Below are 288,358 nucleotides of genomic sequence, written 5' to 3'. Positions count from 1 at the left end.
TTTACCCCAGGGGGCACATAGATTGTAGAATAGCTCAACAATTAAATTATGATTTTATTCAAAAGTGAGTAATCATATTGAGTCACCTGTAACACCTGAACGCTACACATTGCAATTGAGTGTGTGTGACAACTAGTTAGCAACAGTTAGCTAAAAGTAATGGATACATGGTTTTAAAAGATACCTAATGCAACAGTTCGGATAACTGGGTAAATGGCTGAAATGGATGAAATTGTGAAAAAGTTTAAGGCAGTTGAAATAGTTAGCTAAAAGCAACAGGCCTGAACAAATGGTGAAAAGCCTAATGGCTAAATGGTTAGTTAGCTAAAAGTAATAAATACAGTTAGTTTGCTGAAAGTAATGGATAAATGGTAATGCAGAAATGGTTAGTTAGCCAAAAGTAATACAGTCAGTTTGCTAAAAGTAATGGGTAAATGGTGAGTTAGCTGCATGTATGGTATTTAGCTTGAAGCGATGAATAAATGTTAGTTAGCTAAAAGTAATACATAAATAACTTAATAATAAAGCAATGGACACAGCCAGTTAGCTAAAAGTAATGGACAAATGGCTAGCTAGCTAAAAGGAATGGATTTATGGTTAGTTAGCTAAAATGAATGGACAAACAATTGAAATAATTAGCTAAAAGTAATAATTGATAGATGGTGAATTAAAATAGCTGAAAGTAATGAATAATCTCTTGAAATAATTTAATAAAAGTAAGGGATAACCAGATGAAACAGATCGCTAACGTAATGGATATACTAATTTGATGTGGATATAGGCTCAAGCTCCCTGACTGATTTGACAAAGTTTGCTACTTAGTTGGCTCAAATAAATATTGACAGTTCAATTAAATGAAAAGTTATTGTAGCAAATCCACTTTTATGATCAGTTTTGAATAACATCTAAATTTGTCATTTCAAATGAAGACATTTGGAACATGAAGGTTGAGGAATCTGACAGGGCTGTGTGGTAGACAAAAAAAAAAAAAAAAGGTTTTGAACCATGTTAGCTTTCACACCTGCAGTGAAAGATCAGTTACCTCCAAGCAAATTTAATATCCAAGCTATGCATACTTGTCATAGGACTCTTTCCTGACTGGAGGCCAACACCTTTAGTTCCTTCTGTCTCACCAACCCTTGCAGCTTGATCACCACATTTCTAGGCTCCAGACTATCCTCGACCCTCCAAAGCTGTCCCACATTGTCCCCTGGTGTAGATTGCTTGTGCTACACAAGCTGTCATTGTCCCATTTGGACTGGAAAGCCATTAGAAAAAGTGAAGTGTCAACATTAAGGAGGTAAAACTTTCCAGCATTCGCTGTCCGTTGTTCCTGGCAGCTGGGGTGACGGAGCTAAATTCGGGGCACCCGCTTGGGTCTGAGCCCGAGTCTGAGTGCTTTGGAGAGGGAGCTCTCCACCAGGCGCTAAGAGCCAGGAGCTAGTCATTTCAGTGGGTCTGAAGCAGGAGGGTTTTGTGGGAAGCTTTGATACCTCAGCCTGACAGGGTGATTGATTCATCTTGGTTGCCGAACAGACCAGGCAGAGAGAAAAGCATCCTCAAGAGCTTGAATAAAGTATAGGTGTATACAGTACATTTCATCAGCTCTCCAGGACTTGGTCTCTTCTGCCTCTGTTAACGTTTCATGTGAGCATTAACATTTCTTCACCTGGAAATCTCTCTCTGAGAAAGTCTTTAAAGAAAATAGAGGAAAAGATTGTTTAAGCAAGAGGGTGTGACTGTGTCTGGTTAATTCTTCTCAGTTATGTAACAGTCACTTGCACCAGTGAGTCTCAAGGCTTGTGGACATCGTTCAGGCAGCAGAGTGCGATAAATCACTGCAGGCCTGGGGTCATTTAGGTTTATGTGGGATTGATCCAAGCTTGACAAATCCACACGGATATCGCTGGCTTTTCTTTTTAAAAATGAAATGCTCTGCTCACTGCCAAACGTAGCTCATACAAGGACAAAAACTGTAGACCTAAGGTCCTTTTATCCATAAAATGAACTATAATTGCCCACATTTATACTCATAAAGCCACCTCTGCATTGTTTCATGGATCATTTTACAGGCCTACAAATCTGAGATAGGGGAGCAGGCTTTGAAAGTTAAAAGTGAAAAGCTTTATAACCTCAACACCTTGTTTAAAAGTTGCATGGAAATTATTATTGTTTTGGCTGTATTTTCTGTTTCCACATCACCGATGTACTCAAGTGGGGGACGGGGGGGGGGGGCAGTCACCAACCTCGTGCCCCTCCAGAGTGCCCTTCCACTGGAGAAAATGTAAAGTGCCCTCTAAAGTGCCCTTCCTGAAGACAAAGTGTGATAAAGTGCCATCCAGAGTGCCCTTACAGTGGACTAACGTGATCACGACTTTATGCTTTCTGGTGCCCCACTACATACAGCTGGTGCCCTTTTTATTTTTTTTCGCCCCTGTCCCTCAGACAACCTGCGTCCACCACTGTTCCACATCCATCATTTTGGAAGCTACCATCTCCACTTCTGTATTATTCATTTTGGCAATTAAGCCCATTGGATTTTGATTCAATAATCCCGCTGGATTTAATCAAGAGTGTGGCTAAGTTTTTCTGTCAAAAATTGGCCGTCTTCTCTTTATCCTTTGCTGAGAGTCAGCACTCAGCAGGTCCTTTTTGGCAGGGCACTCAGGATGTCAGAGGGGAAGAGACTCAAACGTAATAAAAAGTATCTGGAGGGTACCCAAAGACTGAGTATTATAATGCAATAAGGTGCCTTCATGTGCAGCAGACTTGACTTCCTTTTTCCACGGTGCTTCGAACAGTAAAAACAAGTGGACGTGGTCATATTTAAAGTCGTATCAGTCTCTCCGGGTGGCCTCATTCAACACAGAACTTGCACAAACACATAAAAACATCTTTCTTCCTCCATTTCCAGGTATCCACAAAAGTGGCTGATGGTGACAGACAGTAGTAAAAGAGGCAGCTTCTCTGGTTTCTCTCTTTGGGAAAACCAGGAATGAGCTTAAATTGCCATTAATCACCATGTGCCTGAAGGATTTACTGCTGATTTACTGAAATGTGATTAAATTAAATGGGAGGTAGCTATCAAACAGAGTGTATTTAAGAACAGAATAAGTTTATTTTTTCATATACCTCCTCTTTGGCACTGTGCTGTGTGTGTTTACAGTACATCTGCTCCAGCATGGCTTTGTATAGAGAAAACCTGACGTGGTTTTGGCTCCAGATATCATTTAGATCACACATGTTGACCTCTAGAGAAATTATCTGATGTCTGAGTCTTTGGTACAGGTCCAGCAAAGAGTGAAGCCCGAGGGAAAGAAAGCTGTAAGCCAAGAAAGATTAAAGAACAAAAGACCTTATCTCATCTGTAACACTGTCTTTACAAGGTGACAACAATGTCTGGACACAACAGCGTTCTTGAAATCTTGACTGAACGTAAGCCAAGAGGTGAAAAGTCATTTTTAACTGTGAAATATTGGCTTAGATTCATGCACTGGAAAAAATACTCATTGTGCATCAATGCTAAAGTGGGCGGATCAGAGAAAAAAACGTTAAATGGACCAAAACCTGCAAACTATAGCAGGACTTGCACTGCTACACTCATACAACACACCGTAACAGCTGCAATATATACTCAACAAAAATATAAACACAAAACTCTTTTCATGAGGTAAAGTAAAATATTTAAAACTTCTGTGCACACGAAGGGTTTATATCTGTCAAGTTTTGTTTTCCAGATTTGTTGAAATCCATGTTAGTGTGCATTTCTCCTTTGCAAAGATAATTCATCCACCTGACCTGTGTGACATAGAGATGTTGGTTAAAAAGCATTATTATGACAGGTGTATCTTGGACTGGTCACAATAAAAGGCCACTGTAAAACGTGCAGTTTTATCTTTAATAGAGAAATGTATTAGGTACTGAACTGTGGATATTTCACACAGGGCTACAGATACATTTTTCCCCATGGAGATTGGCTAGTACTTGTTGCCTTCGTTGGCTGGGTCGGTTAGGTTTGAGGAGTGATTGGTCAGGGTTAGGGCAAGAATATCAGGGTAAGGAAACGGAGGCAGAGCGAGTCATGACTTTGCCCAGCAGGATGAAGTCAAGTGGGTTTATTGTTGTAAATTGCAGAGACGTAACGCCGGCCAAGGCAGAGGAGCAAGGATAGATGGCGTAAGCAGGCTGGAGTTGGACAGCGACAGCAGGCAGTCAGACGGGTGAGGAACTCCTCAGGCATAGAAAAAGGTGGTTAGCGACAGGCTAAATCTTCACAAGTAACAAATCACAGAAACTGTGGAACTTTAAAAAATAAAGTAGAAACTGAGACTGTCACTGAATCTAGTGAAATGATCCAGCAAAGAGTGAGCGCAGATCCCGGCTTGATAAACTGGTGAGGTGATGAGCAGCAGGTGAGCAGACGATGATGAGGAGACGGGCGAAACCACACCCACAACACAAACACGCAAAGACAGACAGGAGATGCAGGAGGAGAGGGAAAAAAGAGGAAAGCACTTGAGGTGTGGTTGTTGCCATGACACACAAAAACTTTCTTATCATCATCATCATAGTCATCGAAAAGCTGCATGCACATTTCTGTAACGGAAGTACTGGTCTCCCTCAGTCATCCAGACAAGTTATCAAGCTGCAAACATCGAATTAGATGTTTTTTACAAGCACCAAAATCACTGAAACGTCTGGTTGTTGCATATACAGTTGTCAGAATCAATAATCTGCTGGTCAACTCAAGTTGTACAGGATTATGACAAGATCACGACACGGCGGCATCTACGGCTGCATGCTATTTTAACGTGTTGAATGGACTGAGGACGCGATCAAAACTGCTCGTATTTACAGCGCCCATTGACAAGCTGTTGTGGTCTGCCATACTTCTGTTGCCAAACTGCGTGCACATCTTGCTCATTGTTTACTGTAAAGGGTCTATACCCATAGTTAAGTGTCTGATATTTGTTTTTACTTCAAGTGTTGCATTTACATTATTGAGTATGTATTCAATCATATTTGCAATAAGATGGTAAATTTACCAAATATTTGCTTTGGAGGAGGATTGTTTATTATCATCCCACAAGTATCACAGCAGATCACCAGATAATCTTGACATGTTATCCATAGATTTCTGTATATGGACATGAAATATCGGTATAACTTTCAAAGTAAGAAGGAGGAACACAGTATAAAGAGCAAGAAAGTCTCCATAGGAAGGAAGAGACCAGGATCAATGTTGATTGTTTTAATAAAGCACTTATTTAAACCAAGACCATGAACTTTTCTTAAACATAACCTAGTAGTTTTAGTGCCCAACCCTTCCCAACACCTTCATTTTAGAAGTGTATCAACATTGCATATTAATAACCTGACCACAGGAGAATAACAATGTTAGATACTGTTTAAAAGTCAGTGCCACTCACCAGTCTCTGCTATGCTGCCATGTTTATTCTGTGGCAGCAGTGAGTAACGTGATCGGAGTCTGTACACCAAATATAACTTCTGTACATCTTCTGTTTTCAGATAGAAGTTGACCTGATACCAGTTTTTTGATCCCAGTGATGATATCTATATTTGGGAGTTCAAAAGTTACTTAATATATCAGTTTATACACATTCTTCTTTTATACTGTTTAGCCTAATGCATACCTAAACATGTTTTGATAAGGATTTAAGAGAACTGTAGTTGATATGTGCACGGAGCTGGAAAAAGTGGAAAAAATAAGATCTAAAGCTCTCTGGTGGATGTAATGAAGACACCGTTTCTATTTTCTTGTTATTTATCACCTGACATAAACTTGTTCTCTGATATCAGCCAACATATCGCCACAGTCAATTTATCAGGCTAGCTTGGTTGTGTGTGAAAATATGAGCTATAAGAGCTGAGAACCCGACCAGTGGTAGCAGATCAAAGTTGCATGTTCATGAGACAAGACATAAATTCTCTTCGCAGTTCAATATATGCCAACGCATTGAGCTGTGTCTGCAATTTTTCCCTCTTAACCTTTACCAATGCACTGTGGAAAGCTGGCTGTGTTAGCAGCAGCAGCAGTAACAGGCATGTTTTTTTTCCTGCTGAGGTGGAATGAAGGAGAATCTTCTTATAACACTTTGGCTGCAAAACAGGGCCTTTTACGGATGTGCATGATGGAGAAGTAAGAACATAAAGTGAGTTGAGACTTACTGTTACTGTACGTGACTGAATATCTAATCACACAGGCCTTTGTCCTCATGATGCATGCATGATTCTTCATATTATCAATATGTCCTCTTTGAAATTTACTGGTGAACTTTCCTAAAAAACATTCAAACCTCCAAATCTGAAAAAACACACCCCTATCAATGCAGACTCTTGCTTTGTTTTTAACACAGAGATGCCTGAACATCTGTTAAGGGCCTCAGAGTGTTTCAAATGAAGTGCTTGTTGGATCGTCGAACAGTGTCTCAAACACCCTCCTCCCACATATTTCCTACACTGGAATTGACCATTTTTAGCTTTCTGAAACTTAGAATAACATTTATAGGTGTGCAGAAATGAGAAAAATAGGCAAGATATGAACTCTGTTTTTTCCATTCCTTGCACAACTATTTCCATCACTTTTTTTGTGTAACCGATTGCATCCATTGCAGTCTCACATAGCCAGACCTCTCTCCACAGCGCTCAGTGCTGGAGAAACATTTGGCATACACATTCTGCTATAAGGGGAAAAAGAACCCTTTCTTGTTTGCATTTCTTTAAAACAATCACAAATGTCTTGGGGCGGCATCATGCCCCAGATGCAGCGACAGTGTTGCTGCAAAATAGTGTCAAGGCGAAACTTGTTTTGGTGGAACATTTAGGCGAGCTCTGGCATTAAAATGACTACATCACTGCACAAGAAAAGGTAACAGCTGTTGGCTTGTTAACATTGGTACCATTAGCATCCCAGGCACTAATTTGCCCTTTTCAGTGTGTAGATTGCAACTAGGAGGTTGTTGTTGTTTCTCAGGCACTTTGAAAACATAAATAGAGGACAGCGCGATGCTGCTTGAGGCAAGCGACCAATGGTAGGACTTATACCCACAGTGTGCATCCAGTGTGTCAGACTACATCGAGGAGGGATTCAAGAGTGCATTGTTGAACCTAAAAAGACATGGAAATGAACTATAACCAGACCCTTCTATTACTTGAACACAGACACAGACCTTATAAGGACTGATTTTACAGCTGATTGCTAATAATAAGTTCACATTTACAAGTTTTGCATCTCAGCTAATTCAACATTAGTTCTAGGGTGAATTAGCAGTGTGCAAAAACTTCCTACCCACAGAAAGCAACTGAAAAAGACGCCTCTCATTGCCACAACTGCACTTTGTCTGATTGGACCCTAACAGACTTATTGTTTCAGCTTAAAAGTTAGCTTTGTATTTTGATTGCATCTTGCATTGTAAAGATGACTTAGACTGTTTGTCCTTTTGAAGTATGATAACAATTGCTTGTTCTTTGCCATGGCTGCTAGTTTTATCATGATTAGCGCTGTCTGATCATGGCCAGGTCTTCTTGGATCTATTTTGGTTTTAACACATAATGTAAAACAGATATGAGAGTCAGGATCGTCAGTAATGGAACAAAATCCAACCCAGGCCCAACTGACTGTATAAAGGCTCATTCATTCCTGCTTTTTACATGAAAATAGACACGTTTTTGTAAACAGTGTAACCGTCATTGCTCACACAATTACGTGCGTCCTTTATGTTGGCATGGATGTTAAGCAATACTTGCTCAGAATCAGAAGTTACCCAAAACAAGAAGAAGAAGAAGAGTCAAAACAACAACAAACATGGTGATGCTGGCACTGTAGACGGCAGCGGCCTGTGTGGCCTTTAAATACATTACAACATATGAAGAGTCCTGTGGTTGTGGAAACTTGAATTGTTGACTACACTGCTACTTGCACAAATACAAACTTAATGAATGTAGTGTATGGATAAAAGGCTCTATACATATCTGTATACATTTACATATGTAACAGTACGCCTATATAAACATGGATCTGAACCTTAGACAGCGTGCAGGAGTCCTTTTGCAACTTTTTAGGCTTTTACTCTCACCTCTGAGTGTGGCCACTTTTGCCATTTGACATGTATGGACACAGAGACATCAAACTAATTTGTTTAATCTTTAAGGAATCGTTATAAAGTTTCCTGGAAAGTGACGTCAAAGGGATTATTTAACGTGAGGTTGTATGAGACAAGTCACACCGTAGCACAATCAAAGTAACAGATTGAGGCAGCAGTAGACCAGCAACTCCCATGTTTTTTTGCAGGGTAAAATTACTGATTTTGCCAGTGGAGTTTGGTTGGTTTGAAGAGAGCGATGTTTGGTTAATAAAACAGCGGTTTCCTATCAGAAGCCTGTCTATTAGCAAGGTAGAGCAGTGAAAATATTCTAAATATAGCGCACACTTAAACTGTTGTAAAAAAATGGCTAAATTTTGCTGCTGACCCTGTCCACAGCAGTACATTGCTTAGCTTCCACGCTGGTGCTCCTCTTTGCTTCTCCAGACTGTGGGTGTGCTAACATCCATCTGCTCTGGGTAAGACGCTGAGTATCGATACGTATCTCATAAAACCCACTGAAAATAATCCAAACCCTCCCTTTAACATGACAGATGAGTGGCGATTGATGAAACATTTTCATGATGCTGCGGTCCAGTTGTCTTTGACATCCAATGTCCTGGATGACTGAGAATCTTCATAGAAAACTTATGAAGCCATTATCTGATGTATAGTGGGATTCAATAATCATAGCGAGCTATTTTAATCTGAAAACTGCTCTCAGCTGACTTCATGTGTCACACATAATGAGATCATGCTGGACAGAAGAGACGGTTGTCTGTATTTTTGCAGGAATCCATCAGAATCCATTCATCATTCTGGTCTGTTATATTTCATTGTCTGTCTAAACACATCTCCACATGGAAAACTAGGAGCAGAAACCAGCATGGAAAAAATGACTGGGTCACAACAGAAGGTATTTTGAAAAGAGAAGTAGAAGAAGAAAAAAAAGACTTTAGGTCAAAAGCGACTTCAAATGTCGCAATGGTGGATTTTTCACCTCTTGTCCCCTGAAAAAACAACAACAAAGATAAGTTTCCCTTAAAGGAGGTTTCAGTCTTAGCGGAGACTTTTGGAGGCTTTTTAACTAATTTCCTCTTCTCGTCTTGTTTCACCTGCCACAGGCCCTCGCGAGTCTGAAACCAGTTTGAAATGGTGACTTCATAACAGGGCAAAGAGTCCAACATTTGTTAATAAGTCTAGACTGCAGCTCCGTAACAAGAACCAGCCCGACTGTGATTGTCGATCACTTTAAAACCCTCGAATGTGGCATGAAGTGTTGGTTGCTCGTGGGGAAGGAAGGAGACAGGCATGTGAGGCCAAAGAGGATGTGGTGGGAGATGAAGTCTGGATGAAATCAAGCGACATGAAAGGGCAAGCCTGGGGGGGCAAAGGTCAAGGTTAGAGTCGGTTATGTTTGAGATCAAAATGTAGATACGACGAGGATATAATCGCAGGTTTGATGTCCATGTTTGTGTGCATGTATGTGTGTGTGTGTGTGATGGAGATTCTTCCTGCCAGGGGATTTTCCATAGTCACTGCTGTGTTCAGAAACAGATGCAATATTGGCAGTCGGAGCGGTAGTCGGGTAGAAAGTCTTAGAAAAATAAGCCCTCAAAGCATTCTTCCCGCTGTCCCAGCTAATTTCACACTCACCCACTTTCTCACTGCCGTTCCTTCTTTTAATACAGCCACTTTTACTGCACTGATTCCTCCTGTGCATTCTACTAAAACCGCACTATTTTACTCCAAGTCTGGACCCGTTTCACTCCTTCATTCTTTCACTTTTTCTATACGGATTCTGGATTGAGCGTCCTCTTCACACTGGTCGTTCATTTCAAAACAAACACGCTGATTAATGTTGGAATTTGAGAGACAAATTTCCTGCACATTCTTCATTTCCTGCAAGCTGAAATCTTCCACTGGCACCGGTTTATTTGAAGGGATGTGCATAAAGGTGTCATTAAACTGTCACAACTTTGTCATGACATGAAGGAGTCCTTATGAATGTTTATGACTGTTGTTTTTAAGTTTCATTTCATCAGTTGTGTCATCTTTAATGCAAAGTTGACATTGTTTGAGATGTCTTAGCTATGACAACTCAACATGATCAAACTTAAAGGAGCTGTTAAGCTTTATGTTTTAACATTATATTATACTGTCATATGTGGTTGGTTTTGACACTGCCGTCATCAGACCATTATAAGTATGTCAGGAATATTTTCCTTGACCTCAAGTAAAGTGGTACATTTTGGACTTGTCATAAAGATGTCATTAAGTTTTATTACACTGGCAAATGCTTTTGTAATGGTGTCATTAATAATTCCCTTAACCTCAAGTTAGGGCTGTTCCAGACTAAGATTTTATTCAGTTGAATCAGATTTGGCCATTTGATACAGCTATTTGAAAATTTGTTCTTTTTTTTTTTTAAATTCAGTGCGTCACCCTAAACTCCTGTATCAGCCAACATGAGTCTGTTTTACCAGTAAATACTAAAGTTTTAATGTCATTCTTTGTCATGATTGATGTGAAAATATCAGATTTTCACACAGTCAGAGACAGTAAAAGTGTGCGTCCTGCTTATAATTCAGTTATAAAATCAGCACACAGCTTCAGTGTCACATGCTCTACACGCTCTGTCCTCCTTCACACTGTAAGGATTTATTTCGACCAAACCAGAGTCGGTTATTGTTGGAACAGCAGAAAGACAAACCATTGAGTTTTATTTTGTTTCTGTTGAGACTGAGTTTGGCGAGAGCAATAAAACACCTGTTTCTGGTTCAACAAAACATATCTTACTCTTTAATAACAGGCTTTTTACTCTCACAGTCCTTTCCAAAATGTTGTCAGACACTTAGCACAAACAAGCACAAGCAAACAAGCAAACAAACTGCTGGTGCGCTATGGTGAAATTGTCTTCTCTGCTTCCATCACAGTTAGTTTTGTCATTTGTGGCGATTTAAAGAATCAGTTTGTAAAGTTTGCAGCCTGCTGAGCTTGCTCTGTGTTTAATGATGCAGCTAAAAATCAAGAGCTGAAACTCATTTGCCAACCGCTTGTTTCACCCTTGCTTACCAATTAAGCACTAGCGTATTGTTACAAGTTTTTTTTTAAATAAGTGTCCTACTAATATAAAAGTACAATTATGATTCCCCTTAATTATAATTCATCATTGAACTGACACACCTGTGCATTTTTGTAAGCTTCTATCTGCTTTTTCATGTTATAATGCAATGCAATGCAAAAAATAAATAAATAAATAAAAAATGCTAGACTCTCAGGACTATCAGAGGGCAGCCTGAACCTCAAGTAAAGTGGTTATAAAGATGTCATTAAATGTTATAAGGCCAGTTCGACAACAGAGCAGCATTTAGGTGATTTAACTAGAGCTAGCTGGTGTACAGATAGTGGTAGGCTAGTTTACTTGTTCCCAAAGTAAGCTAACTGCTAGCTGCTGTTATCTGGACCTGGTGTTAGCTAGTTAGCTCGTTTAGCCTTAGAACTAGCTGCCTGGTTAGCCGAGTCAGCCCCAGGGTGCCAGGAGCCGAATGCAAAGATGGTCTTGGTCCTGCTGGGATCTCCAGTTCGGCCAGACTCAGCTAGTGCTGATCGGTACTGTGCACATGTAACTCCCAACAGAGATGAGAAGGAAGGAAAATCATTCACTCCTTATTTACTTTCATCATCTCCTCCAGAATAAAAATCATGCTTATTTCAGAATGTGATTAAGACTTTTTAAAAACACATTTTAATGTTCTCTGGATACAATCTGTTTAAACAGAAATCTTAATCAATAACATTCTGAATTAAACACTTTGTTTTTTCTGGAGCTGATGATGGAAGTAGGTGAGGAGTAAACGATCTTCCTCTCATCTTTGTTCAGAGTTACAAGGCATTGTTAAGTGTAAGTCTTCCACTTTAATGACCGTCTCTCATTAAGACAGGACAGATTTAACTAACACCTAATTCATTCTCTGGCTTATGCTCTATGCGCTGCCTGTTTCTCTCACTGCTTGTCTCCCTTCCTCCCTCTGCTGCTTCTCTGTCCATGTGAGGTGATTCAGCATCAGTGCAAGTCTTTAAGGCCGCACGTGACGCGAGTGACCTCATCCTCACACATCTGCTGCAGTGTTTTACCATGCAGGGCACCATGCGGGGCCTCAGCACTCTGCAGGGGTTACGATCCACACATGCACACACACATGCAAACACATTCTTGATGACTGAATGAACAGGGTGTACGCATATTTATCCATTCAGGCACAAGAGCACTGCACATTTGAATACTGACACACCCACATCCACGCACAAGTAATTACTCTCAGATTTGCATTGGATTTGGAAGAAAGTCCTTATAAACACCCACACAATAGAAACACCCCAACTGTTGAAGAACTGCTTGTTATCAACATTATATAAGCTTTTTACCGGCTAATTAACGACATAAGACAGGCCTTGTTATGGACAGAGTTCCACTTTAAACAGTATGGTGATGAATGTGCATGATAATGATTAAGTAATTACTCCAGTGACTTGGCTCAGGCCTTGAGGCTGTAATGATCTTTCTTTGTATGAACTGTTAGATCAACCAAAGCTGCCAAAACATTTTGGACAGAGGACCTAAATGATGATGATGATGATAGTAGATGATGATGCTAGATGAAAGGTCAGGGCATTCAAGAAGATGATGATGAATGTCTGCACCAAACTGCATGGGCATCCATACAAAACATTTGTGCCAGTCCAACTTATAAGTGTTAAGATATTTCACTGGTTGAGGGTAAGATTTGACATGTTTGTGGCACTGGTAGAAAAGTAATGGGATCACCAAAGTCAGCAGGATTTATCGCCTGGGAAACATTAATTCCTGTGGAAAATGTCATGGCAAACTGAGATATTTTGATTTGCACCAAAGTTGTGGACAGACTAATGGACGGAAAGGTCAGCACTGCGATGTCTAAAGCCAGACCACTAGCAAGGCTCAGAACAGTCAAATCACTGCACTGCACTGCACTCATAGATATAAGAAATCACCCAGAAAGCTTGCGCTGCTGGACATAATATACACGCGATTTGGATGAACTCAGACCCCATCCGTGCATCATTAGAGCTGATGTTCAGACTTGAACAACTGATTTTTCTGGTCAATTTGAAAGCTTCATTAGTAGTAGTTATTTTCTGGGGTGGGGTAACCAGTGAGCATGCAAACTCAACATTGTAATATTGCTATGTCATGAAAGTGGTAATACTGCAATTTTCTTTATATACAGCAAGCATTGAGAATCATTAGCACATTTGGAATTTCTGACTTCCACTCTCCTTTTAGTTCCACCATCTCTTGAGAGCAACATCTGGCTCTTCAGCTGCGAAATACACCACTGTGCTCACCTGTTAGTCTCTAAGTTGGTCAGTATGCTTCTGGGCTGGTAGCACACTGCTTTTTTGCTGAAAACAGCTGCCTGCAACAAGGTTCAAAGAGGTGAGAGTGAAACAAAACAGTAAAACTGTAGGCCATAAAACCAAAACAATGAGGTGACAGATACTAAAACGCTCTGTAGACCTTAGAGGAATTGCAGAATCAGGTAGTAATTCTCTGTTGGTTTGTCACCCATTTAATATAACACATAGTAATTTCATCCATCCAACTAATTAGCAGCCACATTTTAAAGGTGCCTTCCCCACTTTTAATGCATGCATTCAAACATATATATACAGCATGAGCCTAGAGAGTGTTAAGTCGCACCCACAACCTCCATAAAGATCCTATGTTGTGCTCCTTTTATCCCTCCTATGTGCTTCCGTTTATTGGCCGACGTCTTGCCTCAGCCAGCCAGCCAGCCAGCCAGGCAGCTCCTGTTGTGATGTGACTTTTCCATCCAGAGCTGTGGGACTCCGATCAGCCAGAGAAGAGCTGGTCCGACTGTTTCACAACATCTCCTGGCTCCCCCTTTGAGGATGTTTTTTAATGCAGAGTGATTAATAATGCATTAAGTAAAAATACTGCCTTGGAAACCTATTTGGGAAACTGCATTTGAAATTTTCCATGTATGACTTCCCTTTCATATGAGATGGCTTTTCAAGATGTGATGTTTTTCTTTGTGGAAATCCAGATATAGTGGTGCAATGCATTTGACAAGAAGGGAGAAGAGCAATGCATATCTTTATTCCCTAGTTTTGGATTCATGAGACATTGCATGACTGTGATGTTTGGATCAAGCATCACTTCCGTTCATTGAGCTTATGTGTCTATAATGTTCGCGTTTCATCTGTTTGCAAGTGTATGAGCAACGCATGCCTGCACACACGGAAGTACTTGTGTTTCTGTTTATTCCACATCTGTTAGTGTCCCTCTGCGTATATATAAATCTTGTCCCTGAAGTGCTTTCCAATGGCAGTTAAATGATAAGTAACAATGTCTATCATGAGCACAAGGACCAGACTGATTACGTCTTTTTGCTCAAAAGCTACCGCCTGTAAATCCAGCTTGTTTTTATGTGTTGTTGTCCTCGCTGTCTGTCTGTTTCCCCAGCCACTGGCAGAAGGGTGTAACATTTACAACCCCAAAAAGTCAGACAGGGTGGGATTTAGTATGAAAGACACATGGAAATGGAAGAAAGCCTCACAGAAACAGGACAGCAAAATGCAAAATTTACCAAGCTTAAGGCTAGACGTTGTTAGTCTGGGCCAAGCAGCATTTGCAAACAATTCCTCACATTTGTTTGAACTTGCGTGTAGAACCAGATGAGTTTTGATAGGTAGGACAATACAATGAGCCATGAGTAAGTCGTTTTAGCATGCCACCACCATCTGAGCAGTTCTGGGCAACCTTGTGGTGCCCTACCAGGTTCTCAAGAAGTTTAAATGAATTTTTAAGTGTTTTTATCACATATGTGTTGCGCTATATGTCACCTATACGGCAGTATCTGGCCCAACAATGACAAATGAGGCCTTTTTGTAGGTATTTTCAGGTATTTTTAACAGTACTGTTAACCAGAGTGGACAGAAGTGTTTCTGGTAAACGGCCTTCACTGTACATAAGTACAAATTTACAACTTTATTCACTGATTCTGGTGAAACTGGGTTATATTTTATGGAGAAATTATTTTCTGGTTGCCAGTCTGATGCCTTCCACTCTTCCTGACGGACAGATAGCATTTGCAGCTTACCTGTTGCTAAAGTAGTTGTTGCCTTTAGTGACTGTTAGCTACCTGTTAGCAGCCTCCCAGTGAACATGGCCGGTCACTGGGATGAACACAGCCTCCCAGACTAACGGGGAATATTGTAGCAAGATTGTTTATGGAGTTTCCTGGTGAAAACATAGCATTAAATGTTGTTAAAGTAACTAAGCTAACCTAACTGCAGGAGAACCCAGCAAGAAAAACACCTTTCTGTTCCACCGTGTTCACTGGGAGATCTCAGACCAGGAAGAGTCAGCTAACATGGCCGCTCTTCTTTGTACATCCATAGGATATATACCTCTAGCTTTAGCGCTTTAGCTGCATGGTGGGGGAGCGTAAAGCACAGCACTTGCTAGCTGGAAACACATAAGCAATGAGCACTCGACTAGCCCTTAAATAGGAACAAACACTAATAGTTATTTACAACAACTGTTTTTTCCCTGTCTGACACTGGGCCAAGGCTGATTGACTTTGATGGATCACAGCAGCTGAGAAGCACTATTCAACATCCCACAGACCCACAGACATGTGGGGATGAATTCCAAAAGGGTAACGCACATATTCCACCTTCATCTAACACATGGCAAAGAGGAATAAGTCAACTTGTCAGATTTTCTCTGTTCAATAAATGAGCTGAGAGAGAAAGAGAGAGACATAATATAAACCAAAACAGTTTCCATACCACGGTCGCATGCAGAGACATGTCTGCTTTATGTTATGCAACTGCTAGCTGTGCCTTATTTTATTGTGTGTTTACAGTTTAGCCTACTCTGCGGACTTCATGCTGTCTCACTGTATGCACGATATTTGATGTAACATCCCATCAGGTTATGTGATGAAATGTGATAAAAGTTTTAGCACCATTTTAACAGCGAGTTACAGTCTGAGACATGAGTCATTACTGCTGCATCAAAAAGGGGCGACCTCCTCGGTCATTTCATTGAGACGACTGCGGTGATGCAGCGGGGTGGGGTGCGCCAGCAGAGAGGTAAAAGAGCGGGATGCTGAGCCAAAGAAGTTAAGTTGGAAAATGGCAACAGATCCTGACGTTGGACAGGTGTGGGGCGAGGGAAGCACCGTTGCTGGAGTTGTTGCCCTAATTCTGCTGTCTCCAGAAAACAGTAACTGCCTTGATAACCTTCCAGAAGAGAAAGTTCCTGCTTCAAAGGAGAGCGCTGCGCAGTGTCTTGGCACCTGATCAGCCTTTAAACAAAATTTCCTGGTTCGTATATTATCTACGCATTGGCACATGTAGTAACACACCAACACGGCCTCTTGTGTGCTTTTTGATGCAGTTATTTTTGGTCAGACTTGACATCTGAAGGGCTGGCTTCTATAGAGACAGAGGAGTTTTCTCAACAATAACAGCACAGAAAGGGAGAGCGACTTGTGATCATTTATCATCTCCTTCATCTGAAGAGGAACAAGGAAACCACATAATTACTGTTTTTAAACAATTGACCTCAGATTTATTTCACGTAACAGGGAATCAACATTAAGACAGATGAGCATTTGGTTCAGCCCAGTGATGACTTATTTGTTCCTCAGACAAGCTGCAGTAAAAATAAATTCTCATGAATGCAATGCTTTCAGCTTAAAATCTAATATTTTATGAAAGGAACAGTTTAACATTTCTGGAAATATGTTTATTCACTTGGTTGCCAAGAATTAGATGAGAAAATTCATGTCTGTGTGTTAAGTATGCAGTCAGAGCTAGGAGGTAATTAGCTTAGTTTAGCTTAGCTTAACAGAGAGAAGCCCACTAATTAACATATTACATCTCATTTGTGTAATTGGTACAAAAGTTGAGGTCTTAAAGTTGATTTGCCATGACAGACCTATGCTAGCTGTTTTCCAGACGCATTTTCCAGATGCTTCCAGACTTTATTGAAAGCTAAGCTAAGCTAACTGTTTCATACATCAGACAAGCAAATATGGGTACACTGGGGGATAAAAAAATTTAAGCTCCTATAGATTTTAATGCAGTTTGACCTGTGTTTGGATTACTAATTTTGTAAACATTCATCATGTTGTGTTACACAAAGCTATTTTAATCGAATTTGTTTTATAGACTTTGCCTAATAATTATTAGTTTCCTTGCCTTTGTTTCCTTGTGATACAAGGAAACAAGGAGATTTATTTCTGATTATACAACAAGGTTGTATTGCAAGACTTTGATGTCTTTTGTCTTTGATTGATTGATGATTAGCTGAAGTTATAAAATTACGACAAATGATAAATAAAATAATAAAAAACAAATACAATAATTTAGATGGAGGAATGCTGATTTTCCTGCTTATTTCATAATGTGAAACTGTGATATTTTCCCCCAAAAGGAGTGCAGCTTTGATTACATATTGCCAGCCTGATGCATACAAGATTTATACTATAAGAGTGGTATCTTATGGTCTAATTCTTGCCAAGAAAGGGAATAAACTTATTTCCCAAAATGCTGAAATATTCCTTTAATGCTCCCGGGTGTCAGTGTGTAAATGTGAACCATTGCTGAGAAGTGGAGAAACACGCTGACAGTCCTCTTTGTCTCTCAGCTTCTCCTCATTAGGGGTCGGATCATCAGAAACACACTGAGAGACAGATTTCTTTGGCACATTTTCTCTTGTCTCTGTGGCACTTTTTTTACACACAGTCATAACTGGATGTTTGAGTGTTTTGGAGTGATAAAGTCATGTTCGGGCCGTGTAAATATTAAACTACCCTTACTGATTATGATGATATCATATCTTTGTACTCAACAATGGGGGCCACCGTCTTGGAAAGCTAACATGGAGAAAAATGACTTCCAAAACAATAAACTTGTCAAAGGTTGATACTTCTGCCAACGTTGTGTTTTGATTATCAGGAAAAGCCGCTCCTGGCCCTGGTTTCCACTGGCATGGACTTTTCCGATGACGTATTTGTATCTGCTGCAGAGGTGAAGGATAATAATGAAGTAATAGAAAATTTGAGCAACTTGGCATTTGACAAGAGGTGATTTAGTGAACCGTAATCCAAAGGTCTGTAACTATGCCCAACGTCCGGAGCACAGTGTCAGATGAGTTCGCTATCAGATAGGTGGGTATATTCTGATGTTAGTTCTGCTGTCGCTCATAAAAACACACTAACTTCATGTTTAAGTAGCCATATTTAGCATTCATAAGCATTTATTAAATGGTGTATAACAGGCTATAATGTAGTTGTGAGAACTTATGTCTATTTAATGCTGCTGTAGTGTTGTGATTAGTTTTATTAGCTTTGTTGGTTAGACTACAGGCACAGTTATGTTTTTTACATTAAAGAATTAAGTCAATATTTTGTCAAATATTATTCTCTTTGTATCCAGCGGTGAGATTAGAAGATTGATACCTTCTTTATATATGTTAAGTATAAAGTTTGAGCCAGGAGCTAAACTTAACATAACACCTGGGACTAGCTAACCCATCTCTATCAACAAAAGGCCTCTGTCAACATGCTTTTACACTTTGTATAATTTACTTTTTTTAATCAAAATTATTGCAATATTTTTTTCATATTTCTTCAGAGCCATGCTAGGTTGTTTCGGGGACTGCCAATTCCTCAGCCCATTATTCCAAATCCCCAATAGTCCAAAAAAATGTCCCATTTGACCGAAAAAAGCCAATTTGTCTGAAAAAACAAATGCCCATTGGTCTGAAAACACTCACTCCCCCTGCATTTGTTGTTAGTTCAGTGACTGCTGGCTGTCCACGGTGCTGAATCGGCGGGGCTTTTGACCTTAATTGCCTATCTGACAATACACCAAATAGGTTTTCAAGCGATTTTACTGTTGCAGACAAATTTTCCAATGTTGGAATAAATTGTTTAGTTTAACCTCAGTTGGTGCAGACCCTGAGTCATTAGGATATCAGGATTAGTAAGTGCAGGGAGAGTGTGTACTTTCCAAGCAATGGGCCTTCTGAACAATGGGCGTTTGTTTTTGGAATAACAGACCGTCAGACAAATGGGCTGTCAGTTCATTGGGGCATTTTCTGGACTATTGGGATTCAGTAATCATGGGCTGTCAGAACAGTGGCATAACACCCTTTTAACCCCTGCTTCCAGTCTTTATGCTAAGCTAAGCTAACTGTCTGGTTGTAGCTTCATATTTAACAGACGTACACAAACAACATAACTCTTGGTGCAGTCTATCAAATAAGAGATCATTCTACTTAAAGCCAAATTCTGTTTTATCAGAATGTGGGTCTTATGTTTGTAGCTGATTATTACACTGCTTACAATTGGCAAGGGATCTTGCAAATGCCTGCACATTCATGGCTGTATGCTGAAAGACATCTGTGAAAAAAACTTTCTTTATGGCTCCACAACAGTGACAGCTGTGGCCACACCCCATCCTTGTGATTTGATATCTCAAGAAGGAAAGGAAATTAGGAAATTTTCTTGAAACCTGACACAAACGTCCACCTGGGCTCAGTGATCGACTGATTAGATTTTGATGGCCAAAGGTCAAAATTCCACTATATGCATTATATGAGTCTGGACAGACATGGATGCAAACTGTGATTTTGGTTGGTGAAGGCACAGCACTTATAGTGTTTGTCTGCTCTGTTTTATATGACAACTGACTTGTCACTGTTCTTTTCTGGCCACTAGGGGCCTCAAATGATTAACAACTGCTTTAGTTCGAAATCTTGTTTCAGTGTATGTGGAGATCATGTTTGAACTTTGTAAATCTCTGCTGGCTGCATCTGGCAGTTGTGGCTGAATTGCAGGAGGTGCTTCATCTGTTGCCTGGCAGTGATCTGCACTCTACTGAGTCTACTCTTCCAGTTTTCCATCATTTCTATTGGTTTTGATAACTGCTTAGATCTGAGAATATGACAACATTGCTACAACAAAGTCCAGCAGGGCAAAAAAAACACAGTCATACAAACTGTAAACAAGCTATGTTAGCCACATTACCTAAACCGTTTTATTTGAACAGAAAATAAACACACCCAGAAAGTGGGTATGCTAATAATCACTCATTGTGCAATAAAACTGGGTCTGTAAACTGTGATGGATGTTTACAACAGACAGTTCGGATAAGTTTGTTCTCTCTTCCACATAAATTTGGCAAATGGTTTGTTTTAAACTGTCAGATTTTGAGCGCTCATGTTTCTTGGCACATCAGACTTTTTATGATGGTGCCACGATCCCAGATCTCAACAAATAAAGTCGGTGAGCACCCATGGGAGGGATGGACATGATTCTGAAAATAATATAATATTTATGTATTACATAATTTTAGTTTCTAATTATATTATACAATGAAGAGAAATACAGGGAGTGCTACTCTGGGTAAAAAAGTAATATAAATCTATGAAAAATCAGGTGCTCTATAAAGAAAAGGGCCGGTAATAAAATGTGTTCTTTTCAAGTTGCAGAATTAATGGCATGTGACCAGGTCACATGGCCATTTGATGAGTTTTTAAATGTTACACTGTTATGGGTTCAATTCTGAGGTGGACTCAAATGCAGAACAGGATGGCGCAGCTGGAAGAAAAGGAGACTTTAATAAAGTTACTGCATGTGGAACTGAGGAGGGCAAGGCAACCAAAAAAAAAAAGTAACAAAAAGCGGCTGAAGATTTCACGAGAAAACAAACCCAATAGCCCAACAAAGTAATGAAAACAAGAGTTCAAACCACAAAAAAGAATGCATCCAGAATGAAAACAGGAGCACGGAAGACAAAAGTGACCAGGTACAGACAACCTGACAGCTGGATAAGAGAAAATAAACTGACTGTAGACACCAAGGACTGATAGGCAGGTGAAACTAATCTGAAATGAAAAAGGCTGGGAAAACAAATACAGGAAGTGAAGCAACAGAGACAAGAGTGAAGACAAGGACTACAAATCAAAACAGGAAATAACAAACAAAAAAACCCAAACTATGACACCCGTTTCTCATTGCACCTTATGCCCTGAAGAAGACTGTGTGACTCATAACACTTTGCCTAATACATGAGTTAACAATCAGAGTGACTGCTAACCAATACTGTGGACTTTATTATCACTAAGCTGGAGCTGGGCAGTCAATGTTTATGTTTTTGTACGGCATAATTAAGGTTTATTAAACTGAATTTCTGTCTTTATTGTTAGTGTCACTAAAATTTAAATAAAAGTTTAAACCAATCAAGCATAAATTAAAAGTCAGGCGTGTTAGATTTACAGGGATTGGCACAATATGGAAGATATGTCGTTTGTGTTTACCTGTACCTCTTAAATCAGCAGCAGTTGTAGCATGGCATGATGTTAGGTGCATTATCATCTGCACTTTCATTTTAAAATTAATATTTTGTGCACAAAGTAACCATGTAATAAGTGGGATAATGTACACAATCAAGACTCCTCTGCTTCATGTTGGGGTCCTGCATCATCCTGTAGTTTGTTGGATTGATGCGGAACAATGATTTGGTAGCCAATGTTTGTCAGTGTTCTGTAAATTAAATGTTTTGTTTTTTGGTAATAAATAGGCAGGTTTATCTTTGCTAATAATAAGTTGGAATTCATTTAATGTGTATTTTCAAACCAATTCTCATGTTTGTCTGCAGGTTTGCCACTAGATGCCACTAAATTCTGCACACTAGTCATTTAAACATCATGTCTCATTTCTCAAAAGAATGTTAGTAACTTCATTTTCGTCACTTACAGCCTCGGTTCTGTCCCTCCCCCTCCTTCTTTTAATTACTCTCCTCCTCCGTCCTGAAGACAAAACAATGTTAGTCTTTCAGTGCAGACAGCTTCTCAGTACGTCACCTCACACCACTGATTTATTTACAAGACTTTAACTCTCTCATCATTCACTCACAGAGAAAAAAAAAAATCCTGCGGTTAAAATGCATCATTCTTCTGTAGCTGTGAAAGAACTGGATTTCAAGAGTTCAAGAACGTTCAAAGAAACTGCAGCATCAGAGGTGCCGCTCGGTCCTGGAAGGCAGGAATTTGGCCTCATTAATCGATCAGAGTGTCTAACATTGACTTCATTAGGGGTTTAACAGCGACTGTAACTCAGTCAGGCTCTTTCACTGCCTCTTTATCAGACCTATAAGCTGATCATGTACTTGTAAGATAGGGTGACATAGTAGTTTGGTTTGCCAACAAACCAAAGCCATGGGAACAATTACCCATAATCCTAAATCCCTTCTTTGTGCTTTATGGGCCAATAAAAGAGAATATTATCTAGAAGCTGTTGGATTAGGGAGGATTTACTCATGAGTAATAACGGAGTGTCATGAAGGTGTGCATGTGTGCCATGTGTTGACATAAGTGCAGCTATGACCAGCATATGCATATGTGTCTTCGCTGGTGCATCCGGTGACTCGTGGGAGATGTTAAACGCACCTCAGACCTCACACACAGTCACAGAGGAAGTTCGGCAGCAATCAGCATCAATGCAGAAGTGTAAGAAAATACCCTGCTCTTCCTGAGTTAACGATGTCTAAAATCATCTGTTTTTCCAGGTTTGCTTCCATCACATGAAGTAATTTTAGAAATCCATGTCATTAAATGAGTTTAGCTGTTGACAGAATTGGGATATGCTGCAGCACTTTCTCTCAGTCTGACCTGATTACCTGGAAATTCGCTTGCCGTAAAAAATATATCCTTAATTTACTGCCTTAGACTGTGGTGTGTGTGTGTCTGTGTGTGTCTGTGTGTGTTTGTATGAGTCACAGGAGTACCATAAGAAAGAATAAATCTGTCAAAGAATAAGAAAATCATTTTTTTTTTTTAGTTTATTTTCCATTTATTTCTCTCTATATTAATTTTCTTTAATTTTTTATTTATTTATTTATTTCAGTTTATTTTTCCTTATTCGTTCCCCATTGCTTATGCTTTTCCCTGTTATTTTGGCTATTTCTCAAAGTCAGTCAGCTGACTTTGGCCCAGTCTGAGCAATTCTAGGGCTGCAACTAACGATTATCATCATTGATGATTAATCTGTTGATTATTTTCTCGATTAATCGATTAGCTGTTTGGTTGATAAAATGTCAGAATATGGTGAAAAAAGGCAGTCAGTGTCTTTCCTTCTGTCCTCAAAGATAATCAGTTTGTTGTCATAGAGGAGTAAAGAAACTAGGAAATATTCAGATTTAAGAAGCTGGAATCAAAGAATTGTGAACTTTTTGTTTTTAATGAATCAAACCAATTATCTTATTAGTTGGCAATTAATTTAATAGGTGATGAACTAATCAATCAATTAACTGATTAATTGCTGCAGCTTTAGTCAACCAGGATGGCCAAAGAAATATACAGAAAAAATGAGTAATTTATATGCAATAAATAAATAAATGTAGCAACGCCTGCAAGTACAGGCAGTCAACTCAAGCTGCACATGACTCGCCTCACTCTCAGTAGTACAAACCAAACGCACCTTTCCAATCTGGCGGTCTATTTAAACTGCTAAAACCTCCCATCTCTCCCTCTGCCTTCCTCAATATCTCTGTGTAAACATAATCTTTTGGGAGTGATGAGGTCAGAGTCTAGATGCCAAATTAACCAGTCAGTGGCCAGTCATTATGTTTTTGAGTCGTCCCATTCTTGTGAATGCAGTATCTCTACAACGCCTTGAGGGAATTTCCTCAAACATGGTACAAATGTTCACTTGGACTCAAGGATGAACTGATTAGATTTTGGAGTCACTGTTAACTCACTGTCTAAAAGGATACTAGCAGTGCTGAAGAGTAATTGTAATCCATTACAGTTAAAAATAATAATCAAATCACATTTATTAATCAAAATGTTCGTGACACCTGAATATTATTTTTGGGTTGTCAGGCTCTATGAAGTGCACTCTTCTAGTATTTCCACATTTATTTTCTTAATTTTATTTTTACTTTTTGTGGCTCTCCTCTGACTCCATATGTGTGTGTCTGAAAACAACAGGTCTTTCATGCCTTAACTTTTTAAAGGGAAGTTGAATGAATGTGGGCGAGAGTTCCTGGGCAGCAGGAACTAAGTTTTAAAGACTTCCACAGGATTTCATGACATCAGTCTCTAGTTCCTAAGCTGCCTGACACTTGAGTCTGCCTTTTTTCCTCCTCCATCTCCTGCATAATAGAGACACTGAGCTTCATATTTCAGACTTTCCTTTGTATTAACTTTTAAATAACAATAACAAACGTCTAACTGGTAATCTGAAAAGATAATGATGATTTTTTGCCCCTTTCACACTGACCTGTCAGTTCCCCCTGCAGAGGTTTTTTAAGTTTATGCGTGACCTTTCCATGTGCCAAAAGAATGATATAATTGCAAGGCTCAGCAGGCTGAGTTCATAACTGACTTTTACAATGAGCTCAGAGTAGTGAGCAAAAAAAAAAAAAGCGCCTCAACTTTCATCCAAAGCCCATTAAAAGAACAGTGAGCTGAGAGCAAAAACAACCGAGTCTCTGTCACTGCAGCCTGCCTGTTATGTCATCTTGGAGTTGGGTAAATATTATGTCTCTGAGCAATTGAGAATTCCCAGATCTTTTATTTTCATGAGACTTTTCTTCTTCATGAAGAGCTTGTTCAGGAGGACAGGACATTTTCCCCGTGTCTCTGTTGTTTATGGCTCCTGTTTGTGCAATCCGGTCGCGTCGTTCCAGCTGATACTGTCGAGGATACACGATATTCCCTCAGATTTTCTGCATATACTCTCTCCTGCCAGTGCGGCTTCTCCTCCAATACATGTAACATTTTTTTATATGTCCTTACAGAGCTGAAACCTGAGAACTGTATTTCCTAAGGACCTTACAACCTGCTTGTCCATCATGAGTAGTATTAAACCAAAAACGGCAAGAGAAAGTGACAGTTTGGTAATAAACAAAACAGCTGAAGTTCAGACTTGAGACACGAATATTCTTCCAGAAACTCTTTAACAGAAAAGGATTGCTATGTTTTATCCAGACTGTTAAAGAAAAAGACAGTATACAGGAAAAAAATGAAAGATTTTAATACATGCTGGTCATCTGCTCACCACATATACCATTTTGAATTAATAAAACAGGCCACGGATGATATTTCTGCTAGTGCTGTTTTTGTTCAGCTCTTCATGGCTTTACTTAAACTCTGTCTGCTGAGTCCACTCTTTTGAAATGGACTGTCTCCAGTTGGCCTGAGCAGGGAGAGGTCCTGTGACTGAACTTAACAACTAAACAGTAAATAATGCAGTTAATTTAGATATCTTGGACAAATAAAAGTCTTTGTAATTCACAAAAAAGGGAAACCACATCCCTGAAACATATTAATTCAGCTGTGTGTTTTGTTCTTAATCCCAATTAGGACTTTCCAAATGTAAGGAAAGCCACGTCCTGTGATGTTTCCAGTGCAGATTTGAATCACTTTCACGAGAATCAGTGTTTTAAAGCTGTTCTGATCAATAACTTTATATGAACAAAGGATTAAATAATAATGCATAATGTGAGTAAGTTGGTCATAGCGACACACCCACAGAGGATCATCTCCCTCTGCTGTTCCCCTCAGCTCTGTAGAGTTTTAATCATAGACTCTATAAGAGAAGTGCTCATATAACCTTCAGGTATGACAAGTGAAGCCGATTCAGAACTGTCTTCAACCTGCATTCTTTAAAATGGCTAGCAGGGGCAACTCCACTGATTAGAAAAAAATCTGTCAATGATTTGATTTATTACTTCTGTAAACACTTAACTAATGAGTTTATGGTCTCAAGTCCTGTCCCTTTTTGTTAAAGTTTGGTCAACTCTGTCCTTTTCTGTTTCCTGTGCTTACATATGCTATGTGGTAGGCTAGTCTATGTTGACAAAAACCCAGATGCTAACCAACTAGCTAGCTAATCTACATCAATCGTTTGCTAGCTCGCTACATCTGATCACAAATGTTAGCACAAAAACTAGTCAACAAGCTAGCTAATCTACATCAATTGTTAGATAACTAGTTAGAGTTTTGCTAACATTAGCTTACTTAAAGTCTGAGAAGTGAGCCTAGACAAGCTTAGCATGTAGCATGTCTAAGAACAGGAGGTTCTGCCAGCAAGATTGCTCGTGTTATTTAAGCTCAGAGCAAAAGGAAGTGAAGAAGAGTTTGTTGTTAGTCACACATCTTCTTGATGATGTTTTTCATAATTTAGAGTCTCATTTAGAGAAAAATATTCCAATGATTTTCAAACTTTTTGTGCCCAAGGCATACCAAAGGACAAGCCAGAATCTCTGTATTCACATCCATGCAAAAGAGCCTCTACAACCAACTTAACCACCAGAGGAAATGAGTAGCCTACTAGCCAATCAATCCAGTTTTTTAAATAATTTTATTTTTACTGTATAGAATTTTTCTGTGTTGTGAGTGTGTACAAAGCACTGATATAGCAAATAGTAGTGAACTTTTTGTATATTGCAATAACAATGTGTGGTTTCATGAAATCCCAAACACACCTGGACTTCCCTCAGCACACCTATATCCCACGGCCCACTGTTTGAGAACCACCGAAATGTTGTTGAGGGCGTGGCTACCTTGTGATTGACGAATTGCTACCACACTTACCTGACAGGTTGCTACCATGACCACCTCCCTAGCTCCATCCTTTCGTCCAAATACGGTCACGAGCGATAGTCCTGAGACCGTAGAGTCTGTGGTTTAAAGATGTTTCAGCTCATTGGTTTTGGATATACAACCCACAAGTTGTAAAATAGCTAACTGTCCAGCACCAAACTGCAGGCAGAGAGTAGCAACTAGCTAGTGAGGTTTTAGCAGCTAAAGAGGAAGGGGAGCAGTCATACTGGCTGACTCTTCCCAGGCTGAGAGCTCCAAGTAAACACAGCCAGCCCTGGACCGAAACAGCCTCAGAGACCAACAGAGGCCAGTTTGAGGACAGGAAATAGCCTACAGTAGGCCTACTGAGGTGGTGGTTCTTGGCTCATGGTTTAGCTTCTGGCTGAATCATTGCTGACTGAGCTGACCGCAGGTAGAGGTTAGCGAAGGTACATCTGCAACAAGTAAAGCTATCTATCCATCAGGAAACTCAATAAACAACATTGGTACTGTATTCTTGTCGGTCTCTGAGGCTGTGTTCCTCCCAGTGACTGGTTGTCTTCGCTGGGAGGCTGCTGAGCCTGGTTCTGTTGCCCATTAACAACAGCTAACAGTAACAATGAATTACTATAGCGAAAAGTAAGCTAAACCTATCTGTCCATCAGGAAACTGTAATTAAATCACTGAAAGTTGAAGCTGAGCAGCTGGAGAACATCAGAGAGGAAACCAGAAGACATTTTCTGCATAAATTATGTTCCGGTTTCACTCAAATGAGTGAATAAAGTTGTGCTTTTGTACAATGAGGCTGGTTTCCAGAAACACGACCGTCCACTGGTGAGCAGAGGTATTCTCTTCTCATGCTTCACTCAATCATAAGCGAGAAAGTGTTTCATTAGACGCCGGTTTAGTGCATGCCCTGCAAGATGAGTCATCAACAGTTTTTAATTGTTTTCCAGGAAAAGACAACTCTGAAATACCATTGGACATCCCTGAGAATATCTACAAAATACATGTTTTGTTCTTGCCAGATACTTAACCTTGCAAGGCAGCTGGATTCGCAAGATCACGCCATCTTGCCAGGCTACAAGAGGTGGTACAAGCCAATCAGCATCCTCAAAGGGAATACTGGCAGCTACGGGACTACTAGGTGTGCCGACGGCGAGAAGCATCCATGGAAACGACTCGTCTTGAACAAACAATGGTGGCTATTGAAAAGGTTAGTGAAGATACTGTATAGTATCACTTAACTGAAGAATGTGTCTTCACTGAAAGAAGTGCGAAGAGCAGCACTGAAGGCATTTATCAGCGGAAAAGATGTTTTCCCTCCTCTTCTGGGCAGCTTTGGCCTTGGTTCAGTGAGTTGATCTGATTTTAGCCCGTGTTAGACGTGACAGACGGTTCATCCAATCACCTGCCAAGTGTTGTTTGAAAGTGGCTGTCCTTTTCCAAACAGTTTTTATAGACGGTGCCCCAGATGGATCTACATGACAAACCATCTGGTGTGTCAGGTTATCAGATATGTAGTATAGCACCATACATAAGCAATCAAAACACTTAAACATCAATTTTGACTTCATAGGAACTTTAATATTTTGGTGTCAAATCTTAAAATCAAAAGCAAGTGCTTCTCTCTAGTCTAGTCTCACCATTTTGCAGTCATGTGCAGCAATCATGCAAGGAGAAGTAACATCATAGAACAGATAGATGCCAGCTGCTCCACAAAGCAACGTAGCCACAGCCTTAACCAGCAGTGTGTGAATGACAGCATTCACTTTAGAAATACTTTTACTTGTTTTCAGCGGGGAAAACAATTTTTTCATTCTCCCTTTTCACTCTGTCCTCCTACATGCAGGTTACAGAGCACACAAACAACTCTTTTGTGGGAAGCGGCTAGAAATCTATGACAGATCCAACAAAAAGACAACACTTTCACAGTCTATCAAGTATCACTTACCTAATTATTTCTGTACACAAACAACAGAAATAAAACATGACATTGGTTGTAAGATCCTTGATTTTGAGTATCTGTTTCTCACCCTCCTTCCCTTCCCTCTGGCTTTTCTCTCTTTTCAACCTTCAAACTGATTCTTCTTGTGATGATTTCAGCTCTCTAGAATGAAGTCTAACTTTTTCCAGCCCAAATAGCGTGACCCACTTCTATCAAAAAGAAACAAAAAAAGCAGCATGTGGAAAACAGTTAGAAGACCTGCATTCTTTCACAGCCACAAATCTTTGGTTATGAGATTTTAATGTTCCTTTAATTAAGCAATTTTGTGCTATATTAAAATGTATGGAAATGAGCTTTTTCTGAATCACTACAATAATTCCAGGAGTAGCTCACTGGCTTTTGAAAAGTAGCTGAATTTATAATGCAAGATCCACGTGTGGAAAGTCAGCCGGGCCTGGACTCAATCAAGCAAGCGTGGCCTTTTGCCCTTTTTTTTTATATAAAGGATCTGCAGTTCACTGTGTGCACAGACCCTGACTGAAAACTATTACAGACGATCTGACACACACTGGAAAATAGCTGACATGTGATGTTTTAGTGCCGTGTCATTATGGATGGATGTCATGGTGTTAGCTTGGCTGCAAAAACGTGAAGTTTCAACATGTTTGGACGAGTTTAAAAGGCAGAAGTTGTGTGTATGTGTGTGTACATGGGGTTGATGTTGACGGCGGTCATCATTTCACTTCTTCATCATCACTTCTGTCTTCTGATGTCAGCTTTTGGCTGCACTCCTTTGATCAAAGCAGATGCAACCAATCACAATCAAATCATTGATCCAAAGTTGAAGAATGACAAAGTAAGGTCCTAATGGGAAGAGAAAACGACAACAACATCAGTGATCATATGTTTTGTTTGCCAAACTCTGTGTATTTCATTGGTGTGTGGAGCAGATGTTTTCCTGAGGACCAAGAAGACCACCCTGTTTAGATGAACACAGACTCCACCCAAAAGACCGCGTACATTACGTAAATGTGGTCTATAGGCTTTTATCAGTATTAGCTGCACTGGAATCTCCTGGCGTGGGAAATTACGGGAAACTCCTGTAATTTGCATAGCCATCAAACTTTGTTTTGAATAATCAGCAGAAATGGATCCATGCATCTTGTCAGGCCCAGTTCACGGCACAAAAGCATCCACTGCACCTTCAATTTAATATTTTGCACCCTCATGAAAATTGAATAATAAATGCCAAGCGCAGGGCGGTAGATCTGGTACACAGGGTGGTGCATCTTCATGTGCACCTCTGAAACAGCTGTAGCAGTCACAGTTACACGTGACAATGACAGCTCGGCAAACAGAAGGATTTACCTCAGGACATGTCCAAAACACACATCACCACAAATCTGCACCCAAAGACAGACAAGGCTTTTCCATCAGGTAATAATGTTAGGAGATGATCACATCAGGCTGAAGCTATTTTAGCAGTAATTCTCATGTGTCTCACCTCATATATGGTCATGTAGTTCAGTAATTGTAGTGTGTTTCAAGCATAAAATAAAGTTGGAAAAGAGATGAGCCCTGGTAAACTGCGGTCAGTAAAATCAGAATATGAAGTTATAACAGATCTGTATGGTTATACTGTAACAGCCTGGTGTTATTTCCAGGTGATTTAATGAAGGTAAACTTGAAAAATATTTACCTTGGTAACACAAATTAAATTAACAAGTTAGATTAAGACAACTGAATTCAGAAAAACAAACAAATTTATCATTTGTGTTTTTCGCCCTGAATTATATATAGCACAGGTGGGAACAAGTCATTGTTTTGCAAGTCACAAGTCTTTGCACTCAAGTCCCAACTCAAACCCAAAGTCCCACGTTAAGTCCCGCATCCTAAACAAGCCATAATGTAACAGTGAGATTTCAGTCTCATTGATTTACAGTGTTACTGAACTGTTAAACTAGTGTTAGCTAAGCATTAGCTTGATAATCATGTTCCCATTCTTTGTGAAACTTCAGATGTCGAAGGAAGTTGGATGTTGTTTTTGTACATGGCACAAAAATTCTCTTTTGTATTATTATTTATTATCTATTTATCTTTAATTTTTCCCATGTGGCATGGTAATGTCATGTTTTTTCTCTGCGATTCTGTCCTGCAACTTGACTGGATGTTGTCACATTGGTTCAAACAAAGTGGATCTGGAGAATTAAGTGTTGACTTGCTGGGAATGAACAGCGTTAACATTAGTTGATTCAGGAAAAGCAGAGACATAAAATTGATTCATGGATTTACACTTTTTAAATGACATGGTTTTCAGTCTCTGGGCTTTGGGAAAGGTATCAACCACCAAGACAAAAGGCTCAAGTCCAAGTGAAGTCACAAGTCACTGGTGTTTTAGTCCAAGTTAAATTACTTAGACTTTTTTGATTTGGTCAAGTTGAGGCTAAAGCCAAGGATATTTTATTTCTTTTGGTTTTTCACTAGTGTGTTTTCATGACTAAATGTAGTTTGGAGATCAGACAAGGGATTCCTCTGGCGAATGATCTTGTAGTTAGTGACCCATGTCTCTGATCAGTAATGTAGTGTGTAAAGCACAGCAACTTCAAGACTTGCGGTTAATTAATTAGGCAGAGGGTGGCGTGAACGGCGCAGTGATCTGACGACTTTAAAAGTCATCGTGTAGCCTCGGCATGAAGTCATCAGATGTGTGACTGGAGTCTGACTCGTGTCCAATTCATGTAACTTGAGGCCACACCTCTGCTGTCTTTTTTTCAGTCTAGTCAGAACTTATTAATACAGCTTTAAAACAACAATTACATCAATCAAATGACATTGAAACCCTACAGTGCATCAATTGTGTTTTTAAATGGTCTCTCAACAAGGTCTTCCACCAGACTCTAGCTCCAGACTTTCAGCATGAGGTTTGTTTTTAGCTTCACAAGGTCAAAATTCTTGTTTGAAGCCTTGCTTTTTATTTTATTATGATGAAAAGATTGTTAAACCGCCTCAATTACGAGTTTCAGCATCACATGCAGTAAATGCTGTGTTTCAGGTCTTTCCAAGAAAGCGATGCCTCGGGGGAAGAAGCAGCGTTGCAGAGTTTAAATCTTGGACCACAGTCCTGTTTTCCTGCTTGCAGCTCTGCGTCGTCCCGTTGTATCGGTTGTGGTTTATCTATTTTTCTTCTCCCCCCTGACAGCAGTCATCATTTCTTACCGGGACACACACGCACACACATACGAGGCTCAGTAGAAAAGGGTTCAATGACTTTATCCTCTCTAACATCTGTAGCAGATGTGGTAGCCTTCATGTACACGTGTTTATCAAGGGTGTTTATCCTCCTGTCTCTTCTTTTCCCTTTTTTTCTGTTTCCTCTGCTCCTCTCAAACAAAAACACGTTCATAGATATAGATGAATTCCTTCATATTTTCTTGTCTCATTGTCCCTCTCAGATCTCAGAGGAGGACAGTTCCCCACAGAGCTTTTTGCATTAAACCTCATGATTCTCTGCTCAGGTCAGATGGCACCGCAACCTGCAGCCAATGAAAATATTTTGGGGCAAAGAGAGACTCATCACTCACTGACAACACATGGTAGCAGAGGCTTTCATCCAGGCACAGCGTACCTGGAAAATATGTTTGAAATCTGACAACCATCCACCAAAGTGTTGACAAATTGGTCAGCTATCACTCCAAAAACAGTCATTATCTCTCCATCACTGCCCGGGGAAAATATTTTATGCCCTCCGAGAACTCCCTCTGCATTTAATGTCTTTTAAATCTGACTACGACAGCACATCAGAGCCAACCTCAACAAAACGCTGCATGTGCTCCTCAGATAAGGGAGTGCAGGCTAGACCTTTGATACTGTGTCTGGTTTAAAGAGCTGCAACAACTCTCCTTAATGGAATGGATTTTTTTTAGAAATTCTACACTTACATAGTCAATCACCTCGAGTCTGCATGTCGAGATATAGTAGACAGATAGTGAACCCCAAATTACCCCCCGAAGGCATAACCATCAGTGTGTGAATGTGTGTGAACGGGTAGAGTCTGGCGAGCAGAGGCACCTTGCATTGCAGCCTCTGCCATGAGTGTATGAGTGTGTGTGTGTGAATGGGAGAATGTGACCTGTGTTGTAAAGCACTTCGAGTTGTCGGAAGACTAGAAAAGTGCAATATAAATGCAGTCCATTTACCATTTAGCCACTGCACGCAAAGATGGCACATGTTCAGTTCAGTGAGATTTCCTCACCAAGTGCATACTCTGGATTTACTGCCCAGTGAATACACACAGTAGTATTTCTCCTGCTGATCCTGCCCATGAGATCCTGTTCGACCCATCGACTTTACACTGTGGTGATGTCACCACAATCATTTTTCTCAGCTCTAGGAAAGTTTTACGAATATAAAACCTCCTTGGATCAAAGAGTTCACAATAGAAAGAGTCATAATTGATCTTTTGAACGGTGGCTCATGGGGAAAACGCTTTTTGGGCCGCAAGCGAATATTTCATTGGAATATCATAAGTGGGAAAAACTGGAAGTAATGCCATATCTAGTTTTACATCTATGGACAAAAGTAGCGCAAACAGGATTTCCTGGTCATGTGATGCCACCAATTACTCGTCTCAGCAAAGTAAAAGATCCCCTTTTCACAAATAAAACAGTAAAACATGGATTATATATTACTGCCTTTCTGTAAAATTTTGCCATTTGGCAACACCATGCAGTGTTATCTCTCCGTCACTGCCCGGGAAAGTATTTTATGCCGTCTGAGAGCTCCCTCTGCATTTAATGTCTTTTAAATCTGATTACTAGAGCACATCAGAGCCAACCTCAACAAAGTACCACATGTGCCTCTCAGATAAGAGAGTGCAGGTTAGACCTTTGATACTGTGCAGAGTTTAAGCGTAGAAGGAAAGACCTGAATCGAACCTGCTTAATGTAATTTAATAAAAGACTTTTATTTGTTTTGCCTTCCTATACATTTCTTGTAGCCTACTAACCTGAGAGAAATTTGAATGTCCTTGGCTAAAGTGTGTGTTACAGTCATAAATGTATGGCGTGATCATAAAGTCTCGGCTCTTGTGGATTATAAAGATTCCATCGCTGAAGGAATGATGGGGATTAATGAGAGCAATACGTTTTGCTTTGAGTTTTGCAGTATGTGTTGAAAACGAGGAGCCTGGCTGCTACTGGATATCATCAATTTCACTCACGGAGTCAAAACTGACAGTTATAATCAGTTTCAGGCAAGCGCTGCAAAGGGCAACACCGGTTCTGCTGTTGGGCTTTAGGGAAATAGCGATCAATCTCCCTGTTGGACATTAACCTAAAAATCTCATAAGTGGAGTAATGATCAATTGGCAACGCATAGAAAATAGGCCTCTCCATTCATTCATTAAGCCTCATCTGTGAATCTGATTTTCCACCTGGTTTATTGTAGCAGTGACCCATTTATGATCATATTTTTCCCTTTTTTAAAATCAGTTATTATCCACAGATGGACTATAATTCCTGTTCAAACAACACAGTAAAAATCTGAGCTCCATAACTGGCTTTGGGCATGAAGATGAAAGTCTATTACTTGTGAAAGATTTTATCTCAATTTAGAAACATTAGAAGCAAATTCAAACAAGTCCACCAGGTAATTCGATTAATACTCCGTTTCAAATCATCCAAATGATAATTGGTTCTACAAATGTGCTCGATGGGCCCCTCCAACTCTAACACAGCAGATGTGAGCTCTATTTCAGAGTGGTGGAAGACGTATTAAGAACATTTACTTCAGTAAAAGTACCAATATAACCACGTAAAAATACTCCATTACAAGTGAAAGACCTGCTTAGAAGTATTAGCAGCAAAATGTACTTAATGTATGAAAAGTAAAATGTTGGAATAACGTAACTATGAAGATTTACTGTATTTAAGTACAAATTTTAGGCACAAACTTGTACTCTACTTAGTATTTCCGTTTTATGCAATGTTATACTTTTATTCTACTACAGTTGAGAGGGAAATATTGTACTGTCTGACTTGACAACATTTATTTTTACAACAAAAGTTACAACCAGATGAGACCTGCAATTTAAGTTGTTTGTATAGTATAACGTAGTATAATTTTACAGATGAATCATTTTTAGAACAACTTACACGGTTGTTATATCTGTAGCCATGTCTCCCGTGGTCTTTCGGTGTTTCCCTCTGTTTTCCCTCTTCCCCTGTGTCTCCTGTTTCTCCCGTCTATCTTTATGTGTCTTTGCGTTGTGAGTGTGGTCTTCTCTCCTCCCTCTTCTGGCTCCCAGCTCTGCTGCACACCTGCTCATCATCAGCGCTCAGCTCACCTGTCCGCCATCACTCGTCACCTCTGCTACAAAACCAACAAGTAACCACTATCATGTTTGGTTTTTCTAGTTTATCAAACCAAATTTAACGAAGATGGATTCAGAATTAAGCAAGTTTATTGATTTTGTAGGGAAGTCTGCATGTCTCATTTGTTCATGAGCAGATTTTAAATGATCCAGTATGGCGACCAGGCAGACGTACAGTAGTGGTTATGAAGTCCAGTCAAGATGGTGGGGACTCATTCATTTCATAACTTTAACGAATCATAAAATACCAGGTAGGGAATTAATCTACAGATGCTGTAGGTTAAGATGAAAGAAAACTTTTCTAGGGACATCAGTTATTGAGCGTTGACAAAAGCCAAAATGTGGCCTGCAAAAGATTAGTTAAGCCTTGTTTTTAGCCTAGCAGTTGTTGATGACCTGTGGCCCCTACCAGCTGGTTCGGGAAAGTGAAGAATCAGCAGTCGGTATAAAAGAGAGCATAAAAGATTTTCAAAAACTGAATCACCTCAACCATGAGAGCGTAGTCATAAATGTGCACAAAAAATATAAGACTGATTGGTCCGGTAGTGTGCAAGAATAGCTGTGGACAAACTCTAGTCCAGTTGGTCACGCGCACACACACACACACACACACACACACACACACACACACACACACACACAATCGATTGCATATAACTGGTGGAGAAAAAATTACAATACTTCCCTCTGAAATGGTGTGGAGTAGATATAAAGTATAAACTCAAGTAAAGTACAAGCACCTCAAAATTGTATTTAAGTACAGAGTACCTGAGTAAATGTACTCAGTTACTTTCCACCACTGTTTACATTTTATTATTAGATTGTACTGAATTGTAAAACTTAAATTTGAAAAGTAAGTGGTAACTATAGTTACCAGGTTAATGTCATGGAGAAGAAAGTACAATATTTAAGTATGAGTATAAAGTAGCATTAAATGCAAATACTCAAGTGAAGTAAAAGTATCTCATGAGGTATACTTTAAATATTGAAATAAATAAAACTATCATGTTAGTAAATATACTTACTTGCTCTGATTTCAAATCTAATTATGGAATAAAAAATATCTAAATTTTAGTTGTAATATATGTATATATTTATGGGGTAGTGTGTTCACACTCTACATATTTACTCATGAACTGTATTTTTCTGTCTTTTACTCTTTGCCCTTCACCTGCCTCTGTCCACAATATGTTGTTTTTGACATTTCATCACGATTTGAACAGTCGCCGTTCCAACTGGCTCAACCAAACATTCTTGGTTACTCAAATGTTCCATTAGGTTGATTAAGTGGATCTGGATCACGTGTGGAAGCTTTTGCTAGAAAAGAATGTGGCAGCAGGAGAGAGAATATGATATGATTCATGTTTTTGGATTGCTGTGGTTTCCATAGCACCTTTATTCAATCTCCTACAGTTCCTGAGCAAATATTTGGTCTTTTATTCTTTGTCTGTATACATACAAATCTTACACAGTAACTTTTAATGAAGGGTGTAAAAATAAAAAAAAAAAACAGTATGATGGTTTAAGGACACAAATAAACAAACAAAAAGTAGCTGTCAGAAACCGCTACATTAAGAAATACAAATCTCACGATTGAAAATTAACAGACCTATACACACCTTAAGTGCCCATTCTTACAGTTCGCTTTGCAGCTTGTGCTTTGGTCCAATGTCACTGGTTTGTGTGGCTTTGTGTGCATTATTGATGAGATAAATAACACTGGGTGAGGACCTGTCTCTGGGATAGTTGGTAATAGTACAAGGACACTTTCAGACAAGAGTTAAACTAAGCAAAGAGCACACATGCTTCTTTTTCCCTCATATACAGACTGCTTTATATAAAAAGTGCATGGTAATGATATACATTGAGTTGTTTAAAAAGTACTATATTCTCTTTCTGTGAAGCTGTAATAAAGTCGTAGTGGTGTCTTTTTCATTGTTGCAGGCAAAAGTCTGTTTTTAAGGGCAGGACCAGTGACGGTAAGAGCCTGCAGCAGGATGCAGAGGGGTTGCCCTTGGTAACGACGTCTCCCTCTCCTCCTGTGTTACCACTTCCCGGGGATTGGCACCCCGCATTCATACCAGCCCACGAACGGGTGAGATGTACGTCGGCCAATAACTCCAAATGTCACTGGCTCCTGTCTGTATGCACGATAAAATCCTGCAAAAGAAACAGATGAAAATGCTGCTGTTCAGAGCCATTTATAGAAATGTGTCAGGAGACTTGATGCAATAAACAGTGAGCACGTCTGGATATAATCATCATGTGGCGGTTGTTAGCGACCATTTAGTTACTTCTCTGTTTGTGCTCCAATAACAGTTGAGCAAGGCTGGTACCTCACTCAGCTTTCTTCTTTTCCCGTACACGCAACATATAGACCCTTTTACAGTTTGTAAACAATGAGAAAGCTGCGTGCACAGTTTGGCAACGGGCGTATGGTGGACCACAACAGCTTGTCAGTGAACACTGCAAACACAAGCAGTCCTGTCCTCAGTCCAGTGAACACGTTTAATAGCTTGCAGCCGCAGACGCCGCCGATTGGTCTGAAATGGTCGTGATCGTGTCAGAATTCTGTACAATTTGAGTCGACCGGTGGAAGGTCGATTCTGATGTATCATAAACACAACAAACAAACATTTTGATGATTTTGGTGCTAGTAAAACGTCTGATTCAACATTTGGAGTTTGATAAATCGTCTGAAAGTCTGGGGAAGACTGCTACTTCTGTTGCTGAAATGCCAAGTCCCATCTTACGTCAGCTAACAATAGCAAAATGCTAGCTTACAAGATAGGTAATGTTAGCAAAACACTAGCTAACAAGCTAGCTAATGATTGATGTAGATTAGGCAGCTAGTTGGCTAGCCTTTTACTAACATTAGCTAACTTGGGATGTCAATATATGTTACTTTTATTGGTCCTACAGTAACGTCTTTTAACCTACTTCAAAGTTTAGTTTTCTTTTCAACATAGTTGAGTCGAGCACATAAGTACATGAAACAGGGAAAGAGAAAGTTGACCAAGGTACAAAGCTTGCTCAGCTGTTATTTGGAGTACAGAACAAAAGGGAGTTTGATTTAGGAAGAGTACATTGTCTGCGTAGCCAAAGCCTCATATTTCTGATTCCTCTACAGCTTTCATTTTTGACCAAGAACCATTAAAAACACATCAATGAGCCACATCCATCCACCGTTCCTTATGATCAACATAGGCACCACAGTTTATTTTGAATCAATGCCATCCTGCTGCTGTAAATACTTACTAGAGCACCAAATTTGTATTTCTCAGCATCTAAAAATAGTCCTAAACAAACGTACCATTCCTCTTTCAGTAAAGTTGGCTTAAAATTACAGTCCCCAGCTGTTTTAGAAGATTATTGAGCTTAAAACAAACAAACACAGGGAATGGGAATCACAAAAAATTCTGGGGCGTTGCCGTCATTTTGGGAGGATACAGTTTAGCTGTCTTCATCTGCCACTGTCACTGCTGATTTGCTAATTTATCATTGATCAATCGTTCAGCATCAGAAATGCATAAAGCTATACAAAACACAAAACAATGTACAAAACAATCAGTCACATCATTAGAAACCCTGTGTAATTAAACCTGGTATTACTCCAGCAAGTAGGCTGACCCCTAGTAATGACCAGCAAATGAGACGCTTTCTAGTCCCTGTTGAGTCAACAAGGCAACTTGAACTAACGTCAATGCTTTCTAGAGATTGTGGGTTTTCCTAAATTTAATAAATACCACACATACAAACACACAACTGTTTTGTTAGCTTTCTTATATATTTGTGATGCATTTTTCTACTCAAGATTTATATCTTCAGCCTTTAAATAGAAGCAAACACACAGTACCTCTACAACACTGCAAGTCAGTTTTCAATGAGCAAAATATTTACAAGCTCTGTGACTGTGAAATCAAACCCAGACTGCAAAGAGTGAGCAAATACTCAAAGTTTAAGTTTTCTTGCTGTTAAACACACCAACAAAGGAAGGTTTTAACCACCATCTACAATTTTCAAATACATAACCATATTGAATTAATGTGATTTTGATTGAAAAATAATGCTAACTGCTAGTAAATATCGTTCACTGTGGTGGATTACTCATCTCAAGCAAGTATTCTCATTATGCTACTTATGTGCTGATATGCCCTGAAACCAATAATTGCTGGGAAGTTGTGGCATTAATCTGAGAAGTTATGTTGTAATTAGGAAAGTGGTTCTGCAGTAAACGAAAAGCATGTGAGATTTGGCCAAAAACCTTGGTAGGTCCTTTAACAAGTATTCCTTTAAACCTTGTTCTGCATCTGTATTCAGCATTGATAAGATCAACACAGCTGGTCCATGAAGGAACCAGAGAGCGAGATCGCATGGAAAAAATGATAATAGGCTGGGTCTAAATGTCACGGCCACAATTGTGCAGTGTGTGTACCGTCTGTTCTTGTTTACCTTGTGCTGTGGGCAGATTATTTGAGAGGTAGGCCGGGCCTGTCCTCCCGTCCCTGTAGGAGTCCACAAACTGGCAGTGGTCCTCTCCCTGGCCAAATGTGTCTCCTATACTGTAAAATGGCTCTGTGGAATGAGACGGGTTAATTATTATATATATATAACCAGGACATTTTCAGTCACGTCAGGTTTATCTTCTCAAACACAATGAGTTTTGGCTCATCTGTTTATAAAACAGAGGGAAAGTCATACGTTACCTCTAAGACCCTCCCCCATGAAGATCTTGTATCGCAGAGAGTTGCACAAAACCACGCCCACAAACTTCCTGTACCACGTCCGCTTGACGTACTGGCTGCCCTTACAGCTGCTGTGGGCTGAGTTATACTTGAAGGTAAAGGGGACCCAGATCGGTTCGCCACCTGAGGAGCAGAGGAAGAGATGTGTCGGTAAAATATGCATCCTACGCTGTATACGTAGAGGAGGGTGTCTGTAAAGCTGAGCAAAAAAAGATAAAATCCATGGTTATGAGTCAGCGTGTCTTGTGTTTGTTGAATTTTATGATTTGATATTAAAGGGTCATCTTCTATGGTAGCCAGAGGGCATGTCTTTTATACATGGAGCCAGTTTATATCTTGTTACTTAGACTGAATTTAATATTATTCAAATGATCTTATGCTTTATTTTATTTTACTTCTTTAAAATTCTACCTGTGTCTCTTTTTATATTGCATTTTGTTTCATTTATATCTTGTCTTAATGCCCTTTTATATCTCAAGTCATATAAAAAAGTCCAAACGGGGAGCCCTAGCTTATGAGTCCAGCGGCCTGGGTTTGATTCCAGCCTGCAGCTCTCTCTGTCCACCCACTTTCCTGTCTGTTTGTGGCTGTACTTTAGAAAAATAAGCCCCCCCCCCTCCCCCAAAAAAAAAAAATTCCAAACTGCAATATTGTTTTGTTTTGTTTTGTGGAGCAGAATTCCTGTTTGTCAGATGAACTTTTTATTAGTTAAAAGAGCATCTTACCTGATAATTTTAAAATTGTTGTATTTTTAAGACGTAATCAAAAATGTAATCTGGGCTGATTATAGTTACTTATTTTTTAGTAATCTGATTATGTAATCTGATTACATTAAATGAATTACTAGCCAACCCTGAATAGGTGCCTAAAGAAAACACAATGTCTATTACAGATTTATGACTATAAAAACTTGACAGAGTGCTGGAGTGCATCTAAAATTAATCTTCAGGTTTGCAGCTTTAAATAATGCATACTCCTGCTGTGTGACATATACTGTTGGCCTGCTGTCTCCCACTAAAGACCCCTGTTCCCCCATAAAACTGCCAAAATAAATGTATGGCAGTGTGGGGTGGAGTGGAAGAGGTTAATACTTATTGGCCAGCATATCCATACACATACACATATACATATACAACAGTGTACAATGTTCCTGCAATAAGCCGATTCATCTGTATCATAGTTGTGCTACTGGTGGGAAATGGTCAAGAAATCCACACAGAACAACTGCATATCCTGTCATGTTATTTCACAGGATGATGTCTGTGTCTTTTTAAACCCTCGGCGCAGCAACAGCAGGACATGGTTCGTTGAATTAGGGCCGTGCAGTGCAGCGTATGGACTTACCAGGTGGTCTTTCGATGAGAAGAGGATCGTCTGAAAGAAAGAATGCGATCATTTCACCAGGGAGGAAAAGCACACAGACAGTTTAATGCGTTCACCTGATAACGCAGCGTACATCTGGTAGTCTGCTTCTACTCGCAGGGACGGTTTTATATTTGAGTATCTTGCATTGAAATAAAATCACCATCACATTTTCCTTAAGTGGTTGCATACTGCCGTTCAGCAGAAAATCTTGACTGAGGGTTGAACCGCAGTCAATGGGGCGTCTCAAAGTTTATCTTTGCAGGCGCTGACAGGATACACACCTGATTCAGTGACATAGGTGAGAGTATCGCTGACGGGTCCCAAACCAAACACATTCTTGGCCTGCACTTTGAAGTAGTACCTGAATGAAAACAAATCACAACAGAATTTAATGAGAGATTAAGTAGTTAAAGTCTGACTGGGCCAGTGTTGTTGTGACTGGGCGAAGGTGAGGAAAACGTTAATGACCATAGCAGATGACTGGGCATGCTTCAGTCAGGCTGATTTAAGAGTAGTCTGTTTTATATTGGGTTAAATCCAAAGTGAGCGCAGCACAATAAAATGGATATTTGGCTCATGTTGAAGGGAGAAGGAGGGGAGGGAGAGTGGAGGAGAGGGTGGTGGTGAGGGGGAAGAGAGACATGCAGACAAGTGGAGATTAACAGATAGGAGGAGAGGATAAGAATGAAAGAGAAAAAAGGAGGGGAGGTGGAAAAAGTAAAGCACAGGGATAGATGTATGTTGAAAGAGATAATCAGGCCAGACAAGAGTAAAGGATTACATTTAATGTCATCACATATTTTGGATACAAAAAGGAACCTCTATTATATTGCATTTATAGATGGAAAAGATATAGTCAAATTACAGATACGATCAGTAAAAATTAGGATTATTAGTAATTTCATTTTGACATTACAACACTTAACGAATCTCACATGACCACTCTAGTCTCAGTGAAACCAGCTGAACTTACAGTAAGTTTGTTATCCTGGCCTCTGGTGAAAAAAATTCAACATGATTTTGTCTTTAAATCAGAAACGAGAAGCAACACAGTAGTCTGCCTTCAGCTGTCAAAATACTGTCATCATCCAAGAACTCCACATCTAATTTAAGGCTGCACAGTTAATCGAAATATTGAAATCACAATATGGCCAAGTGTAATATCCAAATCACAGAACCTTGTAAATTCTTGGTAAAGGTACCGTAGTTATGCAGAGAATTTTTTTTCTTTTTTCAGTAAAAATAAATGTTGTGACGCAAAACATTTTGAGCGTTAAACATTTCATTCCCCACATTCTGATGTTTTTTTCTGCACCAATTTGTGCACACTTGCATCAGTTATATTAAGGATTCAAACATCAGATGAGAGAAATTGGGCAAAATGTTTGGTCTGTCAAAATAACTCCACTCTGGGCCTCCGCCCTTGTACTTGTTCCAGGTCAGACAGTTCACCATAGAACACAAAAAATACTCTATGACAAATTGCACAGTTTGCCTTGTAATCATTCCCGCTCACAGGACTGATCTACTTGTGGTCTGTCTGCCATTTAGATCTGTATTTGGACAGCTTCTCTCTATATATATACAAGTGGATTTGAGCTAGAGGTATTTGTTGGCATTAAAACAAACAAACAATCAAAATTTATGTCTGAGTCTGTGTAACCAGGGCAATGATGCTGACTGACAGACAACTCGCCTGTCAGTCTGATTTAATGCTAATCCACCATGTCTCATGAAACTGTTTCATTCCAAGTATGTGAAAAACAAGATATAGTGCATTAGAGTAGGGTGTGCATGAAAATATTGCATCCTGTATTGATTCAGTAAAGGACAGTGCCTTTTATTTTTCAATACAGGACAATCCTGTCACCTGCATTGTAACCTGTACTGCCTGTTGCCACCTGTCCAGGTATACAGGACAGGTTGTAAACTCTACATCTGTAAAACTGTTGACAGGAACGCAAACTGCAAACAAGGCAGGCGGGGGCAAGTGGGGTGGGAGGGGGAAACTACGGCTTATATTCAGTGGGCCACATGTCCAGGAAGTAAACCCAGAAGATAAAAAACTTTTTTCCCTTATGCAGCCGGCGAGCACTGAAATGACACTATCTTTAGGTACAGAACTGTATCTAGTTCATTATAACACATCTCCGTTACACAGACCAACTGCTTACATTAGCTACACAGACCAACTGCTTACATTAGCTACACAGACCAACTGCTAACATTAGCTACACAGACCAATCACAAATGTTAGCTTCACAGACCAATCACAAATGTTAGCTTCACAGACCAGCCACTAAAGTTAGCTACACAGACCAACCACTAACATTAGCTCCACAGACCAACCGCTAACATTAGCTCCACAGACCAACCACTAACATTAGCTACACAGACCAATCGCTAATATTAGCTACACAGACATTTATGTCAGTTTACTGTAAGGTTGAGTGTGAAGTGTGAATAGTATAACTTAATCTAACAAAGTACATTTAAAATTGCATAGTTATGAATATTAGCGTAATCTAAACATTATTTTGTGTATAACAAAGGAAGGAGCCACTGGACAAACAACTAATAAACTAAATAACAAACATAAAAAATTATTACAAGTTAAACAATTTCACCTTAAAGTGAACATGTGTATTAAATTTAATATTGTGATACTTGGATAACGCTACTGACCACATTTTTAACAAGTAATTAATAATTGTATTGGAGTACATTTTTAAAGTAACCCTCCCAGCTCTGGAGACAAATGGGAGTCAGAACAGAACAAAAATTTCTCACCAAGACCTTTACTTTATGACATAAGCTTTCAGAACAAAGTTGTGCAGTGAGCTCATTTTATCTCCGGGTGGTGAAGGGATTATTAAATCCTATCACATTAAAAACAACAGCAGCCAGTGACAACTTCAAGAGTTTGCAAACTTTTCCACTGTATAGTCGACGGCTGATGTGTTTGTGCATGTGTGTGCGTTGCGCGCTTTCCTCCATTCTGCAAGGTCACATACAGTAAGTTCATGGTCTGTCAGTTCCTGGCCAAAAACTTTCACCACGTAGAGCCACGAGGCCTGGATCCAATCACCACAGCCACGTGACAACAGTGACCAGAATATATATCACCAGAGAGAGAAGAGAGAGCAAGAGAGCAGCTGCAGAGAGATGATGTAATGAAAGAAGAAATCTGAGAAGGTCAAAAAAAAAAAAAAAAAAGAGAGAGAGAGAACAAAATGCGAGCCAGCATATAGAAACAGAGAATAGACCGCAAGATGCTACATCAAGCCATGCTAGCCATTTGAATCTTCATTCAGAGCATCACTCTTCTCTTCCTTACAGATGAAAACCTGTGTGGCAACTGCACATTCATCCTCCTCAGTATACATGAGAGCTCAGCCACAAGAACTAGTGAATTTGTACAAGTCAATCATAAGCGGAAATCTATTATGTAATGACACTCATATGTTTTACAGTAAGTGGAAAAACAAGCATGAAGGTTTAGAACACACAACATAACTGTATATATCTTATGTAATCTTTATTCAATCAGATCAAGATCCCTTTAGCAAGAGAGACGTGAGAACAGCAGAAGGAATAGGTACAGAAAGGGGACTAGGGCGATTATTTTCAAAACTGATTCATCTGATGATTATTTCCTTAATTAGTGGAATCCTTTTTTGGTCTGGAAAACAACACAGAATAGTGAAAAAGCCCTGAAGCAAAAGGTGATATCATTATATGTCTAAGATATTTATTAAATATTTGTGACTGCTAAATTGACAGCTATTGCAAGAAAACAAACCCTTGAGGTCATTTTGAAACACTGACGCATCTATGGGTCAAAATATTTTTTGTTACACATCCACTGTTTCGCATCTAACTTCATGTCTCATGTAAAACAGTTTCTGGTTGACTGCGGACAGCATGAACTAGAAGAACGCACATATTAAAGTGGAGAACCCCACCAGGCAATAGATGGTGAAGCACCTGCTGCAATGCCACCACAACGGCCCGATACAACCGAATGCATTAAAATGAGAAATTACAACACAATTAAAAAAAAAGAAATAAAAAAAAAAAAACTAGCATCCCTCTTCCTCACAATGTTTCATCTGCCCTGGTCTGCACCTGTGCACACTGTGTGCACTAAGGAGTGATGCGTAAATGCTCATCACAGACAGCCCACATGCAGACTGTGGCGGATTGTGGATGATGCTACAGAAGGTTCCTTCCCTGACCAGTATCAGTGACATTTTATGATTTACATCAGCCCTGAGCACATGTGTAGCCTGATTATTTTTTTGTTTAAAGTTGTTTTAACTTCTCTCTGTGGTGCAGCTGCTTTTATTTTAGTTCTGCATTAATCAGAACTTAAGTAATATTTTACGTTAAATCCAGGCTAAATTTAAACTTACACACAGCTGGTGCAACAGGCTGCAGCAGTTGTTTGTTCTACTCTGCAGCTACATGATTTTACTTGAAATAGGCTGATATTTACTCTGTAACTGTTCAGATGTACTCAGGAAAGATGCGGACGCCCCCAGCTGCTGGAGGAGAGACATCTGATCTCCATCTGCACCTCTCTGTGAAAGTTCAGCTAATTATTTGCCGTCTCTGTGTAACTGAAAACACACAGATATGTTATTAATTATTATTATTAATCCTGTGGTTGAGTGTCACAGTTACACCTTGTGTTACTAACTACATGGAGGTCAAATTAAATAATATTTATTTGTACAGTGTTACTTTATATCCCGTAAAATGACATGAAGCATTTAATGCAGTGGTGTAACAGTATAGATGTTCTGTATGTTTGAATACAGAATCTGCAGGTCAAACAACATCCAGCAGCAACACATCCACGTTACAAGAAGGTAAAGATAGTTTTAACAATGTATTCCTTCTTTGATACATGATTTGTTTGTTTGAGAACTAGTCTTGCCTCGGGCACCTAAATGGCGAGAGCTGGCCCTGCCCAGTGTGGAGCCATAAAAACAAAGCTGTTTGAGGTTTTTCAAAAATGAAAAATGAATCACAGAGGTCCTTCAGCGGACAGTCATGCCTGGTGGGGATAGTCATGTTTTTAACATTGGCGGCAGTGTGAAATTGTGGCATCACTGATTCAATATTTTTCAATATTTTCCCACACTTGAATTTCTTAAGACTTTTAATATGCTATAAATGACATATTTATGAGACTAGAACAGTTGAAAGAGTCTCTGTTGTCATTTGTGTGAGGTCATGTTGTATAATGTCTGTACTATATCGTAAGACAAAGAAGAGCAACAAATTCTCCCACAAGCTGGAATCACTAAATGTAAGCAAATAAGTTAATCATCCAGTGAGATGAGATATTCAGCTTTTAAAGTCCTTTGTAATTCATTCCATTTATCAATCCTATGAGCAGGAAAACTTGTGGATCCAAGGAAATTTGTCCACATGTGTGTACATACGCATGTGTGTGTTTAGGACTATAGCAGCTCAGTGTTTCTGGCAACCAGAAGGAGCCTGCAGCATGGGAAATGCCAACAGTGTCCCATAAACCATCCCAGGATCAACCGTAACCACGGGAAACGCACTATCGTGGATACAGACTGGTTGCCAGGGAGGGAAACCCTCTTTGCAGACTCTTGGAAAACTTTACCCGCGCACGCACGCAGCTCTGCTGTTTGTGTTCAGCAGCAGGTGTTTGGTTTCCTACGGCCCAGGATGAGACATCTATCACAACACCTCAAACAGATTCGTGCTTTTAGAGCGGATACTTCTATCCCTGATGAACTCACACATCTGAAACTGTTTTTCCACCAGATAATGGTTAGATTATCTGCTAAAAAGAACGAATAAATCCATTTTTATTCAGAACCAGATGGGGAACTGACACTTCCTGGACAGTTACTGGTTGGTTACATGTCACAGAAGAATCAAAACATACTTCATCTCTGATCATATTGTGCAGCAGATTTATGAGATGTCAGAAAAATATACGGAGCTTGTGCATATTAACGTGTGGTCCACTCAAATTTCACACTTCCACTGAAGTCTTTGACTGACTCACCGTTAATGTGACAGACCGCTTGCGAGCAGTTTCACCTTTGTGTCTGACATTTATTCATCTCTCTTCATGCCAGCGCCTCATCCAGATGTTTTTCATGAATGGCAGAAGACAAACGACTGTATATTATTACACAGATTTGCTGAATGCTCGATTTCAAAAAATTCTGGAATGAAATGGAAATGGAAAAAATGAAATTCTAGAGTCTATTTTTTCTGATGAGCATACCGCTGCTATGAATAACAGAACTGCAATGGACACAGTTATGATCACAGAGTCTGAGGGACATAGCAATAAAAAAAAAAAGCATATTAAAAAAAATCAGCATTTCGTGTCAAATTACTGAGCTTTTTTAGTAAGTAGTAATGTAATAAGTGGGATATTGTGTAGTGAAAGGGGTCATTATTGGGAAATAAACCCACTGAAATAGCCTTTTGTAATCTCAGTTGTGCATCAGCCAAAGGACATATGAACTTTTAAAACACAATAATGTGAAATTATTGGTTATCTTATCAGTACTGGCATAAGCAGCCGATAATTATTGAATATCTGTATTGGCTTGAAAAAAAATCCACATGCAAATTTAGATTAAATACTGTCCAACATCAACCAAAGTCACACAGGACATGATGCCATTTCAGATCACTGAGATTTTCAGGATAAAACTCAGTGAAATTATTTTTTGAAATGATTGTGTATCCATACATTTTGTTAATAACTATGATTACACTGATAACCAGGATAATTTTAGTCAGTATAATGGTGTCATGGCACTTTGTTTGTTTTGGTAACACTTTGTTTGAAGGGGTGTCCCCTGATTGTCCCCAAGAGCTCAGTCAACTAATTAGGCGGCTCACTCCACAGATAACCAAGCTAACTAGCTAACACCAGCAACATTAATAACACACTTATAACTCATGGCAGCCAGTGTCAAAACCTACCATTTATGAAAGTATAATGCAGTTTTATTAAGTTTGATAATGTCAAGTTGTCATAAGAAAGATATCTCAAACTTTGTATTAAAAATGACAAAACTGACCGAATGACTTACGATGACTTCCTTCATGACATGACATGGTTATGACAGTGTCATGACAGTCTTATACACACCCCGTCAAATAAATTATTGCCAAATTTTCATGTCCTTTCATCCTTAATGAATGAATAAATGATAAAGAGCAGAGAGCAAAGAGCAAAGAGAGTTTTGGGTTAGAACATCTCTTCTCTTCTCTTGAGTCCACGTGCTAAACACCGTTCCCATGCATTTATTTTGAAAACCGTGAACCGTGTCTTGTAAGACAGGGTTGTGGAAACAACCTCTCATAACTGAAACAGACCGAGGTGATCGTATCTGTGTGAAAGTGTCAGATAATGTGTGCTTTATTTATGTTCCATCAAATTTTCCAACGTCTTGACAGAGTTTTACAGCATGTCACGTCTTGGTGCAAATCAAATGTGTTTTTTAACCTGCCTCCAGTTAGTCAAACTGATTTATTTCACTCTGAAGGCTTTCTGATCTCTTATACAAACATTACACTATCAGTATCCAGCTCACACGCTGCTCTGATCAGTGTCAGCCTGGTTTGATAACACACTTGGCAACATATTCCCACATAAACGTGGCCAACAGACACATAAGCATGCATACATGAACTCAAGTACAAACATCCAGAAGAGATGCCTATTCTGTGCATTATGTGATGACGGGATAATGACATAAACACTCCCCAACAGAAATAAACACTCCCAAACCACGGCCAAACACCTGCACCCAGGGCAGCAGCCTGATCATAAACATCACATGCAGGTCAGAGTAAAAGGTCTAACAAACAAGCACGTCTTTGTTCGAAGGTTCAGGTTCTAGTTTTCTATGACTCCCATGTGTGAGATGATGCTGAACCTGAAAACATTGTGCTTATGCTCACATCAGCCTCTCTGCAAACATGTGTACAGTGTGATATAACACAGAGCAGGTGGTTATGTGTTACCTGGAGTTAGGTTTGAGATTCTCCACAGGCAGGTGCGTCCCGCTGGCAGATCTAGAGGACCATCTGTTGTTGAGGACATCGTCATATGAAGCGCTGTGGACCATGTAGCCTGCAGGGAGCAACGCAAAGTAAAGGGCAGAGATCATTAGTTGTTAGATTAGAATTGGAATCATTGTAGCAGTTATAACAGATAGATAAAGTTTTAAAGTGAAATATTAAAGTTTCAACATTAGAAGAATACTTTGGACATTATAAGACCTTTGACCTTTTTTTTTTTTTTTTTAGCAAAGAGTTACATGAGACAATTGATACAACGCTCATGTCTATAAGGTAAATATTAAGCTAGCACCAGTTTAGCTTAGCACAAAAACTATAAACAGGTAGTGTTATAATACTTGATATTGGTGATGATGTTAAGTCTACTTTTAAAGGTCTCGTCTCTGAATAAACCACATTTTTTGGTTTTGACTCGGTCTCAGATAGGGAGGACTCTGCATTTTATTTTATGAGCAGTCAAGGCCACATCTGCAGGAATATCACTAAACTGCCAGAGTCAGTAACTTGACTCATTTCTTATTTTTAATTTTTTTTTTTCTACCATTACTGGCTGTCATCCCTCCCACCCCCCTCACACACACGCCAAGAAAATGGGCAGTGTTCTGCAAGTTCACACTTCACAAGAGCTAGCTCAAAGTCCAATTCATAAAGATTAAAGTGAACAAATTTATGTTCATAACATGTTCACAATTTAGAATTTTGAACTTTTAAGTTAACAGTCCCAAAAATTAATTAGGGACACTTAGGTCAGTGTAATGATGTCATGATACATAGTGTGCAATATTCATGTTTTGTGTATTAATTTGGTCAGGATAACTTACAGACATAGTTTACAACAATTTAGCAACAATTTGAGAACATGTTACACTACAGCAGGCAGCAAAACACCAATATACTGTTGAAATTTCCATATAGGAACTTGGAAATTCTGACTTTCCAATTCAAATTGAATGCACCACAATGCATGACACTGGGTTGGAGATGAAGAGGGAGACGAGACAGAGGAGACGTCATTGTTAACAGAGACTACAGTCTACAGTGTAGCCTGCTAAATACACTTCATGCTGCTTGATCAAAAAGTTTTTATATCACGTCGACACTTTATTCGCCCTCCCCCTCTGCTGCAAGTCTGCATCACACTTTTGTTTTTATCAGTTGATGATGTGAGTGTTGTTAAGTCTATAATGTTCATAAGTTGCAAACTGACCCAATCAGTTCACCGTTCACCAAAAACACGAGCACGTCCACACACGTGCCCTTTAAGCCAGTTCATGCACAACACTAAAAGTGAATGTGGGACACAGCAGAAGCAGCTGCAGATGTCTGGGAAGAAATGTCTGCCAGAATCTTCTGTAATATCATTTGTCAAACTAAACCACAGAGAGTTAATCTGCAACATGGCGTCCAAAGGAAAACATGCAGCAGTGTGTAAATTCTGCGATGCAGCACTTTCTGAGATTACTACTCAGAAAGTATTGGCGCTTAGAAAGGAAGGTATGCTTTGTGTAAATGATACTAGCTAGCCAAGTCTTGTCTTGGTCTCGATACACTCTGGTCATGATTTGGTCTTGATTTAGGTGGTCTTGACTACAACACTGGAAAAAGTGCAAAAACAACTAGCCTGACTCTGTCCAAAGGCAACAAAACCACCTCCCAGCACCTCTTTAGCTTGTGCAACTTTATTTTTTGCTTATCAGACTTGTAAAGTATCAACATTCAATTATTTATTTTTTTCGTAGGTGGTCCCCCATATATATTTAGCTACAAAGTAGAGCCCTGGCATTTTGTGTAATTCATGCTGACTGTCCTCCAACCTGCCGTCTCTCAGCTGTCTGTTTTCTTCTTCTTCTCAGTCACGCAGACTAATCCTCAGAATCCGGGCGAGCAACCTCAGGTCACGCGGCTCTTCATCACTCACTTTAAGACTGTGGAGACCAGCTCTGCTGCACATCAAACTACCAACTGTTTCTATTGGATATTTGAATTCGGGTTTCTATTTTTACTGGAGCCTCACCAACACAGCTGGCTGCTGAGAGAAGGGAAATACTAGCTACTTTGTTTTTCTTCATTTGGTTTTTCATTCCTTCTTCATTCTACATTGTCAAACTGATAGTTTGACAGAGCAGTATTTAGGCTTTTTGACTTTGCCATCTGCTTTACTCCTGGTTTGGTTTTAAATGTATTAAATGTTTCCCAAGGAGTTGGTCTTTTGAGCCAAATGCAACACTTATAATACTCAGTGAATAATGTGTATGTTTCGCCCAGAACCTTAAAGGAAAATGCCTTCAATGAATCAGAGTAAAAGGAACCAGAAGTTGGGTTCAGGTAAAGACTCATACCACTGTCCACTTGTTTTGAAAGCCGTGACCCATAACTCGTAAGACATGGTTGTGCAAACACCCCCTAATAACTAAAACAGCGCCTTGTGATTGTATCTGCATGTGTGAACTGTACCTGCATACGTGTGTGGCTCACATAATATCTGGTGTATTGACAGTATATTTCTTTGCAATACTTTAATACAACAGCTTGTAAGGAAGATCACATAAAAAAACTTAAAAAAAGAGTTTTGGACAATTTATCTTTGATACATGGCAGCATGCAAACACTCCATCAGCATTGTGCATTTTAAAGTAGAGTTTCTCAAATCTTACCACTTCAGCGGCCTCTCAACAAATAAGACCATGGACCCACGTTTTTATGAGATTATTGCTATTAGAAGCTTAATACATGCTGATTACAGAGTGTACAGTGTTTCCTTTGCAGTTTTAATACAGCTTGTATCTTGTCCTTTTTAAGTTAAAAAGAAAAACAAATTTTGTTATGATGCTTGGGACCTGTAAAAGTGACATACAGTCACATCTTAAGTTAGCAAAATGCTTTCAGATGTAACTAGCTACCGTACCATTGATATAAACTGGCTAGACAGTTAGCTAGCTAGCATTTTTGCTAGCTATCAGATGTAACTAGGACTAATGTAGATTAAGTAACTAGTTAGATAGAGTTTTGCTGGCCTTACATCTGAGACGTAACTAGCTAGCTAACAATTGATGTAGATTGAACTAGAGTTTTACTAGCTAGCTTGTTAGCTAACTTAAGATGTGACTCTATGCGTTACTTTGACAGGTCGCCCAGCAAAATCTTTTGACCATCTTCAAAATTTGGTTCTCCTTTCAACATACAGCGGCTGCATGTGTAGACAAGCTTAGCACATAGCAGGACAAAGTTGACTGAAGTTTCAAAAGAGGCAGGACTAAGGAAGGGTCAATTAAGGACGAAAATGCGTTAAACAACACAGAATGTGGCGAGACTGTGTGTGAGCACAGAGGAGACACCAAGGAGAACAGATGGAAAGAGAAAGGGGAAGAAAACACCGGTGACAGTGAAGACCATTTATCTGTTTTACACATCAGAGGACGCACCGGCCCACAGCGTGACCAGGAGCTTGTGTCCTCCTGCCAAAGACAACACACTGCCTCGCTAGCCGGCCAGACTGCTACCTCTGATAGTCCACCACGTCTCTGCAGAAGGCCGTTATCTTCACTCTCTTTGCTGTCCCTTTTGTTTCCCCCACGTGTGATTTCTAAGGTCATAGGAATTTTGGTTTTTCCTGAGAAACTCTGGGTAGCAGAGTAGGAGTGAGTTCTTAAAATTTGAGTTAGTTAAAGGCATACTGAGACCACAACAGATGAAAAGTTGACGAAACCAAAACACAATATACTATTTACTTATAGTTAAATACGTAGTGAAACGCAAACCCTGCACATATTCTGCAGTTGTTAAATTCAAAAGAGCAGTTATGTGTAGAATGAGCATCTAAGCTCCCTATTCAAGAGCCTAAGATTGTTGTAAGGAGACAATCTTTCAAGTCCCATGGTGCACTACTGACTAGATAACGCTATAGTCTTGTATCTCCTGTGAATGTTAATACAAGACATTTTATCAACTTCTGAACAAGGTCATATAGTTTTGGTAATGAAGCCGACCATTAACGATTTAAAACATCTATCTCTTTACAATATTCCACATTTGGGAGAAATCATTGTGCTGTTAAACGCATAATATGTCAATTCTGCATCTCTCACATTAAAACAAAAACAAAAGGTGTAGTTTGATGGGATGGGAGAAGTTATCTTCACCTCTGTCTTCACTTCAAGCTCACAACGGCTCGCAAGAAACACACAATTACTTTAATAAAATTATGTATTACTCTAAAACTCTTTTGACCAAATTATCACACAAGTTAAAACAAACAACAATGACCATCATTTTAAGTTTAGTTTGGAGAAACATTTCTTACCCGACACCATGTCATCCTTCAGTGGGCGGGCCCAGTCTAGGATGATGAATGAGTGGCAGCCCTCCATGGCGACTATGGTGAAGTTATGAGGCTTGTTTTTGGGAGGCAGTTTCTGATTGGTTGCCAGACTGTCCTTCTCTATCAGGTTCTCTAGGACGTCGACCTGAAGATACTCCAGAGCCTCCGTCAAGGAGCAGGGAGCACCTGGGTCCTTCCGGATGTAGTTCACATAGGGAGCTGGTGGCAGGAAAAGGGGATGGAGAAGAATCAAGTCATTCATTTTTACAGTATTATTTCCTAATATTGACAGTTAAGAATGAATTGAAATATTTAGCTTGTGTTTTTTTTTATCATTTATACTACTTTGTTGTGTTTTCTTTTGACTCTTGGGACAACCAGTAAGTTAGTCCCAGATGATCGAAAGGTTCTTGCAGATTCATGTCACAAAAAGATCAGAGATGTATTTGGGCCCAAAGCCACGGGGTGATTTGCAGATGAGCTGCAGGATTTTGAAGTCTGTTCTGTGAGTGACTGGTAGCCAGAGTAAGGATTTTAGAACTGCTGTAATGTGGTCGTATTTCCTAGTTTTTGTCAGCACCCTGGCAGCAGTATAGAGACTGAGCGCATTTAAGCCCCGCCCACACCAGAGGGGAAAGCAATCCGTGGCTCTCCATTGACTTGTACTGTGTGACGGTGCCTCTTGTCACTTTCCGTCTGCTAGCAAATGACAGAAAAATATCTAAAAGTTATTAGGTGCTGGGATGCTCTACCAATCAGTGAAAGAACCCAGAACTAAGTTTTTATGAGCTGCTGAACCAAAAAACAAGTCTTTAAGAAGACAAAAGTGGATACAGATGTGAAGCTTCAGCAAGATGAACGGGGAAACTGTGAGATCCAAACACTCAGTAACGTTATGCCTGGATTACACCCGGTGGGTGTAGTTTTCAGAGTAAGATGCGTTGCGCTCTGTCTCTATACTGAATACACTGGCGCTGAGTTGTTTTTGTAAGCCCTGTGAAAACATCATTGCAGTTTCCCAATCTACTGGAAATAAATGCATGGGTAAGTTTTTTTTAGGTCTTGCTTGGACATTACTTCTCTGATTTTTTTATAAAGTAGTAAGCAGATTATGTGGCTACTGAAATTAATATCTGAGTCCAAAATAATGCCAAGATTTCAGGCTTGACTCTTAGTTATGAGAGATCAGGAGTTAGGGTCATAGCAGACTCTTTTTTTCTGTGCTCCATAATAAATTATCTCAGTTTTATCTTTATTTAGTTGGAGAAAATGTTGCTTCATCTAGCACAAAGATCCAACTGTATTTGTGTGTCATCTGCATAACTGTGGTGAGCTGCTTTATTATTTTGTATAATTTGGCCAAAGGGAAGCATGAGCATGGGAAGCATGGCTGTTGCCACAATTTATTCAGAGTGACCCTGATTCATTACTCTGTTCCTCCAATGTGTCCTCAATAAATCTGCCACGCTTCAGGCTGATGATCCTGTGCCTGAGGTGTACCGCCAACGTTTCAGATCTTTGGAGAAGAGAAATGCCCAAACGAATGCAGATGAATATGTGCTGCTCTGTTACAACAATTTTAGAGAGCGCACTCCTCCCTGCGATGATTTTGGGTGGAGTGGGAATAATAATGGCGCCGCAGCAGCTGACCAGATGCATTCTGGGAAGGCTGGGTCTTGGAGACAAAGTACACTCTGTCCTGAAGATATGACTTGAAGCGCTTAAGGACACGGTATTTTTTTAAAGGTGGAATCAGAAGATGACCTGGTCATTTATGTGACTGTCCCTCTACCTTTCCTTAGTTCCCTCTCCTCCACTATATGTCCTTTCTTGTCCATTTTCAATGGCTCTGAAAATACCAGCTGGACCTACAGCTGTGAATACTTCAGATGTCCTACAATTCCTAGTCTGACTGGGATTTGGAGGGAACCACTGGAGCCTGGAGTCGCTCCCACCATCCCAGATGATTGGCCCTCTGCGAAGGCCAAGAGTCCAACACGTGTCAGTATCTACGCATCAACAGATGAGGCCGTGCAGGTTTAGGCCCGTTACAACCTCCTACTGTATGTGTACACACAGTCATATGGCTTATGTATTACACATTCATACACTGAAATACTTGATCTGTCGTCAAGGTGAGCAGATTTATGTGTCTGTCTATACACAGGGTGCTTGTAAGGCTGTTATTTCTGAACAGCATCCACATGTCCAGACTCATGCACACAGAAGATCCAGATGTTCTGCTTTGCTCGTGTGTTCATTTTTAAATTCTGAAAGCACCTCCCTGCAGGGACGCACTGTCTCCCCCTTGCTGAAAATCCAAAAACACAGAGGAAAACTGGCATGTGTGAGCCTGAGGTGGATCAAATGTCACTGGGAAACAGCATCAGGATCCTTCACATAATGTCAATTCAAATATCAGTCTAGTAAGGCATAAATTAGCATGCTAATAGTCCAAATATCCTGCTGCTGATTCTCTAGTCCAATGTGGCAAATTCCATCCATCTGGATCTTAGTGTAAAGCAGAATCACGCAACTGTTAAGAATTATTAGTTAATACTTTCTGTCCCACGTCCGCCTCGGGCTAGATTCATCCCAACAAATCTACGCCTGGACAGATAAAGAGACAAAGGGGAAGTCTCTGTCAGACAGTTCATGCAAAGCACAAACTGGCAGGCTGCTGAGGTGGACCTCAAATATATTAAACTAGTAAATAGGACAGAGGATGTCTCCACGTTAAGCCAGCACAGCCCTCTCTCCGTGCTGAGCTCAGCATCCTTAACTTTTATGATTTCCCCCGCTGTTATTTTGTCCCCGACAGTTTTTATCGCAGGGAGAGTAATTGCTTTCAGATGACTCCATGAGAGGTGTGTCATCTCAAGACAGTGGTTGTTTACCAAGATAGATGGTGTCCAGAGTAAGTCATGTTATTGTTCTGCAGATGATACTCTGATGTTGCACTGATAAACGCAGGTCCATAAATCTTCCTTTTAAAAGGCTTCTCACAAAAATCCATAAAAATGACAGTGACAGGTTGCATTTAATCTAAACTGATAGTGAAGCCATTAATCAAGGGTTTATCCACATCATTAGAAGAGCAACAGGCGCACACTGAAGCTCATTCCCAGCCAGACAGATAACCCACAATGTGTCCACTGTTTTATGGCACTCCACTAATTTTAAATGTCAAAGTCAATTTAGTTTGGCTGTACAAGGACCTGTGTCAAGTCTGAAAAAATTTACTCATGGGTCATCTGTCATGTATCCTGGCTTGAAGAGTGTAACATCCAGTGTTTCTGGAACTTTATCCATCCTAAGAGCTATAAGTCACGACATCTTGGCTTTCGCTGCATTGATTTGGACCGTCATGTTTATAATCTGTCTCTTGCAAAAAGCGTGATATTAAATCACTAAAGTTTTCTTAATATTCCTTGATAGAACTCTAGTTATTACTAGGCTATGTTTTCTTTAGCATAGCTAAATAGTAAAAATACAGTTTATTTCTATTATTGGACAACAAAAGAAAATATAAACATTTTTACATAGTTTAGGTTAGTGGCCACAGTATAAGGTGAATAAACCCATTATTCTTAACCCATAATTCTCCTAGAATTACTTGTCACCTTTTTTAGGTTTCTTTTCGGCCTTTTTAGTATTTGTCTCTTTTGTCTTAATTTGACACAATACCAATACTGCACTTGTATCAGAGAAATAGAGATGTCTCTCACACTTGATGACAACCTATAAGCCTGACGGTGGACCTTTAGTGAGTGTCTTCCTGATATTATACACCATATTTTGTTCGTATATTTAGTTGTTTTGGGGATATTTACAGAGTGTTATCTCTCATTATGGAATCAGACACTTAAATGAATGAAGGGCTATGTCCACTACCAGGTAATTGTGTATGTGTACATATGCACGGACATTAGATATGTGTTTGTGTGGACGTGTGGACATAAATCTCTTTACACACTGACAGTGTGTGGACTCGCCTTCCTTATGGGGACAAAAGCATGCACATCCAAAAGGACAAGTAGTGAGTGCTGGACAGAAATGCAACCACAAAAGCAAAATACTGAGTCTGCATACCAGAAGCTGCTCCTTATAGCAAGTCCCCATAACATCAATCTTAAATTTTAGGGTGATGACTTGGGTTAGTGTTAGGGTTAGGTTAGGTTTACGTTTAGGTTAGGGTTAGGCAAGTAGTCGTAACTCAGGGTACCTTGGTTCAGAGTCTTGAGTTTATTTAAGCAACTGCTGCAATCACTGACTCTGTCTCTGTTCCTCCTTTCAGGCACCAGCTTTTGGGTTGGTTTGGTTTGGTTTGGCATGCTCTTCAGTTAGTTATTTTGCTTTCTGCACCCATCCAGAGACTCACACGCACCCACCATTAAACCTAGTACTGATTTCACTGACATCCACACGCCATATTTTAGTCAGTCATACGTGGATATATATGTGTTTTTATTTATGCTATTTTATCACATTAGAGAGACTTTGTTCACTGTATAATGTGCATATGTATGGTAAGTGGGAGCTCTTTGCCTCCATGTTGTGGGTTAAATTTTGATAACCTCACTGCTCTGTCTGAGTAAATAAAATGACTTAATTCCAAATGTATTCAGTATTAAAACCTACTGGTAAATGCTGTTATTATTAAAAGTCTGCAGTTACAGTATCTTCACAATTATTAACAGCTGAAACACGTCAAAAAAAGTTCAGCCATTAAACAAAGCAATATTAATAGGACTTCTGCCATGATGTTGTTTTTAGAAAGGTTGGAGTCAAATAGATGCTGTATTTATTTCTGTCAGGAGAATATTGTGGCGTGTTTGTGCAACCAGATGAGGTGATAGCGTATGAGAGGCCAAAGAAAGCACGCAGGAACAGTAAAAAGAAAGCAGGGGGCCAAAGTTTACTGGGATCAAGTCTGGAGACCCTGAACAATGGTGTCCTCGGTGAACTTTGTTATTATGATCCTATTATGGTTGGATGGAACCAATTTGAATCCATTACTAGAGATAGACAGACTTATTCCCATTTTCCACAAAGTCATAAATTCATATTCGTGGACTTCACCAATCAGCGGTCGAGTGCTGTGATTTGGCTCTTAAGCAGTTTGCGTGGAACTCAACTGTAGCTGCAAGGGCATCAACATTATGATATGGACGAGGGGAAAGTTGCCTTAAGCAAAGTGTTTGTAGACGTTTCCTTTTTTTTTTGGCCAATAGTTACTGTAAAGTCTGCGAGGGTCAAATATTTATGAGGTACTGCAGAGAAAGCCAAGATAGAGGTCCAGATGTATTACTCCTCCTCCACGAAACAAAGCAGAACTCCCATCAGCCCGTCATTATTTACAGCACTGAGACCCCTTCATCGCATTCATTCACTACACACAAAATAAATGCAATACACCAAGGCCAAGCATGAATGGTCAATCATGCTCTTGGGCTTTCATAGCAAGAGTCGTAAACTATTTATTATGCGTGTCAGATAAAGATAATATACGTCTTTTTCTGGCTTGTAGAGTAAACTAAACTCACAGAAACCAATAAAAAGGTATAATGTCATGATTCCTGGGATAAGTTTTAGGTTATTAGTATTTTTAATACACCTGGTGAAAATGTTATGCCTGAGGAAGTTAAGTTTCTTTCAAAAAGTGATCCATCATGCTTAATGGGATTGTTATATTAAATTTAGAAATCAAAATTTTGAGCTACACAGCAAACTCAAAGCTTAATTCTGGTACGTCTTCCATCACGATGGATGGTTTTTCATACGTTAGATGAATATAACTTACTCTTGTATGTCTGGCTGAGTGAGTTAAATTTTATTTTAAAAAGAGACCCATCATACTTAATGAAAATGTGATAATAAACCTGGAATTTAAGTTTACAGCTGCACAGCAAACTCAAGGCTAGACTCTAGAGGAGATTACACTAAAGGAATAGTTCGGATTATTTGTGGTAATGATAATAATATAAATAATATGTTTCTTGGCATTGTTAACCCTGATAAAGACGTCATCTGGATGGTAGAATATGTTGCTCCAAAATCTGTATGTACCTTTTAGCTTTGATGGGGGGCTTCACAGATGTGACAGTTGCCCATGATGCTATGGGGACTAACACACCTCCATACCATCACAGATGCTGGCTCTTTTAATACCCAATCATGACACTGTCACCTGCCACCAATTAATCTATTTACGTCTTGAATGTTCAAACAGGTGTCTTTTGAGCAGTCCACAAGTTTCTCAGTCTCTTATTGCCGCTTTTGAAATGTGCTGCAGACATAAAATTCAGAATGAGTGTATATTCATTAAATATCTCGTCTTTGTTCTGTATTCAGCTGAATACAAGTCAAAAAGTATTTGCAAATCATTGCATTTTACTTTTATTTATGCTTTACAAAATGTCCCAACTGTTTTAGAATTGGGGTTTGTTTCATGCATATAGCCTATGCTTAAAGTGATATTATTTTTTATAAGGTGGCTAAAATACCTTTTGTTGCTGACCCCATCCACAGCAGTACATTGCTTAACTTCAGTGCTGGTGCTCCTCTCTGCTTCTCCTAACTGGAGGCGCTGTGGCCGCCATCTACTGTAGCTAATACACTATGGACAAGTACCTCATACAATCCCACTTCAGATAATCCGAACTATCCCTTTAAGCTGTGCACCAAACAGAGGAAGAGATTAGGGCATTTGTGCAAGAATAAATATACATGAGCAGAGTCTTGTTGTTATTGAGTACCTGTGAATCGCTTCTTCCCGCTGAGGTCAAACTCAGACGAGGGGCCTCTGTTGAAGGGTCTGGTGTGCGGCTCTGGAGTCGAGATCTCTGTGGTGGTGGTGGTGGCTGAGGTGGTGGTTGTGGGCGGCAGGGTGGTCTGGACAAAAAGCTCATCTGGCAACGACACGTGTGTCAGTGAGCTTTTGATTATAACAGATTCATGTTATTTACATCCTAACTCGATGCAACATGCTGCTGTGTTTCATTAATCCTTTTGTAATTGGCACCGTGATCTGTGTAATAAGAGTGTCAAACTGGTTTAACTTTTAATTAATTGTGGGCAGATGTGTGAGCTCACTTCCAAATAACTCCCTATTTCCCCGAACACCCAAAGCTGCATTCTTATGTAATGTTTTGCTACCCATATTTTCCATGTGAGGGAGGGGGTTGCTCGAAGACAACGGCTATTTCACAAGTCTCCAAGGCTGACAAATGTGAAGGGATTCAGTGGGTGAAATTCAATTAGCTCCCCTCCTCTTTCATCACTGTTTTTTTTTCTCCCTGTGCCGCATCAGTGGACTTTGGCATTACATCATGGTCCATACACATGCAAACAGCTTTGAGCCATGGCAGGGAAATTCTGAGAAAATATTGTAACGCTCAATGTGTATTTCCTAGAAAAAAACCCAAAGAAGAAAGAAAATATGAATGCTGCTCACATGCAACAGCTTTCTGGAGAGATCCAAACACCTGTAGTGAAACTACAAAGTGCAAAACGTTTTTGCAGTTTTTTTTTTTTCAGTTTTCCATTCATCTAGTGTTTGGCTGAAGCCGGGTTTCATCTTACAAAGCAATGTTGAGAACAGCAAATACGTTGCATTAGATCATAAGCCAGGGCATTCTCTTCAGCTTAGTAATGCAGTTCACATGCACTATGGGTCCAGTTTTTGGAATAAAAGTGATTAAAAACAGCCCATAATGGAAAATTTCCAAAAACCAGGCAATGAACCAAAACCAAGCCAAACAAACTTACAAGAAGAGAAACAAAGTGAAGACCACAGGCAAGGCGAAGAGGAAGAGACAGGAAGAGCTGGCAACCAGATCCACTGACAGATAAACAGACGGTAAACAAACAGTGCAGGACGCAGTCAACAAACAACAAGCGTAAGTGCAGTTGAGTCCATCCCAGCCCGGTGGGCGGTAGGTCGGGTCGAAGCCAAACTCAGCCAATACCTTGAGCTAAAGCATCAGGCACCATGTGGTCCGTTTCCATTCCTGAGGATTCCTCTGTCAGAGAAGTAGAACAAGCTGTAGCATCAGTATCACATGACCACCACACATGGACATATAGACATGTACACCCACACATCTGTGTAGACAAACCCACTTGAACACATACTGTTGGTACAAGCACTTACACATATTTGGTCACTTAAAGGGCCAGTTCAAATAGATAATTTTCCTCTTGCCTGTAGTGCTGTTTGTCCATCTAGACTTTTTTGTGAGTTGCTGTGGTTTGGAGATATCAACTGTAGAGATGCTTTCCTTCTCTAGAGTATAATGGCATTAGATGAAGCTCAGCTTGTGGTGCTCTAAGTGCCAAAAAGCAAAGAAAAGAAAAACTGAACATCAGTGTTCCTTTCCAGGAATCATGACCCAGTTACTTAAGATAATTCACAGACCTTGTTGTGAGCAGTTTCAGCAGTTTCTACTGTATTACACCTGCCAACTATATAACCGGGGTGAAGGGAGCGTGCATCTACTCATGGACGAGAGGCTCATGCTTGTGACAGAGGGTGTGGGATGGAAACATTTCTGGCATTCTCCTTGACATAGTAAGCTATCAGTTATCGAGTTTAGTTCAATAGAAAGAAAATAGTTCTGACATGAAACTACTCGCAACAAAGCCTGTGGATTATCTTGAGTAATCGGGTCATGATTTCTGGAAAGAGGGTTTGCTGTTGAGTTTTTCTAATGTAATTTTTGGCGCTTTGAGCGCCACGAGCTGAGTGCCATGTAGTTCAATTATAATGGAGAGAAGGCAGACATTTCTGTGGCTGATATCTCCAAAACTCTACAACTCATGCAAAAACAATCTAGATCAGGGTTACCCAACTTCAGCTGAAGTGGGTCAAATAGAAAAATCACTGATGGTTTGTGGGTCACACAGAATACTTTGTCAATTGATGGCTACAAGCAAGTCTTACAATATAATGTTAATAGATATAACCCTACATGCCCTAAGGAAAACTGTCAGAAAACTAGCCAGGACTGGACTTGTGGTCCCTCTTCACACTGTATTATTTCATCACACAAATGCACATTTTAAGGCTTGTTGTTAGCTTAGCTAACATGAGTTTTTCTGTGGCTCAGAAGCCCAGAGTGCAACATGCCTGACCGACTGAATGGCAGGTGCAGAACAGGTGTAATCCTGTTGCAGACAATAACATAACGTTGGTACTTTAAAAAGATGTAACCAGTACCAGATTGGTTCATATTATACAGTCTTTGGTCCAGATGTGTTAAAGTAGCTCAGAGAAATGTATCTTAGTTTTATTTATTATATCACACACATGCTAGCCTGATTTACTGGCAGGCTTTTGAAGGACACAGAAAAATTAAAAAAGGCTGTATCCAACCCACGGACCACTATAAAGACCGATAGACTTAATCCAGATGAATTATTAGCACTTACAGATAAGATGAAAAATACACATTTTTGTCCCTTTAAGTAACTCTATTTGGATTCCAGTCAATTTAAGAGTGTAGGGAGTGAGTGAACAAGTATAAAGTTCCTACTGTCCTAAAGTTCCCTATTTTAGCCTGTTTTAGCCATTGTTTTGCAATGAGATGCTTTTTTGTGGGACCCAATCTGTGTGTCAGTATCACTGTGGTTGTTTCCAGCCCGTTCTCACTCCCAGTGTGTCAAATACAGCAGTTTGGTCAGTGCCTCTGTGCTTCAAACTGTGATGCTGTAGGCGCCCCTCAAGCACCATTTCTGGAGGTGATCTGTCATTGAAATCTAGTGACAAAGTATGTAACGCGAGAGAGTCTGCATTTGGAGAAGGCTGGGGTGGATGGATGGGTCATACAAGCACGAAACTTGTGTAAGTTAAGTTGTTAGCTTAACCAGAGGTTTTCAAGTGTTGATACAGGTTTAAGGGGAGGTTCAGTGAATGGCGAAAAAATACTACATCAATTGTCAGAAGGAGATCATATAGAATAGCCTGAATGTGGCTGATTTGGTAAAAGAGATACAGTAGTTTGGGGGGATTTTACTGTTTTTTCCTTTTTTTTATGTATTTGCAATAGTCTGAAGTTATGCAAAACAGCAATATTAGCCTAACTTGCCTCAATTGTTGAGGGTCTATGAGATCAGATAACATACTCATGATCCAAACACATCCAGAGGTTGAGCAAAACTAAGCAATTAAACTAAGGCGGGGCACTTTTTTCCCAAGGTTTGTCAAAAGTAAGGCCCACAGTCTCAGACTAGGAACAGCCCTGACCTAAACCTTACCAAACCACGACCATTTCACAGTGTCAAACATGTGTTTGTTATTCTTACCATGATGATGAAGGTCACCTGACTTCATTCTCTCCTGCGTGTACAAAACTCATAAAATGTGAAATGTTTCTCAGCAGACTTCAATTAGAAAGTCTACTCAGACCACGGACTCGACCACGGAGCCGTGCATGTGCCAAACTGACGTTAGAAGGTTACCAACAGTGTCATAGTTTGAAGCATGCCGTAATTGACGAGTTGGGGGTGTGATAATGTGTTGCAGCACTCTGTTTTAAATAGCTCAACAAGGTAAAAGAAACATTTTAGATCCACACACCAGAATGAGTTTAGTTCAACGCCTTTTTTTTATTCCAAATCTGGTCTTATAGAATTGGTTTAATTAAATGATTTTTCCCCACCATGTTTGCTGTAATAACTACAATACCAATGCTTTGTGTGTTCATGCATGTGTGTAAGTATGTTTCATTCATTGTCTTTATGTGATAAAGCTAATAGCAGTACGACTGGCAGCTCAAAGTGGATTTAAATGAGAAGTACTCTGACCACAGCCAGGCCCCAGATGTGAAGACTCACATGTGGTTCTTGTGGTCTCATATAGACACACACATCTACACACACACACACACTGACCAGATCACACAGTTTAGACACACACAGAGTTATAGAGTTATAGGCCTCTGTGGGTACAGACAGGAAACACTCATGGCCTTGGCCCAGATATATATGACAAACAATACAACTGAGAGATTTAGTGAAGTCATACTTATTTATGTTCTCTATTCTGGCTCTAAAACACTTCACCGAACTTGACTTGTGGAAAAGCTATTTACTAAGAAATATTGCAAGTGGGGGCTCTGCTGTATTTCATTCCTTTAGCACAAATCTGTATTTAGATCAATCTTTCAAAAAGGCGTGTTATGATGAACATCAAGTGCTTATGTCTTTCTCAAAGACTCACCTTCTGGATAACAGTCCAATATTCCCTCTGGGTCCAGCACTGGATATCCGTATTCATCTGTTTTGGAGAAGGTTCCAGGTGGACAAGTCGGGTACGGGAATGCAGTGGTAGTCTCCTCTATGAACCAATCAGTCGTGGTGGGTTCAGGTGTGGTGGTAGGAGCCGTTGTGGTGGTGGTGGTTGTCGTAGTAGTGGTGGTGGTGGTCTTGTGGTGAGGGAGGTCCAAGCCAAGTAAAGGTTTCCCTCCAACCATGAGGACTTTGTCTTTGGGGTTGACCACAGGTTGGCTGTCTCGGCCGTGGCCAAACAGAGCCATACCATCCTCGTTTACCAGAGGACTGCCCATGAGGTCTGATGGTTAGTGGAACAAGGAGGCGAAACAGGATATTCATAACTTTATCTTGAATTGTAAGCTAATAATAACAGTGATTAAAGTTTTTTTTCATATACATACATGCCAACATTTAGGGTTGAAAATATGGGATGTTTTTTTTGGTGGGTAAGGGTGGGCTATTTGGTGACAGATGGTTGAAATTGTATGTAGTTTGTTTGCATCTGCTGTCCACAGTTGCTTCAAGCAACTTCTCCTTCGGTTCATGAATTGTGGTTTTAGGTCAGCGAGATATGTAGATAAATCTGCAGTCTCTGAGAAGTGCCAAGCCAGAGTGCAGTGTTTACCTTTATTAAATCCCCTGAAAACAACACTAGGCTGCTACTGTATAACCTGACAGACCTGCACACACCACACCTGGCTGGTCAGTCACACCTCCATATTAAAGTGTTTTTTTATAAAGGGGACATTGATTTGGGTTGGAAAACACGAAGGTGCCTGAAGATTGCAATAAAACACGGGAGAAGCATGAGTGTTGGCAGGTATGGCTGTACGTTTAAATGTCATGTAAGACTGAGAGAAGCATTTCACCAAAAATTGTGCGTCCATCCTCTCCAAGCACCACTCTCTTGGGTTTGCCCTGGGAGTCCTGGAGAACCTGCCCATCCTGGTTCATAAGAACCCCTTGCTCCAAGTCTACAACCTGGAGACAGAAAAAGATTTGCTTGATGAAATATGATTGCCTCATCCTACCGTGAGGCTATTCCGTGAGAATAGTTCAACACTTTCTGAAATTCACTTGTTCTCTTTCTTGCTGAGAGTTAGATGGAGAGATTGATGCTGAGCAAGCGTAAAAACAGCCCACTGAGACTACCTTTGGACAGAGTCAGGCTAACTGTTTCTGTCATGGTTTTGGTGGTTTGGTAGTTTAGTGATCTTCCTGTTTTATTTTGAAGTTCTTACCTTTCCTCTTGTTTCTTTTGCTTTACTTCCTGTTTTTGTCTTTTTCTTACCTTTTTTGATTACTGATTAGCTTCACATGTCCTTGATTAGCCACTCCATGTATTTAGTCTGTGTGTTTCCCTTGTTTGTTTGTCCGTTCATATTTGTGTTTCAGTGTTTACCAATGTTTTGGACTTCTGTTGTGTTCTTGGACTTTCTGACAGGTTTATTGGACTTTGGATTTCTTTCCTGCTCTGTTGGAATCATTTGCCTGACTTGGACTGTTTATCTGGTTGTGACCTGTGCCTGTCAGACCCTCTGAAACCCTTTTGTATTTTGCTTTGTATTTACTTTTGGTTTAGTTTGTGTTTATAATCTTTTGCCCCTGCTCTAAATCTTGTCTGCATTTTGGGTCCTTTCTCTTGTTTTTCCTGGTAATCTCACTTGACAGTTGTAACAGTTCCCTCCCAATTTCGAGTGTTTATGCTGAGCTAAGCTAACCATCTCCTGGCAGTATATTTACCACAGAGATAGTAGAGTTTTCCTGATCTTCTCAGCTAACTCTCAGCAAGAAACTAAATACATGTATTTCACAAAATATTGAACTATTCCTCGAAACTGATACATTACACATGGTTTAGTTTAGGCTCAAGAATAATATTCTTCACAATGTAATATTAAAACTATTACAACAATTAGTTAATTAAATATCATTACCCATTTGGTCCCATCAGGTCCAGTGATAAACCTTTGACCATTGGCCTTGCTTGTTCCATGAGAAGATGAGGACTCCTTTTCATTTGTTGCTGTCAGGTTGGGTCGTCCATTTTTGCCTAACGATTATATGATTTAAGCAGAGTCATTTTGTTACTAAATAGTTTACAGTCTCAGACATTGACACATTATCTATAATTTAGCTTTTTGCTCAAGCAACTCCTTGTACCTTTTGAGAACTTTTAATTACATGCACTTTTGCAATGGACTTTACCATTTCCAGCGCCTGGCTTCAGTTGTCCTCCATTGGTTGGTTTTCCTCTGGAAATAGGATACCGTGATCTACCCCCCTGGCCCCTAAAGCTGTCTCTAGAGGAGGATGACGATGCTGAAGAGGATGATGTGGACTGGGAGCTGCCCCCAATTAATCCCCCTGTCTTTGTCACGGTAGTGCCAGTGCCGACGTCCCGATCTGAGGTCAAAACCGGCTGGGGCACATTTGAGGAGGAAACAGATGGTGATGAAGAATCAGGAGTTGAAGAGCCCAGCCTTGAGTTCTGTGCTGGCTGTGGTCTGATGGGAAACCTAGATCCACCAAACTGCCTGTTAGGCAGCAGAGTAGAGCGTCCCCTCCCATTCCCCCATACACCAGGACGACGATGAGTTGGAGTGACTCCAGATGGTGAGCCGGGTCTTGTCCTAGAAGAAGAATCCACACCCCGATTGTCCTCTACATTTCTGTGAGGGTCAACTGAAGTTACAGGAGTCTTTTGGGCCGCTCTGGGGTCTGTGAGTTTATCTTTATTTCCATCCCTCTCATCAAGATAATCCTTATAATGATCGTTATTGTCATTAGCGGTTCCTCTATGAACGGGCTCACTTGAGTCTCCATATCCACTTGAGGAATGACGGGAATCAGAGTTTGAAGAAGTGGCTCCTGAAGAGGGAGATGATGAAGATGAAGAGGATGAGGATGAGGTAGTTGGGCTTCTAGTGTCACTAGATGCTGTATTTTGATCGGCTGAGGAAGGCTTAACTGAACCTGCCCCAACACCATTCTTTAACGAGTCATGAGTGGAAGGTTTCAGATCTTCACTAGTCTCCTGTATCCTGGACACTCCTGCAGCACCTGTGGCCCCTGAAACTCTAGTGGGTGTCCCCCTCAAGATGGGTGTCCCCGCCCCCACGGAGGACGACGTCCTGGTAGTGGGAGTCCTACCATCCTGCCTGGAAGATGACGTCCTCGTCCCTAAACCAAACCTGCCTGGGTAACGACTAGCCAACCAAGGGAATCTTTCGGCAAATGAGGTGCTAAGTCTGGTACGAGGAGGCATAGGTTTTTCTTTATTGCTCTCCTCCCTTCGCTCCTCCTCCCCTCTTTCCTCCTCTGTAGATTGTGGGTTAGAGCTTGAAGTGGGCTCTTCAGCTTTGGTTACTTCTGCATCTGTGTTTTTGTGATAACTGCCATAATTTCCCTCACTGACAGCTGTGTCTCGTTCAGGCGATGTGTGTGAACTCTGTGTGTTGTGTGAAGTTGAAGAGGTGTGAGATCCTGTGTTAGAAGTTGACTGAGTAGAGCCTGATGTGTCTGTAGCGGATGGGTGGTTTGAGCTGCTCTGTGACGTGGATGGACTGGTGCCTGATCTCTGTGACGTTGTAGAGCCTTGAGACCTAGATTCTGATGTGGACTGTGATTTGTCAAAATTATATGGGTCTGATGTTGCCTGGCTATGGGTTCCACTTCGTGAAGAGGACCTAGATGTTGCTGAATTGTGGTCTTGAGTCCTGTCTGGTATAGTTGACTGCAACGTTGCTGAATTACGCGTGTTTGATGTTGCTTGGTTTGGAGTTCTGCTTGGTAAATTTGACTGTGAGGTGACCGAAGGTTTGTAACCATTCAGCATTCGAGTTGAATTCCCTCTAAACATGATTCCTGGATGTCTTCGACTATAACCATATCTAGAACCTAACCCAGACCCGTTGGGGCGTCCTGCTGAAGCCGAACCTCTACCTACAGATGTAGCGTCTGTCTGTTGAGAACTGGTCTCTTTCACAACTGTAGTGGAAGGTTTTGTGTCTGTTATGCTGGGCTTGTCATAGGTGTTTTTGCTTTCTGGGTATGTGGAAGCTACATAGTCCTTTCTACTGGCTGCTGACTCTTGAATACGTGAGGAGGAGGATAATGAGGTTGTAGAAGGTGAGGATGATGATGATGAAGAAGAAGTAGAGGGAAAAGAAGGCGAGGATGAATCAGAAGTGGAGGAAGAGGAGGTAGAGGGTGAAGAGGATGAAGTAGAAGAAGATGAAGAGGTGGATGAGGAGGAACCAGCTTTGGATCCTGGTTTTTGATGCACCCTGATCTTAACAGGCCTCCTGGGTGGTGGATTGGGACGAGTGGATGGTTTCGTTGGGGAGGGTGTCAGAACCTTGAGGCTGGGCATCTCAGTAGTCAGAGGTTCCTCAGGGGCGACATTGTTATCTGGTTCTGTTGTCTCCACTACAGCCTCCATGGTTGTTGTCTCTTCTGCTGGAGGTGGTGTTGTGGGTATTTTCTCTTCTTCCTCCTCCTCATCTTCTCTATCTTGAGCTCTTCCTCTGGATGACCCTCTGTTCACTGTGTTCCTGACTGAGCCCCTTACGGAGGAGAAGATGCTGTGATAGGAGCGCGTCTGGGAAAGTGGGCGTACACGCCTGTTGGGGCGTGGCTGTGGGGTTGTAGTAGGTTCCTCTGTTGGCTGGACGTCAGATTCATCGTGGTCGGTATCCTGTTTGGAAGGAGTGTGGCTAGTCCTGCTGCTGTCCTTCGTTTTTGAGAACGAAGAGGCAGCGCTGCTGGCTGGCAGTAGACAAAAATTGTCATGAAGTTAGGATTAATCAAATTGTCTAGCATAAATGCACTCATACTAAATACAGTACAAACTTTATTTTGCTTACATCCTGGCATGGCAACACTGAAGACTTTGCTCTGTGGTCCCTGTCCCCTCCTGTTGGTGGCTCTAATCTTGAAGATGTACCGGTCTCCTGGTGTGAGGCCATCTACGGTGGCTGAGGTGGCGCTGCCACGGTACGTCACACTTTTCATTCCAAAGGGCTTCATAGCAGGAGCGTAAGACAGGATGTACTCTGTGTGGAGGTAGAACATAAACAACTGTTGTCTCAACCCTTTTGGAGCCTTGGTTTGTTATGTGTTAGGCTCTTCAATGTTGAAAAGAAAACCAAATGTTGGAGACGGTCAAAATACCTTGCTAGTCACATTTTAACTTAGCTGGCTAAATGAGCTACAACAATTGCTATTTAGATAGTTAGCTAGTGTTTCTCTGTAGCAAAATGCTAACTAACTAGTTAGTTAATCTAAAGTAATAATTAAAATTCATGACTTAAAAGTCATTACTCCATCCTGGAAAAAAAAAATGTGCCTGGTTCCAAGCTTGCTCAACTGTTACTGGAGCACAGAGCAAAAAGGAGCCAGACTTTGGATGCGTTTAATCACAGTTTTGACAAAAAAAGTCCACAAGTCAAACGCCAACTGTATACTGTTTATCATTATTTCTTAAAAAAATAAAATAAAATCTTTTCAGCTTGATTTCAGTCCTCCTGGTCTGACCTCTTATCCTCCCATTGGGTTCTTCAGGTGGATCCCATGTTGCTATGACAGCAGTTCCTTTCCCGCGTAGGGGCTTGACCTCAAAGTTCTCTGGTGGCCCAGATGGTGCTAGCATGTGAGGAGAACACAAGTTGGTGAAAAGACAACAGTGAGAGGAGGAGCAGCAGGACAGAAACCAGAAGCAGCACAGGGGGAAGGGGGTGAGGAAATTGCTACTTAGAGCGCGTAAAAACAGTGAGGACGTTCGTGCCAGGAGGCTTCATCTGAGAAAAGTACTGCTGCCATACGTCGTCAGAATCTCCCCTTGAGATCATGTATGGAGCTGCAGATGGAAATCTGAGCTGTGAGCCAGGCAGTAAACGCTGACATTCCTATGAACCATGGCTCAGGAGCTGCTATGACATTGTATAAAAGCTGCAATCATGACGGAGCTGCAGCCAAAGCTTGAATCAGATTTCAAATGGGAGTAATAGGCAGTGAATGTGATGAAGTGTGGTATGAGGAAACAAGAAGAAAAGAGCTAACAGACGTGGTTATGCAATACTGAATTCTTTTCTGCAAGGAATAAATTCACTTTTCATATTTTAAGTAAAATGCAGGGCTTTGGCTCTCTGTAGCTATTCCTCTGAAAAAGAAATCAGTATTAATCACTTTCCCCAAACTGCAACCTATAAAAATGATTTTCTATAAGTAAATCTAAGCAGGCAGCAGCTTTGCATACCTGACTCAGGGGTCCTCTGAAAGACGGAGACGCTCCACTTCCCCTCATTTCCTCCCTTAGAGATTCTTACGGAGAACTCATACATGCTGTCAGCAGTCAGGGTGTCGATCAACATCCTCCTCTGGGTGCTGTCCTTGTACTCCCAGCGCGCTGACTCACCTTTTTCCCTGAATCTGATTGTGTAGGATCTAAGTGAAGAGAAAATGGGGATGTTTTATTCCCATGGAGAGGGTTAGCACTCTCTCTTAAGGCCTTTGCACACTAAATGTGTTTTTTTTGAGCAATTCATTTGCACTTCAATGATATTTTTCAAACCTGTATGTATCTAACGCAAGCTTTCACATCAACACTGGAATTTCAATGAGCGATGTCGCGGCTTCAACTTTTTTGGGCCAAGGTCGAGCGTTTCTAAGTTTCCACCAATCAACCTTGACAGTGTCACATTCATTTTACAGAGCTACAGAGACAACGATTTCAAAGGCAGCATGTCGAGAGGAATGGCAAATGAGCTACAGTATGATGATGAACGATGCTGTCTATACTTAAAACTTCAACAGTCTACAGATAACGTCTCTGTTTGAACTTCCATCTGGGCAACTGCCCTCCTGTTGAAGAGCATGAATGAACCAAATGTGCTCTGCATGCAGCTGGAACTGTTCACAAATCATATAATACACATCTCTTACCTCAGACATATGGCTAGGCTCTGCTAGGGTCAATCGGCTCTCTGAATTTACTGTTCTGCTTCTTCAAACTTGGTACCATCCTGAAATACATCCTGAAGTAGTTCTCCTCTCTTTATTAATATAAGGTGTACCCAGGTGTGGCGTTTCTTCTGATCATCACTTGAGGTTGATTTCATGTTTTTTGCTGCAGCACTATTTTCTTAGAAGCTTAAAGTCTGTTCTGTGAGCTCTTCCTCTAAATGCGTTGTACATGTTGGAGAAAAGTTGCTGAAACCATGTGAAAACACTGACAACTATGAAGTAAACAACTGTGTAGTTAGACCATTGAACTGTAGTTCATGATTTCTGTGTTTTGGGTGGACCCAAAACGTGACTCGGTAATGCTCACTTCGGTTCCAACAACCCGTCAAAGAAGAAAGAAAAAATATAGCCTGTCAATGTCCTCTGGGTGTGATACCTCAAACATGTCTGGACATGTCCAATAAAGCTGCTAGGTGGAGCATCTCTGTTTCAGGTTGTTTTCGGGTCGTGGTGGTGTTTGACACTGAGACAGCTGACTGCTCCAGAGTAGAGAGTCCTAACTTCATATACCTGCAGATTTTTCTAATCATTCAAATTTGGCTGGGTGGTTAATAACACATGTAATAACACATGTTTGTGTGCTTTACACAAACTTTGATAAATTAATTAATAAAATTATGTAGCACTTGATGTAGATGTCATAATTCGTGTCTGGATTATTTGCAATTTTGTGCCATTTATTTGCATCACTGTTGGTGTATGAAGGTCTTTGTTTTTAGCTCACTTTCTTTGCCTTTATGTCACATTAAAAGACGCACACACACTTTCATAGATTCCCACCTGGATGCCCCAGGGGCGACCTTTCCCATCTCAACAGCAGGGTCAACCCAGGAGATGAGGACTGACTGAGGAGACATGACCCTGACGCTGATGTCCCGAGCCTCGTACTCCGGTGGCTCTGGACGAAACACACAAACACACAGAAAGACGTAGAGGCAAAAGTGTCCAGCTCCAAACCAACATTAAAAATCACCTCTAAGATGCTCAAAAGAAAGATAAATATGCAGAAGAATGCAGTGATTCTCTATAAACCTGTTGATACCTGGTGTGGTTGTTTTGATTGTGACTGCTCTGTTGGCGGGTGCGCTCTGGCCCAGGGCTTTCTGTGCCTGCAGTGACACCACATGAACGGACTCAGATGCTATGAATAGAAAGGGATACCAGGCACGGCCAGGGTTTACACTATGGACACTAAAGATAGTACAAACAAAATTTATGCATTTAGCTCATTTTCATTTGTTGTAGGTAATGCACTTCAAATAATCCAAACTATCCCTTTAATCTGGTTGTTATGGGTGTAAAATGTGGGTCCTCTTACTTAGTTTTTGTGTGTTTCGGTTCCTCTGGTCAGACTGAGGCTTGGTGTGGTGTTGGCGTCTTCTTTCCAGAGGGGGGGTTCCAGCTGAAGCTCTCTCAGGCTGTCTGGGACCCGAGGAGGACTGAGGGGCCCTCCTGTGTGTCCTGGTAGTCGACATGCCCAGTGGGCGAGCTGTTCTGTCCACCCTGGTGGCCCGCTGGGCAGGGGGCTGATTTCGGGTAGCAGTTTGTGGAGACCTGACTGGACCTGCTGGTGGATGATAACGGAGGGTCAGAGTGCACTGGAGTTAATCTTAAGGCTCATTTATGATCTCATTACATATGAAAAGAGATGCATCCATTTTAAACGATATAACAGTCGCTGCCATTGACATACAGCCTAAAGATGGACGTCCACGTCCCCTCGCTGTACAAATCTGGAACCAAAATATCCAGGATACAAGTGCTGCTATCTTGCACTACTGACATCATTGGGAGCCAGAGTCTGTGCAGTAGTGATCAGGGTTAGAGTCTTCCAAGATGTTCTCCACCACAAACCTTGTTGTGCTTCACCAAAATATCATGGGAACAGGCCCGCTGGCAAGAATTTGTTGTCTGTGACAGCAGACTTTGTGCGAGGCATTTTGCGGTGGACTGTTTCATCACCTAAAGTTAGCTACATGGAGCATACAGCTGGATGGGTGCTGGGCCTCACTGAGTATTCTCACTGTGCAAAAACACAACTTAATAACTTAATTCACCGATTTTAGATAGAGAAGATTCTTTCTGGTTTTCCCTCTGATGTCCTCTGCCCGCTCAGCTTCAATTCTGGGTCAGAGTTTAGCCACCATTAGTGGGCAGCAGAACCGGACTCGGCATCACCTCTGGGTGAAACAGACGGAGCGTGACTGGGTGCAACCTTAGAGACCGACAGGGTCACAAGGTCATTTATCCAGATTACTAATGTTTTCCTAAGCATCTTGATAGCTTTACTTGTTGCTAAAGCAGCTCACTGCTGTTAGCTCGGTTAACTGTGGAGTAACACCAAGATAGTTGACTAGACCTTAGGGTGCCCGAGGCTAAACCCAGCAAGAGAACCACAGATGTACTCTATTCCCTCTGTTAGTGTCTGAGGTGGTGTTCTTTCCCAGTTTCATCATGTTTGCAGTCCAGGAAGAGTCTGTCAGGTTGATGGATCGCTGCGCTGTAGCTCAACGGGCTTTCATGATTTAAAAGTTCTTCGTCGTGTCCTGTGGTTGTGTCTCGCGTGAGCAATTGTCTACACTTGCTACACAGCCCCCAACAACTACAGGTGGTGCCGCTCCATTGTATCTGCATCCGTAAGCTTTCAGAAAGAATGCAGAAATACAAACGAAATGACGACAGAAGGCTCCATCCATATCCATATGCGTATGTACCGTTAAGCGTAAATGAGCCTTTACTTACTCCATGGCTCATTCATAGTCTGTGCTCTGTGTAGGATTTGTCTTTGGGGCCTTGTTGAAATTAACTGCAATGGAAAATCACTGAACATAATTTCTCCACTCAAGACACATCCGCTCAATGATAAACACATAATTACAAGTCAGTTTTCATCCAGCAGTGACAGTAAACATGCCCAGTTGTCACAAGGGGGATCTGCTCCAACTCCTGGTGTCCCGCTTCCTGCTTTAATCCCACCCGAGTGGTGACTCCATCTTGGACAACGACTCAGACACTGACTCAGACATCCAGACAATCCCCCTCATCTGGCTGCATTGCTGAGCGATAGCACTGGCAATATCACAAAAAAACTCTTCTGTCCCTCCCACTGTTTCTTTCCTCTCCTCCCTCTATCCCCCCGTTTATCCGTTTCTCATAATCACTGTCAGATGAGAAGGATCTGCCCCGTTTCCCATCAGGAGTGCGACAAGCACAGCTGGGTGAGTATTGACAAGTCAGCTGATGTAACACAGTGGATTTGATGAAATTCAAAGTGGTCATAAGGACATATAATACTGTGATGCAGGGTTTCTCCGTCCAACAAACAGGTAGGGAAGGCCAGCTGAGAGCAGTCTTCCAAGAAAGGCCACCACACCCAAAAAGTTTTCCTTAATCATGGCTTAAAAAGAGAGTTTTGGTGCATATGGGGCTCCACCATGACCAAAAGGATGTGCAGAGGAGTATAAAAGCTCACCAGAAAAGCTCCCAGGAAGTTAATGTCAGCAAGACTTGGAGACTCTCCTGTCATGTCTTTAAGTCTCTCTGTCTCTATCCTTCCCTCTGTCCTGCCAGCACAGCTGAGTGGGTTTCTCCCTTTTGGATCTAGACAATTGACTGTTGGGTTATGCAACAACTGCTGTTGCTTTTTCTCTCGGTTTTTCCTGTTTTCAATTCTTTCTCTCCAAGATTCTCCTGCACCTGTACACATTTCTTAGATAATCAGTTCTGAATGTCCTCCTTGTCTGTAAGCCAACATGACAGCAAACTGTCTGCAACTCTTTGAATGTCTGTGAAAGGTGGAGTAGACGTTGTATTAATCCAATTTAACACCAAAATACAAATGAAAGCAACAAAACTGATCTAAACACCAGTGCTGCTGCTTTTTAAAAAAATCTTATTGACAGTAAATCACATATTTGCAGTCAACAATTGCTTTAGCTGTTTGCTTGTTAGTACACAAGGCCAAACGCATGAAATGTCAATGAATTTCAACTTGTTTTATAATGTCCCAGAAATATCGTTGCAGAGGTATGAACTGAATTACCACTCATTGATGGTGTATAAAAGGTTCCTCCACCTGTTCCACAGTCAAATTAAAGCACTTTTCAAACATTTTCAAAGTGTATTTTAAAGTTTTTCCCAACACCTCACAGCTATCGTAAAATGACATATTTAGACACACTCAAAATGATTAAGCCCTATTTAATTTCCTCAACACATTAAAGGTCTAAACATTTGGGGAGGTCTATCGGCAGAAAATGGCAGAACTAATCTTCCTTAGCATGTTTTCATTAGTGTATAACCACTGCAGAATAAAAATGTGTTTTCATTACTTTCTTTTACACTGACAGAGGGTATGAGTCCTCTTTCATCGAGTCTGCCATGTTGCACCACCATGTTTCTACAGTAGCTAGATACCACAACATCCTACACACTAGTCCTTTAAATCAGATGTTATCGTGCTATGATCAACCAAAATTATGTTTCGTGATACAATTGTACAGAATGACAAACTAAAGCAAAACTAAACTTAATCAAACTGTGACCATTTAGCTGTCAGTCTAAACTACGTGTGCAATGTGAGTTATGTCATTAGTTAAACTTTGGTCAGCCTATCGCTGTCCAATAAAGCCAATCACTAGAACAATTACTAGACAAACAGCTTCAGTTTCCCCCATTTTTCTTTCTGTGTTCTTTATTTCTGATTGTTCGTTTTCAAGCCAACGCTCATTGAAACAGCAGCCTCCCCGGCACATTGTCATCTGTTAGGCTCCCACTCACTGTTCCATCATAGGGGACACATCAACAGAGACTGACAGATCACACTAACCGAAGCCACATGTGCTGAGTTGCAAGAAAGTCTCGAGCAGAGTCGTCTTTATTTTGTGCAAAAATAAAGTGCAAAGGCAAAAGCATGTAGGCCCTCTGAATTATTATTTTTGTCTTTAACTAAAAAGTGAACTATTCAGTCGGGGAGCGATTTAATATAAAAGTAATGCAATGACATTTTCAAGCAGTTTCAAGTACTTCCAAAATCCAAGCACTTCTCAAACCTTGAAACCATTACATTAAAATTCAAGTGTTTTCAAGGATTTCCAGAACCTGTAATAACCCTGCAATATGAAACAATATCTATTCATACTTTCTGTGCAATTTTCAGATTTTTGATAACACTAATTTGCCCCAGTCCTATGTCTCACACCCACTGTACCTGTTTGACCGTCTCTCCTCATGCTAGCTGACTTTAAAAGAAAAAAAAAACAACAACATTTGGTTTTAATCAGCCGACTCCTTTTCGTTATTTTCTTCTTCCCCTCTCTCTCTCTCTGTCTCTCTCTCTCTCTGGAAAACTGTCACAGTGCATAGTTTGGCCCAGGTCACCACACCACGGACCACAAAACCATTGACTCCACAATGCTCTCACTGCCAGATCCTTTCTGTCTTTTCCTGGAAGCTCGATGGTTGGAGGTGCTATGAGTCTGGCCTTCAGACAGACAGACAGACATACCACTCCTACAGGGGAGACCCACCTCAGTGCGCTCAGCCTGATGCTGAAGAATGTCACTGTTGTGTGCAACTCCCTCCTCAAAATGCTAGGCGAAGAAAGCTAAACTAAACTTTACAAAAACTTTGCAAACAAGTTTTGGTCTCACTGTGGAGTACATTACCCAGTTTAGCCACAGTTTCATTTATACAAACAGTTCTCGGTGGTAAAACTTTCCTGGAGGCAATAATCAATTTGAGCCTAAACTGACAGAGACAACGATAGCAAACTAACGACTGACAAACCCAAACAGAAACAATCCCAACACAAATGCCTTTCTTCATTCATTTGCTTACACGGCTATCAGCTGGTACAGAAAGCTAGTAGTAAACTGGGCGAATTAGCTGCTGTGAACTTAAATGATAAAAAAAAGTGTTGCTCTATATGAGTATACTAATTTCAATGTCTTTATTTGTTCTTTACCTTAATTTATTCATTAGCTGCATGCTATCAGCTAGCATAGTATAAGTACATTTGAATTGTTTAGCAACTGAGCTAAAGAGCTAACAAGATAATTAAGGCCAATGTTAACATCAAATGTGTTTTATAATACTTGCTCTATATGAATATACTAATGCTCATGTCTTTGTTTGTTCTTTACCTTTATTTATTAATTAGCTGTAGGCATCAGCTAGCGTAGTATGAGTAAATTTGAAATATTTAGTTACTGAGCTACTTGGCTAACAAGATAACTTAAGCTAATGTTAACATTCGTCAGTTGGCAGCAAGTGTGCTAGTTTTATAATAGTTGTTTGGCATTTTTCATTTGATATATGGCTATATTTAATTGTCAAAATTGTTGTGTCCGTGCATGTTGTTTCTGTTGTTCAGAAAAATACAAATGATTCTCAACAGAGACAGATCGCAACGCATCATACTCTGAAAACTATGCCCAACAGAGAGGAAAACGTTAACCGCCACAATATACAACCAAGGGCTTGTGCCTGTAGCTAACTAAAAACATCAGATTTTAGCATGTCATAGGAATATTTTAGCATCTCATGTCTACCAGAGAGGAAAAGGTATGTTGACAAACTCCACCAATTCTTGATTGAATCACCAGCTAAATTCATCATAAAAACTGAAAGAGACCAAACCAGGCCTTTCATAGCTTAGTTAACTTCAACTTCTACAACTCTTCAACTCAACTGGCCAAATAAGACACTGTAACACCAACCTGGACACTCAGGATCAGGAAAAACATTTCACCATACATCCCACCATACAGCAGCTTTTAGACATTTTTTCTTCTGTTGTTTGCCAGCAGGCAGAAGTGACAAGAAGGCACCTTCACACAATACAAAGTCAAAGGAGAGCGATGAATTGATTTCCCCTCCTTTAGGTGGGTGTTAATTGCATGCTGTATCTGTAGCAGAGCCTTACTTTGATTTAGCCTGAACTGACAAAGTTAGCTCACTAAACTAACTGATAAACATTCCAAAAAACCTCTAAAATGCCACATACAAGACTAGTTTTACTTCATTAATTCACTAGGGCATCAGCTAGTACGGTATAACTTGTTAACTTTGCTAATTAGCTAACCTAAAAAAATAATTCAAGCTAACAGGAAGTTATAAGAGTTGCTAATGTTTGCTTGGCTAACAACTAATAATGGCTGATAAATGGATTGTCAGAATTGTTTCGTGATGCTGTGTATTGTTTACAACAGAAGCAGATATAATAAATCCAGCCTCAACAGTCAAATTATGAATAAAAACATGAATGCTATGTATTAATTTGTTTTTTGCTGTTATTCAGTTAGCTCACTGTGCTGTCAGTGTAATGACTTGTAATGTTAACTGGCATAATTAACATTAGCTAGTAGCTAGCTAGATAATTTAATCTACTTTAATCCTAATGTAGGGGTTTTTACAGCTGGTAGCAAGTGTGTTTCATAACATGCTACATATCTGATTTTGCTCCCTCCTTTTCAATGCTTTTAACTCTGGCATCACTTTGCCAGAAAGACGGCGGTTCTTTGGCTCCCGTCACTGAGGTTAAACTCAACAAATATGATTAGCTGTGTCTCCAGAGCAGCTCTGCCACAAACAAATACAACTGAAACTCCAGAGCAGCGTGGTGGTTCAGTGGTTAGCACTGTCGTCTCACAGCAAGAAGGTCCTGGGTTCAACTGCTGGTGCTGATCCTGTCAGGATGGAATTTGAATGGGTTTCTCTCCATGTTCCCTGCCACGTCATGAAGACATGCCAAGACAAGTGGTTTGGAGAGACTAATTGTCCATATGGCACAGTATGAACAAGAGTGAGCATGTGTCTATTTTTGCTAGCCCTGTGGTAGACTGGCGAGTGTTTACATGACATAAAATGTCCAAATGCCCCATGTTACTGCACACAATAAGCACATGATGGAAACATACCTTACTTAATGTCTAGTCAGTAGCTTATAAGATTCATTTGGTGTGCTTGACTTCAATTAACAACATGAGGAGTCCATCCAATTTGCTGCAAAGAGCTAACTAAAATATAGATAAATGTTAGAGCTTCAAATTATTTATTAATTTCACTATTGCTTCATTTATTAATTATGTTTTTAGTCTGTAAATATCACAAAAAACAATGAAAAATGCCTAAAAAGTGGAAAAGCTGCCAAACCAACAGGTGAAAATCCAGGGTAATAAATTAAAAAAGATATGAAACACAAAAAACTCCACATTTGAGAATCTGAAAACAGCGCAGATCCAGTATTAAAGCTTGATAAATGACCATTAATCATTAATCAGCCAAAACTATCACACATGTTGGCAGGTAATTTTCTATCAAGTAATCAGTTAATTGACTGTGTACTCATGAATATGTCCACAGAGGACACTTTAATCGCTCACTATGGATGAACTGGCAATAAGCAGTCCTGTCTGCTACTTATTTCCTTTCATTTTACAGTCTGTTGAAAGCAGTGACAGGCAAGTATGTGATAATTAATGTGGTGTGTTCACCATTTAAGGCAACAAAGCTCTAAAATAGATGATAAATTTGGATCACCTGCAAGAAAAACATACCTAGCTAAATATATGGGAACCTATGAGTCAGAGACATCTGAGTGTTTTTCCCCACTGATCCCGTAGGAACAGAACAAGTGAGGGAATGAAGGAAAAGGAGACCGTCGCCCCAAGACATGTAGCATTGTGAATCATCCTCACATTAGATCCAGCGGTTCCTTTTATATCCATGATGACAGCAGATAATTTCAACGAAACCGCTTTTAATGGATTTAGCCAGATAATTTTACATCTATGTCTGTTAACTGAGACACACCACTCCCATGCATTGTTGGTACGGTGAAGATGCCTTGAGATCAGGTTTACCTGCTGATGAGTTGCTGACAGGTGCACCGCCCAACACAGCAAAGCCATCCAAGTTAACCCATTCAGGGTCTACAAGAAAAGAAAAAAAAACACGGGATAACTGGTGAAATGATGTTGCCAGTAGAAACTAGTCAGCAAGCAGTAAATTAGAAAATAAACATAATGGGGAAGGGTTGTGGGCTGCTGTCCAGCGTGCACCCTGGGCATGTTCGTCATATCGAGACAAACAACCATTCACACTCACATTGACACTTATGGGCAATTTAGAGTCACCAATTAACCAATTACCCTGCGTGTCTGTGGTCCGAGCGTGAATCAACCGTGACGTCACCCACTGGTTTGTGGACTGTGCACATTATGGGGTTTGCAAACTTGCAGCCAAAGCATGAGCGGTACTGATGAGAGCGTCCGTTCAGTAGGAAATAATGGGGGGGTTGCCTGGTCACAAAGTTTCTTGTATTACAGCTTCACAGTACACTAAAAAATGTTTCTGAGGACATTTTAGTCAAGAAGTATGCAGCGTGGTAACAGAATATTGATCCATATTTGATCATTGTTTTATAATCTGATCTGCATTTCAGGAAGTTCTAGTGGAAACCATAAACACAATGGCAGTCACTTAGTTGTGATCAGTACAGTTCTTTTAGTACACCACAATATGTGTCTGAAAACATTTTAGGCAAGAAATACGCAATGTAGTGACAAAATATTGATCCATACTTGATAATGCTAGCTAGTTTAACAGTTTTATTTGAGTTTTATGAGCCATGTGTGTTGCACTGGAGCAGGGGTCTGCAACCTGCATGCAACATGCAGCTCTTTCACCCCTCTCCATCGGCTCCATGTGGCTTTCACCAGATATTATATGGCAATGAATAGTTGCTTTTAAACATTTTAATTTTTATTTATCTTTGTTGTAGGCCTAAAGTGATGTGCGTAAGCTATACTCAAAAGTTTAGTTCATCTTTAGTCAGCCACAATGTGCGTCACAGCCTACATAGTCTACAGCTCCTCTAATCCTCCTCTCATTTTTGCTAGTTTTGATTATCCCTAGGCTAGTTGTGGGTGCCCAATCCAAAATAAGAAAGGGCTTAGAGGTAAATTGAGAATTTAATAGTTGTAGCTCCATTTTTTTTTTCTTTTTTTGGCCAAGACTGTCTCTTCCGAGGGTAAAGTTTGCAGACCTCTGCAAAGGATGACTTGTCAATCACACGGTAGCCCTGCCCTAAAGCATACCCTGCTTTATTGTCTATTTTACTCTAAATGGGACTATAATTTACAAAAGGAACATCACGCTGTATTGAAGAAGACTTAAGACTGGCGACTCAGATCATAAACTCATAAGGAAATTGTTTACTCAGGTCATACATCAAGTAACAAGTAGGGTAATTTTGCCATAAAGGTTCATACAATCAGACTTCTTTTTGCAACCAGTGGAGTTGCCCCCCTGCTGGCCAGAAGAAAGAATCCAGGTTTACTTCCACATTGGCTTTACTTTTCAGACCAAGAAGCTCCATCCACTGTCTAATACACGGCCTACCTAACTCTAACCCTTACCCTATCTAACCCTATGCTTTGGGAGGAAGCCAGAGCACCTGGAGACAACCCATGCAGACATGGAGAAAACATGCAGACTCTACGCAGAAAGATCCTAGCCACAGCCGCAGAAAGGCCCCAGCCAGTCAGCTGATTCCAAACCAGAACCTTCTTGCTTGCCTGGCTGCCCAAAAAAGCTCAGATTTACCACATAATTTCCACCTGATATGTTGAGTGGAAATGTTATTCCTCTTTTTTTTGTGTGGAGCAGGTCCACTTTTAAAATGAGTATAATTTTCAATTTCCCCTTATCAGTGAAAAAAGAAATCTCCCCTTTACTCTCCATCTCACTCCCTGCTGCTCCCAACAAGTCCTCCCTCCATCTTTGTTGTTTTAACCGCAGCTGGCCAGACACTTTAATGATGTGGAGGCAAACAGCATGGTGTTATTTATGACAACTGATGCTGCTCTTATGCTGCTGAGGGAACAACACACGATCTGCAAGGAATTTCTGGAAAGGCAACACTGAGACGCAGCTTGGTTGCCAGAGATTTATGGCAAACTGCGCCGGAGCTGGAGAGACCACAAGGCCACTGCCACAACGCACACTGGTTGGGACACACACACACACACACATGCTCACATGAAGACAAACATCTATAGATGCATGTTCGACGACACTGACACATCATACAAGACAATGTATGACTTCAACACTTGGCAGCACCCTATCCTCCACCACAGTCACCACCAAACACACACACGTTGCACACAGACGCACACACAAGTGACCACAACACAGGGGATTGGGTTATAGGAGCTGGGCTGGGTTTGGATGTGGAAAAGAAGGGTTGGCTGCAGACTTTGAGCCGCTGATGAAGTATGGCTCTGAGAAGCCAAGGACAGAGGAAAATGGAATAATGACAAAAGCAGGCTAGACTGTGTCAACACTGCAAACTGTGTGTGTGTATAGAAACATAAAGACCTGTCTTAGGTTTTACAAGGCGGGATTAGGACTTAGAGAAACTGTTAAGACCTAAAAATAATCTTATGTCTCCATGACTTGTCAAACTTAAAGGTCACAGATGAATTCTTCCTGAAGGGCTGAGGTTCTACCCACCATGTGATACTCTTTTTTTGAAGAAAGAGTTCATCAAGGGTTCTGTGAAAGCCTGAGAGCCTTTTCATCCCTTTCCACCCTTTTTGGAAGAAAGAGTTCTTCAAGTATTGTTTAAAGCTTGTGCCCTATCTGTCATGCTGCTGATTCCACCTTTTGAACATAAAAGGGTTCTTGGTAGAACCCCCTGTGTGGGTTCTTGTTACCACCCTCGGAAAATGTCCAAATAGAACCCCCAGAGAGGATTCTGGGTGGAACCATTAGGATATAGAAGGGTTCTCTGTAGAATCCCCTGGGTGATTTCTAGATGAAACTCTTTGAATATAAAAGGGTTTTTGGTGAATCCCCCTGGATGGGTTCTTGTTAGCACCCTTAGAAGGTGGAAAGGGTCTAGATAGAACCCTCAGAGAGGATTCTGGGTAGAACCATTAAAGCATAGAAGCGTTCTCTGTAGAACTGCCTGGGTGAGTTCTAGATGAAATTCTTAGAATATAAAAGGGTTCTTGGAGAACCCCCTCAGTTGGTTCTTGTTAGCATCCTTGGAAGGTGGAAAAGTTCTGGATAGAGCCCCCAGTGAGGCTCCTGGGTGGAACCATTACAGCATAGCAGGGTTCTCTATAGAACCTGCCATAGGCGGTACTAGATGAAGGCCATTTGGATTTAGATCCACCTGGATGGGTTTTAGATGACACCCTTGGAATATAAAGGGTTCTTGGTAAAATCCCATGTGTGGGTTCTAGATGAAATCCTTGTGACATAAAAGGTTTTTGGGTGGAATCCTGAGGATGGGTTATAGCTTAAACCCTTGTAATGTAGAGGGGTTATTGGTAGAACCCCCTTGGTGGGTTCTAGAAGAAACCCTTTGAATATAAAGGAGTCCTTCGTAGAACCACATGTGTGGGTTCTAGATAAAACCCTTGGAATATAGAGGGGTTATTGGTTGAACCCCCTTGGCGGGTTCTAGATGAAACGATTGGTCCTTGGTAGAACCACATGGGTGGGTTCTTGTCAGTTCCCTTAGAAGGTAGAAAGGTTGTCGATAAATTCTCCAGGGAAGGGTTCTCTGTAGAACCTTTCATCGGGAGTTCTGGGGGAAACTTTCACAGTTGGTTCTAGGTACAGCCCTTTATGTTGGATTCTGATGGAACCGTCTGAAAGAGGCTCCAGGTGGAACTTCATAAAAGGTTCTGCCAGAAACCAAAAAGGGCTCTCCAACTGGGACAAGCTGAAGAACCTGTATGGCTCTAGTTAGAACCTTTATTTCAGATAGTAAGAAGTAACCACAGTCTGCTGAGCTGGGATGATGATCACCACCCCCAGTGATCTTTCTCTCCTTCTGGCGAACTTGGATGACAGTCCATCCAATGATGAACTAATCCACTGATAAAAATCAATCATACACACACTCACATGTGTGTGTGTACACCTCACCTCCTGGCGTCTCTGCTTCGTACACAGCTTTGCTCATCCCCTCCTCATTTTTGGCCCTTGCCTTGAGAAAGTGCAGAACTCCGGGATCTGAAAGCTCACGCCACGGTTTAAGCCAAACTTCTTTTCCTTCCCCTCCGTCCATTTATTTTCCTCTGAATGACTTTTTTGTCTGGGTCCCTCAGAAACACGCTCATTATTAGCTCTCACGTCAATCTCAAACATCTCAGCCTCTGTTTTAAACTTCTTCTGCCTTACCTACATCCTCCAGTAGAGGAGAGCGACTGTCCTTTCCCGCTTTCGTGAAGCGGTGAGACCTCGTGGGTTTGCTGGAGCTGATGACGAAGCGGTCCACGGGTCTTCCATCCAGATGGATAGACGGCTCCCAGCTCTCCCTCAGGCCCCTGTCCACAGATGTCTGTTTCCCATTGTGCGGCCGCAGGGGCTTCTCTGCTGCAAAACAAATGACGTCAGGATAAATTATGTCTGTATTGTTTATTTTAACAGTCCCTTATCGTACAGGCCTTTTGCCACTACACATCGTGACTGTATAGACCTACTGTTGTTAAGACACCTCTTCTTCGGTGCCACCAGTGCAATTTCCTCTGTATTTATTATACTTGGCATTTAAAGTCTGATTCTGATGAAGCATAAACTTACGTGTAAGGCGGCCCTGAAAAACACAAACTAGTTTGATGGCTAAATAAATAAATGAGGATTTGCCTGGATGCTAAAGGCTCAGGACAATAAACAGTCTTGAGTCTCACTCTTGGCTAGATTTCCTCAAAACAAAACAAAGAAAACAGTTTGGATAGCAACTGCCTCATTGCTCTTCTTTTGGTTTGCATGCTAGATTAATGGAATGTAGCAGTGACGGGACAATTATCCAACAGGCCAACATTACACTCAGATGATAAAGTAAAGCATTGAGTTTGACTTCATAATATGAAATAGTGAGTTGAGCTTGTGTGAAAGAGAGAAAGTTGCTAAAAGGCCCCTGGAGAAGACTGCATACAGGAGGAAATAATAAACAACCACTAGAGATATTTCAAAATTCAAAAGTGCTGACTTAATTCATCATGCAGAATATAATGGCCTGATGCCTGAGAGCTTTCATTAATGCTGAAACCTCAGCTGACTCAACATAAGTAACAAGAGTTTTGTAAAAAGTCTGATGCATGGGAAGAAAAGTGCTTAATATTGTTTATAACTGAACCAATAAGCTGTAAATAAAAACTACATCAGCGTATGTGATTTTTATTGTTTTGCTCTCTTCAAAGTAAAGCAATTAACTGTTTCTAGAGACTTGAAGCTGGAGTGCGGTGCATATAAATGAAAGTCCTTTACACTGAAGTTCACACAGCGCTGACTGATCATCATCAGGTAAATGTCTCTGTATTTCATACTGGAATTTTTAATTCCGGTGTCTGTGGTGACTTTCCCACGCTGGCTACAGCTGTGAGGAAAACTGCATTACCGCAGTCATGTGATGTTTACCACAGAGATGAGCTTATTACCATCATCAAGGGTTAGTTTCATGTTGAAATCAGTGCATCGACCTATTAAAACATCAATGGATCAGCACCGTCACACACGTTAGAAACACAGATTCATCCCAAGGCATATTAGGATTGCCAGTGGGTGGCTAACAACATGCTAACAACAACAACAACTGTTTTTAGGATAGAAGAATGGTTAAATAACCACAGAAGATACTCAGATTTACCAATGATTTATTTTATCATGTCCCCAAAAACACACTGCAGTTCAAGGCTAGATTAGAAAGCCTCTGAAATGGATAGGATCACCCTGGAGCTGATGTTGTAAAGGTACATTGATAGCGTTAGTCTGGAGCCTTTCCAGCTCAGCTTACCTCAGGCCTGACCCTGTCACTTTTCAGGGCAGTTGAAAAACAACGGTGAAAACTTTTCTCGGTCTGCAGAGAAGCTGCAGCGTTTATTAACTGACAGACAGCAACCTACACTGCACATTTACTGTAATACTGACAACTTACTGCTAAGTTTATGCTCTGCCATGAGCATGACCGTCACTCACTCTGCTGCTCGCTCTCTCTAACTTGTACACCACACACACTTACGCACTACCTTATTCCTTAGGAGCTACACTATTCTTATCACAGTATTCTTCAATAAAGCCAAATCATTTATAGAGGTGGTTGCAGTAAATTGCAGGAATATGTTGCTTTGTCACTAAGATAAGAAAAAATCTATACCATCACAGCCCAACGCTGGTAGTTATGCTTTTTATGTCAAACAGCATGATTGGTTTGTCAGAGGTTAAGGACAACGAGGAGTGTGGCAGAAAAACATAAGGGACGTCCAAGAAAAGTTTATGATCCTACAGATAAAAAAAGAACTTGGTGTTCAGAGGAAGAAATACAGCCAAAAAAAGAAAGCAACTGATTTTGAGGACAAACACAGACAACCTTTGAGGTAACTCTGCTTTGTTGGAGAGCTAAAAGAAGAGAAGGGGCTGAGGGCAGACAGAAATGTCTCATTCCTGTTTTGGACAGTTTTGGTAAAATATCTGAGTGAGTTATGTAACCATAACTATTTGCTATATTACCTAACAGCTGAGTTATTATTATTGTCTGCCCTTATTTGGACAGGAAGAATTGAAGCGTGCATTCCTGAGGCTGATGGCGACAGGGGCAAGCTCACCTGTAGACATGTGCCATAAGGACGTGTCAGCTGTGTTTGTGCAATTAATCTCACTGCCAGAAGAGGGAGACAACAGTTCTTCACTGCAGGTTTAAATCTTAGCAAACCCAAAGATGCCACAAATAGTGTTAGTATAACTGTAATGGTTGTAAGGTTATTATATCTTAGCTATGCACCAGCACAAATGTGACTGGATGTTACAAATCACCCAGCTGTGAATGAGCAAATGCTACTGACACGTATATGAAACAGCTGATGCTAGTCAGCCAATACAAGCTAATTTAACTGCTCTGCTTGAACCATTGACTGTATAAATGATTGACAAGTCTACAGCAACTTGTCAAGTCCCTATTCCCAGTTCCAGTTCCACCCTCTCATCCAACTATGGCCAGAGCTGCCTCCAAAAAACCAAGATGGCAACAGCCATAATACCAAACTCAAGGCTTCAAAACAGTGGACCAAGAGCCAGTGGGTGACAGGCCAATGTTCACTCTTATACTCTTATTTTAGCTCCAAATTTGGTCTCCACCAAGTCCTGAGGGAAATTTCTTGTTTGCCTTTGCGTTTGTGTGCTGGACAGGTAGTGTACGGTGGGTTTATCAGAGTGTTCTTTCTTTTTTCCCCTGAAAACAGCTCCCAGCTGCAGTTGGAGAACTTGCTGATGAGTGCTGACCAAAACAAAGACAATAAAGTGAATTATACTTCAATATTGCGAAGAATACGGTCCAGAACTGCTCTATCTTTAAAAGCACAGTAACAGATTGTGGAGAAAGATAGCTGATTGTTGAGTCTCATTCCCAGGTTGTGAAGTACAGATGTTTGGGGAATGAGACTCAAGAATCAACTATCTTACTGACCTGTGATTGTCCAAAGTCTCACATCATGGGCCAGATTGTCTAAAAACTGAAAACAGAGCTCAGAGGAGGAACAGAGGTCCACTTTTCTCTTGACCACTTAAATTACATCAAGCACTTTTGTCCAATGACGCGGAAAATAAACTTCCTTTCGAGTGCCCTGAGATAACTTCTGTTATGATTTGGTGCTATATAAATAAAACTGACTTGACTTGGCTTAAAATGCTCCACAGAGCTGAAGGGATCTGCAGAGTCTGGTGATAATTCTGTGCGTCATTTAATCCATTGCTGAGACAAAAATATTGATGATAGCAGCTTTAAATCTCAATCCAAATAGTGAGTATTCATGCTTTGGCTAAATGGAGAAGATAATGCAATACTTCAATAAAAGCAGTGCAAGGTTTATTAGCATGCTGGCCATTCATCCCTGTCACATATAATTGTCAGTAATGTCTGTGCATCTCATAAACAGCTGGTTCTTATGACTGTCTGTGCTCCCCAAAGGTTTACAGCAGCAGTTTCAGTTTAGCGTTGTCTCAAAATCACTTCATCACTTTGAATTCTTGTTGTCTGCAGGTGTGCGCCCAGCTGGATCTGCACTCTCACTTTTCACATTTAGAAATAATTGCCACTTTGGTCTCATGTGTGCTGGAGTTTACAGACGGTCATAAGTCTTCGGAGGCCCGTAACGTTGTCTCGGCTTAACTTGGAGTTTAAATATGTGCTGAAAGATTGTTTCATTGTTGTTTTTAGATAGCGACAAGCAGGCCCACAACCTTATGGGGGGCCGCATGATCAGTGTGACTTGCTAGTTACATGTGATGCAGACTCGCAACAGACAGAGAGAGCGAGAGCGAGAGAGAAAGTGCTCACGTGGGCGCATGTGAGAAAGAGAGCATGCAAATGTGGACAGAAATTGTGGATGTGATATAAACTTTCTTTGATACAATTCTTTGGCTTACAGTGTAGACTGGAGTCTCTGCTAACAGTGACAAATTATGAGAAAACTTCTAATTATTTTGAGGTCCTGCAACATTATTTTAAAACACTAACCACTGGGTATAGTATGTCTATGGCAAGGTTTTGATTTTTGGCAGTGGAGCATTTTGCCTGGCCAATTATGTTAACTTGCTCAGATTTAGTGGATTTGGTCTTCTTTCCTTCATTTTCATGCTTCTACTGTGGATAACTAGGCCATGTGGTGAAAGTTACAACAAAGAACTTTGACACTATGTTGATTTTGGAGGCCCTGTGGACAAAAGCAATAATATTTCCACAGTAATTGTGCCAAAATATGACATTAAAAATAAAATTATCTAAATGAAAATCTCCTCCTGCTTATTTTTAACTGGCTAACACACTAATCACTGTAACTCTGCACAGGAAAATTCAGACACAGGCTCAGTGGCAGACATTTAAAGTAACTATATAAAAATAGCAGCTCTTCTCATGGATGATCTTGTTAACTTAGGTCATACTGAGGCATTAGTATTAAACTGAGTTTCATAACCAGTTAAAAAGTCATTGCAGTATCTTTAAATACTTTAATTTTTGGCTGTTTTTATATCACAAGTCTGCACTGTGTCTTTTATTTTGAAAATTGGCTGGATCTTCCATGTTTTTTCTCTGTCTGACTTCCTGTCTGATTCATCTATCCTGTGCTGATTAACCGGGCATCCATCAAAAATAGACTCCAGACGTATTTGGAGTGAAGAGCCACTTCAATCAAGCCGTAACCCTTTTTTTGAGATAGTACCTAAAAAACAGTATATATAATATATAAAAAACATTTCCATGGATCATTGGATCATGTTTGATTTGATGACTACTCTGTCATCTGGTTTTTGTGCCCTTAAAAAACTGATGACACCAAATGCCAAGTGGCCTTAACCTTAAATGCTGATGCTCCTCACACTTTTGACAGTGTTAAAGGTATAATCTGCATCATTTTCCTAAAAAAATAAGGTATAGACTCTAATAACATACTGTAATCCCTATCAATTATCACTTATGACCTGCTAGCAGTGTGTTGTGGCTGTACCCTGCCCTCTGCTTGTATTTCCTTTTTTTTTTTTTCTTGTTGTTTTGTTGTGCTTGGGACGTTTCACCAACCCAACCCGTATTTGACATCCTGATGCATTTATAAACAGCTCAGACAGATCCTACTGACTCTATGTTTCAGGTTCTGTCGCTCACTTTAATAACAAATATAACAAATCAAGCTTTCAGCTAAAAATTCGATGTGTGTGATTTGGTGGTTGCACTGGAGGTGTTTTGTAGCCACAAACAAAATCTTGTCACCAAAATACTTTGGCCGGCCATGGCACCAAGCCCTGAGGTCCAGACTTGACTCACATTGTGTCTGGCAGCTTGAGGCAGTGTGAGGGTGTTTTCCCAAAACAAACAAACAAAAAAAAATCACAATCTCCTCTTATTATTTCCTCATTCATGCAGGGTTACACTAGAGTCAGTTTTATCAGCTGTTCATGGCAGACTCCATTGACACAAGTCTGGACACGCTTCAATCAGTCGCACCCTGTTTCCAATAAGGCCGTGTATTACAAAGGAAGGGATCTGCTCCTCTGTCCAGACATCATCCTGTGATTTGGCCTCTTAGGAAATTTATGATCCAACGGCAAACCAGATATTTCTGATTAAATCAAGACTCCTTCGAGCGCAGCAGATGCATGACTTGCCATCCAAGAATAAACAGTTTGGGAAGCAACCGAGCGGCTGTAACATCATAATCTTACCGAGTGAGGCTTGGTTTTAGGGCGTTGCCACGGGAGATTGGAGCAATAATATAACATTTTCTATGCGGTGTTTGAGAATGTGGAATGGAAAGACAGGCAGACGGTTAGAGTGTGATTGAGTTAGACAGTGGAAAGTATTAAGTATGTGAAGAATGAGGGTAAGGCCTGAGGGTCATTATGTCAGTGTCTCTTTTTTGATAAAAAATGTTTGTGTGTGCAGGCCTACGAGTGTGCGTTACATAGATACAGACACACGTGTATGTGCATGTGTGGTTTGGTACAGAAGCATATGCAGGCATAAGCCCCGAGGTCAAAGGACTCCTGTAAAACTGTTCTAGAAAATACTTGCCCTCATGCACCTGCGATGCGCTCCACTTTTACAAGAGCACCTTCTCACCTCGCCACAAAATCGCAGACGCTGACCCGCCGCTCCACTCCCCTAATGAGCACGCCATTAACCCCTAATAACTGTCCTCCTCCACAAATTCTGCCATCAATAACTGGGATCACCAGCGAATATGTGTGTGTGTGTGTGTGTGTGTGTGTGTGTGTGTGTAAGAATGTAAGGTAGAGGAGGCTCATCAGACTGTCCATTGTGTTCTGAGAAACAAGACTGAAGTCATACATCTGTAGGTGTTTAGATAATAAAATAATTTGCTGTCATGGCAACAACAAAGCAAGGCATGCTCATGCTGACTGAGGTGTCTTTTCTCTCCAATAAGTGTAGGTGCTGCAGGCATGTGGTGATGTAGAAGTTTCCACTTTCCTATTTTTTGAGATTTTTCTAATCATTGCAGCACAACGAGCTCTTGACAGAAATGAAAGATATCTGTGTTGTGTTTCTTCCCTGGACTTCGTTGTTACTCAGCACTTTTGTTTTAGCTCCCATTTTTCATGAGTTGAAGTGAAGAAAATCTCTGACTTTTTCTTTGCGAACAAAAGTTTATTTCTTTTCTTTTTTTTTTTAGTGAGCCCTTCTTCTTTGCCAAGACAATCCATCCACCCGACAGGTTTGGCAAATAAAGATTAAACAGCAGGATTTTTGCACAGGTGTGCCTTGGACTGGTCACTAAAATGTCCAGTTTTATCTTGAAAAAAAACCGAAAAAAAAAACATTTGGCACTGAACTATGACTATTTCACATAGGGCTACAGATCCCAATTTCAAGGGGTCACGGTTCTCCTGCTTTTTCTCTCTGTTTTGACACCTTTTTGTCCTTTTCATCATCACAACCTGTTTCTGGCATGTGATGCCGAAGACGCCTGCCCACTGTATCCAGCTCTCTTTAATAAATCCATATTCATGTCTCATCCTCCTCAGTGAGGCAGCGATGGAGAGAGGAATGGAGATCACTAAGGGAAAGAAAAACTCGAGTAATTTTCAGACGTCCCGGAAAGAAGAATTCCCGTGTCATTTTTCCTAAGAGCAGCATAACTAACATACCCTTAGAAAAACATCTGCAGGCATCTGTCTGCAGAAAAATCACCAGAACGCAGGAAACAAAAGTCTGTGAACCCCAGACCTCCCTTTTTTGTTTCAAAAGCCTGTCTATTTTTCAGTTTAAGGTTGGCAAGTATGGAGTAAGCCAATCAGAGGCAGAGGAGGGCGGGTCATGACTTGGACCTCCTGGGAAAAAAATGGTATCTGCAGCCCTGTGAAACAGCCTCTGTTCAGTGCCTAATAAATGTCTTTATTCAAGTTAAAACCGCACCTTTAGTGTGTCCTTTTACTGTGACCAGTCCAAGAAACACCTGTGCAATAATCCTGCTGTTTAATCAGCACCTCAGTATGACACACCTGTCAGGTGGATGGATTATCTCGGCCAAGGAGAAGTGCTCACTAACATTCCAACAATTTATGAAGAACATTTGAGAGAAATAAACGTTTTGTGTGCACAGAAGTCATGCATTTTTACTTCAACTCAACAAAATCTTACCTTGTCTCTATTTTGTCTATTTGTCTCATGTCTTACATTGTATTGTAATTGGCTGTAAGTGGCAATTAATAAGGCTAAACTTCAGTCAGAGCTGTATTTTCAGATTTGGGATCTGAATCACATTTGAACCACCCATGAAATTGATTTAAAGGGCTGGTTCACCAAATTGCCGTATTGATATATAAATGATATCATATATCAGTTACCAATAGTTAGTCATGCAAATAGGTTTGGTTTTTGTTTGCCCAAATGTCTGCGTCTTAGATTTATGATGCCACCCAAATTAAATTAAACTGAATCTAAGTTTTACTTGTGGTGTTCACAGCGCTGGAAATATCCAGTGTTTATCTGGATAACAGACAGACCTCAGCGTTGACAGTTTTCACTGAAAATACCAAAGAAACTAACTCCCATGATAACTGTTCACAGGATGTTTTGTGGATTATCACAAAAAACCAGAACATGGATTCTGGAAAGAGACGTTGTCTTTTTTGCCGACACAAGCAAAATTCGTTGAACTGAGTGAAGTCAGGTGGACAGAATATCTGAGACCCTGAGCAAATAAAACCAAAACTTTCAGCACATTTAGATACTCCCTCTGGAGAGTGAATCCTTCTATCATTTGGGTTAACCTGCCCTTTAAAGGAATAGTTCAGCATTTTGGGCACTACGTTTATTCACGTTCTTGTCAAGAGTTATACGCTTTCATGTCTGTTGTGCGCCGTATGAAGCTACAGTCATCAGCTGGTTGTCTTAGCTTAGCATAAAGCCGTTTATATCTACAGCCGATCCTCTAACATGGAGGCTGCTTTGTTGCAGACCCACGTTTCTACAGCAGTCTAAAATGGACAAACCAAGCACTGGCTCCAGATACGGCCTTTTGTGTTTGTGGGCACTGTAGCTTCTCCTTCTGCCTCGAAGGGGAGAGTTACACGTGTAGGATGACCAGATGTCCCTGCTTCCCCTGGCTGAAATAATACTTTATGTCGAAAGAAAGGCCAGGCAGCAGAGACTACAAGTTGATGTCTCAGCTGTGTTGTGCTTGTTTTGGCCAACAGAGGGGTCTGTCACCCTTCTTCTACTAACTACTTGTTCACATTAAACTGCTGTGGAAAACTCAGCCAGAAGTCATACGAAGTGACGAATGTATCAACAACAGCACCACAAACATCTTTTCAAGTGAAGCAGAGTGGAGAGGAGGGAAAGGAGGAAGACTAGACAGGAAGGAGAGTGAAGAAGAAAGAGGAGGAAAGGTGTGAAAAATTAGGCATAAAATGGAAATCTGTTAACCAACGTATGTTATCTAATAGTGGACTATTTGTTATTAAAAAGAAAGGCAGGGAGAAAGAGAAGAAAGATGAGTTAACAAAAGAATACTAGCAGTGTTAGTACTGTAGTTTGACCATTTGTTCTGTAGTTTACCACAGCTTCACTCACCACAGTACTATGATTTCCTGACACAAACATGCTGAATGTTTTCATGATATATTTCCTGCCTAACTTTAAATTCCCTGGTTTTCATTTCACAAATCACCTTACAGTCAAGGTGTTTGCAATCTGTAAGCTCGCCACTAGATGGCACTAAATCCCACACACCGGTCCTTTAAGAGATCGGATTCTGGTTTGCTGTTCAGACTAAAACATATGGGACTAGCAGATTTGAGCACAGATTCATCTAGGTGGGTGGTTGGTGTCAAATCTTGCCCAGGGCTCCAGGATTCTTGGTGGCACCTCTGTCAGTTTTTAACTCTTCTCACCTCTGACCTTCAGTAAACTCTCTCAGTAATCATCTTCGTCATAAAGCCGACACACCACCAGACCGAGACCGTAACCATCGATGGCTGCTGCCCTCTGACTTCAGTCAGTCACACCAACACATCAATCACCACACTGTCAGCCTGCATGCAGTCATTTTATTAATGAAAGTTAAGCCTCTTTTCAAGCGGTTAAGTGCCAAATTGGGGTTGCAACAGTAAAGTTAATTTAGTGCTAGAGGGACATTATTTGCTAGTTGGTGAAAAAGCTACTTAGCCTAGTTTGCCTACTCATGATGGCTCAGCAAAAAAACTCTAATTTCTCTTCCTCTGAGAAAAACTTGGTGGCCACATTATCAACTGAGGTGAAAGAAAGAAGAGACACGTCATAAAACTGGACTGGATTCAGTCTGTCCTGTAACTGTCTACAAGGAACTTGATTATTTTCCTCAATCCATCTCAAAAAGGCCGATTTTTTTAAAGTTAAACCTCTTCAACTGTAAGTTTAAAGTCAATACTTGATCACTTTTTTAACTGGGCTTTAAAGGTTTGGTGCGACAGAATTACATTTAGTCTCAGTTTAGAGCAGAAACTGAGCAAAGAGGGGCTTAAATTTAATTTTATGCCACTTTAAAAGTTGGGTGCAACATGATTTAAAAGTAAACTGTGATTCAGTCAAGTTTAAATATGAATCCTTGTTGGTGCAACCCAGCCAGAGAACGCATTTTTATTTAAAGTGACAACCAGGTGTGAGTAATTGTTTAGCTTGGGAGGGTTACATGCATACATACATGACATTTACAACATATGACATCTACACACAGAAGCCGGCCAGCACAATTATAGTATAAAAACATATTTTGCATTTCAGTGTTGGTGGTCACGAGCTCACTTCTCGACCCAATAGGCTTTCCAAATGATTCAAATATCCCCTCACTGATGAAGGCTGACATGTTACACTGTTAGTTTATGTTATATCTTCCTGAAACACACTTAGTATGCTGACACCGCGCTGTGGCAGGTGTGTTCGTGGCCCAGGTGGTACTTGTTTAAACAACTGGAACGGCGCCTAGAGATGACATCATGACACGAGACATACCATCGCTGGCAGGTTTGACAGGCAGCCAAGCTGCAGGTGGGTGTAGGGCGGGGGTCGCCGGGTTGCTGGGTCAGGCTACATCAGGTGAGCAAACATACCTCGCATTGTGGAAAATATTAGAAATATTAACTCCTACACACTCAGAATTGATAGCTACGTTCTTCTCTTCATGAAACTAGAAAAACATAAACATACCCTATATGGGACCATTTCCAAATTTGACTTTACCTGACAGCCTATAATTATACATATTGAAAACTTCACCCCTTCTCTAACTGTCTAAATTAAGACCCACAACTACTTCTGTTTTATCATTGTGAACCATGTTATTTACATTATCTACACTCAAATGAAGCCTGTATAGAACCAGCGTTACGTTTACACCCCTTGTCTGTCCATAAGAACTGTGTAACAATTACTTACTATGGACGCACGGTATTTGCAGATGTGCCAAAATTTCCCAACATATATTGGCCGATTGTCAACATATGCATGTGCACATTTTTCCCACTTAGATGCAGAGAACACCAAGTCTCTGTTGTAGTGGAATTATTTAGAAGTAGCATGACCGTGAGCTGATACCGATGCAGACAGATATCGTCATGCATCCCTGTTGTAGACTGCTTTCCTTATTTTTTTTAATATTTTAGTTTTTTTAATCCCCTTTTCTCTGCATACATATTTATTTTTTCTCTCATCTTTATATCCTTCTGCTCTACTGTTTTGCATCCCTGTGTCCTGTTTGTATATAATCAGAAAAAAAGAAAAGAAATATTAGCTTCATGCTGCCTCTGCCTCTCTGCAACTGTCATATTTTCCTGATGCAAAACGTTCAAAGTATGAAATTCCTGATTGTGAAGGTTTTCTGTCAGGGGGGGCGCTCCTGCAGAATTCCAGCATGTTAAGTGGAGCAGAGAAATTAAATTCCACTGGCCTGCAAGGACATGATTCCCTCTTTCCCCTCACTCCCTGTCCCAATTACTCTCCCCACTCTACACTTTCCAGGAGTTGACGGACTGTGGCTGCATGGAAGAACTTGACATTATTTATTATCCAAACACACAATGTTTCTGTTCTCTCTATTTGCACTGCTCCCGCCTAGGTGTCCAGATATTCCCACGGGCCCAATTTCATCCACTGTTGTGGAGAATTTTGGGCTGACGAGCTGATGACATGTGAGTGGAGAAAGTTAATGAGTAACACTCTGCTCTTCCTCACCAACTACTGTCAAAATGCCCGAGAGGGAGGCATTTAACCCCAAACTGCTGCGGTGGAGCCGCTCGGTGGCCTGCAGCGGTGAACTATGGCTGTATTAAGTGGCTCCCAGGTGTGAATGTGCAGGAGTGAATGAATGTGCAGCAGAAAAAGTGCAGGAAAGTGCTCTGAAAACACTTCCTAAAAAGATGGAAAAGAAAACGACTCAAGAGGAAAAGACCACAACAAAAAGCAGCTGCCTATATTCAGACAAGGCAATGACCTCATGCACTAAGTGCTTACAGTTGAGAAAGAGGCATATAGAGACTTACAGATCGACTGACAGTATAAGTGGACCGGAGTTAAAAGAAAGGCTGGCTGTAATGTGACCTTAAAGTCAGCCAAAAGGGTGATCTTACTGCCCTCCAAAACTCCTCAGGCTTTATGGCACTTTTGATATTTTGGATGCTTTCACTGTCTGGAGAATGTGGGCGCCTAGCCCTGAAATTGATTTTACAAACAGCACTTAAGAAACTTTAAAAACATGTGTGCTGTGGTGTCTCTGTCAAATAAAAGCTGCATCCATTTGATATAAATTTGTTAACTAAATTCGAAAATGCAAAATAAATGTTCTTGTGGATAAAAAGTATTTTGACCTGCTTTTAATATCCTTCACCCGTCCCTGGTGTGCTGATGACTGAAACAAACCTGAGTTTAGTGGAACCAACAAATCTTACCTCAAGTTTTATTTATTTGTGTTAATTTAACTTACAAATTCTTTCTTTTCAGAACACTTCACAGCTTATAAACATGAGTCATGAGTTCTTTTAACTCGAAATCATGAGTTGAATGAAGGAACTGGACTGAGTTCAATGAACTCATTAAACTGAGCTCCTGAAGAAACATTTCCAACGTGCATTGTTTGTGGGTTAAAACTCAAATGAGAACCTTATTTTTATAGTTTGGAAAAAAAAAACATGATGAAAACTTGTCCCTCTACACTGTAAAAATTAAAAAGCTGAGAAAACTCAAAATTTCAAGGCAACTTACTTAATAGATTTTTTTGAGTTTTGAGCCCTATTTTCTCAAAGAAAACAATGTATAGACTCCTACAAACATAATCCCTTTCAGTCATCACCTATGACCCAGTAGAAGTGGTGGCTGTTTCTGTAAAAACCTGCCTGTATTTTCTTATTGTTTTGCTGTGCTCAGGACTGAAAACGTTGATATTTGACGTCCTGATACATTTAGAAACAGCTCAGACAAATTCTACTGACTTTGCCTCAAAGTTTTGAAAAACTTTTGCCTACTCATAATCTTTTGTTGAGATGATTTATTTTTCTTAAGTAAACTTGAATCTTTGAGTTTTAGAGCCCCCCACTTGCAAAATTGTATTCCAAAAACACACTAATTGGAGTGAAAGTGAATAATGATTGATAATTTAATAATTTCAGTTGCAACAGTGTCATTTTCAAGCACCCAATTAATGACAAATCAGGTTCACAGCAATTTCTGAACTACAAATTTTGGCGGCGTTACTAAAACTCAAAGGTCAAGTTTATCTAAAGAAGAAAAGTAAATTATCTCAGCAAAAGATTACAGGTCGCTTATTTTTTTTACAGTGTATGACATTCAAAGTGTGCAGTAAATTAGCTCCGTGCAGACAGACGGAGATCACTTCCATTCTCCCATTAAACTGAATTTGAGAGACATTTATCATCACCGTCAGCCAGATTAGTCACCAATCTGGCACAATACCCCTCAGAAGAAGAAAGCACAACACTTTCCTCTCATGATGTGGCCTGATATCTTTCATCATCTTCTAATTGTTGATCACAGCTCCTCCAGGATGTGCCTACTGTATGAGCTAAGGACTTGTTCCATGACTGCTGCTGCTGCTGCTGCTGCAAAGAGGGCAGCATCATATTTTCCTCCCATAAAGTAACAACGACAGTATTTTCACTGTAAGTCTGTATAATTGCTCACTTAAAGTAATGCTTTCACAACTGCAGGCGATGAATCAAACTGTGCACTGAAATATTCTAATGCATTCTAAGTAGCTGCAATCAATCAATTTTCTTTTTATGAAAAGTGACAACTGCAAAAGTTGGGGATTTGGAAATGTTTAAATGTTTCTTTTCTTTAAAAAAAATCACAGTATCAAAAGTCAGAGTAAAAAAAAATATTGCATTTGAATTTCCTTAAAACTGCACACTCTGCAGTAAGTCACTCCTGCAGCAACTGTCTCATCAATCAAACTGTCTTATAACTACAGTAAGAGAAAGTAACAGAGCTCCTGCAGTTATTCCAAAACTAAACAATGCATGAATGCAAACCGTGCACCTGCACGGGAGAGAGTAAATAAATCTGTTTTTACCTGCCCATCCGCATCCCGGTGCGCAAAACGTGACGAATAGCGCCAAAAGCGTCCTGCTTGCGGCTAAAGCCATAGTGAGTGTGGCGCGCTGCAGCTGCGGAGCGACGCACCATGCAGCTGGATGCAGAGCAGAGGGCTGGGACACAGCAGCAGACCTGCCCTCCCCTCCTCTCTTCAGACTGCTGCTTTTCACCGTCAACTTCTCTAAGTCGGCAAAAAAAAAAAAAAACTTTCAAAAATCAATAATAAATCACATTCATGAACCTTTTCAGTCTCGAAAGAAGTGATAACACATGTGAAGCTGGCTTAAAAAAAAAAAACATTTAAACTGTGAATCAGAGAGCTGCTTTTATACATGAAGACTTAAACCTTCTCATCGTTTGAATTTATTCAAATTCTATTTTTCTTTACCATGTAGCCTGCTCTTAAACTGCCCACAGGGTGCTGCAGGGTATCACTGACTTTTGGGCAGAATAATAAAATAAAAATGACAAAATGTCTCCCTCTTCAGGGAGCTTCACTGATTTCATCTAAAACTAAAAGTAGCAGGTGGAGGAAGAAAAAAAAAACTGCAGGGTGTAAAAGTTGTGATTAGATCACATCTACTCTTCCTGATTTTGTTTGTGTTTTTATAAAACTTTATGTTGTTGTTCCTTTTAAAATCAAAGGAATGTTATTCTTATTTTCAGTAGCCTGCACATAAATTTAGGAGAGCCTGATTGATATGGGATTTTTGAAAGCAATGCTGATACTGAGTTTAGTGGAAAATAATTCAGAAACTACTGATATATAGTAAATTTGTAGACCTTTTATGTCAATTGTGCAAATGAACAGAAGAAGAGTGTTAAACATGTTAAATAGTTTAACACATTATCAAACCAAGCATCAAGAATTGTTTTCTGCATTATATGTTCTCTATAAGAGAACATATAATGTGCATATCGGAAAACGTACGCTGATACAGATATATCTGTGAAATAGCCACAGTTCAGTGGCTAATAAATTTTAGAGTGGGCATTTTAGAGTGTCCAGTCCAAAGCACACCCCTGTCATAATCAGTTGTGTTCACTAATGTGGATTTTTTTAACAGATTTGTGCACCAAATTTGAGAGAAATAAACTTTTTGTGTGCACAGAGTCAAAGTCATTGATCTTTTATTTCAACTCATGAGAAATGGGAGCAAAAGCTATATATATATATATATTTTTTTTAAGTATATTTTACAACATCAGGAGGATTGTTTTTTCTAAATGACTTGCCAAGGAAATGTAATAATTTAGTAAGGCTAGAAAGAAGACCCATGCTTTTTCATGCATGGCTGTTTTCTTCTTTCCAGTTTTGCAGAATATGTTTTTTTTCCCAGCCATGCCTGCAAGTAATATGAAGTATTTTTTATACTCATGTAAATAGCTCAGTTCCACTTGTCCTGTCAAGCTCAAGTCTCCTTCTTCTTGCAGATCTGATCCACTTCAGGCTAATTAAACGTTTCCATGATGCCATCACTTCAGCAGGTGTGAGAGAGCAGCACTGTGGACCAGGACTGCAGATCTAATGGGGCACACAGTCACATCCATTTTCCAGGTAAATCATTTGACCACTAGAGGGAGCAACAAGCCACATTTTTAAACATAGTATAACCTTTATGCAAGACAGGTGAGATTAGGATGTTATCCAGTGACAGCAACAGAGTTAAAGCATCTAAAATTGTTGTAGTGTGTAGTTAAATGTTCTTAAGATGACTGATTAATAATATATGCTTAATATAGTCAATCTGTCTATTACTTGTTTGTTTTTGTGTGATTTTGTGCTCCAGTGAAGCCAAAAACAATTTAGCAGACAATGAATATGGGATTCTGCTTCTGCTAATGATTAACATTATGATGGTGCATTGCATTATACTCATTCTAATTCTGTAAAGTTTCGATATCCTATTCAATACTATAGAAAATGAACATTTACAAACATTTTTACTTGTTTTCTTTTTCAAGCTATCATCACAGTCTAATGGGAACACTTTTTGTAAGAGCTCTTCAAGTTTCTCAGAGATTCTCTGAGCTTTGCTGTAAAACCTCTTGACCTTTTTGTTCTAACAGCAGATATCTCACAAGATCTGCAGCAATCTGACAGATGGGCAATTACTGAATCCATTTTCCTGGTGTCTACATAGCTCAGAGGTTAATCCATCAGTAATATTCTCATTCATACCGATGGGACTGGAAATGTAGATCTGGGGAAAAAAAAATATGATAAGCAACCAACTTTCTTTTCTCTTTTTCTTAAACTTTTTAGTCAGACATTTACAATTAAACAACAGTTACATTACTGCAATTACATGAATGACATATGTCTTCTTTCAGGGTCCGTCTTTTTCTGTGCAACAGAAAACACAAATTATTCTCAAGTAGGCAAAATAAAACTGTTATATCCAGCAACTTGGCAAATAATTAACTAAAACAGATCTTATCCTCCACTCTGTTTACACTCTGTAGGTCTCTTCTTGCAGGGAATCCTGGTCTGGACTGCAGCACATGCTGTTTAACATAAAAGACCATTCATTCATTCATTCATTCATTCACTATTAATTCAGTTTTAGTCAATTTAAGTTTAAGAGGACACTGATCGATTGGAGTGGACAGATAAGTTTTTTTTATTTGAAATGACTGAAACAACTTAAATTTGGTTATTAATTGTTAGATATATATGAACACAATTATCTAAATATCACAGAACATGTGCATTTAACTTGATGGACACACAGAGGTGACTCACAGTTGGGTACTGGAGGTACCTAAGCAAGAACCATACTAAACTGGAAGAATATAACAATGGATAAATAATATCATTAAAAAATAGAGTAGGGAGTATAACACAAAAAATGTTTATAGGTAGAACACGTGTCCTGGAACAGGTTTATCTATCTACCTGTCTGTCTGTCTGTCTGTCTGTCTGTCTGTCTGTCTGTCTGTCTGTCTGTCTGTTTGGGCTCACCAAACAGCATCCAGTGACACAAAATGGCTTTACTGATTTGTGTGTAGGAGGTTTTACTCTGGTCCAACGTCCCCCTCTGTTGGCCAGGGCTTTTTCTCAGCACTGGAAAAAGATTTCAATCATCAGCTGTTCATGAATGAAATCATGAATGGCTGTAAAGAGTCTGAAATCAGGGGTTAAATATAGTCACCAGGTTTTCACCACACAGAAACTGTTGTGTTAAAAAGTTACTCACCATTGCATTCTTTATGATTTGGTGGTTGGACGTGACTGACCACCCCCAAACACCCGCACTGGTATATTTTTATCTATAAACACTGGGAAAACTTCCAGCCTACGTCTGTGCCGTGCTCCGTCTCAACTCTGATAGTTACCAACTCTGCTCCAACTGGCTCTGACAGATCTTATGAATTTTCCTCCGATGCTCCTTGGACATAGAATAATTTACAAAAATCTAAAATCAGACACATTTATATTAATTTAGGGGCATCATAAAGAATGTGATGCTTGAGACATAGCTGTTAATATTGAGAAACCACTGTGTTTGAATAACTGTACTTGTTTTATTGTGGATTTTTGTTTAGCAGGTTGTGGTCACCAGTTGGTCACTCTACTGGTAAAACAAAGTAAAAGATAACTTTATTGTCAGTTCTGCTGTATGTTCATGACATAAAGAGGACTGAAACGCTGTAAAGTAAAACGTAAAAATACTAGAGAAGAACTATGAATTGAAATATTTACAAGTTAAGCAATAGCAACGAAAAAACTGAAACTAAAGGTTAAAAAGGCACCAATAAGTATTAGGATTAATTCTGAGTCTTCGTGTTTTGTTTTGGTTTTTTTTTTTTTTTTTTTTTGGCATTTTATTGGAAAAAAGGGGCCAGAATTACAGCAGAATCAATACGTGTGTGAGTGGTCATCTGCACAGCCTGAAGGGACCAATAAAGTAATTGCAGTTTGTCTTTTTTATAGTCTCTGCCTTGAAAACCTTAACATCATAAACTCATTACAATGCTGATTGAGTGTTGAGTAGCCTCTCTCTCTCTCTCTCTCTCTCTTTCTCACACACACACACACACACACACACATACACACACACACACACTATTGCAGCGCTTGACATAATGCATGAGTCAGCACCAAACATAATACATTTTCTGACAAAAAAAAAAATCTCATCGAAAGAGATCGTTGTCTCTTTCACTCGCTCCGGCAAACCAGCAAAATGTGCACAGATGCTGTCAGTCATTCACACACACACACACACACACACACACACACACACACACACACACACACACACACACACACACAGAGGGAGTGAGATGGTTGGATTGCTCCTCAGGTAAAACTTCAGCCGGCTCGGTATAGTCAGAACAAGGTGTGCTGCTGTCTTGTTAGACACATGCCTGAGGTTATTTATGTCAGCTCCTGATATGAATCCCTGAAGTGAGGCGACAAGAAGCTTGAGATGAAACAGGTCATATCAAGTTAGACTGACTGTCCAACTGGATTTATGTGAATGGTGTTAAAGCAAAAATGACTGTTGTACTCCAGTTCTATCAGCGCTCTTAACCTTAATTCTTCTGTCATTTTGTCGTTTGTGTAAAACAGAAGTGTCACATTAGACTGTTAGACGAAGGAGTGGTATTCATCCGGTGTATCTCATACACAGAGATGATGAATTACAGAACTGGCTCTTTCACTTCACCACTGTCTTTGAATCTGTCCTGAATTTTGTATGAGTTGAAGGAGGAAAAAAAACATTAAATTATCTTTCTTTCACTGAGTTTGACCAACAAATTTTGAGCTAAGATTTCTTTCCAATCAGAGTTTCAAAACCAGGTTAATAAAATAAATAAATAATGATACCTATTGCTATTTAGTTATGTTGTTTGTTATTATGTTATTTGTTATTTGTTTGTTAGCTGACATAAAAACAAACTCTTGTATTGATTACTAACTAGCTAAATATATAGCTATATTCCATTGTTTGCTACCGAGCTAAAAAGTAAAAAAAAAAATTTAAAAAAAGTGTACTGGCAAAACAGTTCACAAAATCTCAAAACCTTACATTTTTTCATTAGCTTGCTACAAATTAAAAAAAACAAAGTTATACTGTTTGCTAGCTGGCTAAAAAGTCAAATCAATCAATCAATAAATTTAATTAAAGTTTGCTGGCTTCCTAAAAAGTTAACAAAATGTTACATTGTTTTATTTTAGCTAAATAAAAAGTTGGTTAGCCTAGTTGGCCTACTCACGATAACCCAGCAGAGAATAACTTTGCTCAGTCCTTCTCAAAAAGGCAGCCATTTTTAAAGTATAAATTTAATCCATAGGCTGTATTGTAAAAACTATACTGAACAAAATTTGGTGCAACAGTACCATGATTTAAAAATTAATCCAGCGTTGGTGCAACCCAGCCATAGACAATAACTAAAAACAGGGTGGGTCAGTAAACACTGAGCTTCAGGGACTAGACAAAACTCTCAGCGACCAGTTTATTCGGTACACCTAATACAGCAGTCCTGCAATAAAATTTCCCCTCTTGATTCAACTGCGTGATAATTTGTGCTGTTAAACTATATTGAGAAAACGCCAATACTAAATCCAAAATAAATTTATCCATATCAAATACACGCAGGCAGAGGACAGGTCCCTTAAAAGAAAAAGGCTAAGGATCTTCTAGCAACACATAAAGGAACGTTCAAGTAGCTAAGGGCAAATACGTAGAGATTAAAGTTTTTCTCCTACAACATATCATAACATTATGGTGATTTTATGCAGCTCATTTTTTCCAAAGGTATAAACAGTTTTATGCAACCAGGCACCGGTCTTCAAGATTGTTCTTTACATTTGACCTCATTTACACTAAAGTACAGTGACACGGCTGCTGACTCTACATGTCAAAGTGTCAGACTACCTGTCTGTCACCTGTCTGACCTACCTATCGGTCAGTTCCATATCCTGGCTGTGCTAATAGTCTGAAGTGTGTGTCCCTGTTCCCTGCAGTGCTGTCAGAGGGAGTCCTGCTGCCATCAGTGCAGCTGTGACACTGCGGTGGCAGTCATCACTACAGAAATCACAACTCCTTTAGTTTTTCAATACTCATTTTTCACAGCAGCCATATTGATATGAACTTAAACACTGATGTTACAGTTGGTTGTATTCCATTTAAAGTACACTCAAAAAAATTGGTTCTTCAGCATTTTTTCAGTGGTTGTTTGGGATGATTGAGGTCCTATGCAGCACAGCTACTGTACAAAGAACCAGTTAAACCCCTGAATGGTTCTTTAAAGGTTCTCTGGTGGTACTTAAGCTCAGGTTAGTTTAGTTGGGGAAACAATCAAAGAAACTAAATGTATTTGCTGAGAATAACATTAAAGCAGTGGTTCTATAATACTGAATAAATATATATGTATATTTTGCCAAAGATGTGTTGGAATTTCACAGTTGAATGAGTTTTTAAGCTGTTGCATTGGGAAAGTAGAGAGATCAAAGAGAAAGCTATCACAACCATGGATCACCTTCTGATACAGACGTCTTCACAGGTTTACCCAAACCCTACCGGGACCCATGCAAGTTCATATCCATGTTATATACACTCACACGGGTCCTGGGTCTGTTTAACATTATGTGTAATACCCTAGTGGATCCAAGAGGACCTGGCTGATGATCAGACAGTGCTGATCATAATGGAAGTGCCGAGTAGTTGGATGTGTTTTCCCAACTTTCCTGGCAAAGAGGATGGATTATATGTATCATGGCGAGACACAGAAGAGAAGGGTACTAACTTTAGGCAGGTAAGACACAAATTTCTTGTTTTGACAAATTAATGTTGACTCTGTGCTGATCAGGTCTGTCTCAGGCTTGGGTTCGGCTCTGACATTTCTTGGTTCTGCATGGGTCCAGGTCCCAGCTTTCAATTAATAGATCGTTCCAGTTTGATTCAGGGTTTTTGGGCTCTCGCACAAATCTTTAGACCTGTGAAGGCCTCTACTCTGATGGTCAAAGTTGTCACATGCTCAAATAGAGACTTCACATTGGACATCGACATATGTATTACCCAGCAATCATCACTGCATATCTGTACGTGACAAAAATACCCAAGGAAATAAGAGATCATTCAACAACAATGAGAGAAATGAGAGAAAACTAAGACATGATGACTGGCTTTATTGGAGATACACCACTGTTGTGTTCTGTTAAACACCATTTTTGTCGTAGCAATATGGTGCTACATAACACCATTTGACAAAGGTTCTACAAAGCATCAAAAGAGGTTCCCCTATTATTACAAAACAAAAAACAAAACAAAACACTTTTAATGCTGTTTAGCACCATTTTTATTTAGAGCCCACAGTGAGCCAACATGCACAATAGCATCACTTTGACTCTGTTTGACCTGAGTGGAACAGATTTTTAATTAGTATCACTGGTAGCATCTGTGTTTATCCCTCTATTTTATGTCAAAATGGTTGCTGTGAAAAAAGGTTTGTTATTATGTGCTATGAGGTGAAACTCTGTCATGTGCAGATTTGCATTTTTTTTAATTAAACAAAGGAATTAAAATAGATCTTTCATGTTTCCAAAAGTCAAAGCCAAACCAAATTTCCCCTGCCGTCATGCCTTCAGAGGGTCTTGGTCGCAAACCTTTTTGTCATTGTAGTGACATCTGGTGAACCAGTGAATTAACCTTCATCCTCCTCCTGAGGACCCTCTCAGGACCCTGGCAGCTACCTGGACTGGAGTTTTGATAACTTTTGGCACAGCTGCCTGCCTGCTGGTCCTTCTTTGTAACAGATACATGGATTATAGTGCCTCAGCCTGCAGGTAAAATGTGGTTTCAGTTGTTTGTTACCAGAGCAGAGAGAGGGACCACTGCCCAGCACCAGACAGTGACCAAGTGGCAAAGCTCATTTGACCCCTGACCTTATCATCACCCCATAGTAAAGGGAAAAGGAGAAGCCTGGCAACTGTACTTTACGTAGCATCTGTTCTAAACAATGAGATTTAATCATCCTACAATACAATAGGCTGTAGAAGGTCATTGTAAGTAAAGCAACTAGAAGAGGTCATTCAGGAGAGTGCAGATCTTCGCCAGGCAACAGATGGTGAAACACCTACTGCAATGCCATCATAACTGAAAGATGCAACCAGCAGAGATTTGCAAAATTCCACCAACATTAACATGGTACATACTATTTCTCTAGCTGAAGCAGTTATTCATCATTTGCAGCCCCTCATGGTTGGAGAAGTCAGCTGTCATTGGTCATATAAAACAAAGTAGTCAAATAAAATTTAAAAAAAAAATAGAATTACTGCCCCACATTTGTTTGTCTCCACCAATCAGTCAAGTTACAGTTTACACAAACCAGCTGCTAATGTTAGCGACACAGACCCACTGCTAATGTAAGCTACACGAACCAGACAATAACGTTAGCTAACCATAGACTGGAGGAGCAATAAGATGATTTCTAAATCCATAAAATCATTTTAAAATTATTATTTTGTGTAAAATTATTACTGTGTGATAAGCAGGATAATGTACAATGAGCTCATCATTGTTTGCTTTGCACTGGGATCATCACCCTGTTGGAGTTTATTTTGTAATAATGACCTGCTCACAATAAGTTATCCTTTACATGGCAGTATCTGAGTGCACATAATTACCAGCTGGACAAAAAGTAAATCTAATAATAAACATAAAACATCATATAAAGCTACACAATTTTTCCATATTTAGTACTGAGGTAACCCATAAGTAACACAGTACTCAAGCTATGTTACTTTAATATTGTGATACTTGGATTAGGTTATGAACTACATTTGTTAAAAAATAATTAGTAGTTGAATTAGAATACATTTTTCAAGTAATCCCACTCTGCTCATAATTAAGACTTTCCATGGGGATATTTTTTTATTTTACAGAAAAGGGTTTCCTTAGTAATTACACAGACAAATTTAAATCATTATCCCTAAAGGTTATGGAATAATTATAATAATCTATCCTATGAGAGCGAATATAGGCTATTTAAGCTTCTTGTTTAAGTCTGCAGTGAAGATAAAGAACAGAAATTTGTTGAGGCATACAGTAAACTCATGACTGTAGAAGATTTTCACCCATTGAAGAAAAAGACGGGAGTAAATTTCCCGTGAAATCCCACGCTGGACTGATCCGATCTACAATTGGAGCATCCTCCACTATCCCCCCACGCTGGAGCTGAAGCCCCCCCCCCCCCCCCCCCCCCCGCCCCTCCAGCTCGACGGGAGGGCAGGAGTAAAACCAAGTGCCAGCGCGGAGATGCGCGACAGACCGAGCAGCCACGGAGCACCAAGCGAGAGAACATGTTAACTGGAGCCTGTAATTAAATTCACTAAAGAATAAAAAGCACAAACTACTCTACATGTTGCCCGTGTGGAAAAGGATTTTTGTGTCCGGACGCAAGGAGAGGCTCACCTAAAAAAAAAAAAAAAAGATCATCAGATTGCAGCAAACCGGTTCAAGTTTGATCTGTGTGGAGTAGAATTACTCCCCCCGACCAGAGAGGACTAATGATGGCTTTAATGGTTCACCTGAGGACGGTCGCTCACCTCCGGGGGAAAGGTGACAGGATCGCCAAAGTTACATTCAGAGGTAGGACATCTTCAGCTGCACCGTTTCTCTGTGTTGCAGCCTGTTTGTGTTGAATCTGAACCACCCGGCGTAGTGGAGTGAGCCTGGATTTGATTTTTCATTGATTTATCGGTTTGATGTTATTTATTTATTTATTTTACTAATTGCTCTACGATTTATATATAGGTTGAAGATTATTTTTACTTTATTTATTGTGTTCTGCACTAGGAGTGAGTGGTTTTACCTTCTATTTTATGTCTTTTTCTGACTTAAATAGAGCTCACCAAGGAACATTTCAACCACCCATGCTGAATTGGCAATATAGTGTTGAATTGAACCGAAGTGAATTAATGTTTGGCGACGTGATGGGACATTATCAGCGGTCCTGACTGCGTAAAAAGTTGGGGAAACCCCCTCATGTGTCAGTGGTCAGTGGAGACGCGCTGCGCTCTGATGTTCCTATTCGTCTTTTTGTTTTTATCCAAGGAAGGATATTAAACAAATATTCCTCAAATATGACAGAGAAAGAGAAACCTACACGACAAACATTAAACACTATGTACAGGATACTACTGTTTCATAATTATTTCGCTTGTTACATGAGCATTTGGTATATTTCGCCATACTCATATATGCCCCAATATGCACATTTTCTTAAAATAATAAAGGCTTTATCTGCAGCCACCCTGCCCTCTGCCTGTATTCTCTTATTTTCTCATCGTTTTACTTTGCTCCAAACGCTTAACCAACCAAAAACGTCGGTATTTGACGTCTTGGGAATGAGACTGAACAGTCAACTGTCTTTCTGGTGCGTTTACGAACAGCTCGGACAAATCCCACTGATTCTACATTTAAAGTACTACAGAAAAAAAAAACTGCATTGAAATGTGGTTTAATAATGCAACATCACATCTATTATTCCCAGTAGTTTCCAGTTGTCCAGGACTTCTTCTAGCGTGCTTACGAATCCTTGGAAAAGAAAAGAAAAAAGAAAAAAACAATGTGTAGATCGATGGAAACCCAAAGATTACATTAAATAACCCCTAATTAAATTAGTGGTCATAAAAGTTGATACTCAACCTTTTCGTGTCTTGAACCCCTAGAATAATCAGGTTGGTGTACCTGACCCCCACAAAAAATCCATATTTCTGAACCTTGGTGGGGGGCTCTGGCTCTGTCGGAAATGCTGACACTTCGCATTTCTCAGTTGATGGTGCTGCTGTTAGACTTTCAGGGGTGACCCACCTTGAGCCAGTCTCCATTTCCTGTCTAGTGTCCTGTTGGCCTGGGTCTTGCTCTTTTAATTTTTGTAATGTGTCTGTTCAGAGGGTGGTTTGTTTGTAATTTACCTTTCCTAAATCCTGCTCTTTTTCGATTTTGAGCAAGCGTGGAACCTGTCAGAACCCCGGTTAACTTTTTCCTTTCCTGCAATTAGATATGCTAACGCTAGGATTGTCTATGTTGAAAAAAAAACCAAACTTTGCAGATAGTTAAAATATGTTTCTTGCTAGTGGACCTGTAAAAACAACATATAATCACATCTGCAGTTAGCTAATGTTAGCAAAATGCTAACTAGTTAGCTAATGATTTATGTAGATTAGCTAGCTGGTTAGCTAATGTTTTGCTAACATTAGTTATCAGAAAGTAACTAGCCGGGTAACAATTTATGTACACTAGTCATAGACTTATAATAGAACTATACAGGGTATTGCTGTTTGGCTTTGCTGCCAGTTCCTCCCAGTGGCCACTCATGGTATTGCAGTGAAAAATTCTCCATCAGCCCAAAAAGCATTTTCCCCCCATAAGTCACCATTATAAAAGAGACGTTTGTAAAACTGTTAACAGGACACCTAGAACTGCAAACGAGGTCAGTTATGAGTCTTTCAATTATGATTTTTTTTTTATGTCATCACAATGTACAGTCAGTAGGCCTCATGGGAACTCACTTGCAGGGGTAAGGGGGAAAACACTACTGCGCATATTTAGTGGGTCAAATAACCACAAAGTAAACCTGGAGGCTAGAAAATGTTTTTGGCCTATGTATCAGGTGAGCAATTCTCATTGGAACTTAAGCTATCAGAGAGTAACTATCTAGAAAATGATTAATGTAGATTAGCTAGCTAGTTAGCAAACATTTTGCCACAGAGCTAAACACTAGCTAACAATTGATGTAGATTAGCTAGCTAGCTACTTAAGATGTGACCGTATGTTGCTTAAACAGGTCTCCAAGTAACATATTTTAGCCATCTTCAGAATTCTTTTCAACATTGACAAGCCTAACACACAGTATGTCTATGTACTGGAAACAGGAAAGAATAAATTTGACTCAAAAAGGGGGCGGACCTTAGGAGGGTCAGTTATTATTTTTGTGCTGGTTTATAGTTGGACCATTTGTTGAGGTCTGCTGTATTTTACATATTTTTGAGTGCTTGTCCCCCGTGTTGAATGTCATTAAAAGGCTGACAGCTCTGAGAGCTGCTTCGTGGCTCTCATTCTGTTGCCACAGTATTTTATTTTACTCTCCACAGCCATCTGGTGATCCCCTGAAACTATCTTTCTACCCCTTGGGTGTTCCGCCCTCCAGACAGAGAACCGCTGTCACACAGAACGAGAAGGAGAAGAAACCAGCAAATACTCACATTTAAGAAGCTGAAATCAGAACATGGATTCAGACTGATTTGTTGATTATCAAAATAGTTGGAAACTAATCAACTGATTGTTGCAGCTTCAGCTTCAGTGACATCTCGTTACTGTTTTTAGTCGATGTTTCGTGGGTCATTTTTACTCATGAAGAAACGGCGAGAGAGGCCAGTAGGTCACAATCGACTGAGCTGATGGCATTGATTAGCGGAGAGGCTGTTAAAGGTGGGAGGGTAGGGGTCTGCTTTTATTGTACCTCCGGGGTTATTACCAATCCTCAAGTCTTCTGGCATTTTAAAGCTCCTACAGGGTCGTTATCCCAACCTGACCCGCTCTGTGTCCGCTCTGTCCACTGGAGGGACATGTGGACGCAGTTGAGTGGATTCATTCATTGACACTATACATTTCTGTGAGTGTGTGTGTGTGTGTGTGTGTGTGAGAAAGAGAGAGATGAAGAGAGGTGTGTGTTTCAGCACCTTGGACAGAGATCAGTCTGCTCTCTGTCAGATTACATGTGTTAAATCTCAGCTGATCTCGGCTGTCAGCATCAGGAATGTGCAGGATGTTACAGGACCACCACCCCTTCTTCTTCCTCCTCTCTCCACTGCTCTGTGTGTGTGAGTGTGTGTGTGTGTGTGTGTGTGCACTGTAGATAGGATGATTTTCAGTGTTGTGCTCTGTGCCGCAGTGAATTCGCCAGGGTCTTGATATTCCATGAACTGTGACATCCGAGTCAACGATTAAATCGTCTCCTCTTCCTCCCCCACGGTCCCACTGTCAGCACAGGAGCCGCAGTCAATCTGTAATTTCAAATAGCTGAAGCAAAAATGTGTGTGTGTGTGTGTGTGTGTGTGTGTGTGTGTGTGTGTGTGTGTGTGTGTGTGTGTGTGTGTGTGTTTGCCTTCATTTACCCAAATTTCTGCAGTACAGTCTCAGATTCAGTCAATGTTCTGTCAAAACAAGACACAAGGAACATTCCCTGGTTTTCTTTTTTTCTGTCCAATTCTGTCTATGATACTACACTAAAAGGTGCTAACTAGAACCGACTAGTCTTCATAGAAGAGCCTTTTCTGGTTCCTGATGGAGTTATGCCTGAAACCATCTGTGAAAGGTTGCACCCAGAACTCCCCTACAAGAGGTTCTTCAGAGAACCCTTCTGTGGTGTAATGGTTCCACCCAGAACCCTGTCTGGGGATTCTATTCAGATCCTTTCCACCCTCTAACAGGAGGGGATTCTACTGAGAAACCTTTTTATATTATAAGGGTTTCATGTGGAACCCATTGAGGGGATTCCACTGAGAGTGCTTCTATATTCCAAGGGATTTATCTAGAACCCATTCAGTAGATTCAACCCATCCAATGGGCTCTACTGAGAACCCTTTAACCCTTTCACATTGCAAGAGATTTATCCAGGACCCACTCAGGTGGTTCCACTGAGAACCCTTCTATATTCCAAGGGTTTTTATCAAGGGTTTCATCTAGAACCTTTCCAAGGGGTTTTACTAAGAACCAAGGGTTTCATTTAGAGCCCATCCAGGGGATTCTACCAAGAACCCCTTTATATTCCAAGGGTTTAATCAAAAACCCACACAGGGTTTCCACTGAGAACCCTTTTATATTCCAAGGGTTTTATGTAGAACTCACCTAAGGGGTTTTACTAGGAACCAAGGGTTTTATGTAGAGCCCATCCAGGGGGTTCTTCCAAGGACCCTTCTAGATTGCAGTGCTCTTATCTAGAACCTACCCAGTGGGTTCTTTTGAGAACCTGTTTATATTATGGTAGAAAGAACCCTTAATTAAAGAGTTCCCTCAGCAATCTCAAGAATTCTTGAAGAGTGTTCATAATGGAACCCTCGGTCTAACGAAGAAACCTTGACAAACCCTTTTATCAAAAAAGGGTTCCTTACAAGCAAATTGTTCTGAGTACAACCTTGGTCCTTCAGGAAGAACTCTTATTTAAGAGTGTATGAAAATTTTCTTTTTAGAAGTAAAAGCAGGGGTCCACATCCAGTTTCCTCCGCAGCTGCAGGTGACAAGAGAGAAATAAAAAGTTTTTTTTTAACATTTCTAAACAGTACTTGTGTTTCACCACATTATGTGATCAAACAGATTCTGTGATCTGACAAGGAATCCCGGCTCTATTGTCTCTGTAAAAGGTTTACATCATACTATCACACTGGGCTACTTTATTCCCCCATAATTTTGATGGCTGTTAATCAAAAAATTGTGACCCCCTCGGGCTACATAGACCAGTTCAGATATTAGTTGGCCTACATGAGTCACACACTTTAATAGTTCTGATAACATGAACTGACACTTTGGTGCTTTTCATTCTTTAGTGCTGCAGAATCAGATGAGTCATGAATTCCTGTACACTGAAATCACAGCTATCAAAATGTGTGACCTCATCTAAATACTGTGGTGGCAAAGTTGTCTGGCACGAGCTATCAAAGTGTGATATAAGGCAGGGGTTCCCAAACGTGCACATAAGAACCCAACCCAACCCAACCTAACCTGGCATGTCAGGGCTTTAGGAGACTTGGATCACACCTCATAAGTAGTATGAAGGCTTTTTTTGCAGTTGTTTATTTTGAAAACTGGTCACCATTCACAGAAATTGTTTATAAGATTCTGCAACACTGTTTTCCTGTGGACTCCAGTGTTTTGTGGACTCAAGAACTAAACCTGATCTTCAATTTGCATGACAGTGAGTAGATAATGATTTTCATTTTTTGGGTGAACTATCCCTAAAAATGTTTTTAAGCCACCTTCTGTTTTTCTCCAGCATCACTGGTTAATTAAGCCCGGGTTTCTCAACCTGGGTGTCGGGACCCCCAAGGGGGGCGCAACATAATTTCTGCAGGTTGCCAGATGGTTGTGGAAAATAAAATTAAAGAACATATTGTGGCAAGCAGCATGAAATAAGAGCCAGGAGGCAGCTCTCACCAATATCTGCACCTTAAAGACATTCAACATAAGGAATAAGCAATAAAAATATGCAAAATACAGCTGGCCTCAAGAAATGTAACAGACACCACATTCATACTTGAAAAAATGCCACCATTTTCTGAACAGACACAGACACAAAAAGTAATATTTGCATTTGGAACATAAAACAGCAAACCTGAACTACTCAGTCCAGCGAGCATGATGGGAAATAGTGAAGGTTTCTTACATTACATTGCCTGATGCCTGCACAGACAGGGATGAGGGGTGGGGGGGTTGCAAACACCAACCTGATTTTCTGGGGGGTCGTGACAAGAAAAGGTTGAGCACCACAGAATTAATGAAGACTGATGGTGACCTCTGTGTTATTACATGAGAGGAACACGCCAGGATTGGGGATGCAGTTAATTCCAACTCATTTTGACCAAAATCTGAAACAAATACATGCACATATTTTTTTCACCTAACTGTAGGGAACATCAAATCTCTCTTGTACTGGAATTAATATGTTGTTCTGCCGAGGGGTGTAGTGATGAAACACAGAGGTGGGTTAATTGTTTCCCCTCATTATTTGATGCGGTTGATCTGAAAATAAATGAGAAAACTCTCAGCCTGGTTTCAAAAAGGAGGTGGATAAAAAGAGTTTCTTTGGGTTTAACCAGTAGACGATTTGTTAATTTTTAACAGAGGGGACGGATTGTTTCATTCACCCACAATTAAGAAGAGGGGATGCATTTTGATCATTTTGATAACAGGGGCAATGACCCCCCAACCTCGTCAACCTTTCTCTGACCGATTAATATGTCTGCAAAATGGGCCTCTGTGTTTAATATTAACCTGAATGTGATATCTATGTTACATTTGGGAGTGGTTCTTTATTTAGCAAGAGATTGTAGGCGAACCAAGTTGAAGGCATGAGGATTAATTAAAAACTAAAGAAACAAATCTCTTCAGCTCATCCGAGTGGTCAGCTGTAAAGTGTGTGTTATACGTTTTGATATTTATGGGTCATTAGATAACAGAGCAGAGAGTCACAGGAAAGGTGGGCGACAGAAAGCGCAGTTATGAGCAGGGATCAAACTCATTGTGCACTGAATCACCGCAGCGCCCACCGTATGATTAGTCTAATTTAAAGCAATACTATTTTCTGTTGAGTGATTGCTCAGTATTTTGCCACGCACTTGGAAAATATATTATCTTCCAGTTAAAGGGTTAAAGGAGGCTGATGACTTCATTAGCAATTACTTCACAACGGATGGTGAAATAATCTCAAATGGGAAATTTTATTACCCTTTTCACATCCTGAAAACAAAATGTTTATCTCTTTCTTTCTTTTTATTCCCTCTATTGCATTCAAAGACATGATAATCAGTGTTTTTATTACAGCCATTATTCCAAGGTACATGACACATCTTGACGGTGGCATTTCTTCTTCTGCTCGCAGTATTGGCATCTGTCGTGCATCCCCGGTCTCTGTGGGCTAATTGCTGTGGGTTTTTCAGTCATTCTTTTCCCTGCAGACTGTCAGTGGAGCTTCCTGAGTGCTTTCAGCTAAACCAACTTCCTGTCTGGAGAGGAAGCTGTCTGCCAGGAAGCCACAGCCCTCCCTGAGTACGACAAACCATATATGACCCCCAGAGAGTTGTTGTGTACGCAAGGCCGGCTCCACGTGTTTTATCAGAAGATGAAAGAGCCCTAATGAGGCTAGAACTGGGTATTGTTTAAAAAATTACAGTATCAGTACCAGTACCAACATCAGTACCCTTAAACATACCGCATTTCTCCGTTCAACTGAGGTTTGCACTGAAACGTGTCTGTGATCCGTGCACCGCTCACCGCCAAAATATTATTTTAACAGTAATTAAATTGTGTTCGCCTTTTCACAGGAAGAAAACACTGGTTCAGCCAGGTGGGTCAAGTGACCAAGCAGCATTCAGAGTAAATTATTAATAACTTACAGAAACATGAAGTGCAATAAACCACCTTCCACCTTTTCTTCCCTCTCTGTCTCTCTCAGACACATGCAGCAACAGCTCAGATGATCGATGCTCAAAGTGGAGTTAAACAGGTTAAATCCTGAAACTGATTTTTTTTTTTTCTGCACAGTGCAGCCAAACACTAGGCTAAAAGACATTACAGACTTACACATGTAGGTTATTATTTTGTTAAGATGCTTGTGTGTATGTGTGTGTGTAAGAGAGAGAGAGACAGTTGCAGAATCAGGCGGCATTCAGTCCTGACAATTGTGCTATTTTAATGCATAATTTGGCAGTTTAACAGGTGGAGACTGGTTCTGATGACCAATTAATGCATATTTATGCAGGTGTATGGTGCAGATTAGCTCTCATAATAGGCTTGTTTGGTATGTCCTGCGCAGAATCGATCACCAGTGATCGCTGCACAATGCATACATACTGAGATGTGTGTCAGACTTGCTCCTTATTTTATATTTAATGCTGGATTAGTCATGAAATGAAGATTTAATCTGTTAACATATATTTTGTGGATTATAATAATAATAATGGTTATTTATATGAGGTTTATCAAAAGGAGCAGTTACAAAGTTCAGACATCAAATGAACAGTGAACAGTTTGGGGATCTCTTTACTTCACCTTCAACACTGATCAAGATCGCTTCCTGTATGTCTTCAGTTTAAACTGTTTTTTTTCCTTTTGTCTCCGCCTCCTGCTGCAGCCGCCTGTTCTTGTCTACTTTCCAGGTGAAGCGCAGTTCATCTCGAATGAGCCTGCAAATGAGCTGAGTGGGTGTGGATATTAAAAATCATTATTTTAGAAGGGCAAAAAAGAATATCTGAATTCCAACATGAAAATCAAATACCTGCACAACCTACACATATTTGAATATTCAGGTCCAGCTCCACTAATTTGTGTGCTTAGCATAAATGTATGCTGTCAGAGTGCTTAATCTATTTTTTTTATTTATTTTTTTAAGCACTTGAGGATCAAATCATCACAAAAGTGTACACCCCTAATCACACTTTTGCAGCTAGAGATGTCTTTCTCCAGCTGTTTTCTCTGTTTGGTCAAAAACATTGTGTTACTTAATTTTATCTATATTGCCCCATCTATATTATCGCTTCAGCTGCTTCTGCCCTTTGGAGGACACAACATGTCATGTCAGTCAGGACCTGCATGCAAAACCATTCAAATAATCCTGATATGACGGGGTCATCCACTTAAAGGGTCATCAAAAGATTAAGAGTAAAATCAAGCTGACATCTTGTTAGGTTTAATCAGCACTGTTGAGGGAGACCCTAATCCTAGTCGTCTCTCTGCGTGGCTCTGGGTATAACATAGTCTTCAACTGTCGTTTAAACTCACATATGTGTAGGTCTTAAACTGTGGGTGTGAAACTGCTTCACACTTGACACAGCACTTCCTTGGGTCCTCAGCGATACACCCATCAAGTGTGAAGCTTATTAGACAAATGTTTTTTGAGAAAATTGAAGGACAGATTTCTTCCATTTTAATTAGATTCACAGAGCAAACTGTCTCTGAACACAAAAAACTGAAAATATATTACGCTTCATAGAACCTCATCATTCTAATTTCACCATTACAGTTAGCCAGAGTGTTTCCATCTCTTTCCCATCACTCTTCACTCTCTACATCCTGGTCCTTTGAAAGATTTTTTAGAAAATAAACACCACTTCAATGTCAGAGAGGGAGAGAGACAATATCCCTCCTACATTATTCAAAACAGAGGCAGGCATCGCTGTCATACCAGTGTTTTCATCTGACGGAGACGTGGGTTTAGAAAAGTAGACCATGTGAAGCTTATGTAAGGTGCTCCACACCAAACTAAAACAACATTCTGCTAATCAGGCTGCCATTTGGCCTTGGGTGGAAATACAGCGATCGAGAGCGGAGCGAGGAGCAGCAATGAAAGAATCGACCCGTGGTGGAGAGAAAGGAAAAAGGCATAGAGAGCACTTTTTTTTGTTTTTTGAGCAGATGGAATGAGATGAACAGAGTAAAAAGATGGAGAACTAACTGAGTGACTCAGGCTAACACAAATAAATGGGTGCACGGAGCGGGCGCCTTTTTCGCTTTTCTTCAGTTTTGCCAGAACAGAAGTGCAGATTAGAAACGTGGGAAGCATTTTTGTTTATCTGCCTTAATATTCAGGGTGTAATCGGAGTCTCGCTGTATGCCTCGGAGCATCTCATCTATGTTGTCCCATACTGTGATTTAATTTACTCTTATTTCCTGAGCAGTTTATGAGCCAAGAAAGAGATGGCATACATCCTAAATTCAAAGTCAACACACAGTAAACGTCTGCTCCAGTAGAGTATGTAAACAAAAGAGTTTCACTGTGTTACAGGGAAGAAAGGGAATTTAAATGATGTGTGTAGGTTACAGAAGATTGCACAAAGCTCTGTTTCAGTTCAGGGAATACTGAAGATTCAGGGTTAAAAAGACGACAAACAAACTGTGCGAGCTGCAGCGTGGATGTCAAGAGGTTTAATAAATGGCGTATGGCAGACAGAAGAAGAGGGCTGGCCTGAAAGAGGCAAGCTGTAGTGGAATATCTTCGAGCACAAGTCGTGTTTTTAATTTCTAATTCAATTCCACTGTGAACGCGTGAACCTGCGGGCAGAGTCCCCGTCTTTAAGCAACAAGAGCCGCAGTGTCGCTGTTTGATAAAGCCGAGAGCTGCAGATAACAGCAAGGATTCATCAAAGACTTGTCATGAAATCAATTAAGTTTTGAAGCCTCTTCGCCTTTGAAGAAGATTTCATTAATTGTCCGTGGTACCAGATAATAATGAACCACTTCAAGCCTGACTGGACTCGGGGCTCTACTCAGTGCAAGCATTTCACTGATTTGTGGCTTTTGTTTCCTCAAAATATTGAAGATGTTCTGTTTGTTGTTAGTAGGGTTGGGTATCGGTGCGTGATACCTTAAAGGTATTGACAAAAATGACTTAATGAATAACTTAATAAACCTAATGTTATTACACTGTGCACATAATATCACTGCGGTTCCACACACTGAGTGGCAAAAAGACTGCAGGGCGCAGTGTTAGCTTTCAGCTTGAATGACAACGCACATCTAAAATGGGAAAGAGCAGTTGCATGTCAACAAGAAATTGGATCGAACCTTTTACAAACTGACAAAATCTAAAGAAGCAAATGGACACAATTCACAGACACAACTGGAACATGAACCCCAATTACTGCCCAAATGTCCACGGACCACTGGGCCTTTGATAAGCTTTAATGATCTCTGTCGAGGATAACTGCCTTTAATTTACGCTGATAATTGATTGTTTTACTTAAGGTTTTGCAGTTTCCCTTACTCTGTGCAGCCATGTTGCAGGACATCTTGCCACTCGGTGTGACTGAGGGGGCGTGCTCCAGTGGAAAAGTGACATCAATGCATATCCTCTATAGACTGAAGTGTAAAACACTATCTCACCTCTGTCTCTCTTGTTTTGACCTCACACTGGCTAGCTGTGTCCCCACTTGGTTTATTTCGTGTACGCAGCTTTGACAGCTCTGTTGGGCTGCCAGTGAATCAGAGAAATAACATTTCCTGTTATTTCCTGATTGATTCACAGCGTTTATGTTCTAAAACCAAATAAAGACCCTTACACACCCACACAACCCTGCCTCTAAGTGGCTTTATGCCTTCTTCTGTCTAAATGTGACCATCTTATTCTTTGTCTTGCCGGTTATTCCTGTTAGGGGTCTGCTCACTGACAGACCAGCCCCATCCAATGATCTGCATGTTTGATTTTTGACGCCCTTCCTGACAAAACCCTCCCCATTTTCCTGGGCTGTGGACTGGCAATTTGGACTGCACTACAGTGTCCAAGGACACTTCGACATGTGGTCCCACAATTTCAATATTAAAATGAAAATCGATCAAAATGAGCAAGATCAAATTGACATTGAATTCAAAGGCAGAATCGTGTCCACCTTAGCAGTATTTATACTTATCTTTTAAAGATGTATTTGAAACTGTAAATGACAATTGTCAAGGCATAAAGTCAATGATCTGTTGATTGATAGTTTAACACTGGTGAAGACATCAGTGGAAAAAAAAGGGGCAAATCAAAAAATCGAATCCAGTCGTGGTTTTGGAGAATCGTGACACCCTTAATTTTATTATAAATAAAGTAGGTGTGGCTCATGTTTTGGAGACAACTTAAACTGTAAAACTGGTCGCGTATTGTAATATTACTCTGTTGTACTAAATTTTTAAAACAGGAAAACAGAAAGTGGTGGCACACGTATATGTTTAACACAGTGAGTCTGGAACTGCTGCGTTTCTGCAAGTTAAAGCTGCAAGCTGCAACACTTGAGGCCAAGCAATCAGCGCATTACGATCAGGCCTGTTCTGAAGCGTCATTATTTACCTCTATTCAAACTTATTATTTCAGCCAAACTGACTGTAATTAACTTTGCATGTCCCTGTGTTTGTGTATATATTCACTGTACTGTGTGAGAGTGTGTGTCAGGACGCGTCAGCTATCCACATGCACCCAAACATCCACACCGACACAAAGCCTCAGATACACAAAGCAAACTACCGCAACAATGCGGCGTGCACGTGGCAGTGTGGCACCATTCATGAGCATCACAAAGCTGCCAGGTGAATACAGGCTGCGGCACGCATGACTGCATCAGGTTACCGTCCACTGAATGGCTCCCTGCCCCGCGTGTAACCTTGAATACACACACTGCACCAGGCGATGATTGTTTTCACCATCATTTAAGGAGACCATGTGGAAAACTGTACATTCTGTTTACTTTAATCTCACGTCTTTTTTTTTTCTTTTGTTATTTTTATTCTGCTGAGCTCTTTCTTCTGTGTGTTTGCTCCTCTGTTTTCACCCTGTCGCATAGCGACTCATATCACAGCCTCTTAATTGTCTGCATTTCTTTTCCGTCTCCTGTGGCTCCACACTGCCTGCCTCATTTGTGTGTTTTTCAGGTGCTTAAGGCATTAATTTGTCTCTTCACTGGAATTTAATGTGACAAATGTAAACAGATTGTAGACAGTAATGGGAGCATTTTAATGTTGATAAATGTCTAAATGTGAAAGTACATACATGTATCAAACCTGTGTGACCAGACCGTGCTGGAAGAACTACTCAGTTCTTTTTAACTCAGTAAAATATTATGTAACTATTATGTAAAAATAATCCTTTCTTTAATTTTCTACCACTGGTCCCACAATGCAAACAGAGTAAATAAATGCCCAGACTGATGCTGTATGCTGGAGGCCTATATATTGTCCACGCCACGTGTCCACACACTCAAGCTGAAATGATCATACTTGCGATGCCATTATTGAACAATTTATCTGTTTTTAACCTCTGAATTCCTCCTCGCCTTGCAGGTCTGTCCTTCTACAGCCGTATAGCAGAGAACTGTGAGGAGGTGGCCCACTTTAATGAGGTCAGTGTCTTCATTTTCTCTGTCTCACACTAACCCACCTCGATAATGACCGATCGGCAAATTACCTCTTAACTTAACAGAAACCACAACCTTCCTGTCGCCGCTGCTGATAATGAGGCTGCAGGTTTTGTTAATGAAGCTGGTGGTTAATCAATAATTAGTCGACATTATGTTGGTAATGGGGTGATTTTCTCTTACTTTAAATGTACGTCTGTTCTCAGATTTAAGTGATTACATTAATACAACTCAGACTTAATAGTTTGTATTGTGAGACATAAGTGAGTACAGGGACATTTCACATTTACACCCACATAATTGATTACTGTTACCACTATAAAGGAAACATCTCTAAACCTAATTAGTTTGAATGGAGCGTAAACAAATTACGACCTCTTTCAGTTCTTAGTATCTGAAAATACCTTCCTTGAAATACTCAACAGTAAGTCAACATATATTAAACATTAAAAATATGGAACATCTGTTACACTTTATCTAGCACTGTGTCACTGATTATTATATGACAGATTAATATAGTTTGATAAATATTTCACTTTCTGTACACAGAACTTTGTTCCTAACCAGAAAATGTAACTGTTTTTATTAGTTTGCTGGAGGATTTTTTTTACAAATTAGATATACAATAAATTCCTGGCAAGTGGTGACAGGGTGAAGCATAAAAACACTTGTCCACCTGTTGAATCCCTGCTCCTAATAAAAACAGGGCAGCATATCATCAGAGTAACTGCTAATCTGCTGAGCGTTAACCTGGTTTGCTAGTTAGCTCAGTTAGCTGTGCAGCTAACGGGTCCTATTAGCTGACTCGAGTCTGCCTGGACTGGGAGCTCAGAGCGTTTACACTGGTCATAGTTTTTCTAATCCTAGTGCAGTAAAAGAGAGGATCTTTAATTCAGAAGGTTTACAGTTGTATTTTTTGTTTTTAATAAAGAAAATAGTAAGGATGTTTGCCTAACTGAAATTTTCTATTTGCCTGTTTTGCTTGTTTATTTGATTTAAAAAGCTAAGAGAGCTTGTGGAACATAGAAAACTTATGTGGGGTCTCAATGGGCCAAAGACAGCTGAGCTAGACATTAGCTTCATTATAACTTTAGTAAACATCTCTGCAAAACAACACAAACGTCTGTTACATGATGTCAAAACTGTTATTTCTTCACACTCTGTTTACATTATCACACTAATGTTGTTCAATTATGAATAATTACTGTAACACATAAAGTATCATTTCCAGCTACTGTTTACATTTTATGAGATCTTAGTCTTTCTGCATCTATACAGAGGATCGGTGCCATCCATTTTGAACCTATCCCAGCATGCACTGTTCTGGAGGCAGGGTCCACCTTGGACAGTCAAACATACACGTTTGCCTTCACATTCACATCTAAAAGCATCTTAAAGTACATTCTTGCCCTCTGGCTTGCTACATATAGAGCACAGCATTTCCTGCTTTGGCACTTAACACTGGCGTTGCACCTGAATTGAATCATCCACTATGGATGTGACAGGATGTGAGACTGCACACAGACACACACGAACACAAATCCAAAGCCTTCATGCTGTGTGTTGACAGTGGTAGGAATAGGAATTGATACCAATGCCATTATTGATTCTATGCATTTGTCAGATTCTTTAGTGACAACACAACTATCTTACACTCACTGAGTCAGAACAGAAGTTATGTTTACATGGACAATATTTCTTCTGTCTGGCTGAAATTATTCTGATTACAAATTCCAACTTAATGTTACACGGACACTGAATAAAATGATTCAATCAAACGTGTGTTAATGTGCTCAAAAGCATTAGACACAGTAGAACTTTTTTGACAAACTAGTTCTACATCCTGCGAAGTGTCTGATCGGCCAGAAATATCACAGAAGAAGAAGAAATGCTTTTGTAAGTCAAGTCACGTTGAGTCAAATTTTACTTGTGTTGCCTTTTGCCTCAGGGGGCTTTACAATGTATTTGTATCCCCCTGTCCTGTAGACCATCAAAAGAGTAAGGACCCAGGTGCAGAGTGTCAAATATATGATAGTCCTAGACTTTAAGTAGGCGACAAGATGTACAGAATGACTTTTCAGCGTATAGCTGGTGTTTCCAACATTAGGCCGTATTTATGCTAAACATCAGCTGCAGATGTGGACAGAGCTTTCTGCCTGTACTCTGCTTTCATTTCACCTATATTTGTTTGATGTTTCCTAAAAGGTTTCCAATACGGACCAAACAACTGAAATGGAGTAGTAGCCAATAGTTCAAGCGCAACTTGACCACAGGACACCACGAAGAAGTTTTAAAACTCCCTGAGTGTTGGAAATGACGTTTACTGTCAGTTAGAATCCTCCGACCACTTAATCCGTCTGCAAAGTTGCCTCTGCTTTGGCCTCTTTCTCAAGAGGCACATTATTACAACTACCTCCAGCGTCACCGTCTTTGTTGTTGTCAGAAACTTTTGACTCTTCTTCTTTGGGGTACTTTTTCACTCTGAGTGGCGCCATCTAGTGGATGTATTGCTTCACATTCATGCCAGTGTAAATGATGGATAAAAGCATTTGGCTAGTGACATTTAAATAGTCTGAAACTGACCTATTTTTGCATGTAAAGAGGGCATAAATGTGCCTTAACTTGAAGTAATCATTTTACAGACATTACAATCAACACTGCTGTCATCCGTCTTTGTGAAGTGAAGCCACGTTTTGGACCGTTTCTTCCTCTCCGCCAGGAGGAAGGAGACAAGAAGGAGTCTTTTTGTTGCAAGTTCCCAGCAGCATATAATTATGATTTTGGCATCAAGGTTTTACAATGTGCAACTGTCAGAAAAAACATTCTGGCATCAACAAAAGGAACAGATAAGCTCAGAGGCACACGATTCCAACAGACCGGACAATTTGGAACCGGCTCTCAACTGGAACTGGACTTTTATAACCATCCCTGCAAACCACTGAACCAGCCAGGAATCACATCTCATCACCTAATCAATGTTCAAACCCAAAATCTTACTTATTCTCACTTGCAAATTGCCTGTGTCCCGCTAAGTGTCTCCTAATGGCCTTCTCCTGTTCACTGATGGTCCTATCAGGGTCTGAGAGGAGAGCCAGAGGTAGTGGCCTCCATCCATGCATGACATTGAACACTTTCTCTGTTGTAATTAAACTCGACACTCCACTGCTGGAGTGAGGAAGAGCTGGTCCCCTAAATATCATGTCGGCCAGAACCAGAAGTTCTATTAACTCGAGAAAGAAAGTTTAGTGGATATGAACACTTTTAAAATTTGCTTTGAGTCCAGGACATTACTTCACTTGGAGCGCTCAGGACCTTAAGGATTTCAGTGGAACCCCTCTGGTGCTGGGAGGTCAGCCTCTTTTCTCTGTGGCTGGTGAGGGATTCTGGGAAATGTTCCCAACAGGATTCCTACAGGCTCCTGTCACACTGAGAAAGCAGCGATATGATGGATTCAAATGCAAAGAGTCTTATAAGACGGGGGGTGGAGGGGTTTGAAAGAGATGAGGGTTGAGGGATCGAGAGAGAAGTGTTGCAGGAAATCCACACAGAGTGGAAGCAAAAGAGACAGAACAGAGGTAGGGGGGATAAAGTCAAGGAATGAAAAAGGAAAAACAAAAGAAAGACAGCCTCAAACACATACGCTACCTTCCCAGGGGAGGTTTGACTACAGCTTTTTTTTTTCCCTCTGAGCTGCTTGGGTTTACAAAGAAAAACATTTTCCCTTTGATGGGCTCACAAGCAGAGCGCTGCTTCCTTTGCTGATAACCAGGGCTTTTGTTTTCAGTCTAATCAGGAAAATGGCTAAATGACTGTACACATTTGGCTCCTTGCATAGTCATGCACACACACACACACACACACATACACACACATACACTCTTACACACATACTGTATACACTCTCTGCAGAAAGAATGTTGCTTTTGTTGGTAAAATAAAGGGTTTGGTACCGTTCACATTTGAACTCATATGGTACCAATTCCTGGAATACTAAGTAGCTAATGGTAGCAGTTGGTCTGTGTAGCTAAAATAAGTGGTTGTGCTGTGCAGCTAATGTTAGCGGTTGGGTTGTGCAGCTAATGTTAGTGGTTGGTGTGTGCAGCTAATGTTGTTCCTGTGCAGCTAATGTTAGCGGTTCGTCTGTGTAGCTAACATTAGTAATCCTACCTGAAACATTAATGTTTTATGATTTTTATTTATTTTTTATTAAATATCAGTTTCTTGGACAACAGCATTTTCACAGCTGTAATTGTACTGCATTGTTATTTTGTTCCCCTTTTCTGATATAAATACAAAATAATGTTAAAATTTCCACCCTGTGAAGCATTTTTTCACTACAGGTCACAATAATGGTATGACAAATGTAGAATTAGTTGGTTTCACTGAGACCAATGGTGTTACCAGACTTGTGAAATGTTGTCGTGTGTAATTTTTGTATCCAAATATCCTGATACTCCACAAGCCTGGTGGAATATAGGAAAGAAAAGTAGACAAAGGGAGAAATGTGTCAGAAATACTTATAATGGTGTGTTATATTATTCCTGAGGCTCGACTGCAGTAACTGGTACAGAACTGAGCGGCTTGCACTGATAAGTGATCTCTTGTGACAGCCTCACCCGATGCTCTCGTCTCGCTCCTGTAGTGCTGGGGAGGTCGTTAGCATCACTCAGCATCAATAAAACGTCCGGGCTCCCCCCTGGGACGACTTGTGCTTCCAGTGGTTCCTGAGTCGGTGGATATATTTCTGTGTTGCATGCTGCTGGTACCCGAGCCCACATGTACCGTTTCCCATGGCCGCCCCTGCCCCCCAACAAACACTTGAGCAATTCCTCATCGCATCCTCCTCATCATCTGACATCTTCCTCCTCAGCCACCGGAACATTTGCATGGCTCGGTAAGCTCAGTCCTGCCCCTGGAGTTGAGGGCCATTAGCATAGCGTTGTGTGTCTTGTTGCTTTATGCATGGACTAGCAGGACGCCTTTGAACTAGTATGCGGATAGACTGAATGGGGAATCTGTATTCATTATTCATTCCATGGTGGGACTTGGCTTTTAGCTGCAGTACACCAGGGCTTCCCCCTCAGTAGTTAGACATAACTGGAGCAAAGAACAGAAAACCCTGCAAGTACTGTATGTGGTCACAGGGTTCATGTAATATGGGCCTGCAGGCAGAGCTACTGTATACATGTCCCTGTCAGTGTGTGTGTGTAAAAATAGACAGGGTAACGTGATGAGGAATGTGTATATGTTTAGTTTACAAACAAGATGTTGAGAGATTTGAACTCTGCAGACAAGGCGAGGGGAATTATTATGCAAACATAATGAATGCAAGAACATTCCTTCTCCACTAGCTTCCAGCTGCTGCAGCCTACAGTGGATTAAGTGCACAGTCTGACTTTTTAATGAGAGTCTTGGCGATTACGTAAGGCTAACTTCTGAATCTCATGACTTTTTCATTGCTTTTTTAGGTAATTGTGTACCTACCATTTTCAACCTTGTCTGCTAAAATGTATTTTTGTATACTATTAATTTTTCATCACCATAGTAAAGCCTGTTTATTTTGCACATGTTACATGTAAGTAGACTGGGGCGGTATCTAGTTTGTCATACCTTCATACCTTCCTGACATTACAGCATATGATGGTATCTGTGTAATAAACAAACAAGCAAAAAAAAATGGAAAAACCGAGCTGGTGGTGATAGAAGTCACTGTAGACACAATTATGTGTATCTTATATGCGATTAGCCTGCTGGATTAAAATACTTACAGCCAATAGAATAACGAATAGATAAGAATTAAGCAGCCTTATTCCACTGATTCTTGTTGGAGGATCAGATGTCACTTTGCTGCAGCAGATAGCACACATCAGTGGACTAAACAGAGATTAATGCGCAGGTGGTGGTGGCAGACGGGCAGTTGAATAAAATCATGTGGCTAATTAAACCGATTTTACAGTTGGAAGAAGTCATCTCAGGATAAAGTTATATGTGGTAATATTTTCAAGATTCCATGACTAGTCATTAATTGGTTAGCTAGGAGATCTGTGGAGCAGAAATGAGAAGCCAATTATTTCTTTTCTAATTCCAAATAATCATTCTGTTGGCTAAATTCCATGTTTTAATAAATTCATTCAATTTTAAATGTTATTTTCCATCAACAAATAACAGCTGCAACTTCTACAGTATGTTTTAGATAACCTTATTCATGATGACGATTTCTAAATACCCTGATGGACCTTAATATTTTGACACTCAAGCCTAAATACAAGTAAGAAAAAGACCCAGTACACTTATACAACAAATTCTCAATAAGCAACGTAAACAGGCCAAAAAAGGTGTAGGCTGAAGTAGGTCTTGGGTGTTTAATTGACATAATCAACATCACTGATTATTGATATCCGTCAATTTGCATAACATGCATCAACGTGTTGCAGTGAATTGTTGTGCCTGGTCAAAGAGTGTGGATTCCCCCAGAGGAGAAGCTGCAGCCAACAAACCTTGCCCACGATCAGCTAAGGTGTGGGAGTATTTCAGACAGATACGCACTAGTGTGGTTCTCTTTGTGTGTCTTATCACAGCAGTATAACTGCTCTGCACGAGCACTTGAGGTGAAAGCACCGGAGCGCTCTGCCAAACAGCAGCTCTGTCCTGTTTACTTTTTGTCAGCACCCGAGCACCGTACATTAGAGCTATCAACACGTGGAACATCTTTCCGTTAGAAGTTGTCACTTATGATCGATGTTCTAAATGTTAAATATTCCTGCACTGCTGCTGTTCATGTAACTTCACACCAGAGGATGGAGAGATGGAGCAGTGACCCCCAACTACATACACTGCATTGAATAATTTCACCTCTTGTCTCGTTTGCAGTTACCAAAAGCTGCTAGGTCAGCAGCATGGCTAATGTTAGGTGCATTAGCTTCACCCTCTGCACTTTCACCTGTGGGTTTTGTGGTGGAGGGTATGTCAGTCTCCATCGTGGCCCACAAGAGTGTCTCAATACTTTGGACAATAATACACCTAATTGGCCAATGAATGTCAATAATACATAGCAAACTAGTTCACTGTTATAGATAGATGCTGCACAGTGATTTAGTAGGTTAGCTAGCTAACATGATTGCACAAGGATTCATTTGTTAGCTTTTGTCACTGATATGCAAATTACATGCGTGTGGGATGTTGTGTCTCTTTGATTTTGTTCTTTGCAAATAGGCAGATTTATCTTTTCTATGTTCTCCAGCTAAGGCAAAGGGGATGACACACAGATTAAATAACAATGTACCATAGCAATCCTTAAAAATAATCTTTGGAATAATCAATAAATAAATAAATTGACTTATCAAAAAATAATAATTTGATTAATTGGTTAAACAGCCCTAGGCTGAGGAAAGAAACAAAACACAAAACAGCACAAACTGAAAAACAATTCACATGCCAGTGCCTCTCCCTAAAAAAACATTTTTGTATTTGCTAATTATGCTTTCATTGAACATTTGTTTAAACTCACTAAGTGTTGTATGTTTTCAGTTCCTCGCTGCAGCTTTTGCACAAATTTACTCCCTTGGCTGAAATACAATACTGTGGTACAGTAATTCAGATAATTCTCAGATCATGTCTCTCTCTTTTCAAACAAATACTTCCACGTAATAACTGATTTTTACCAGCTGCGACAGTGTGACTGGTATTGTTTTCACCTTGTGAGTCTCTGTGTGTGTCATAATGGCAAAATGTGGTCCTGGTGACACCTACTGCACCGAGAATTATCATCATAAGGAGCTCCGAGTCCTCTGCCAGGTCTTAATGTCTGTCTGCAGAGAGATTTGTTCAACTGCATACTATGACAGCTGTACAAAATACAGTCATGAAACTTAACAGGTGCACAGTTGAGATCAAAATGAAGGCAGAGTTCAAAGACATGTAGTCCACCCACCATGAGTACCAAGTACTCTTATTTTGTAATAATGCAGTAATGACTAATGAGTACTTATGGGTCAGAATGTCAATGAGGCTAAGGCTGTGACAGTATAGATGTTTTTCACACCGGGGTAAAATATTCTTGCGAAAACATAATCGTCCTATTATGACCCTAAGGCTGCTGTTATAGGATTGAGCCTTCAAAATAAAATTTACAGTGATGATGATAACGAGTTCAAACCCGCGGTGCTGTCATGTTACAGCTGCATCGCAGTAATGCAATTATCATCACACCCTTAGGCATGGCTGTTGTGATCCTACTGCAAGATGGTCAGAAGTTGAGCTGGTATAAAATTGATCAAAAAAATAATTTTAGATCCTTTAAAGGTCAAGTGCACAAGATTTATGGGGATATTAGCATAGAATTGATGTTTTCATTAGTGTATAATCTCCTGAAAATAAGAATCACTATGTTTCCTCACTTCAGGCGGGCAGGTAGTTCAGTTGGTATAGAGCGTTCGCCCCGTGCCTCGAGGCTGTGAGTCCTCTGCAGCACCTTTCCTATCATATCTTCAGCTGTCCTATAAATTAAAGGCATAAAGAGCTCTGCCTGCTTCATACCTACAGAGGGTTAGGGTCCTCCTCTGTGTGTCATGGTTTGGGTTTTTCATAGTCACTTCGTGTTTTATTTTTGTAAGTCTTCCTCCTGCTCTTTTTGATCACTGATTATTTTCACCTGTTCTTGATTACCCTCACCTGTGTCTTGTTATCCTCCCTCTCCCTTGTGCATTTAATCTTGTGTCTTTACCTCATTAGTTGCTAGTTTGTCCCTGTCGGTTTGTCAATATCCTGGTGTTTTCTTGTGGAGTTTTGTTGTTTTGTATTTTTTCCCCTGCATGGATTCGTTTGGGTTATTACTTTCTCTGGACCTTGATTTTTGTGTCGCCTCTGTTGGGTTTTTTTTTTTTTTTGGTTGCCTTTGATTCACCTTTGCCATCTCTGTAAGTTTTTTGTGTTTGGTTTTCTATTAAAATTTTGAAGTTAACCACTCCTGCTGCAGTCTGCATTTGGGTTCTTTCTCCTGTTTATTGTTGACATACTGTAACACTATGGAGTCCAACACCATGTTGTACTGCCATGTTTCTACAGTAGCCCAGAACAGACAAACCAAACACTGGCTCTAGGGTACGACCTTTCAAGTTTTGTGCGAGCTTCACAACCACCGTATGTTCACCTACCTACCACTAGATGTCGCTAAATCCTACACATTGGTCCTTTAGTTTGAGAGTGAGTTTGTTGGTTCTCTAAAAGTAGTTTTATTCACACTTCCTATGGCTCCTTTTTGGAGTACTTCCAGCCTCAGGTAAAGATGAGGACCACACTACAGAGGTCTGGTAAGCTCACTGTTTTTTAATTTTCAAACTTGTAGTTTTCAGCCCCAGCTGACATCACTTGAGGCAGTTTATCAGACTTTACACAGCTCCCTTGGGAGCCCAAAAAAATGCCTAATACAACTTTTTAACTTATGCAGTAATACTCTGGACGGACCTGTAAACAGACTTTGATGTGAAAATGCACTGAAATGAAAATCTACCAAGTATACTGACTGTGTCATCAAAATGTTCACTGAGAATTAGAATCGGCTTTATTGGCCAAGTATGTGTACATTTTTAAGTTTGGATTTAACGGCCTCAGCGTAGTCAGTATGTCTGTTATTGACAGGGAGGTTATTCCAGAGTGGGGAAGGCCCTGCTGCCAGGCAGGATGTGACGTAAGGTTTAATGAGATCAGAGAGACAGGATGGAGGGAGCCCATTTACAAATTTGTAAGTTATCAGAAGCACCTTAAAGTCTGATCTGACATGAACAGGAAGCCAGTGAAATGAAGCTAAGATCGGTTTAATAGGATCAAATATTCTAGCTGCAGCATTACGAATCATCTGAAGGCTTTTCGTACGAGCAGGCGGCAGAGCAGACAACAAACCATTACAATGACTGAGCCTGGATGAAATAACGTATTAAGGTCTCTGCATCCACCAAGACAAGAAAGACCTGATTTTAGAGATTTGCACAGGTGGAAAAAAAACAATCTCAGTGACTGCTTTAATGTGCTGGTCAAAAGAGTGTAGGATAAAATGTGACGTGTAAGATTCCTGACAGATTGACTTTGAGAAATCACCCAGTTATGAGGAGTTACTGCTGCTTGGTGTTTATGTCAAACACTTCATCACAGATAGCTGAAGTTACTGAGTAAATGATATGTGTGCTGATTGTGCCTGTAGATCAACATAAGTCAAAAAAGAGTCTTAGTGGTGGTGTGACTAAAGTTTATACTGTGAAAAAATGTGGCCTTACTATAAAACACCTGTTTTTAGAATGGAGTTTGGTTTAACAGTCTGTCCACTTGAAAGACCGCTGGAACAAAAGGATATTTTAATGTTAATAATTGATTTAAATTGAGCTGATCTGCCTTCTAATAATGAACCTTGTTAACAGCATGAAGTAACTTAAGAAGTGGAGCTAAAACTGACCTGTTCTCTACACCTCGGTTCGTTGTAACAATTCACATAATAAGCACAAATTGCAATCAAAACAGAGACAGCTGCTCCGCACTGCTCTGCCTCGCCACCACCACCACCACCACCACCATTTTCCAGGGCAGGCTGCTGCTTTAGTAGCTGTTCTGTCACTATTGATGCTCTTGCAGTATTCGACCACTGACAGCCTCATCAGCCCGATCAGGACTCTTTGAGGGCGTGCTGCGGCTGACCAAAGAGGGTGGGAAGAGACCACAGTGAGGTCACTTCCACAAAACTTCCTTTGGTAATCAGATTAAGGAAGTTAGTGGGTTTGAGTGAGGCTATACAAGAACATATCACTATCAGGGTGAGGTTTTTAAACTAATATACATCCAGGATTCATATCCACTGGAGAATAAAACACTCTTAAAACGTATCTTCATGCATTTGATCCACTTCTGGAGCTCATATTTCAGCTGATGCTTTACTGACCACTTGACCAGCTGTTATAGGAAGAGGAGCAGCCGTTGCCTCTGGAGTTGGCAAAAGCTGGAATGCTGCCGGCGCTAAAAATAGTTGATAAACTTCACCGTTTTTTTGAGATTCAGGGCTGCTCCAGGGAGGTGCTTTCCCATCTCTGAGAACACTGAATAAATGATGATCCGTGCAGAATATTTTCTTTTCCCTCTTAGAGTTAGAAGGAAGCTGAAAGCTGAAATTCTAGCAGCCAAAATGAACACGGTGGAATCTACAGCTGACATATTTATTGCATAGGAAGAACCTAGTTTTGTGGACATTTTGGGACATTTTTTTTAAGTGATGTGGATTCAGGATGACAAAACAGAAGAATTAGAAGAGTGCTGGTGTGCACAGACAGCGATATATAACAAAAAAACATCATTTCTGTTGGGAGCGCTGTATTTTTAACTTTGTTATCTGAGCCCTTAGGAGAAGAACAATATATAGGCCGAACCGCCCACTTGTCTTTTGCCATTTTTGTGTGTATTCATGTGCATCAGCTTGTAACTCCTCTGCTTTAAGGATTCCCTCTCAAGAGTAACATGGCACCAAACACTGGCAAAAAATACATAAAGTAAAGCAATCCACGGAAAAAATCCTTCACTGTAGATTATTATATGGCACTGTAAGAACAATGCATGCACAAAAACACATGCTCTTCTTCTTCTTTTTTGGTAATTTTTGCCTTTATTGGGCAGTTTGACAGCTAAGAGGCAGGGAATGTGGAGAAAGCGGTTATGTGTCCTACATGGCCCTGCAGCAGGTATAACTTGTACCTTGTTCATCATCTTAAGGCTAATTTATTCTAAATGTGAAGATACATATACGGGTATAGATGGAGCATTCGGTCCGTACTTTGTGTTCATTTCATCTGAATTTGTGCACTTTTCTGAAAGCTTACAGATACGGATGAAACGAAGCAGTATCTCTGATAGTCATGGGGTTCAAGAGAGACATGACCACAGAAAAACTTCACATTACTGGCCGCACAGACTGTTCTTCTTTCTCAAGACTTAAAACTTTATAAATAAGCCTTTAATTTAGAGTGTTATCATGCCAACATCTCCTAATTAGCGCTAAAGCACATTAGTTTAGAGATATTTAGTCATAAACCAAAACATTGGACCAATTTTGACTTGATGGCGCCGCTAGACCTGTGCACAGATCCCGGAACAGATGGCAGGGACAAGTTCACCCTAGTTTAAAAAACATAGTTGTCAACAAATTATTTTGAAATAAATTATGTACCTATTTAATATACAGTCTATGTCTCCAACTGGCTATATGGACTGAAGTACTCATTTCTAGGGTTTCACATATCGCTCTTATAATGATGTTACTGAGTAAATGTGCCTGTTAATCGCAGTGAATCAGAAAAAAGTAGTACTGATTACGTAACTAAAGTGTTAACTGCGAAAAAAAAAAATATGTCCCTACCATAAAACACCTGCTTTTAGATTGGATTTTAGTTTAAAAGTCCGCCCATTTGAAAGACCCCTGGGAGCAGAGGGTATTTTAACGTTAATAATTCACATGAATTTAGCTGACCCACCTGTGAACCCTGTAAACAGCTTGAAGCAACACAGGAAGTGGAGCTGAAACCGACCTGTCTTGGCTTGTAGGAAAAGGTCAAACTACAGTCTGACAAAGAGACGGAGGTACTGGACTGTATAACTATGATAAGAATTTACTGCAGTACTAGTTAACAGTAGTTTACTGTAAACAGTTTGTTCGTGAGAAGCTTTGTGTTGCAGCAGCTCAGCTCTAACAATAGCTGTTACCATCCTTGTTGACAGATTTTTTTGTCCTCCACAGATACTTATATATAATTAATAAATACAATTAATTCCCTGTGTGCTTGGGCTTTTTTGTTTAGCCATTTGTGACACCACACATTTGGATAAAAAGGCACCAGATGAACAGAAGGTAGAGCTTCTATTGTTGAAACTCCGTCTCAGCAGAAAAGTTTTTAATTGAGGGGTGAGTGTTATCTCCCAGCACAACACTGTCTCTTTTCAAGGAGTTGTGGAGGAGCATTGCTTGACAAATGCGTTGTTCATTATCTCTGCACCATCTGCTCTTCACAGCAGAAACTGGGGAGCTAATTGCAGTTTTATTAGAGTCCAGCTCGAAACAAAATGAGATTTTATTGAATTAGCTGGCCAAAACATCTCAGACCTGTCCGCAACACCACTCGATTACAAGAGGAGGAAGAGTTTTAACCCTAACTGAGATATACGGGGGGAAAAAAGGGCTTAACCTGTTCCAAGTCTTCATTCAGATTAAAACTGTTTGATTGTGACAACTTCTATAACTCTGTAATACATAAACACGGGGAACTATAACTTTCAGGGGACAAAACGTTATAAAGTCCTTATAGTGGACAAAACATGGAAGAGTGCACTCTGAAGTGTCCTTCCAGTTTGTCATTTGTCCACTGAAAGGGGACTTTAGAGTCCACTTTATCATGTTTTTTCCACTACAGGGGCACTCTAAAGGGTCGACTGCTTGGACCCCAAAAAATACTACAGTGATACAAAAATCAACAACAAAGAGACAAAAAAAAACAACTACACAGAAATAATAATAAAAAAACAACTACAGAGAGAAAAGAAGGCAAAAAGAGGCAAAAAGACAACCACAAAGAGACCAAAAAATGATGAGAAAGGTACAAAAAAAGATACTAAAAGAAGACAAAACCAACTTCAAAGAGACCAAAAGCAACCACACAGATACAGACTCATTTTTTGATGCTTTAAACTTCATGTAGTAATAATTTCTTTCTTGACAGTTGGTCTTACATTGTGTTAATGCAGTTTTTATAGAAAAAGAAGAAAACAGCCTCAACAACCCGAGCTTGTATGTGCTACAATATACATTCTGGGTGAAAGAAGGACTTTGAGAGGATTAATGTCAGGATGTCTACACATGACGTTTTATTTGACACGTCGTACATTAGACTGCGATAAACGCAGACACAGCATGAGCATGGAGCATGCAGATAAAGTGACATCTGAGAAACAGAGCGGGGATGGAAATGAAAACAGGGATAGACAGACCAATTGGAAAAAGTAAATTGAGACAGAGTTGGGGGGGTGGTGGCGGCTGGTAGGACGGAGTGGGCATGCAGCGATGAATTGGACAAGATCGAGTTTCTCAGCAGAACCAGCTTATCAGACATGCTGTTTCATCGGGACTGTCAGACACACATACACACATGGTGTATGTGCTGCAGTGGTGGCAGAGTTTCACTCAAGTAAAACTGGCAATGGCACAATATAAGAAATACTCCTGTGCTCAAAAAGTACAGTATGATAAGCAAAATTTACTTCTACTTCTATTTTAACAAAGGGTTAATGAATGGGCTTACTACTGATTACAGAGAGCCTAAAAACAACTACTTAGAGACATAAAACATCACACAGAGACAAAAAAATTACTACAAAGAGGCAACCGACTAATTATTTGGCCAGAAAATGGTGAAAAATGTTGATCAGTGTTTCCCAAAGCCCAAGAAGACGTCCTCAAATGTCTTGTTTTGTTCATAAGCCAAAGACATTCAGTTTACTGACATAGAAGAGTAAAGAAACCAGAAAATATTCCCATTTAAGAAGCTGGAATCAGAGAATTTTGAATTATTTTTCTTCTCAAAAATTACGCAAACTGATTTATCTGTTATCAGATTAGTTGACAATTAATTTAATAATCGATTAATTGTTGGAGCTCTAGACTTCAGTAGCCCTGACGTGTCAAATTGAATGCATCACTATAGATTATGGTGTAATTTACCTCTATGCCGATCTTGACTGAAATGTTATTTATAGGAGTGGAAATTAAACAAAAATCATGGACACAGTATTCCTCCTCTGTATGTTCTCTTGCACTTGCAAAAAGAAAGAAAGAAACAGCAGGTTCTTCTTTCAAAGGACATATTGGGAGGCGTGGCCTTAAATAATTGAACTCAGGGCCATTAGAAGTGCTGAAGCATGTTTCTTCAGTGGATGAATATCAATAAAACGAAGGGTTCACCATGAAAAGACTGTTACGTAATTAAAATCAAACTCACATCGCGCATAAAGAGAAAGAAAATGTGATTGAATGAAGCAGAGCGATGAGAGGTAATGTTAGGTTACTCTACGTAGGCGAGTGATGCTCCAGCATTTAATAATTTACTGTTTCTGCAGGGTTGGACTCTCTGTTTCACCAGTTTCACGACAGAAAATAGAGAGAATACAGAGAAACCCCTCTCTCACAATCGTAAACATCATATAGCATATGGAGCCGCCTGGTAAAGCCTGCTGTAATGAGAAGATGGCTTATATAGCTTCTTTCAGCAGTGCACCCTTATCTCTTTTATCCTTTTAAGAATACATCTAAGCCTGCAGAGTCCAAGCACATCATCATAAGATCACAGCAAGCTTTTTAACTCAACACAAAAGATGACGCGCCGCATGAAGACGAAGGGTCTCACTGTAAATATTACACATTTCTCCCAAGCCTTGTAGTTACTGTAGCGCATATCAAAGATAGAACATATTCTTCATAATTAATCATAGAGGTGTTTTCATCCTCTGTGTCCATGGCAACAGTCATGAGATATCAAAGGATGGTGAGCGGGGGAAACTGAGGACGGCCCCGGTCATCCATCTGCTCGCCGCATTGTTCCGGCGTGGGATCACAGCAGTAATAGCTGCCCTTGAGTCGAGCGTTTAGCCCCTCTGATTGGCCGCTGAGGCCTCAAGGCTTCCGGTTAGTGAGATCATACCTGTCACTTTTAATGAGCGGCCTCACTCCACCAATTAGTGTATCATCCAGTACAGAGGGTTAGGGGAGGGGTGGGGGTCTGGGATTAGTAGTGTGTTTTCTTCAGTCCGGCTCAAAACATAGAGAGGAGGATCTAAAATAAGACCAGTGGTGTTGTTGCTTCTCTTTAATATCATTGCAGTGGTGATTGTTTTTCTGATTACTATCGCACATTTCTTTATCCCCACAATCCGTGATATGTTTTTGTTCGGTGACTCAGACTGAATGTAAGAGTAGGTGCATTGCAGCAGTTTTACGTCAGTCGGTGTTTGAGCCACCGTGACAACATGACAGCTTCAAGTCTGATCTGTGCTGAGCTACAAACTGCAAAACAGAACGAGAACACAGTGTAGCCTCATATTCTTGTTTGCTTGTGTTTTTTTCTGTTCATTTTTCAGTTTTCTGCTAAAGTGTTTTTTCAGCAGCTGTGCTGTTGTTAGACCCTCGAGTCTTGATTTGAAAAGATCAACAGTTCAGTGATTTTATTACTTTTTTTTTATAATGTTACACCACGTGTCATCTAATGTTGTTATTCATACATTTTACATTTTGTTTACTGTAGCAGCCATTTATGAGAGAGAAAATAGCTACAACTAATATTACAGGCTGTTATCTTTTCATTTTTCCCCTCCCCACACTGATGCAAAAATACATTGATTCTTATCTGCATAATACCTCAGAGACAAAATAAATCCATGTCATGATCATTTTAAGTTTTAAGTCAGTTTCTTCAGTAAAAGTACTGATGTTGGGGCACATTGGTAGAGCGTGCACCCCATGCATGGAGGCTGTGGGTCCTCTGAAGCGGCCGTGGGTTCGACTCCCGCCCACGGCCCTTTGCTGTGTGTCATTCCCCCACTCTCTCTCCCCATTTCCTGTCATATCTTCAGCCGTCCTATCATTAAAACCATGAAACCCCCCAAAAAATATTTTTTAAAAAGTACTGATTCTCCAGTTCAGGGAAAGGGTTGACACTTAATTAACTAAATACATATGTGTCACAACAATCCTTCTGAATTAGTTTATATATCAGACATCTGACAAATAGGGTCCATTAAAGTTTTACACAAGGAGTTTTTAACTGGTTATGAAACTGTCTCAGTGTATTACTGATGCCTCTATATGATGTATATAATCTAAAGAGACCATCCACGAGGAGACTGACCATTTCTGTAAAGCCTGTGTTTACATTTTCCCAGATAAAGTTACAGCGAGTAGTACACTGGCCAGTTAAAATGAAGCAGGACAAGATCTATATTTAAATCATTTTATTTTTTATGTTATATTTTGTGATTATTATGGTGGAAACACTACTCCCTTTTCTCCACAGGGGCCTCCAGTATCAACAAAGTATGAAAGTTCCTTGTAGTAACTTTAAATAGGGTGGAAATTAAACTAATTTTAAAATATGCCTCAATTATTATTATTGTAATGCGCTCCATGTGTCTATTTTTCATGACTATGACTGAATAAAATAGTAGAATATTAATGAGACAAGTTTTTGTATTTATTTGATTGATAAATTAGTCCTGATTTTTCAACTAATAGAAAAAAATAATCATTAGCTGTACCCAGCTGTGGACTACAGCGTTCAGACACTTTACAGTCATTAACCTCTGTTACTGACCGTGCACTTCCTGCAGCCAAGAAGCATCTGTCTTCCTCTGATGCTTGTATTATTTCCCATTACAGTAATAAAACAAGGATATAAAAAAAATCAATATTTCCTGAATTAGAGGTCAGTCCCTCTCTCAGTCTCTCAGACTGGCTGGATATGAGCCTCACGATGTCACGAGTCAAAGTTCAATCAGACTGAACCGCTGGACCAAAGCGAAAGAGGCGGGTCATCTCAGGACTAGAGGCGAATGTGTTTCACCCTGCTTCATAGAGAAAAGAATGGGAAGAGTAGTCTAGTAGAGAAGTCTCACTGCACCATTAAAAGTACAAGAAAGTTAACAGGTGAGTGAGGGACAAGTCTGTCAACCACAGTCTGTACACTTTGACATTTAATAAAACATCATATCTGGTTTATTCCAGTAGATTGAATTAGAAATTTAGTTAGTTTTATGTCTTGTGGCTGCAGAGGAGCATTGTCAAGGAAAGTCACATCTCTGGGGTCTCTAAGCTGAGACTGAGAGCTTCATATAAAGAGTTAGGTTGTAAAGATTAAAAGATGTGGACATTTCTATGCCAGGAGACACAACTGAATTGCATTATGGGAAGTGTAGGATCCAGCTGTTTTGGAGCTGTTAATGGAGGCACAAGACTAAATTTATCTATTTACATGTGCTGTTACTCAAGGAGTTTGTGAGTTTAATTTTTTCCATTTGGGAGGAGAATATTTGAAAGATGATTTTAACGTGGTAGCTTAGATTATTTTCAGTTGGGTTGTATGAGGTACTTATTCATAGTCATAGTATTAGTTTCAGTAGATGGTTGGGCTTCCTTTGAGAGCCACCAGCACAGAAGTTAAGCGATGAACCGCTGAGGACGGGGTCGGTTCGCCACTTAAAACAAGGTCCACTTTGAAAAAGTTTAAGTGTACGCTCTATTTAGAATATTTTCATCACTTTACTTTGCTGACACAGAGCCTTTTCTGATGGGAAACTGCAGTTATAGAAGCCAAATGTCGTTCTCTCCAAATTGACCAAACTTCATGGGTGAAATCAGCAATTTTACCTTGCAGAACAGGAGAGTTGCTGGTCTATCGCTGCCTCGATCTGTTAGTTTGTTTGTGTTATTTTGTGGCTTCAGAGAATTTGAGCTATCATTCTAAAACACTGAAGTCACACAGTAACACAAACAAACTAACAGATTGAGGCAGCGGTGGACCAGCAACTCCTGTGGTCTGCAAGGTAAAATGACTGATTTTGCCTGTGGAGTTTGGTTGACTTGGAGAGGGAGATATTTTGCTTCAGTGGTTTCCTGTCAGAAAAGGTCCTTTTTCCCGACCGCCATCTACTCTAGGTAATAACACTGACTATGAATAACTACCTCATACAACCCCATTTAAAATAATCAGAATTATCCCATGAAGAGTGTTGTGTCTTGTCCCTGTGGACAGTTTACTTGAGTTTTCTGTAATGAATAAGAAGACACCATTTTATCTTGAAACGTTTCATTTATGTTGGATCTCCAAAGTGTTTGTGCTTTATTGCTCCACCGCTGAAAGTACCGACTTTGTCAACTTTGTGTCATTTTGATGTAACATGCTTCATCAGCTTTATCTGTTTTCATCTGTAGCCTAAAGGTCAGACCACACTCTAAAAAATGGACGATCATCTCATCTGTATCATTTCATCCTCAGTAGTCTTCTTTCCTTCCTTCCTTCCTTCCTTTCTTTCTTTCTTTCTTTCTTTCTATGATTGTCACCTGACTGGCAATATAGTCATCCCATAAAGGTTTTATAGGAGTAACCATGACAACACTGAATCAAACATAATGACTATCCATAAATTTCACCCGGTGTGTTGCATTCAAGTGCCTGCAGCCATTCAGCAGGCTGATACAACGTGCTATAGACATTTGGCTAAATCACATAATCATGTTATTTATTCATTGTTGTACCTGTTTAATAAATAAATAGAGCAGAGTAAAGGAAATTTGAGGTGAGGTTATGTCACAAAAAATATTAAAAAGTGTTTAAAATTTTAAAAACTTGGCTTTTAGGTGCCTCTTTTTCAGATAATAAGAAATATAAGTGTATTGGGGAACTGCTTTCCATGACAGATGAGAATATTTTGCAGCTTAGGGTTGCATAGCACTATCTGAAATTGCTTTCTTCTGAGGAAAAATAGCACCAATTTGAAAATGCAGTAGTCAATATCGCCTGATTTTTGTGAGCCAAATTCCACTCAATTGTTCAAAACTTGTGCACAGCCGAAGAGCACTAAACCTTTCCACTTTCACACCTTAATGGATTCTCTGCCCCCGTTTTATTTGTCTGCTCTGTGTGGGTATTTAAACCTCTGTAAGCACTTTTGTCCGTCACAGTGGCTGTGAAGGCGTTAGGCAATATAAACAGCTTACTCCTTCATGTTGTGGATTTCTGTTTGTGTGTTACTGTACAGATAAGTGGTTTTGGACATTATAGCCAAGAATGAAGACATGCAAAGCGCTGAGACACGTGTAATGGAGCTAACATGGGTGTAGGTGGAAGCTTGAAGTCAGGATATCTGTGGGGAAACATGCACCTGCACCATGTGTTTATATTGTCTTTACATGCATAAATTAAAATGACTGGTTTTCTCACTCTGGGGAAATTAATGTGGCTGCCCTGGATATGGTGTCCCTGGATATGGATAAAAAAAAAACATAATCACATTTGCAGTGGTGTGCATGTGTCATTTGAGCTACAGCGTTTGTCATGTTCTGGTATGTGTTTATTAGGCGTCATTTCCTCTATGAGCCGTGTGTGCCGTCACCCGTGCAACATTAGCGCCATGCTGGGGCCCCTTTCTCCTCTCCTCTCTCGACTGTTCAAACACACTGGAGGAGGTTCTGTTGTAAACGAGATGCTGTAATAGACACAATCCCAGTCAACGACAGTCACTCTGAGGGGGTTTGCAGGCTGAGTGTTGCCAGTGAAACACTGCTAACCTACACAAAACCCAAATAATAACAAAAAATAACCAGGATTACCACCTTGTGGTTGTATGGCTCCACCAGCCAATCAAGTTGCAGTTTACATCCATGTCTGTCCAGACTTAAAATATATTTAGTGAATCCTTTTAAGGAATTTAATTTAAAATATTAAGTGTATTTTTGACAGGATAGATGGAAATAGTACAGGTATATTGTAAATATTGATTCCAGTGAATAATTTCCAGTGAGAAACATGTTGTCTTCACTTATAGAAAGTTTTTACAGAGGAAGACAGAGGACTGAAGAAAGCTGAATATTATGATGTCACAGTGAAGCTGACTTTTGACTTTTTGTACATAAAATATCATCAACTCATAATTTTATCCTATTAGATACGTATGTAGAATTTTGTCACAATTAATGTATGAATTCTTGAGTTATTGACATTTTTTTGTGTGTGAGGTTAATGTGACCTTTGACCTCCAAATTCTAATCAAGTCCAAGTGGACATTTGTTCAAAATTTGAAGAAATTCCATCTACGTGCCCCTGAGATATCGTGTTCACAAGATTGGGATGGATGTAATGTCACAGTGACCTCAACCTTTGACCTCCAAAACCTAATCAGTCCATCCTTGAGTCCAAGTGGACATTTGCACCACATTTGAAGAACGACGTTCTTGACATGTCTTGTTCAAAAGAATAGAACAGACAGTCGTATAACCTAAAGAGGACATTTTTGGAACATCCCCAACTTTCTGTCCCCATGTTTAGGTACATTCATCCCCTTTTAGAACTTTTTAGGAAACTTTAGACAAAGTCCCATAAACATCCCCTGCTCCCAGGGACAATAGGTTACATTTTAAAATATAAATTCCAAACTTACTTTAGTTATTTATGAGTTTGCTTCTCATTTTCTCTTATTAGCGCCTATTTCTTATTTATTTTATAATGTATTTTATCATGTATGTTTGAGACTTATTTTGTGACCTTGCCTGAACCTGAATGTTCACAATACCTTAATAAATTCATGTTCATCGGTCAGCCGTCATGCTCCTTTAGTCGTCCCCTGTCCAAGTGGATCAATGAGCCAACAGTGACCAGTGACTCGAGGCTCATGCATTTTTTCTGCTCTCTTTTTGGGACCCTTTTCCTCTCCAGGATGTATGGGTTACAAGAGATGGTGATGGATTCACATTTTTATTTGTTTTACAACCTGCTATACAGCAGCCTTTTGGCATGTTTCCTCTCTCTTCCATAACATAAAGCTGTGATTTTTCCCTCAGAAGGGGGCGTGGCCTTGGCGACTGGGGCGCGATGACGTATTTACGGTCTGATGCATCTATAAAGGCACAGCTGCTTTTTTTTTGCACCAATAAAAACTAAATATAAAAGGAGAATTGTAGCTAACAAAGAGGCAGCAGTGCTGGTCATGCCGGGAAAAGAAACCACTGCAGGGCCTCAGGGCAGAAAGCACAGAGTGATGGTTTAATGCAGTGTACACACACACACACACACACACACACACACACACACACACACACACACACACACACACACACACACACACACACACACACACACATACGTCCTCACAGATCCTCGAAGGCAGGTCCAGCAGAAGCAGGTGGTAACCCCAGGATCTGGTAATGGGACAATCCTGATGGATCGCTTGTCTCACAGCCCGCAGTGTTTTCCTGGATGAGAGGCCGACATCAGCAGGGGGCGAATGAGTTTTAAATCACCTGTGCAACCCCCCGCCCTCATACAGCGTCTTTCCCAAGATGCTGAGGTACAGAGGAGAGGGCTCAGAGGTGATTTGCTGAATGCGAATCAACACATAAATTCATCATGTTTCTAACCATTTAATGAATGTTTCCGTTCCTTAACTTAATTTTGCAGCCTCGTCACAGTTAATCAGTGCTGTAGAGCTGAGTCATGCATCACGCCGTTCTGTCACACTTTACGAAGGTGCGTGTTAATGCCTGTAATGGGAAATGTGAATGGAATTTGCTTAGATGCTTTTAGCACGTTGATCATAAAATAATTTCCTCATTCATCTATTACCTACTTGATATTTCTGAATCGTTTAAATCTAAATGATAGTGCAGAGGCAGTCCCTTAAAATCTCCATCTTAATGAAAGTGATTCATGGTGAATGAATAATTCTGTCTGTAAAGTCAGCAGCAGCAAACCTAAAGGGAGTTCTGGATATATTTCCCTGCTAAATTGAGCTTTAATTAGAAGTTTATGGGGGTTGTTCATGCTTGTTTTCATTTTTTTTTTACCTTCTTGGAAATACTGAAATTGAAACATATTTTGGTCTGTAGATAATTAAACAAACAATTTGGGATAAAGGAAAAGAAAAGCAGGCATAAAATAATATGAATTACCTCCAATAAAACAGTGCCATAGAAAACAGTGCAACATATTTAATTATTATAGTATCATAACTATACTAATGCACAACATGTCATTTTCACTGTGCATTTTATGTTTGTTCATTAAATTATTTAGCCTTTTTTAAATTTACAAAGTGCTACACTATTTTCCTCGTTGTAGTATTATAGTAGTATTATCATATAACCATACATGATAGGCTTAAAATCTAATACACTCTATATGCAAATCATATTTACTGATGATCTGGACAAAGCCATCAGTGAATCATCATCATTATTTATTTATTTATTAATCTCTGAATTCTCAGAAAACACATTGAGGGGGAATCCTCATTTACACCAGTGCAGACAGACAATAAGACATGACTGAAATCCTCAATAATGCTTGGAGTCAGAAATAAAGGAATAGTACGAGTAATAAGATGAGCAAATTAGAAAATTAAAACCAATGGCAATAATAATCAGTAGCAATGGAACCATGGTATTGTCTCCGTGGAATTGATGAGTACGTTTTTACAGTTTCTTTGGAACAAGTGGGGCACAGCGACAGAAAGTTGATTTTCCTAACTCTGTGTGGATCAGAGCAGCTCACTGCTGCATTTTGGTTAAAAACAAAAGCTGTTAAAGTGCCAGCGCCGAATAGAGAAGACTATTGTCATTCATATGGATGTTAATGTTGGCAATTTAATTAGTTCACCATAACGCCACAGTGGACAGTCTACTAAAACAGCAAAGTAGTGTCTTAAAAAAGTGACAGACGTCAGAAAAACATCACCTGGAGATTCAGGATGTACCACCTCTGAGCACTCTGTGGAGTCGTGCTTCCACGTTGATGGAGGTAGACACTTATAAACTCCTGTCTATTTATTTTTTTTCTGTGTAAAGACCCTGATCATTGATCAGCAGATGCATAACATGATTGTTCGCCTGTCTGCACACAAGATTTGGGCTCCTAATAGCTCAACAGTAATACAACAGTAAGCATTTAAACTGGCAAAGACCTCTGAATTTGTATTGACCGCCAGTCAAATTAAAGTGGTTGTTTTCACCCAAAAAAAGAGCATGACGTAGGACTGAAGTACCCGCATGTATTGCTCTGATCTATAGCTGCATTCCCATCCAAATAATGTAAATAAACCTTACTCCCTGCTCAGGGAAAGTCCTTGGATGCCTTTTGCTTCAACTGTGGAAATGTTACATGAATGAAACAAAACAAAACACAAACTTTGAGAAAACTTATTGTATTGAAATGTGACTTATGTAATGTAACTTTGGAAAAAATGTGATTTGATGAATTTACAAAATGTATAGTGGCATTCCTAAAGAGATTAATATTCTGCATATTTACAGATTATGATTATGAATATTATTAGTTATTATTTACAGACTATTACTGTGTAAAATTGATATTATGTTATCCTTGATAATTATGACTGGCAACGTTAGAAACAGTGACAATATTTCCAGACGTGTAAATCATATAAATATTAAATTATTAAATTTCATTAAGTGTTATTAATAAATTAGATTAAAATATATAAATAAATTACATAGAAATATGAGATATAAAACTTTCTGAGCTCCATTGTTTGTTTTAGACACAATGACTGATGGGTAATCTTGCTTGTCAGCTTCCTGCAAAGTGAATATTTGTTGTTCAGTTCTTCCACACACAGTTCACAGTTCTCTTTGAACTGAGCATATTTACTCCCTGGCTGAATAAGCTGTGCAGGCCACTTCACAGTGAACTTCTAGGCGATCGGAACGCAGCCAGAGACAGACGGCGGGGAGGACTAGAAACAAAGACAGAAGAGAGAGAAAACACAACAAACAGGGACACAGTGGTTTTCAGCGTTCCAAGAAAACAGGGCTGAGAGATACTGGGGGAGCTTTTGCAAAACAGCAGCTGGTGGTGAGTGGCATCTCGTCTTATCCCGTCCTTCCAAGTGTGCAGGAGAACAGTTGCTCTCGAGAGTCACGCTAAACGTGAAATGTTTGGTTTGCCATTTCTGAGCTGCTGTAGAAACATGGCAGTGCAAAATGGCTGCCTTCGTTCAAGACGACCTGCGACCTCTGTAGATACCAAACTCAAATGAACTTGGAGCCGCTGGTGGTCATCTCGTGGGGGTTGCATGTCAGTGTTCAAGTACTGCAAGAAAGTGGAATATTTCTGTAAATTTACCTTAAACAGCAGTTTCCGTACATTTACCATTAGTTAGCTGTGCATTAGACACAAACACTTTGACTCGGTCATAAATACCTTTGGTGAAAATGGCTAGCTGAGCGTTGCCGGTTTGTCTGCATTTTTGTCAAACCCCACAGAGTACGCAGTGAAAACTTTGTTGTATAACTGATCATAGATGTCACTTGATAACTTGCTAATCCACTCTGCCGCTGTGTTTGCTTATGCAATCATTGCACATGCAATCCTTCAGCAATACACATGTATTTTTAAAAGAACCATGTTTTCATTTCAGTTGTATTCGTAAGTGTAATTCGAATTGGCATGAAACAACAGGCCAAATTGCGTTTTTATTTCTGTGGGCTGTGGGGAGAGGGAAGGGGGGCAGCAATCTTATACACTGGCCCTTTAAACATCACTCTCAGGGCTTGTATGATGTTTGACAGGCACTGAGTTACATCACAGACCATTTAATCCCACAGGATCCATTTTATAGCCTCATATCTTCAAAATGGGATCCTATTGGTTCTTCAGGACTTCAGGCAACAACCTGTGTGTCTGGTTCAGGCTGTCTAAACTATGTTTTAGTGCTTTTTTTATTAGCTATAAGTACTGTACCTCCATCCATTTATAAAGTACTTCTTACAAATGATTTGTTTTTATAACTGTAATCTCATATGTGACTTTTATCCATCATTGACGTAGTAGCTGCAGTAATAATACCACAGAGACAAATTAATGTACTTGATGATTTAAGTGGAGTGATTACAACTCTTCTCCCTGTTTGACTGTTTTGCTGACAAAGTAACTCTGCTAATAAACAGACTGAGCATTCATATAATTTATACATGACAGGCCCTTGAAGAGAGTCGGCTTACTGGCGTGAAAAACACAGTGAAAGTACCATACTGAGTGTCTGATCAGCCTGACGAAGCCAATTAGTAAAGACATCACTGAGGAGATTTATGGTGAAAAACAATGAAGTGGTTATTTTTTTTTTCCTTTTTCTTGTCTAGGCTTCATGATATGAGCCACCTGCATGAAAAACTATCATTCCAGAGCTAATTATAGTGAAAACGCCAAAGGAGGGTTATCATTCAAAGCTGTTTTCTCACTTACAGTGTGAGCTTTTTCTCAAGGATATCCAAGGCATTTTGAAGAATTCATTACCATACAGTTTTGCTCGGCTGCTGCTTTTTTCTTGGTTTATTTTGTAGCAAAAAAAAAAGCTTATCAATATGCTTAGTCGGTGCTATAGAACCTGGAGATGTTTGTGGTGATAAATAAAACATTGCGATATTTAATTCCCTTCAGAACAGCGTGTCTCTAGTTGGTAGGGATTCTTTTAAACCCAAGGACACCTCAGAAGAACATATGTATGCTGACATGACACTGAATGTGCTCTTGGACTCAAGACTTAAAGCAGAGATTTCCAAGGTCTGAGGCCCTCTTGTTGTTTATAATATTTACTGAACAGATATGAAAGTGATATACTGGTTGAAATCAGTTGCTTTAAGCCTGCGTTAGCACAAACATCATATTTTGTTTTACAGGAAGAGAACATGATTTGATTTTGATATCATGATTACGGATTTTTTGGTTGTTGTTTTTTTCGGCATATACTGTTAAAGGCATACTAAGCATAATTTTTCCAAAACCAATAAAATAATTCCTCTCAATCATCACTTATGACCTCATGTTTTGCTGTGTTCATGATGTGTCTGGGCGTCAGTCCCAATGGCCCCCAGCTAGTAACACAGTGCAGGGTATGAGGGCGGGTAGTGACCAGTGATTACATCGCTGTCTCCGTCTCTTTCCTCGGCTCTCTGTCTGTGAGAGCTGCAGAGAGAGATAAACACAGGCAGAGCTGACTAAGGACACAACAGCAGAATGAGAGATCACTTCAACTGTATTCACACAAAATCCAGCATTGTGCAGATGTGTGGGCGCGTTTCTTTGTGCTTTAGAGCTTAAACACTGCCTTAGAAAATTTTCACTTTAATTAGTTTTCAGGTTGCTCATTTCATGAAGCTTTGACGAGAAAAAAAAAAAAAAACACATTAAATGTAACAGCATTTCAAGGCGATCTAGATCCTGTATACTGACTTATTTCCAAGTTAAAGAGGAAAGTCAGACAGGCCTGAATGATGGGAGAAATTTGATTGGAACACTGAAAAGACTATTGACTCATAAAGATAATCATTTTCAATCACCACTTATGACCAGGCTTGGGAAGTGACGGGTTACATGTAACGGCGTTACGTAATTAGGATACAAAAAAAGGTAACTGTAATCCGTTACAGTACAGAAAAAAAGATGTAATCAGATTACCGGTATATTTGATAAAAAAAACGGGGGTTACTTAGCAGCATTACATTTTAAAATCAAACGGGATATACTACAATGCAGCAGACACGTGCACAGTGCGCACACATTACGACACTTTACGACACAACGCCACAACAAATCAACGGGTGAAACGACCACCGGCGTAGCCTCGATCCGTGTGTTAGCTAATGTCGTTCATCATTATGGCCGCTGCCGGGGGAGAGAAATGGTTTTACTGGATGGAAACAGAGGGGAACAACATAAAATTATTTCTCCCAGCTGTCAAAATACTGTCATCATCCAGGGACTCGACGTCCAAACTTAAAGAAACATCTACAGGTACGAAGACAAACCGCTAACGTTTGCTGAAATCCAGTCAGCTAAAGTTAAGGTTTGTTAGCTTGCTAGCACGTCAATCACCTGTCAATAATCTGTCAATACTGCTACTCGTGCTACTACTGTACTGCATATCTACTAGCCAAAAAGTGATAACGTTAGTCCGCCAAAAACTGAATCACCCAGTTTATATAACTGATATCAGCAGCTATAACAGCTGCATTTTATCTGGATCGAACAGTCATAACGTGCAATAAACACAATGTCATGTCCTGTTGTATATGTATTCTTGCTTATCATCTGCATTATTTTACCTTCTCTGTGCAGTAAATTAACACTTTAAAAGCCCTTCTTGGGTTTAGAGGGCGGAAACAAATCATGTTTTTAGTGATAATAGCAAGATTTCTGCCAGAAAGGGCTGTTGGCACAACACTAACAGCCTGCTTCTGTGTGCACAGGAAATGAGTTTGGGCAGGTGATCATGTTTGACACACCTGTATTAAAGTCAGCACCTGAGCATTTCATGTCACAGGCCATGCAGACACCAGGGCAGTGAAATTGCATGTAGGTAACTTTGGAACATGTTAATACAATAATACACCCCTTTTTTTTTTTTTTTTTTTTACACAACTACAACAGTAACAATAATAATAATTACTATTATTGTTGATGTTGTGCAGGTAACTTTTAGGTAACTCTGAAGCATGTTAATACCTGACACACCTCTTTCAGGTGGTGATTTTTTACATCTAATAATAACTGTAACAATAATAATGATTGCAACAATTATTATTATTTTTATTATTTATTTTTGTATGTTCAAAAAAATACACTGAGTGGATGACACATCTTTTATACTCTGGTCTTTATTTGCATTTTTGGTTTGGTATTGAAGTAATCCAAAAGTAACTAATCAGTTACATTACTTTAATATTGTGGTACTTAGAGTAAGTTACTGATTACATTTTTTAACAGGTAGCTTGTAATTGTACTGGATTACATTTGTAAAATAACCCTCCCAACATCACAACCAGAGGTGGTCACTTTGTGGTACTCCTGCGTTATGCACGGTCCCTTGAAAACGCATACATCCCATAAAAGGCCATCCACAACTGCTTGCAAAACAATTGAAGACCATCCCTTATAGTTGTAGTGGTCTCTAGGACATTCCTCTGATGCTATTATGGGAATGTGGCTTCCATCTGTTGCAACCATGCACTATAGTACTCCTCAACAATAATGGAAGAAATTGGCCATTTCTACCAACCTGTTACCATCAGGACATGTAATGTGAACAGGAAGCGTGACCATTATAAGTATGTTGCAAAATTCCTGAACACAATTAAACACAGTGCTCAGGCCTGCCCAAAAAGATGGCTGATGGTCCTGTATTCACACAGACAAAACAATTCTTTGAAAAGAAAAGATGAATCTAATCTAATCATATCCTGTCTTTTTTTTTTTTTTGCAGATGTTTCGATGGCCCATTGCCAGCAGGCTGGATGGAAACGAGATGCTGGAGATCCAAGTGTACAACTACAGCAAAGTCTTCTCCAACAGGTAAGGTGTACTGCCGCTCTCAGCGTGTCCTGAATCCACATTTACCACACCTAACAGCATTTCAGAGAAAACTGTTTGTGGTTTCAGTGCCCTCGCTGCCTTCCTGTCACAGCCTGTGACCAATTCAGACTGTCACACGCCGCATGTTTCTCAGCTGAGAGAGAATAAGCTTGTATTCCCTGAGCGCTTGTCCTAAATTGACTCAATAGTGTGTGTAACAGACTCCAAACCACAGAGACGGAGGTAATGAAACAGCACTAGATCCTCAGTAATGAGCACATTTGTCACATTACACTCTACAAACAACCAGATCATGAAAACCAAACAGTGCGTTTTGGCCGAAGATGCAACTGGAAATACATCTTGATCGTGTCTTGTGCTGTAATTATCTGCAGTGTGTCAGTGTGCTTTTGATCTAATACTGGCTTACAGGAGTGTATTGATAAGGATGTTTACATTTCAGACAAATTGCTGTCATGTATTTTTCTTTTTCTGGCAAATCCCAAGTGAAAGAGGATATATTTTTCAATTATGAGCCATTTATAGTTCTTATATTAATGACCAAAGTGCTCTTGAGCAATGCACTGATATTAAAACCTGCTTCAAGCGCCCTGCACAGCTCTCTAATTACTTCTAAGAAATCATTTGTGCAGGGGCACTGGTGGAAGCTGGCTAATTAAGTAATTTCCCTCTACTCCTCCTCCTTTCTCCTTTTTCTTGTATTTCTTCATCTTCATTTCCCTTGAAATGTGTTTTGATGTGTCCAGATTTGAAAAAAATTCTGTTTGTGCCAGGAAGTCCGTCTGTCTCCGTAACAAATCCAATCAGATCATTACAGCTGCTGCGTTTAACTGGACAACTGGTTGATGTGTCCAGACCGAGGGACACATCATGTCGCCCACGCAGTCATTTAGACTTTGTTTGCTTGTCTCTGTGGGCACGTGGGTGGTGATGTATATGTGCTTGTACCACTGTCCTCATGTCTTATCTGTGTGACCTCATATTGTCTGCCATGTGTGTATGAAGTTCACTCACAAAGACGACTCAGAGTTAAAAGGCGGTGGCAGGTGTGCAGACAGATGTTGCATCAGTTCTGCATCAAGGCAGCTCTTAGCTGTCATCGTTTTCTGGTGTCGTTGTGTGGAAAAGAAAAAAACAACTAACCCAACTACCCTCATAATCAGACCTAAGTGCCATTTGTCTTCATTATCATCTTGGCATTGTGTTCATGTTTTGCCAGGTTTTATGTTTTTCTAGTGTTTATTTCATAGGTCATCCTGTTGAACTTGGCATTAGCAGTGTTGCACGGCTAATGAGGCGATTCCACCATTCAGTTGACATTTTTGATTTTTAGTGAAATAAAAACTATCCAAACAATTACCTGAAATGTAGTAATTTAATCTGTTAACTTGTTATCTAGCGGCACCAGTAACTAAAATTTGTACTTATCCTGTATACAGACTGGGTTAAATGTTTATACAGACATTCATGGTCCCCAGAGGATGAACCCTGCTGAATTTGGTGATCTCCTGTCTTTTCCTCCAGAGCCACCATGAAATTCACATTCACTAATAACTTGTCCCTTAACTTTTCATCATGGCAAAATTTTTTTGCAGTACTTTGTTTTGAGCTCTGAGCTCTGCATGGCCTGGTTGTTGTTTTTTTCAGTTGTGAAAACAGCTGTCAGAAGCACCACACCACCAGCCCTCTTTGAATTACTGAAAAATTGGAGACACGGGCAGCAGTCTGGAACCAGGCAACAACATGACACTTGATCTTCATCATTCTGTTGTGACAAACACAAACAGTGAGTCCTCACATAAAGTACTGTGCAGTTTTGAACACAGACATGCTGGATTTCAGTGAGAGAATGCTAATCAGAGAGAAAACAAGCAATAAAAAGAAAAAGGTAAATAAACCAGCTGTAATTTAGAAACTTTACCAGATCCTCAAATACACATGTACAGTATACACAAACACATACTTTTGCATGCAAATACTTTTACCTCCACACATTAATAAAATACACACACACACATTAATACAGTAGGTAAATAATTCAAGGTGAGTCATACTTTGTGTTGTTCTCACACCTGCTCCATATGTCCACAGGCAGCATCATTTCCAAGGTAACTGATCTGCTTCATCACCAGCTCACTGTAAGGCCAGTGTGTCACACCCCGCGCCGCGATGTGCGATCACATTACCACAACACAAAGAGGGGGCAGTGATGCATTATGGTCTCTGCTGTAGTGGCATATAGACCATGTTTTATTATCTCTTTCCCCCAGCGGCTGAGAGATATGCTTTTATATTCTGCACGCTGTGGAGAACGCCGTGTGTGAGTTACTGGTCACTGGAGCAGAGCGGAGGTTATAAGATTGTTTGATTCAACCTGAGGTCAGTGGCTCCCAGGGGGGTCCACAGTGGAGTATCACAGGGTCCTTGGAGTTAGAATTGGAATTATTATTAATGGTGCTTTTTAGTCAAATGTTATGTAGAAAGCTCAGTGCAGGATGGTACTCAGTCCCCATTTCCAAACAAAATGCATCATTAGTTGTCAACAAGGCTGTTATCACATTACTGCACGTTTAGGCTTAATCTCCATGAGACTAGTTAGATCTATTTTGGGAGGAGTTGGTTGCCTTCAAGTCCTCTGGCTGTTAGCGAGTAACAGATTATATTTAACAGGATTACATAATTAGGATACAAATTCCATTACAGTTACAGGAAAAATGATGCAATCAATACATATAGTAAAAAATGTTTAAAAAATGTTATAATGCATTTTGAAATAAAGAAAGATATACTACCATGCAGTCCTCATCTTACAGTGAACTCATTATCATGGCAGAACAAGCTGGAAATGTGTATAGTTTTTATTTATGTTGTCTTTAAATGAGAAAACATCACAGTTCAGTGACAATTCTACCTTCAGTTGTAAAATTACTGTCGCTCTCCAAGAACTATCTAATGTTAAGAAACATTTACAAACCAACAGCTAACATTAGCTACGGCTACACAGAGTACAGAGGACTGATAGAAAGCTGAACATTATGATGTCACAGTGAAGTTGACCTTTGACTTTTTGGATAAAAAATATCACCTCATCGTTTTATCCTATTATATATTTGTTGCAAATTGTAATTAGAGAATTCTTGAATTGTACAGCCAACAAACATGTTGTATGAGGTCACAGTGAGATTTGACCACCAAAATCTAATCAGTTCGATCTTTAGAAAGTTTTGCTTTTACCGGACAAGTACAATACCCACTGCAGTAATAACTGCAGTAATTCTGTGTTTATTGATGTAAAGTTTTTGTAAATCTCCCCAAAGAAACAGCCAACAGTGTCTAGACTAATATCTTTGACAAAGTGTATTTTCTTATCGAGGTGTTTGTGCATTCACAAAATAAAATTGTAATCGATATGAGATAAATGAAGATGAAGTGTTGGCTGATTGTTTCTAACACCCCTGCATAGCTTAAAAATATCATTAAACAGAATAAGAATGAATTAAAGTCCAACAGTTTGAAGTTTTATCTGAATGTTGAACTTGAAAACTAAAAACTTTTATTGTCCTGCTGCAGACAGAATCACTGAAACAATGAAAGTATGGTTTTTAAAATTCAGGTGGTTCACAAGCTCTGTGTTCTCTTTTGAAAAGCATGAAATTGCAGCCCTTTTGAACTACTTTTGCTGTTGCAACAAGGACGAAGTATACACTTTCAATATGTGAGACTTTTTGACTTCTTCAGTGTTTTATCTTTAAAATTGGCGCGGAGTTTTATGGCAGCCAGTTTCCTCTGAAGTGAGATAAGGCTGTTTACAATTCACACGGATGCTCTTTTTCTCCTCTGAGTCCTCTTCAGTCTTTCTCTTCGCTTGATTTCAGCATTAAATCAAATCATCCCACTGCCATTCATTTTATTCCCTTCATGAGTTTCTGTTTATCTTTACGGTTTCCATTTAGCCACAGGACACAGAATGGAAGTCCGCCAGCAGAGCTCCTCCGGCTTCAGAAATGTACAGTATAATCCCTTCATTCTGTCCACACTGAGACTCAACACTTTTATTGCTTAGTCTTAAAAAAGCAAGCTTACAAACATAAACCTGTTACTCTGTTGAATTTTATCTTGGCTTCCTCATGCCTGAAGCACTGGAATTAACATTGTGGATTTGTACTTACTTTAATTTTGTATTTCACCAGAAGTAAACACATTTTTGTGATTATTTTTATTCTTGACTATTGCAGGATTTACTGTGAAATTTGGCACAAACATTCATATCTCACTCAGGATGAATCTGACCTCAGGACGAAATTTCAATTTGTCCAGCACTTTGGTTTATGACCAGACTCGTGTAAAACTAATGACGCTTCTATCAGCTTGAGACGTACTTTGTGTTTATTGTTATTACGCCTGGAGGGGATCGTGTGTTTGGTTGTGTGTGCATGTGCCCATGTGTGTATCTGTCTGCAGCTAATCTTGTTTACTACTGGACCAACACCTCCTCATACCTGCACAACAGAATAGGCTGATTGTCAATGACTCCCAAAATAACATATATTACTGCTGGACAGGCAATGACAGGCTTAAGTCCTGTAGCTCACATGACATAACACATTTGACATACTCATTAGATTTGGGTAGGTTAAGGCACAACAACTACGTGGTTAAGTTTAAGTAAAGTTTGTGGTTTGGGTTAGAATAACTACGTTACATATGAAACTTTAAACAACTTTCTTTGTGACAGTCCTGGATTTGTTTGAGCCATATATCCACCCCTCCTCCACCAAATGAGGAATTTCTCACTCCGTATCCTGTCATGCTTACTACATCCACTAGGAGTTCCCGCCTAACGATAAACAGATTTTTCTGTCATTGTTAAAAACATTTAGTTAATCAGTTCCTCCAGGATTTCATGGACAGTTTTTGGGATTGTTGCAGCCTGAAATGTGTGATTTCGTGGTAGCTTTTCTGAGACACTACAACTGCATGTTGCAATGTTTTTAGCCATTTTTGGCAGTGAAAAGGAAAAGATAAAGTTCAAATTTTGTTGCCATACAAAGGCATCAAAGAAGTAAACTGAACTCAAACTCAGTCAAAACAGCACAAAAATACAATGAGATGTATATGAATAATGTTATGCTATGATGGCTGGTCAGATTTTCCAAAAAGTTGCAGCGATTGGACCAAATTGCAACGTTGTGCAGAATTCACTGGGATTGGTTGAATTTGCGTGAGTTGTTGCAGCCAAAGTTTCCTGGTTTGTGGTGATTCACAGGTGATTAACAACAAGTGATCAACAACTGTTTCAGTTTGGAATCCTATTTCCGCCTGGGACAACTTTTCTATTTTCACTTTAAAACATTTTACATCACTGGTGTTTTGGAATTATATCTAAAGCTGTCTGTCATCACACAATAAACCTGGCTAAATGACAATATATATTGATGTAGTTGTAACATCAGAATAGATAGAGGATTTTATCCACATCACCCAGCTCTAAGCACCAGGCACTGGTTCATGTACATACAGCACTATACTGATGGATCTACACTGAACAAAATTTTATATTTTCTGCTCTATATCATAAAGAAACCAAAAGAGCCCCTTTATTTCCTCTTTCTTTCTTTCTCTCTCGTGATTGTTGTGAAGCTGGAACAACTCTCTGCTTGTATGACAACAACAAGAGTGACGTTATTGCTTCCAACCACAAACCCACACAGATCAGAATAACAAACATGATGAACACTGACAGCAAAAAGTGAGTCTTAATAGCTTTTTCTATTGTTTGTGGTTAGAATTATTACACTATTATGCATGTGTGTGTGAAAGAGAGAGAGAGGGAGAGAAAAACACTGGAGCATTGATGTGTCCATGCTAATCAATACACTCATACAATAAGGTTTCCAAAAGGGTTCTTGAAGGGCTGAGGTTTTTACGCAGAACCACCATCTGAAGGACCCTTTGCTGGAAGACAGAGATCTATAAGGACTATTGAAAGCATGGATATTAAAAGATTTTTTTCTTTCAGTTTAATCATGGGTAATTGTAGCATAGATAGAATGATGGATGACCACAATATAGTATATACGGGATTCAATTATCTTGGCCTCATCTGGAGAATACAGTTCTCGAAGGACAGCGGGGTTCTAGGTGAAACCTTTCTAAAATTCATTAATATTATCCCTCCCCTCCTCCAGGAGCGCATCATAATTAAATCCTCAGAATAACAAAGGGTTCTCTGTAGAACAGCTTGGGTGGGTTCGAGATGAAACCTTTGGAATATATATATATATACGTTTGGAATATAAAAGGATATAAACCTGGGTAGGTTCTAGGTGAAATGTTTGGAATATAAAAAGGGTCTGGATAGAACATCATTAGTGGATTCTACATGAAACCCTTAAAATATAAAAGCGTTCTGGGTTCTACACAAAACCCTTGGAATGTGAAAGGACTCTTGGCAGAACCCCCAGGATGGGTTATTGATGAAACCTTTGGAATGCAAAAGGGATCTGAGTAGAACACCCTTTGTGGGTTTTACTTGACACTCTTGGACTATAAAAGTGTTCTTGATAGAACAACCTGGGTGGCTTCTGTGAAACTGTTGGAATATAAAAGGGTTCTTGGGAGAACCCCCCTTGGGATGGTTGTATATGAAACTCTTGGAATATGAAAGGGTTCTTGGTAGATTTCTTGGTAGATTTCCCTTAGGTAGGTTCTACATGAAACCCTCAGAATATAGAAGGCTTCAGGGCAGAACCCCCCGGTTGGGTTATAGATGAAACCTTTGGAATGTTATATGGCTCGGGGTAGAACACCCTTGGTTGGTTCTACTATACCATATAACCATTTGAATCAAAGAAGGGTTCTCTGTCGAACCTCTCATAGGGGGTTGTAAGCCTTATGCTGAGTTCCAGGTAGAACCCTATGAAAGGGTTCCCAGAAACTAAAAAGGGTTCTCCTGTGGGGGTGAGCTGAAGAACCCATTATGGTTCTAGTTATCACTTTTATTTCTAGGAGTAAAGATCTTATCGTTGAAGACCAGTGAGCGACATGTTTGCTGAGTCGTCTTGTGTTTAATGTCAGTGTGACTCCACAGGTGTCAGGCAGCGCTTGACGTCTCCTCGGCTCATCAAAGGCCAAATCACACACGCCTGTCAGCCGTAATGTTTCCATTTCACACCGTCCTCCAGCTGAGTTACCGGCAGCTGCGCTGGATTAGAGCAACCTTGAGAACAACTCTGTTTGACTCCGAAAAACACTTTACATTTCAAAGCTGCGCTCACCGCCGCTCAGACTCACCTGAGCCAGAGATTTCGTCATAGTCATGCCTCGATTTGTAAAAGAAACTTGAGGCACACAAAGAAAAATAATACAAATTGAAAGGGAAGGGAGCTCTAAATTATAAAGCAGATGAAAGTAAATTGTTTGCAGAACGACAATCAATAATGAATGCCACCTTTTGAAGTGCTAAAAAGTGAGCCTGAACATGATAGGCCCTGCTCAGTTCAATTATTCAGCACATGTACACACGTTACAATGGCTGAAAGGAAATGACAGACCATTTGCTTTTCTAAGTAGCCCTGGACATATTGATCACCACTGTCCAGGGAACTGAAGAGTGGATTATACTGCAGTGGCTTAGTATTTTCAGTTAAAATGCTCACAGTGGGGCTGGGCATTATAGTTCAGGCCTATAAATAATATTGTTAATAATAATATATTTTTAGCCTATTCTGAAATGTACAATATATGTCTGGATATACACATTTTCTCCACAATGACATACCGTAAACTCTCAAATTGTGCAACCATATGATGTTCTTATATATTATTATGCATTGCTGGTCCTAAATACTCTATCAAACATCGCTTATCAACTTTTATATTAACTTTTTTTTGTCTGTTAACTTGCACTGGATATTACTTTTCTCACATCACTGAGCTAAACTACTTCCCCCAGGGTGTGCGGAGCCACTGCATGGCTGGTGTGGAAGACAAAGGGAGAAATAAAAAGTGAAAAAAAAAGTTGAATGAAGATGATCTATAAAGGGGAAATAAACACACAGGAGTTTGCTGATTCTTTCCTGATGACCAAAATTCAACAATCTTCTTTAATCAGTTACATCCAAAATTATTGTTAATGATTGATGGGGGGGGGGGATTTTTTCCAGCTCCTGAAAGGGGTGTGTGCCAGAAAAAGTTTGTGAAACACTGTATTAGATTGATTAATTGATAGACTGATAAATAATCATAAGTAATGTGAATATAATAACAGCTAGAATAGTCTGGTAAGTTTTAATTCATAGTCAGACCTTGCTCCACAGCGCTCAGCCCTGGAGAAAGGTCAGGCTCCACACATTTATATTCTGTTATAAAGGAAAAAAAATGCCTGCCTTATTTGCATTTCTTTAAACCAATCACAAACAGCCTGGGTAGAGCAAAGCCCAGGACACACTGACAGTGCTGTTGCAAAATAGTGTTGAGGGGGAACTTGCTTTGATGGAACATTTGCACATTGGGAGGTGAGCTCTGGCTTTAAAATGACTACATCACTGCAAATGTAGGTACCATTAGCTAAAGGAACTAATTTGCCATTTTCAGTGTGTAGGTGGCAGCTCAGAGGTTGCTCTTCTTACCAGGGAACTTTGAAAAGGTAGATAGCGGATGCTGTGATAGTGCTTGAAACAAGCAACCAATGGCAGACTTGTACCCATAGTGTGCATCCGCAGAGAAAATTACATCACTTAACTGTCCTGCAGCCTTTATAACAAGGAAATAATGACAACACTTATGCCATAACACAATATTACAATATCCAAAGTCAATGGGATTAGTCTAGTCTAACTAAAGTAATGTAACTCCTGCTAGTCACTAGTTGTAAAATTTTAATGACAGTATGGTCATCTGCTCTATCACACTTTAATTGATATTCTAATATATTTGATATATTTCCCAGCCCTGGCACAGAGGTGCAGAAGTTTCTGTTCATCTTCAAAGAAAAAGTTTGCTACACAGAACCACTGATATCCATGCAGACCTTCTTGAGTCACGTCAAGCCTGCAGAGTTGAGCGTGGAGTAATTCAGTGGAGAGCCTGGCAGATATTCACTTTCACAAAGAAAGCATCTGCCGGCGCCTGAGGGGAAGCACATGCTTTTTTTTTTATTTTATTTTATATAACTGAGATTCAAAGTGAAGTCAGGTTCGGGAAATATAAATTTACCTCATTATTAAGTTTTGAAGCTCTGCTGACAAATGTAGCCCCACTTTCTGCACCAGCTCAAATTCATCATCACCAACTCCAGAGGACAGAAAAAGTTGAGGACAGAGATGGAAAAGAGAGAGAGAGAGACAGAGAGAGGGGGAGGAGAGAATACATTTCCTGGAGAATATGCGTGTGAGTGCTGGCAAGCTGCAGCCGCTGCTTGAAGGGCACATACTGACACTAAAAGCTGCATTTACGGGAGAAAAAGCAGGTGCTGTTGCTCTCAACTTAATATAGCTCATGAACACGAAAGAGTACCTCAAACGTACCAATGTTCTCTGGCCCCTCAAACTTATAATGCTAAAAAAAACAAGGTGCATGCTGTACTAAATGCTTAAAGGGGCTTTCACATAGGGACCTGAGCCTAGACTGTATCTAATGTGAAAGCAAACGGTACCAAAACAAGGAAGTGGACCGCTAATGGTGTCTTGCAATTGGCTGGAACAGAACAGCATTACTAATGTGTACACTGACGGAGTGCTGCAGTTGCACTCAGGCACTGTACCAAGCCATCATACCAAGTGTAAAAACAGATTGAGACAGCAATAAATAAAAAATGCTACGGTGAGGAAATTTTCCCCCCGGTTAATTAACTCAATAAATGCAGCACCACTGTTACTGATTACATTTTACAAGAAAAGCTATAAGCGATGATGGTCAACATCTGTGACCTCTTCCCCTTAGGTTGAACAAAACGAATCGTCAGTGGGCTTGTTCATTGTTGCCAGGTCTGTCAAACATCCCCCCCAAACACTGACCCCAACAACTGTAGCTGATGTCCACAGGCAAGTTGTAAAGTGATGTCATACCTGCCAACATTTAGGGGGGGACATACTGTCCACAGCTGCTATATGCTGTATGAAACACTTCTCCTTCAGTTCAAGAAATCCTTGCAGCACCTGAAGGCAGCAGGATGTGTTAATAAATCTGCAGCCTGCGATATGTGCCACACAAAGCGCGGTGCTATTATGCATGGCCACAGTAAGCCTTGTCAATAAAGGAACAGTTTGTTTGTGCATAAATTAACTTTTTTGACCATTTTTAACTGCCATTTTCACATCACATTATATCATCTTGGCACATTACTGAAAACGTAAAACATATATAAAAACGTAAAACACTAAACAATAAAGAAATACATTAATTTAGGTTGAATTAACAAGACATCTCATTGTTTTTATTTCCTCTTATCAGGAAAACAACATAGGACATTTTAGCCTACTTCATAAATGAGACAAAATAAGTGCATTTAGGCAGAATTAACAGGTTAAAAAAATTAATTTGCAGAACTGTGTTTTCTTCTGGGGTGGACCCAAATAAAATGTCCTGTGGCCCACCTATAGGTCACGACCCAGTCTTTGGGAATGACTGTATTAAACAACATAATACACAACTCTGTTTGTTGTTGCATCCCACAACTGTTTGGAGCTGGAGCTCTTTATTATCGCTCTTCCAGCAGATTTCAGTCTATACAATCAAATCCATTTGTCAAGTAACCTCATGTCAGGCAGCCATTAGCCTACAGCGTTACGTTTGAGCGACTCCTGCTACTTTATGCTGTGACTGTAATTTCTATTCAGTGTTTAAGTTTGATTGATTTTGTGGGCCAGGTCGCCTTGAGAAGGCAGGAAGTTGTGTGAAGTCATCCAACTCTCTCTGGCTGTCAGTTTATATTGTCCTGTTGGGAAGATCATCATTTGCTGTGATCCCTGCAGATTTTTTCTGTGTGTGTGTGTGTGTGTGTGTGTGTGTGTGTGTGTGTGTGTGAGAGAGAGAGAGAGAGAGAGAGAGAGAGTGTGTGTGTGTGTGCCAAGTGGGAAGTTATTGATTGTATGCCCTTGTTTTATAATATTACCTCTCCCTGCGGACTCATATCCAGCTAAGTGATTGTGATTCCGTTCATCCTGATGATTGTCTCGTTGCTTCATTGTAATATGTATTATCCTGTCTGACATGTTTGCACTGAAATGAAAACGCAGCTGTATTTGCAGTCCACATGCTGGGGTGTGTGTCTGCGTGTATGTAAATAGAGCTAGTGACCATTATAATAGAGATGATATATGGCCGTGGCCCTGTGTGGGCTGTGGGCTCTGTGTGTGACTGATTACTCTGTGAACACCACACCGTTTTGGGGGAAACTCTTTAAATTATTCACCAGCTCTAATTGGCTCGCTGAATGGGGACTGTACTGGGTTTCTTCCCACTGCTACATTCTGTGAAGGATCCTTAAGCAGCATAGAAATAAACTTTATGTCTAACAAGCTTACAGGCAGGGTTGGGATGTATTCAAATACAGTTACATATTACTTGAGGAAAAAATGCAATTTGTCACTTAACCTAAGTATCACAAGACTGAAGTAAGGTAATTTGATTACTTTCTGTTACTTATGGGTTACCTCAAAACCAAATATGGTGAAAGTGTTATCCTAATAGAATGTTTCATGTTTGTTATCAGGTTTATTTTTTGTCCAGCTATTGCAGTAATTACATGTACTTTGTTAAAAATGCTATTCTAACGCTCAAACTTTAAGTTGACTAACATATAACTCCCACAACACCATCTTGGTCACCAGCGTCAGTCCCAAAATATTTTTAAGTAGTAGCAGTATTGATAAGTCAGCTAGCTAACTGGATTTCTGTGTAGCTAAAGTTAATTGTTGGTCTGTGTTGCTAATGTTAGCAGTTGATCTGTGTAGCTAACGTTAGCAGTTGATCTGTGTAGCTAATGTTCATCTTTCCTGGAAATGTTGAGTTCTTGGTGACGGATGACAGTATTTTCACAGCTGAAGTCAAAAACTGTCACTGTTCTTTGAAGTCATTCCTGTTTTCTTATTGCAAGAAAACCAAAATTTTCACCTAGTGAAGCATGTTTTCCCTAAAGGTAATGATTTTGAGCTAGCAGCTGTAAGATTAGCTGGTTTCACTGAGACCACCGTGGTGTTGTGAGAGTCCTTAAGTGTTATAATGTGTGCACACTGCACATGGTATAATGTTGTTCTTTATTTTAAAATGTATTTTAAAATTGTAATCCTGCTAATAATCCCTATTTTTCTAAATGTATCTGTAATCTGATTACATCTCTTTTTTCTGTATCTTTAATGCATTAGTTACCTTTTTTTGTAACTTAATTATGTAATCCTGTTACTCTCCAAGCTACTTATATATAGCAACAACAATCAGAGTCCTATTCTGTTGTCCTTTAAATGTCCAAATTTCCAATGTCCTCCAAATGAAGGTCTGCCTTAAAGACTTTGGATTGGCTTGGTAATAGAGGTGCTGGTTGTTTCCACCCAGTTTTAGCTGCAGAAGCTGTGAGATTGTCCTGAGTCTCCCCTGAGCAAAGCATTTAGAGACTGACTTATGAGTCTACTGGTTATGTGATGGTTTAAAACCACCGTTAACTGACAATATAGCTCTATATTCAATAAATTTGGTTTAATTATCCTGAAAGAAGGACTTTATCTGACAAAAGGCACCCATGCTTGTTTGGTTTACAGGCACTTACTGTAATATTGGAGCTTTCAGAAAACAAACTTGTCATAATTGTGACTTGGATGAATGCTATTTGCAAATTCGTAATTCCAGTAACGCTGATATGACAATAAACACAGCATAATTGTACTGAAATAATCCATTCCATGAGGTTTTGCACAAAGAAATAGAAGCTGCTGGTGCACATTAATCTTTCAATGTACCTAACTAGTCCTAAATTAAGTGAACTTAGCAATTTAATTTGTACAAGTGTTTTCTTTCAATACAAATTTAGAAGGAAAAGGGAAAAATTAAAGTTAAATTCAAAATGTGCTGTACATGCTGAGGTTGGAGCACTGAGTCTGTGTAGCCTTGAGCTTTGCTTTTAAATGAAAACAAACTGTGAACTTCTCTTTTTCCTGCAAACTCTTAGAAACAACAGGCTTTAGAAAATAAACCTTTTCATTCAGTGCGGCGGGTGAATGAATGGTGTGCGAGTCTTTATCCATTTAGTTACTTGTCCTTGGGGGCATTTATAAGAGCTTAAGAGAAGTGGCTGAGAATTCCTGCCTTCTGCTGAAATGTGCTGAAACCTTTGGGGAATTAGTTCTGAAATGTTTGCAGACATGAGTTGCACAATACAGGCTTTAGCAATATGTTATTTAGCATTGCCTTTGATGTGCCACAGGCAATAACAATTTAGCTAACTGCAACACCAAATCTATTCTTAATGGTGCTTATTGTAGTATTTCATGAGGCAGAACACTACTGGATTCCACATAGGGTAGGTAGGTTTCAGTCAGCTGGTCTGAGCTCTTGTGCTGGGAGCAACAAATCAAACCGACATCCAGAAAGCAGCCAAAGCTACACAGTGTGAGATCAGTAGAATGAGCAAGTTTCCCAGTGTTAGCAACTTTTACAGGGAAAGTTAGAGTGTTAAATTTTAAGTGCTAACTAGGTAACCAGCAAGCTAACAATTGATGCATTTTGCTAACATTATCTAAGTTAGTGTATGCAACTAATGTTTTGCTAACTTTAGTTACAGATGTAACTAGCTTTTCAATGAAACAAGCCTAGCTCATAGCATATCTAAGCACAAGAAACAGGAAAACAGAACATTGGTCCAAGTTCTGCTGGCCACCAAGCATGCTCAACTGGGGCAGGACTTCTGAAGGGTCAACTGCGCAATAGAAACAAAACGAGGACTCACTCATTAAAATATGTCTCTATTGCGCTACTAGGTGTTCCAGAGTACCTCTGTGAAAAATAATTTCTATAGAACTTTAACATTCACATTTACTGTGTTATTGTGATGACTGTGGTGCACAAACACTACAATTTAATAAATAAAAAAACAAGGAGCAAAAAATAGTGAAAAAACACACAAAGTCACATAGGAACAAAAACTGAAATAATTTCAACTTTGAGCACAGCGCTTGGTTCGAACAATGTGCCACACCAAGGGTAGCACCTCCGTCTAGTTGGGTACAGCTACTCTCCCCATAGGAAAACAATGGCACAGCTAGTGCAGAGCATTTTTTATATTTTTTTTTTATCACTGATCATGTGTGGTTAACTTTACTCCTTCAGTTCTGGTACCCATCGACACAGGAAGGCATGTTCAGCAGGTTATGTGACTTATAACACTATGATGTAATCATGACATTGGCACTAAAAGGATCTATTTAAAATAGCATGTAGATCTTAAGTATTAACGCTTTCATATTATTAATTAAAAAACTTGCTAAAATACTTGATTCTGATTGGTCAGTTACACTATTTAAAAGTTTGTTATTTCTGCACAGCAGACCATTGCTATGAAGAACAGACTGTTGCTATGGATGTAGTTCTGATCATAGCCTGTGGAGGAGCAATAAAATAATTTTTCATTTATTTCAAGTAAGTAGCCATGTAATAAGTGGGATAATGTACAGTGAGCAGGTCATTATTGTGAAATAAACCCAATGTCCTGCATTATTATTTCAGGGTTTATTTCACAATAATGATATGTTTGCTGTACATTATCCCTCATATTTATTGTTTATATCAATTCCATGTTCTGCAAATAGCAAAACAAAGAGGAGGATTGATTAAGTAAAATGTACACTTCTGACAGCTGTGTACAAAATAAGGCCAACAAAGAGGAAGAATGATTGACTGTGTGTGTATATGTGTGTGTATTTGAGCTGCTTTCTGCAGCCTTTAAATTGCTTTGACGAGTGACATACTGTAGTGAGCAGGCAACAAAGGCAGTGCGGCACTTTCTCAATGTCTGTCACAGCACATATCCATCATCACCCACCACACAGCAGCCTGTTCATGACTCTGTCACTGACACACACACTCTCACCTGCACACTGTGAGACGGTGGGGTGCAGAACAGATGCTTTTGGTGAATGAAAACAAACTATTTGTCGGTATTTATTAGTGTAACAGAAAAAGTAGATAAACTTGTGAAGTGACAATGAGACATTAGGTTTACACAGAGGAAAACGTTGCTGTCAAAGCACAAAAATACCATATAACACATCAGTAACCTCATGTATTGAGTTCATTGATTTGTGTTTACAATGCGTGGCTCTGTTTGTGTTTTTCTGCAGGCTGGTGGGGACTTTCTGTATGGTGCTTCAGAAGGTGGCTGAAGAGGGACACCTCGAGCTGACCGACACACTTATTGACGATAACAACACGTCAATAAAGGTAAAGCTAAACACTGCTCTCACACACTGGAGTGTTTGCAGTCTTCAGGGGTAACACCATGAGAAGGTGAAGATTTTTGAGAGCCTGTTAGTATCTCTGTACTACAGTATGTCTTGGGAACATTTAATGAGCCACACAGTTACGGTTTTTGTAGTTGGTGTATTTGCCCCAAACAATCAATATACCAAATGAACAGATGGCAGCTGTAGCTAGTTTGTTAATTTTGGACTTGAAAAGATAATTACACATTTTGGGACAGCTGTAACACAGACACAGTGTCTTAGAGCAGCAGGCTGTTTTTTACTCCAGTGGAGAAGCGTTTGTAACTTTTTGTATCTTATTGTTATTCTTTTAGCTAATGTGAATTTAAGAAAATTAGCTGGTGTTGTGTTGAATGGATAATAAGATACCAGACTGTATGTAGGCAGACAGAAGTAGGACAAAGTCATTGTTTTGTCACAAGTAAGTCTCAAGTCTTTGCACTCAAGTCTCAAGTCAAGTCCTAAGCTTTAATCTGTCTTTTTTTCAGCTTTATTGCCGTAACTTTCAACACCTATGATAAAAATACACTTGTAGGCAATAGTAAATGAAGATGTGGGGCTGGAATTAAAGAGCTGTCAGAGATAGTCGACATTCGACATGTAGCTTATATAACAGCAGTTTCCCATCAGAAAAAGTTGTGTGACAGCAAAGTAAAGTGGTGAAAATATTTTAAATATGGCATACACCTAAACTGATGGTGAACCTTTTTTAAGTGACAAAAATACCTTTTGTTGCTGTTAATTTCTTAGCTTCTGTGCTTCCCCAAACTGGGGGCATCCTAACTGCCATATGCTGGCAATACGTACCTTATATAACCCCGCTACAAATAAACAGACCTAACAGCAAACAATAAAATGATAGGACTCATCTTACAGTGGTAGAAATGAAAAGAATCTTATGGGATGGCATTATGCGTTCACAAGCAAACAGAGGAACCGTAAATGGAGAAATCAATCTTCCAATTGACCTGCAGCGATAGCAATAGGAGCAGTAACAGCTATCATCTGGAATGTAAAGGCACCGGCGTTCAGCGAGGATCTGATGGAAATACAGCTGTCTCTTAGCAACATCAGCACATTATGATGCTCGCCATAATCATTAATCCAGATTTTCTCTATTGATTGTTTAGAACAGCTGAGCAGCGTAAAGGTATGTGGTATATGAGTATGAGGACGATTTTGCTGGTGAATGTATAATGTAGTAGTGAATATGTATGTGTGAAAGAGAGCAGTCCATTAGGGTGTATAACCGTTTGAGGGTATAACGCGCCCTGGGGTACAAAATTGTGTTAGTGGAGCAGGGAGTGCTGATGTGATGAAGAAACGCAGCATGGGACAGCTTTAGGGCTTACACACACACACATGCTCACATACACTGACACACGTGCTCGTGGCTTCTCAATGAAACACATCAAAGCACAGACACACACACACACAATTAAGAGAATTTCGCTACTGTACATCCCTGCAGGAAGAAACCGGCGAAACTAAATCCAGAATCACCTGAGAGCAACAATTGTACCTACAACTGCACTGGTGTGGTTGCCATAGTGACAAATCCAACTCCTCGTGGACTACTTGCGGAGTTGTGAGGAAGAGAGAGCGATGGAGAAAAGAGGACCGGGAGCCCCGTGTATATTCTCTCCTCATCTGTCTCTGTCAGTGGAATAAATTGGCCGCTCCGTAATAAAGATGAGATCATTGTCAGGAGGATAATATTTGTCCAAACTCGAGTTCCCAGAAGACGCCAAAGACAAACTACGGTGTCACCATTGTTTCTGGCCTGGATTAAACTAACGTTTACTGTCAATCTAAATTCCCCCAGCAAATACCGGGGAGAAGATATGATTTATAGTCCTGCTAAAGTTTGTTGCTGAAAGCATGGATTGCTACAGATAAGTCAAATGGGTCAAGTTTATTAGGATTCATCCTCTGGGTACCATGATTGTCAGTAGCCTGCAATTTATATGGCTATCCATCTCAGAGTTTTTGATAATATCAGTTTGACCAAAGTGGTGGAACGACTAACAAACAGACAGACCGACTGCTGGCATGACTCAAAATCTAGGATAAGGTGATAAGTAGGACTGTGACAATAACCACGTGACCGCATGACTGCAATACTGCAATAATGCAATGTATTGCATGTGTTTTGTAGGGTCGATCTCATGTAATTCCACTGCGTAATGCATTTGAGATCAGCACTATCACACACAATGAGTCAGGAGCACAGCCTCTGATTGGCATTTTGGGATTGCCAGTGGATGGCTAACAACATGTTAACAACAAGAATACAAATTCATACATAATAACAGAAGACATTCAGTGTTTGATTTATCATTATGGATGTATTTTATAATATCTCTAAAAAGACACTGTAGTTCAAGGCTGGATTACAGCACTTCTGAGAGTCTCATGAATGCACTGGAGTTGAGTTTGTAGGCACAAAAGTAATGTTATTGATAGCCCTCCCTGCTCAGCTTATTACAAAGCTAACCCCCTTCACTTTTCCAGCAGTTTGGAAATAACAGAGACTTTTCTTGGTCTTGAGTAGCTGCAGCATTTATTAACTGTTACACTGTAAACTATACTGTATATATACTGTCTGATACTTTACTGCTGACCTGCAGACACAGTCACGCACTGCCCTACTCCTTAAAGGAGCTAGGACATCAGGACATCATGCTATTATTTAAGTCCATACCATCACAGCTTTAAAACATATAAAGCAAATATTGTGGTTTTGGGTTTAGTCATTTCCTGTTTTCTTTTGAAGTCTTCCCTTATGTGATTTGTCTTCACTTGTCTTTGTCTGTTTTCCCATCCTTGATTTCTCATTAGCTTCCCCTGATTAGCCTCCCTCTGCATTCAGTGTAGTGTCTGTCCCCTCTTTAGTTGGTCAGTGTCATTTGTGTCAGGCATCTCATCTCTTTCCCAGTTATTTGTGGACTTTTACCTTGTTTTGGATTATGGATTTTGACAGCTTTTGTTTCATGTGCTTGGACTACCTTTCCTTCCCCGTAAGCCCATTGTATATTTTCCTTTCGTTATTAAAACTTTTGAACTGCTCCTGTTCTGCCTCTGTCTGCATTTTTTGGGTCCATCTAGTTTTGTTACCTTGCTTTACACAGGACCTGAAGGCAAAATATGCGCAATTTTCCTAAAACAAAAACCAATGCATATATTCATACAAAAATACTCACCAGAAATGTGTGATGGTGCCTGCATTTGCAGAGAATCCACCATCCAACTGTACCGTATTATTTTCTCATTATTTTGCTGTGATCAGGATGCTTTGCTAACTCAGTATTTGACATCCTGGGAATGAGACTCAACAATCAACTATCTTTCTGGTGCCTTTACAAACAGCACCTGACAAATCCCACTGATTCTGGCTTTAAAAGATAGAAAACGTCCACAATTGATAAACTGGCAAGTGTACTTGGCAGGTCTGTGCTCCTCAGCCTTTATTAACGTGATTTAAAATGATCTTGACAGCTGAGGGAGTGCAAGCTATGACGGTCATGATAGCATTCTGTTATCTTGTCAGTCAAACACATCATATCAGTGTCAGGGACATTAAATGTGTTGTCAATCCAGGCGGGAGGAGGAGTGTTTAGGTAGGAGCGTCTAGAGTAGAAAATGGAGATGAATAATTTGCCAGCTTCTATTATTAAAAAAGTTATGATGCGCTGAGCTGAAATCATAGCGTCAAAATTCAACAACTGCACAGTGACCTTTATGGAAGTGAAGGTTTATTAGCTCCCTGGTGATAATAAAAACTTGTTTTAATTTGCTTTTGTTCTGCTTACAGACCAACGTTACCATAGAGATCAGATACCAGTCGATGGATGGCACAGTGGGAGTGTGGAGCGACGGTGAGTTCCTGGATGTTCCTGACGACCGTGACGGGATGTTTGCCTTTGAAACCGACAGCTTGCTGTCAGGACAGAGCCACGGTTCAGGGACGTCTCCTGGACGATCCTTACAGGGATCCATCCCGACCTTCAGGAAGTGAGTCAAACATACATACTACTTCCATGACGACGCGATTACATTACGTTACAGTACATCAGGCTGTGAAATGTTGTTGGTTTGCTTCAGAATATTAATTCGATGACTCTCCACAACAGCAAACAAGCCGTGCTGTTTTAATTATGTATTTCAGTTTTTAAGAGACCATCAACAGTAATGGTACTACTGAAGCACACATGGGCTGGAAAATAACTTGATCCGGGATCCAGCATTCACACGCTGATGAGGCTTCATGCTGTCCAGCTGAGGTAACATCTGCCACTGATGTGGAGGCCCTCATGTAGAAATCCTGTGCTGATAATAATGAGCAGAATCACCAAACAATGTAGTGGCCAGACAGCGATGCCCAAACTCCACAGTGAGGAGAAGATTTTTGCAAAATCATCTATGATCTGCAGAGAAATATATGAATCAGAATGTAGAGTTTACTCTGTAAACATGTTGGTGTGATACAGTCATGATGCAGATGTTGCCAAATTCAATGTTTTGTGCGAAGTATCAGTAAAGTAATCAGTGCAGTTGGAAGGGGCTATGAGTTATGTTGCAAACAGGTATCATTTGATATTTGTAAGGCTGGCTTTACACTGTGAAACTTTAATGCAGCTTTGGTTGGTTGAAGCCTTAGGTGAAACTAAGTTGTAGTTGAGTTGCGTGGTGTAAAGTCCTCTGCAACACATTTCTAAGTCAGCACCAACAGTTGCAAAATTCTCAACTTTGTGAAACTAGTTTCAGGCAACATCCAAGGTGATTTCACTAAGGATGAAAAGTGAATGAAAAAAGATTAAGTTTATAATTACAGATGATGTGTGACGATAAAGTCTGGACAGAAAGTCTTTGGAGCTTGGACTCTATAGGGAGATTTGTAATCAAAGGGCGTCTGCCGTGAGCAGCGGCAGAGATAAATCCCCCCATGGAGTCCAGACACTGGTGGTGGTGGTAGCTGAGGACTCTGCTGAGACTGGGAGGCTGATGAGGCTGAAGAATCTGCAAAGACTGGGTGGTGATGAGGAGGTCGAGATGTGCATAACAGCAGCATGAAGGCACTAAAGGTGGAAAGCAAATCATATTTAAAAAGACTGCAGAAAGATAATGGGCTAATGATGAAGGTGTGTCGCTGTGCTATTGGACAGATGTGACCAGCTGATGAGAACAGCTGGTGACACAATAGACAGCCCCAGACAATGACAACAGAAATTATGAGTGAGCATGTGTGAGAGGAGTGAAGGGCAGAATGAATGAGAAATAAACTACAAGCCTAAGTATGCAAAAGGATATTCCTCTGACTGAACTTTTACTATAGCTTCATTTCAACTTGGCAATGACTTATGAGCAAAATTAGCAAAATAAGAAAACAGAAGTTGGTCTTTCAGAAGCAGATTATCCTCACGGGCGTCATGCAAGATTGGTGACCCTGTCAACAAACAAACGTGAGTAAGGCAAAATCTGTTTACATTGCAGTTAACAGGTGACTATTGTTACTGCTAGCTTAGTTACAGCTATGCTTTAATTTAAAGTTTTGATGAGAATCAGAGCTGCTATATAAAATTCAATCACATGTCAAACTACAGTTACATACTGATGTCAGAATGTGGCAAGAAAGAGCAATTTATTAATTTATTTTCCGTGGATCAGAGGGCAAAGTAACTCACTGGAGGCTCATTGGATGAAGCTGAACAGAGTGTGAAATGATCCATTGGTCTGTCTTTGAGGAGCCAGTGGGTTGTGTTTTTTTTTCTTAAAGCGTATCACTAATGATTAATGCACCAATCGTTCTTTTATTCTCCTGAAACAAAGTAGCCAGCCACTGCCAGAGGAAAAACAATGCAGCACATCTAAAGTGATGTTATCCAGCAAGAAAATGATACAAAATGAAATACCAAGAAATGTAGTAGTTTCAGATTATTATTTTGAAGAATGACCAATCTAGACAGCTTATTTTAGTTAATTTAGTTAAACTGTGTTGCATGAGATGTAGGTGTGATTATTTTTGAATTCTTTCGTGTAACTACCAAGCTACATGGAATTTGCAACTGTTCTCATAATTATCTCATAAGACTGATTTTGGCACATCGGAAGTGTGATTATTATTAAAGTGTAATTACAGGTGCCAGCAAATACTACTGCATATGTGAAAAAAGTTGTACAAAGCCTTTTGTGGCTCCACAGGGAGCTATAGGAAGTCTGGTGAATTGATTCAAGTGATCTCACTTTAGTCAGCATTGGTTGGGGCTGAGGAATTACAGGTTTACTGTAATTAATGTAAATAGACGGAGTACTCTTTTTAGTGTCCAGAAATGTACAGGTAGATGTGTTTAAGCCTAGTTGATGTCAACCTCACGGTGTCTTTCATAGAGGCAACATTTTAGGAATTGACAGAGATTTTTCTTGACAAATTTCACACCAGCGCTCACAGGGGTAAAAATAATGCAGTGGGATTTTAAAATGGATTTTGTTGGCACTGTGGAGATGTGAACTTTGCTTGTCACTTTGCCAGCATTCACATTGAAATGAAAAAGGGAAAACATTGTGGCTTAAGTTGCACGTTCTGTTCATACAGTTTATAATGCATTGTATATGGTAGTTCATAATGGTAGTCAAGTCACCCTGCTGTACAAGGTTTTATGGATTTAGTATGAAAAACTGTATGATGCTCTTCCCTCCGGGCTGCTCTTTTCCTCTTTGCCCTGTTCCTTGCTCCTCCCCAGTGGTTTGCTTGTCGTGTTTTTGCTGAATGCTATGTGAAACAATCTGTGGGTGGTATCGATTTCCACTGAGACTATCTGCATGGCCAGACCTCCAAGTCCATCATTATTCTGCATTTTGAATGGGTGTGTGAATAATTCTGTGTGTGGAGCTGCATGCCGTCGTGTGTGTGTGTTTTTTTGTTTTTGTTTGTTGACACCGAACGCCTAAGACGCACTGTCTTACGGCCTAAAATTAAAAACTGTTCATGGTCTGCCAATGTGAGACCAAGCAGCCTGAGGAAAACAAGAAAAGTTGACTAATCTAAGTTTTAGAGCATCCCACGGGTGTTATATAACAGATACAGTATTTGGATTTGGTCGACAAAGGAAAAAAGAGCTGAGGAGAAATACAGTAAACGGGTTCAATAAAAGTGGGATGAGCGTAGTCACCGAACTTCTGAAGCTAAAACTCATATTCAGCATGTAGTGTGTACCTTCAGCACATCCATTTACAAACCCCAAAAATGTTGGAACACAGTGTAAAAAAACAGAATGCAATTATTGGCACATACTTTTTGACCAATAATCAATTCAGTACAGTACAAATACAATATATTTAATGTTCAAACTGATAAACTTTATTGTTTTTTGAAAATGTACACTCATTGTGAGTGTGATGCCTGCAACACTCACTGAATGTTTGGAAACCAAGGACAAATTATTTGTTGTTTTGAAAGTGAAATTCTTTCTTTCTTCCTTTCTCATTCTTGTCTGATTTACAACTTCAGGTGCTCAAGAGTTCAGGGTCCCTGTTGTTGTATTTTTTGCTTCGTAACGCACCACACATTTTCAGTGAGACAGGTCTGGACTGCAGTCAGGTCAGCCGAGTCCCTGAACTCTTTTAGTCATTTTCTTACTGAAATAAGCAGGGATCTCTCTGACAAAGGTGTTGTTGTCTGGATCGCAGCATTGTTCCAAAACCCGTATTTGCCTTTCAGCATTAATAGCATCTTCACAGATGTGACAGTCACCCATGATGCCACGGGCGCTAATACAGCCCCGTACCATCACAGGTGCTGACTTTTGTACTTTGCAGCTGGTAAAAATCTGGATGGTCCTTTTCATCTGTAGCCCAGAGGACACGACGTCCATGAATTCCAAAGCATTCCCAAGCACATATAGTTAATATATCCGTTAATGCCACCTTAGGGGTCAAAGGTCACGGTTTTCACCTTTTCCTCTTACATCCAGAGATTATCTGAATCTTGTAATGATAATTTGGATTGTAGATGGTGAGATTCCTAAATTTGGGCATTGAGGATTCTCCTTTCATACCCAGTCATGATACTGTCACCTGTTACCAGTTAACTTGTTTACCTGTTGAATGTTACATACAGGTGTTTTTGGAGCATTTCCCAACTTTCCCAGTCTTTTGTTGCCCCTGTTTCATAACTTTTTTGATTTGTGTTGCAGGCATGAAATTCTGAAGTGTACATTTTCCGAAAACTCTTGTCTTTATACTGTATTCAACAGGTTATAAGAAAAAAAGTTTTTGTAAATCATTGTATTCTGTTTTTATATATGTCTTACAGAAAACATCCTAACTTTTTTTGAATTGCAGTTTGTACATTTCCTCACCTTTTTCGGGTGAACAAGCCCTCCATCCTTACTGCTTGATGATTGCATCTGTTATCTAGTTGCTATGGCTGCAAAGAGCTGTCAGTCAGACTTTGTAAGGGTTGCCGTAGGGCTTTTGTCTGAAAAAAACAGTGAATGTGTTGCTCAGAAAATACCAATAACTTTCTCCCTAGCCAACAAATCCACCTCTAATCCGCCTCACACCGGTATTGGCCAGACTGATGGGCTTGTGGGAAACTTTTAATAGCCTTGCCACTTCTCATCCAAACCCTGAATTACCAGCTGCTCACTTTATCTCTGGTTGAGAGGTTTTCAGAATTAAACTTTCAAGAGATGTTTCATTATGTCCTGAATTCTGACTCTACAGCCAGTGCTAATTGTTATTACTTATTCTGATAAATGAAGCATTAATGTGCTGGAGATGATAACCGGGGATGACTCTCTTGTTCCTCTAGGGAGGAGGAGGAGGAGGAGGAGGAGGAAAAAGAGAAGGAGAATGTCATAAACAGTTTAGCCTCAAGGTATATTTCCTACATCTCTCCTGTCTGCCTGACTCTCCCACTTTTTGGTTTGTGGTTTTGTGTGTCTCTTTTGTCTCCTCTTTTATGCAGATGCAATAATGCACAGCAGTGTCACCTTATCAGTTATCATTTTCCTTTAAGTCAAATACATTAGATAATAGCGTTCCAATATACCTCTGAAATGCTTCCCAGACTGCCTAAAATGCAGCATTGGGTATTGGTAAGCATCAGAGTCTACGCACAAATCCAATATCATATATATTAGCCTCAAAACAGGACTCTATACTTCCAGCAGTGTCCCATACACCAAATTTTATGGTGAGTGGAGAAGAGAAGTGCTAGCTTTACCTCGACATCCAATTGTTTTGCAGTCCACCTTATTGTAGTCAGTGTGTGGTAGGCAGAAGGTCTCTGGAGTCAGTGTCAGGAGGAGGACTGATACGGTGGATTGTGAATGTTCCAATCAAAGTTTCTCCAGGAGTTGTTGGTGTTTTAGCAGAGCTAAGGCAGACGCTGCAAACCTGAATTACAAAGTTACTGACTCACCATCAGTGCTGAGAGTACCCAATGTATATATTGTACATAATCACTGTTACTGAACTGCGAATACAAACGCTGTTGTTTCATTCTTTATTTCTTGAGTAGGTTTGTTTTTCTGGGGTTGTGGGGAGAACAGAACAGACTCTTCACTGAGTGAATGTGAGGTTTTTTTAAACAATCTGGTATCAGATCAGTTCTCAGTATTGGCCGATATGCCAAGTTCAGGTATTGGAATCTACATCAGAAAAGAAAAAAATGGTATCAGTACATCTCTATTCAACAGTATCATGGAGCGTTATGTGTCCCCCCGAGGCATTAGGATAATCTTCGAACTTCTAAAGGATTGCCATCAGTTATCTGTGCAGATTTCCCTTAAGCAACAGTTCACCGAGTTTTGGCAATGTCAGCAGTAGAGATGTCTCCCTTCTTGAACTAGACGGCGCTAATCTTGTGGTACTCAAAGCACCAAAAAACACATTTTTACTCAAGATAATCTGCAGACTTTGCTGTTAGCAGTTTCATGTCAGAACTACTTTATTTCTATGGAACTACACCCCCCAACCATATCATTTGTCAGGTGGAAGTGTGCATTCACTCATGGACGAGAGGTTTCAGCTCAGCCAAGGAGGACCCCGTTAATGTTTACATCCTGCAGAGTCACAAGCACGAGCCCTTTGTCCACGAGTACGTTCACACTTCCGTCTGTGCAGTGATATGTTTGATATGTGTAGTTTGGTAGAAAGAAAATAGTTCCTATATGAAACTGCTCTCTAGGTATGAAAATTTCATATCACGGTCGTGACCAAAGTGATCTTATCTTATTTTGTCAGTATTATTATATCATATTGTTACAGTGTGCTCAAAATGTTCAGAAAGTACTGATATTTTATATTGAAAACGTGCACTGATTTTAAATGGCAGCACTGTCCTTTGTGATGTCTATGTTATACCCATGTTACATACTTCGGCTGCATCTGGGAGGCTGTTGCTAACTTTGGTTGATGCAGGACAGTATCTGCCTTTCTGGAAAGAGACACTGGTGTTGAGTTTTTCAAAATGTATTTTTTGGTGCTTTGAACACCACAAACTGAGTGCCTTATATTTCCACTATGTTTAAGAGAAGGCAGACATTTCTATGGCTGAAAACTCAGAAACACACACCAAAATATTCTAAATGGATAAATAGCACTACAGTTAAGCTGTGGTTTGTGGGTGAACTATCTGTTTAAAACTTTGTGAGAACAGGAGTTATGTTTTATTCTAAAACACTTGAGAGACGTGCAAACACAAGCTCTTCTATTATGGATTATTCCCATGCAGTGTCATAACTGCACCGGGTGGAAGAACAAACAGCAGAACTGTGTCTACATGGCACACAGAGCTCCACCCACTGCTGTCTATTTCTGTTACATCACCTGCAGCCTAAAGGTCACGTATGCTGCTCATTGCAGTTTTCAGTGGGCATCAGATTTCATTATAACTGTACAGTACGACTGCAATAGAGCGTAGGTGGCTTGTTAAGGCAAATTGGTTCCTCCTCATCCTTAACCGACCCTTAATTGAGTGAAATTGCGCCCAATGTTGACCGTCCCACTGCTACCACCTCTCATTTGTGCAGCCTCTGCCTCCCTCCACGTCGCCTCCGGTCAGGCAGGATGATTTATGGGAAGCGCCCATGAAGCATTTTGTGCTATCTGTGGCACCACAATGAGCCGGCTTTGCAGGGGTTTTGTTATTCCTAATAAATAAATCACCTTCTGCATGGTTTTACTGCCAGTGAAGCAGATCTGCTGAATAGTGCATGCAGAGGAGAACATGTGCCAGACATGAAGAGAATGGATTTAGGGACCCAATTGTCATTTGATCTGCAGACATCAAATGCTGGAAAAAACACAAACAATGAGATGAAATGGGGTTAGAGTGAGATTATCCTGATATCACTGGTGCAAAGAGCTTACAGACATAAGATTTTTTTCTTGTTAAAACAATTCATAAATTAATCGGCGTCGCCCCACTGAAACATATTGCTGTAAATAGTCATTGTGTTTATTCAAAGCATTTAAATATGCATGATTCATTAGCATAACATCAAATCGGCACTCAAAGGGGACAATTCAGCTTGAGCAAAGCTTCTGTTGAAAGGATAATTTACTCAAACAAGTGCTAATTTATTTATTATATTTTTTTCACCAAGAGTGCGATTCATTTGTCCATCAGTGTAGACTGCCGTGTCTTCAAAGACAGCTCTGGCATCACATGTGGATGATGTATAATCACACAGCGCTGTGGTGCAGGTGGTGTGAGGTCTTGTATCTCACTCTCTTCATCTCAGTGGGTTGTCTTACTGCAGCACTGACTCCCTGTGGAAACTACCTTAACCACAGAAATGCCAGTTAATACAGAAACATGCCATTCTTATACAGCAAGTCCATCCCCGTAGTTACTGTTGCTATGTCTGTCAAGCTTTCCAGTCTTCAATGGCCTGTATAGGGCCCAATTTAGATGATAGTGTTAGTGTATGGTGCACATGCCTCAAGACAGGAATATGCCTGGCTACACCTCATTTTAAGACCAACACACCCATGGGTGCACAAATGGGCACAAGTCCATTTGCTACCTACACAACACGGGCCCTGGGCATATGCGCTGTAAAGACACTGCAGAATATTAATATTTAAGCAGCAAAACTAAAACACTGTAGTTAAAAACTTCATAGCACAGAGGAAACTCTGCAGAGGAAACAGACAGAACTTTGACTGTGTGTGAGACATTTTGGATGTTTAGATGAACACAGGACTTTAATCAGCAGATCCTGATGATCCTGTCAGATTTAAACAATGAATAAAGTTACAGCTGTTGTGCATAAATGGCGCAGTGTCTTTCTGTTACGCGCACACAACTTCAACCTATTTCACCCACCTGCATCATCAGCTGTTAATCAGAAGGATAATTTTAGTACGCTGTGGATTAACTGCAGCACCCTAGAAGCAGAGTTTATGTGTGTTGTGAACCCGCCTATGTGGGCTCATCTTACTATCTACATGTCCTTAAAATGACTCAGTAAAATACTGCGGTATTGACTTTAGACCAGGTTTTTGAGGGTCAGTGGTGCAATTGCTTTCTTCTGCCTCTAGCAATGTACCAAAAATACACCTGGCCACATGCCATTTTAAGTCCAGTGCACCCATAGGTGCCCAGACACTTATTGGCTTCTTACACAACATGGGTGCTAGTATTGTAGTATAGAGCTATCTTCCTCATATTGTAGGTATGTTAAAAAAATATCATATGAGACTGTTTTCCATGCTAACTGCCATGTTTAAGTGTTTGTTATTCAAACACTATGTTTTCATTATTAACATTATACAAGAAAATGTTTCTAGGATAAGGACAAACCAGTGACTCAGGGTGACAGCTAGGGTAACACTGACAGAGGTTGCTGGGGAGTAAGTTTACCCAAATCCAATAAAGAGCGGGATAGAGCTGCTTATGTTACCCTAAATGCTGTTACTATCTAGGAGCTTTCATACACTGAGGAAATACAGTGAGTGTATACAAACAAATGTAGTAAATGTGATCCTTGACCTTTGAACTATTGTTACAGACAGTTTAATCCAGTCCGGATATGTTTGGTTCTGTGTTTCTGGTTTTGGAAAGGTTTTAAAAAGTTCGTAAGCCAGGAAGCCCTTGTCAGGAAATCAACAATCTTCAGATCAGTGAGTCGAGACATTGCTGACACACTGCTTTGACAGATAAGGGTTCACAGAGACCGTCTCTGTTAAAGACATACTGATAAGTGGCATAAAAAGGAAAAAAAAAACATCAAAGTTTCATTTTATCTATACAGTCAAATAAAACTGTGATTTTTTTTTTATTATCGACCCTTCATGCTTTTTCATGCAGAGTTGATGATCTGAAGGATATATTGTTGTTTTTTTTTTCAGTTGTTCTCCCTCTTGTTTCCTTCTGCTGAGACAGATTCTGGATTGAAGCAGTTGCCGTTTGATTTTTTGACATTCCTTGTTTCTTCCTGTGTAGCTGAATTCTCTTGAGGGATTGCTCTGTTTGTCGGCTCTGCTGTTGTGTTTTGCTGTGGTTTGCAGTGGTTCCTATTCTCAGCATGTGTGTGATAGCACGGGGTGTAAATTTGAACACTGTGAGCGAGTGTGTAAGAGATCTTGATGTTATTTTTCTGTTCCAAGCCCCGATGTGGGAGCAGACGATGACGACATGAAGACATGCCTCTTGGGGTAAATCCCAGTTTCTGCATCACCTGTTTGTTTGTCCCAGATATGAGTCATAAAATACTCAGATTTAGAGGGGCTGATCTTCTCATTAGTGCAGATTATTTATAAGATTGTACAAAAGGAAATGGCACTGGAATCCCTCAGACGTTATCAGGGATGTCGAGAAAAAAGGAACATTTGGTCTCTGAAAGCATAAAAGCAGTCTGGATGAAAGTATGTTGTCTAGAGGGTTTCTTCCAGTCCAGTTGATGCAATAACAGCGTAAAAAATGCAAGAGTGCTATTTCGAGTGAATATTAAAATTTAAAAAGTCTGTTCATAGAAAAAATGGTTGTTGTGTAATATACATTCTCCTACACGGAAAAAAAGAGAATTGCTGCACAAACTTAAAAAGAATACTTGAATTGGTAACAAACAAACAAAAAATTAAATCAAGTTAACAAATTAGATGAACACAGTTGCTGTAAGTTTTCCAACTCAGTTATTTGCTTTACTTTTCAAAAGTAAAATACTGCTCCTTAACAACCTAATCTTACAGTTTCAGGAAACGTCTTTTTAAATCAGAATCAGAAATACTTTATTGATTCTTGGGGGGAATTAGATTACAATATAGCTGCACCAACTGAGAATAGAAATATGTAAGCATGGAGAAAATAGACAAATAGAAATAGAAATAAGAATGAATGATTTTTATTCACTGAAAACCTCAAACCTAAACTGTACATTTACTGCTAGAGTGACAACTCATCTTTTCCAGTGCTCAGCACAGATGCACCGTCACTTTCTGCCACCATCGACTGCTTCTCTGCTGCCTCTGGTGGAACGTGTTGCAAACTACAATACATCACCTCAACATGAAGATTTTTGATGTTATTGAACATCACAGTCTCAGGATTTCTTAATACCAAAACATTATCTCAACTCCTACTAAAATACACTTTTTACAGTGTACTCCTTCCTTCCTCTTTATTTTCTCCACCATCATTCTTATTGTCTTTTTTTTGCTTCCTCAGTGTGCAATAGATAGATAGATCTACACAAACACACTAAAAATATCATGGAAGTGTACTCAGATAAATGCACACACACAACATCACAAATAAACGGCTCAAAGATTTTTTTAAATGTTTTGTTTGCTGTATGTAGGCCATGAAGGCTCAAAGCGCGCTTTTATTTTTGGGTGTGAGGGCATTAATCTTGCATAAGCTTCTATCTATGTGACACTAATGAGGGTAAAGTTATGAGCGAGATCACAGGCAAAGAATATCAATTAACTCTCCTGTAGGCAAATGAAGCAGCTACATTAAAACACTTGAAATAAGATGTCAATATCAGATGGATAAATGAGATTGATGTTCTGTTCTGTCTGTTACGGTCAAGTAAAAGTCAACTTCTCACTGCTGTCAAAGTTGAAAGTACATGAAAAACATGACTTGATGCCCGGATCAGCAGAGGAAGAAATCTGCCAGAGCAGAAAAAAAGTATTGAGAGAGAGAGAGAGCGACCTGCAGAGTGTTCAATAATATTTCAGGACAGAGAGTTCTGGTTTAGTGAAAGTTTTCATTGCTGCCTTATCAGGTAGAGCCGAAATCCTTGTCTGGCTCAGGTCCAGAGGCTCCTGGAAACACTGAAATATGTGCATCCAATCTACGTATGTGAGCGAGACAGAGCAGGTGTGTGTAGAGTATCTCACTGAGCTCCATTCAGCAGAGCCCCCGGAGCAGAACGCACAGTATATGTCAATGAATTATTGATCACAGGCGGGTTAGTTTTTATCCTCCCTTTATTCATTTATTTTCATCTACATGGGAGTTTTGTACAGTGAGAAAGTTCAACACACTTGTGAAACGCATGCAAATGGAGAAAACTTCTTCGCCCCTATGGCAATACTCGGCAGTGTATGCCACATTTAGAAACAAAAACTGCATATAAATAAAACACAAACACACAAGTTTGACAACATTGAGCATATAATACAGAGTAACTCTTCTGTGCAGATGCATTCTGGCAAAGGTTGAAGATAGGAGTTGGCCACTGAGGTTTTTACTGGAGGCAATTGTAACACTGTTCAGTCAGACAGCTCACGTTTAAGAGTGTTTATTGCAGCAGCAGAACCTAGTTAGAGCTTGGCGTCTAGACTCCGGCCTCATCACCACACATAGATTAAGTTTACATAGAGATATTGAGGAGTGATGAGCAAATATCTTGAACCCCCAGTCGGAGCGTGCAGGTGGATGTTGGGGCGGTGGCGGGGCTGAAAGAACAGGCGGCGGCACTGATGCAAGGCAGCAATGGCACTGACAGGCAGAGGGAACAATGGGAGGTTTTAGCAGTTAAAATAGACCACCAGATTGGAAGCGTTGACTGAACGAGCTCGCAGGCGTCGCTGCATTAATGTTACTTAATTACTATGCATTACTTTTGGATTATCACCACACCAAATATGATTGAAATTGAAATATGAAATTGTTTAGTAGGTTTATTTAATTGTTTCCCCAGGTATTGCTTCCTCTGTCACGTACAAACGCACGTTTAGATTAATAGCTGTAGGTTAATTATGTGCATTTGCTTTGTTAAGTATCATGTTCACACACAAACTTCAAATAAACTGACATAAACTTAGTCTGTGTTTTTACCCATATAACATCGAGTTTAGCTAAAGAAGAAATGTAAATTATTTCAACAAAAGATAATAGGTCAGCACAACTTTTCTAAGCTAGTACAGACAGTTGCGTTTCCTCAAACTTGGCAGAAACCTCCACTTGGACTCAAGGATGAACTGATTAGATTTTGGTGGTCAGCTTGAGATAACGTATGTGAGAGTCATGTTGCAAATCTCAGCTGGTTGCATCTGGCAGTTGTGGTGGCATTGCAGTCGGTGCTTCACCATCTGTTGTTTGGTGGGGATCTGCACTCTGCTGAGCGCACTCTTCTTTTTTTCCATTGTTCCAACCATGCCCACTTACGAGACAGGAAATGTATGTTACTTCATACCATCAACGCAGCTTGTAATGCATTATCTTTTTATGTACATGGAGCATCATCCGAGCTGTAATTCTGTCTGAGATATGTCTGACGATTCCTGAGAAGAACTACAGAAATATCAACACACTGTTGTTAAAGCCACCATCACTGGCAGCTACATCTAAATAAAATCCAATATTAACACTAATAAAATAGTTTCAGCTCTGTGAGCTTAATACAGTGTGCACTTTGTTCATATCTTTATTTCACTTGTAAATATGCCACTCGAATTAATCGAAGGTAGGGAATTTGCGCTATTTAAATAATGTTGCTATTAGGCGAACAGTAGGGGAACCACTTCCCATTCTGCTGACACTGATAGGATGCAGCATCCTCAACACAAACCTCAGACAGCTGGTATAAATTAGTTTGCACTAAATTGATCTCAGGAAGGAAAATATCAGTCATTTAATATCTCAAGCCTCCTACAGAGTCAAAAAATACCTATGAGAAACAGGGCAGATAATTATCCAACAAGGGCATTTGAGGAGTAGATTGTACACTGTAAAAATTAATTATTGTTTCAACTTAAAGAAGTAAGTGGTCAGGCTGCCGTAAAACTTTTAATTGACTGAATTTCAAAAAAACAAGTTGGGGTAATTTTCTAAACTTTCTCATCAAATAAACTTGATAATTAATTAATTAATTCAGTCAAAAACATAACATATAATAGTAAACCACTGCAGGAACCAGTTTTCTGCACAATGAGCACTTTACTTTTGATACTTTAGCACATTCTGCTGATCCTAACTTGGTAAGAGTTTGAATGCAGGACTTGTAGTGGAATATTTTCACAGTGTGGTATTTGTACTTTTACTTCAGACATATCCACGTTTGACCTTCTGCTTGCATTAAGTTCAGAGCCAGACCTCTGGACTCTCATGCAACTTACACACCATTCTCTTCTTCTTATCCCGCTGCTTGACCTGTGCATTTAAGATGAACTCATAACTGTGAGGAAAATGTTTCATGCACAGTTTGAAACCCCAGTTTTACGGAGGAGATGGAAATCGAGCTGCCAGGTGATTGGCGTAGAAACCTTGGGAATAACTCAGTTGCCTCAGTTAAATAATTTGTCTTTGATACAATTTACACGTGTAACAAGGCAATTTATTCATGCTCTCATATATTATTGATTCACACACAGTCACCCTCACACATACAGAACAGTTCATTTTCAGTTTTAGGCAAGCGTGTGCATATGTTGCTGCTGCTTTTAAAATATGCAGCAGCTGACTTTGAATACAACAGTGAGCTTATTATCTCTCTGTGTCTGCAGTACAAAGCTTGAATGAGCTTCACATCTTATTCAAGGTGTTTGTGTGTGTTTTTGGTTGATTTGCAGTGCTTAGATGTTACAGTTAATGTGACACTCACTGATGCATTTACGGTCTTTATTTCAGATCAAAGGAACAAAGGGAAAGAGAAAATAATAGGTATACCTCCCTTTTGAATTCTCAACTTCTCAGCAAGCTGCCTTTCCTTTTTTTTCTGTATTTTCTTTGAAAGTTTGACATTTTGTGAGTTTTACCTGCAAACCTGGAAACACTGAAGTGTGGATTTGCATGTTTCCATTACTCTAATTGGAAACCCCTTTTGTGAACTTTGTTTTTTCTTTTCCTGTCTGACGTCTTTGAAGGTTACATTTCGTCATTAAATGAGCGTAGAGGGATGGCTTGTTAAACTTTCAAGGTTCATCTTATTTAAGATTCAGACATGGCTGCCTGGTGAAAGCATTTGTCTCTGATGTTTGTCCTTGCAGAGGAAGGGAAAAGAAAGCGAAGGGAGTGAAAGACAAGTAAGTTAAACATTGGGTGGCTCCGTTTGTTTATTTTCCAATGACTCATCCCTTTTTTTGTTAAAAATTTGTGTTACTGTGCAGAAGATTCACTCTTTGCTCCTGGCAGAACTGCAGCATCTTCACCTTCTGCCTAACTGCTTTCCTCATCACAAATCCCACAGCACTGGTCATCTGTTTGACCATACAACAACCAACGATTGTGTTTTTTTTTTGACATGTAATCATGACCTCTTGTGGCTAATTTCTCTCAGAGAACACCCAAAGGCAACACGACTTTGTTATAGAGCCAGAAACCTTTTAGGGAGGAAAGTTGGGTGTATGAAGTGACTGACTTTGAAACAGAAGATTATGGTAACTTCAGGTTAGTTTAAGAGAGGGTTGGACAACAACACGTGGACCAATGGCCTGGTTTAAGGGTCCTTTTGATGAAAAATATTGGCACCTGGAACACAAAGAATGCATGGAGGGACACTCAAAGAAATTAATACGTTTTTGCATCATAGAATATATGTAATTCTTTGATTACTGGTTTTCCAAAATTGAGAAATGTGAGGTGGCGCTGGCACAAAGTCTACGCTGTGTCACTTGTGTGCTTTCACACTTTTATGGTGTTTAAAGTAAAATTAAGTTTTTACATTGAGATAAAGTTTAACATGTGTGTATGTAAATTTCACCAATCAGTTTGGGATTTTAACTGGAGTTTTGCAGTGATGTATAAATTAATCAATCAATGACTAAAAAGAATAAAGAATACTGACTGTGGCCAAACTACTAAGATGATTTCACCATTTAACTGACAGAATTTTCATAGCAGACCAGAGTGAATCAATGAGGTAATGCAAGTTACCACAACAAGCTTGTTTAGCTGAATTTATTATGTAGAAAGAAGGAAAAAGAACTTAATTTTGGGACAATGTTTGTTAGGTATGGAATGATTGAAAGTAGAATTTGGGACAGGGTTCATTTCAAGCCCTGCACCTTTTATTATGACCAGTCCAATTCACATGTGTATAATAATACTCAAACTGTTTAATCAGCATCTCTATATGCCACACCTGTCAGGTGGATGGATTATCTTGGCAAAGGAGAAAAGCCCAATAGCATAAAATATTTACAAATTTGTGTGTTGCATTTATAATTATACACTGTGTAATACACTTTTATCCACAGGGGCCTCCAAAACACAGTATGAAAGTTGTAGTAGCTTCATGAAGTAGTATATTCATGAAGTTCATGTCAGTTTCTTATGAACTCTGGAGGCTGTCTGGATGCCCTTCAGCTCTTCTTTGGTGGTGTATAGAGCCCAACCCACTCCATCCTCCTCCTCTCCCTGCATCTCCTGCCGTGTACCTCCACCTCCTTCTTTCTCCCTCCCCTCCTCTCTCCTGCATCATCCATTCATCTGTCCAACTCTTATCTGCCTGGCTGGCCTGGACTGTCTGCACCTGACAGGTGAAGATTATGGAAATATAGTTTAAAATAGAAGCAGGCTCGGGGAGGATTTATGGTGATCTGACCTCTCTGTGGAGTTGAGTAGGATCAGTGGTGTCTTTCATGTGGTATGTATGAAACATGTTTTGACACATAATGTGTGTGTGTGTGTTGTGTTTTGATAGAAAGTCTTGGGGTTTTGGACTGCTTTGGACAAAAGTAGTGATTTGAAGAAGTCACTTTAGGCTCCTGGAAATTGTGATGAGCATTTTTCCCATTTTTTGTCATTTTATAGACTGAATGATGAATTGATTCATCATAAAAATAATGGTTAGTTGCAGCCCTAATGCCCATTACAATTTCCACCCCGGAGTCTGAGGAGACTTTTTAAATTTCTTGTCAATTTTCTGCAGATTAACTCAGGCGTCTTCAAACTGCGTTCCTGGGACCAACAGGGGTCCCTGAGTGGGTTACAGGGGGTCCCCAGCAAAAAGAAAATAATATTTTAAGTTTTTTCACCCTATTTATTGGAAGTCGGAACAACAAGGGATGGAACTGTGGTTGTCCATTTTGATTAATTGTAATTTATAGAGGTCCTAGTTTGCTCACTGACTATGATCAGATCAGACTAGGACTACTATAAATCACATTTTTTTAAATTTACTGTTTACCTATTTTGATTATATGAGTAGTTAATCCCCTCTATTGTTTAAAGTACTAATAGAGGGGATTCCTTTGGACAAACTCCTTTCAATTTGGGGGTCTGTGGTCTAATGTGCATCTATTTTGGGGGTCCTTGACCTGAAAAAGTTTGGGAACACCTGGACTTACTGATACTCGACAAATCCTTTTAGCATTTCAGCTCCAGTTAACAGATGTTATATTCAAACCTTTTCGTGCATGCACTGATAATTCAATAAACCTGCCAATCAGCTGTAAGTATATTGATCAAACTGTGCTTTAAAGGCATGAGTCCGGCTCAGAGTCCAAGCAGTGTGTACTTGAGTGTCAGTGGCCTTGATTCGATTTGACTGGAAAAGCTTTTTACCTTTATTTTGATGACTGATCAATTGTCCTTTTCTCGACTTTAATTTCTATTCACACAGCTCTTGGCTTTTACTTTTAAATCTCTCCTGGCACTCAGCCATGAATTCAAATGCGTGGTAGACATACTTCTCTTTAAAACCACTTCTCCTTGCAGTATATTTTATGAAATAAAGGTTGAAGGTTGCCTCTAGAATAACGGATGAAAGATCAGAGCAGATAGTGAACTCTGATACACTCGACTCTGAATGCAGGAGGAAACAAAAGGAAAACCTTCCTATTCATTAATTCCCTGACATGTATCCATATCCGCAGCAAATTGGACGGTCACACTCATTTTTAATTATTAAGGCCCCTCATTTGTCGTCGCGCTGATGACATCACAAGCTCTTTGTTGTCGCGGTGATATGTGATCCAGTTAATATCAATGTGGAGACACTGGATACTCTTGTTTTGTGATTGAGGGTCTGGAGAATTGATGGTGGGGGGGGGTTAGGTCCACTGGAATTAAATGTCCAGACGAGTTACAAAGATGTCCATGATATATGGATGTTATGGTGTTGGGTTGCATTTTGATTGCGTCCACGAGTGAGCAGTGGGGTTTCCGCTCGTGTCACGTTCGATAAAATCGCCTGAAATCGAAAGTGAGACAAACATGAAACTGTGAATCAGACACAAGTTCACTTTCATGATGAAGTTTCCTCTCCTTTCTCCTCCAACAGAGCAGGGAAGGGAGTTTTCTCAGCCATGAAGCTCGGCAAGATCAAGATCTCTAAAGACGATCACAAGAAAGGAGGTAAAAAAAAAAAAAAAAGCAAGCAAGACAACGCTTATCTGACTCAAAACTTCATTTTGTTAACTTTCTTCATTAATTCTGATTCTACAGATTCTATAATTACATGAAGAAAAAAAACAAAACATGACACAAATAATGGAGAAAAAATAATTCTGTCATTATGAATCCACATATTAAGGGTCATTCATCTTTCTTCACCACACGATTTGGAGCTTTTACTGCTGTATAGTTGTCTCCTACTTCATTTTTTTGCTTCAAAAACCACTGGAGAGAGAAGCCTTTCATTAAATAGATACATTTTTATTTCTCAACATTAAGATCTAAACCTTGTTTCAAGCCTTTGTCACACTGCTAGGAATAAAAATCTGGTTGTGAACTACTGAATCATTTATTTATGTAAAGGCCTGAGAGTAGAGGGATTTATACACACAAAATGTAAAACTGCACTGGAATTGAGCTATGACATATCCATTCTTAGTTTTTAATCGTTGATTTACTTCATTTCGATGGTCCAGATGAGCCGGCGGTCCTGGACATGGAGGACCTGGACAGGAAAGCGATACGTCTCGCTGGATCGCTGGACCCCGACACCATCTCACTGGCCTCTGTCACCGCCGTCACGACCAACGTCTCCAATAAGAGGTCTAATTATTGTTCATACACTGAGACATGCATGCACACGCACTCATGGGACAGAAATGTACTAATATATGCAGCACACAGTAAGTTAAAGCACACAGACTTAATGGCCTCGGTCAGAACTCAAACTGCTGACGCCGTAGGCTGAATTGAAGCTGGGTGCACAGTGACACCATTTAATAGCATGTATTTCTGAAAATAAATTTATTCAACCTTGGAATATGGAAATATGGAGCTTTCCCAATTTAAGTGTCAAACTTAGAATTGATTTCGTGCATGAGAATGTACTCTGTCAATCCTCGGTGGAAATATAACTGACTGTGTCTAATTTCTTCAGGTCAAAGCCAGATATCAAGATGGAGCCGAGCTCTGGACGACCAGTGGATTATCAGGTGTGTGTGCATTTCTGAGCGTGTGCGGAAACACATATTTCTGCCTGCATACCTGCACAGATAAGTGTGTGCAGGTTCAAATATCTAGGTCTATCTTCCTCTCGACTCTACTTCTCTTGAGACCTTTTTTAAAATTGTGATGTTTTGCACATGATAATGCAAATGATGCTGTAAAAATAAAGGAAAGACACAAATCATCCCACATAATGCTGGATTCAGAGACCATCTCAAAAAATTGTTTGCCTTCTGGAGAATGGTCAGATGAGAAGACTGATATTACTCTGATATTTGTGTGTTAAGTGCAGAGCTTGAACCTGGAGGTGATTAGCTTGCCTTGAAGACTAGAAGCAGGTAGAAACAGCCAGCCTGGCTCTTTTAAAATCGGCCTGCCAGGACCGCTAAAGTTAATTAAAGTCGAGATGAAATAAAAAATGGTGTTTGAATCCTTATAGATCACATCCACAGTCATACTTTGCACCTATTTAACAATATGATTCCCAAAAACACCAAAAATCTATTTATTTGTATTCCTATATCATGTTTTTTTTCCTATAAAACAAAATATAAGGCGTGCTTACATAGGCCTCAACCAATAATATCATCCACTCATCATTCAATCCTCTTTTTAGCGGCACAGGGCTAAGACTCAGTATGTAGCTAGCGAGCAATAGCAGAGTACATCGCCCTATTTATTATCATGTCACCATACTGAAGCCAGACACTCTCAAAATGCAGTTTCTTCCGAACTTGTATACAGATTACACTAATGAGACAGTCTATTAATTAGTAAGCTTTAGAGGTACAGAGAGAATTTAAGTTTCAGAGGAAACAGGCTAGCCTGCTTGCCCTTGGATCCAGTTTTTATGCTAAGCTAATCGTCTCCTGGCTCCAGCTACATTCTTGCAGGAATTGTTTTACATTTTGTGAAATAAGCTTTTTAACCTTACATGCAAAGAGTTACATGAGAAAGTTTATGCCACTCATATATCTTTATGTTGATATAAGGCTAAAGCTAGCTACTGGTTAGCTTAGCTTACTTTACTTAGCCAAAAGACTGAAAAATAAGGGGAAATGGCTAGCCTGGATCTGTCCTAAGGTAAGAAAATCTACCCAGTAGCACATCTAAATCTCACACGTTATATCTTGCTTGTTTAATCTGTACAAAAATTGTAGTGTAAAAATGAACATTTAGGGTTTCATGGAAGGTATTCTTCTGACTGTATGTTAGATATTAATTAATACACAAACATGTGTCTTTATTTTCTCTAAAATCACAGCCGTTTGCCTGATTTATTCAACACAACATCAATGAAAATAAGTAACAGAATAATTGTGGACACAGTATAACTGTCCTCCAATGCTAGCCTATGGCCTACTTTCATGACCTATTTTATTTAAAAACATGAATACATTTATACACCAGACTGAAATATTGGTGTAATCGTAGACTGCAGACTCATCCTCTCTTTCTTTCTCTTTGTTCTTCTTCATTATCCAGCAGCTAATTAAACCAGAGGGATGCTCCTTAGATGCAGAAAACTCTGGCTTGCGTCTAGTTTTTCCATCAAATGCTACATTACTTCAGCCTGGGGACATGTTTGAGTAAAATCACAAGCTAAAAAGTATCTGGCAAAAGCTCTCACTGCCTGGACGCAGGATCATTAGAGTTTGTGAAAGATCGATTTCCTTGTTTTTTGCCTTTCAATGGTTGGCAGGGTAATTACTGCATAGCTGCATGATTTATGATGATGACATTGCTGCAGGTTATCTCACTGTGGGAAAAGAGTCAGGCGGTTTTAACCTTCATATCTGATGTGTTAATGTCTCCCTTCAGATCAGCATCACAGTGATCGAGGCCCGGCAGCTCATAGGCCTCAACATGGACCCTGTGGTGTGTGTGGAGATCGGAGATGACAAGAAATACACGTCGATGAAGGAGTCCACCAACTGCCCGTACTACAACGAGGTGAGACCTTTGAAACTTAAAAAAAAAAATTCTCTGTCCTACTAACTGTCAGCTTCAATTTGTTCCTCCTATTCTTCACATATTGCTTCCCCTACAGAACAATTGTGTTTCCAAGGCTGATCCCATGTTTACAGCCTATGTGATAGTCGAAGCAAACTGCCATAAATCACATCATGGGTAACACTGAGGTTCAGCTGTTGAGATTAGATTTGGAATAGGGACATTAATTGGTTTAGGCTCAGCTGTAGAGGTAAAAACACGATGCCATGGTGCAAAAACTTAATTCTACTGTACGACATGTCATATAAAATACAGTGTCAGCCCTCAGTATCTGAATGGTGATTGCATTGTTCATTTGATTCTGCAAATTCTTACTTAATTTAGCTAATTATGTATAATAATTGCTAATGCAATTACAGGTGCAGTGGGCAATTTTGGAGAAAGATAGTTGACTGTCAAATACTTACTTTTGAGTGAGAGACACAACAATCAACAATCTTAGCAAGTCTCCTGTCACAGATTAGGTTTTCTAAGCTAGAGCAAAGGGAGCAAAAGTCTAGTTTTCTCTCTGCCAACTTGTATTAGATTATAGTTAAAGGTTATTGTTGAATTTTTGCTTAGTGATGCCCAAAACAAAAATGCTTACCCTGGCTTTAAGTGGCGAATTAAAGTGGCTGTAATCAGTTTTTAACAATGCATTACATGAATACTTGTACGTGAAAGTAGAGATGAACCTACAGAGAACTATCACCAGACTGTCTCGGCTCTTCAGAGTGTTTAAGATGGGCATACACTGTAAGATTGGAGTCAATTTCTGACCAGATTTTTGAGCTGCACGACTCATTTGGACCGTATTTCAGTTTTGTCAGGCATCGTTCGCTGTGCTGTGTACAGGGGGCAGAGAGGATCAATCTTTCTGACACGTCAAAAATTTTGGTCGCTGGTCGTTAGGCCCTTACAAGATTCAGTTTCCCAGCATCGGCGTCTTTTTTCTCACTGCACCTGTGACAAACTGTTCTTCACTAAGAAGTGAGACTGAAGATCAGTAGGTATTTTATCATAATAATGACCTTTAAGGGGAGAATTTGATAGTTTGATTTAAGGAAATAAAATTCTCTGACCTGCAACAAACTTGAGACACAATTAACAGCAATACAATATTTGACAACTAATTCAAATGTAAGATTGTTTTATTGACCCACGCTGTAATCACACTGCGATATGCAATATGTGTAATATTTGTAAACAACAAAAATAAACAGATTTTTTTTTCACTCTGAGTAAATAAGACTAAAAGCAAGATGACAAGATGGTATCATACAGTAAATCTCATGCCAGTGGCACTGTAAGTGACAGCAGGTGTTTCTCAACATGAGGACGTCAATCAGCACCTTCTTTTTGTTTTCCTGCAACCAGAAATGTTTCTTAGAAAAGGTAGGAAAGTAAAATGTAATGTAGAAGCTGCCAGCAGCTCCTTTGATGCTTCAGTGTTGTAATGATTTATTGATTTTAAAATACTTCACATAACACACTTAGCGAGAGAGTTCTTGTCAGCTCGTGTGTTCCTGAACAGTAGGGAGTGTTGGTAGTGGTGAGGGTCATGCAGAGCTCAGCCTCTGGGTTGCGTCCTGCAGGGAGTGGAAGTGACAGTTTGTCTGCGATCGATTCTTCCTGTTAGTCTGAAAATCCCCCGTGGACAGACAAACTGGAAACCAGACTGATCGAGGTAATAGTCCTCCAAGCTTTCTGTCTCCTCGCGTCCAGACCCTCCAGTCAGTGTCTCTGTTTCAGATGGTTCCACAGTTCTCAGGAATAATCATCTGAAATTGGCTCGGGTGGGAAACTACAATCATCTCTGTTCTTTGGAAGTTCACAGAAAAAAAACCTACATTATCATAAAAATGTAATACCATCCAATTTCACTTCACTTCCACTTCTCTTTGGTTAGCTGTACAAGCTTTGTACATACTGTATGTCAGTTACTTCTTATAGTATAGGTTATTTTGGATATATGGTGTATTTTTAAGTGTTAATATTCTGTTTAACTACATAAGAGTCACACTAATCCACCACTTTCTTCCACATCACTTGGTCTTTTATATAAGCTTACATATTGAGTATCTTCCAATACAGACTGTGATCTCAGGTTTATTTTTAGCATATTTTTGTCTGTTTCTCCTGCGTAATTCATCTGCTTGAAGTAAACATGAACTACGCCACGTTTTCTTTGATGCTTTTTTTAAATCATGATTTGTTTAGTTTCTAATATATAGTATAATAATTGCGATGTGTCTGTGTGGATCTTATGCTTTGGCAGGAAGCTTTTGGAAAGATTTAGACAGGCTCTCTTCATCTCCAGCATGAACAAAATACTCTCAGGAAGTTGAGGAACTATTTTCAACAACCTATCCATCCATTTTCTTTGGCTTATCTGGAGCAGCAGGCTAAGCTGAGTATTACAGACATCTATCTCGCTAGCAGCGCTTTCCAGCTCCTCCCTGGGGGACTCCAAGGCGTTCCCAGGTCAGATGGAATATGTGATCCCTCCAATGAGTTCTGGCTCTGTCCCTGGGTCTCCTCCCAGCAGGATGCAAACCTCCAAAAGAAGTCTTCCTAATCAGCTGCCTGAGCCACCTCAGCAGGCAGTAAACCTACTCCCAGGTGCCCCCAGATGTCCAGGCTCAGTAAGGCTGAGTCCAGCCACTGTACAGATGAAAGTCATTTCAGCCTCTTATATCCGCAATCTCATTCTTTCGGTCCACCAAAGAATCACCACCTTAACGCGATCAAGGGGATTGTGTGTCCCTCTAATCCTTGGAGCTGTGTTGTCCAGGGCAATAGCCCTTGCTAGGGTCGCCTTAGGTAAATGGGTCCAGACTAAGAGCGATTTAAAGACCTCAAGACCTGGTGGAAATGTGCTGAACGGTTCAAAATGAGGTTGTTGAACTGGCATGGGGCTGGTTCCATGTTGGTGGAAAAGGGCACAGGGAAATGGGGGCCCTCTCCTGGAGCCAGATCAGGGAGGGGAGCGTCTGGGCAGAGCCAACTACACAGACCTGTGGCCCCACCATGTGCAGGGTTAGGCATGGGGGTCAGGTGCCTTGCAGGCCGTGTCACGGGCAAAGGCAGGGACCTATACATGTCGATACTTGGCAGTGCAGACTGGTCCTAGGGACGTGGAAAATTTTGTTTACTAGGTTATTAAATTGTGCAGTATTTTGGAGAGGGGGCAGAAGAAGAAGAGGTAAGACTGAGGGTACGAGTTTCACAATTCCCTTATAACCTTTCAACCTCATCCTCTCAGTATTAAGAGTATTTTTAACAAATACATTTTGGCCCTCCCCTGAAAGACCTCGGGAACTGCACAGAGAAGGACGACCTTTGGCTGTTTGTGGATATCTTGGTGGAACGCCTCTCTCAGGGCGTCTATCCCATCCTTCAGAAATTGCTGAACATCAGGCATAACCAAAAAAAAAAATATGAGTGTGCTCTGAACTGGTTGGACTCCGCTTTGCTGTTATTTGCAGGGTGTGGAGGTATTTTGTTGTAACTTTCGGCTTGAACTCCTTCCAAGTATTGGAAGTGGTCAACACTGTGCCTCCCTACAAACTTCCCTCCAGGCATCTAGTGATATATCTGTGTTCATTTCAGCCTCCCTTTTCTGCTTTTGTTTCTGAGAAATTGTTTGGGGTCATCCAGAGGAAAGTTCAGTATACCTTGGAGATTTCTTTCCTAACCTCATTTTAACTTTAATCTGAGTTCTTGTGGTGTCTGTGCACCCTGTGTAGCCCCTGCCTTTTGTAGAGTTGCACATAAGCTGCAGTGTAGCCGTACTAATACACTCACACCTGAGGATGCCTAGAGCAAAGGTATGGCAAAACTTTGATGTAGAACTTTAAATAAGTAATATCTTTTCAACCCACTGTGTTTGTCTTAAAGCTTGAGGGGCAAAAGCTGTGATGTGGCTAAAATATCAGCTGACCTCCCGTGAGGTTGGCTTGACGATGAAAAGATCACGATATGATGTTTTCTCTCCTCTCTGCAGTATTTCGTCTTTGACTTCCACGTCCCTCCTGATGTCATGTTTGACAAGATCATCAAGCTGTCAGTAAGTGCACACGGCAGTACTGCTAAACAACCTCTTATTTACACTAAAAGGGATATTTCGAATTATTTGATGTAGTGTGGTATGAGGTATTACCTGCAGGACCCTGTTTGGAGAAGCAGATAAGGGTATCAGCATGGAAGCTAAGCAATGATGAGAAACCACTGTTTGTGTTACTGTGTGACTTCAGTGTTTTAATATGATGGTTCAGATTCACCAAAGTCACACAATAACACAACAAACAACAGATCAAGGAAGTGGAAACTCCTGTGGTCTGTTAGGTAAAATTACTCATTTTGCATATTTAGTTTGGTTGTTTTGGAAAAAGCAACATTTGGTTTATATAACAGCAGCTTCCTGTCATCAACAGCTGTGAAAATGTACTTAAACTGATATTGAATTTTTAAGAGGAACCTTTTTTTAGTGACTAAAACACCTTCTGTTACTGACCCTGTCCACAGCAGTGCATCACTTAGCTTTCATGCTGGACGTCCCTCTGCTTCTCTAAACTGGTTCGATGGTATCATGGCTAATAGACTGACTATTAATAAGTGCCTTACACAACCCTACATCGAATAATCCAAATTATCCCTCCAAGGTCAGATTTTACAGCATTTTGTTGCATAATTGATTACGTTGATGAAGAAACGTGACAGTTTTAAAGATAATAAAACTCACACTTAAGAGTAGAGTAGATGTTTCTTCCCTTTGTGTGAAGATGTAAAAAGATATTGCTGGTTATTGCATTAATTTGGTTAATTAATGATCTAAGAGAGTTACATTATGCAGCCCCTTGTTAAACATGAACTCCATAGCCATCTGTTTCCCCATAAAACTTTCACTTTTTAATTGTTTAGAGCAATTTCCGGTTCGACAGTGAGTTATCTGAGTTTAAATTTTATTGTAAGTTTTAATTCTCATCTGTCTGCGTAGGTTATTCACTCTAAAAATCTTCTTCGGAGCGGGACCTTGGTGGGAACTTTCAAGATGGATGTTGGGACTGTTTACTCTCAGCCTGGTAAACTGAAAGCTGTAGCTCCCATAACAATCTCATAACTGGTCATTGCATTCGTGCACAGTCCTAATTGAGTGATCTTTCTGTTTCAGAACATCAGTTCTATCACAAGTGGGCCATCCTGTCTGACCCTGACGACATAACAGCGGGGTGTAAAGGATATATTAAGTGTGACATCGCTGTGGTCGGGAAGGGAGACAACATCAAGACCCCGCACAAGGCCAATGAGACCGATGAAGACGACATAGAGGGGTAATGAGCTGTCACTGCTCTGCCAGTTTCAGACAAAATTTATTTTGAATACTGTGGTCAGAGACATTTTACAATATACAGTTATTTCTGCATCATTTTCTTCAAAGATTTATTTCTTGTAATATTTTTTTCGCCTCCTAGCCAGGAGAAATATCCTTCAGCAGAATCCACAATATCATATAACTGTCTGATCAAATTATGACTACATCACTGACTCAAGAAACATAAGATTAAAATGTTACATTCACCAACTACAACTTTCAGTAAACACCTAAGATTAAAACTAAATTAAAAACTTGTGTTAAAATCAGTGCTGCCTGAAAATTAAAATATGCAGTTTTTATATGTAAAATTCAGGTAGTTTTACTGTGACTGTTTCCTTCTTTTATTCACTGCTTTTCCATCAGAGCACTTGTTTCAATGCTGTTATATGCACAAAATAACAAAGAAAACTACAGTATTGTGCTTCAGTTACTCTTCACCAGGGTTTTTTGGTTGATTTTTTTAGCCATTATTAATAAATTAGTTAATACTTATTTCACTGTTAACAAACAAAGAAATGTTAATTGTGTTTACTGATTATTTACTAATTATTACTAATGTAGTTTACATGTTTTTATCATTAGTTTGTGTAATATAAAACAGTTTATATATTATATATTGTATCATAGCTCACATCACATTTCATTGTGATTAAATTTGTAGTAACAGTTTATTGTTGCACACAACACATTTTATATACAGTACTTTAATGAGTAAATGAGCAAATGATTTGTAAACCTTTAAGAAATCATTACAGACAGATATGGACCAGTAACACTTTGTTAATGGTTCAGAATTAGTATTTTTGCAAAAAAAAAGAATTCAGGTGGAAATGAAAACATTCTGCATCTGTGTTTTAATTTCTGTTACTTAATGTTACTACTTAATTACTTACAGTGATTCTGACTGTACTTCAGATAGTTCAGGAACAGTGTGTAATTTACTATTGTTGCTGTGGATAGGCTTTTTATGCATAATACACAGAATTTTACAGGATTTTCACATGCAGTGGTGATGATTCATATTTTATACCAAAACTGGGTCATAGTTGCAAGAATTACTGGACATTCTCAAAAACGTATATATACTTCTGTAAATATAATTACCCGGTATCATCAGGAAACTTTTCCACAGACTGTACTTTTGTGAAATCTAATCAATACCTCCACAATCTTGTCTCTAAATGGGTTTTTGTGCTGCTGTTTTTTTTTTTTCCCCAGGAACCTTCTGCTCCCAGAGGGCATCCCAGCAGAGAGGCAGTGGGCGAGGTTTTACGTGAAGATCCACCGTGCTGAGGGACTTCCTAAAATGAACACCAGCATCATGGCAAACGTGAAGAAGGCCTTCATCGGAGAGAACAGAGACCTGGTGGACCCCTACGTTCAAGTGCAGTTTGCTGGGCAGAAAGTAACTACCTCCGCATCCTCCTGCAATCTCTTCTTTTTTGGTAGCAGTTGTTATCACTCCCCGAGGGATCATTACTGCTGCCCTCGAATGCACTGTTGGTTTGATAATGGTTGCAAGTGCACATATCTGTAGGGTGGATTTTCATAGATTTAACAACTATATATGTATTATTATAAAGGAGCAACATGCAGAGTTTATTTTGGTTGAAAACAATAATGAGTTTATTTCACAGCCATTAGGGAGCCAAAGTTTTAGAATAAACTTCCATAATTCAACTATTTTTTTCAGAATATAAATGTGTTCCCACAGATCCAATAATCATGTATACAAACATTAACACATCACCAGTCCCATACATAAGTACCATATAACATCGAGGGAAAATAAAAGAGAAGAAAGAAGAGAGAGGATAAAGAGAAAGAAAAATGGTTGCTGCATCTCATAAAACTTTCTGGCGGATGCTGAAGTACTGTGTTTTAAGTGTTTGAGCTTCAGGTGTGACATTACATCCTCCAGCAAGTTTTTATGAGATGGTGATTTAAAGCAATGACTGTAGAAAAGGCCACATCTACTTTCTGGTTAACTGTTAACTTAAAGGTCCCCAGTATATTGGTCAGACAGTTAGAATCAATAACCGTGCGACATAAAGGGCTGGGTATCGATCGTCAATATTTTTTGGCGCTGACTGAATCCCTGTGATACTATACAGTGTTGAAAAATGCCTCGCCATTCAATATCAAATTTTGATCCCTAACAACTAAATCTCATCAGGGTCAGTGAGCCACTAAGCGGACAGCATGCTTGTACCAAGTACGGTTGGGCAATGTTGTCCAAATTGTCCACAGTGAAACATCACAATGGACAAGTATATTGTTGCTGGGTTTAAAAGATCCTGGCGCCGTATGTCTATAACTTAATTATGTTTAATAAGAAACAATAAACATGACACTTAGACGTAATGCAATGAACGGTGGCAAAAGCTTCTTTTTTCCCACATGTGGGAGAGAAATGACTGTCAGCATCATCCATCGGTCCAACTCTAGAACCAAGATCTAATCATTCTGGTGATTGGCCGTCTAATGTTACACATCCTAGAAACACTCAGGAAAACACTATTTTACACCAACAGATGGGGATCATTGACATTTTTTCGCCACCAGGTCTGAACAATTTCTTCTGTTTAAAGTGACCCATGTTGTGTAATATAATTTCATTTTTGTTAAAATGGGACTGGGACTGTACTCAGACCAACAATGACCAGTTTGATGACAGGGAATCCAGTACCAAGGTGGTTTTCTAGCCATGTTCGTTCCAGGCACCTCAGGTCTGAGCCAGGTAATTAGGATGGCTAGCTCCACAGCAAACCAAGCTAAATAGTTAACACAAGCCACAGTTAACAGCAGATAGCGGTTAGCCTACTGAAGCAACAGGTAAACTAGCTAACCGCTATCTGTCTATCAGATAACTGTGAACCACCTTGATACTGTACTCTGTCATCAAACTGGCCTCAGAACATTTAATGACATCTTCTAGTCCAAATGGTACCACTTTACATGAGGTCTTTCGACGGCAAGTGTCAAAACCAACCACATATGACAGTTTAATGTCAAAGCATAAAGCTAAAGAGTTTCTTTAAGTCTGATAATGTCAAGTTGTCACAACAAACAAATTATTTCCTTGATTAATGTCAAGTTACCGAAGCAAATACATCTCAAACAATGTCAACTTTGCATTAAGAATCACATAGACTGAATGACGCTTAATGACACCAGTCTTAAACATTCATAAACTCCTCCGTCATGTTCATGGCTGGTGTTATATTATGGTTATGACAGTGCTGTGTCAGTCTTATGCAGACATCCTTCAAATAAAGTCTTACTTTAGTGCTCCTCTTGTCTATATTGGCTACATAAAGATCCCCTCCTTAAAGTGATTTAAGTGATGGGGGACAAAATACACAGCTCTCATTCTCTGCAAAAATGACTACGCTCAAGTACAGTTTGCTGCACATAAAGTGACTCCTTCCAAATCCTGCAATTATTCCTCTTCTTCTCTGCTAGAGTCTAGGAGTTGTTATTAATCCCCAGGGGATCATTAATGCTGTCCAAGAATACGCTTATTATAGACTTCTAAAGTTAGCTGAAGCTAATATGAAGTTTCTGCCATCTGAAGTCAACAAATCAAATTAGTGTTTTGCAAAGTTTTTTTTTATAGTATGAAATTTCCTCTTTCTGTTTCAACTGACAGGGGTTTCTTGCTGAGCCACAGCAGAGGACACAGAACATTTTGTACTGAAGACTGCAACTTTAAAAAAATATATCCACATGATCTCTCCAACTCAGACTGTTGAAGCCTCACATTAACTTCTGCTAAACTTTGAAATGCAAAGTGAGGGCTGTGGCTAAAATTCTTCAAATGTATTTGCACTTTTCAGCTTGGACTTATTTGCCACTCTTCCTTGTGTCTCCAGGGGAAGACATCTGTCCAGAAGAGCAGTTATGAACCAATCTGGAACGAGCAGATCATCTTCACGGAGCTGTTCCCTCCGCTCTGCAAACGCATCAAGGTCCAGATACGAGACTCGGATAAGGTCAACGATGTTGCCATAGGAACCCACTTTATCGACTTACGCAAGATATCAAATGATGGCGACAAAGGTCGGTCAAAACACACACTTCCACACAGTTGGTCTTATTAGCATTGATTAGCTGTCAGGTGCATTAATTAGTCTGTCTTAACTAGTCAATATTTTACAGTATTCAGTAATTACCTGAGCTGCAGTAGATGAACCAAATGACCCACCTGACCCGTTGCTAATGGCTGCAGGAATTTAGTGGAGGACATTCAAATTGACTTGCAATCAATACATATATTAACATATATTACACCAAAGAACCAGCAACATTTCAGGTGAATGTCCTGAAAAAGTTCCTCACACACCACCAGTGATATGGCTACATTTCTAGCAGCTGAGTTTCTCTTATAAATAAAAGAAACAATGGTGAGCATGACCTCCTGTTCCCATCATGAGGGGTCATACGATCACAGTCTTACAGAAACTTAAAATGCAAAGAACTCCTTTACAATGAAAGTAGCTAGCGCTAGCTCCAAAAGTCACTGAGAGTCGCCAGATGATGTCATGTGCTATTTGCATATTGATGGCATAAAGCTTAGTGGTTGTCTGGTTCCAGCGCAGGTGGGATCATCTTAAGGCATGTCATCATATATTTGAAACAAAAAAGTGTTTTAAAAATCTGCAAAGAGAGGAAGAAAATCAAACAATCCGTTTATATTTCCACATTTACTCTCTTATTCTTTTACAGAGTTATTCTGTTTTTAGGGTCCTCCTATGACTCTGTATAGGCACACCCTGATCCGAAGATCAGACGAAAGAGAGAGAGAAGTTCAAACAAACTATTTATACAGTTATTTACAAGATCAAACAAACTATTTATATATTTAAAAGCTATAGGAATCAAAATCCAGAGAGAGACACGCTCACACTTTGAAAAGTTCCAGTCCACAGAAACTTTTGCCACTCCTGTGGCGAGCGGCGCCCTCCTGCCTGCCACACATGCAGAGGGAGAGCCTGGCTCTGTTGGCAGAATAAGTTGCTAAATTTGTCGCGAGTATGCTGAGTATAAATACTCGCTTCTCTGACAATAACATTGCAACCACAGTGTCCTCCTTTGAAATATCTATACCAGGCTAGAACTGTTTTAGTTTGCTCGTTTCACATTAATTAGCGTTTAAATTGATGCGGAATGAGTAAATGTCTGCGTAATGTTATAAGAATGTTGTAGGAAATCGTTAATTATCTTTCAGAAGGAGTAGATGATTATGACAGTTAACTGAGCGATAAGTTAATGGGGACTGGCAGGCAGTCACTGAATTCAAACTGTGAATAGTATGTATTTTCAGAGCAGTGGGCTTTTGTTTTCAGTATAACAGGCTTAACTTTACTTTGACAATTTACATGTCAGGGGGCAAACTCGCTTCAACCATAGAGTGTCTATTAAATGAGTAAAATAAATTCACAAAATGCTGAGAAAGTAAATATTCTTGCACATTTTTTTACTTAATAAACAGACAAGTACACCAGGTTTTCTCTAACCAAATTAAGACTAGCTTAATTGCCTTGCTACTTGCTAAAATGCAACAGAAACAAAATGAAACTCACCAAAACCGTCTTGGTTAGTCTTTCCACGGCTCCAACAATCACAAACTCTGGTTTGGTTGAAATAAATCCTTCATTCAGTGAGTTAGGTGTGGAAATATTCTGGCTCTGTATGCTGTTTCTCCCCCCTATGCTTCACTTGGCAGTTGCTGGCTTCTTTGTGAGTCTTTGCGCTACTTAGCTCGCTGTCACTGTGCAGCCGCTCTCACTTGTTCTACAGAACTCTACTGTTTGATGACTAGACATGCAGTATATACTTTGAAAGACCTGAAACTGAATTGTAAAAAAAAAAAGAATAATAATTAAAACTTGAAAACATTTCTTTTTCCTTCACCTTCTCCAGGCTTCCTGCCCACCCTGGGCCCAGCCTGGGCCAACATGTACGGCTCCACCCGTCAGTACACTCTGATGGACGAGCACCAGGACCTGAACGAGGGTCTTGGAGAAGGTGTGTCCTTCAGAGCCCGTCTCCTGCTCTCCATCGCCGTGGAGATCCTGGACACCACCTTACCTGAGATCCTAAGCTCCACGGAGGTGCAGGTGGAGCCGGTCTCCAACATCTCAGAGGTGAGAAGACACAATTTTAGACACGGCTATGTGGTTTTTGGATCACTTTTTGGTGTGTGGGTGTTATTTTCCGCAAAATTATCCGACAAAGCTGTTATCTTGACCTGTGATCCATGAGAACAACATGCTGTTTGACCTCCCCTGACCGCACAATAAACAGTGTGATGCTGCAATCCACCCTTTTACCAGCACACGAGTAGTTAACTGCTCATCAGGGAAATCAGACACATCAGATGCTTTGCTTTCAGGGCAGGCTTGCCAGCTATTCGGCCTCTTGGCTGTTGTGGTGTAAATGAGTCCCCTGGGAACCTCAGTTGTTGCCAGCACGAGTCTTTGCCAGTTGTCAAGTGCTTTGAAAGAGAGACAGACACAAATACTAATCAAAGAAATGCTTCTTTAGCTCTAATCTAAATATTGACTTTAAGACTTGGTTTTACACATCATTTGTGATCTACTACACAAAGTGAAATGTGTCTGTCAATAAAAGTGCATTTACAGTCCTTCTGAGAATAGGACAGGTCATGAATATTGCCAGCTGACTGTGGCCTTTAATATTATGTGGTATTTATATTTGGTGACATTCTTGGAGAGACGAATCCTGATTTAAGCAAATCAGTCCCACAATTAAATACAGTTCCATAATATTCAACAAGTTCAGTTTATTTGTCACATTCATTTTTTAGACCAGACTTAATTGGATCGTCTCACTGATTTCATTTATATAAGACTTTTATTTTTACTTTTTGATCGTGTGCACGTCAGAATATCGTTAATTTACCATTTCTAATATCTACTCTAATTACTTACATTAAAGTATCGTGCAGTTTCTTATCATCCTGTGTTAAATTTTTCATTTTAAAAATAGATAGTCCTACCAGTTACAACACAAGAGAGTGACATCATACAAATATAATACAAAACTTCAATACTTTATGCTTTATGTTATTAAATGTTTTGTAAGGGAACTCCAACTAACATCTCATTATACAACCCTCTGCTATGATCAATAAGGTAAATTAACCTTGTAAAAAAATAGAAATGCCCCTGGCTTACTCTAAAGTTTGGGAGGAAATATTTAATTTACTTAATATAGATGTTCTGAAAGCTCCCTGCAGGCATAAATGTTCTGTACAGTTTAACTAAAAGGGTTATTGTGAGAAATCGGAGACCTCCTTGTTTTAAGAAGTAGCTTAAAGATACGATGTTGTGTCTTTACATGGACGAATCCCCTCGTCTGACTGCTGCTGTATATTTGTTTAGATTTAGGGTCCCTTTATTGATTACATCAGTTCACCAGGCACCAGAGCTGCAGCTGCAAAGTGTAGTGGTTGAACGATATGGATTTTTCAATCAACGATGCCCACATGTACGTGTTTATCTTAGCCAGTAACTTTTTTATTTATTTATTTATTTATTTATTTATTTATTTATTTATTTATTTATTTATTTATTTATTTATTTATTAGGAGCTTTTATTAATTGATGAGGCAGAAAAATACATTGCACTATGCTGTAGATTTCAGAATGTAACTGGTATTTAAAGGAGAGCAGGGTACAGTTTGTCAGGTGCAACAACATTTATCTACATTATTGAGCATTTTACGAAGCTCAAGGCTTTACATATATTGGTCAGATAAAGAGAAAAAACATTTGATTAAAAAATGATAAGACAGTTGGCTGCATATATTCCTTTCTTCTTTCACTGATAAAACTTTAACAATAACAATACTACTACTACTACTACTACTACTACTAATAATAATAATAATAATAATAATAATAATAATAATGATAATAATAATGATAATAATAATAATAATAATAATAATAATAATAATAATAATAATAATAATAATAATATACTAACATTCACAGGGGATGCATGAAAGTTGAAATACAAGAGTCCAAACTAACTTTTTCACCACCTTCCCTAAACTCACAAGGTGAACACTAACATTGTTCCTCGGCAGCCACACTGACAAGGCTGCCTGCAGATAATTTTTTTGTTTATCGGCCTTGGCATCGGCCGAAGCGATTATCTCAAAATGCCAGATAAACTCGGCATAAATTCAGTGTAGCTGCTGTGGAGCAGCGTTGTTTATTTATGAGTTTGCCTTGATGTACACTTTGTTTGAATTACCTCTTAAATCCTGCTCATCGCACGTCTCCAGAATGTGACAGTTTGCAGAGAGTTTTAGCTTGTGTGGACATTTCCGTCACAGTGGCTTTGGGCAGTAGAGATACAGCGTATTTGGGCATTCATGGACAATTATTAGCTACTTTTTTTCTGTTGTTTATTCTTTTTTCTGCTTTATTTTTGTACATATAGAATCATTGGGTCACTATGGGACAATCTGTATTGGCTACCTGGAGGCATTGTTATAAACTGCTGCAAATAATACCTTTTAAAAGAGTAATGAGTATCGATTAATATTTTATATTTTAATAACAACCACATGAATGAATGAAAAGCATCTAAGGGGAGAAAATATGGAAGAGATGTACTGAAATGTAATGTAATGAAATGCATTTACAAATGTAATATATAAACTAAGTGGCTCAGTAATTCAGAGAGGTTTTAATGTTTGTAGTGAATTACAGAAGAAAACACCTGCAGTTATTCCACCATAGACTCGACAATAAATGAATAAACTCCAGTCCAATAAATTGTTTCAGTTGATATTTATTGTTGTTTTTCTCACTCCATCAGAGCGCCACTGGGAAAATAGACGAGTTCTTCCTTTTTGGTTCTTTCCTGGAGGCCACCATGATCGACAGGAAGATTGGCGACAAACCAATAACTTTTGAAATCACGATAGGTAAATAAAACCTTCCTTCATCTTGTTAACATCGACCTGCACTCCGCAAGTTCACAACGTAACCAGGATCTGTGACAGTGTACAAGAAAAATCAATAGCCACCCTAACAAAGTACCTTCAATAAAAACGTGGAATGTTCTGCTCGCCAACAGGTAACTATGGCAACCAGATAGATGGTGTAAGCAAGCCTTCGTCAGCAAAGAAGAAGAAGAAAGATGGGGAGAATGAAGAAGAGGAGAGCGAGCTCATACAGAACTCCAGCGAGGACGAGGCGGACGAGGACGGGGACCTGGTCTCCATCTCGTCCACTCCTCTGATGAAGCCTGTCATCACAGACAGGTCAGAGGTCACGGGTTGTTAGGAAGCAATTTCTGATATGTTGCTGATTTAATTTAGTATATTTCATTTTTTGTCGATTATGAAGGCCCCTCTGGACAAAAGCAATAGAGTTTACACCATAAAAACCACAAAATATAATTACTAAACTGGCTAATGTGCGATTTACTGAACCTCTGCCTGGAAAAATGTAAATACGGACTTATTTCATCTGATTTGAAGGAGAATCCCACCCAGTGGCAGGAATTAGGTGTAACTATAAAGAAACAGGGATGGTCTGATTAACTTATGTAGATCATATCTGGCATTAGTATTAATTGAGTGCTACATAACCAGTTAAAAACCCTTTGTAGTAGGTTTAAGTTAGCAAATGTTGGCAATGAGCTAACTAACTAGCTTGCTAAACACTAGCTGAACAGGTAGCTAATGATTCATGTAGATTAGCTAGCTAGTTAGATAGCATTTTACTTGCATTAGTTATCAGATGTAAATAGGTAGCTAAATAGCTTGAAATATATTAGCTCGCTAGTTAGCAACTGTTTCACCAACAGTAGCTATTAGATGTAACTAGGTAGATAATAATTGATGATTATTAGCTAGCCTACTAGCTAGTGTTTTATAAGCATTAGATAACTTATGTGACTGTTGATTTTACAGGTTCAACAGCAACATCTTTCAACCAAAATGTAAAAAAATCAACATAGACAAGCCTAGCACAAAGCATAAAAGTTAAAAGCTGTATGTCTAACAACTTTCTCCAGTTTTATGACACCAAACCTAAAGTAATTCTCTGGATCGGTGCCCCTTTTTAAATGACTCCTCAAAACACATTTGTATAAATAATGTATAAATGTATATTCTTTTAATTCTTGATCCTGATGTTTTTTTTCTTTATTTTATTTTGGTTGTTATTTACTTACATGCTTTGAAAACTTGAATATAAATAAAGTCAGTATTGTGGTTTTAGACTGTGAACCATGTCTGTTTGTTTGTACTTCACAGGAATTACTTTCATCTTCCCTACTTTGAAAAGAAGCCATGTGTCTACATCAAAAGCTGGTGGCAGGACCAGAGAAGACGCCTCTACAACTCCAACATGATGGACAAGATCGCTGACAAATTGGTCAGTGTACACGTTTCTTTTCACACTCAACAAAAATATAAATGCAACACTTTTGTTTTGTGCCTGAGAACAGCCTCACAGGGCTGGAAGCAAGGCTGTCGACTCTAAAATCTTTTTATTAACACATTTCTACAGAAAATCAATTATCTGATCCAGCCATCTGAGCCAAAAGTTGCACACTGAACAAAAGTATAAACTCAACACTTTTGTTTTTGCTCCCCGTACCTTAAAATTGGTACTAATGAGCACTTTTTGCCAGGATAATCCATCGACCTGGCACATGTGGTATATAGAGATGCTGATTAAACTGCAGGATTATTGCACAGGTGTGTCTTGGACTGGTCTTAATAAAAGGACATGTGAAGAAGAAGTTATTACCACTGATCTTCGGGGAAACAGGAATGTCTGTACAAACTATCATGATAATCCATCTGATAGCTGCTGAGATATTTCATTCAGAACTGCAAATTTCAACCTCATGATGGTGCCAAAGGAAAGGTCAGGGGATCGCCAAAGTCAGCAGGATTCATCCTCTTGAGTCCATGAATATCAGTAGAAAATGTCATGACAGTTCATCCAGTACTTGTTGAGATATTCCTGATGGACAGATATTGCCATCCTCAGACTCATACCGCCAGCGTGTCTAAAAAGATGGGAAAAAAGGAAAGTAATCACTCATAGTAACAAGCCATAAAATAAACTTGACAAATAATGGGTTATCATTAGTATTATTATTATGTATAAAAATAAAATTTTTTTCTCATCCATCTTTTTTTGTGTGCCAACAGGAAGAGGGTTTGAATGATGTTCAGGAGATCATTAAGACGGAGAAGGCCTTTCCAGAGCGCAGACTCAGGGGAGTGCTGGAGGAGCTCAGCGTCGGCTGCAGGCAAGCTACATAAAAATAATCGTTTGTCATGGTGTCGTATTAAAACCAGCGTTGTGACTCAGCGGTCAGTAAAGATACGCAGAGTTTCTTCAGATGCTGAAAGACTGCTGCAAGACCTAAAACTGTAATGTTTAAAACTTTAAAACATGCACACTGAAGACTACTAGCTGCCGTCCCAGAGGCTACTGAAGACAGACAGCAGCTCTCTGCACAGTCATCATGGTTCTCAGGATGAAAGAAACCAGCAGAGTCTTTAATTCTCTTTTTCTCTCTGTGTTCTTTTCTGTCTCATCTTCTGTATTTTCTGGTTATTCTCAGTCGGTTTGTGAGTCTGGCGAACAAGGATGTGAACCAGGCGGGCCGAACCAAACTGGATCGAGAGCGGCTCAAGTCCTGCATGAGAGAGATGGTATGATTTATGTTTCTCAAATAGAGAAGCGACGTGAGTGGCAGGGGGAGATGAAGCTGTGATTAATGGCATCTAATCCCGCTTCCTTAGTGAGTAAATAGTATGGAGTCCCTGTGAAGGCTACCTGAGGAAATTAATTTTTGAAGTACATTTTCAGTCCCTTGCAAAACATTTGCATGCATTTGCATCATCTCATTCTGAGGACTGCTTCATCTGATTCATGTTTGTATCTGACTGCCAGTAGGCTTAATTTCAAGAGGAAATGAAAAGGAAATGCAACGTGAAGGTTATAATATGAATATGATGCCTTGTTTGGACAGGTATACGGATCAGTGGAGATGAGAAGTCTGTGTATCTAATGCACACTGAGCACAAATAAATGACTGTGGCTGGGTTGCACCAACAAGGAATCATGTTTAAGTCTGATTAAATCATGGTTAAACTTTTAATTAAGTTGCGCCAAACTTTTAACATAGTTTAAAATTAAGAAAGATTAAATCCAAACCTCTCTTTAAATGCATCTCTGTTGCGCCAAAGCTTTACTTTTAAAATGGCTCCATTTTTGAGGTGGACTGAGAAAAATCCACAAAGAAAGTTAAGAGCTGACTTTTATGACGTGTCTCTTTTTTCTTTCCCTCCAGTTGATAATTCAGCCAACAAGTTTTTCTCAAAGGAGGAGAATTTTTTTTAGAGCTTCTCTGCTGAGCCATTATGAGTAGGCTAACTAACATTTTAGCTAGCCAGCAAACAATAAAACATTGGGTTGTTTTTTTTTGTTTTTTTTTTCAAATTTTATGCTACCTAGCAAAAAATAACATTTATTTTTACCATTCAGCAAGCTAGTGATTAATATATAATTTTGTTAACTTTTTGGTTAGCTAACAAATAATATAATGGTTTTTTGCTTGCTAGCAAACAATGTAACGTAAAATACAGAGCAGCCTAAAATTTGTGGTTTCTCCCCTCTTTTATACATACCTGGTCCCAACAGCACTTGAGGGGTTTTTGTTTGTGTTTGTTTGTTTTTTAATTTGGGTAAGCAGACATTTCAATATTTAATTTCACTAAACTTGGATTCACTAAACTGATTTACTGAGCTACAAACTAGGATTTAATTGAGCAACAGAGCTCTGATTAATTATTAAATAGCAAACAGTGTCAGAGTCTGCAATAAAGTATCTGAGATTTTAGAAAAAATAATAGATAATACAGTTATGCACTTAGTTAAATTGGATATGCACTGATTCCCACAGACTCCCCACAATGTTTTGTGCCCGTGTATACAGTATGTATGTGAGTGAAGGTCAGTTATCCTCTGATACTATGCTTCAACATCACTTATCATCTCTCCTCCTGCAGGACAGCATGGGCCAGCAGGCCAAGCAGATCCGGACTCAGGTGAAGAAAAACACAGTCAAAGACAAACTCAAGCTGGTGCAGAACTTCCTGCAGAAGCTCCGTTTCCTCGCTGACGAGGTACTGAAGTAGAACTATTAAAGCAGAATGAATATAAACATTTAACAGTATGTTAAAGTACATTCAGTTGTGACTGGAGGAAGAACCTGGAGGATGGAGAGAGCTGATCGGCTATTGATCGATCCTGTGTACTCATGTTGTTCAGCCTCAGCACAGCATCCCAGATGTTTTCGTCTGGATGATGAGCAACAACAAGCGCATTGCCTACGCCAGAATTCCCTCCAAAGACATCCTGTACTCCATAGTGGACGAGGAAACGGGAAAAGACTGCGGCAAGGTCAAAGCTGTCTTCCTCAAGGTACAATCACATCTTTCTGCTCAATTCTTTTTTTTCCTGCTTCAACATCATGGTTACCTTACCATTTTAACTAGGTAGCAAACAGTGTGGTGTTTTGTTAACCTTTTAGCTAGCTAGTGAACAATGACAATGTTCTGTTAACTTTTTATACAGCCCCTGTTCAGAAAAACTGAACTCTCCCTTTAAATCAAAGACCTCAAATTATTGTCATCAACAGTTGTAACTGAGCCTACAATGTGAAGTTCCTGTTGACTGCATTGTGAGACGATCAGTGGTGGTGAATAGTCAAGATATGAGATACAGTATTGATGAGTATTATGGTGAATAGGCTTGTAAATCTGTGACCAATGCCTGGAGAGAAAATCAATGAGGTGTCTCTTTAATATTTATGGATTGGGCCATGTTCCAACATGCTCTACATAATGCTCAATGATTGACTCGCTGTAATAATATCAGAGACGGGATGAAGTACGTACTTTACCGTGTTTTTTTTTTGAACAGTTTCTCCTTTTCTTTTCTAAATCGAACTCTTCAGAATTGCTCAGTCCCCTGCTTTTGTAATCCGTGTCTACAGCTGCCTGGTAAGAAGGGGTTTGGTCCCGCAGGATGGACAGTTCAGGCTAAGCTGGAGCTGTATCTGTGGCTCGGCCTCAACAAGCAGCGGAAGGACTTCCTCAGCGGCCTGCCTAATGGTTTTGAAGAAGTCAAAGCTGTTAAAACAGGCCCCGGTCTTCACTCTGTACCCCCCGTCAGCCTCGTCTACAACAGTAAGTACACAATAAAAACACCATATATCACTGCTGTAAGTGAAAACATAACTGTCACTGAAACATTAAAGGGATAGTTTGGATTATCTGAAGTGGGATTAAATGAGGTACTTATAAATAGTCAGTGTATTCCCTACGGTAGAAGTCACCACACCCTCAGTCTGGTAAAACAGAGAGGAGCACCAGCACGGAAGCTAAACAGTGTGCTGCTGTGGACAGAGTCAGCAATAAAATGTATTTTAGCCACTTAAAAAAGGTCCACCTAAAAAAAAAATCGAAATCAGGTTAGGTGTACGCTATATTTAGAGTATTTTCACCACTTTACTTTGCTGTCAGACAGACTTTTCTGATGGGGAATCTGCCATTATATGAGCCAAATTAGCGCTCTCTCCAAACCAACGAAACTCCAGAGGCAAAATCCGTAATTTTACCTTAAAGAACACAGGAGTCGCTGTTCTCCTGCTGCTCGATCTGTAAGTTTGCTTGAGTTATTGTGTGACTTCAGTGAATCCAAACTGTCATTTTAAAAAACACAGACATTGCATAATAACACTAACTAACTAACAGATTCAGGCAATACGAGACCCAAAACTTGCATATTGCATGAGGTAAAATGACTGATTTCACCTATGGAGTGTGGTTGGTTTGGAGAGAGAGATATTTGGCTTGTGTGAGGGCAGTTTCCTGTCATAAAAGGCTGTCTGACAGCAAAGTAAAGTGGTAAAAATATTCTAAAGTGGCATTCTTAGTGGCTAAAATACCTTTCGTTGCCAGCCCTGTCCACAGCAGAACATTGTTTAGCTTCCATGTATCTCACACAACCCTACATCAAATAATCCGAACTATCCCTTTAACGTGTGTTAAAGCTGCACATGCACTAGAGGAATTATTTTAGGCTCCTCTGCTGTAGTTTCTATATCACAGCTCTTGGATATGGAAGTTTTCATTGATTATTTCTTCAAAGTCGTTTTACTCTTCATTGACTGAAATGTTTTCCCCTGTTTACCATCAAACTTTGCATCAGGTTTTCTCTTGATTTACCATTAAGTGTGAAGTCTAAAATCAATTGCAAGCAAAACACACAAAACAAACTCACTCAGAAGTCAGAAAGACATTTGGCTTCTATTGATCACCTTTACTTTGTGGTTCAGTTTTCTCAGTTCAATAAAAGATTGCTAACAAAGAGGACTGATTGTCAGTTAATGTGATGTGATGTGTGTGTGTCCGTGTGTGTCCAACAGTGAAGCAGGTGTTCCAGCTGAGAGCTCACATGTACCAGGCCCGCAGTCTGTTTGCTGCTGACAGCAGTGGCCTTTCAGATCCCTTCGCTCGGGTCTTCTTCTCCACGCACAGCCAGGTTACCGAGGTAGGAACTCGAATGTATGTACATGTATTAAAAGAGGTGGAAAATATAAATATTCATGCACAGCAGTACCCCAAACGCCCCACTATACTTATGCAAATCTACCAACCTCTGACGTTACACCTACGTTTTACACTGACTTATACTGTTACACGGGCATTTTCACCTGCAGCGTAGACAAGGCGTGTTTCATTTAGGTGCAATGCTAACTCGTTAACATGATCGCCTGTGCCACACCGACACTACAGTTTATGGTGTGTGCACACATACACCACAGGAACATTACATTCATTCATACATTAATGTATGAGTGAATGTGGGTGAATCTTATATTTTCTGCTGTCCTCAGCTGCTTTAGACAGTATACTTATAAAAAGCTTCTCCTTCAGTAATGACTGGGAGGCACCAACAAGGATCAACTTTAAAACCTGATCAGATCATGGTTTGAATTTAAATTGTGTTGCACCAATGCTTTAAATTTTTCTTAAAATGAAGAAAGATTAAATTTAAACCTGTCGTCAAACCTCAGTTCCTGTTAGCCCAAATCTGGTATTAAACTTGAAGAGGTTTAACTCTTAAAATAGACTTTATTGTATGGACTGACCAAAATAATCAAGTTCCTCAAAAAGAAAAATTTAAGGGGCTCAAAACATCTGAGTTTCTTTTACTCCACATGATAATTCAGAGAACAAGTTTCTTTCAAAGGAGGAGAAATTAGAGCTTCTTTGAGCCACCATCAGTAGGCTAATGAAGCTAACTACCTTTTTAGCTAGTTAGCAATCAATATACCATTTAGTTAACTTTTCAGCTAGTTAGCAAACAATAAATGATTTAACTTTCTTAGCTAGCTAGCAAGCTAGTTTCAGCTAGCTCGCAGTAATAAAATGTTGTTTGGGTTTTTTATTTGTTAACTAGCCAACAAACAATGTAAAATTTTTAACTTTTTAGCTCCCTAGCAAACATTATAAGATTTACTTTTTAGCTAGCAAATATTATAACATTTTGTTAACTTTTTTGCTAGCTAACAAACAACAACAGCATTTACAAAATAAAACTAAAATACTAACAATATATGACTGGCATGACTGATGCGTTAATAAATCTGCACCCTCTGAGAAGTGCTGACCTATTCACTACTGAATAATTAGAAAATAATCTTTGTTTAAAAAAAAAAAAAAGTGCTATTACGACTTTTTTGTTGCCTATAAAAACAACATACTTGCAATAATATTACACAGGTTGCAGAAGAAACGGTCAGTCTCTTTCTCTCTCTCTCTCTGGATAGATACAGCTTTCCTAGGTTTTGCATCAGGTGTGGTGACACAGTGCTTTGGAGCTGCAGGAATCAGCTTCACTCAGCTCTGCACTGATTTGCAACACTAGACATGACAGCATGTAACAAGTGTTGGTTGTAGTATCAGACGTTACTCGACCGCAGCGTGTCTGACCATCGTAGCTTCACTCACCTGCTTCTACACCAACTAGATTAGGTGGAGTGTAATTAGGCAGGCAGGTATAAACTGTGTGTCTGTGTGTGTGTTTCATTTAACCTTATTGTTACTTCTTTTAATATGTGTCATCACTTTTTATTGGTCAGTTGTTGGTTTTAATTATCATTTGATTTAATTTTATTCTTACCTCTTTCATTACGTGTTTTATTACTTTTTATTGGTCAGCTGTTGTTTTCTTTATTTTATTTTATTCTTATTTTTTTAATTGTTGTAATTCACATGAACTTTTACAGGTTGGTTGCAAGGTGTTGCACTATCCACATAGTTTTTATGGCTGCAAATTCCACACAGTACCTTGTGCTTCCACTGGGAAAGAAACGTGCTATATAAATAAAGTTTTGCTCGCTTGTTATCGATTTTGTGTAAACTGCATTGATGGGTGTGTTCTTCAGGTCCTGAGCGAGACTCTGTGCCCTACGTGGGACCAGCTGCTGGTGTTTGACGACGTGGAACTTTTCGGGGAGGCCAGCGAGCTGAGAGACGACCCGCCGATCATTGTAGTTGAAATCTATGACCAGGACACTGTGGTAGGATCCTCCTCTGTGTGAATGAATGGATGCATCATAGCCGGACTGACTGATATATTCATCAGTGGATTTAGTTTGCGCTAATAAATGTGCTTTGCTTCTCCTTCTCTCATGTTCTGACTGTCTGTCTACCTTCGTCTCACTCCACCCTGCCCTTCACATGAACTCTGGCTTTGCTTGCGCTGCGCTGAATAAATAAATAGAGTTTGAAAGCATTAGTGCTGAATTAGAAGTCTTAATAGCTACTGATGGATTGCTGATGTGGCATGAATTGTTTGGTTCATCTAGCTCAGGCCTATTCAATCCAACCCTTTGATCATTTATTAATATTTAAATAAGTAAGTGATTGTGATTTTATTTAAATAATCTGCTAACATTCTAAGTTTGGGGGTGTTTACATTGTTTATTCGAAGATCAGCAGGCTAATAATTAGCACCTTCATTGGTTACGTCTGTTAAGCACAGAGAAATTTCTAATGGAAATTTCTTGGTCCCAGTAATGTTTCAGTAATTAACATAATGAGCTATTTAATTGCCAAAAGCTGGAAATGACTATGATTTTGCTTATTGTTAACATAGAAAGCTGATTTTAGGACTATTATTGATCTTTTAGTGTTTTTTTAATTAGGCCTATTTCATATTTTATGTTACATATATAATATCTAGTCCAAGACGTTTCTCGTGTTATTCTTTTGCATAAATAAATAAACACATATTTTTTTTAAATCATTATAATTTAAATGAATAAATCAGAAAACTTGTGGACCCCTATTTGAGAACCACAGATCTAGCAGGTGATGCCAGTGGGAGAACATTTTTTTGGCAATTAATTAGCTCATTATGCTAATTATTCAAACTGCCCAACTCTTAGCAACCAAGTTAAATATAATCCGCTAGCCCTGTAGACGACATTTCAATCATATAAGTTCATAGGAAACAGCATTGCTGGGATTCAAATGGACTATATAGTGGTTTCCCGTGGAAATTTAGTCGAACGTTCCAGTCGAGCTTATTGAAAAAAGAAGTTAAATGCACCATTGTGTTTATTAAATCACTGTTTTACACATTTAAATTCCTAACTTTACAGGTCAGACATAGGAAACGTAAACGTCTGACATCTTGGCACTTTTTTTTTCAAATCTGGCCCTTCTTAATGATATAGATATTTTTTTAGTTTAGATTTTCATTTCCAACCAAAGAAATTATAACAAATCAGTAACAAATGAACTTAACAGCAAGTGTTCAGCAGAAACAGATAATTCATGTCTGAGAATGAGTAAGTCCTGCCCCCATTTTTATAATGTTGTAATTGAATATGCCTGATCTAGCTGCTGATGAGCTCTGAAGTTTTAGAAGAACGTGCATGTACCTCCTCCATTGTTCCTCTCTCAGTTTGTATCAGCAGTAGCTGCAGGGGCATTAATGATTTTACAAGCAGCAGTGGTGCAGTAGTGAGAATCTGCCTCCCTTCGCTCATGAAACAAAGTGCTTATGTAGATCTGTACTGAATGAAAACACCTCTTACACTGTAATCTCCAGCCATAGTGTTTGTTTATCTTATATAAGAGGGTTTTTTCCTGCTTACAAGCTTTCCTTCTCAAATTCCACGCTTTTGCAACCTTCCACTTTGACCAACACTGACACCAAGTGGTTGCCATGGAAACTGCACCTCCCACACCCGTGTCTAACTCCCGTCCCTTGTCCCCCGACTGTCTCGACTGCCTGCTGTCATGATGTGGTGTTCAGGGCAAGGCAGAGTTCATAGGTCGGACGTTTGCGAAGCCCACCATCAAGATGTGTGACGAGCACTACGGCCCCCCGAGGTTCCCGCCACAGCTGGAGTACTACCAGGTGTACAGAGGGAACTGCACCGCTGGGGAACTGCTGGCTGCCTTTGAGCTGCTGCAGGTGACTCATGCAAGGACACACATATGTAAACTAGACCTGCAAATTATTATTATTTTCACTATCAGTTCATCTGCAGATCATTTTCATGATAAATCGGCTGATCGTTTCCTCTATAAAAAGTCAAAAATGTGAAAAATGCTCATCACAGTTTCTCTGACATCTTCAAATTGCTTTTTTTATCCAAAACCCAAATCAGAAATGACCAAATCCTTGAATTTAAGAAGCTGAAACCAGCAAATGTTTGATATTTTGCTGGAAAAATGACTGAAAGGATTAATCATTTATCAAAATGGTTGCCATGTAATTATCTTTTGATTGATTAATCATTGCAGCTCTAATATAAACTCACATAAATGAAGCTTTACTTTTTCTGTATGCATGCAGTCATGCAAATACACATGAAACTCCACAGGGTCTCCTTTTTGAGAGGCTGCATGTCACAGCCATACATTAAAGGTTGTTCTTGTAAAGAGAACAAGCAACGAAAAGGGAAAAGATTCATTATTCATTCACTGTGGTTCCATTAATGATGTGGAGAAAGCACAAAAGATAATGGACAAAATGGTAAAAATAGGATTTTTCTTTCTTCCTGCTCAGCCTTTTGTACATTTCTTTCCATGTAAAACTCATCTCTTGCTCTTTGCACAATCAGCTTTCCTGTATCTTCCTCACCTGCATCACTGGCTGGGTTACACCAAGAATAATATAAAGTTATATTTTAAACATGATTAAATCATGCTTTAACTTTAAATCATGTTGCACCAAACATAAAAACTACAGAAAAATTAAGAAGGATTAAACTTAAACCTCTCTTTAAACCTGTTTTTACTCCAAGTCTGGACCAGTTGTCATCCGTTTCTCATTATTTAGCCATATTGCTCCATATATTCAGTTTTTCTCACAGCTGTAGGAAATAGATCCTCTCAGCCGAGCAATCGCAAGTAGAGTAATGAGGCAAAGCAACTCTTATCCAAGCTAACAAATGATCTAACGTTTTGTTAACATCTACAAACAAGCATATTTATGTGCTTTTTATCTAGCTAGCAAATAATGTTAAGTTTTCTTAACTTTGTGGCTAGCTAGCAAACAATGTACTGTTTTGTTTACTTTTTATCTAGCTAGCTCAAATATATGTTTATTTATTCAATTAGTTATTGAATTATTCATTAGGTAAGCAAGCATCTCTGGACTAATTAAACTTTATATAATTTTGGTTTACTTCAGTAAACTTGGATTTCATTTTAAACCTTCTTTTTCTAAACTTTGATTAGAAATAATCTTTGATTAAATGAATCTTTGTTGTGTAAACCAGTCATACTCCTTTTACTTGTTTTTAGACTCATAATGCATTTCTTCTTGTCTTTTCCGCCCTTATTAAAAATTTGTATCTCCATTTTCGCCCTTGTTTCCTCCTCCATCATGTCACCACCCTTCCCTTCCATCATTACATATTCATCTTTTCTCCTTTCTCCTGTGATATATCCATTTCTTCTTGTCTCTTTCTCTTTTCCGTGCCTCCTCCGGCTGCCTACAGATACCTTTCGATGAGGAGGCGATTAGGCGAGCTTTGATCGCTGTCCATAACTTTGCTGTCCCTCAAATAAAGGTGCTCTTTTCTTTCATTCCCTCTTTCCATCCCACTTTGTCTTACTCTTTGTCATTAGTGTTTGTACTGCAATAATTGGGTTTTATCTCTGCCCACATGGCATTAATCTTTCTTGCACAAGTTGTTACACTGAGCAAAGAAAGAATGAATATAATTATTAGGTCTGTAGGAAAGAAATCTGGTATGGCGCTCTCATTCTGTATCACAATGCAGAAACCACAGAAGCATTTCAGCATGATCTTCACGTTTACTCTCTCCTCTTTAATTAGATCGGTCAAGGAGGGAGGGCGGATCTTCCTCCCCTGGAGGGGCCGACAGACTCGGAGCGTGGACCCATTCTGCCTGTGCCGTTGGGTATTCGACCTGTTCTGAGTCGATACCGCATAGAGGTGAGATTTTAACCACCTGCTCTGTTTTCTTTTAGCCCTAGAGATCCCCCTCCCCTACTTCTGATTTTTTACTCTGGTACAGGTTTTGTTCTGGGGCTTAAGAGACCTTAAGAGGATTAACCTGGCTCAGGTAGATCGGCCCCGCGTGGACATAGAGTGTGCAGGTAAAGGTGTGCAGTCGGTCCTCATCCAGAACTACAAGAAAAACCCCAACTTCAGCACTCTGGTTAAATGGTTTGAAGTGGTGAGTGCAGCTGTCCATTTCATATTTTCGACCATCAGAAAGTTCAATCTTAGATAAATTACACGCAGTTCTTTGTGCACCTTGTACCACAATACCAAAATACATAGGCATAATGTGAACGTCTCCCTTTATGTCACTTCATCAGCTCCATGTCTTAATTTTGTCCTCAGGACCTTCCAGAGAATGAGCTCCTCCACCCTCCTCTCAACATCCGGGTGGTGGACTGCCGGGCATTCGGCCGTTACATCCTGGTGGGGTCTCATGCCGTCACCAGCCTGAGACGCTTCATCTACTGCACCCCAGATAAGACCTCCAACAACTGGGCCACCGCAGGTGAAGGATTATTTTGATATATCTTATCACTGTATTATATAGTTTATTAACTGTGTGTTTTAGAAGGAGCGCTGTGTTTCTTTTGTCAGCTGAAAAATGAGTTTGTTGATGAGTTTCTAACTGCTGTCACATAAAGTTCCCTGTGATGAAGACTTCAAGTCGAAGTCAGCAGTTTTGTCAGTCCATTAGTTGGAAATCAAGTTCAGCAAAATGATCAAGAAATGAAGTTTCTCTTCCTCTTTTTTAGCACTAATGGAGTTCCTCCTTTTTCCTCACTTTGTTCGGTAGTTAATGAGAGATATCTGCCTTCTCTCCCATCATGGGACTAAATGGCACTTGGCTTGTGGTGCTCAAAGTCCAAAAAAACAATCTGAAAACCTCAACAGCAATGTCTCTTTCCAGGAGTCATGACGGGCTATTCAAGATGTTCTTGTTGTGAGCAGTTTCAATAAGTACTATTTTCTTTCTACTAAATTACACCTGCCAACCTGAAGCCTGCAGCTACTCATAGACGAGAGGTTACAGCTTAGTCAAGGATGCCATTTTTGTTTCCGCCCCGCCCTGTCACAAGCACGAGCCTCTCGAAAGAAAATAATCGGACCTTTATTTACATGGCACATTTAAAAACAGAGTTAAAAAGTGCTTGGACAGACAAAGCAAAAGAACGGGACACCCAGGAAGCAGTATGACAAAAGAAAGCCAAAACAGTGAGGCCGAACAGAATCAAGAAACTGAGGTAAACTTAAAACTCAAGCAAAATACACTAAAACAGTAAAAATAAGACAGAGCAGTAGAAGAAATATGACCAAGAAAAAGAAGAAAAAACATGTTAATAAAAGTCAATATAAATAAAGAGAATAGAATGAGACACTATCACATGATTTGCAATGAAAGGAAATGGATAGAAAGACAATATATACAATGTATACAATAAAGTCAATATAAATAATTACAAATTAATAAAAACATTAAAAAGACAATATCACATAAAAGCAAGTCTATAAAAATGGGTTTCCAGTAGTGAGTTAAGATTGTTCCAACATGGAAAGAGTCATTACTGTTGAGTTTTTCAAACATACTTTTTCGGCACTTTTAACACCACAAGCCGAGGGAGAGAAGGAAGAAAACTCCACAAAATATGATAAAAAACATCTAAATCCAAAGATCCAAACTCAGCAATCTAGATGGATAAATAGTGTTGCAAGTAAGAAGAAAAAAATTTATTTTTGATTTTTGGGAGAAATGTCTGTTTAATGTGTAATATCTCTGCAGGGAATGTAGAATTATTGTTTCTGTTGCTATTTCATTTATACATTTACACTCAGACAGACTCTGTGATATTCAGATATATAAACAGCAGTGAACACAAACTGCATTTGAAACATGTAGAGGTCATTCTCTTGTTCTCTTTGTCAGTTCTGGGTTTTCCTTTATTTCTTTAAAAAGGCCTGTTAAACCTGCAAACATGGGTGAAACAATGTTTATAAATAATTCTTAGACTCTGTTTTAACCTCAAAAGTTAAGTTAGCAAAAAGGGTCTCCTTGTATATCAGGGAAGGTTAAAACAAACTTTAAGAATTATATTAAAACACTTCTGATCCAGCTCTCTGGTGGCTAAAGAATGAATATTCATTCTTTATTAACTTTGCTGATTTTTCTGCTTGCTCTCTGCCCTGACCTCCATTCCCGTCTGTTTCCTCTCTCCATCTGTTATCTTTTCTCCTCTCTCGCATGTCCTTGGCTTTCCCGTTGTCTCCTGCCGCTCGCCGTCTTTGCCCCTTTTGGCCTCGCTCCAGCTAAGCTAATGAATGGCTACATGGTCCTCACCAATGGCGGCTCTCAGCCTCGCTCCTCACCCAGCCTTTCCTCCCGCACCTTCTCTCGCCCCGCAGGTGACATCATCGTCAACGTGGACACAGAGCCCTCGGTCCGAAAGATGGACACGGTCGTCAAGTTAGACGCCGTAAGCTTTTCTTTGACTTTGAGCTGATTTTTATTGTATAATGTGTGTGTTTACATATGCAAACAGTGGGCATAGTAGCACTGCTTTATGTCCAGTCCTTTTTACCTGCCTCTGTACCTGTGCCGCTCCTACCTGCTTCATCCATTGTGTGTATTAACCCTTGTGCTGTTTTATGTGACGCCCCCCTGTCATAGACATCTGACGCTGTTGTAAAAGTTGACATGGTGAGTAATTATTCCTATAGAACGTTTGTATGTTAAAATTAACCGGAGCCTCTTTATGACTGAAAAAACGAGCCACTGAGAATCACTGAAGTGTGTTTTAACAGACGGAGGAGGAGAGCGACAAAGAGAAAAAGAAGAAGAAGAAGAAAAAGAAGGGAGGCGTGGAGGAAGAGGATGAGACGGATGAGCGAGTCCTGGACTGGTGGTCCAAATATTTCGCTTCGATAGAGACACTGAAGGAGGTTTGTCTGTTAACCCTTCACTAAGCCCTGCCCTCCTTAGTTACTGTTGCTACGTCTGTCAGGCTTTCCATTCTCGCGCTGCACATATGGAGTTTACAGAGATGACGGAGGCAGATTTAACAGCGAAACTGGCTTTAATTTTTGAAACACAATTGTTTCCACAAAGAAGTAAACAAAAGCAGCTTCTCATTTCTAACTCACGACCGTGGATCTTTTTGGCTAAAATGACGACTCTCTGTCATAATGGTGCGTTAAGAAAAGTAACAAAACTACATGACGGACCCAGAAATGCAGACAGAGGGCTGAGCAGAAACAGTTCAAAGTCTCACACTCTGAAACAGAGACAGAGACAGAGAACTGAGGGAAATAATTAGGTATAGGTGAAATAAATTGTAAAAATGGTAATCAAAAAGTGCGGGAAAGACAGAAAGTTACAGAAAGAACAGGGAAAGAAAGAACTGTAAAACATGTAATAAATATATCTAGCTAAAGTTAACTAATGCTAATGCCTGAACTCCTTGCATCAGCTGAAAAGTTCATCTCCAGCTGGCTTTTTAAAGTCTCCATTTGACCCATTTTAAAAGAAGAACCCTGGAAAGGGTCTGAAATTTGTAAAGTTACTTAACAGTTGTGTAACATTAAGGCTAAAAGACTGAAGCTAATCCTACAGCCTAGCAAACATAGGTTGGGTGGTGAAATACAACATATAACATTGCAATAAATGACAGAAAAACAGTCATTAATGTTGGTAAAGGAAGCACAGGGATTTGATTAAGTGTAGCAGACCGTGAGATGACCAGCCAGCTGGACTGTCGTGATCGTGATCACCTCAGGAAGAGAGCCGCGATAAGAGCTGAACTAACCCAGCATGGACCAAAGAGAGTGAGCCAGAGAGAGACGTGTTGTCGTCTGCTCACTTTGATTATGCACCAGCCCACATCCTCCTCCTCAAACCTCCCACATAACAGATCACAGTTCAACCCCCGGTAATAAGATAATGTGTAATATGTTGCAGTTAGTAAGTTAATTTACCAGACATGCCAACATTTGCAGCTTGTGTTAGAGCAGTCCTTCTTCATAACTTTTCTCCTTTGTTTTACATTTTTGAAAGACTACAAAAAAGATGCCACTCTTCAAATTCATGAATAACTGAGTACCACTCGTCTGATGCAACATGAACATGCACAGAAATGCAAAGCTTTTCAGGCCTGCATGCCAAGTTACAGTTGCTAAACTTAGACTGAACAATTGATGTTTAGGAGGAAGGGATTAGTGAAGGGTCAGTTCTATTCTATTTACATCTACACATCTTTTTGTAAGTGTTTTTAAGATTGTCCTCATACTTTAAGTCCTGTTAGACTGACAGCGTTTTTCTCACCTGGTTTTCAGACCCTCAGAGCTCAGGAGGCGGCTCAGGCGGAGGCGGAGGAGAGAGAGGACCTGGAGATAGCTGCAGAGGCGGCAGGTATTGAACTCCACCACACTAACTGGGCTCCCTGCCAGAGTGCCCAAACGTCTGCCGCTCTCATTTCTTTTAAAGGAATATGTCGCCAATATTGGATTTGTGGAGTTGGAGCAAGTATATACACAAATTCCTGATTCCTTTCACTTTGTTTTTTAAGCATTGTTTAAAGAATAATTCCCAGTTGGGTTATGTCAGCTGCACTGCCTGAGATGACAAAGAGAAATTTGTAATGAACTAAACTTCAGATCAATCAAATGTGTCCAATGGGAATGAAATGAGAACTTTATGGCTGAGTGTGAAATCATTTCCCATTTATTATAGTGCGTTATATTTATCATCCCTCCTTTTATTTGAGTGTCTGGGGGTGGAGTTTATGCTCTACTGTATATAATGCCCTCAAATTCTAACTCCATACATTATGTATGATATACTAATACTGATTGTATACTGTTTTAGCACTTCATAACAATTAGGGCCTGACCAGTACTGGATTGTTGGGGAGCCTGTGCCAATAACAATTTTAGGGAGTAAAGAAATTCTGATATTGATATATTGGAAGATATTCTTTATACAGAATATACCATGCTGAATATAGAATATATACATATAAACACACATTTTTACTTTTTGTAATGATCCCTCAAAAGTAATAAAAACTTATAAATAATGGTAAATATATATATTAAAAAAAAACAAATACAGCAAAATGTTTGTATGTATTAAACTTGAACTAAGAAATAATTAAACTAAACAGAAAATGCTGCCTATAAAGCTAACTAAATAATCAATCTGCATTATGTTCTGTTAAAAAAAAAAGTTTTCATATAAGCACATATCAGACAGCAAACATGCCGACACCAATACAGCTGTGAGAGGCCAATGTTTGGCTGATAATATCAGTCAACTAATCAATATACTTCACTGTTTTATACTAACAGCAAATTATACAATATGTGTGATGCCAGGTGTCAGTTAAGGGATGTCAAAATGTTTTTCTCTGATATTTTATTTTTAATTCTTCTGTAGTGTTTACCATACATTCTTTGGAACTCAAAGACTTTTTGCATTGCATTGTGGGAGAATAGTGTCCATCAAAGGCAAAAATTGACTATGTTTTAAATGCATGCTATCTGCTTTGAATACACTATATTTTGTCACTTTTCTAGTGTGAACACACAACATACTAAAAACCTGCTAGGAGTCAATGCGTGGCATCGATTCAGGACATTTCAACAATCTCACAATGCAGTGTGTCACATTTTAGAGCAACAGAATGCAGCTTTCAGTGATGAATAAAACTATTCATAAATGTCAGAAATCTAAATTAACTTGTGTGGGATGTGAGTTGTAGCAGAGAGCATCTTTGTCTCCTTCCTCCCCTGTGGATTCATCCTTCATCCATGCTTTGAACATGAGTGAAACATTATCATATTCATCACCATTTCCTACATTAGCATGACCTCCCAGCTGTGCTTCACACATGAAAGCTGGCTGATGCAGACTCATCGAGTTAACCTAGATTTGCACTAACATGCTCACATACATAAAAATATAAATCATTGTCAAATTTAGCATCCAACTTTAATAAAAACTGTGAACAACACTGAACCCCAGTGGTCTCTGTTGTCAAGATGAACATTGGCTGACATGACTGCTGCGAATCATTTATCATCATTTCTTGATAACATGCTACATAACTAACATGTTTCTACAAGTTACCTTCTAACATTTTGCTAGATGTACTAAGACCTGTGAAGACAGTAGTCCAGCCTACTGAAAAAAAACGCATGAGAAGATTTATGGCTTTGTTTGTAGATTTTAGTGTCATGGATTCAAGGTGAGCACTGACTTTTAATCTTTGTATTTGGGGTCAAAAACATTTATCTCTTATTTATGTTTTTCTGTGTTCAGTTAGAAAATTCCAGCTCATCCATTCATTGTTCAATGCAGGGATCTGCAGTCATGTGGTGACACTGTTACGTAGAGTTGTGTGTCATCTGCAAACGTTTGGTAGTCTATGTTATAATATCAAGAGGCCCGGGAATAGACCCTCGAGGAACGCCACATTTCAGGGAAACATAATCCCTTAACAAACAGACCTGTCAGCTTTCGTGTTGAATGACACGTGTAGTTCTGTGTGCAACACTGCCATCCCTCCTCATGTCTCCAACCCTCCTCTGTCCACGTCCGCTTCCACTCATCCCTCCAATCAGATATCAAACCCGATGACCTTCTTCTGAAAGGCTCCAAGATGAAGGAAAAGAGCAAAGAGAAGAAGAGCGCCAAGGACAAGAGGAAGGGTCAGGCTGCCGACGGCTCGGAGAAACGGCCGATTAAAGCAAAAGTGGACGAGCTGTTGGTGAGTACGTCGTTCACACAAAGACAAAAACAAACCAGCACACAGTAACAAACGTGTAGATCCCAGTGCATGATGTGTTTGTTGACGTGCAGGTGTACAACAAGGAGCTGGAAAGTGAATATGGCAACTTTGAAGACTGGCTCCACACTTTCAATTTGTACAGAGGAAAGGCCGGGGATGACGACGAACACGCCCTGGATGACGACAGGATTGTTGGCAGATTCAAGGTGGGAAAACACTGAGTAAAAACAAGTACGTGCCAACCTACGTAGTGCTTTCACAGCTAACTTGTTTGGTTCAGTTAAAACAAACCCAACTCCTTTGGGGTGTTGAAAGCTGTCGGTCAGATCCTGGTGCAGACCAAAGAACCAGGCTGAGACCTTTTGAACAGGTGGGACTCAGGTACGGTTAGTTTGTGGTGTGAAAGTAAACAAACCAACCATTGGATTTTATGATAACAGTATATGATTTTAACATAAGTACTGAAAAAAACATCTACTGGTTGTGAAATCTGTTTAGAAAACAATCTTATAATTGATATAAAGCATGTATATAGTTACACAAATAAGCTGGTCGCCATGGTAACACATATACATGTCAGTGTGGGTATTTCCCCTGATTAATGGGTCAAAAGCTCTTCAGACTGCTGTGCCTGTGGCCTTTTTTTTGTGTACTTTGTAAGTTCATTAAGTCCATAAAAATCTGCATGACAACAATCCCTCAGTAAACCCGTTATTTTGTTATCAAAAAGATTTTATTACGGAGCATCAAATCAGGAAATCTTTTGTTTTTATTGGCAGTAACACGCCTCCTACCCATCTCAGGGAATGTGAAACAGTAAAATACGGTGATGCAGGAGAGAAACTAAATGAGAAACCACAGAGTTAGAAGCTATAACAGCGCTGAGAACTGAACACACTTTCAAAAATGTCTTTCTCTCTGCTCGCTTGCACGCACACGAGTTCAGTCTCAGCTTTCCAGTACACATCAGAAAAAAAAAACAGAAAAGCCAACGTGTCTACTGACAATGGGAAAAGGGTCAATTTAGCCACGTTTAAATAATTTTTTTTTAACCTTTTTTTTTTTTTCTGCGACCCAGGGATCCTTATGTATGTACAAGCTCCCTCTGTCTGAGGAGATCACGAGAGAGGCGGGATTTGATCCAAATATGGGCATGTTCCAGAGCATTCCACACAACGATCCAATCAACGTCCTCGTCCGTGTCTACGTGGTCCGGGTGAGTGACCGCTCAAGTCTATACTGCAGTTAAAAAACACACTCAGAAGAAACAGAACCAAATAAATGTTCTCTCTGTTCTGTTCTCCTCCACCTCAGGCTACAGACCTTCATCCTGCTGATATCAACGGCAAGGCTGATCCATACATCGTCATCAAGCTGGGCAAGTCAGAGGTCAAGGACAAAGAGAACTACATCTCCAAGCAGCTCAATCCTGTGTTTGGCAAGTACGTTGAGAAAGAACTACTTTCCATTTAGTATCAGGAGAAAAGTCTGACTTATAAAAAAAATCAGCTCGTGTTATAGTAATCAAACTCACCCAGCAATCCTCAAAAAATGCTGAATCTGTTTCTCACTTTTGCATTAAACCCACATGTCTTGTTCTCGACTTGTCCTCTTTATCTTCCACTTGTGCTCAGGTCATTTGACATCGAGGCCACGTTCCCCATGGAGTCCATGCTAACGGTGTCCGTGTACGACTGGGATCTGGTCGGCACTGACGACCTGATTGGAGAGACAAAGATCGACTTGGAGAATCGTTTCTACAGCAAATACAGAGCCACCTGCGGCATTTCATCCAACTATTCTGTGTGAGCGTCCATGTGGTTTTATTCTCTACACGTTTTAGCTTTATGTTTTATTTTTTAACACCTGTTATAAGGGGTATCTTTGATCATTTTCAACCTGAACCCTATTTTCTCATGTCAATTGATTGATTGGGACAGCCATTTTTGAAATGGGTCCAGTATTCGGGGAGAGCACTGCAACTGCACAATGCAACTGCAATGTAATCCTTATGGGAAATTCCACCCATCAACGTATGTTGACTAAACGTGCTTGTTTTTGCCACTAACTGGATCAGATTGTTATTCTAAATGTCTGGCAACGTTATGAAAAGGATCCCTATAGATGGAGACATTTTTATTAAAGAATAGGATCTCTTTTGTTTTACCAGTTTTATCGCTCTCGTCAAAGCCAGACTCCATTTACAGAAACCGTAAATTTATTATCATAAAACACACTTCAACAAAATTTGACAGAAACAAAATGAAACTCAGCAAAATCATTTTTTCCATCTTTCCACTGCTCCAGCGACCACCAACTCTGGTTTGGTTGAAATAATCCTTTTATTAACCACGTTAGGTGTGAAAATATTCTGGCTCTGTCTGTGGTTTCCTCCTATTACTCTCTCTCTCTCTCTTCTGATGTTCGTCCTCCCTTTCACTCCTCTCCTGATATTTTCACATCTCTCAAGCTTAGAATAACAAGCTGAGTGTTTCTGAGCCAAGTGGCAAAAATGAGCACTTTTGATATACTTTGAGGGGGGGCTATTGACTCTCCTAAGTCCCACCCCTCATCGTCGTATGCTCCAATAAGATAGATAGATATTTCTCCTCATTATTCACCTGGACACAAAAACATGTTACCCTTTAAATAGCATTTGAAATTGAAATTGAAATTGAAATCTTGGACAAGAGATTTATTAATACCCCAAAAAAACTTCAGAAGTTCATTTTTTGTCTTTTTTATCCATTGATGTCAGCCATGGATACAATGTATGGAGGGACCCGATGAAGCCCGGTCAGATCCTGGCGAAACTCTGCAAGGACGGGAAGATCGATGGACCTCATTATGGGCCGGGAGGCAAAGTCAAGGTGGCAAATCGAATCTTCACAGGACCTACAGAGATTGAGGATGAAAATGGTACGGCTGCAGTGAGATCATATAATAGTCCTACATAGGATTAAAACACACTACTTAACAATTTAAATTTATTGTGATACCAATCTAATAACATAAACAAGCGATTGGTCGTGTCTGATCTTAAAATAGTCACAGTGTTTGTCCAGGTTACATTCACAACAATCTTTGTTGGTTGTGGCTGCAAAGATATTTTCCTCTTCTATCATCCTTGCTTTCTTCTTCTTGTCCCTCTTGTGTGCTTAAAAACCACATCCCTCACATGATCGAACAGATTTCCCATGAGACACAACTAATCAAGGTAGAAAAGTGTGTAACTGCACATGAATACCAGCACTTCTGATGTGTGTCCACTGTATATGTTGATCTTTTAAACAATGTTATGGCCATCAGATGTTGCCAGTAATTTTAGAAATGGTTGTTTACGTTACCATTAAGCTATTAAATGTTAAAATAAACCTGGTTAAACTGAATTCCTTTACTCCAGTTTAAGTGTTTTGATGTTTTGCTTTCCCTGCCCCTCTGTATCGTCTTGTGTCGATATCTCAGGTCTGAAGAAGCAGACAGAGGAGCATCTGGCTCTGACGGTGCTGAACCACTGGGAGGAAATCCCGAGGGTGGGCTGCAAGCTCGTCCCTGAACACGTGGAGACCAGACCACTGCTGAACCCCGACAAACCCGGCATCGAACAGGTACGCTGTAAACACCAATACAATCAGTTAACTTAAAAGTGTAAACAACCTGCACCCAAACTTTTACTAGGCACTCCATTCAACTATCAAGTGCATAATGTACAGTTGAAGTCATCAGGCTAAATTTTAGTAAAATTAACTCAGGAATCAAAACTTGTTGACTAAACATAAAAAATATGTCAGTCTCATAAGTCTCATAACACTCATAAGTGTTTGTGTCAAGTGAACATAAAGGGTCCCATAGTCTAAAGTGCATGACACACTTATATTTCAGGCATATCCAATTCTACTTTTTTATTTAAGCTGTACAAAATCTGTACACAAAGTAAGGTGCATAGCGCAAAAAGGTTGTATATAGTCACTGAATTAGCTAAAGGTGTGTTTTGCGCGTAACATGAATGAAACCTATCAGAGTGTTGTCTCCTGTTCCCTTTAAAAGCAGGCTGGGCTTTATGATTAATATCAGCTGGGTTGCAGGGAGGTTAAATAGGCTGAAGCGTCTCCTTGTGCGTGTTTAGGCGCAGCATCATGATTGCACACATGGAAAAGTTAGTGTTTATTACTGAAATCAGCCTCTAAATCATTATAGAAAACACTAATAGTGCATAATATAATGGGCTGTTTACACAAAGTGGGCATGAAAATGACAATAGCAAAAACAGCTAAGCTGTGCTGTACACCATTTTGCACCAGGCGGAAGATAGCGTCCAGATTTGTCATATTATTTTGACAGTCCTGAACATCTGAGCGGACTCTACAGTAAAATTTAGTGTCATGGATGAATTGGGGTTTACAGTGAAAGAGCCACACTTTGTCTGGAGTCATGAAACAGATTGAAATTCTAGTTGAACTGTATTTTTTATTTATTTTTGTGTATGTTTAAAGGGCCGTATTGAGATGTGGGTGGACATGTTTCCGATGGACATGCCTGCTCCTGGACCTGCAATTGACATATCACCACGGAAACCAAAGAGGTAGGTGGCGGCCTGGAGCAAATAAGACAAATTAAAATACAAATATGAATTTTTCTGATAATGAAAAACTTTAAATCCACCGCAAACTTTAGTGGGAAAATATTTACTAATTGCATTCAAAGTGTCTAAATTTCTTCAGTCCTTCTCAACAGAATATGTAGTTTTATCCCCAGGTTAAATAATGGTGAGTCTGTTTGAGTAGTTAGCTCTCTATTTACTGTTGAATATAAGTCCAACCGTGTGTGTGTATGTGTTCCTTCCTCCTCCCCTTACCAGATATGAGCTCAGGGTGATTATTTGGAATACAGACGAAGTTATACTGGAGGACGATGATTACTTCACTGGGGAAAAGTCCAGTGACATATTTGTCAGGGGGTAGGTACAGAGGGACGCGGCAGCCAAAGCCTCGTCCCGTGGGTGTGAGCTGTGTGTGGATTTTTTTTTTTTTTTGCAGTTAACCATTATTTTTTTTGTTTTGTTTCCATTTTTTCTGTGTGCGTATTCGTGTCGTGTCTGTCTTCGTGTTTGTGGTGTGTCTCCTGTCTGTCTATCTGTCGTCCTCTCTCTCTCCTCTGGTCAATGCTCTGCTGGTGTCTAGCTTTGAGCTTCGTGTTGTTATTTGGAACACTGATGACGTAATTCTAGAGGACGATGCTTTCATGACAGGAGAGAAGATGTCTGACATCTATGTCAGGGGGTAAACACACGAATCCATCGCATGGCTCGTACAAAAATACCTCCCTCCCTTCCTCCTGAAGCCCCGATGTAATTTCTTTCTCCCCTCCCCCACTTCCTGTCTCAACTCTCCATCCAGCACGTAACAAAGCTTGTCCTAAACTCTCCAAATAGCACGCTGAAAACTAATGCTAAATGAAAAATGAGTCCAGTCAGGATCAAACCACATAAACAACTTTTTGAACACAATTATAAATGTATAATGTAAAAGCCAAACCAACCCACTTGCATTAACACAGCTACAAGCTGCACAGATATACACAGAGATATACTGAGATTGAAAGTTTGTTCATGACACTGGAAACAGCAGAAACCTCTCAGCTCACACGGACACAGCTGCTCAGAGGACTGAATATTTTGAACATCTACATTATCATGACAATCAAAAGCTCCAGAGCAGCTACTGACTGGACCTTGAGATTGTTTTGTCAACTTTAAATATGTTTCACAAAGTGGTTCACTTTCTACCTTCTTCTGCGGCTGTACTTTAAGTTAATTTAAGGTTGCGCACTTGTCTTTTTCTTTATTTTTTGAAAACTGTTGGGTTTTTTTTGTCAAACTACCATTTTTTAATCAAACTACTATTTTATTTTATTTTGAAAAACTTCTGTTTTCTTTTTTGGTCTAACTTCCATTTTCCATTTTCCCTTTTTCAAAGTGAAACTACATTTCTTTGGCCCAAACTATAATTTTCCTTTATTTTGTAAAACTACTGTTTTTTATTTTGTTTCCTTTTTTGCGACACTTATTCTTTTTGTGTCAAAATATTATTTCCAATGTCGAGCAAACTTTTACACTCATCACAGATACGGCTTTTACATAAGGGAGGAATGTTTTGCAATATGTTTTGTCAGTGTTTGTGGTTTGATCCTGTATTGCGAATTACTTGAAATTACTTAACTTTATATTTATATGAAGAGCTACAAGATATTTGTTGTTTTAATTTTAAGATATTTGGAGCCTCTTGCATGTATTTAAGCAAAGAAATATGCATGGCAATGTGACAGAGCTCCAGTGTTTTTACTAACATTGTCATGTTGCAGCCTGAACACTGGACCTTCTTCATGGCAGACATTTTGACTTGTTTTAAATTTGCCTTCTGTACAAAGAAACTGCCTCACATTCAACCCCGGGTGTGAATAATAATACTGTAAATATATTGTCATATATAGTGATCACAAACTATGAACAGTGTTTGAGAGCAGTGTTGTAGTTTTTAGTGTAATTATTGCCCAGGAGGTTGCAGTAAAACATGGAACTTCATTTAAAGTTGAAAGGAAGGCAGAACAAATATTCACAGGATGGAGGTGTAATGTGATTATACTCCTGCTTTTTCTGCCATTACATGTAAAATGTCTACAATGAAAAAGGTCTATAGTCCCTTTGATATTTTATTCATGTTCAAAGTTATTAAAGGGAAATTTTACCACATTTTATGTGGATGTTCAGTCAGTGTTGATGGTGAATGTAGTCAGTTGAAGCAATAAATTCCTCCAGCCTCAGCCTGTTTTAGAATATTAGCTAGCTGGTTGTTGTTGTTTTTTGTTTTTTGTTTAAGAGAAGAAGGAGATGTTACCTCAGCTGCACAGAAAAAGAAGCAAAAGACTGATGGAACACAAGAAAGTGAAGTTTGCTATGATATTGAATTAGACTGAAAACCTTTGTACATATAAACCAGGAGCGTGCATGTGATATGAGAGCACAGAACAATATCTGCGAGCAGAACACCGTCCACACTCGAAAGCATATCTGCTCTGTATGTACGATGTCCTTCCCATCTTGACTTCAGGTGCTCAACAGTCCAGAGTTTCTGTTGTCATATTTTGTTCTTTATAATGCACCACACATTTTCAAAGAGAGACAGTTCTGGACTGTCAGTCTCGTACCTGAACTCTTTTACTATGAAGCCACGCTGTTGAAACACATGCAGAATGTGTCTCGGCTGAAAAAAGCAGGGACGTCCCTGGAGAAGATCTCACTTGGATGACAGCATATGTTGCTCCAAAACCTGCATGCACCTTTCAGCATCTGTGTTGTGCAAGTTACCCACGATGCCATGGGCACTAACAACAGCACACCTTCACAGATGCTGGTTCTTGAATCTGGATGGCCCTTTACCTATTTAGGCTGGAGGACACGATGTCCGTGATTTTCTAAAACAATTTGAAATGAGGACACCGTCTCAGATGAGCTTGCGCCCCAACGAAGTCGGCTGTGTTCATGGCTTTTTGCTTTGCATGGTAAAGTCTTGCATTGCATTTGTAGATGCGGCGCCAGCAAGCCCATGCAATATCCTTTATACAACGAACATGTTGATTCTTAATGAGGGGACATGTATCCTGCTCCATGACTTCCTCTATTTTGGATTCCATTTTCACTGTTGGATGCGCAGCTAGTTTACAAGCAAAGAGAACAAAATTATTTTTCAACTGCAGCACACACCCTGGCTATGAGACATGGAGACTTGAAATCCAAGTTGAAAAACTGTAGTTTTCCGTAACACAAACTGTGTCACTGTGCACAACAAATTACAGTGCTGGTGTCCGAAGAACAAAAGATTTCACAGCAGGAAAACTCTTTCTCTGTCAATATAATACACACTGAAGAGTTTATTGTTTAATTGACTACATTCACCATCAACACTGACTGGACATCCACATAAAAAGTGGTGAATTACCCCTTTAATGTCAGTGTTTTTCTGAGCCTCCTCACGCCTGCATTCTTAACCAAACTCACTTTTCCCTCAGCTGACTTGGTGTCACCCGTGGATGTGTCACCTCAGGACTGCGCTGTAACAAACAGGGTGCCATCCTCAAACAACCCTCGATAACTTGGAGGATGATAAAGTATATTTTTATTCAGTGCTGACCCAACCGTCTGCCTTGACCGTGTAAAGACAGGAAGACGGGGTTGTTTCAGATGGATCCAATGTTCTGATACAGGGCTTAAGATTCAGTTGCTGGGTCACATGAGATCAGGCATGTTTTAGTGACATTGTCCAAATGCTCTCTCACCTCAATCCCAGCCTAATTTATACCAGTGCGTCTCAGTTACCAAATCACAACACATTTCCTCACAATTTTCAGTATTTACTAAGATATTTTGGGCTGACAATCCCTTCTTGTGAGCTTACTTTTTCATATTTTTAGCGTGTGTGTGTTTTGAGAACTGAGAGTGCAGCTTCCCTCCTGCTCCTCCTCACTAATGAAGCCAGACTCGCTCAACTGTTACTGAAAGACCTTCAGCGGACACAGACTGATCTCAGAGACTTTTATCCTCCACTATCTGCATCCAAAATATGAAAAAAAGTTGTTTTTTTTATAACACTTTATTTAAAGGGCTGTGTACAAGACTGCATTACACTCTCATAACCATGTCACGACACCTGTCATAAACACGGAGGAGTCTTTATGAATGTTTATGACTGCTGTCATTTGTTGTTTTTCAATCAATTATGTCATTTTTAATTGTTTGAGATGTCTTTGTTGTGACAACTGCATCAATCAAGACAATAATGTCTCTGTTATGACAACTTGACATTATCAAACTTTAAAAAAAAGTTTAGCTTTATGTTTTAGCTTTACATTGAAGAAGAGATATTATGCAGTGAGCAGGTCGTGATTGCAAAATCACCCTTGAATTGATCTGTGTATGATCCTGTTCGTTACATTTCTACCTACTAAAAAAGACACAAAATATGAATTCAAGAACTCTTTATTACTTTGAAAAGGATTTTATTTCTCCCCCAATGCCTTTGATCAGAACTGTGTTCATAGCAACAATCTGTTCTACATAGCAACAGTCTATATGGAAACAACCGATCTTAGAATGTCGTAACTGACCAATCAGGATCTAGTATTTAACAAAGCTGTGTAATAAACTGTCGTATGTGGTTGGTTGTTGACACTGGCCGTCATGTGACTATTATAAGTGTGTCATTAATATTTTCTTGTGAGGAGCCCAGCCAAAAAAAAAAAAACACCTCTGAAGTGTATTACCTGTCGTGAAACTGGGTACCACTGGTTTGAGGCTGTGTTCAGTCCTGTTCTGGCTGACGATCTCCTGTTCAGCAAGAGTTTATTTCAGAATGTTGTTGATTAAGGCTTTTAAAAACAAGTTTTAATGTAGTCTGGATGCAGTCTGACATAATTGACTAAATGATTCTTAATGACAGCAGTCAAAACCATTCATGAAGACTATTTCATGTTCATGACATGGCTATGACAGTATAATGACAGTGTTATGCAGACCCCTTCAAATAAAGTGTTAGCATTTTTTTAAGGAAAATTTTCAATAATTTTCAATAATGGCATTATTGTAAGCTTTGTGTATGCATGGCTTCGAAAAATAGTGTGAAGCTCCAACATCAAATCAGATTTTTATTTACCATCATCTCACACACGTATATTAATCTGATTTGATGTTGGAGAGTCACATTATATGTTTTGATTTTGACCTATTAGCATCATCTCTCTTGTTAGCAGCCTGGAACATTTAACATGTCCTTTGCTCTTGTTTAAATCAGCCAAATTAATATCCAGTAACTGACATGGATTTCCAATTTTCCTACATGTTAGACCTTAGAAGTGCATGACTAACAAACTCTATCCACTCACCTCACCACACTGTGATCCTGAAGGGCGACCTGACTCTGATCTCTGTGGCCCTTCCACACAGATGGCTGAAAGGACAGCAGGAGGACAAGCAGGACACCGATGTCCACTATCACTCCCTGACTGGTGAGGGCAACTTTAACTGGCGCTTCGTCTTCCCCTTCGATTACCTCATGGCCGAGGAGAAGATCGTCATCTCGAAGAAAGAGTCCATGTTCTCCTGGGACGAGACTGAGTATAAGATCCCTCCTCGCCTCACGCTGCAGGTCTGGGACGCTGACCACTTCTCTGCCGATGACTTCCTGGGTGAGAGCTGATGGGAATTTGGATTACATGTTGTTGGACCTTTGGTCTCCCCCATCTGATTTAGCCACAGAAAAACCAACCATCCTTATTGTCTGTCTGCTCTGACTACCACCACTCCCAGGTGCGATTGAGCTGGACCTAAACCGGTTCCCTCGGGGCGCCAAGACGGCCAAGCAGTGTTCCCTTGACATGATCCGAAATGAGCAGGAGCTGCCCACCATTTCCATCTTCAAACAAAAGAGGGTCAAGGGCTGGTGGCCGTTTGTGGCCCGAGATGAGAACGATGAGATGGAGCTCACGGTGAGTCGGTCGTGAAATACTGAGCATAAGAGCGGGAGCAAACATTACATCACCATATTGAAATTACTTCATAAATAATTTCAAAACAGCAAATGGAAAGTCAACTTCAACAGAGTAAAAGCTGAGTTTAATTCAACTGTACAAAGAAGAGTGTGAGTGAAGAACGAACCTGTACGGCAAGAACATAAAAGTATCAAATACAGTTCAATCGAAAGCAAACGTTTCTGTCTAAACTAGGAAAAAGAGAAGGCTGGCTGCTCTGTGTGCTCAAACATATATATGAAATGTTTCAGGTGCTCTTGGAAAAAAGCGGAAAAGAACAGGATAAACAGTTGAGGTCCCATCATAAATCTGAGGTGCCCAAAGAAGATTTTTTTTTTTTTTAAAATTCTGTGACTCAAAATGATGCTCAGAATTTTCAGATACATCTGTAATTTTAATTATTTAGTTCATTTCTTCCATTTTGTTTGTTTGTTTGTTCTATTTAATTTGAAATAGAACTTCCTCTTACCGGAGACACTGGAGCGTATATAATGACATCACACCTAATGGTGCACAGTATTCAAGTATTTTTTATCTTCATAGCCTTGTCCCCTGCAAAAATAGAGATAGACTTTTACTTTGACTACAGATGATGCCTGACATTCAGGCACAACACTGTGTGACAAACAAAAGTATTAGGATAGAGATGCTTAGACTCAAGGTGTCGTGCTGATTGATTTATATTATTTTTATTGAATGTTATTAAATGTACAGTATGTTGTTATTGCAGGGTAAAGTAGAAGCTGAGCTTCACCTGGTGACAGCAGAAGAGGCAGAGAAGAGTCCTGTGGGACTTGGACGAAATGAGCCGGATCCGCTGGAGAAACCAAAGTAAGATATTTTATTTATTCACAACATGTAGACTCAAACACTCAAAAACACGCACTTTTTATTTCACAAATAAAATTTGAGGATGGTTGTGTGGAGCAAATAAAATGCACAGACACGACTGTCCTTTAAATTTCCTCTTCAAGAAATTCATTCTCACAGTGCAAAAAGCAGCGGATGAATATTGGATTACAGATCACCACCAGTCAGGATTTAACATTCAGTATGGATGTGATTTGGTCTTGTTTGACTGCACGACCTCTGCTTTTTGCACTGTCAAAAGGCCACTGTTACACTTTCGCACTCGTTTCTCCTCCTACCATCTCTTCAACTGTCTCCCTCTGTCTCTCCCCTCCCCTCGTCCCTGCCCTCCTTTGTGTGTGTGACTCCCCCTTTCTCCTGACCCTTTCTCCCTGTTTTTTGACTCCATCTGCATTCCTTCCTTTCTTCCCTCTCTCTACCTCCCTCTGTAAAGTCGTCCGGACACCAGTCTAATGTGGTTTCTGAGTCCTCTGAAGTCCATTCGTTACTTCATCTGGCACAACTACCGCTGGCTGATCCTCAAGGTCCTGGGGCTGGTCCTGCTGCTGCTCATGCTGGGCCTCTTCCTCTACTCAATCCCCGGCTACCTGGTCAAGAAGATACTGGGGGCCTGACGTGCTGGTAGCCTCCGCCCCCTCCCCGCCATCTCTGCTTTTCTAGTTAACCCCTTTGCTTCCTGGATTCTCCTGTGCTGTCCCACCAAACTTTCTTTGTCTTCTGTCCTCTCCTCCTCTTTTGTCTCTCCTCCTTTGCCTTAGCTAGAGATCAGTGTCAGTGTCTTTTGCCACCAAGTGCCATTACACATCTCATAAGTGACCAACTGTTTGATATGGAAACATGCAGGGCCGTTTCCAGGTACAGGAGATTGAGGCGGCAGCCACATGATCACATGATAGGGGATGGATGGTAGAGAAGGGAAAACTTTATATGTTAAAGACCTGCAAGCGTTCAAGCCTTTGAGAAACTCAAAACAGTTGTATGATGGGAGAGTTGGTCGTGTGAGGATTAAAACTACTCTGCATTGACAATACAACACAATATTCATTAAATGGGAGTTTAATGTAATTGAACAATGGACTGCAGTTGACAAGAGGCGGCCATGTTTGATTTTTTCTGTCTGTCATGCATGTAAAGGTACAAATGGCTTACTGTGTGTTGATAATGACATGATACATACCACAAGTTGAACTGTACTAATGTATATAAATAAACCAAAATACAACTAAAGAAGAAATCTGCAATATATTTACTATCATAAATTATACTTGCTTTTCCGACAACAATATATAACATTTAATAAATTGTTTACCTGTTTCATCTTAATTAGAGTTCAAATTAATACTGAATGTCTGCAGAATGAGTAAGTGTCTGTTTATGAGTTGCAGGAAATTATTAATAATCTTTTAGAAGGAGTAGATGTTTATAACAGTTAAATTCAGCAATATGTTAATGGAGTCTGGCAGGCAGTGAGACAGGCAGTCACTGGAGGAGGACTTATGGTTGCTTGTTATTGTGAAATTGCAATGTTGCACTCGTCTTGCACTCCTGCAGTGTTCCTGCAGCCTGCCTGAGCAGGGAGACACAGCTCGCTTTAACTGTAGTCTATATTTTAAATAAGACTTTAACCTGTTTAATATACCATCTATGGTTCCAGCTCACTCTTTGGATTGTTATAGTCTTTTTTGGATGTTGCTCCTTTAGATAATTGACAATCAGAAAGATTAATAACCTCAGAGGTGTCTGGTTATACATCAGTGTCTGGAGCTGTTGGTCAATCATCAATCCATCCATTGTTATCAACACCTTCATTGTGCTGATGTTTTTATTGTCCAGCTTCACTCTGTGCTGTGATCTTTTGCTCCTCTGAAACATTAGATTGATAGAAACGTGGGTTGTGAGCATGCTGTAGTGAAAAAGAAATCTCATAAATGCAACTTACTAACCACTAACGCCAGCTTTCTCTCTCCTCCCATGTTTCATCCCATTTCTCTCCCCCCTTTCTCCATCCACCCTTCATAACCTCGCTCCTCCGTCCACCTGCATGCCTCCTTCACCGGCCTTTTCCCTTCCTCCTCCAGTCGCCCAGACACCACCTTCCTGTGGTTCCTGAGCCCGCTGAAAGCCATCCGCTACCTGATCTGCAACCGCTACAAGTGGCTGATCATCAAGATCGTGCTGGCCCTGCTGCTGCTCATCATGCTGGGCCTCTTCCTCTACAGCATGCCGGGCTACCTGGTCAAGAAGCTGCTGGGGGCCTGAGAGGCTGCTGGGAGGACTGGGAGGGGGGGGGTGGCCAGCCGCATAGATGGAAAGAAAAGACGGATGGATGGGGGTGACGAGAACGAGGCGTGTAACCCGCAGGAAGGGAGGCAGAGGGAGGGTCTGATCGTCGTAAAACAGCTCGCCACCCTCCACCTTAGCTCCGAGGAGAGAGGCAGGCAGACACCACCTCAAATGACTTCCTCCCCACTTTCCCCCCTCAACTCATGAGAAACACCGTCTCCCCCCTCTGTCCAATCTGCAGCAAGCCTAACAAATCTAACGCACAGTAGTATCTGGACTCCATCCTTGAACTGACTCAAAAGCAATCATTTGCCACACAGTAACCCCTTCCTCTTCTTCTTTCCAAGCAATGTTACATGACGACGAATGTTTCTTTATGTTTATACAGCTTGTTAAGCTAAATCAGAGTGTTGTGTTCGTGGTCAGACGATTGCATGGACGTTCATTTCAAGTGATGCTATGAGATCTCCCATTACTGCTACACTGTCTGCTGTTGATTTAGGTAAATAGGGAAGAGATGAACAATTTTTTTTGGCAGCACTTTGCTTTAAGAGATAGTTCAGATTTCTTGAAGCGGGGCTGTATGAGGTGCTTATCCACAGTCAGTGTATTTCCTACAGTAGATGCTGGTTAGTAGCTATCAGATCGGAGAGGTAGCAGGAGTTAAGCAATGTACGAACGGAAGAAGCTGAACAATGTGCTGCTGTGGAGAGGGTCAAAATGTATTTAAGGCAAACCTAAAAAAGGTCCACCTAAGAGTAGTTGCTTTACTCTGCTGTCAGACAGTATTTTCTGACAGGAAACCACTGTTATATAAGTCAAATCATTCACTCACTTGTTGGAATTATCACGTTATTGCTGCGCTGAAAATGTTCAAACATTACTGCTACACACACTGATTATAAATAAGACAACAGTAAAACAGTAAAAAAGCAGTAATGTGGGAGAGCTTTGAGTTCAGTAAAGGGTCGAGTTAAGTGGGTTAGTCTGGTAAACATTTCATCTCGACACAGGAGCTGCTCATTTACCACTGCTTCAGTCAGTAAGTTTGTGTTACTGTGTGACTTCTGTGTTTTCAAGATTAGATTTTGATCCATCAAAGCCACATACTAACACTAACTGACTGAGGCAGCTGTAGAAGAGCAGCTCTCGTTTTTTGTAATGTAATATTACTGTTTTTGCCAAAGGAGTCTGGTGGCTTTGGAAACGGTGATATCTGGTTCACATAACAGCGGTTTCCTGTCCCAAAAGGCTGCCTGACAGCAAAGTAAAGCAATGAAAATATTCTAAATATAGTGTAGACTTAAAATGATGATAAAATATGTTTTTTTTTTCTGCTGACCCTTTCCACAGCAGTCCTTTGCTTAGTTTTCCTCCTGCTGCGTCTCCAAACTGGGAACAAACACCATCTACTGTTGGTGTTACACTGATTATGGATAAGTACCTCATAAAAACTCTGAACTATCCCTTTAACCCCCCTTTTCCTTATTCAGCATAACACTATATAAACATTTAACAAACTGTTTCCTGTATAACACGCTATAATACAGTTGTAAGCAGATGTAAGAACATTTTAAGTGTTTAGTAAAACACAGAACTGGTCAATAATTATAACTTCTCCTGTGAAAACATGTTTTATATTATTACATCACTGTTTTACTATATTGTCATTCATCATGTGTTTATACACTAACCAGCCTCCACTTATGAGTTATAGTTGTTGACAAATACATTAAATAACACTTACATCAGCTTACAACTATATTATCATTAATTCAGTGTTTATATTTTGCTCAGAAATGCTGATTAGGGTGTTAAAGCAAAGTGTTACCTTACGTTTCTTTTTTTTTTTTTTTTAATTACTATAGCTCTTGCAGTCTTTGCACACTTCAAGAATAACAATGAAGAAACAAAAATAAAGATGTCTATTTTCCTAATGAAATCCAATGAGACAGAGAACAAGATGACTTCAAAATAAATAAAATAATTATCAAGCTTTCTACAGGGTTTAGTTCAGCCGCAATGCTAAATGTTTAATCTCTTGGATCAAAGCAACCGTGTCAGACTTCGATCGAACAATATTTGCAAATGATAATTATTAAAAAAAATGGTTTTATCCCAGTTCTCATTATGTGGATCAGTTCTCTTAACTCTCTTCAGTTCACTGTCTTACCGATAAACTCCTCACAGGAGAATAAAACAAATTATTTGCAAATATCATTTGATCAAGTCTGATTGAAAAGTCCTCAAAAGCAACAAATACTTAAAAGGTAATTACTGTTTTCTACCCAAAATGTAGACTTATATGTCAATATGCATGCATCATTGTGATACCTGACCACAGAGGTCATGTGTGTTGGCATGACTGTCTTTCCAGCTCGACACAAACCAAATCACCAACAATCCTGTTATCTTTAACATTACAGATAATGTGGGGAACATGATTAAAGTGCACTTGAGTGGAGTGGTAAAAAAAAAAAAGGAGGTCAGAAATCTGGCCGCAGCTCCGTATCAGGTGGCGTTGTTTGCAGTGTCCGTTACTCCCTTTCAAATTTGCCTGTGATTGACCTCATTTGTGTTGCAGTCTTTGTTTGTGATTATGTGTTTCACCAGTTACAGAGCTATTGTTTGCACTAAACTTGCCTGTTTTTACAATGAATTTGTGTTTATATATTTGTTGAAATGTGTGCAATATTTACTTTCTGTCTGTTTTGGCAATTTGAAATAAATTCAATACCATGGACAACACGTTTGAGATTGTTAAAGCAGCTATTATCAATATATAAATATTAACAATGGATCACATGACTACTTGTATCTGTAAGAGGTCACATGTAGTGATGAACCCAGATAATTGCAACAGACTCTGCTGTTCCCTTTCGTTTTACCGCAAAGATTTGAAGGACTTAAGCAATTAATTTTCCTTAATAGCTGCATTCAAGCTCATCTAAAATGGTTCTCCGGTTAGAGACACAGATACAGAAGCAGATGTCTTGATTCTGCTCAAACTTTAATGATGCTCAGCACAGTTACAGCTTTCTATATGTAGGAATGTGTATCTTTAATAATAATCACGATAGTAAACAATTGTGAGCCAGTAAAAACAACACAAATGCATACAAACTGCCACATCAGGTTTGTTTGCTTAGGTCACATCCACTGTAACTTTAAAGCAGTTTTTAGCTCATTGCATCATTTTCTGCAAAAGCTAACAAACAAACTCTTCAAGTCCCACTTTACGTTCGCTTCCGACACCAAATGGCAAAGTTAAGGCCTAGCATGTGAATACGGTGGAGCTTTTAGCAGCTAAAGAGCACGTACCATTTTGGAACCATCCTGTCCAACCACAGACAACAACAGTCACTGGTACTTGATGAGTTTTACTGTTGACGCATGCAACAACATTCAGGAACATTTCTGTATTGCAGCTTTTCACACATGGCATGGCGATGCTGGAATAGATGGGCTGAGGGACGGTCCAGCAGATGGCAGTAATCCAAAACTTATGGATGCAACTGCCATAAAACTCAGTGGAAGAAGAAGATTTTGCACGACCAAAACACATCAGCATTCAATAACATTAAAAGTAACACTAAAAGAAACTAAAAGAAGGTAGATGTGACCCTTTACATGCTTGTCCCTGCCTATAATGGCATTTTCCCAGAATTTCTGGCAGGTCTTCAGGAGGGAAGTCAGGGAAACAGAGTTCCCTGCTCCTGTTCACACATGACCTCATGCTGGAAATGTTCCTGAACATTTCAAGGATAGATTGCACGCATGAAAGGGGCTGGTGACAAATGCCTTTGAAGTGGGAGGGGTTTCCCATAGACATAGTATAAGTAGACACCATAATGGCCTTTTGAAGTTAAGATTTTTCCTAACATCCTGCATGTAAATCATGAGCTTTTAAGAATAACATGACTCACTGAAATCAGTTGAGAAATAAACGTTATAGTGTTATTTATTCAGAAAAAGTTGGAGAGATACCAGTTTATTTCTTCGAATGACGTACTGTTCAGTGTTCTTTTCATGGAAACAGTGGGTCACTGCTGTTTTATCTCTGAATCTCTGTGTGCAGTCGTCCCAGTGGCAGCATGTCGTGGCTGCTGAGCCCGGTGAGGACGGCGTGTATCCTGGCCTGGAGGCACTACAGGCTGCACTGTGTGGTGCTGCTGGCTGCTGTGCTGGGCCTGCTCTTCCTCGCTCTGCTCTTCTTCTCCCTGCCATCAGAGCTCAGCCACAAGCTCTTCAACTCTGCTGGATGATCACTGTACAATATGTCTGTGTACTACTGTGTGTACATGTTGTATCCCACAGGAACTGTTCTATGTCTTACTGATGCTACAGTTAGTTGTCCTACCTATTTTTTTCTTTTGGGGCTGTAAAAATAAAACATGCAAACAAACATGAGTTTAAAGAGGTTTTTATTTCATAGTGAATAAATTCTTTTACAAGTACTCTGATGATACCACATACACACACTCTCCCAGTTGTGCTTATCCTTGTTGAGTCTGGATCAGGGCATCTCCGACTCTGTGCCGACCTATCAGAGAATCAGATGTCAGACTGTTGATGACAGAGAAGAAGCACATTCGTCTCTCTCTTACTAGATTTTAAAAGTATTATTTGAATACACTGACATTTATTTTGATTTGTGTTTAAACTGCTGATTGTCTGCTCAATTAACTGATTAAACTTTTGGGCGATAAAAGGTCAGAAAAATGTGCAAACCCCAATTCCAAAAAAGTTGGGATGGAAAATGTAAATAAAAGCATAATGCAAGAATTTGCAAATACTTTTCTACTTATATTCAGGGATAGACATTATATTTAGTGTTCAAACTGATTAACAGTTTTTGGTTTTGTAAATATACTCTCTACTAATTATTGAAGTTTAACAGTTATGACTCTCTGTCATTGTATTTTGCACTTCATAATGCACCACACAGGTCAGTCCAGTGCCTGAACTCTTTTACTACTTACTGTACTGTTGTAACACAATGTGTCTTGACATTGTCATACTAAAATAAGCAGGGATGTCCCTGAAAAGACATCGTCTGGATGGCAGCAGAAACATATACATACCATTCCTGTGTGCATCTACGTCTATAAATATCTTACTTTGGTCAACCAACAGTCCAAAACCCAACAATATTCAGTTTGTGACTCAAATATGACAAAGAAGAGGAAAATCTCTACATTTAAGAAGCTGGAAACAGAAAATCTGCGGCATTTTTATTTTAAAAATGATTTACTGTCAGAATTATTTGTTAAAATTGTTAATTTTCTGTTGATTGACAAACTGATTCATAAATAAAGTTTTAGATTATATCCATATAAATAAAAATACTGCATTATACTATTACATTATGCACATTACTTTACTTTGCTTTTTTCTAGACTATCGGAGGAATTCCTCTACCCTCATATCTGGAAAACAGTGTGACACGTACAAGACAACTCTAACGAAGAAATAAAACAAACAGACACATACTTGTACTTTTGACTTGAGCAACTGTTGCAGCAGCATCCTCAGCTCTTTGTTCTGCTGCTCCAGACTCTGAGTCTCAGGGACGAGTTCGGAGATCTCTGTCAGGACCGCACTGGGAACACAAGAAGAAAATTAATAAATAAATAAAAAAATTTGCTCTGTGCTCATTTGACCAGAAAGACACAAGTTATCTTATAAACAAATTCAACAAAAAAACAATAAGAGGTTAAAAAAAAAGAAAGAAAGAAAAAAAGCAGTTTGTTCTTTCTATTTTATCCATTAAGTACTCGTAGTTGTAGTACTCTTAGTTGTTACTCACTGGTATTGCTTTAGCGTGTTTTCCACTGTGTCCCAGAGTTTCAGTTTGTCCTCAGAGATCACGTTGCCCATACTGTCCCAGTAGGCTTCGTCCTGTGATGAGTCCCGGACTTCTAACTGCTGAAAGCTGTCACATTTGCGGGCTGAGCTCTCCCTTAGGAAGAACCAGGAACACATCAGCATCACATACTCATACTTTGTCAGGCATGACTTGATATATTTAAACAATACATAATTATGAGTAATCCTAAGCTTATATACATAAATGAGTGTAGGTGATTTCAGTAAACGTGGTCTTACCTGGACTTTGTGAGCTGCTCAAGGAAACTTTTTAGTGCGGGCACAAAATAGTTAGAATCAATGAGTTCAGGGTTGGTCTCCACTTCCTCTGCCTTGTTACTGGATTCAGTCAACTCAGCACAAACACCCTGCAGGCAGACAAAACACAGACAGAAGATGCAGAGGCAGTAACTGTCTAATTTCAATCACCTCGTTTGTCAAAGACTCAAGGCCATATACACAAGCTGATGTCCAACTGGAAAAATCTTTAACGAGGCATCTACACGTACACTGCATCTCTGTCCCTCCGTCTGCTCCCTCTGCTGGTCTCTGTACGTCATTAAGAAATGAGCCAACCTGGGCACATCCTCTTCTTCGAGGCCAAAAGCCTGGAAGAGACGACAACAGGTCTGGTTGTTCAGGATTTGCTCCATAACAATACACTGATGCATTACACTACATAAACTCACAGAAAGGAGAGAGCTCAGTTTCACAATGGTCTGTTCGTCCTTCTCAAGGGGAGCCAGCAGGTCCAGGAGTTTATCATCCAACAGGAAGCCCTGAGATCACAAGACGGCAAGATGCTTGTCAAACAATTTGATAGTATTGCTTTTGGCACCCTTGTGACTTATACTCAATAGCTTCACAGCATAATATTAGCATTTTGACTGAGGGAAGCTTCATTGCACAGATGAAACTAATTTACTCTTCCTTACTTTGACTCTGCACACACACACACACACAACTTTCACAAACACACACAAACAACTCCAGCCTGCAGAGAGGGCCCTTCAATTAACCTACGGCTCTTCTACAGGCTTCACAGCAGCAATTTGGGGAACATTAAAAACCATCTAGAAAATTGCAGCTAACATGCAACTTAATCAGCTGCTGTAGTCTCCCTTCAAAGCTGAATCAGCTGACAGCAGAAACAACCAGATCTGGTGTATGAAGACATAACAATACAAGTAAAAAGTAAAGTTTAAAACAATAATCTGGTACCCTTATGTACACTGAATCTTCCTGTTCATACTGGCCATCAAATAAACACCTTCATGAAGCGCGTCATGCATGTACGTGATGAGGGACTAAATCCACGGCTGCCATTCCATGCAAAATTATATTCCAAAGCATCTGAAGTCGATATGAGGCTTCAGCGTTCTGAGTTACTTAAAATGAGGGGACATCTTCCAAAGTTACAGTAAGGTCATTTAAATACAATCCTACCGCCTCATCGCACAGCAGCTCCATCACTTTCTTCACTGTTTCCATCGGCAACTTCCCCTCCTCCACCTCTGCACCGCTCTCACTCTGCAACACTGTCTTTTCCTCGTACATTTCCGTGTCCGTGCTTTCAGTGTCAGTCTTCAGCCTGGGCCCAACTGAGACGTCACTACGCTGTAGAACCTGCCTGGTTTGAAACGACTGGACGGGGGCTTGGCGGGCGGGCCTCAACGCCTGTTTCTGAGGCTGGATGGGACCAGAGAGCTCCATGAACGCCATGAGAGGACGCTTCCACGCTAAACCAAGGTGCTTGCAGATTAGCGAGTCAATGACCAAAGCTCTCTCCACAAGTTCCTTCACCTCTGCTTCAATCATTAGCCACATCTCCTCAAATTTTAGAACATCAACGACTGCAAAATACCTGCATGAAATGAAGGAGGGGTGGAGGTGCAAAGAAAAGAGAAGAAGAAAAGATTCAGGTATAAGAAGTAAACAATCGAACAGTGTTACTTTAAACTGAGGAACGATTATGACTCACTTGATTCTCTTCTGAATGCGTTCATATTGATCGATTTCGCGCTTGTATTCGTCAGAAAGACGCTTGCTCTTCTTTTTCAACTGTTTGGCCTGTATGGCATACTCAGCCTGCAATTTTTTCAAATCTGCCTGCAGACTGAAACAAAGACAGATAAACAGAGAATAAATTAAAGTGATGGTTTAGATTATGTGTGCGGTTGTATGAAGTACTACAATACAACCCCACTTCAAATAATCCTAATTATCCCTTTAAATTTAACAGTGTGTTCTGTGAGTGTGTGTGAGAGAGAGAGAGAGAGAGGGAGAGAGGGAGGGAGAGAAAGTAAATCTGTGCTACCTGGTCATTCTGTTCTTTATGTAGACCAGGCTGATTTTCTGCATTCCGTCAACACTGGACTGCAAGTTTTGTTTTATATTTTTCATCATCGTCTCGGCCTTTACCTCTTGATATTCCTTGTCCAGAACCTACAGAGGCAACAATGGGACTTTCAAAACCGGGGGTTTGTTTTTGTTAAATGGTGAAACATTCAAAACATTTTAATTCTCTGCAAGCAAGCAATGAACTGCTGTTGACAGGGTCAGCAATAACAGGTATTTTAGCCACTTAAAAGCCCCATGTAAAAAAAAAAAAAAACTTAAATAATATATATATGTATATATAATTTTAAGTGTGCTCTATATTTAGAATCACTGCTTTACTTTGCCATCAGACAGCCTTTTCTAATGAGAAACCATTGTACGAGTCAAATATTGCTCTCTCCAAACCAACTAAACTCCAAAGGTAAAATCAATCATTTTACCCATGGAGAACGCAGAAGTTGCTAAACTACCACTGCCTCAATCTGTTGAGTTGTGTGTTTCTGCGGGGCTTCTACCCTTTTTAAAACACCAAAGTCACACAATAACACAAACAAACTAGTCAACAGATGCAGTGGTAGACGGACAACTCCACGAGGTAAAATAACTATTTTTCCATCAGAAGTCTATTTGGCTTTAAAGTTTTAAATTTGAACTGATTTAACTTTTTTTTTTTTTTAGGTCAACCTTTTTTAAGTGTCTAAAATGCCTTTTGTTGCCGACCCTGTCCACAGCAGTTCATTACTTTCCTTCCATGTTGGTATTCCTGGCACTGGAGGCGTACCAACCACCATCCACTATGACTGATTATCTATAAGTTCCTCATGTGGCTCATACATCAAATAATCTGAATTGTCCCTTTAATATCAAAGGGAGGTTATGGGTTCATTAGCAGCATAAGAGAATAAAAGCTATTGATTGGGGTGCATGTTGATATCTGTGCAAACCTGAAGCTGTTTAGTCTGTTCGATGTGGTTGCAATACTGGGTGGCGGCTGTTTCTATCATCCCATTGTAAAATAACTCCTCGGACTCCGCCACAGTCTTCTGCCTCTGCGCCAGCCACTCCAGCTAGAAACAGATTATATATCATTAGACACAGAGCTGGTATGTGTAAGATATAACATATGATCAAAGATGAAAGAAGACGGAGTGCTGAGTCTGCATGTGTGAGTGCGTGGGTGTCGTTTTTATTTCAGTTCTCCTGACCTCTTTATCCAGAAGTTCCTTCATCTGCTGTTCCCATTCGGTCTTGTCTCTGGTGAGTAAGATTTCACTTTCCTGTTGATAAATTCTCTACCAACAAGACAAGTGCAAAAGTAAAAATGACAACAATGGCATGAACAAGAGGAATAGCGGTACATGAATTATGTATGTGTTATATTATGTTTCTTTTTTAAACATTTTGTAAGAACTGTAGAAACACTTGGCACTCAAAATATTATAAATAGTGTACACTTAAACTGATTTTAGATGGGCCTTTTGTAGGTGGCTATCAAATGATTTACCGCTGACGGTGAAGCGACATATACTTTAGGTAACACTGACTATGGATAAGTACATCATACAACACCCCTTCAACAGACCCGAACTATCCCTTTAAAGCTGCTTGCTGCTTCTTGACCCATATCTGGTCGCACCTGAATCTGGGCCATCTCCTCTCTGTAGGCCTGTGTCAGGGTTTTGACCTGGTCCTCCATCCTCTCCATCATCAGGTCCAGCTCCTCCGCCTGCTTCTTCAGATCCTTCACATAGCGATCATCTCCCACCTTCAGCTCCTGTTCAGACAACATGCAGAAAGTGATCAAATTAATGGACAAGGCTGTCAGTCAACAACACAAAACCTTCTTATTTCTGTTTTATACATATTTTTATAGAAAGGCTCAGATATTTCTGGCTATTATAGATAGAGAGATTGATTAATTTACCTGCTGCAGGTCATTTATGAGTTTTTTCTTGTCTTCTATGAGAGCAGCACATAACTGCTGCTGGTTGTTCAGGGCCTCCTGCAGCTCCTGAGGGATCACCTTCTCTTTAGCCGTCGACCACCCTCTGGTGATCTCGTCAAACTTTTCCTGGCTAGATCTTAGATCATTCTCTAGCTGCTCCAGTCTGGACCGAGAAGAACAGACATGGTGGCAAACAGGAGGGAGGAAGGAAGAAAGTGTAAGGATGGTGTGGAGAATGTAGCCCCTTACATTTTTTAAGTATGCAATTTGTGTGACAGGGGTTGGTTTAGGAAAAATGTAAGGCTGTGATAAATGAAATAATCATGAAATTACCTGAGTCTGCGAGTGTTCTCCAACTCTGTCCTTCGCATCGACTCTTTGGTGTCGGCTGCAGTTAGGATGTTGGTGATCGATTTCTGCAGATCTCTCTGCAGGTCGATTATCCTCTGAGGAATGATCAGCTACCATAAAAGAGGACAGTTTCTAGTCATGTTGTGTCTCTGCTAATTAAGTTGAGATTTTATCTCTATGTAAATACAGATCAGGAAATAATAGAGATATAAACAATATAACCAGAAGCTATATTTCTCCAATACAACACTTAACATCACCCAGTTTTGGTGGTTTGGTGGTTTTTAACAATCATGTGTTTATGTTCAAGTGAGAGCTGTAGTTAAGGCATTTAAAATATGGTCTGGTTTTCTATAACGGGAGGCTGGCCTTCATATGGGAGGCTTCAAATCGTTTCAGGGGAGGCTCAGTGAATGGAAGTGGCAAAATATTACAATAGTTATCAAAAGACAATCACACAGAATCAACTGTAGAGATAGAGTTGATAGAGATTTACTGTTTTTATAACTTTTACGGTTAGAAACTAATAAATGCCTCTGAACAGACCTTTCTGGTGCATTTCATGTGTTCTGTTATATAAAACAGCAATATTAGGCTATCTTGGCTTAACTGTTCAGTGTTTATGAGATCAATACACATCCAGGAACTGGGGAAAACTAAGCAATTACAGTAAAGGGGAAGGGCAAGCTCTCTCTGAGGGAAGGTCCACAGTGTCAGACTCTGAAAACCTCTGGTTTACAGATCAGACAAACTGTGTTTTTATCTGGCAAAATGTTCGAGAGTCTGGGAAAATATACAAACACAAACAACAGAGCCCTCAGAAAACAATAATCATGGTTTTGTTGGGTTTGAAGCTAAGGCACTTTACATATTAAAATAATTAGTGACCACACTTTTAAAAGGAGGCCCTGAGAGTCAAGTGAGAAAGAAAAAAAAAACCTGGTGAATCATTTTTTTAGTCTGCTCTAAACTGTTTTCTCTAATGTTTATGACTTAAGAACAGGTGAAAAATTTGAGTTTTACAGGACAGTCTTTCTACAATGAGGATTCTGTTTTTCATCTGTAAGACAGGTGAAAAAAGTTTTGGCAGGTATGTTTTGTGTTTGTTGGCTGAATTGGACCACAACCCCATATTCAAGGTAGGACTAAAATCATTCATATATTTTATATGTACCAACTCTAACTACAAGGTACATATAAATTATGCATGTATGTATATATTATGCTGGCTTGTGTTTAAAGTACATGGAGAAATGAATGATTTTAGTCATATTTAGAACATGGGATACTGGTGTACTTTAGCCAAGTATGATGTTACTTTGCCATCTGGACACCTGTATCTTTGTGTTCTTTATATCATGGACCACAATGAAAATACTATAAGTCTTGGACATTTGTATATCTGTGTATGATTTGATATTGTTCTTCTTGATGTCAAATAAAGGTATTCTTAAAGTCAACTATGCTATATTTAAATTAATGCTTCAGGAATAATTTCAGAATTATTGTTCATCATTGGGAAGCATAATTAATCTGTAATAATTAATATGGTGATATTTTTTTAAGTGGGATAGTTAGTGGACACAGAAGGGTTTGGAAACTAAACAAACCTTTTCACCTTCCTCCACCTCTTCATCTTGAAGCTCGCTTTTTCTGTCCTTGAACTCCTCACTGGCCATCACGCTGGGGACTTTATCAACCTTCTGTGTGGAGATCCTGGAGGGCAAAGTACAAAATGTTAGGAGGCGTTAAACTAGTCTAAGCAAAAATAATCACGGATCAAACAATAGTGTTTTATTGAGCCAGTTATTATCAATATTATTACTACTAGAAAAACAGTCCATGCAGCGTGTAAAAAAAAAGGAAATCGGATTAATTATTTTCACTAACTAGCTTGTCGTTTGGCACTTTAACGGAAATTTCCACAGTATTTACCTACAGTAACTTTGAGCTAGCACAGCTAGCTTACCCCCCACTTAGCCTCCCGATATTCGGACAACACAGCGGGTTCAGACGCCTCTTCTGGATCCTTGTCAACTTCTTCCGTGTCAAAAATATATTGTGTAAAGATTACAGGTTACAGAAAATGCAAAATATTGTGGTGATGTAGATAGTGGGAAAAAAAATCAAGTCTGTACCGCCGCGGTCTGTTTGACAAACGTTGCTATGGCGACAGAGCCACCAGAGTGATGAGTGCTGCCTTCCAGTGCTCCTCGTAAATTCCAATGTTCGGCGCCATGGAAGTAAACAGGACTTGTGGAAAAAAATATATTGTGTTGTGTGTTATTTATGTCTGACCCTTACACGTTTAATACAGCAGTTTGTTACTACACACCTTTTCTAGTGACATAACTGCACACCTTTTCTACTATGTAAGGTTTTTATTTTGGCTTTGTATCTTAAATGCTCTAAACATCTGAATGACAACAATCTGTATATTTGTTGTTGACAGAAAGAAAATTTTGCGGTAGGAAAAAAGTAGTCTCAATGCAGAGACAGTGGGATCATTGAAATATCATACATGGCTTGGTGCTGCCATCTAGTGGAAGCATCCTGTATCCAAACCCAAGGAAAATAAAAACTAGAAGTAAGGGTCAGTTTCCAGGCTTCTCAGTGGTTATTAAAGTTTATACCACAAGGCAAATTTTGGACTATGCAGCACCAATGTTGTCTTCTTTTTCCAAAAACACTATTTTCTAGAAATTCTTTATTTTACTGGCAAGGTTCTATGATGGCCCTTAATTAGACAGCTTGCTCCAAAATCAAAAATACATAATTTTCCTTTTATTTTTAGTGCCATTTATCCATCTAGACTGTTTTGATGTGAGTTTCTAAGCTCTGGGAATATTGGCTATAGAGATGTCTGCCCTCTCTTTAATATAATGGGATTAAATGGCATTCAGGTTGTAGCCAAAAAAAAAAAAACTAGTCGGAGGGTTATAAGAGACTTTTTGTTATACATATATTACGTATTACAGTGTATTATGTCTGTTTAATGCTTGGCCTGGACAAAAAGTCAGACACTTTTTTTCACTTGAACATCTACTGCAATAAATGTTTTTGTTGGAAAAAATAAGAATCGTGTCAGACAATTGTGATCTCAGTTCTTAGTGAGAAAAAGCAATAATCATGCAACATTAATCTACTATCCACAATATCATTTAAAGACTCAGAAATCTCTGTATGTAAGGGGGAAGGCTGAAAAACCAATGCTGAAGGACTGTGACATTTGACACCCCCAAGTCAGCACCGTATTAAACAAACACATAACTGTATAAAGGATACTACACTGGCTCGGGAACACGAAAAGCGGAAAGTTCAAAAGCCAGTATCTGTGATGGTATGGGGGCGTATTAGGGCCCGTGGCATTATGGCTGACTGTCACATCTGTTAAGGCCCCATTAATGCTGAGAGGTTCATACAAGTTTTGGAGCAACATATGTTGATGACGTCTTTTTCCCTGCTTATTTCAGCAAGACAATGCCAAGACACATTCTGCATGTCTTACAACAGACTGCCGTCATAATGAAAGAGTTGAGGTACTAGACTGACCTGCCTGCAGTCCAGACCTGTCTCCCATTGAAAATGTGTGGCATGTTATAAAGAAAACCTGAGGTCATATATCAAGTAAGAATGGGAAAGAATTCCCAAACACTTACTGAGTGTTGTTAAAAGAAAAGGTGACGTAACATAGGGTGTATATTTACAAAAAACAGTAAAGTTAATCAGTTTGAACATTAAATATCTTGTCTTTGTACTGTATTCAAATAAATATAAGTCAAAAAAAGATTTGCAAATAATTGCATTGTTTAAATTTGCAAAACTTTTTCGGAATTGGGGTTTGTACTTTCCAGGCAAGACTTGAGTGATGTTCATGTACCTTTAACGTTATATTCAGAAGCTAACTTTAGGTGGCGCCACTGTCTTGTGATCAAACTCTGACTCAGGTTCCTCAATCAAATATCCTTGAAATGTTTCAGTTTTGAGAAACAGCATGTTTTAAACACATGCAGATTTTAGCAATCACAGCTCCCTCTCTGTGGCTCTCTCATGTGTTCTGTTCAAAAACAGAAACCCAGTGACTCACATGTGTAAACACTCCAGACTTTCTAATTCATGCGCGCACACACTCCACACAAATAATAAACGTCTTCTCAAGCTGATGACAAGATGGGCGCTCTCTGCTCGTCCACACAAACAGAGCCACACATGGGTCAGATGTTCCTGCCCTGTGGAGTGCCCCCTCACGCTTCCTGCCTGTTGGCAGCTCGCCCTCTCGCCCCGCGGGGCACCTCGCCGCTCTTTTGGCCTCAAGTGGCCTCAGTTGCTGCTGAGCCACAATGGATGTAAGTCAGCCAGCGAAGGTTTCTGACATATGATCCAGCATCTGTGATGTCACCAACAGCTGACTTGTCATAAGACCTTTGTGAGAGGGGGGAAGTGAGGGATGAATGAGGAGGAGAAGGCCTGCCTTATTTTCAACAGACCCTTAGCTGGAACGCTGAGTGCTGCTGAGATTACAAACTGAATGACTGCCATTAGAGAGTGATTCTATAATCTATCATAATACCATAAGCTAGGGATTGACAGACTTTGACCCCACTCGCAGGTGTATAATAAGCCCCATTCACTCTGCATACGAGGGTGCATGTGTGTGTGTGTGTCTGCTAATTCCTGCTCCCAGGGGCATATGTTTACTCCACGTTCAACAAAGCATCATATTCATTGCTCAGGGGTTGAGAGGTGCATAATCTAATCCTGACCTTCAGCCAGTTAACTAACTGACAGCTTAGAGTTCTGTTGGTGGTGGTGGGGGTTGCATAACAACTTAAGTCCTGACTAACAGTTTCTTAATATCGGCATAACGAAGGAGACATTCGCTGCTTCGCTGTGACATTGGGATGCACTGACTGTACAGAATGCAGAGGATGATTGTAAAGGACAGCAGGAAATTCGACGGCAACAATCCAGAGGGCGTGACCTGCCAAAGAACAAAACGGTCATTTAACGAGAATTAGATTCGATATACGAAAACCCGAAGGTCGGGTTCAGGAACAACGTGAAGCACATCGGCTCTTCTATCAAATATGAAATGTACTGGCCTTGTGTCAAGGTAACTTCAGCAGAGAGAAATATGTTTTTGCCATCTATTGCAAACAGGCACACAGTTTTAACCCCAACATTACCCTGTTGTATCTAAACGTTTAAATATTAAGAGAGTGAGAGGCAATGACAAACATGCAGATATGCACAGAGACAAAAAGGCTGTTACAGGGGGAAAATAAATCTATTCATATGTTTTCTGGATAATTGTTGCAGAAAATAAAATTATCTCAAGGTCTGTACAGTGGAGGCCACTTGCCAGTCTCTTACAGTCTTCAGTTTTCATTAGAAAAGCACTGAGGAAAGGTTTGTGTCATCGTTTAGCCACTCAAACATCAACAATCCTCAGTTCAGCTTCAGCATTCCTGCTTCACTCCCTCTTCAGCTTTTAAGAGTCAATTAATAAGTTCACATATTATGAAAGCTGAGAGCTTAAGAGAAAGAAATGAACGGCTGCACAATTTTAAAATAGCAATAAGTAACAATTGCACATTCAAAAACGAGTATTGCCGTCCAAACAACGAGTTGGAGTCAAAGACTAGTATATAAAATAGGTTAATATACAGTCTATGGTTGAAGCGAGTTGTTTCCCCTCACCCCCTCCTCCCCAGACTCAAGGAAGCTCAGACAGGCTGCAGGAGTGCAAGACCAGTGCAACATTACAATTTCCTCCACTGTAAATTGATCAGCTTTTTATAACTGTTAATTGTCTGTCAGTGTAAAAAATAAGTCTGTTACCCTAATAAATTTGGGATGTATTCATGTATTTCATGGACACTGTACCTCTGTAATGAAGCATAGCATTGTATTGTGTGAATTTTTTTTGCAAGCTCCCATGAGCCACCTAAAGCGAGGTGCTGGGCCGAGCCTTGAGTTTGACACGTGCCTTAGATTGAGACATTTTAAATCTACAGAGGGTGTGGGTCTTCTTCCATGGAGGCCGCGATCTTGCACCGCCATGTTTCGAGAGGGTCTTTCATGTTTTTTTGCAAGTTTTCTCTCCACTATAATTTCTCCTATACTTGGAAGAGGAGAAAAAGCTGAGGTGTTTGCCAACGGGCGAATTTTGGGGCGGTGTCCGTTAGCAAAAAGTGTCTTAAATGCAGCCTCTTGTTAACCTTTATTTTTCTTTATTCTTTATTCCTGGGGTCTGCCAATCTGCTTCTCCATCCCCTAGTAGCAGCGGGTAGTGCAGAGACAGAGCGGGTGTTTAGTTAAATACGTTAGTCTAGTCTGTCTGACTCACTGATCTTTTATCTGACTGAGGTTTGCACACATTACAGTCTATGGCCCCGACCATGGCTCTGATATGTCAGCATTCTGACTGTGCTGTGTATTGATAAATCCATGACGCTGTCCGTGGTGCTGAAATCGCAGAGGGATTTGTAACTGTCACTTTTTCTCTCACTCACTTTCATCTTGCATCAGTAATGTTCTCCAAACCATGTATATGGGACGTTCTTGAGTTGGTCTGCTAGTTGCAGGTGAATGAAACAAATTAGTTCCACCCCACCATGTTAAAAAAATTAACAAATCCACCCAGATGCCACTAAATGCTGGTCCTTAGATATTCCAAAGCTCTGACCAAACCAAACATAATTAATCACTATTACAACAAAAAACATTCTGACCCTTTAAAAGTTTGTTTATTTTTTCTAGTAAAGTGCATCAGACTTATACTTTGGCTATTACAGAGCATTTTGCCTGAGAATTTTAAATTAAATGTACAGTTTATTCTGCAACGTGTGGGATGCTGTTTCTTTTCTGTTGCTGATGTTTTTAATCAAAGGCTTCATGGAGGACTTTGCTCTTGGAATGCAAAAGGAGCACTTCATCTTCGTATTCCATTTTCACTGTAAATAAAATGAAATAAAAACTCCATTATCCACAAATCATCATTAATGAAACAAATATTCATTAAGTCACCACGTACAAAACCGGCAACCTGAGAGGAGTAACTTACTTTGATACACAAAACAGATTCAGCATATCATATTTGTAATCTACAATGTAATCAGGTTGACAATGTAAATGTAATGTAGATCTATAATTTGATTATAGTTACTTGTGTTTTGTAATCTGAGTATGTAATCCTGATTACATGTAATGTGTTACTGTCAAACCCTGTCAAACAATGGATCTTACTGAAGAGGTTTTTAGATGATGATCACTTGTTAACATGACTCACTAAAATAATTAATAAAAAGTGATGTATTAAAACTGCTGGAATCTTATTTTGACTTAGATTTTTATAGCAAAGGACCGAGAGGTTGGTGCTCATTTACTGCAAAATTACAGTTATAAGAAGTTGGTAAAAAAAAAAAATAGGACGGTAAAATAGATTCTTGTATTTAGAATGGTTGTATAAAAATGAAGCTCTGCAAGGTAAAACTGTGCTGCGAATGTCTAAATTAAATACATTATATGCAATAACTGCAACAGTCATGTATTTTTGTAATCGTGTATAAACTGGTGCAGTTATTTTAGATTGTTTTCTGGAAAACCTCTAACACAATCTTCAGCACATTTTTTTCCCACCACATTAATCCAGCAGAAAACTAGAGCAAGCAGTCGAGCTCAGGGTATGAGTCAGTTTACAAAATATTAATTTCTTCCACATAAACCGTCACACTTACAGTAGAATTATTCTCAAAGTCATTTTTTTTTTCTTATCAAAGCTCTTTGTGAGTGGATTAGGTGTACAATAATTATGCATGGCATTAGGCCACGATTACTGCTGGATCGTATTTGTTGCAGCTCTGCAGTCAGCTCAGTGAGACGGTAAATCAGCTGCCACCATCGCTGCATTGTATCATAAACTGTGGACAAAAAAATAAAACACATTACACAGCCATTATCTGAACAACAAATGTAGCTTCGTGGCTACAAATGTGCACCAAGACACACCAGTTCAAATGGAACATGTTTGTTTTGTAGCTCATTAAAAAAAAAATGACCTCTTCCTCCTCCTACACAGTAATAATAAAGACTCCAAAGCAGACCCAAAACAAAAGACACATCTGTCTCTGAAGGTGGAGTATGAGGGACCAAAGATTAGGAAATTATGCCTGTTAACACTCAAATATTTCCTAATTGAAGTTTGATTTTTTTTTTTTTTACCAGATGTCATACACCAGCAGAACCAAAAAAAAAAGGTTTTGGGTTCTGCTGTGGTGATATGATCCTGCACCTTTTCCACAGGCAGAGAGAGAATCCTGCTGAGCACGTGCAGAGTGTCGTCACTCCAGCTTGTGTGTGATCAGAGGAATTGAGTGTGTCACAGTTGCCCCCCCCCCCCCGTTACTATTGCCCCTGGTCTGTCCCACTTCTTTCATTGAAATAAAAGGTCTGACCGCTTCTTCCACCGCTGCAGCTATAAATCACTGAATCACGGTGGACTGCAGCTTTACCACCGGTTCTCTCATTCACGTGGCGGCCTCCGGTCCACTTTCCTGGGAGCGTTTTCATGACTTTCAGCCCCGCTTAAGGACCCGGTGTGCCTCAGAAAAGCAACAGGGAGGCTTAACAGGAATCAAAGCTGTCATTCTTGAGCTCCAGCAGCACACGAGCCGCTCAACGCACTTTTCAGCATGCGGGAGTGCAGATGACAAAAGCCCGTGTTTTTAGCGGCTCTGCTGGCCGCAACCGGATCATATGACTCGGCATATCTGTAATGCTCTTAGGGCCGCTGATGGCCAGCGGTGGCTGCGCTCCACAAGACCAAAAAGCCAAAGGAGTTTAACGGATGTGTTGCTGCGATTATTCGGCCAAGTATCTTTATCCCACATTTAGATTAGCTGCTAATGACGGAGGGAAAAGCCGCGTTGCAAGAAACACACAAGGCCACGTAACCTGAGAACAAGGGGCCATTCCTGTGTGAAGAAACAGATTTAACCACAATGCAACATGCACTCATTAAACATACCGCAGTCACTGTGGTGCTGCTGGTTTTGGACACTTGTTACCATAGATGGAAGAGCACTTTGACCCCTAAAGGTAGAAGCAGTGGGATTTGTCCGAGCTGTTTACAAACGCACCATGAAGATAGTTGATGGTTGAGTTTTATACCAGGACATTTTTTAGGAAAATGTTGCAAACTATGCCTTCTTAAAGTAAAATAGCTACATGTACTTTAAGTATCACAAGAAGAAATACTCATTATATGCAGACTGGCATGCAGAATTATTTTAAGATATATAATATTTCTAAATATTATTGCAAATACATTAACAGGTGAGCAGCATTTTAAAGTTGCAGCCAGTGGGGATAATTTTAACTAGTTCACATTGTTGCGTATAGTTTAATGGTTAAAATTGCATCTTATTTTAAAAGATTTTGGATTCAAATCTTAATCAGAAATTTAACCACTTGTTAAATGAATGTAATGGGATAAAAAGTAGCTAATGTAACTGAAGTCACAGTGTTGCTGTTGGTCGTTGTTGGTTTTGGACCGAGATGGAAGAAGTATAAAGAAGTAAAAACACTTATTATGCAGTAAAATGGTCCTTGTCAGTGTTTTACACTATCATGTTTTTGGATTAATATTACCAGTGTCATGATGTTAATTTGCATTCAACTGTACATTTTTATGGTTGAGCTGATTTTAAGTACTACTGCTCATAATAAGAGTTAATCCTCCACTTTATCAGAAAAAAAAGAAATTCAAATCCAAATTTTTATTCACTCGATAGGAAGTGTTTGAAAAAAAGATCAGTGAGAAGAAGAATGTTTCGAGATGGAGTAGAAGTATGAAGTTGCATAAAATGTAAATACTCAAGTAAAGTACTTCAGATTTGTACTTATGGACAGGACTTGAGTAAATGTTTTTTAAGTACATTTAACCACTGTTAAGTACCGACAATATAAAGCACTCCAAGTTAAAGTTCTGCCTTCAAGGTAGAGAGATCCAAAAACTCCCCCAGTGCTCTCCGCTACTTTTCATAATTAATAAACTAATGAAAGATTACTTGTAAGTACTCTGTATCACTTTGCTACCTTTGGGTACAAAAAAAAGTAACTAATGATTGATGAAGTAATTAGTAGCTCTAATTCATGAGTTGTCAATCAATCATAATTAATATAGTATTTCCAGGTCTGTTCTCTGGTAGTTCATCATTTACCTACAATACAGGGCTCAGCAAATACTGATTAACTATTTTAAGTTAAAGTATCAAAAGTAGAAGTACTCATAAGCAGATTAGTGTTTAAGTGCAGTACTGTATACTTGAACAGGAGCGCCTTTGATGTGAGCAATATCTCCCCACGGATCAATTAAGTATTTCTGATTCTGACCTGTCAGTTGTGAACGCATCTAAAAGGAGTAAAAAGTATGTTGTTTCCATCTGAAATGAATGAAGTAAAATGGAAATACTCAGGTTTAGTTACTTTCCACCGCCGGTTGCTCCTTTCAGATTGAACTAAACTGGTGGTGGTTAAATTAGTGCACAAGCATCTGCAGGCTGTTTGTGACGTACAAGCATTTATTTGAACTTATTTATTCATAATTCAGGTTTACATTACTCCACAGCAAATGCATTTCTAATGGGAAAATTAATCAGCTCGGCGCTCAGACCTCATAATGGAGCCTGCAGCGTCACGAGCAGTCAGAAACCTTTAACAAATTAAGTTAAACATCAGTGGAAAACGACAACAAAGCGCATTAAAAGCTTAATGCAACCACACACAAAAAAAAAACCCTGACTGGAAAACAGGTAACATCACAGTGTGGTACTTTGGAGTGCTCTTACATTATGTGTGTTATGTCTTTATTTACTCACCACCCCACCCATCCTCCACCCCAGTGATGTGCACCCCCGCCTTCTTACAGCAGATACATGTCACCACTAATGGACATCAAGTGCTTCCTTTTTGCAGCTCTTTTTCGGGACATACATTAGAGACAGAAAACCCATTTCTCAACTCATAAATACATCTCTCTCTCTCTCTCTCACACGCACACACACACGGACACACGCTGCATTCAAGGCACTCGCTCTTTCTAGTGACAGTGAACAACCTGAAGATCGTTAACGAGTAGAGAAGAAGAAGAGGCCAAGATCTGTCTGAGGATTACCAGAGTACTGTGGAGCAACATGAAGACGAATCTGATTAGAAAGTTTATGAAGTTAGACTTTAATTAAAGGGACAGTTCACCCCAAAATCAATCAAATCATATTCTTCACCTAACCTGTAGTGGTATCTATCCATCTTGGCTGTTTTGGCGTCACTTGCAGAGTTTTAAAGATATCGGCTGTAGAAATGTCTGCCTTCTCTTAAATATAATGGAACTAGAATGGCTACGGAAATCGGGACCTGGTTACTCAAGATAATCCACAGACCTTGTTGAGGGCAGTTTCATGTAGGAACTATTTTCTCTCTGCTGAACATCTGCAATCTGTATCACCGTGCAAAAAGAAGCGTGCATCTACTCATGGACAAGAGGCTACAGCTCAGGACGCCGCAAATCCTCAGTGTCCTTCAACTGTCCCACACTTAACAACCACTGCCCCAAATTTAAGTTACAATCTACATAATAAATATAGTTTAATAACTTGGTTTCAGTAAAACGCATCACTTCATTGACTCACTCAGGTTCAGTTCTAATTATTCTTTTAGTCATTGGTTGAATTTACTGTTTCGTGCTTATTTCTTACTGTTGAATCAATAAATGCATCACTGCAAACTGGAGTGCAAATGCAAATATGTTTCTGGTACATGCACACACTTTGAACATATCTCTTGGAAAACACTTAATTTTGTATTTACCACCACAACCGGTGCCACTTGTAATGATAATTTTCTCTACTGTCCCTGCATTGACCCCGACACTCTATCTTTATGTCTCTGGCGTTATTTTTATTGTCTCCAGGATGGTGGGACGAGTTTACAAATTTCCTCTACTTGAGGACGATAAATTATCAATCTAATTTATCTTTAACTTTGAGCGCTGGTCTACATCACACACTGTCACAAGCACGAGCCTCTCTCCTATGAGTAGATGCACACTTCCTTCTGCACGGTGATTCGGTTGATGATTTCTGGAAAGAGACACCGGTGCTGAATTTTCAAATGTATTTCTTTTAATGCTTTGAGCCCAACAGACCGAGAGCCATCTAGTTCCAGTATATTCGAGAGATCATCTCTATGACTGATACCTCCTGGCATGAACTGTCCCTTTAATGTCACCAAATAAAGCTGATCTTGTACTACGGCAGATTCAAACATAGTCTGTGCACAAGTGTTATATTTTTTTAAGTGTTTGTTTTGCTGGAAATTTGCATGTTTTTGTTTTGTGTGTCCCAGTGCCATTTAAAACATTTTGAGAAAAAAGTTCTGAAAGGATCTGGAAAAAAAAAAATTCACCCAAAAACATTTTACTTTCAGTTTCATGTCCCTAGATCCTTGAAGTCATCTGAATACTGATTGGTACCACAGCCTCCTGACAGCTGCTGTTGAGTCCTTCAGGGTCATGGAGTTCAGTCAAACCTCAGGAACAAGACAGTGAGGAGTTAAAATCTTCTCCTGTGTTGTTTAACCTTAAAACAGAAGAACGACATCCTCCACGTTCGTCATCACCCGTCTCCCCTTCAGCTCAGTTTGTCCTGGATGTTCATCAGGCTCGTGTACGACTTTGCCCGTTTGGCTGTAAAGACACAGAATTTACATTAGTAAAAAGTGACATTTAAGGAGTTAGATTTCTTTTGTGGTTTTATTTTAACTTCTTCTACGAATTACAAGTAAAAGATGCTGGATTATCAGGTTTAGAAAGTGCATCAATAATTAGGGACGTATCTGCCTCATGCAAGAACAGTGTGAGTTGTTTATCCAGAAGGTTTGTCATAAATTGCTCATTTTGACTTAAGCTACTTGTTCTGCTCCATTTGTGAGAGAGGTGCAGCATCTCACCTCTTCTTCAGTTATTTATCTGTATTTTTATTTGATTTATTTTATCTTTATTTAACCAGGCAAGTCATTAAGAACAAATTCGACTATAATATTTATTTCTGTAATACTTTTAACTTTGAAATTCATTCAGATTATCCAGAGGTTTGCAGGAGGCATCCCCACTACGCTTTAGAACAACCTAGAACACCCACCCCCCTTCCTCCAACCCAGCCAAACCCCTCAAAACCCCGTCAAAAAATCTCTCTTGTGTGACAATGGGTGAATTAAGCTGGTTACTCACGGTGTATGAGCTTGCGTTTCTTTTGTTCGGAGTGAAGGAAGCTGCTCAAGTAGAAGATGATGGGCAGAAAGAGCATGAAGCTGGACACAGCGATGACAGGCACCGTCTCCTCACGGGGGAACGAACAATTGAAGGTCTTACTCCACAGTCCGCGGGTCATATTCATCTGAAACCAAAAGTGCCAAACGCGACATAAACTTCAGCTGACCACAGTCACAGCAGAGCGTCGCTATTCATTCAGCCCTCTTAGGTTTCTGTTCTCAGGGTTAGGCTGTTCTCAGCTGGATGCCGTACAGTCAATGTGCAAAAGGAAATTCTTCACCCGTAGATGTACAAGTGGATCGAAATGACTTAATGGGTTAATTTTCCTGCAATATCCTCGTAATGAAATTTTTTTTTATCATTTCGTATTCCAGGTAGTCCTCAAAAAACTTTAAAGTGTCAATGTGGTGGTCACAAATATTTCGAAAATAACATAAAAGTGTTGTTTTCAGTTTTACTTAAATAATTTTGTTTTATTTTATCAATGCCAATTTATATCACCTTGTATACAAATATACTAATATGGTGATTTAAATTGTTATTTTAGGAAACAAAAAGCGTTACCAGGGTATGATTAAGAGCCTTTGAACCATTGCTTGAATTTCGTAGAACTTTAAAATGTTATGGAGGAGACCTTTATGAGTAATAAACATCTGTCTGATTTTTTGTTGCAATTTGTGTGAGGTTCACGACTATTTAATCACAAAATGCTGCTCTAAAAAAGGCATTTTTAGGATCAGGGCGATTTTCAAAACCTTTCCTTCCAACGATTCCTGATGACTTTTTTTTGTGTCATTCAGGACACCGTATCTGGTGAGTTTGTTTGAAATATAAAAGGATTCAGTAGCATTTTTCGTTCATTATTAATGAGTAATTCAGTTTTTCCATTTTTTTCCAAGTTTTTTATATTTCCTATCATAGCTGAATCAATGATCTGAGCTCAATGTCACTCGTTCTTTGTATCAGGCCCTCTTATATGACATTGGCAACCATTGAGACCAAACCAAACATTGGAAAAGAACATCTTATTTCATAATAAAGGCTAACATCAAATTATGTGAGCACAATATGAAGGAAATTAGATAAGACAGAAAGTCTTTGAAAGTCCTTTCTAATGAAGTTTTTCCTTCAGTTTTTAATTAAGCATTATTGATTCGTTTTGACAAAAAAAATGAAAAAAAAGTTCCAAACACAGAGTTCCTACTTTGTTTCCAAAGCTTACACCAGGATTTCCCAAATTCTTCATGTCGAAGACCCCCAAGATAGGTGCACATTAGATCACGGACCCCCAATTTGTGAGGAATTTGTCCTAAGGAATCCCAGCTGAGTCAAAATTGGTCTAAAGTAAATTTTAAAAATGTAATGTACAGTGATCTGTGATCAAACTAGTAACACTATAAATTACAATGAATCAAAACAGGCAACCTGATTTCTTCCCTTCCCTTCTTCCAGAAAATGTGATGGAACTTAAAATGTTCTTTTCCTTTTGCCTGGGAACCACTACACCTCACTCAGGGACTCCTAATGGTCCCTGACCCCCAGTTTGAAAACCTAGAAGAGCAGCTCAGTATAACGCTACTCTAATGATAATTATACTACATGCTGCATATACAGCAGAATAATATTTGTTTATTATACTATATTTGTATGTTTGTCCATTTCTGTTTATATTGTTCCTAATTTTTTATATTTCCTCTTGTTTTTATTGCTTGTTTATTTATTTGTTATGTAAGTTTTTTTAATTAATGCTTCTTTCAGGTTTGCTATCCACTTTGCTGCTGTAACTCTGCAATTTTTTCCGTTGTGGGACTAATAAAGGATTATGGTTTCTTATTTCATCTTCTCTTATCTTAGATACACTACATACTTTTAAACTCAATAAACGTTTATTGTCCCCGCAGGGCAATTCCAGTGCAGTATACAAATATAAAACCACAAATTAAATTATTACTACAACTGTTTCTATACATAGAGCAAGTATATCTGTTGATGAAGGCCACAGGGTCAAAGGGGAACTTACATTTTGTTAATCAACATACAAATTTGGGCGTGATGCCAAACATTTCTTGAAAACATCATCTTCTTCGTCACCAGCTAAAAGCAGGTGAGGACCCCTCTAAGTGTCCTTGACAAACAGTACATACCGCGTCCTCAATGTCGATGCATATCGTCTTATTCTTCTCCATCCTGCCGTACAGCTCGTTCACGTCTTTGTATGAGCTCTTACAGTTTTTGCACAGCTCTGTGTGGTTCCCCTGTGAAGGAAAACGGAGAAAGGGACCTCATGGCAAACTTCTCGACATAAACTCTTCTCTAACTCCACATCAATCGTCACCTTGTTTAGTGTGTACCTGTTGATATTTTTCAAAGCAGGTGAGGGTTTGGTTGAGGTTGCTCATGAAGTTCAGCATGTCATTGGTCAGACTGTGGAATCCTTCAGTGACACAGTCTGCATGAGAGGAAATAAAAACAGATAGTGTATTTATCAACTGAATACGGACAAATGAAATCAGATGTATGACAGCAATTTTGTAACATCAGTCATGTTTCCCTGTTTTATACAAAATTTAAAACAGGTCTCAGTTATTTTGGTTCAACAGTACAAGCATCAGTTACATCAGCTCACTGCTCACTGATCAACAGCAACAAAAACGTGGATGCGGAAACAACTAGTAGAGCATTAAATTAATTCATCGATAAGAACTGCACTATACAGACAAAACATTTTTAATTTATTTCAGCAGAAATTTCATAAATCCACCTTCCCAACTGTGAGGATTTGTTGAATTTCTTTGTCTTATGTGAAAAAACTGACAGCGCGTCCACTGACCGCCAACTCTAATAAACGCTGCCTCTACTCGACCCTGCACTCTGACCTCTGTGGTCGAATGTGTGCGAGTCAGAAGTTCAATGAAATTCCCACAGATAGAATCCCAAAAATTCAGACATATCTAGTTTAAATTCCTGCAGTGGACTTACTCTCGCAGGCCGATTGATCCCAAAGGTTCTTCAGGTTGTTGAACAGCTGGGTTATCAGCATCAGCCGGTCACTGTGCAGAAGGCTGTACCCGCAGCTCACATTAGTGGGACCCATCTGAGGACACATCATCACACTTCATCATGCACTCCATTAGCTTCTATCTATACAGATTAGAGATGCACAGTATATATTGGGGGCAATAAAGTATTGGCCAATTATTTTATATATTGATTAAGTTTAACATTTGACATGTATTTTCTTTTTGTTGTAATGGTGATGCCAGTTAGATTTGATTCAGTCACAGCTGTAGAATATTAAAGGACCAGTGTATAGATTCAGTGGCATCAAGCAGTTAGCTTGCAGATTGCAAACACTTTGTCTCTCCCTCCCATTGCAAGTGTGAAGGAGAAGCTACGGTGGCTGCTAAAGTAGTACATCGAGAGCCAGTGTTTGGTTTGTCCATGCTGGGCCACTGTAGAAACATGGTGGTGCAACATGGCAGACTTGATTAATTGTTTGGTCTATAAAATGTCAGAAAATGGCAAAAAAATGTAAATCTGGCAACTCACTTGGCCAACTGGGCAAGTGGTAAAAAAAACAATTAAACTCTTCAACTATTTTGATGATAGATCAATCATTAACATAATTTTTCATGCAAACATGGAAAGGAAAGGAAATGGAGATTTCCCACTCTTCTTTGTTTATTGTTATGTTAACCCGAATAAAGATAAAGAAAGACAAAACTAGACATTTAAAGATTTTGGACTTTGAAAAACTGTCGATGGACATGTTTCACTATTTTCTGACATTTTATAGATGTTGCTGCCTTACATGGCAATTAACTTATATCTTTATTCTATTTGATAACAGACAGAAAATGAAACAATTTGTATGGGGGCAAGTAAAAACTGACTTCAGACAAGTCGGTCTCTGACCAACTTTAAAACATTAGAGTGGAACCCTGCCTTTTATGTGCCATTTCTCCCATATTCTGGAAATAAAACCCCATAAAAATACTACACACTGGTCCTTTAGATCATCCATCTTTGCTCACGACAGCTGTCTTGGTTTTCTTACCCTCAGGGTGCATAAACTGCGGGTCATATGACCTTTTTACAATACAAAAATGCCAGTTATTTTATCAATATCACCAGGGAATAACAGGCAACTATCGGTTATCAGTATCGGCTGAAAAGAAAATCCTATTGTGCATTTCTAATAATAACAGATCAGCTAGAAGGTGCTCTTCATCTTGTTATTGATAGCAAGTGGAGCAGATGAATTCCTGTTTCCTCACATCTGTCACCACCAGTCAGTCACATCACAAGACCCGTGATCATGAGACATCAAGGCCTGTCGTCTTCATGTAAGCAGACAGGAGGTGGTTTACTGCGAACTAAAACACAGAAAAAAAAAACATGACTTTGTATTTGACTCGTACCTGGTCTGTTGAGATGTTCGTATATGTGTCATTAAGACTGACATAAGTGGAGAAACAGTTCTGACAGACTTTAACGGGTCGGGCAGCAGGTATCAGGCAGTTCATATAGGCGACGTAACGCTGTCCGAATATGTGAAGCAGCTCTCTGCAATAATCACTGATCTCCAGGTCTTCAGGGAAAGAAGACAGCAGATTAATGGTGAAGACGGGCTCCCGAGCAGGTTTTAACACAGGCACTGAGTTCACCACAACACCGGCAACCGGGCTCAAAGACGGGGTTTGTTTCAGTTGGTCCGCTGAATCTGACACGGTGAGGTTTACTCCGCCGACAAACGCGAGAGTGTGAATGTTAAACGCTAACAAAACCAAAAAACGACAATTTTTGTATAGAGACATGGTCGAAAACAGGAATCGATGCAGCTGCTGCGCTTCTTTCACTCCAAACAACCCATGATTTCCTGGTTCTTTCCCAACGCGATCATGTGACAGCGTGAAATCTCGCGAGGACACGTCACTCCAAGCTCATATCAAGACTACAGTAACTTTTCACTATACATCCTCATGTGAATTAATTATGTAACATTTGGAGGAATAATTGAAATATACAACATACATTTTCGTGGTTTATACTTGTTGTATTCCTCAGTGGTAAACTGAAATATAACTCTGGAAGTTTATACTTCATGTGTACTTTAGTAGGGGAGAACAGGGACAATTGTAACTTTTTTTCCTACATTTTCCTTCAGAATTCGCATACCACTTGAAATTCACTGGTTATCTTTTAATAAAGGAACATGTATGTGGGTTGAGTGCTAACTGATAATACAACTGATATTAATCTGCTCAGGAAAAGATCACAATATTAAATTTAATGCAAGTCAGGCTGAGTGAGAGCAACTGAAAAATTAAGCCATTTTAACCCCACTCTATCTCAAATATCTATCTATTTATTTATTTATTTATCCATTCATTCATTCTTTTTTTATTTCATGAAACTAAGTAAAAACTACAACAAATAAAAGCACGCCTCAACATGATTACATTACGGCTGTATTGTGAAAAAGGGGGAAATTCCTCACTTCCTCCAATAACAAACAGTCTAGAGAGATCAGACTTAGTCTGCACATGCTCAATGGTATTCTGTTTCTGCCTGTGGAAAAGGAACAGAAACATTTCACTTCAATGGAAGTTTTCAATAAAAAAAAAACTGATTTTGAACTGATTTTTGGACGTACAGTATTTTTAATCTGCTATCTTGAAAATGAACACGAACACACCATACCAATATAGCTGTTGCTAGCCAACATATGAGATTTTATCGCGGCTGAAAGAGGTGGTGTTGACATACTTTTCTGTTAGGAAATGAAAATATTTCACTAAATTTACATGTGAAATTGCATTTAACTCAACTCAAATAATTAAGGTGTATAGTTACCACTAGAACAGTTGCAGAGTCTGCAAAAATAGAAAAAGACTTTTGCTCTGAGTGCATACAATGCCTGACATCTAAAAGAACTTAAACCATATGGGGCCTCCAAAAAGTCTTATACTTCAGCACAAATGTGTTTAACTTGAGGTGTGCAGTTGTTTGAGATACAGTGTGTTTATATGACTTATTTTTCAGGGTTACCACGGCCCCCACCAAAGGAAGACCAATGTAATTCTCTGACTTCTTGCATTAAATGTAATATTATAGTATTTTCCTTATATTATATTGTCAAATTGTGTCCACGGGTGCCTATTCAGTTAAAAGACGAGACAGACAAGGGGAGATATTATAATTTATTTAACACCAGAAAGTGCCTTTTCCAGCAATGTAGAGTCTTCACTCATGACCAATTAAGCTGCTCTTTCACTATAAAGTTCAGTTTATAGCACAATCATATATAAAAAATAGTTTTTCATGTCTTTTATACTTTTGGCAGTTAGTGGCATAAACACACACAAAGGGCAACGGTTTGCTGCATACATTAGAAACTGATCAGCAGTCAACGACAGTCAAACTTATCACACATAAACAGTTACTTGTAGTGTTTATGTAGGCATGAAAAAATGTTAAAATATATCATATTAAATTAAACTAAAGCTCCCTGTGCTCTCCAGTGAAAATATTACATCAAACTCCCTTTAAGAAATAAATAACTCTGGAAACACAAGATAAAGGGTGTTATTGATTGGCAACTTTATAATCAAATCAGCATCAACATAATCCACTAAGACAAACTGTATTTCTATACAAAATGTATATTTTGAATTTTGCCGCCTCAGCTTACTACAAAAAAGACCATGGAAATGAGAGATGGATGGTTTCAAAAATTTCTCACTAAAGTATACACGCCAAATTTAACACAGACTCATCACGCTGTTAATCCGCCATCTTTAATATGCATGATGTTACTTGAGGTTTTTCTGGTTGTTACCAAAGTAGCTACCTGGTTTTCTGCTTACCAATGGTGTTTTCTTTTGTGATATGGTGCCTCAGTGAGCTCTATAATCAAAAAGTGGGGATGTAAAACCACATGGGAGGAAACATTTTTTTAAAAATGTTACACTTTCCTCTGGTCTCCCCTACACATATCTATGTATCTATCCTATGGTCACTATAGTTTGTGTTTGCATGCATATGTGTAATGGCCGTTCCTCCTGGTCTGCTCTCCTTGTTATTTATGGGTTTTTTGACACCATACAATTTTGCAATGTGCGCTCGGCTCGGAGCAAATAATTACTGGAGTCAAGGTAAACGATTTGGGCTCCAATCCTGATTGTGATAATTGTCAAAAACCCCCTCGAATCAAGCCACCGCAGTCAATGGTCGTTAATGTGAAATTAGTGGCTCTTGATAACTCGCAGGCCGCAGTCATCAGAGCCTAATGAAAATAAGAGGGGAGAGAGACGTGCGCGGCATTAGCGGCCTATTCTGATGGCCGGGCGCACAGCTCCGGCGGTAAATCTGGATTCTGGCCTCTAATGCTCCTCTCACTGCAGCTCATTAACTCTTCTTCTCCTGACCAGAGTTCACCTAATTGTTCAGATGTTCCCCATTCCTTTATTATTCTCCAGTGTGGCTCTCAGAAAGAAGACATGATTACAACCTAAACCCTTTATGATCATCCTGCCTTTTTTTTTTTTTTTTATCTTTGTGTGTAGATATGGATGTCCACTTGGTTACACCTTAACTTTTAAAAAACTAATAGAGAAAAAAATCAAAGAACAAAACACATCTTTCATATAATAAGAATCATTGTTGTATTTAGGGGAGAGCTGAGCATCTTGTTAAGCTTTTTGCTTTCACCTCAGTTTCTCAGTCTCAGTACATCACAATCACTTTATTTCTATACTGGATCAATAAAATCACAAATGTATAATCTTTAAAGTTTTACTTCTCACTTTTATAGCCTATAGATTTTGGGGCAAGCAGGGATGATAGTCATTCTCCACAGTCCACAGGTGAAAATCAGAACAATCTGATCAATTTTTCCAGAGTTTAAGTGGAAAAACTGATTTTTCACTTCAGAAGTAAAAAGTACAACATAAAAGCATTTTCTGTGCTTAAGATAATGTTCATTTGTTGAAAATTGTAAATGTAAATCATCTGTTAGAAGTTTAACTGATCGTGCGAGCCTATCTTTGGTTCTAGCCAGGATAAGGTTGGAAAGTTGGGTTAAAATATGCAAGAAATGCCCAGGGTTAGGGTGCAGAAACCCAGCTGAGGTCTCACCAGATGTGTCGGTTAGACCATGTCAGGTTCGGGTTATCTGATGGGCAGGGGCGAAAAATAAAAAGGGCATCAGCTGTCTGTGGTGGGGCACCAGTGTGCCAAAAGTCATGAAGCACTTTGTCACATTTTGTCCAATGGATCAGCATCCCAGAGCACTCTTCACCTTGTTTTCTCCACTGGAAGGGCACTTAATCACATTGTTTTGGACACTGGAGCACTCTAGAGGGCACTATTATATTTTATCTATCATAGGGGCATCCAAGAGAGGAATTTTTACTGCATTTTTTTTTTTTTTAACACTGGGGCACCAGGGCCACCCTGCCCCCTCTTGAATCAGTGCCTCAGATCACACACATATGCTGCATGTCAAGACCAGAATGACAGCAGAGCAGTGAGTTATATTTGCAACTGTTAGACTTTTTAGATAGCTCCTGCTGGTGTTGGAGATATAACCAATGTGACAACTTACCCATGAGACAAGATGCCCCACTCCCCTATTGTTAGGTCTATTATTACAGTATTATTAATGCATGCATCAATAAAATGTAAAGGCGTATATAAGGAATCATATTCTCAGCCTGCACTGAAACATCACATTATTCACTAAGTTTTGAATTTCTTTCCTCTAATCCTCTAATCAGCAGAGCGCCAAGTAAAATCGGCATATCATTACTATCTGAGATGACCGTTATTGTCAGATGGCAGAAAAATGCCTTCATTAGCATGTGATAGATAGAGGAAAACCAAGAGGACAAAAATCACTAATTAGGCCCATAAATTAGATGATGGTGATGAGGATGAGAGCCCTTCAGGAGAGGCAAGACTCAGACCAAGGACCTCGTACAATGAAAAAACTGGTCAGAAGATACCTATTAATAATGTGAGGGAGGGGGGTGACAGACCAATGCTGTCGGGCTCCTATGAACCTAAAAATCAACCTTTTAGGGCCTTTACAGAAGCAGCACTCTGATCCTTTGCTTGAGTAAAAATACTAATACAACAAGGTAAAAAGTGTAATGTAGTCTACAAGAATGATGTGGTAGACGTTGCCTACTTTAAATAATAAAAGTACTTTTAGTCCAGGGGTTTCCACTATAGGGCTTGGACCCCCGCCAAAGGGACACAAGATAAATCTGAGAGGTCTGGAAATGATTCATGGGGTAAGTTCTGCTGCACAAATTATCTTTAGTCTTTGTGTTTTTATGAAATAGTGCATACTTCTCTTTTGGTGGTACAGATACTAATACAAATAATGACGTATCTGTGCAGCTCTATTGCTTTTTTCAGTCAATTCCTGATACCCATGTGATCATGATTAGGTTGTTTAATCCCACTGACACTCAACAATTGAACAAGACAGCCTAAAACAGGCTGAAAGTCACAACTTCAGACTACACTAAATACATATCTGTGTCTGTGCTGAGGCATTTATTAGTTTCTGACTCTGTGAAGGAGGAAAAACAGTAAAATTCCTCCCTGTATCTGCACTTTACTTGAGTATTTTATTTTTCTGACAACTTTTTACTTTTAGTCTCTACATTTGAACCCAAATATCTGTGCTTTTTACTCCTTACATTTTCCGAAACAGGCTCATTGCTTACGTTTTAATATTTTTGAGGTGAAAGTTTATTTTTCATTTTTTAAATTTTGCATCATTGCACGCTGTCTTCGCAACAAGATCAATTTCAGCCTAAATGGATGGACAATAACACAGACAAGAGATGATTCCCAGGTGTATCCATCAGTGCATGTTGCTCACAACAGACACAACAAGACCAATACGACGTAAAGGATGCAACAACATGAAAAATTATGTAACAAGACAAGAAGTGTCATAAACAGATGAAAAAAAAAATCTGAAAAAGAAATAACGAAGCCATAAACGATGTAACAAGTCAAAACACATAGTGAGGGTGACTGGTGTGTGAAGAAAAGGTCAATTAGCTTTGCACAGAAACAGCTGACAACTTTTTACTTTTACACTTAAAATACACGTCAGAGCCTGTTCCTTTTTCTCTTTTACTTTTGAATCCATACTTCTATTTTTACCAGTTTTGTTGTACACAAATATCTGCACACATGCGATAATATGCAATATGACTAATATAATTAAATAAAAATCACTTCCACTCACTGAGTCTCCCCTGAAACTGTTTGGCGCCCCCTGCATCATCCTGTCAGGATTTATTTCATAATAATGACCTGCTCAGTGTACATTATCCCTTACTTAACTCACAAGCAGTGAGCCAAAGATGGCAGCAACACAACACATGGTTGCAGCTGAAACTATTGCAATAGCATTGTAATATTTTTTATTCAGATTTTAAACAATAACTGTATTTTTTTTTTTTTTTTTTTATTAATTACTATTATGGTACAGTGTTGCTTTCAGGTAACAGCCTGAAAAAATATAAAGTTAAAGTTTCTTCAAATTATGCTTACTTATAAAAACATTTTTTTACCAACTTGCAACATAATATGAAGAGAGTTTTCACATCCATTTAACTTGATTTTTTCTGCGCCTGTAACGCAAAGATCATTTGCCTGTTGGCCCTCAGAGACTGTGTCCGTCCTTGAGAAAGTCTCTAACTGGACAAATCACAAAAGGGGTTAACTCAGACCGGTGCAGCCTTAAACTTGGCTCTTGGCGTGGGGAGAGAAAATAGCTGTAAAGTTATGCAGAAGTTATTCTTCATCCTTCGGGCCGTCCCTAATCCGCCAAAAACCTCATTCTTTCATCGGAGAACTGTGCCTCCTTTCTTGTTCGCCCCTCTCTATACAACATAAAGTCAGACTGCATTTAATGGTTATGTCGGGATGGGAGAGGGGCTTTCTTCTTCCCCTTTTCTCCAGAATATTGCCCTTTTCGTCGTGTGAGTCTCCCAACCCGCGGGGACCCCCATATTCTTCCCTCCGCGTCTGACTCGAATCACAAACTAACCCTGATTTTCACCACTTTGCTGGGAATCGCGGGCAGTGATAATAGAGATTTCGCTTTCATTTTATACGCTTGACTTGGTTATTGTTGCTTTTCTCCTCTCCCGTGATTCTCCCCTTCTCCGGGGATTAGCCCTGACTTCGCCCGCTATACTGGCCGCCGAAGTGCCCCTGAGCCCCGGGATGACAATTGACGCAGATCAAGGCGGGTCTATTCTGCGCCTTTGAAAGGGAAGGAGCGCTCTGAGGCGCGTTCAAATGAGCCCGTTTTAATGGGAGAAACGGATGCTCCTCAGTTTGCTTAACACAGATTAATTACTAGATTTTCTAACAACTTTAGCGGCTTTTTTTTTTTTTGTGGGATGAACTTGCTGACAAAAATAGAATATAATGAAGGCTGTTTATTTTCACGTTATGTAGCTCTGTATATAGGCTGCATGATGATGATGATGATGATGATGGTCAGAGTGAGGATAGAGAAGAGGATGAAGCTGTTCATAATGGTGCTAAGTGGACAGTGATGGTAAGTATGATATATGTAGGATGATGGCAGTGGTGACGATGATGATGACTATGATTAGAATGAGGGCGATGATGATGAAAAGGATGAGAGTATACAGGACTGTTGATGAAGATGATGACAATGTTGATGGTGAGGATGAGGAAGATTATGAAAACGATGAGTGACAGGACAAAAATGATGATAATGATGATGATCAATGAAAAGGATGAGGATGAAGGTCAGAATCAGCTTTATTGGTCAAGTATGTTTTCACATGCAAGGGGTTTAAAATTGGTCTCCTATAGTTGCACAAAAACCGCAACATAAGAACAGAGAGCAAAGAGTGAATAAATATTGTACATACCTATGCACTGTATATACAGCCTGCTTAGATTTGTTTCATTGTACCAGCAGAGTATCTACCAATATAAATATGTAGGTACAGGGTAAGAAGATGGAATAAGAGGGTAACAATTTTGGTTTTTAGAAATTATATAGGGGATAATGTACAGTGAGCCAGTGATTATTGTGAAATAAATGATGCAGGATATCTTGAATCGACCTGAAGGGGTTTATTTCACAATAATGACCTGCTCACTGTACATTATCCCGTTTATTACATGGTTACTTACAAAAACAAAACAAAACAAAACAAAAACATTGGCACACACTTATGTGACAAAATATTAATTTCAAAATCTTTTAAAAATAGTGACCTGAGGTATATTTGGCTATTGTGTTAGGAAAGTAGAGAGGTCCAAGACAAAGCTATCAGAACCATGGATAGCTCTGATGATCAAAATTGTCACATGATCAAATAGAGACTTGACATTGGACAACATATATGTATAAACCATGATGGAGAAGGGTTTGCCTTTTCAAGGGCATATATAGCAAAAAGCACAATTTTTTAGTTTAACGAGAGTTCCTTTTTGGACCCAGGTGTATTTCAGAGGTGGAAATCTGTATCTGCAGTGCGGTACTGGTACTTTTACTGAAGTGAGGGAGCTGAATCTTTCTTCCACTGATGGATAAAGAGTAAAAATGAAGAAGAAGAGGACAGTGACTGTTTTATCACATCTACAAGTGTCACTATCTGAGCACTGCCACAGTCTGAAACAGTCTGACTGTGCAGATCTGCTCATCACCAGCACGTCTCACAAGAGAGGGTCTCGTGTATTTGCTGTGTCTCCCCCAATCAGGCATCTCTGCGGCACTGTGAGAAGTTAATCTTTGTTGACGGTGTGTTGTGCACTCTTCCGTGGGCCGGTCGGGTTGGGATCTCTCCTGGAAAGCCCGGCCGGTCTGTGCTCATATTGAGGGGGGGATAATTACCAAACACGCAGCCGACAGCAGCGACACAAAAGCCGCTTTGACTTCCTCACTGCTGGTCGCCTCCAGGGGATGGTCCCGCTCCCTGCTCACCCTGCTCACCCAGACCACTTCTCATCACTCCTGAGAGGCAGAGACGTCTTGTTCCATAACAAGACATGAAACTGACTTCTTTCAGCTCCACTGAACTGGACATAAACCCCGACTGACAACCTCCAGTGCCCAAACAGAACAGGGAGAGGACGGGTGGGCAGGGACACAGGACAAGAGAGGGGTGGGGGCGGCACAGGGCCCTCTAAATAAAGTTGTTATTCACTTTAATCTCACATCTTGGGAGGGAAAAACACACCAAAGCAAGTTTAGTGAAAACAGATTTGTCCTGTTTCAGAGAAGCAGCAGTGCAACATTTACATTTTGCCTGTTTGGGATCTTTTTCATAGATGTTTGTCAACTTTTTCTGAGTAAAGTTATGATTTCTCTCAAAACTGAGCACCTTCCCCCTCTCTGAATCCGGCCATGAGAGCACGACGTGCTGTAAATGTAATGGGCCGGGAGTGATTGTTTCTGACAAGCAACAAAACACATCGTCCCTCCCCTCAAATTAGTCCCCCAGGAGGGGGTGGGGTGAGGGGTTCACATCCCAGGAGACGCATGGACAGGACAGCATGCCAGCATATAGCTTGAACATGCATGTGACTGTTGGCCTCTAAACCAGCCTGCAGTGGTGGTTTCTCTCGGTTTTTTTTATTGGTTCTAGCACACGTTAAAAAGAGTATTTCAGTAGCAGTTGAAGTAATGTCATTTTCTTGAGTGAGTCCCATTCAGCTTTCTGCTTTTGTGGATTATAACAACTTGCTGTTAAATCCTGTTCCCTTAGCCTGCTTTTCTTATTTCGGTAAAAGCGCATCCGTTTGGTTTCTCTTAATTTTGAACGTCTGACATCCATTTATTTTTTCCCCATACAGTTGAGTCGCCATTTTCTCTTGGTGACTGGGACAGAAGATCAAGTCTTATATTAGATATAAAACAGTCCATTTGAATTACTTAATTGTTTTATTTAAGTTGTCATATACTTGCCAACCTCCCTGATTTTCTGAGGACACTCCCGTCTTTCACTGCTCTTTCCCTATTTCATTTTTTTCCTTTTCATTACTTATACATTGCCTTATACAATTCTAAACATCTACTGTTTCTACTTGGACCACAAAACAGCGACACCAAACCAGGCTTCCGAGGAAGGTTTTCCATTTCTAATGCAAAGGTTTAAAGGAAATGGTCGTGCATTTTGTAAAACCTGCCACGTCAATTTTCTGTGCAGCACCGAAAATAAATGAATGAAAGAAAACTGATGAATATTAGTTGTGCAAGTTCACCCATGAAATATTGGGTATTCTTTCCTGAGAATTAAAAGTAATACTAAAAATTCAACATAAAAATGCTGTTGCAGTGTACTTATGATTGTATTATTTTCATTTTTTTAAAGGTCACCAGAACACAGGAAACAAAGCCTCCAAAACTCAACTATTTATAGTTTTTACTCAACTATTTACTACTTTTGTGGTCTCAAGTTTATAAAAACTCTATAAACTCTATACTAAAGTTTTAAAATAAATAAATAAATAAATAAATTTCAGAGCAAATGTCTCTGTTATATTAACAAAACTCATATGAAAAATTGATTCATTGTGTGTGTTTACCCACCAAATTATTTTTTTTCTAACTTGGTCCAACAATACTCTTTTTTCAGTGTGGATTACAGTTGGTGAAACAACAACCACTGTAATTAAAGCCAAGGTGATTTATGTTTTGCACCCTAAATAGTTAAAATATGTCAGTTTAATGTTACATATGAGGTATGAATCAATGGTTTTAAGATTTTGTTTTACCTGTTTCAAAATGTGGTTAAATTTATGGGTGATACGTTTTTCAGTGAGTCATCAATTTAATCCAACATTATTTTGAGACGATCAGAGTAGGATCAGCAACATATTTTCACTTTATTCAAATTCTTTCAAATTTTAAATTGTGCTGAAAATAAACACGTGAATTAAAGGATAAATCTGTAATATATTTACTGTAATGAATCACAGAATGACAGCAGTTCAAATTAATGCAGAATGTTTGCGGATTTCTGAGTTAGTGACTGTTAATTAGTCGTAAGAAATCGTAAGATAATTTGAGCAATATGTTAATGGAGTCTGGCAGTAAGACATGCAGACACTGAACTCAAACTCCAGTGTGTATTTTCAGAGCAGTGGGCTTTTGTTTTCAGGATAACAGCCTGAACTTTACATTGACAGATGACATGATAGTTATAAACAGCTGATCAACTTACAGTGTGGGACTTCTTGCTTGTTGTTGTCAAATTACAATGTTGCACTCGTCTTGTGCTCCTGCAGTGTTCCTGCAGCCTGCCTGAGCTTCCTCAAGTCTGGGGAGGAAACAACCACAGATTAACAATTGTAATGTATGAAATAGGATTTCAGCCTACCATCTGTGGCTCCAACTCACATTTTGGACTGCTGTACTCAATTTTGGACACATAGTTGTTATTTATTGCTCCCAATGAGCACAGTAAAAAGAACAGTTAGACAAATTTAGATCATTTAATCATGAATTGGGATCTTGAACATTGAACATGCAAGGAATAGAACCGAATGATACGAGATTTGCTCAGTTCTCTTAATTTTTCTCTAATGTAAATTGAATTTATTGGTATTTTTGACAGTTTTTAAAACTTCAGGTTAGTACCCTGTACAAACAAACCATTTGCTTGAACTTAAAAAAGTTTGTGTGTGTCGGCTGCCTTCCAATTTTAAGTCGACTGATTTTGAAAATACAAGTTCGGGCAATTTAGTAGTGATTCAAAAGAAATAAACTTTATATTTATTCAACTGCACTTGATGAAATATGTTTGCAGTGATTTCTTAGCTGTAAAAACAAGCAACCATGACTTATGTAAAACTTTAGCAGAGACACAAAGCAAGTTTTCATTTCCAAACGATAAAAAAGACAAATCTCAAGTTAGAAGAACTTGCGTTTATAAGTTCTGAAAGTAAATAAGTTTAATTAATGTGAAGAAACAAAACTTGTATATTTACGTTGATAACTTGGACTTATCAAAGTGCTGACACAAAGTTAGAGCTGATTAAAAAGTTTGTAAAAGCAGAGGAGCTGCAGCACTACAGCTCCATTTTATCCAGCTATATTATTCATAGTGGGCCGGGGCTGAATAGGCAGTTAGACTGGAAAGAAAAGGCAGTTAGCTAGTCAGTTAGCAAGGGGTTAGCTTTAAAGCAGGGCCTGATTTGTGAACGAGGGAGTGGGAGGAGTGGTGGAGGGCCTGGCGTTCAGGAAAGCCTCTCCTGGGCCAGAAGAAAAGGATTTGGCCCAGATGCAGGCAGCGATGTTAACTTTGAGTGGCCCCTGTGGCTCAAGCTCAGCACCCCCTCCTTCTTACTTCCCAAGCCCCCAGGTTGCCTTTGCATGACATCATCCCAAAACTATGCCCCCCATACCCATGTGAATCTGAGCTGTCACAATCGGCAGCCACCCCCCCCCCCCCCCCCCATTAAACTGTACTGCGCCGCAAACCCATACGTTTCTTTTTCTGCAACCCCCCCTTTTCCCTCTCTCTTCTTCTACCACCAATCTCCTCCCTTCTTCTTCTTTTTTAACCCCCAGAAAGGCATTGTTTGAGTCAGGGCTTGATCAAAAAACTGTTGCCCGCCAACCACAGGGCTTTCTGTAAATTCAATAAGGCCACCTTAAAGATTTTCCTAATTAATGGATGACATCTTTGGCTGGAGGAGAGGCTAGGCATTCTGCTCCAGCTCGCTCTTTGTTCGCCTCCTAATTAACTTTCCTAGGTCACTCAGGTCCCCGCAACCTGAGAGTGAAGAGCCCCCATTGAGGAGGGAGTTGTAAACTTACTTTTTTTGCCTCGGCACTTAAAAGGGGAAAGCAACTATAGGGAACAGAAAATATCCTATTTAAGTCCTTTGTGAGTGAACTGCTTGCACATGTTCCAATAAAGGAAGTCTTCTAAATAAGCTGCCATGTTGCTCTCCGCTCCCCCTCTTTCTCCCTTATCCCACCTCTTTCACTCCCAGCTCCACAGAAAGGTTATGAATGATAGCTCTGGGTTGAGGGGGGTAAAGGGCCAAAGGACAGCATCTGGGCATTGTGGAATTGTGAGCATCTGAAACTTTGAGGGAATTTGAGGATGGGAAAAAGCACTGAGCTGCTGGGTGGTGGGGTAGGATGACTGAGAAAATGTGGTGAATATGAGAAAAAGAAAAAAAAAACAAAAAACAAGTGCCTCTTTGCCCTCATCTTTGTTTGGGTGTTTCTAAAGGACCCCATGTCTTCCAGCTGCTTTCATCACTCTTCATCTTTATCTTTCAAAGTTAAAAAAAAAAAAAAATAGTCCTACAGAAACACAACTAAATATGAAAGGTCCTCAAATCACGCGCTGTCTGTCCCTGCCATGTCCATTTCATGACTTGAAGCTGATTGTTGAGTCTCATTCCCAGGACGTCAAACACAGACGTTTTGATTTGGTAAAGCAAAATAATGAGAAAATTAAAAAGCAGCAGATAGGGTCTCTACCAGGGGTGGAAGTAACTAATTACAAATATTTAAATTACAGTAATTAAGTAGTTTTTTGGGGTACTTGTACTTTTATGAGTAGATTTTTGTCTGTACTTTTACTTGCACTTAAGTATGCATTACACTATGTAATGTACTTAGTTACTTTTAAAATCGTAATTGACTAATGAGTACTATTAGAATTAATATTCAAACAATTCATTTGCATTTTTGTAGCCAATAAGGTTGTATGATCACAAACAGGCCAAAGAAAACCAGGACATATGGATGGAAAAACCAGCAGGCGCAGGTTTGGAATAGAGATATTAACAATTATTCATTAATTGACTAGGAATTTGACCAATTAAAACTATTTTAACCGATATTTAATCAATAGTTTAGAAACTGTGGTAAATGCACCTCATTTGTTGAATAAAGAAACTTAAAAGTAGTAGTTTTTGACAAGAATAATTAGCACTTTTTCTTGAGTAGTTTTCTAACACCAGTACTTGTAATTGAGTAATATTTTAGTAATGTAACAATACTTGATACTTGAGTACAGATATTCAGTACTCTTTCCACCAGACACAGACACTGTTACATGTTTCTAGTGGGTCAGTAGTGATGATCTAAATCTATGAAGTAATGAGCAAATGTTGCTGTGAAATAAATGTAGTGGAGTAAAAAAAATACCATATTGGCTTAAAAATGTATTGCAGTAGAAGCATAAAGTAGCATACAATGGATATACTCAAGTAAAGTACAAATATCTCAAAATTGTGCTTAAGTACAGTGCTTGAGTAAATGTACTTAGTTACATTCCACCACTGAGAGTACTTTTCAATCTTGTTAGGGTACGTGCTCTACAAATTAACTTTATTATTATAGTGAAATCTACAGTTATAGTACGTAACAAGTCATGCTGTGTATCAAATTAGACAAAAACAAAAAATAATCATCCTTATTAGATAGAATTACACCTTTTATTAGACCTTTATTAGACTTTCTTAAAGGGTAATTAGGGACACATGACAGAAACTATGCTGTAAATTAAAGTGCATCATTTCTCACTGTTAGACCCTTATTAGACTTTCTTCTTGGAGGGAAATTAGGGACATATTGCCACAGAACTGAACTGTAAACTAAAGAGCATTATTTGCCGCTGTTTGTCTAAAACACAAATCAACACATTACATTACATAACTATGAAACAACTAACAAAGGTAACAACATGCCTCACAGAAAATGAACAATAAAAAAAGACAAAACAAGAAAACAGAAAGTAAAACAGGACAAATAAGAACAAACACCAATAAAAATACAGAAAGTAAGAAGGAACCAGACAAAAACATCACAAAGATCACAAAAGTTGGAGGGATAAAGTTGGCTGACAAAGTTAAAATGTCCAGAAGAGAGTGATAAAACCAAACTGTCTTCGACTAACAAACCCCTTCCTATAAAAGACGGTTTTAATCAAGGATTTAAAAGAAGCTAATGAAGCAGCTTGTCTGTCAGTCTGCAGGCTCAGTACAGTACAATTCTGTTGTAATGTGTCCCTAATTACCCTCTAATAAAGTCTAATAAGGGTCTAACTGTGAGAAATAATACACTTTAGTTTACAGTACAGTTCTGTTGTAATGCGTCCCTAATTACCTTCCAATAAAGTCTAATAAGGGTCTAATAAAAAGTCTAAATCTGTTTAATTAAGAACATATTATTTCTAGTTTCTGTCTAATTTGATACAAACTACAGCTTGTTACGTCTTACTATAGTGCTGTAAGATAAAGTGTGACTGAAATCTTTAAATGACCTCGCTCTGAAAATATCTTTTAGTAAAATAACAGTGATATCGTCCTGGATTTTATTAGGTTTACCTAAAAACCCATGTGTCCTACAGAGCTGTACACTAACTATACAGGCCACTTGTCCACTATGAGCCACATGCTCATCAATATTCTCCTCATGTCACCTGACACACACTCATACACTGACCCAGATCTACTCATCACACACATTATACCCCGGTCTGAATACAGGGAAGGTCTCACGCCCTGATTCCATCAATGAAACACCAGTCCCCTGTCTGCGTCTGGGTGTGTATTAAGACCCGAGAGGTGAGTGTGAGGCTCCTGATGACAGCCCCTGTGCTGCGGGGTCCCCGAGGGGTTAATGACGAGTGGAAACCGCGACCCCAGACCGTGACCGTTGAACCTGACCTGTGAGGGCCAGCAGGACGACATCAGGGGAGAAGCAGGAGTGACTGCTCAACAGAGCGGGATCAGCAGCAGAATGACTGTCAGAGTGACTCCAGGTGAACCGCCGCTGATGACAGCCATTCTGCCGTTAATCTGTCTGACGGCCGCGACCACTGTTCACACACCGCTGCTGATGCTGCTTTTTAAAGAAGCTGTGTGTGTGTATGTGTGCATGAGGCCTTTTCTGTGATATGCAACTGATACAGCAAACTTTTAAAGTCACCCTCCACTTAGAAATATGTGTTGATTATTGTTTTTCCATTTGAAGAGTTCAACACATTCATCTACCTTAAATCTGAGCTGACTTCTCTTGTCTGCAATATTTTGTTTGTACCTTTTCTCTGATATACACTCTTAAAAATAAGGGTTCTTCTTGAAGGGCTATAGTTCTACCCAGAACCATTTGCTTCTGAAGAACCCATTTAGAATAAAGGGATTGTTGAGGGTTCTATGTAAGATTAGGGGTTCCATTAAGTACACTACCCTTTTAAGAAGAAAGTGTTCTTCTTTTGAAATCCTTGAAGAACCCTTTCATCAAGGGAATTTTTGTGCTGTAATATAAAAGGGTTCTCGGTAGAACCCCCCCAGTGTGCTGTGGATAAAACACTTGGAATATAAAAGGGTTCTTGGTAGATTCTAGATAAAAACCCTTGGAATATAAAAAGGTTATTTGTAGAATGGTCTGATAGGATCTTGTTGCATGGTTCTAGACAAAATCCTTTAAGTTGGGTTGTGGGTAGAACTCTCTGAAAGGGTTCCAAGTGGAACCTTTATGAAAGCTGTAAACTATAACAACTTACAGGATCATTCTTCCATCATATTGACAGACATGGGCGTCCATATCTACAGTCGTATGGAGATGACGGTGTAACGCTGACCTGTTTGTGTGTTTCTAACCGTTAACAGACTCCAGCCTGCAGTGTGGTTCATACACTTCACTGATAAACCACAGATTTATAGAGAAACATCTGGAGTCGTGATCAAAAAAAGTTTTTATATCACGTCGACACCTCTGTCGACATTTGTGCACAAACTCTCTCTGCTGTAACTGCACCACCTTTTTATCAACAACACTCACTTTAACGTTCATTAATGGCAAACTGATTCGCGCAGTTCACTGTTTACCAAAAATGTGAGCACGTTCAATTAACGGCACTATTTTATTTAGCCCTAACTACAATCTTTTCCTAAACTTACCCAAGTACTTTTATTGCCTAAACCCTACCAAACTACAACTGTTTTACAGTGTAAATGACGTGTGTAATGTCACATGATATTGTTCCTGTTCGTAACTTAGTTATTTTAACCCCAAACAGGATCTTTTCCGAAAGCTAATTAAGTAGTTTTATTACCTAAACCTAACCAAACTGGGACCATCATAAACCACACGTGTAATGTCATATAAGTTATGTCACAATACTTGCAGAGCGTAGTTAAGGTCCAGTAAGTCTGCTGCTGCTGCTACACTCCACAGGTAATATATATATGCCATTTTGGGAGTAACTGACAATCAAATTATTCTGTTGTTTAGGTATGGAGGATGTGTTATATAATCTCCAACATTTTCCTAAAAAAAAAAACATGTAAAAACCCAGACACAATCCTTTTCAATCATCATTTATGACTCATTAGAGATGTGTGGTGGTGTCTGCATCTGCAGAGACTCTGCTCTCTGCTTGCATTTCTCATTATTTTGCTGTGCTCCGGATGTTTTACAAACCCTAAGCATCAGTATATGTCGTCCTGTGAAGAAGACTTAACAATGAACTATTCTTTCTCCCTGTTGCATTTCCAAACACCTCAGACAAATCCTACTAATTGTACACCTCACTTCATGAATAAGCTCTAAGACAACCTTCATATTTAATGATTTTCCATTAAGCCGCCAGTTTAAATGAAAGTTTTGAACAGATCGAGTCAACATGGTCAAATCCTGGCACTTTCACACACACCACATGCAGCAGGCTGAATATCAAATGAACTGTAGATACATTGATCACATCAATGCGGGCTCCTTGGCTCTCACATGTTTGTCTTTGCAGTGTGAACAGACTAAGCCCCTCTACTCAGCTGTCATAATTTGTTAACGAGTCTTTTCAGGGAGGGAAAAAAGAGAAAGAGAAGACAGAAAAAAAGAAAAGAAGGCTCTTCACGAGTGACTGAAAGCAGAGGTCCATCCAGAGAGGGAACCCAGGGGCGACATCAGACCGATTTCAGACCAGCCCGTGATGGCATCTCTGTATATTTTAATATTAATGACCCCGGCCGCAAAGCCGCCTCTAAGCCTCCAACAGGTGCCCCCAGCCCCACTCGAGTCTGAAAAACCGGGATCATTCAACATCCCACTATCCACCACCACCAGGCAATAAAGCCTGCAAATGAGGAGGATGAAGGCAAAGAGGAGAGGAAAAAAAAAGACATAAAGAGTGGAAGGGGAGTTAGAGAGTCAGCCATCTCTTGCAAATAAGTTTTTGAGTCACTTTCCCCAGCTGAAACACGGGTCGATATTTCCCCCCCTCCCTTGAGAAAGAGATTGACTTTTGTTTGGAGTTTGTGAGAAGTGGGAATCAGAAGCGGGACAATGGGACTCCCCACGGTGAGAGGCTGAGAGGAGCCATCTCAAATCAGTCAGCCAGAGGACTGACTAATCCGTCCATTGTCCCTCCCCAGCCACCGGCCGCACATCAACACATTCGCCCCCCATTGTCCCCCACCCTCATGCAGCGGGATTTGCTCTCCCCAACAGCCAGTTTTGTCCACGGCAGTTCGAGCGGAAGTTTCTCACTGACAATTTGCCCCAAATAGATTTGTCAGAGCGTCCAACTGCACCGCACCGACTTGTGGGTTTCTGGGTTTGGGTTCTGGGTCTGAGTTTTCTGGGGGGAACTCCTCCATGGCGAGGCCTCGGCGTGTGCAGGATTTTGCATGTGGAGGTGAAGGAGGATATGGTGGGACTGTATGAGCAGTGTTGGGTCAGATTACTTCCAAATTACATGGCAAACTTTGTAATTAGTAACGTAAGACACTGGATTACAAACTTAACTTATTTAAAACTAACTTTAAAGTTACTGTTTGGATTGCCTTTGAAAAGACAAGTTGAAGTGATTTTGTAATGATCCAAAACAAATAAACTTTTCTGGACAAATAAACGTGTTATTAATTCAGTTGTACTTGAGAAAACAAGATATTAAATTGACCCAACAACTCTTTAGTCACACTGACTAAATTTTAATTATTATTATTGTGAAAACTTGTGAAAAGTAAGCATGTATTATCTTAAAGTGTATTTGAGACACACTGTTTTCTACAAACTATAAAAAAGAAGGGTTTCAGGAGAGTTTTAACTCTGACACAATGAATGTGTCTGCTAATGTGCTGATCGAGTTTCTTTAGAAACAGCTGATTGATTGACGCTGGTTAAGGTGGAGCTAATTTTTAACCATTTTGTAAAGCAGCTTATTTCGAATACTTCTGGACCGATCAGAATTTTTTGTTTGTTTGTTTGTTTGTTCATTTGTTTGTTTTTGTGCACATTCATGACTGCATGCTGAAGGACCTCTGTGATTCAGAATTTTTGGAAAACCCTTTTTTTATGGCTCCACGCCAGCGAAAGCCGTGGCCGCAAGTGTTTTGTTTTCACGTCATCTCATTCTTATGAACATAAGATCTCAAGAACGTCTTGTAGGAATTTCTTCAAACTTGGTACAAATGTTTACTTGGACTCAAGGAAGAACTGATTAAATGTTGGTGGTCAAAGGTCGAAGGTCAATGTCATGGTGACCTCATTGAACACCCTTTTGGCCATAACTCAAGGATTCATGCGCTAATTTTGACAAAATTTCACACAAATGTCTAATGAGGTGATGATATTTTATATCCAAAAGGTCAAAGGTCAACTTCGCCGTGACATCATAATATTCAGCTCTCTATCAGTCCTCTGTACTCCTCTGTAAAAATAGTCTCTAAGGGAAGATAGCATGTTTCTACCTGGAAATTACTCTCTTGAATCACACATGTACAGTGAGAACTTCTACTTTGCCAAAAAAAAATTCACCAGTACCTTTTATTAAATTCCTACAGGTCCATAAAGTGGTAACTTCCATATTAAATTCCTTCAAAGTCTTCACTACATATATTAAATAAATCTGGACAGACATTGACATAAACCGCAACTTGACTGGTTGGTGGAAACACACAGCTGTAAGGCAGTAATTCTACTTTTTTGGCTGCTCTTTTTTATACAATCATTGACAGCTGTCTGCAAAAATTGTTATGTCAAATTATTGTTGTGGAGTAAAAAGTGCAATATTCCTTCTGGCATGTAGTAGAAGTAGGCTAAATAACATTGAATGGAAATACTCAAAATAGGTACAAGTACCTCAAATTTATACTTAAGTGCAGTTCTTGATGCACGTAATCAGCTGATCAAAGTGCTGCTTATGACTCATGAGTAACTCCCTCGATAGGATCCAGTTACAATGTTTATGCTTTTATGAGTTGTCTCACTGCAGTGCGTTTGTTGGGTGAAATAAATAGCAAATTTATTCACTAAAGCCTGGGTGTAACAATTTAAAACTGCTACCACAAATGGTTTAACAATATGTCCTTATCTAGGAAGGAGGAATGTGCACAGGACAAAACTCACTCAGTGGCACGTACTTGAAGATGAAAGGAAAATAAAAATATACTGATCAGTTTTCTCTGTTTTATTTGGGTTAAAATAATTAAGTGAATTATTAATATTATAAGTTTGTGTTATAAAATGCTTTAGCTATTGGGAAAAGGCTCAATTTGCTGACAGTTTATCTTAAAGTTTTGACTATTTGATGTTTCTTTATGAAGTTAAATACTAATTAGTAAGTCTCATGGGGGTGCAGTCACAGTACTGGATCCTGATTGGCTGAATCGCAGGCGTGTCTGATGTCAGGATCAGAGCAATTACTGGATTAGGGGACTTAGTCAAGATCACACCCAGCTAAACCTGACAGCAAGATCCTTACAGTAAAACGAGGATGGAATACTTTAAGTACAATTACTTTACATTTTAACTAAAATATAACCAAATTTAAACTAAGGCTAAATCAAATATCTTTGATTACATATACATCAATAAGTTAGCCCCCTTTAAATTTAGATACACCTGAAACCATTTAGTGACCCCTGTTTTAGAACTGTCCGTGGTGCTGAAATCCAGCTGCATATTTTTCACTTATTTGGAAAGTTTAATCATATTTAACACTCTATATGATCAAGGAGAGGTCTCTCTGCTGGTTTTTGTAGCTCTGTTGAACAATTCTTTTTTTGACATTAAATCACGCTTTCTGTCTGTACCTCTCATCAAAACAAACAGCTGACAGAACGATGTTAGGACAGTCACCGTGCAGCAGTGTCTGTGAGCTAAACATGACTGACTATGATCCTCCCCGGTCAGTTTTAAAGGATGCACGGCTGCGTGGCTCTTTGGTCGGCTTGAATTCTCCTCATTATTTGCTCTCTGGAGCTTTGTGACTTCTCCCTAAAGCCAATTGGTTCACGCCTGGTTGGTTAGGGGCCTGCACAGTGATAGCAGTGCGTAAAAAGATGGCTTAACTGTGGCCTCCAGTCGGTGACTGTCTATGGGATTAACAAACAGAAATGATAGATAGATAGATAGATAGATAG

The 288,358-nt window shown here is 39.7% G+C and overlaps 4 protein-coding genes across 6 annotated transcripts; 1 reads left to right on the top strand and 3 right to left on the bottom strand.

The window, feature by feature from the left end:
• Positions 1–36,472: 36,472 nt before the first annotated feature.
• fndc1 (fibronectin type III domain containing 1) lies at positions 36,473–99,717 on the bottom strand. The gene is made up of 22 exons (XM_084737481.1): positions 99,515–99,717; positions 85,125–85,319; positions 80,786–80,854; positions 73,240–73,488; positions 72,964–73,062; positions 72,702–72,819; positions 71,155–71,342; positions 70,434–70,541; positions 69,764–69,952; positions 67,104–69,665; positions 66,833–66,948; positions 65,765–65,876; positions 64,843–65,193; positions 61,592–61,645; positions 60,380–60,532; positions 53,604–53,840; positions 49,247–49,355; positions 41,488–41,567; positions 41,186–41,215; positions 39,803–39,964; positions 39,549–39,671; positions 36,473–37,256 (listed from the first exon to the last, which is right to left on the bottom strand). The coding sequence occupies exons 1-22, from the start codon at positions 99,585–99,587 to the stop codon at positions 37,141–37,143; spliced, it is 5,493 nt and encodes a 1,830-aa protein (XP_084593607.1). The 5' UTR covers positions 99,588–99,717; the 3' UTR covers positions 36,473–37,140.
• Positions 99,718–108,902: 9,185 nt separating this feature from the next.
• Positions 108,903–243,484, top strand: otofa (otoferlin a). Of its 3 annotated transcripts, none has more exons than XM_084737211.1 (47): positions 108,903–109,139; positions 122,076–122,134; positions 151,205–151,293; positions 166,644–166,743; positions 170,599–170,798; positions 188,471–188,544; positions 189,060–189,186; positions 189,521–189,575; positions 191,410–191,541; positions 195,587–195,649; positions 196,580–196,664; positions 196,754–196,913; positions 198,176–198,362; positions 200,833–201,019; positions 202,883–203,106; positions 205,817–205,925; positions 206,078–206,264; positions 207,264–207,384; positions 208,173–208,273; positions 208,592–208,682; positions 210,042–210,158; positions 210,304–210,456; positions 211,031–211,223; positions 212,465–212,589; positions 214,490–214,624; positions 216,370–216,531; positions 218,066–218,137; positions 218,407–218,526; positions 218,609–218,770; positions 218,941–219,103; positions 220,900–221,066; positions 221,261–221,290; positions 221,395–221,532; positions 222,922–222,997; positions 225,211–225,356; positions 225,449–225,583; positions 226,456–226,593; positions 226,692–226,819; positions 227,012–227,182; positions 228,136–228,296; positions 228,843–228,985; positions 229,871–229,959; positions 230,236–230,334; positions 235,372–235,613; positions 235,735–235,913; positions 236,686–236,786; positions 243,187–243,484. In XM_084737211.1, exons 1-47 carry the CDS (start codon positions 109,058–109,060, stop codon positions 243,371–243,373), a joined length of 6,165 nt encoding a protein of 2,054 aa, XP_084593337.1. In that variant the 5' UTR covers positions 108,903–109,057; the 3' UTR covers positions 243,374–243,484. The 3 variants fall into 3 exon arrangements, with proteins under 3 accessions (XP_084593337.1, XP_084593338.1, XP_084593339.1); XM_084737212.1 differs by lacking the exon at positions 243,187–243,484 and adding an exon at positions 238,904–239,971; XM_084737213.1 differs by lacking the exons at positions 218,066–218,137; positions 243,187–243,484 and adding an exon at positions 238,904–239,971.
• A 1,024-nt stretch (positions 243,485–244,508) lies between these two features.
• On the bottom strand, positions 244,509–255,675 carry drc1 (dynein regulatory complex subunit 1 homolog (Chlamydomonas)). Its single transcript, XM_084737080.1, has 16 exons — positions 255,670–255,675; positions 254,524–254,593; positions 251,582–251,652; positions 251,223–251,345; positions 249,595–249,722; positions 249,241–249,424; positions 248,953–249,090; positions 248,522–248,608; positions 248,261–248,383; positions 247,294–247,421; positions 246,958–247,092; positions 246,423–246,840; positions 245,486–245,755; positions 245,217–245,344; positions 244,918–245,070; positions 244,509–244,710 (listed from the first exon to the last, which is right to left on the bottom strand). The coding sequence occupies exons 1-16, from the start codon at positions 255,673–255,675 to the stop codon at positions 244,509–244,511; spliced, it is 2,364 nt and encodes a 787-aa protein (XP_084593206.1).
• A 6,075-nt stretch (positions 255,676–261,750) lies between these two features.
• Positions 261,751–267,832, bottom strand: ostm1 (osteoclastogenesis associated transmembrane protein 1). The gene is made up of 6 exons (XM_084737400.1): positions 267,364–267,832; positions 265,922–266,036; positions 265,294–265,391; positions 265,087–265,197; positions 262,901–263,066; positions 261,751–262,357 (listed from the first exon to the last, which is right to left on the bottom strand). The coding sequence occupies exons 1-6, from the start codon at positions 267,757–267,759 to the stop codon at positions 262,302–262,304; spliced, it is 942 nt and encodes a 313-aa protein (XP_084593526.1). The 5' UTR covers positions 267,760–267,832; the 3' UTR covers positions 261,751–262,301.
• Between the last annotated feature and the right edge of the window lie 20,526 nt (positions 267,833–288,358).

The sequence above is a fragment of the Lutjanus erythropterus genome, chromosome 15, assembly GCF_056507025.1.
Source record: "Lutjanus erythropterus isolate fLutEry1 chromosome 15, fLutEry1.hap2, whole genome shotgun sequence".
In the NCBI taxonomy this organism is placed as follows: domain Eukaryota; kingdom Metazoa; phylum Chordata; class Actinopteri; order Lutjaniformes; family Lutjanidae; genus Lutjanus; species Lutjanus erythropterus.
The sequence above is the reverse complement of the archived record's forward strand: the minus strand, read 5'-3'. Positions and strand labels throughout refer to the sequence as shown.

Excerpts from the sequence above, each read along its gene's own strand:
- fndc1 (XM_084737481.1), bottom strand. The coding sequence starts at position 99,587 with ATGGCTTTAGCCGCAAGCAGGACGCTTTTGGCGCTATTCGTCACGTTT. Across the intron at positions 60,533-61,591 it reads GCCTGATGCTTTAGCTCAAG|ATGAGCTTTTTGTCCAGACC; the intron begins GTATTGGCTGAG and ends TGTCGTTGCCAG. Across the intron at positions 49,356-53,603 it reads GAAGGATGACATGGTGTCGG|GCTACATGGTCCACAGCGCT; the intron begins GTAAGAAATGTT and ends TGCTCCCTGCAG.
- otofa (XM_084737211.1), top strand. The coding sequence starts at position 109,058 with ATGATGGCTTTAATGGTTCACCTGAGGACGGTCGCTCACCTCCGGGGG. Across the intron at positions 170,799-188,470 it reads TCCATCCCGACCTTCAGGAA|AGCAGGGAAGGGAGTTTTCT; the intron begins GTGAGTCAAACA and ends CTCCTCCAACAG. Across the intron at positions 221,533-222,921 it reads CGATAGAGACACTGAAGGAG|ACCCTCAGAGCTCAGGAGGC; the intron begins GTTTGTCTGTTA and ends CCTGGTTTTCAG.
- drc1 (XM_084737080.1), bottom strand. Across the intron at positions 245,756-246,422 it reads AGCTGCTGTGCGATGAGGCG|GGCTTCCTGTTGGATGATAA; the intron begins GTAGGATTGTAT and ends TTGTGATCTCAG. Across the intron at positions 245,345-245,485 it reads CGGAGGGACAGAGATGCAGT|GGTGTTTGTGCTGAGTTGAC; the intron begins GTACGTGTAGAT and ends GTCTGCCTGCAG.
- ostm1 (XM_084737400.1), bottom strand. The coding sequence starts at position 267,759 with ATGTCTCTATACAAAAATTGTCGTTTTTTGGTTTTGTTAGCGTTTAAC. Across the intron at positions 265,198-265,293 it reads GCTTTGAAAAATATCAACAG|GGGAACCACACAGAGCTGTG; the intron begins GTACACACTAAA and ends TTTCCTTCACAG. Across the intron at positions 262,358-262,900 it reads GAAACGCAAGCTCATACACC|CCAAACGGGCAAAGTCGTAC; the intron begins GTGAGTAACCAG and ends GTGTCTTTACAG.